At 36.0% G+C, this 288358-nt stretch overlaps 9 protein-coding genes and 2 long non-coding RNA genes across 31 annotated transcripts; 6 read left to right on the top strand and 5 right to left on the bottom strand.

Annotated features, from left to right (window-relative positions):
* Nucleotides 1–31182: 31182 nt before the first annotated feature.
* LOC150036968 (uncharacterized) lies at nt 31183–39217 on the bottom strand. The gene is made up of 2 exons (XR_016528549.1): nt 39077–39217; nt 31183–31564 (listed from the first exon to the last, which is right to left on the bottom strand). It is a non-coding gene; the product is annotated as an uncharacterized LOC150036968 (long non-coding RNA).
* Nucleotides 35681–38193, bottom strand: LOC150036969 (uncharacterized). Its single transcript, XR_016528550.1, has 2 exons — nt 36138–38193; nt 35681–36011 (listed from the first exon to the last, which is right to left on the bottom strand). It is a non-coding gene; the product is annotated as an uncharacterized LOC150036969 (long non-coding RNA).
* On the top strand, nt 38915–57365 carry LOC120072828 (phosphatidylinositol-glycan biosynthesis class X-like protein). Of its 6 annotated transcripts, XM_039025346.2 has the most exons (6): nt 39009–39549; nt 52076–52193; nt 54457–54722; nt 54833–56094; nt 56214–56380; nt 56892–57365. In XM_039025346.2, the coding sequence occupies exons 4-6, from the start codon at nt 55785–55787 to the stop codon at nt 57162–57164; spliced, it is 750 nt and encodes a 249-aa protein (XP_038881274.1). In that variant the 5' UTR covers nt 39009–39549; nt 52076–52193; nt 54457–54722; nt 54833–55784; the 3' UTR covers nt 57165–57365. The 6 variants fall into 6 exon arrangements, with proteins under 6 accessions (XP_038881268.1, XP_038881271.1, XP_038881274.1 ...); XM_039025340.2 differs by lacking the exon at nt 54457–54722 and having other exon boundaries at nt 38915–39549; nt 55770–56094; XM_039025343.2 differs by having other exon boundaries at nt 38944–39549; nt 54457–56094.
* Nucleotides 57366–119362: 61997 nt separating this feature from the next.
* Nucleotides 119363–154009, top strand: LOC120073401 (ABC transporter C family member 12-like). 5 transcript variants are annotated; one of them, XM_090311505.1, is made up of 30 exons: nt 119385–119524; nt 119618–119686; nt 120072–120526; nt 120809–120987; nt 129267–129522; nt 130339–130378; nt 131407–131563; nt 132684–132798; nt 132887–132967; nt 133105–133129; nt 135939–135995; nt 136435–136500; nt 136833–136907; nt 137080–137187; nt 137568–137702; nt 138516–138622; nt 138703–138796; nt 142769–142936; nt 144343–144483; nt 145692–145892; nt 146098–146196; nt 146283–146435; nt 146765–147153; nt 149071–149251; nt 150281–150604; nt 151158–151914; nt 152066–152187; nt 152365–152610; nt 152878–153313; nt 153671–154009. In XM_090311505.1, exons 5-30 carry the CDS (start codon nt 129341–129343, stop codon nt 153754–153756), a joined length of 4545 nt encoding a protein of 1514 aa, XP_090167631.1. In that variant the 5' UTR covers nt 119385–119524; nt 119618–119686; nt 120072–120526; nt 120809–120987; nt 129267–129340; the 3' UTR covers nt 153757–154009. The 5 variants fall into 5 exon arrangements, 4 of the variants coding, with proteins under 4 accessions (XP_090167632.1, XP_038882166.2, XP_090167631.1 ...); XM_039026238.2 differs by lacking the exon at nt 129267–129522 and having other exon boundaries at nt 119367–119524; XM_090311506.1 differs by lacking the exons at nt 129267–129522; nt 132684–132798 and having other exon boundaries at nt 119363–119524.
* Nucleotides 154010–157782: 3773 nt separating this feature from the next.
* SPT16 (global transcription factor C) lies at nt 157783–162959 on the top strand. Its single transcript, XM_039025682.2, has 2 exons — nt 157783–158195; nt 159571–162959. Exon 2 carries the CDS (start codon nt 159592–159594, stop codon nt 162811–162813), a length of 3222 nt encoding a protein of 1073 aa, XP_038881610.1. The 5' UTR covers nt 157783–158195; nt 159571–159591; the 3' UTR covers nt 162814–162959.
* A 9990-nt stretch (nt 162960–172949) lies between these two features.
* On the top strand, nt 172950–178819 carry LOC120073179 (Phototropic-responsive NPH3 family protein). 3 transcript variants are annotated; one of them, XM_090311498.1, is made up of 6 exons: nt 172950–173028; nt 173259–174166; nt 174285–174350; nt 174878–174947; nt 175838–177067; nt 178028–178819. In XM_090311498.1, exons 3-6 carry the CDS (start codon nt 174292–174294, stop codon nt 178577–178579), a joined length of 1911 nt encoding a protein of 636 aa, XP_090167624.1. In that variant the 5' UTR covers nt 172950–173028; nt 173259–174166; nt 174285–174291; the 3' UTR covers nt 178580–178819. The 3 variants fall into 3 exon arrangements, with proteins under 3 accessions (XP_090167624.1, XP_038881774.1, XP_038881775.1); XM_039025846.2 differs by lacking the exon at nt 172950–173028 and having other exon boundaries at nt 173119–174166; XM_039025847.2 differs by lacking the exon at nt 172950–173028 and having other exon boundaries at nt 173331–173661.
* A 2350-nt stretch (nt 178820–181169) lies between these two features.
* Nucleotides 181170–215723, bottom strand: AIR9 (Outer arm dynein light chain 1 protein). 4 transcript variants are annotated; one of them, XM_090311497.1, is made up of 38 exons: nt 215509–215723; nt 214127–215351; nt 212205–212276; nt 211191–211256; nt 210930–211001; nt 210753–210818; nt 210561–210623; nt 210392–210457; nt 210024–210123; nt 209019–209120; nt 207648–207874; nt 207439–207553; nt 205835–205955; nt 204573–204748; nt 203430–203565; nt 202606–202706; nt 202463–202510; nt 201259–201443; nt 201052–201169; nt 199521–199648; nt 197802–197970; nt 196364–196482; nt 195944–196112; nt 195707–195791; nt 195558–195631; nt 195361–195480; nt 194570–194765; nt 194364–194485; nt 193804–194011; nt 186451–186524; nt 186209–186347; nt 185652–185833; nt 184805–184960; nt 184147–184278; nt 182850–182908; nt 182384–182416; nt 182157–182288; nt 181170–181634 (listed from the first exon to the last, which is right to left on the bottom strand). In XM_090311497.1, the coding sequence occupies exons 2-38, from the start codon at nt 215045–215047 to the stop codon at nt 181458–181460; spliced, it is 5229 nt and encodes a 1742-aa protein (XP_090167623.1). In that variant the 5' UTR covers nt 215048–215351; nt 215509–215723; the 3' UTR covers nt 181170–181457. The 4 variants fall into 4 exon arrangements, with proteins under 4 accessions (XP_090167623.1, XP_038881009.2, XP_038881008.2 ...); XM_039025081.2 differs by having other exon boundaries at nt 195361–195483; nt 215509–215719; XM_039025080.2 differs by having other exon boundaries at nt 195361–195483; nt 214127–215375; nt 215509–215718.
* LOC150036967 (uncharacterized) lies at nt 188255–192270 on the top strand. Its single transcript, XM_090312273.1, has 2 exons — nt 188255–191182; nt 192238–192270. Exons 1-2 carry the CDS (start codon nt 188333–188335, stop codon nt 192268–192270), a joined length of 2883 nt encoding a protein of 960 aa, XP_090168399.1. The 5' UTR covers nt 188255–188332.
* Nucleotides 215724–219109: 3386 nt separating the features above from the next.
* On the bottom strand, nt 219110–226331 carry LOC150036966 (uncharacterized). Of its 6 annotated transcripts, XM_090311501.1 has the most exons (6): nt 221854–224088; nt 221689–221764; nt 220853–220953; nt 219862–219985; nt 219383–219738; nt 219110–219308 (listed from the first exon to the last, which is right to left on the bottom strand). In XM_090311501.1, the coding sequence occupies exons 4-6, from the start codon at nt 219965–219967 to the stop codon at nt 219249–219251; spliced, it is 522 nt and encodes a 173-aa protein (XP_090167627.1). In that variant the 5' UTR covers nt 219968–219985; nt 220853–220953; nt 221689–221764; nt 221854–224088; the 3' UTR covers nt 219110–219248. The 6 variants fall into 6 exon arrangements, with proteins under 6 accessions (XP_090167627.1, XP_090167625.1, XP_090167626.1 ...); XM_090311499.1 differs by lacking the exon at nt 220853–220953 and having other exon boundaries at nt 221696–221764; XM_090311500.1 differs by lacking the exons at nt 220853–220953; nt 221689–221764; nt 221854–224088 and adding an exon at nt 226207–226331.
* Nucleotides 226332–249355: 23024 nt separating this feature from the next.
* LOC150036965 (uncharacterized) lies at nt 249356–249820 on the top strand. The gene is made up of 2 exons (XM_090311710.1): nt 249356–249451; nt 249539–249820. Exons 1-2 carry the CDS (start codon nt 249356–249358, stop codon nt 249818–249820), a joined length of 378 nt encoding a protein of 125 aa, XP_090167836.1.
* Nucleotides 249821–256109: 6289 nt separating this feature from the next.
* Nucleotides 256110–285354, bottom strand: LOC150036964 (uncharacterized). 2 transcript variants are annotated; one of them, XR_016528413.1, is made up of 19 exons: nt 284960–285324; nt 273528–273631; nt 273019–273105; nt 272854–272929; nt 272696–272770; nt 272500–272553; nt 271593–271652; nt 271083–271199; nt 269822–269916; nt 269536–269738; nt 268959–269056; nt 268031–268131; nt 267783–267948; nt 267479–267601; nt 267324–267406; nt 260993–261134; nt 260541–260570; nt 257719–257839; nt 256110–256987 (listed from the first exon to the last, which is right to left on the bottom strand). XR_016528413.1 is itself a non-coding variant. In XM_090311768.1 (19 exons), exons 1-19 carry the CDS (start codon nt 284996–284998, stop codon nt 256384–256386), a joined length of 2328 nt encoding a protein of 775 aa, XP_090167894.1. In that variant the 5' UTR covers nt 284999–285354; the 3' UTR covers nt 256110–256383. The 2 variants fall into 2 exon arrangements, 1 of the variants encoding a protein (XP_090167894.1); XM_090311768.1 differs by having other exon boundaries at nt 257719–257789; nt 284960–285354.
* Nucleotides 285355–288358: the final 3004 nt, after the last annotated feature.

Genomic DNA, 288358 nt, shown 5'->3' with positions numbered 1-288358 from the left:
TTTCCTTCTCCCAGGTACACGTACTTCAAATGGCTAGGGAGAGCCTTTAGCTCAATCCCTTGTACCTGCAAATCAAGAATGTCGAAGTCAGCAGAAGTTTCTACTACTTTGTTATTATCAACATCAGGAAGAGATAAGTCATGTGAATCAGGCAAATCCAAATATATACAAGGGGTAACCAACATGCTAGAATTATTATCATCATCCAACACAATCTCATCAATCACATCATGTGTCTCAATCAAACACAAGGACAGATATTCCTTAGGAAATCTCATGGCATCATAAATATTAAAAGATACAACCTCCCCATCAAATTCTACAGATAGACATCCTTTATCTACATCAAATTTTTAGAAGTTTTCATGAAGGGTCGACCTAATAGAATCATAGAAGATGAAGGTGTTGAGATTTTATCCATTTTTAATATATAGAAATCAACAATGAATGGTCAGGATCAACCATCTGTAGTAGTTTACAACACTTGTAAACTTCTACAAAGCGGGCCGTATCCGTAGTGTCATCAGAATCAGGTATTCCATCTTAATCTTTATACTACAGACCTATTTAGGTTATCACTTAAGACATGATCTACTTGTATATCACATATACATGCTTAAGCTCACTTAAGATAACCAAGGAGCTTTGTTTATTGGATATGAGTAAATGCCAGAATTAAATAACACTTATTTTATTTATTGAACAATGTGTATCTTTACAAAACAACGAGACTTCGGGAGAATTAGGACACCAATCCCAACACTTACTTACCACTACCTTTTCTCTATCCTTACCTATCCTCTTTTTGGTGCACAACTTCTTTAGGAATTTAGCATACCTGGGGATTTGCTGGATTGCATTCAAGAGAGGAATGTTTATCTGAACCTTTTTTAATATTTCGATCAACTCCTCGTCCCTTTGTTCTTGTTTCGGTCGTGCTAGTCTGCTAGGAAACGGAGCTTTAGGAATATTGTTGGGTTGTATGTCATAAAACTCGCAGTTTGTAAAATGATAAACATTTTCTATAATCAATATACTTATTATTGATTTCTTAAATTGTATGAAAGTCTAAATCCAATAAACTAAGACCCATGACTATTGTATGAGTACTTGAACTTTATGTGGAGACATAAGAGTGGATCAGGTTCGAGTAAGTAGTCAAAATGATCTATGGTACATGAATAAGGTTGGGCACCTTATTCTGGTAATACCATTGGATGCGGCCTACTCTGTAGTTGTTACAAAGAGTTGTAAAGTGTTAGATACGATGTGATCCTAATTCGTACATGTTATGACATGAGGAGTGGGGGCGTCCTATACAATGAGTTTGCATAAGATCAGGACCAAGAAATAAGTCACTCTTATTTTATAGCGCTGTTTACTGTTTAAGACTGACTATTTCGCCTATATGACCTAGGTAACTCGATCTTAATCCTGAGCTAACTATGAATTTCTGCTTATTTGGGATTGCCCTTAGATTTGCATAAGTGAGGGTTGGCTCAACAGCGCCGGCTCAATAAGACTCCCATTTCAGGGGTAAGACTAGATAGATAGTTGGGGACATAGGGTGCAAGACGGAGTTCACACCTACCCGATTTAGGGATAGAAGAAAGGTTGTTCTCTCAAGTATTGATTTCAGGTCTTGAACAAGGGGCCCCACCTTCTCACTGGGTTGTGAGAGTTTGATTTAGTGATTGGATCACAAACTAGTTGTTCATTAGAGGATTAGTAGGGACTTGAGGAATAAGACGTAATCTTGAGGGTAAAACAGATATTTGACTCAGCCATTATTACGAACAACCTGTGAAAGGTTGACTTGCCGATTATGGTTAAATCATGTGGACATAATATATCTACAGTTAGGGGAGTGCAACTACGGGCTTTAATAGAGTGACCCATTAGTTAATGAATGAGGATCAGTCTGGTCTAATGAGTTTAGCCAATTAATCTTGGATCGTTGGAGCCCATGATTTGTAGGTCTACGAGGTCCCCTTACTAGCTCGTAACGGACTAGCTCTAGAATAACGTGATAAGTTAATTTGAAACGTTCAAATTAGAATTAAGGGAATTAGTAATTATATGAGATATAATGATGTGTTTAATTTGAGAATTAAACGAAATAGGAGAATTTATATATTTAAATATGATTTAAATATATAAAGATGGATTTGTGTAAAAGTTAATTTAATATTTGATATTGAATTAATTAAGTTCTATTTAAAATTAATTTATGAATTTAATTTTATTTTTCAATTTTAAAATCAAAATGAATTTTAAAATCAAATTTTGATTTTTGAAGATAAAATTGAAAAAGTGAAAAAAAAAAACAAAACAAAACAAAACACAAATTGAAAAATTGGGTTTTCTATTATCCATCACTTAAGTTGCTCACACAAAAGCTTTCTTGTTTGCCTTGTCTTCTCCAAGCATCAGCTGCAACTCATGCAACTCTCTCCTTTGCATATTGATCTGCAATATAATGAAGAGATTGAAGTGAAAATCGGGTATGCAATCTATAGAGAATTTTAGAGAAAATTCGGATTGAAGAAAGGGTTCTTCAACAAGATTACTGTAGTGAGCATTTCTCCTTCATCTCTTGATTCAAGCTTGTTTTGAGTCCCACAACTCAATCTAGAGCACCAAGAGAATAGTGGAGAAGGTCTTGAGGTGGTCTGCACTAAGATTTGGAGAAGATAGCAGCTGAAGAAGAAGCTTTGAAGAAGTTCTATAAGAGGTATGTCTTGAAACTTACTTGTTTTCTGCAAGAACATACATTATATTTTGTCAAAATTAGTGAATTTGAGTGCTTAGATGATCCTTGTACTTTCGTTGTTGTTGATACAATCCTACAATTGGTATCAGAGCATCATACAAGCATTCAATTTGGTTTAATTTTGGTTTGGTGGGTGTTTTATATGAGAAATATGAAATTGATGCACTGATATGGTTTTCTGAGTTTTGGCTTTTTAATTCTCTCTAATTTATCATTTAAATTTGTAATTGGCTCTTGTTTGATGAGCTTTTATGTGTTAGCAAGAGTATGTAATTTATTTAGAGTCATTAGAGTTGAAATTAAGATGTAATTGATGAAACAAGTGAAGGAGGTCGAGCTGTTGTTCCAGTTTTTCAACTTCTGCTCAAAATCGTTGTTGAGGTTCAGTTGCTAAGCGATCATCTAGATCCAGACGCTACATGATGTAAAGAAAAGCTAGACGATCGTATAGCAATAGGCGTTGGTCGTTGTGATGTTGAACGCTAAACGATCGTGTACTGATAACGGGTAGAAATGCACGTTATTACAGTGCTAATAAGTAAAACAATGAAGGAATGCGACAGTAAAAATATACAAAATCATGTCCCAAAGTGCTAAACTGAAGAAATTGTGATCGCATGTGCCCATCGCATAAAAGCAGCTAATTTACTTATTTTGTGCAGGAAAAATGCGTTAGTGCAAGTTAAATTGCAATCCAAGGAATTAGGCGTCCGCGCGCATTGAAAGATTGCGATCGCAAAGTCATGCGATCGTATGTGTTCGTGAGAAGTTCCTCAAGAAGGTAGCCACATAAAGACTACGCATCAAGATGATAGCATGATAAATCATGATGGGATAGAAAGCTGATGACGATCGAATCCAAATTTAGTTAACAAGCCATTAACGACACACTGTAGCAAGTACACTTAACTTTCGATGACCATTAATCGGTGCATCAGAGCAGGAGATTTAATGAACACCCATCATTGCAATCATTAGAGAGAAAAGCTTCTTCACCTTGAGCTCTATAAATACCGAAGGCCACCATCATTACAGGAGTTGGCCATAAAATAGAAGTTAGCTCATATACAAAGTAGATAGCCGCTAGTCTGTTCATAGTTATTCTTATACTGAGAAGATGGAGACAAGTGAAGGGAAGAAGACGCCGAGAGATCATTCTTGAATAGCTCGAAAAACTGTCGGGAAGCGCTATAAAGGAGAGAGGGCTAACACTTGCGAAAGCAAGGATATTCATCTGGGCAGAGTTGGAGTGAAAAGACAGTGTAAAAGGCCACAGGAAGCAAGAAATTGCTTCCGGGCTTCTTATCTCTACATTCTATTGCCATTCTGTATTCTGAACTTAATTTATAGACAATGGAAATATCATTTCAACTTATGTTCAATCTTTTCTTACTTCGCATGAGTAGCTAAATCTCCGAATGGGTTGAGAAGTACTTAGCTAGCATGACCTAAGATTAACACTTTATGCGATCATCTTGCCTTATGTATGCGTCATTCACCCCTACTTGAGAGAGTAGTCTAAAGAAAGAATCTAGGCTTGAAAGAGCCAGATTAGAATCTAAGCTTGAGAGAGTCAGATTAGAACCGCATAAGCAAGAGATAGAAACTTAGACATAAATTCTGTTTGCTATTGTGCATCACATGCACCTTAGAAATAGAATATGACAGTATGCGGTCACCTTGTGTATGTGTACATCATTCATCATCGTATAGACAAGAATAGTGGCTTAGACATAAGTCCTATTGACATTATCATATACATCGCATGCATCCTAGAAATAGGAACCATGGTATTTGCATTGAGAGATGACATGCTGTTGTGTGTGTGTAGCATGATCGCATAACTTGAACGCAATCTTAGGAGTCTTAGCTAAACCTCTTCTCAACCAGTTCGTCGCATACTCATTGTAATTCTCCATTTTATCAACTTTTTACTCCAATCTGTCGCATAGGAAATATACTTAAACAAAACACCATCCAACTTATTTGTTTTTGCCACCACAAAGGAATCAAATTTACTGTCACATAGTAACTCAGTAGTCCCTGTGTTTGACCCTGGACTTACCAGGAAACCTAGTGAAGCTTATACTTGGGTTTTACTAGGAAAACTTGCATGTGCAATGCATAACTCATCACCGCAAATATACACTGTAATCGCACCACATTCACAACACATCATGTACCTGCGGGAGCTAAACGATGCGTTCAATTTGCTATACGTTAGCACTAAGTGATCGTTTAGATTTGGTGTGTGTGCATGTCATCTTAGGCCTTTTACTTAGAATTATGAAGGTTGTTAGGCAGAATATGCGTCGATCATGATAGGAATTCATAAGAATATGAGCTTGCGTCGATCAGCATGTTGAATCTCAGCTAACCCGTTATTTTGCGTTAATTATGCGTTCAATGTTCTATCTTTATAGCTAATGCAGGAAATGAATGCAAACACGGAAATCAGACCACCGCATAGTTGACTGCATGCGGAGAAACTCTCCAACGTAAGGCAAACACATTAGATCAATGCATGGGTGTTGCGGTGATCAGCCACATGTGTCCATCACATAGGAATTGCGCTCGTCAGCGATTGCGGTCATCATGTAGATTTGCGGTATTAAGCGAATGCGGCCATTGAATGATTGTGGCTATGCGACAACACAAATTAATGGATCAACGCAATGTAGGTGAAATGAACGCATAAACGCATCTACCTCGAGAAAATCCAAAGCTGATGTTGACACTTCACCTACCACGCCGTTAGTGGCAGAGGTTTAGAAAGGACAAACGCGCCGAACGTCAGACCCAGAGCAGTCCAATTAATGTTGTCGATGATCCAAGCTCTATAAATTGAAGTCGATGAGCTGAAATTCATTGGATCCAAGGTCTTCGCCTGAGGTTTGCCTATGGCGGATCTTTGCGATCCAGACAAACATGTGAGAAGATGGCTGAGAGTTCTTCACCTCCTTCATCCATTCTAAGTGACAACCGGAGCCTTCGACTGGAGCTAGATCTTGAGAGAGTCAGTTCTTCTGCCCATCCATGGCACCACTGGCAGCCTTGATGCACATCCGTTAGAAGCAAATCTTTACTTCCAGCCAGTCATTTTTTTTCCCTTCTTGCTTCTATTATATTGTATGACATTTTAGAATTAAGGAATTAATATAATCTGTTTTCAATGCATTTCTCTGTTCCTTCGACTCCATCTCCATCTTCTTTTCTAGCATCTTTACTTTCATTGCAATACTTAGTGGGATTGCTTAAGTATTGCATACTTAGTCATGTGGATTAGGGATATGAAGCATGTAGCAACCCATCAAGAGGTGTGCATTGCGTGAGTGTGCGAGTAACCCTATTTGTTTAATGTGAAGCTGCTGCAACGCCTATCTATAGGTTAACGCATTGCTTGTCTATGAGTGAAGTCAGCAACAATCAACTGCCCGAGAGGGTAAGTGGTTGGATGCATTAAGCAATGTATGCATTGTTCACTAGGGATAGTAACAATCTTGTGTCAACCAAGTCCATGCGATTGTCTTGTAGTATGTATGCTTCATTCATCCATTAGGGATACTTGAGAGGGTACTCTAAGGACAGGATCTAGGCTTGGGAAGGTCAGGTCAGAATCTAGGCTCGGGAGAGTCAGATTAGAACACATAATACAAGAGATAGAAGCTTAGAAATAAGCACTGTTTGCTATTAACCCATCGTATGCATCCTAGAGATAGGATACGATTGAGTGCGGTCACCGCAGCGTTGTATACAGTTGCATCATCGCATAGGAAACGAGTAGAGACTTAAGAATAAGCTCTATGGACACTTTTGCATTCAACATATGCGTCCTAGACTTAGGAGCACCGCATTTCCATTGGAACATGATGTGCTGTGCATGAGTGTAACATGATCGCATTGACTTGCATTGACTAGGGTTGCCCTTGCAGTCACTCTTAAGGGTTGCAGTGATATCATCTCCGCATTTTATCTATTTTCCCACACATTTATTTCATGTCAAGGTTTGTCGTGTCTCTACCTTTCATGCACATTATCATTGCGTTGTCTGTTAGATAGAAGTAGGAGTAGGATTAACTTAGCAATATCCCCTCCATTCTTTTATTTAAACCATTGCATGCAGATTACCACAAACATATAGTTACAAGTCCCTATGTTCGACCTCGAATTACCCGAAAAACTTGAGTCCATGTTATACTTGGCGTGAACGCAAGAAAACTTGTGGCAGAACGCATGGTCATCGCATTCATCCGTTAACGCATTATCATTCCAACGCATGACCATCGATGGATGACTATCAACGCATACCTTAGGAACATGCATTGCATACAGCGTCCACTGGATTTTAGTTGTTAAATAATTTTGACTTCTAAATTTTCGTCATCAGTGTGGGAACTAAACAATACGTTGAATTTACTATACGATGGAATTACACGATCGTTAGCTACGATGCATGCTAAGCGATGCGATGAAAAACTATGCGATAGCGCTGAGATTTTTTAGATGCGGAGTTAAACGATCGTGTAAACGAAATGGTAGACGACGCGATGATGTTCTATACGATGGAGCTAAGCGATCGTTTAGCTACGACGGATACTAAACAATGACATGAAGTGCTAGACGACGGTGTTAAGCAATCGTTTAGTCCTATACGATAGAGCTAAACGATAGTTAAGCGATAGAGTTGAGCGATTGTGTAGTTCTATACGATAGAGCTAAGCGATAGTTTAGCTTCGACAGTCACTAAGCGATCGTGTAGTTCTATGCGATAAAGCTAAACGATTTTTTAGTTGAGGCAACCACTAAGCGATCGTGTAGTTCTTCACAACACAAGGTGGTGAAGCTAGAAGATTGCTTTCAGTGCTACACGGTCGATCCTTCAAGACTTTGAGGTTGGACCGAGAGTAGCCAATTCGATCGGTTTTCTCAAGATCCAATCCGGTTCAGCCTAAAAGTGTTTATGGTTGGTCCGATTTAGACTCATCCAATCTGGTTCAAGGTCCTCGGGTTCGGTTTGGAGCAGTTCGAGCGGTTTAAAGACGGTTTTGAAGCTGATTATAATAATTAGGCTTCTGTTTGCTTGTTTTTGCCAAAACAAAAACCATATCAGTCTGTGTTTAATTATTTATGCATTTGATGTATGTTATAATTAAATAAATCTTGTATGTGCATATAGTATGCCATTTAGTTTTAAAATCCCACCATGGGAAGCATGTTACATGTATTGAAAGTATGTTATAATTGTTATAATATATAGTATGCATGTTAGAATTTCTTGATGTGCAATATAATGAAGAGATTGGAGTGAAAATCAGGCATGCAATCTATAGAGAATTTTAGAGAAAAATTGGGTTGAAGAAAAGGTTCTTCAACAGGATTACTGCAGTGAGCATTTCTCCTTCATCCCTTGATTCAAGCTTGTTTTGAGTTCCACAACTCAATCTAGAGCACTGATAACTGATAGAAATACAAGTTATTACAGCTCAAATAAGTAAAACAATGAGAGAATGTGATGGTAGAATAAGCAATATCATGTCCAAAAGCGCTAAACTGAAAGGAATTGCGATCGCAAGCGCCCATCGCATAAAAGCAGTTAATTTACTTATTTTGTGCAGGAAAAATGCGATGGCGCAAGTAAAATTACGATCCAAAGGAACAAGGTGTCAGCAGCTTGAAGATTGCGATCACAAGACATGCGATCGTACGCGATCGTGAGATGTTCTTAAAAAGGTGGCCATAAAGACTGCGCATCAAGGTGACAGCATAATAAATCACGATGGGACGAAAAGTTGATAACGTTTAAATCTGAATTTAGTTGACAAGCCGTTAAAAGCCACACTGTAGCAAGTACACTCAACTTGACCATTAATCGACACATCAGAGCAGGGGGATTAGAAAGAAAGGTTGTTTCACCTTAAGCTCTATAAATACCAAAGGCCACCAGTGTAAAGGGTTAACAAGTTAGAGAGGGAAGCAGTTAGTTTGTTCACGTACATACTCATATATCTACTTAGAGGACGGAGATGAACAAGGAGACGAGGAAGTCTAGAGATCATTCCCAGACAGATCGAGAGACTGCTGGAAAGCGTTACAAAGAAGAGAGGACCAACACCTGCGAGAGCAAGAATACACATCTAGAACAGAGTTGGAATGAAAAAGAATAGTGTAAAAGGCCACAGGAAGCAAGACATTGCTTACCGGGCTTCTTATCTCTCAATTCCATTTGTTATTTTATATTCAGTACTTTATTTACAGAAAATGAAAATCTCATTTCAATCTAGGTTCAATCTCTCCATACTTCGCATGAGTAGCTAAATTTCTGAATGGGTTGAGAAGTATTTAGCTAGCATGACTTAAGATTTACATTTTATGCGATCATCTTGTCTTATGTATGCATCATTCACCCTTTAGATATACTTGAGAGAGTAGTCTAAAGATAGAATCTAGACTTAAGAGAGTCAGATTAGAATCTAGGCTTGAGAGAGTTAGATTAGAATCGTATAAGCAAGAAATAGAAAATTAGACATAAGTTCTATTGCTATTTACACATCGCATGCGCCCTAGAAATAGGAATGATTGTATGCAGTCACCATTTGTTTTATGTATGCATCATTCATCATCGCATAGACAAGAATAGAGGCTTAGACATAAGTCCTATCGACTTTTTCATATACACATCGCATGTGTCCTAGAAATAGGAATTATGGCACTCCGCATTGAGAAATGACGTGATGTTATTTGTGTGTAGCATGATCGCATAACTTGTGCATAATCTTAGGAAGTGTTAGCTAAACCCCTTCTCAACCCCTTCATTGCATACTCATTGTAACTCTACGATTTCATTAACTTTGCGTTCAACTCCGTCGCATAGGAAAAACCTTAATCAAAACACCATCCACTTCATTTGTTTTTACTACCGCAAGAGAATCAAAGTGGTTGTCGCATATTTATTTAGTAGTCCCTGTGTTCGACCCTAGATTTACCAGAAAACCTAATAAGGCTTATACTTGGGTCTTGTTAGGAAAAGTTGCATGATCACCGCATAACACACATCACCATAAACTCACACCATAACACATCATAATCACACGCATCAAGCACCAAGAGAATAGTGGGGAAGGTCTTGAGGTGGTATGTAACAATATTTAGAGAAGATAACAGCTGGAAAATGAGCTTTGAAGAAGTTCTACAAGAGGTATGTCTTGAAACTCACTTGTTTTCTACAATAGCATGCTTTATATTTTGCGAAAATTAGTGAATTTGAGTGCTTAGATGATCCTTGTACTTTCGCTATTGCTGATAAAATCTAAAATATAAGGTTTAATAACAGGTGAAGGAGGATTACTAACCTTGGGAGTGGATAATGGTGTTCCAGATTTACCCTTATTGTTTTTAATTTCTTCATCGGTCTTACCGGGTGGTGATAGGTTGTTGACGGAAGTTCCTTGCCACTCCTCAATGTGATGGCACTAACGTTGGCATCGTTCGGTTATGCAAGCAACTTCCCTGAACCTTTGTTTCTATTTGACTTATCGCAACGACTAACTGTGTGACTTGAGTTCCTAGATTGGCCATGCTCGCGCTGGTCTCTTGCTGATAGGCCTTTGTATACTTTGATAGTTGGAGGGAGTCTTTTTGCAGCTGTTGAATTTTCTGTTGAAATTTAAAGGAATTATCAGCCAAAGTTTTAACAATGTTCTCTAGAGACATACATGAGGAAGAAGACGATGGTTAATTAGAGTTGTCATGCCCTTGTCCTTGGCCTCGACCTCCCTATTTCAAATTAGGGTGGTCACGCCATCATGGGTTGTATACCAGGCTATGCAGGTCATACTTCCTCTAGTAACCCCTAACTGCATTCACTTATGCTTGAGGACATGCTTTAGATGCGTTCCTTGGTACTCCACAGGCTCCACAGGCCTTGACTTGAGCCACTACTCCTTGGGCCAACTGCGTAAAAAGAGAAGTCAAGTTAGAAAGCTTTTAACTTCAAAATTCCCAGTCGAATCAGATTCATTGGCCCTGGTGCCAAAGTTCTGGTTATTCTCCGCCATGCGTGATATCAACTCATGGGCCTTCCTAGGTGTTTTGTCAGCAAGAGCACCTCCGACTACCGAGTCGATTGAGTTCCTGTCATTTGTCAGCAAGCTAATATAGAAATATTGAATTAGTAATTTGTCAAAAATTTGGTGATGAGGGAAACTAGCACATAATCGTTCATAACGCTGCCAATACTCAGATAAAGATTCGCCCAAAAACTATTTAATGCCATAATGTCTTTTCTTATGGAATGGGCTCTAGAGGTCGGAAATTTTTTTTCAAGAAATTTCTTTTCAAATCATTTCAATTAGTGATTGACCCTGGAGCCAAGTAGTATAACCAATACTTGGCGTCATCCTGTAGTGAAAAAGGAAATGCCCTAAGGTTTAGTTACACTTCAGTGACTCCATGGGGTCCCATACTTACGCAAACCATATGGAAGTTCTTGATGTGTTTTTTAGGGTTCTCCCCTGCATGCCCTCTAAAGGTTGCCAGTAAATTGCTTAGCCCTGATTTGAGTTTCAATGGCACCGTGGTCGGTGGAAATACGATGCACAGGGGCTGCTGGTCCATGTCGGGCTCTGCCAGCACCCTCAAGGTTTTTTCACGGACTGCCTCTCCCATGGTTGTGTTGTCAGCTATTCCTGGATGCTCTTCTTTTGGGATCTCTTCTCTACGTCTCCTTTGGATTCTCCTCTCCTCTTGGTCAATATCTGCAAAGAAAACAAAATCTGCACTCCCAAAGGAGCAGGTCACAAACTAAAGGGAACTTAAACACATATTTTTTTTTTAAAGGAACTCAAAAAATTTTCTAGGCTAATTTCAAGTATCCCCAGAAACGACGCCAATTTTTTTCGGTCTTCGAGACTAGCGTGCATGAATGATCCCAACCCGAGCAAAGATAATTTATTTTCACCGATCTAAGACTTAAACCACAAATGTAATAAAGTGATAAGACCAAGGTTGAATCCACAGGGAGACTGTCGAATTAACTTAGATTAATGAATTCCATGTAAAGAAAAAGGGTCTGGGTGATTCTTGATTTTGTTTACAAAATAAATTAAAAACTAAACAAAAAAGAATAAATAAAGGATAGTGCAGAAAAAAGGATTGAATCAAATTAATGGAAAATCTTGGGATTAGTTTGCATACTTTTTTATTTTCTATCATTAGTTACTAGTTAATTCCTTCAATTATGTGAACTCCTCAACCTATTAGAAATTCTAATAGCCCAATTAACCAATTTTGATAACAATCTAAACCAACCCTAAATCAGTTTTAAACTTTTATTTCTCAACGACATATGAGTTAAAACTAAAAAGCATTAAGTAAAGGGTTCAATTATCGAGACACATTACAAGTTGGACAACCGCATCTTATTAGCGCGATTTATTTTGGAAGACTATAATAGGGCACACATGAATTTGGTCAGAAAAAATCTAGACCCTAAACATGCGATCCTAATATATGCAACATAATCACTCAATTATGCACAGGTTAGAATGATTTTGCATGCAAGAAATTCAATAAATTAGTGTGTCAGAAAAATTCATCAAATTTCTATTATTAATAAATCAAATCCACCCAAAGGGTTCACAATAATCGAACAAATTAAATAGTAACTTTAAGAATTAAGGCATACAAACTATCCAAAGAAAATTACCTAGCCTCTAAAAAGCATATTACAACAAACAAATGAATGAGTCGAGGCTGACTTTGATGAAGATCGATCGGGAAATTGGCTTCAATGGCTCTTAAAACTGAACTAAACTCTCAGAATTTGCTTTATTTGGAAGACGAAAACGTTTGGCGACTGTAACTTTTCTTATTCTCTGCGTGTCTCCAATTGATGAACATCAACACTTTATTTATTGGTTGCTCGCGACGTTGCAACACTGTAAAATAGCGTTGCAACATTTGCTTGCGCCGCATGGTCATCAATTTTCGTCAATTGTCGTAGCGTTGCAACACTGAGCGCACTGCCTTACAGTGTCGAGGGTCGAGCGTTGAGGTGCATTGCAACGCTGGCGATGATTTAACTCCGGAGAGTCACGACGCTTGGGGAAGTGTTGCAACGCTGTCCTGCATTTGATACTACTGCCTTCCAGCATCGAGTAAGCGTTGGACCAAGGTTTGATAAGAGCGTTGCGACGTTGAATGTTCTGCCAGATACTCGATACTCGCTATTTGCTACTCGATACTCGCTGCTTGCTTCCTCAGTGCTCAATACTTGTTTTCTTGTTGGAATTTGACTCGATAGAACTCGATAGTTGTCTATACTCGATGATAAATTTGGCTGTCTCAATTTCTTTGAAGCTCAGATGCTTAAATCATCTTTAATTGCTTCAAATTAACATCGCTTGGCTCCAAATCACCGATTCCACCTCATGATTGCTCAGTACCTACAAAATAGGGAAATAAACATGTAAAATTTGATAACGAGCCAGAATTAAGCTAGGAATAATAACTCTTTTTGAGAGCTAATAGTACACAAAACAATAAACTAGGGCATGAAGGGATTTGAGTTCCCCGAAGCGGAAGCATACAAATGCATTTTTTCTCAATTTTCATTTTACAGAATATTCAAATTATAGAGAGACGAAAACATGAAAAACATAATTAACTAAGCATGCTTTTCTACTCTAAATATAGAGAGGAGAAGGGATCGAGAGATTAACTCTTGAAGAACTCTTGTTCGTGTTTCCTCTCCACAACACGAACACGATGTTGGGTTTTATGTCCTAAAACTCGTGGTTTGTAAACAATGGAACTTATTCGGGAATTTCAATAAAGTGTTATCGAGTAGATTTTTGCTTGATAGAAATCCAATAAACCTGAAAGTCCTTTGACTAGTAGATGAGTACTTGAAATTTATGTGGAGACATAAAGGTGGATCAGGTTCGAGTAAATAATCAAAATGATCTATAATATATGAATAAGGTTGGGTACTTTATTCTGGTAACACTATTAGATGCGGCCTGCTCTGTAGTTGTTACAAGATGTTGTAAAGTGCTACAAACGAAGTGGTCCTAATTCGTTCATGTTGGGACATGAGGAGTGGGGGTGTCCTTATATAAAAGGGTTTGTACAAGATCGGACCACGAAATCAGTCACTCTTACTTTATAACGTTGTTTACTGTTTAAGACTGACTATTTCAAAGCGAAGAGTGCAACTATAAGTCTATAGTGGTTTGCCACATAGTTAATGAATGTTGATTAATTTAATTAAAAAGTTTAATTAATTAATCTCGGATCATTGAAGCTTATAATCTATAGATCCATTAGGTCCCCTTGCTAGCTCACGATGGATTAATAAGGATCAATGTTTTGAAAGAATAATTTAAAATTTTCAAAATAATTTAGGGAATAATATGTTAATTGTATATGATACAGTTAACATAATGTATATAGATATATACATTATAATGTATGGTTAATTCTAAATTTAACTATGTAATATAGGAGATGTAATTTTTTTTAATGTGATTCAAATAATAAATTGATATGTATAGGATTCATATTAAAATTGTAGGTTAACAAATTAATATCGATAAGATTCATATTAAAACTATAGGTTAAAAGTTAATGTGAATAAGATTCATATTAAAACTATAGGTTAAAAGTTAATGTGAATAAGATTCATATTAAAGCTTTAGGTTAGGAAAGAAATAAATATTTGAATATGATCAAATATTATTCATTTGATTAAATATAAGATATTAAATTAAATTAATTAATTGAACTATTTAGTGAATTAATTTTATTAAATTAAATTAAATTGATTTAATTTAATTAGAATAAATCCCTCGAGGGAGTGGTAAAGAGAGAGGAAGTGAGAAATTATTCCACTTCATGTAAAAGACAAAGGGGTTAATTCTTCTTTACAAGTTTTGAATTTTACTCTATTCTCTAAAAAAAAAAATCTCATAACACAGAGAATAGAATTATTTGGAAAAAAAAAATCTTCCCCTCAAAATTCCCTGATCTCTCAAAAGAGACTCCCACAAGCCAGTCTTAGTCAGAGTCATAGCGAGGAAGACTCTGTGGAGGTGTCCCTAATGTTGAAAGAGATCAATACAACAACCATGGAGAAGAAGATTTGGAGAACATTTGAAGATAGTCTTTAAAAGTATGTTTCTCAAAACCTTTAATCTTATGCTCAACCTGTATTATACAACATGTGAGACGTTCTATATGATTTTGTTTTAATACTATAAACTTTTCATCTTCCAAATAAAAACAAAAATGACAAATCGCTTCCGCTGTGAGATTCAATCCCTTCAATTATTATATGGGAAGTTAGATTATCTGTGACGTTAAATTATTTGTATTTAGAGTACAAAGTTGAATTGAGTTGAAATGTCTGTATTTGAGATGCTGAGTTGAGTCAGAAAGTTTGTGTGTTAAGGTGTAGAGTTGAGTTTAATTGGGGGTATTGGTGCAGCTTTTCTAAACAAAATTGATTTTGTCTTAATTTTTTTTTTAAATTTCCAACTGCACACATATTTTTCTAAAATTCTTAACAATAAAAAATACTTAATTTTTTTCCATTCTTAAAACATAATAAATTCTTACAAAGTAAACATATCTTAAACACAAATTTTGAATTCGATTTTTGAACACTCAATTATATAACATTGTTTTCCAATCTTACACACCAAACATATTCCAAACAAATGAAAACTTTTCAAAACTACCTAGCCCTTAATCATGAACACTGAAAAAGCTTAAAAATTGGACAACTTTTTGTTTGTCCTTCTTGAAAAATGTATCATATTTTTACCACACAATTTGAACACTCAATTGCTTAACAATTTCATCTACATCCCTAAAGACATGTCATATTCCAATGCAATAAACATTTTCTCTAAACCCTAACCCTCAATTTTTAACCCCCAATTAATTTTAATTCAACCATAAATGTTAACTAAAAAAAATAAAACTAATTCTTATCTTTTTTTTGCCCACTTGTGAAATATAAATTTCAAATTTTACGGTTAATGATTTTTTTTTCTCCAACACTAATACAACGAAATGGTATTTTTTTTTGTGCAAACTCGTTTTTTGCAATTTTTTTTTTTTTTGTTTAAACATATTTTATGGTTAGTTTTATAGTTAAACCTAATTTTCTACCACAAAAATGTCTATGCACATGTAAAAAAATGTGTAGCGATGAATAAGCCCTCAATACATCATAAATTGTTCTCCAACAATTAAACAAGATTTGGACTATAAAAAATAAACTCCGAACTTAAAATCAATTAACCTTAAATTAATTATTGAAGAAAAGACAGATGGGCATAGTGCGATGTTCAGAACACGAGAAAAAAAAAAGAGATATCTAAAGCAGTTCCTCTTTATGCAATTAGTTTGGACCCTACAAGTAAGATAACAAATTATAGTTAGATGGAAATGAAGCTAAATACAAATAAAATTAAAATCGAACATACTACAACATACCTTCAAAGGTTTAGAATGAATTAGATCAAAACACCAAACTAAATGGAGGCAAAACAGAGATGTGATCTAAAAAAGATGTATGAAACCACATAAATGCAACAACTAATTTATTATAAAAGAAAGGAAAGAAAAATGCATTTTCTAGTATAATCTTTCTTTTAGTAACCACCCTATAAAAGTAAAAAAATGAAAGTCAGTAGTGGAAAACAAGAAAGTTACAAAAAGATAGCACAATCTTTCTTTTAGTAACCACCCTTCTACATATAAATATTACATTTAACATAGACAAAATACTATTCTTTATATAATCAACAACCCTAAAATATACTTTAACGATCGTAGAACATATGAGTTGAACATGCACAAAAAATAGGGTTGTCTTTATGGGTATATTTACATGTTTGCAAAAACTAAGGTTGTCATTAAGGATATCTCATTAGAGGTGGTATTCATCAGAATTAGTCATCTGAGGTGAATGTTAGTATGATTTTAGAGGTGGTCATCATCGGAGTTGGTCGTCGAAGGTGGCCTTCCTCGGAGTTGTTGTCGAAGGTGATTGTTGTTAGATGTTATATTAAATTTACCTTCATCCACTAGCTTAAGTTTTTTGGTCAATTGGTTATTTAAGTTTTAATATAATATCTAATACTTCCCTTCACTTGTGGGCTTGAAATATGAAGAAGACCTAACAAGTGCAAATGAATATTAATTAGAAAAGAAATAACAATGTAGGAGCTTGAATATAAGACCTCCTTGAACCACTTACTCTATTACCATCTTAAATCACCAATTGACCTAAAAGCTTAAACTGATAGGTGAAGGTAAATTTAATTATAATATATAACAATTGTCAAATCCTAAAGTTGATCATCGTAAGTTGGCCGCATGAAAATGATCATCGGAGTTTGTTGTCGAAGTTGCTTGACGAAGGTGGTCATTGGAGTTATTGTCATTAGATTTGGTTATCAGAGTTAGCAACGAGAAGGTGGTTGTCAAAGTTGCTTGTGCGAAAGTTGTTGCCAGAGTTGGTCGCCAGAGTTGTCGTCAGAGCCTGAAGTTGGTCGTCGGAGTTGACCACGAGAAGGTGGTTATCAGAGTGTGTTGTAAGAGTGTGATAGTGGTGGTTATCACTGATAGTGGTCGATAGGTGGAGCCTTGAAAATATTGGAGAGAGGGAGAGTTGGGGTGAGTTGGTAGAAAAACTAACTCAACTCTACCAACATTTAAAGTTGGTGAGCCAAACACTGAGTTGGTAATGTTTACCAACTCAACTTAACTCATGTTGGTGAACCTAACACCCCTTAAGTTTTTTCAAAACTTCATTTAAAAAAAAAAAGTTTTTTTCAACTTTATTGACCTCACTTTTCATGTGATATTACCTAAACACACATGGCTTAGAAAAACTTTTAGGAAGTTCAACCATTTGAAATTCCTACACTAGGTTTCGTTTGATAACGTTTCATATTTTTTTTTATCAAATTTAAATAAAATAGGTTTGTTTGATAATTCATATCTTTTCAAATTTGAGTGACCAACATTTGGGGTTAAGATTTATTGGTTGCATGAAAATTGAAAAATCTTGGTCTTGTACTTGGTCAAGGCAACCAATAAATCTTAAGAACCAGAATTATTGATTAACTCGACCAAGAAATCTTGGTATTTTTTTCAATGCGACCCAAAAATATTGGTGACCAAAATTTATAGGGGGTGTTAATTTGGTCGATGCGATCAATAAATCTTGATCGTCTTGGTCGCATTAACTTTATGAAATCTCAATGACCATTCACATTAGTCGCGTTGACTTGTTTTGGTCATATCTATATCGATGTAATTTTGTTTAGCTAAATGACCGTTTAGAAGGAATGAAATTCCTCGTGAAAGCGTGTGAACGCTATGCCAATGAATAATCAATATTTGAAAACACATAAACTAGATTTAAAACATACAGTATAGGATAAACAGTCCTAACTAAACATGATGTTAAGAGGATAAAGGAGAAGGGAGAAACTTACCCTTAAAGAATCTCTTCCAATTGTTTCATCTTCAAGTCACAAACAGCCTCAAACTTCTCTGCACAAACTTTTTCGCTCTCGAACTCAACAAATAGCAAGAACACAAGACACCACCACTTGGATTTCCTTGCTATTCTCTAGCAAGGAATTAAATTGTGAGATCTATAGCAAGCAATTAAATTGTGAGATCTAATGTGTGCTTTGGAAGAGGAAGGGAATGGCAAAAAGAATTTGATAGAGATTGATTTTTTTGTAAAAAAAAAAAGGAAGTGTCATTCCTCTGTGACCATTACATAGATGTCTAGTGAGAGCATAACGTGATGGAGAGATTGATAATGGAAGACTTCCCTCCAGTTAACGTAGAATAACTCCTTTAATTTAATATATATTGAAACTTATTAAATATAATTAAATTAATAATTTAAATATCATATATTTAAATTTTCATTTGAATCATATTCAAATGACATTCTCTCACATGATCTATAATTTTAATACGAATCTCATTCACAGTAATTTTAACTTATAGTATTAATACAAATCACATTCATATGATTAATATTTGAATCTTATTCAAATATATTACTCTCATATATTATATAGTATTGATTATTAATTAAATTTATGATTAAATATATATTATGATGTATCAATATACATTATATAAATTTGAATCTCATTTAAATATTTTTCTCTTTTATTAATTAGAAATCATATTTATAATTAACTATAATGTATCAACATGTGTTATATTAAGTTGAATCTTATTCAAATATTTATCTCCCTTATACACAATACTAACTATAAATCATATTCATAATTAGCTATGTATTATAATGTATCAATATACATTATACTTTATATTAATCAAATTAATATAAAATCTTCCTTAAATAATTTGAACAATTCAAATTATTCCAAGACCATTTATTTCTTATTTTATCCTTAGTGAGCTTAGCAAGGGAATATAATAAACCTACAGATTAGAAGCTTCAATGATACTTTTATATATTATATAGTATTAATTATAAATTAAATTTATAGTTAATTATATATTATAATTTGTCAATATACATTACATAAATTTGAATCTCATTTAAATATTTTTCTCTTTTGTTAATTATAAATCATACTTATAATTAACTATAGTGTATCAATATACATTATATTAATTTGAATCTTATTCAAATATTTATCTCTCTTATACATCGTATTAATTATAAATCACATTCATAATTAGTTATGTATTATAATGTATCAATATACATTATACTTTATATTAATCACATTAATATAAAATTTCCCTTAAATAATTTGAATTCAAATTATTCCAAAATCATTTATTACTTGTTTTATTCTTAGTGAGCTAGCAAGAGACTTGTTGGACCTACATATTAGAAGCTCCAATGATATGAAATTAATTAATTAAACTCTTTAACTAATTAATCAACATTTATTAATTGCATGTTACTCCATAAAGACTCACAACTGCACTCTTCGCATTGTAGATATATTTCTATGTCGATGGATATAACTAATCAAAGTAAGTCGACCTTTTCATGAATCGCTCATAACTGCAGTTGGGTTAAATTACTGTTTTACCCTCATAGTTACATCAGTACTACTAATTCCTTAAATGAACAATTAGTTATAGTCCAACTATAAACTAGACCCCTCTCTGGCCAGTGAGAGTGTGAGGGTGAGTTGCCTCATTGTTCAAGACTCAAAATCAGCCCTTAAGAGAGTAATTCATTTACTTACCCTAAAATCGAAAAGGGGTGAGTTCCATCTTGTGTAGCTATGTTCCCCAACACATTCATCTTTATACGCTTATTCATGTTCATTCTAACTATGTTTACAAAATTGAGCAATATATATAAATCATTCTCACTTTTAAGTGGTCTCACAAAGTTTGAACTTAGATAATTTTCTGTATTTGATGTTTTAGTAATATAACAAGAAACAGAAACAGGAGAAACGGGGAAGTGATTCATTTAACAATGAGGACAAACTCGATATTTCATTTCACATATTAAAAAGGTTAGAAAAGTTTTGTAAAAAGATGCCAGTTAGTTAGGACAAAAAAAAGGTTTTTATACCGATGACTCAAATTTGGGGGAGAGGGAGAAACGAGAATTGCTCTGCTTTTTGAAAATGAGGTTTTCTTACTATTTGCTGACATCAAATTCAGGTGAAATTACCAAAATGAAACCCTTGTGCATGTTGATTCACCTCTCGTTGGTTTGCTATCCTCTCTTCTTTATTGCTCTCCTATCTCCTTTCTTGCTCTCCCCTCTCCTTTCTCGCTTTATTTCCTTTCACTCATCGCTCTCCTATCTCCTTTTCTCTCACGATCTCGTTCTTCAGCCCTTGGTTTTGCTCTTCTTTGTTCTTTCTCTCCCACAATTGATTTCGTTCTGCAACACAAACTAAAAAAAGGAGAGAGAATTAGAAGTCGACCAGAGCTGCTCGTGTGGGTTTGTCGGAGTTGATTAAGTGGTCTCGTCGAAGTTGGTTACACATTGGAAAAGTGGAGGTTGGTTGCACTGGGGAAGAAACAAGCACCAGATGAAGAAAAAAAAAAGATGAGGAATAATCAAAAGGAGGAAGAAAAAGGATGATGATGGAACGACAAAGAAAAAAGGGAAAAAAAATAGAGAAATCGAAGGAATGCAAGTAGAAAATTAGAAAGGGTGATTACGTAAAATTGCTTAACGATGATGTAAGTAAGAGGTCAAAATTATTAAATTTTAAAAAATAAGCAAAAATCTTTTTTTTTTTTTTTTTTGGATAAAATGGGGTAAAAATCATTTTGAGCATTCTGATTGAGTCTTTTAATCAAGGGCTCACAAGAAAAATGTCAAATTAAAAGGTCTCGTTTTGAAACATGGCAAAAAGTTTTAGAAATCACAAAAATGACAAATCAATTTTTATGACTTTTTTATAAAGGAAAATGACCAAAATACCCCATCAAACAAAAATGGCAAATATTTTTTTTTAAAAAAAAAAACAGCTCAAATCATAACAACCAATTTTTTTTTTTTTTTTATAACTAACTATTGGATATATTTTATTCCCTTCCTAAATACTGTAAGATCTTCTTGCATTTTGAAAACAAAATTGAAATAAACTTAACTAGAAATTCCTCTACTTAGAAGACTTCTAAAGCACCACATTGCAAATGGAAAATAATAATAATAATAATGAAAAATGCTTAACACCATTACGAAACACAACTACGAAAAAGATGGCCATCACACTGCTCCCACGCAAGAATTCAAGGGAGATTAAAATGAAGGAGAAAACATCTTGATTTCAAAAAATCAATCATGTACTTTCTCATAGACCTTCTCCTTCCGTCAATTCATCTCCATAACTAAATATTCATAACTCCTCAAATATGAATATATAATGCCTTAGTACTCCTACTTATCTAAGGCATGGAGTCCATAAAAGCATTATAATGTATTTGTCATCTACAAATTAAGCCATTACAACCTCTTAAATATAATAAGTAGGACAATACAAATACTCTGTATTTGTTATGTGTGGATTAGCACTTTATAACTATGTTTGTACAACTAGAAAGTACACATAATTCTTTGAGTGTTACAAAAACAAAATGAAGATGGAAGTTCAACTAGACATGCATGGTTTCAACACCAATGTTACTTGAATTCCCATCATAGATGCAAAAAATACCAAAAGATTACTACTAATTGAGGATTGACTTTTAGTTGAAGTGCAAAATTTGAGGAAAAATAATATCTTTATTGAACAATTGTAAACACTCTATTCATTATTTTTAGAAGTACAAATACCTGGTATTTGGAAGAAAAAATAATAATATTCATAGGGCAGTCCTTGAACTTTCATCTCATATTCAATTAAATATAAACTCATCCAAATGGTTCTTCCTAACTCTCATCCCTTATATTTTGATTGGTTTTCATTGTTATTGCATTTAATTTGGTATGAGTTACTAGATGTCGAGCCACTACTAAAAGATGTATGTGTGTCTGCAAAAACAAGTTCAAAATTGAGTCTTTTATCATTCAAAGAACAAGGGCAATAATAACTCAAGACACTTAATAACTCCAACCCAACAATCAAAGAACCAAAGGAGTAGTAGGTAGAGGTAAACAATATTGCTATGTTGCTCGTGATACCTTTGGACAATATCATTTGACATCTCAAGAACAATATTACTATGTTGCTCGTTATACATTGCAGTGTTGTAAAGTGCTGAACCCAATGCTTGCCCATTTTGGGACAATCTTTTTGTTGTTTTGATTTAATGTTTCAACTGAGTCTTGATTTTCCATTTTTTGCTTTTTTTTTTTAGATTTTTCAAATTACAAGAAATTTGACCTTTCATATCGGTTGGAAAAACTAAAAATGGATGTATAATATCAGTTTTAAAAAAATGGACCTATAATATCGGGTTTAAACCGACATTGTAGATACCCATTTATTTTTTTTAGTAAAATATCCTCTCTTTCATTTCTCTAATAATTTTTCTCTTTCCTTTCTCACTTCTCTCCTCCAAACCCTCTTGTTGGGACAATTGATATTCTTCGCCCTTTTGAAATTTTACTTTGGAAAAAAAAAGACCCTTTTAAAAAAACTAATGTATTTTTGGACCCTTCAAATTTCATCAGATATATGAAAAGACTACTGTACCCTTTATTTTCATTCCCATCAAAGATTCAAATTTTTTTCTTTCATCTTCTTCCCTCAACAAATTATAGAGAAATTCCTCACTTTCTTTTAGAGTAGATTTGTTCATTATTCTGGATTTCATGCATTTTTATGTCTGAGATTGTTTTATTAACAAAATTTGAAGCTTATCTTTACTTTAGGGCATACGAATGTAAAACATTTGAGTTGATTACATAAGACTATGTCTTTTTAGCTATAAATTTCGTGAGTTTAACTTCTGGAATTAATTCTCCTAAAAAATAAAAGACTTTTGGAATTGATGAAGCCCGACTAGGAATCATGTCGCTTGACCGGGTGTGCATCAGGAAAATGCCTGGGGTGGCTACCCAACTGGGTATGAATGACAGTGGACCGAGTAGAAATTTGTCAAATTTTGTTGTTCTAAAATGACGAAGCTCAGTCGGGAATGAATGATAGTGAATCGAGTGCACACCGAGAAAGAAGAAGGACTAGGTAGGAAAAAAACCCAGAATCAACTGGGCAAGGGGATGATTTTTGCCCTAGTCCAGGTATGAACCGGGTAGGTTGAAGCTCGACCGAGTAGGTTAAAGGCGGTTCGGGTATGGACTAGGTAGGTTGAAGCTCTTGCTAAGAAGAAAATTAATTATATGAAAGCAAATGAGAAGTAAAGAGTCACAAGTATTAGGAAAAATGAGAAAGAAGATATAGAAGAAGAGGAGAAGATGAACAAAAAGAAAAAAAAATGAAAATTTACCTTATGGAGAAGAAAATACTTTAGTATGGACAACTCTGATCGGGTAAAAATTTGCTAATTTTTGTGAAAATGAAACGATAAAGCCCAGGCGAGTATGAATGATAGTGGACTGAGTGTGCACCAGAAAAGGATGAAAGCCTAGGATAGAAAACAGAGTTGGAACGGGAGCACACTAATCTAGATTTTGCCCATGTCTCGTACATGATCGAGTTAGGGCATGCGTGGGAAAAGTTAGAAAAATAAAATGGATGGGAAACGGTACCTCTTCGTTGTGCACGATAGAGTTGGGTAGTTAAACGACGTGAAGATAAACCTTATCATTTACCTCTTCGTACTACATGATGGAGTCTCAGAACTTATACGATAGGAAAACGAGTTATCGTTTACCTTTTCGTTGTATACGACAAGATTCAGGAGCTACACGATAAAAGCTATCGTTTACCTTTACGTTCTACACGATGGATGCTCAGCGTTAAACGATGAACGGTGTATTCAGTCGTTTAGCTAATCGTTGTACACGATGGAACCAAATTACTAAATGATAGACAGAGAGCTTTTCAACTTTGCCTCTTCATATTCTTTTCTTACATTAGAAAAGGGCAGCATGCCTAATTTATACACTGTTTCTTATTTTAAGGATTCAAAGAATTAAAAAATTATATACCAAATGACAAATAAAATGAGGACACATGGTCAAATACATGAAGAAAGAATACTTGTTTGTTATCACCCAATCTTAACAGAAATCTGAAGCACTCAAGGAATAATCCTTCATGACTCACCTTGGTGACATGACATTCTTTAGCTGATGTGTTTTCTTGACTCCTCCTTAGTTGCTGATGTGGCATATTCTCTAACATCCCCCCTCAAACTTGTGGGGAGTTCCACTATCCCAAGCTTGGACCGTAAGTTGAAGAATTGAGAGTGTGTCAATGGTTTTGTGAGGCAGTCAATTAACTGATTTGATGAAAGAACATACAGATTTCAAGTTTCCCTTTAAGGACTAGGTCTCTGACAAAGTGAACATCGATTTCAATATGTTTAGTTCGAGCATGGAAGACAGGGTTGTTGGCTAAGGCCCCTGCACTTACATTGTCACACCAAATTATTGGTTTGGCTGAATAGGGCTACTGGATTTCACTTAGTAGTTGTTGAAGTTGTGTGTGCAAGGGCTCGATACTCTGACTCGATACTTGATCGAGCTACTACTGTTTGTTTCTATGAGAACCATGAGACAAGATTTCCACCAACAAATACACAGTACACGACTACTGACTTTCTATCATCAATGTTTGCTGCCCAGCATCTGAATAAGCTGATACTTGAAGTGAGGGGCTTGGTTGAAACAGTAGGCCATAGTTCTTAGTGCCACTGACGTATCGAAGAACTCTCTTTGTTGCTTGCCAATGAGCATCCATGGGAGCTTTGAGAAATTGGTTGAGATGATTCACCATATATGTGATGTCCGGACGAATGTTGGTTAGGTACTAGAGTGCTCCAATTGTACTTCTGTATAAGAATGGATCAGCGAGAGGAACTCCATCAGTAATAGACAAATGTTTGCCTAAGTAGCTAGGTGAGGCTACAGGTTTCAGATCTGAAAACCAATCCCTTGTAATAGATCATCAACATACTTCGACTGATTCAATATAAACCCATACTCCAGATATTGAACTTGGATACCTAAGAAGTAATTCAGCTTGCCTAGGTTTTTTAGAGCAAACATGTTATCCAAAGTGGCCACTAACCGAGAGATCAAGTGGTTGTTGTTACCTGTGATTATTACATCATCAACATAGACAATGGGTAGTATAGTTAAACCCTTTGAGTTAGTATTAACAGTGATGTATCTGCCTTTAAGTTGGTGAATCCCCAGCTAATTAGAATAGTGGTAAGTAGATCATTCCAGGCCCGAGGGGCTTGTTTCAGTCCATATATAGCCTTGTTCAGTTTACATACATGATTAGGGAACTTAGAGTTGACATACCCGAGTGGTTGATGCATATAGACATCTTCTATTAATTTTCCATTTAGGAAAGCATTGTTGAAATCAAGCTGACGGAGGGCTCATCCCTTGGAGACAGCAATGCTTAGAACAACCCTGATCATTGATTCTTTGAGCACCGGGCTAAACGTTTCAAAGAAATCAATTCCAAGATGTTGATGAAACCCTTTGGCTACTAGGCGTGCTTTGTATTGACCCATCCGGATTTTTCTTGAGTCTGAAGATCCATTTGTTGCCCAACGTATTAAAGGATGGCAAGGGAGGAACCCACTGCTAAGTCTGGTTGTTGATTAGTGCTTAAAATTCAGTATCCATAGCTTGCCTCCACTGAGGTGTAGCAAGTGCATCAGACACCCACATGTTGGGATTATTGTCCTAATTCTCATGGAGTCTCGTTGTTTTGTAAAGATACACATTGTTTAATGAATAAAATAAATGTTATTTAATTCTGGCATTTACTCATATCCAATAAACAAAGCTCCTTGGTTATCTTATGTGAACTTAAGCATGTATATGTGATATAAAAGTGGATCATGCCTTAAGTGATAACTTAAATAGGTCTGTAGTATAAGAATTAAGGTGGGATACCTGATCCTTGTGACACTACGGATACGGCCTGCTTTGTAGAGGTTTGCAAGTGTTGTAAACTACTATAGATGATAGATCCTAATCATTCATGTGGAGACGTGCGAGTGGGGGTGTCCTATACAAAGAGTTTGTATAAGACCTGGATCACGAGATGACTAGACTTTGTATATAACGTCGTTGATACTAGAGACTTGCATCTCACCTAAACGACCATAGGTGACACGACCTCAATCCTGAGTGTTTTGGGAACTCTTGCCTTTGAAGGCGGTCCTTTGATTAGTATGGGTGAGAGTGGTCAGATTTCCAACTCAACATGCCTACCTTTTTAGGGACTTGTCTGATCTGGGAGTTGGTAACTCAATCCACAAGATGAAATTCACTCATTTCCCGAGGTAGGGATAAGTAGAGAGATTGCTCCCTTAAGGTTGATTCTGGGGCTTGAACATAGTGGTCACAGCTTCTCTTTGGAAGAAAAGACTCAGTCATAGTAGGACTATGACTTATGTTCATTAGAGAGATCAGTGGTACTTAAGGAGAGAGATGTAACTACATGGGCATAACGGTTATTGGCACAACCATACTTACGAGTGATATGTGAAGGGTTGTCACATTGCTGATTGGTTAAGATGGACACATAATATATTTGTGGTAAGGAGAGTTCAGTTGTCGGTCTTTAGTGGAATACCTGGTAGTTAACGGATGGTGGATCCCTTGACTAAAGAGTTTAGTCAGTTATTCACGTACCGTTGGAGCTTTGAGCTACAGGTCCATAAGGTCCCCTTGGTAGCTCAATGGATTCAGTTAAGGATCGGTTTTTGGTGTTGATTTGAAATGTTCAAATTGACAAGAGGTATTTCGATTATATATGATATAATCGGTATAATGTATGAGATACATCTAGTGAAGGATTGATGTAAATGAGATTTACATTAAGTACCATATAATAGAAAAAGAACTATGGTTTATATGTTTCATGAGATGAAATATTAAAACTATAGGTTATAAATATAGTATGATAAGTTGGTTATCATTTATATTTATAATAATATTAATTATTGGATAATTAATTTTTTTTCTTTAATAACCAATTGAGTGAGTGGTTATTGAATTTTCATGGTAATCGTGAGATAAAAGGAAAATAGTTTTCCTAATTTTAGTAAATTTTACAAACTGTTGAAAAGTTTTCATAAAAGGTTTTTTGGGATTTCTCTCAGTAAAAAGGGATCTCATGGAGTTGCCAAGTAAATACAGATTTACTAAACGGCAGCTTGGGCGAGTTAAATGATCGTGCAATGGCAAGCTAAACGATCATATAGTATTTACCAAATGATCGCATAGCTTTTGCTAGACGATCGCTTGCCCAAAGTAAACGATCGTGTAGTGCCTGTAGGCGACAGACCGAGTTAAACGATGAGCTAAACGATTGCATAGCTTTTGCTAGACGATCGCATAGCTTTAGCTAAACAATTGGGCATCGACCTATATGATAAGATTTGGAATTATCTTATTTCCGCTGCTCATGGAAATCTCGAATCCGATTTCCTTCACCATGTTGGTTTAGTTAAAGACCAGTCATGTTGAGCAGTGCTTAGCCAAGCTTTTGGTTTGAAAATTCTAGCTTTGCCTCTCGTAATCATTGGATGAGTAGGCTGCAAGGGATGAGAGGTGTTAAGAACAGGGGTTGTATGTGAGGCATTTGGAGTGGTGCTGCTAGGTGACCGAGTGGAAGGGCTAGCTAAGGGAGTTTTGGTGTATGTATGATCTGAACAAGGGCTAGGCAATACATCTGATATTTGGGGAAAGGAAATAGGTTCAGCAGGCATATGAGGGAGGGAAGAGGCTGGATTGATATCTGGTATAGGGGTATTTGATGGTGAGGGACTGTTATATGGATTTGAGGCAGATTGTGATGGTTGAATGGGGGCATTGTGCAATAGTGGAGTTATGTTGAGAAAGAGAACTTGAGGGCCACTATTCATTATAGTTTTGTGTGTTGATGGACCGAGCACCTGAAAGCCATAGGAGAAAGGAAAATCAGATTCATTAAAGATAACATTTCTGGAGATGAACACTTTACCATCTTTGTTCAAACATCGATGTCCCTTGTGAATCATGCTTGGACCCAAGTAAACACATTTATCAGAGTGGAACTGAAACTTGTTTGGCTAGTATGCTCGAAGACATGGAAAACAGACGCAACCAAACACTCTTAGGTGTGTAACATCTAGTAGTTTACCATACATCAATTGTATAGGTGATTGGTTCTTTAGTACCGGCGAAGGAAGACCATTTATCAGATGACAAGCATTAAGAAAGGCATCCCACCAGAACTGAAGAGGCATTGATGCTTATGCTAGTAAGGTTAGTCTCATCTCTACTATCTATGTTTTCTTTCAGTTCTTCCACTTTGTTGAGATATATAGGGACAAGAAAATCGAGAGGCAATGCCTTGTGAACTGCATAACTAATGCAATTTGACATATTCACCACCATTATCTGATTCCAGTGTTTTAATGTTTGTTTGAAACTGTGTTTGAACAACTTGTAGGAAATGTTTAAAGGCATATAATGTATTTGACTTTTGTTTAAGAGGGTAGACCCAGAGATATCTACTATAATAATCAATAAATGATATATAATATCTATATCCTTCAGTGGAGTTTTTAAAGGTTGGACCCCATACATCTGAGTGTATTAAATCAAATTTGTATTGTGCACGAGACAAAGAATTAGGGAAGGGTAAGGAATGGGCTTTACCAAGACAGCAAGGTTCACAAAACTAATCTCTCCGTTCAACTTAGTAGGAAGATTACTAGTTTTCAATATAGTTTCCAAAACTCGAAGAGAATGATGACCTAGTCTCCTATGCCACAACCCTTTTGATTCTACTAAGTTTGCTCCACTTTTGGATAGAACAAATGTTATAAAATTGTTATTTTTGTTCATTGGGTTGAGAAAACAGCTTGCCTCTTTGATATTTACATCAACTGGGGTCACCTCTGCTTCATTCAACTGATATAGTTCGTCTTTAAGAGTTTCTTTCACCCGTACTTGTCCCGAACATTTGTCCTTAACAACACGACAATCATTATAGAACTCAACAGAAACATCATTATCTTGAACCAGTTTTGATATACTAACCAGATTCTTTGCAATATTTGGTACACACAAGATGTTTTTCATATTCAGATTGCAACTAGAGAAACTTAAATATGCATTGCCTATTGAGGACATGTCTAACTGTTGTCCATTCCCTACTATAATATGTTCATTACCTGTGTACTCAAAGGGATTTGCTAAATTGTTGGGATCTGCTGTGACATGGTTGGTTGCTCCACTATTTGCATACCAATTAAAGTCCCCTGCTGATTCAATTTGAAGAAATGGATTCAAATCCTGTGAAGTGATGAAGGTTGGGGGATTTGCCCTAGGGTTCCCTTGATTCTGAGTGTTTTCTTTACCATTGTTTTGATTTGGGACAAATTCTCGATTGTACCTTTGATAGCACACATCTGCAGCATGTCCATACTTGGAGCAGACCTAACAGGTAGGCCTATTTCCTCTGCCTTGATCTCTTCCTCTGTTTCGTCCACTGTTGTTATTTCCTTTGGATCCATTAAATTGTTTCCTGTTACCTCATTGTATGTTGCTTTGTTTAAGGGGCTTGTATGTAGAGTTGTTCCAATTGAAAGCAACATTGGCCGAGGCATTATGAGCAAATGTTGTAGTGGCTTTTGAAGTATTTTGGTATTCTAACCTCTTCTCGAATGACAATAGTTCAGACTGCATATCTAACCAAGAGATCTCAGGCTTGCTCTGAATAACTACCACCATTGGATTATACTCCTCATCCAGCCCAATGAGTACCTGAGACACTAGGTTACGTGTAGACACTAGGCTACCAGCTTGAGCCAGATTATCAGAGTGAAGCTTCATAAGTTCCAAATATTCAGACATTAACATGTTACCCTTACGAGTCTGTTGAAAAACTTGGCGAAGATATTCTTCTTCTGCCTCAACTGAACTCCAAACAACGAGTGAATGGACTCTTAGTACTTTCGTACCTCATCAGCTGTACAACAACTTCAGGAGTCATAGAGTTGTATAACCACCCTAACAAAAGTTGGTCTGTTGCAACCCAAGCTTCATACAGTGGGTTTAGGGACTTTACGCAGGTGGAGCTCGAAGCTCCTTCTGAGGCTTGAGAGTTTGCTTCACCAGGTTCAGCAACTGATGAAGTAGACACAATGAACATAGGAGGACATACCTTAGTTCCAAACAGATGACCTTTAAGTCTGTATCCTTCCAGGATTGGAAGAGCTAGCGTCTTCCACAACATAAAAATACCTCTTCTCAACTTGGTGCTAGTTATTTGATTTAACAGTTGATTAAGGGGAGGTGTGCTGAACTTTGACGATTCAGTAGTCGCGTTGAATCCTGTGACAGTGGTGTTTTCCATAGCAGCTCTGATACCAAGTTAGAAAAATAAAACGAATGGAAAATGGTATCGTTTACCTCTTTGTTGTGCACGATAGAGTCGGGTATTTAAACGATGTGAAGATAAACATTATCATTTACCTCGTCGTACTACACGATGGAGCCTTGAAACTTATACAATAGTAAAACGAGTTATCGTTTACCTTTTCATTGTATACGACTACCTCGTCGTACTACACGATGGAGCCTCGGAACTTATACGATAGTAAAACGAGTTATTGTTTACCTTTTCGTTGTATACGACAGGATTCGGGAGCTACACGATAAAGGCTATCATTTACCTTTTCGTTGTACATGATGGACACTCAGCGCTAAACGATGAACAGTGTATTTAATCGTTTAGCTAATCGTTGTACACGATGGAACCAAATTACCAAACGATAGATAGAGAACTTTTCAACTTTGCCTCTTCGTATTCTTTTCTTACATTGGAAAGGGGCAACATGCCCAATTTATACACTGTTCCCTATTTTAGGGATTCAAAAAATTTAAAAAGTATATACCAAATGACTAATAAAATGAGGACACATGGTCCAATACATGAAGAATGAATATTTGTTTGTTATCATCCAATCTTAATAGAAATCTGGAGCACTAAAGGAATAATCCTCCATGACTTACCTCAGTGACATGACATTCTTTAGCTGATGTGTTTTTTTGACTCCTCCTTAGTCGTTGATGTGGCATATTCTTTAACAGGAAAATAGCTCGAGTAGGGCCGACCGGTCCCATAATTGGCCGGACAGGATTGTCTATGGAGAAAAAGAACCTTATCGGAAATGAAAGGAAAAATAGAAAAAAGAAGTTGCAGATTTTGAAGAAGAGGAAGAAGAAAAGAATAGAAGAAAAAGAATAGAAGAAAGAGATACACGTTTTTTTAAAAAAAAAATAAATAAATAAAGAGATACAAGTTTTATGCAATATTTAATGCTAACTAAAATTCTTAAATATCTTCTCTCATGTTAAACGTGGTGAATTTTCAACTTTTTCTCTCTCTGGCATGCATTTATTCCATGTGTAGTTCATGTATTTAATTTTTTCATTTTTCTTTTATTTTTCAAATATTTTTTTTCATTCATGTTTTATGCGATATTTAAGGAGTAAGTTCAAGAATAATGTATTTTTTAAAAGTAATGACAAATACCGTAGGCTTTTAAAAATTTAAATTTTACCGTAAAAGTTTCTTCGAAAATACAAAAAAATAAATAAATAAAAGAAAAAAAAGTTGGGAGAAAATGTGGGAAAAAAATAGATTTAGAATTAATTCGTGGCTAGAAATTTGATTCAATTTTTATTTTACTGGCCTTTAAAAATTTGAATTTCACAGTAAAAAATTCTTCGAAAATGCAAAAAACACTAAAAAAAAATAAAAGAAGAAGATAATGTTGAATGAGAAATTTTGGACCAATCACAAGTTGCCACGTCATTTACTAAATTAATGACAAAATTTTAAATCATTAAATTTGGGTCCAATTAGAAATTGACATATGTCCCAAATTGAAGTTGAAGACAAATTTCAATGACGCCACGTGGTTTTATCATGACCGATGAATCACATAAGATTAATTTGGCCTAGTTTGATATTATTATTTGGGTCAAAGTCCAAGCCCAAAAATAGGTTGAATTTGACCAAAATGTCAAATCAGACCTAAATTCAATTAATTGGGCCGAAAGGCTATGCCCATGGACCAACCAAGCCCAAACCCATGGGCTAACCAGGCCTAAGCCCATGAAGCCCATCAGAGAGCCTTATAAATAGAGGCACTTTTCTCATTTCAGGGGAGGATTTTCTACATTCAGAGAGCCAAGAGAATTCATCAACAAGCTGCAAAGCTGCACTCCTAGAAGACAGAAGGCCCTTGAAGACACAAAGACTCTTCCAAAACTTCTAAAGACTTCTACTTCAAGAACATTTGGTGCTTTTCTTCTTCAAGTCAAGCAAATTCACCCAACTGAGAGAGAATCAGAGGATCAAGTATTAGAGATCGAACCACATCGCATCAAATCAACTTCAACATCAACACCAACTCAAGTTCAACTCCACGAAACAAGTTTCTCTTGAAAACTCGTGTGAACAAATTGGCATGCCGGGTGGGACCTCTCTACCTCTCATCCCTCTCATCATTCAAGTCCATAAACCTACAAATGGCACCAAAGAAAGTTTTATCCAAAGCTACCGTCGTAAACGATACTTACATAAGCTATGTCATCACATAAAAGCTAATGGAATCTACTAAAGGCGGGATCGTTATTAAAGAAAATCCCTTGTTCGACGGCTATGTTTCTGCTACTAATCCATCAGATAAAGAATCGTACTTTGATGTATTATCTATCATGGTGAGTGACGTAACGACGGAGTCAGCCATGGCAAAGATGGAAAGGAAGATAAATTTCCTAACGAAAGCTGTTGAAGAGCGAGATCATGAAATCGCTGATTTAAGAGATCAAATGTAGGCTCGAGAAACCGCTGAGTCGAGTCAATCTCCAACTACAAAAGCCAACAATAAAGGAAAGATTGTCTTGTAGGAAGACCGGCCGCAACAATTTACCTCTGTTGCCACCCTGTCAATTCAACAGCTGCAGGATATGATTACAAACTCTATACGGGTTCAGTACGGAAGACCATCACAATCCTCTTTTATGTACTCCAAGTTGTACACCAAGAGAATCGACAACCTAAGAATGCCAATTGGGTATCAACCTCCAAAGTTCCAGCAATTCGATGGAAAGGGCAATCCAAAACAACATGTTGCATACTTCATTGAAACCTGCGAAAATGCAAGAACCAAAGGAGACCAACTAGTCAAGCAGTTCGTCCGTACCTTGAAAGAAAATGCTTTCGATTGGTATACTGATTTGGAACAGAAGTGATTGATAGTTGGGAACAGCTAGAAATGGAGTTCCTGAACCGCTTCTACAGTACAAGGCGCACTGTTAGCATGATGGAGCTGACGAACACCAAACAGTGGAAGGGAGAGATAGTCATCGATTACATCAATCGATAGAGAGCATTGAGTCTAGATTGCAAAGATAGACTCACTGAATTATCTGCAGTGGAGATGTGCACTCAAGGCATGCATTGAGAGCTTCTGTACATCCTACAAGGGATAAAACCTCATACATTTGAGGAGTTGGCAACACGCGCTCATGATATGGAGCTGAGCATCGCCAACAGTGGAACTAAAAATTTCCTAGTCCTAGAAGGGAGAAAATACAATGAATCCAAGGGCACTGAAAATATTGTGGATAGTGCCACAAAAGAATCTATGGTCGTTCATGTGACCCTGCAGAAATTTTCCTCCAAAGGAAAACAAACAAAATTTGAAAGAAGGCACAATGAGGGTGAGAAGCGTCGTCCAACTCTTAAAGAAAGACAAGATAAGGTTTATCTATTCCCTGACTCTGATGTGGTAGATATGTTTGAGCAACTGCTAGAGAAGCAACTTATTTAGCTGCCGAAATGCAAGTGCTCAGAATAAGCAGGAAAAGTAGATGATCCTAACTACTACAAGTATCATCGGGTCGTTAGTCACCCAGTTGAAAGGTGCTTCGTGTTGAAGGAACGAATTCTGAAGTTGGCTCGTGAAAAGAAGATTTAGTTATATTTGGATGAAATAGCCCAGATAAATCACGCTACAGTAGCAGCAACTTCAAGTGTTCTAACACTGTCTGTGTCCCATGCTCAAAGACAAAGCCTGATCCAGTTCGGAGCCTTCAAGCCTATAGTTGTTTGGTTCCAACAAGAGATTCAAACAGCAAATTCCAAAAAGAAAGATGAGCTTGTTGGAGATGACAACGAAGGGTGGATAGTTGTGACTCGTCGAAAAAGAAGACAACCAAACTCCACCCAAAAAGAGGCACGTTCCTATCAAAGCTATAGAAGAATGAACAAGACTCATAAAAAGAAAGGCAAAAAGATGACACGGAAGCCTAAGCCTGCTAAGAAAGAAGACAAGAACTTTCCTCAATTCCGACGGCCAGCAACTTTGGCAGAATTTCTCCCAATAAGCTTTCTCAATAATCATCCAGAGAAAGTATCATAAGTTATTGCATGTCACATTGTCGACATAGTGGAAGTTGACAACAATCATATAACTGTCGAAGAAGTCAACGACTCAGAAGAAATGAAGCAAAGAACTTCTGTCTTCGATTGTATTAAGCCTTCAAGTGCTCGATTTTCAGTCTTTCAAAGATTAAGTATGACCATGGTAGGAGAAGAAGACCAATGTTCAACAACTACTTCTACTCGAACTTCAGCCTTCAAAAGGCTAAGTATAACCACATCAAAGAAAGATCGATCTTTAGCACTTGCTTTTGATCGTCTCAAAACAACAAACGATCAACATAAAGGAATGATGAAAATCTAGAAGGCGACGTCATTCCATGAAGAAAACAACAACAAAAAGATTTACAGTCGTGTCTCTTCACGCATGAAGAGGAAATTTTCTGTTGACATAAGTACAAAAGGTTCCTTAATAGTCAAGCCAAAACTCATCATATTGACGAATCCTACAAATGAAGAGGGTGATAAAAACCATGATGAAATAAGAGCTTCTGATGTTTAAATGAAGAAGCTCCTCATCGCAAGAGCCTAAACTGCATGTGCTCCTGGCCCACATGAACTTAAAATGTGAACGACCCAAAAAAAAAATTCTTTTTACGAACTATGTTACGATTTGATCCCTGTCATTATAAAGGGTACATAGGTAATTTAGAGAAATTTAAATTCAGTCGCGCATAAAAAAAAAAAAAAAAAAATCCTTTTTGAACTACATTATGACTTGATCCCTATTATTATGAAGGATACGTAGGCAGCTTGAAAGAAATTTCAAGTTTAGTCCAGTTAAAAAAAAAAAAAAAAAAAAAAAAACTTGAACTTCGTCATGATTTGATCCCTTTCTTTAAAGGTACGAAGGAAACTTAAAGAAATTTGAGTTTAGTCCATCAGAAAAGGTATCGCAACCACCTAAGTACGATACTACAAGATTGATGTTGATCATCCACGTTAAAGAATGACACTCCAGATTGAAGATGTCCATCCCTATTGGAGGCAACACAATGGATTGAAGACGTTCATCCCTCGTAAAGAGCTAGCATAGTAAATAAAAGGCACAAATTTGGAATGCGCTTCGCTTCCTCTTTAAAATCAAACTTGGATGCTCCTCCATCTTCAAGTTCAAAGGCTTCGTCGATACCCTTCTGATAGAACACGAGATATACGCAGTGGAATTAGGATCTAATTACACTCTAATTGCTTTTAATTTAAAAGAAAATAGCATGCATTTGAAGGAAAAAAACAGTGAATTAAAAGGGATGGGATACAACCTTTGTACCTCCCGAACAACGCTTTTCCTCGCTGAATCTCGACCTGAACTCTTCCGGACCACCACTAGAGTTGACCTACTATCCTCTGGACTCAGAACCGAGGTGTGGGACCCGGTGGATGAAGAAAACCGAGAGAGAGAAAAGAGATGGAAAATAAGATGGATCTTTGGTTTTGGGTTTTCCCTTTGTTTTTTAGCCCAATTTTGAAAAACTAAATTTGACAAAATTGCAAGAGTTTTAAATCCAAATTCAAAAGCCCAATTTATAGAAAAAACCATGCAACAATTCCATGAACCAAATCCATAAAATCCCAACACTTATAATTCACTATCTTAGTGAGCTTAATGTCTCTACTACAAGCCAACACCTAGCCCACTATTTTGTTAGTGGAATTATCCAACAAAAGTTTGGATTTTTCCACTAACTTTAGTCAAAGGGCAAAATAGTCATTTGGTCAAAGTCAAACTTTGACCAAAAAGTCAACATTTTGACTTTTTATGATTTTTTCCGTGTTGACTAATTTTGACCTCCTGAGCATGGATCCGCATTCATTTTCTCAAAATTCAAATCACATTTGAATATAAGGTCGGTCAAAGTTTGACTTTTCAAAATCAAAAGTCAACTCTTTGACTTTTTACATCTTTGACCATTTCTATCATTTCCGAGCTTCCGAATATGAACGTATTCATATTCTTAATATTTAAATCAAATTTAAATATTAAAGTTGTATCTCTAAATTGAAAAATTCGAACACTATATCACATATACTTGTCGGTTTCTTTCTCTTCACCTAATTCAAACAATTCGAATTATTCTATCATACTGTTCTAAGTTTATTCCATATGCGTTAGTACGGGAACCTAATGGACCTATAGATCATAGGCTCCAACGATACGAGATTAGGTGGCTAAACTCTTTAGACGGAGCTAATCAACATTCGTTAACTAACGGGTCATTCCACTAGAGTCCCGTAGTTGCACTTCCCTCACTATAGATATATTCGTGTCCATTTGATATAACCATGATTAGTAAGCTAATCCTTCGCAGGTTGTTCGTAATCTCGGCTGGGTCATAAAAACCGTTTTACCCCCGAGACTACATCTTATTCCTTAAGTTCCACTGATCCTCTAATGAACAATTGGTTTAAGGTCCAACCTATAAACGGAATCCCTCTCGGACCAAGGAGAGGGTGGAGCCCCTTGTTCAAGACCTGGATTCAGTACTAGAGGGAACAACCTATCTACTATCCCTATAACGGGTATGATTGAATTCCGTCTTGCAGCCTATGTTCCCAGCTATCCACCCGATCTTACCCTTGAAATGGGAGGCTTATTGGGCCAGGGATATTGAGTTGCCCTCACCTATGCAGATTTAAGGATAATTCTGAGTGAACAAGAGTTCATAGTTAACTCAGGATCAAGATTAAGTTATCTAGGTCATCAATTAACGAAATAGTCTGTTTTATACATAAAACAGCATTTAGAACGTAAAAAGTGACTATTTCATAGTTCAGTTTTATGCAAACTCATTGCATAGGATGCCACCACTCACATATCTCTATATGAACAATTCAGGATCACATCGTTTGTACTAACTACAAAGTGGGCCGCATCTATAGTGTCCTCAGAATAAGGCGTCCAACCTTATTCATATACTATAGACCATTTTGGCTATATATTTGAACTTGATCCACATTTATGTCACTACATAAAGTTCAAACTACATTAAATAGCCCCAGAACCTTAGTTTATTGGATTCAAGATTACAATTTCAATAACAACTTTATCAAAAAACAAAACAGAATATGTTTATTAATTTACAAACTACGAGTTTTAGGACATAAAATCCAACAAACTCCCACTTGGACTAAAACTCCTAGTGGAGTATCACAATGTTGAATTTAATCGAGAAACATATGAGTACAATAAACATATGAATACAATAAACTAGGGCATATATCCAAAAGTTCTCCCACTTGTCCTAGTTTACAAACTTCGTAGACCTAGACTCTATAGGTGACCTTCAAACACTTTAGCCGTGAGGGCCTTTGAAAACGCTAAAAAATAAAAGAAGAAGATAGAAGTCAAGGGAAAATGGAAAAAAAAAAATAGATTTAGCCTTAAATCGAAAAAAAATAGATTTAGCCTTAAATCGTGGACGGGGTACACGATTTATGTGTTGACTCAAAACTGTAGACCCCGTCCACGATTTCACAACTTTGTCAATAAATATTAAAATAACATTATTTTAAAAAAAATCAATATTTAATGCTAATTAAAATTCCTAGATATCTTCTCTTGCGTATAAACTTGGTGACTTTTCAACTTCTTTTCCTCTCTTATGCATGCAAGTATTCCATGTGTAATTCATGGATTTAATCTTTTCATTTTTGTTTGAATCTTAAAATGATAATATTTTAAAATTAACTAATTTGTTTGATTTAAGAAGTAAAATTTATCAATCAATAATTTTTTCCTTTTTAATTTAATGAGATTTTTTTTTCATTTACATTTAAAAACCTTCCAAAAAATCCAATTTATAGACAATATTATGATGGATGCAAAAATCATGAATTACAAAAATTAATTAAAAAAATGTAGGCCTAATTGAATACTTGATCGGACTAGAATTTGAAAATGGCGGGAAAGAACAACTATAGAATATCTAATTTTAAATTTTTAATTAAATATGAAAAATATGACATTATGAAAAATTAAAAATCTAAAATTTGGAAAATGGATATTGAAATTAAAACATTAAATTGGTGGTTTGAGGGTAGATAAGAGATAAAAGGTAGAAAAGTAATTAATCATTTTAAGTTTTCATTGCTTCCATCACTTTTATCGTCAAAGGGCAAAAAACAAGTTTTGTGTCCAAAATTTTAAAAAAGAAAAGAAAAGAAAACGAAAACTTCAAAGGAGGTTAAAAATGTCAATTACCCCTCTTGTTGGCCTTTGACTTCACCTTCCAAACCCTTGCCGTCGTCCGTCGATCGTGGGTGAAGCTTCGGCCTCCGTTCGTCGTCGATCGTGCAGGTCAGCTGTGGATCCGGCTTCCGTTCGTCGATTCGGCCTCCATTCGCCGTTCGCGTGTAGGTCGATCCGGCGTATAGGTTTCTCGTTCGCGGTGGCCGTTCGCGTTTCGACCTCCGTTCGCCGCTCCGTTCTTCGCTCGTGTAGACCTGATCGTGGGTTTTTGGATCCGGTCGTCCACTAGTCTGATCTGCTCTTGGGTCATCCGATCCGGTCGTCAGCGTGGTGATTCAGCTCCGCTCGCCGGTGTTGTGCATTCGTCAGATCTGCCGGTCTCAGCCCAAATCTGTTCCAATATTTGAACTCTGGATCAGATCCGTTCAAGCTTGTGGGTTGAGTGAAGCTCATCACAATTTTGGTGTGGGTTGTTTGCTCTAAAGGTAAAATTTGATATTTATTTTCAATTTAGTAATTTAAAGTTATTTATTTATTTATTTTTATTTCAATGTTTAAGCTTCCTAAGATTTTGAAACGTTGGAATGAAAATAAGTTCAAGAACATGTGCTTTGTTCTTTTTGCTTGATGTGGTTCAATTTTATATAGATTTTTTTTTTTATAATTATATTTTAGTCTTTAATATTTTGTGTATATTATTTTTTTTAAGTTTTTCTCACAATTTAATTTTAACAAATTTAGGTATTTTTGTTGATTATGGTTCATAAGATTTTGAAGCATTGAAATGAAATTAGTTAAAAAAATATGAACTTGTTTGATGGCCTTGCTATTATCTTTTTGTTTGGTGGTTAATGTGCTTATAGAACATTTTCTTGGGTTATATTTTAGTCTTGAAAATATTTTATCTGTATTAGTTTGTGTTCGTCTCATAATTTGATATAAACAAGTTTAGGTCTTATTGTTGGTTATGGTTTAACTTCACGAGCTTAAAGTTATGTAATTCTTCCTCGTTATTGTTTCTCTCTTTTGTAGATTAAGTCACATATTGTACAATTTTGGATAAGTCATGGGTGAAAAAGAATAGCATGTCAATTGAGTATGGTTTAGGGGTTGAGATGTTTAATAAAAATGGTCTAACACTCAAATATGCTGAATGTCATGAGTTGTCCTTGTTTGAAGTGCGTGAATGTAAAGACTCTAAATGTGAATACAATAAGAGATCACTTATTTTTTTAATGGTATCGATCAAAGTTATCAGATATGAATTTTTCACGATGAATCATTACCGATTAAGAGAATAATGAAAATGTGTCTACTAATGCAAGAGAAGAAGTTGATGAGGATGATGTTGATGTTGATGACACAATTGGAATGTTTGAAGTTGCACACAACTATTTTAATGACAAATCCTATAATTTTGAAAAACTACTGGATGATGCCAATAAACCATTTTACCAAAATTGTAAAATTTTTACCAAAATGTCTACATTGATAAAGTTATATAATTTGAAAGCTAAATTTGGATGGAGCGATAAGTATGGGTATTAGAAGGGGCAAATTAATAAATAGTTAGTAAGTTGGTTAAGGTTTTTTATTATAAATAGAAGGGGTAGGGTTGAGAGGAGGTGTAAAGAATTTGGTAGTGGTTTCCTAATTGGGAAATACTGGGAAAGAGTAGCCCTCTCGAAAGGCTATGCTATATTGTAATTTTCTTCATTGATATTGCAATATAATTTTATCTTTTAGTGTTCTTGTTGATTCTTGTGTTCTCGAGTGTTATTGTTAGGTCGTATCCTAACAATACCCTCTATTTATTATTAAAATCATATTGTTGCCTTTAATTCAAATGGCTCAAAAGACCACAAGAAATATTTCTCAAGCACTCTAGTTTTACCTAAAGATAATAGTATAAGAGCATTTTAAGAAACCAACCACAAAAAATTTTCGGACAACATAAAATCAAACATAGTAACAGGGAAATTCCAATTGTCTCTAGCCAATTCGTAGTGGATGAACAAAAACAGAGGTCAAATTGTCTACCATAAGTGAATTTGGCCTCCTAACCCAACATGAAAACCAAAATTTGCTCCACAAATTTTTAGGCATCAATCATTACTTTAGTACCATTCGACATTCACACAACAGATGTGGAGAATCCAACCTGTAGTGAGTTTGCTCGACATTCTGTCTTCTCAAAGAAACTTTCATAACCATCTTGACAGGAAGGCTTCATTTATTTTCTAGTGTTATGGGTTAAACCTCTCTACCCAAGGGAAAGAAGGTTAATTTCTAGTTAAGCAAATGACTTCCCACATCCAATTGGGCTCCTCCCAAAATGGAGGGACTAGAAAAACTGTTTTGGTCAGGTCAATTGTTGGTAGGAAAGATTATTATTATTATTATGGATGGATGGGGTTGTACATGCAATCATGCGTTAGACATGGTTTATGTGTTTGCACCCATGCGTCTGAGGTCATGCGTCGGAATGAAGATGCGTTAATCTAGTATGCAATGACCACGCGTTCCTATCACAAGTTTTCTTACGCTCGCGCCAATTATAACGCGAACGCAAGTTTCTCGGGTAATCCGAGGTCGAACACAGGGACTTGTCACTCAATAATGCTTGTGAAGCAATGCGTTTGAGGCGATGAATAAAAAAATTAAAAAGAAGTTTAATGGATTTACACACTACTCCTACTCCTAACTAAACAGATTGAGCAATAGAAGACTTGCGATGAGAATAGGTAGAGACACAACAACCATCAACGTATAGTAATGTTTATTATCTTAAATCGTCTGAGTAATCCCAGCTCATTGCACTAACGCATCGCATACCTCTCGGTGGTCAGTCGCATGACTATATCTCTATAATGCATGGTTGTGTCGAGCATAAGATTGTGCTTATCTCTAGGAACAATGCGAACTTTGCTTTAGTGCGTTCCATCTCTTACCTTCTCAGGCAGTTAGACGCGGCTATTTAACTTATAGACAAACAATGCAACATCCCATAGACAAGCGTTGCTACAACCTTTCACCAAGCAAGGAGGATTAACTCACTATACTCGCACAATGCACACCTCTCGGTGGGTTGCTACATGCGTCCTATCTCTAGGCTACACGATTAAGCATGCGATCGCCTTTGATAAATAAACGCTAGATAAACTATGATAGAGATGAATATGATGAAGAAGACTACAATGAAGGAATCAAGATTTGCATTGATCACAAAATGTCTTAATATCTTAAGCTAAAATGTAATACAATACAGAGATTAAAAGAGAAATGAAGGACTCTGCGTCAAGGCTGCCGGTGGTGCCATGGATGAATGGTGGAGATGTCTCTCTCGAGCTCCATCTCTGGCGAAAACTCTAGTCGTCACTCGGTCTGATTTGTGGAGGTGAAGAATTCTCACTGAAAATCTGGTTCAAGCTCTCATCTGTGATCACAAACCTCTGCCTTGAGGCAGAAGTTCGGATGTGTTGAAATGAAGGTCCAAAGGCTATTTATAGAGTTTAAACGCCGACAGCTATCATGATTGTGTTATGGCTCACTGATGCTTTTGTCGCGGTATGGGCAATGTCACATCGTCTTATCTTGTTGATACTCACAAGGTATGCGTCTGAGCTTGCTTCAGCTGAAGCATCAACGCGTTCTACCCATCTTGCAATCTTCCTTCTATTATGGTTGTGACTCCGTGGCCGCAATTTCCATTTAATCACCGCATTCGCTTGATCACCACAACTTCCATGCAACGGACGCATACGATCACCGCAACTTCCATGCAACGGACGCATACGATCACCGCAACTTCCATGCATGATGCATACGATCACCATAACTTCCATGCAATGGACGCATACGATCACCGCAACTTCCATGTGATGGACGCATGCGTTTGTCTTTGCGATCGCCTGGCTTCAGCGCATGCGTTTGTCTTCGATTGCTTATTTCCAATGCATGTGTTTGATTCCTGCGATAGCTACAAAAGTAGACACTTTGGCATGGAGTAATGCATAATATTGGGGTCAGTGAGGATCTAGGTGCTAATTGACGCAAAACTCATTTTTTCGCAAATTCTAAGTATTATCACTGCATTTTCTACTTATTAGCCCTCATGATTCTAAATAAAAGGCTTATAATAACTGGCATTTCTGCCAGTTATCATCAATCTTTCACAAAGAATTTTCTCATCATCCAAATCTGAAAGTGAAGGTGTAGGCTATTAACCCCATTTCAAATTGAACATTAAACCTCAAGAATCTCACCGATCCGAGGAGGACAAAGCAAAGAATCAAGGAAGGACAAAGGATGTTAGCCTGCAAGCTGAAGTACCCAAGATTATTCAGACAGAGGGAGACTGGATGGGAATTTGTAAGAGACCTTACTGCCCTTTCAAAAAGTTTCTCCCGAATCATCAAAGCTGAAACCCAAACTGGTCTAGGCCAATTTCGCTTTAACTCCAAAAAAAAAAAAAAAAAAAAAAAAGAAAAGAAGAAGCTTAGAAAACATTACCCAAATTGATTTCCATTAAAAATTTTCTCAAAACCTATCACACCCCCTCCCGAGCCTTGTCTCCCAGACTCGGAAGAAGACGTGAAGATAGCTGATACCACCCTTTTGATACCAATTGCCCAACTTTATACCCTTCCACAAATAGCTAATAAATAAAACTTAATTCATTTTTATGAGCAATTACAAGGTTTGTACTATTATACAATATTAGTTTTAACAATCCTAATGACTTTCAAAGATACCCTTATAGTCCACAAAATGTGCACATGTCGACATTATCCTGCTAGACGTGCTGTAGGCACGCTAACAATTCCCAGGGTACAATCCCAATTTCCAATGCAAATCACAACAACAATATTTCATGAATTAAATCAAATGAAATTCAGAAAACACACTTTCCGATCATGCCATTTCCAAACTTTACACATATATATAGAATTCAACATAATAAAACAATAAAACCCCACTCACAGTTCTCCTGTTTATCCTTCAAGAATTTGCCTAGCACATCTCCTGGCCTGGGTTTCCTTGAATTTCACTTCTTTTCAAGAAATCCCAAATTAGTCCAAAAATTCCTCCAATAATTCTATTTTAATCCAAAAATAACTTAAAATTAGAATAACCAGCTTACCCCCTTTAAAAAAAACTAAAATAGGTTTAATTTTCCTAAAACAGCTTTTGGAGGTTGTTTTGGCAGGTTATGGGTGTTGGGGCTGCAAGGTGGGCGTGGACGCGCACAGCTGGGCACTGCTGGGCGTCAGACGTCGCACAGGGTGGGCAGGGACGCAGCGTTGGGCTGGGCATGTGCCTGGGCAACCGCGCGCGCAAGGTTGGTGGTGGGACACGTGCAACCGTGCGCTAGGGTGTCCGTACGCCTTGCCTTAGGCGTTCGCACGCGCCTTGTGTTACAATCACACTTTCCGAAGCTTCACTAAGCGATTGTGCGGCACTTATTCCCGCTCATGAACAAGTCAGCCAATTCGAATACGGACAGTCAATGGGTGTCTCTCGCAACCTCCATCCCCGTTTTAGAGAAAGTGGTTTTAGAAAACGGGTTTGGAAAAAAGGTTTTCGCAAACAGTTTGATTGTAAGAATAGAGAAGAGAAAGATTGTAGTAGGCTAGAAAGTAATAAGCAACAACAACAACTTTATAACATACTACTCCGGGTATGGGGAAGTGGTGGTTAGTCTTATCCCCATATAGTGCATTCTGAACAAAAACACATCCACTACCCTTGCATATGGAAATGGGCGAGCGGTCACTCACTAAGAAAAGTACATATAAACCTAACTACCTAACAAAAGGAAATACATAGGATGAAAGCATAGTAAAAAGAGGTGAAGGCGGTCATGCGACCATGGGCAACACACCCTGGACAAGCATGATCGTGACATTCTCCCCCACTCAATTGGTTGACGTCCCCGTCAACCGACTCTGCTCGAACTCAGCATACTGTTGAGCAGCCTTTGAGGCCTTCCATGCGCTCCCAACGAACTTCTCTGTCTTGGAGGCTTCTCTACTTCTCCAGGAACTCTTCCCAACTTGGTCCTAGTCCTTCCTCTTTGTCACCCCTTCCCGCAAGTCTCTCGTAGGCTTCTTCTCCTGCCATTCTCTTTATTGTGGCGTGCAGACGGGTCACCACCCTACATCTCTCCTCGGCATGGTTGGGATGATAGGGTTTCAGTCTACTTACGTAGATGACAGGATGAATCTCCATCCACGATGGTAACTGCACCCGATAAGAGGCTTTCCCAACCCTTTCGATGACTTCCACCGGTCCTTTAAAGTTGCTCACGAGGCAATGTTCTCTTTGCCCCCGACTTTGAAACTGTCCCAGGCACAAATTTACTTGAACCCAGTCTCCTGGTAGGAACTCTCGGTTTCTAGGCTTCCTTCTTCTTCTTCTCCTCCTCGTTGGAGTCGGGGACTTGTGTAAACTGTCCGGCTCCACAACACGACACTGATCCAAGACGTACAGGATGTCTTGGGGGGCCTTCTCTTCGTGGTTTCGACTGACTCGTGGGTAAAGTCCTCCAACTGGAGGGCCGAGATCATCCTTATCCCCTTCTGCCGTCTGATCTCAGCATGCACAACGGTGGGCGTAGAGCTGGTGATCACTAAACACTTGGTGAGGGGTATCGGTATTACCTTGTGCTCAAGCGAGAACTCCATTCCCAACACCACATCAAAGTCATCCATCTTAACGATCACGAAATCGGCAGGGCCACTCCAGTCCCCCAACTTTACGACTGTCCTCTTTGCCATTCCTGTAATCGGCAAGGCCTCAGAATTCACTACTTTTATTTTACCTGCGCCTCCTTTAAAACGGAGATTAAGCCGTCTGGCTTCTGTTTCGGACATAAAATTATGGGTGGCCCCCGAATCGACCATGTTACTTTTGGCCGATTTATGGTTGACCCAAGCATCAACATACATCAGTCTACCTCCGTGGGATCCCTTTTCTTCTCCTACATCCTTTTGGAGGGCAGCTAAATATCTCAGGGCCCCAACCCGTGGGGTTCTATCTTCCTTTGCTTGCATATTTTCGTCTTCTACCTGAATAGCTTTGCGTTTCCAGTCCGAAGTTAATGAGGCTTGGAAAGCATTAAAGACGGCTCGTTTGGGACATTCGCTCGCCTTGTGCGGACCCTTGCATATATAACAGGATAAGGGCCTATAAAAATTCTTCTGATTCTACCCCCGCCACGTATTTCCAGTCGTCTGCTGAGGAGGTCTATTATCCCCATTGTTGTCTTTATCTCCCCCACTGTTTCTCGATGGGCTCGAACCGTTGCTTTTTCTCCTCCTATTAGGGGATCTCGAGTGTTGCCTCATCTCTTGAGATTCATCAATTAAGTCAAATAACCGTTTGGCCGTTGCATATGCGGCTGGGAGATCCTGTATTCTTTGCTCATACAATTTTGTTTTTGCCCACGGTTTCAGGTCTTCGATAAAACAGAAAACTTTGTCTTTTTCGGACATGTCTCTTATGTCCAACATCAATCCGGCAAATTGTTTCATGTAATCCTTAATAGTATCAGTATGTTTCAATTCCTGTAGCTTGCGTCTTGCCAAAATCTCAACATTTTCAGGGAAGAACTGAAAACGCAACTCTTATTTCAGTCTCTCCCACGTGTCGATGGTACAACGACCCTTTTGGACATCCATGAAACGGGACTTCCACTATAACTTTGCATCCTTTGCTAGGTGCATCGTCGCTAGGGTGATCTTTGACTCTTCAGTCGCTGTGTTTGTAGCCCTGAAGTACTGTTCCATGTCAAAGATAAAATTTTCTAGCGCCTTTGCGTCACAAGCCCCACAGAAGGGCTTAAGCTTGGGTACTTTTACCCTGTTGAATTGGGCTACACCCCCGACTGGGGCTTGATTTCCCACCGCTTTAATGGTGAGGTTAATTTTTGTACTAATGTCCGCAATCTCTGCCTGGATGACATCGATGGTGGCTCGAAAGTTCTTGGACATTTTGATCACCATCTGAATGATCACTCTCTGCAAGTTGTCTAGTTCTTTGACACGCTCTTCTATCGGGGCAACAGATCCCGACGAACCATCCCCATGCTCAAGAGGCCTATCCATCGTAGTTTTTGCTTCTATGGTCTCAACCCTTGTCAACAATTCCCTGACGGGCATCCCGTCTAAGCGGCCAGCCACCGCATCAATTTCATCGGCCTTGTCGGCGACTTCTTGTAACCAAGTCTCTAGGAACCGAACCTGATCAGGAACTTCTATTAAATAGAGTATTTGCTCTTCAATCTCAACCAATCGGTCAACATGGGACATGCCCAACTGCTTCGTAGCAGATATGATCACAGCTTCTCAACTCTACGAGCCAACTTGGCTCTGATACCAACTGTCACAATTGCACTTTCCGAAGCTTCACTAAGCAATTGTGCGGCACTTGTTCCCGCTCACGAACAAGTCAGCCAATTCGAATACGGACAGCCGATGGCACACCGGGTGCCTTTCGCAACCTCCACCCCCGTTTTAGAGAAAATGGTTTTAGAAAACAGGTTTGGAGAAAAGGTTTTCGCAAACAGTTTGATTGTAAGAATAGAGAAGAGAAAGATTGTAGTAGGCTAGAAAGCAATAAGCAACAACAACATATTTATAACATACTACTCCGGGTATGGGGAAGTGATAGTTAGTCTTATCCCTATATAGTGCATTCTGAACAAAAACACACTGCTACCCTTACATATGAAAATGGGCGAGCGGTTACTCACTAAGAAAAGTACATATAAACCTAACTACCTAGCAAAAGGAAATACATAGGATGAAAGCATAGTAAAAAGAGGTGGAGGTGGTCATGCGGCCATGGGCAACACGCCCTGGACAAGCATGACCGTGACACCTTGCATGGAGCGTCTGCGCGTTGGCGATGACGCACAGGCAGGGCTGGGCGATGGGCTGTTGGGTGCGCGCGCAAGCACGGGCGTCAGGCGATGGGCGCTGCGCTGTGCTGTGCGTCCAACTGAGCCTCCTGCCTTCCAATGTCGATTTCTCTTTTTTCACCACTCCAACTCAAACGGCAGCCTAGAACCCCTCACTTAACTCTCTTTTGAACACTCTCACACTAAAATCACTCAAAAGGCACGAGTGAATTGTGAGAAAACTCCCTAACCTGCCCTAATTATAGGCGTCCAAAACTCCCCTCTACATGACACCTCCAGCTCCATTGCATGTCCAAGTGCCCCTTCCTCAAGCTACCAATGCCTCCCTTTGCCACCTTTGCCTTGAAGTGGCTTCATCTCCTTTAGCCAAATCAAAGTCCCAACTTTGCATGCCCTCTCATGCCTCTAGGCTCCACCTAGTCTTGGCTCAAACCTAACTCTCCCTTGTTCAGCCACATGTCCGGATGAGTTGCCAACCTAGCCTTGCTCTCCAAGACACAACTTGTCAATGCATACTCAACCAAATGACTGCGTGCTCCCTTGATCGCATAGTCTTTGTCCAATGCTTGACTCTTCCTTGGCCCTTACTAGCCTCAAGTCCATCGCATGACCTCCCTTGGCCGCACTCTCTTTCCCCACGCATGGCTTGCCCTTGGCGCATGCCGTCCTTGGCCAACGCATACCTTCATGCACTCAACAACCATACTTAGGCCATCGGATGGTTCTCCAATGCATGCATGTACACTTCCTCGCATAGGCCAACATTGTCACATGCGTCCATGAGCCTTCCCTAACCTCTCAATGACCTAGCCATCTCATGGCTTCAACGCATAGGCATTACCTTGCCCTCCTCATGCGATCAACTTTTAATTACCTTGGCCAATGCCTTGTCCCTTCCCTCGGCCACCCACACCATGTGTCCATCATGGTCTTGCCAAGCACAACACCCCGTGCTTGGTGTCTTGGCCGCAAGCTTCACACCAACGCCTACATCAATGCATAGCCATCTCATTGCCTAGCCTAACAACCTAAGCATCATACGGTCTTATCAACGCACATCTCACAGCTGCACGCCTCACGCTCGCCCAGTGCCATGTGTTCAACCTTGCGCAACCCTACGCGTGCAACCGTGCGTTCACCCCCGCGCTACGCTTGGCCTGTTCTTGCACATCCGCCAGCGCCTTGCCTGGCCGCATGCCCTTCAACTAGCGCTTGCCTAGTTCATCGTATGAGCAGCCCACTCATGCCAACGCTTGGCCAGTGTCTTTATGTCATTGCACGACCACCCAACGCTCACACCTTGCCTTGCCAAGCGCAACATCCCAACGCTTGGTGCCTAGATTTGGCCGCACGACTCTTACCAACGCATGGTGCCTTCATGCGTTCAACCCTTAGTCAAAATTTTTGTCACCTAAAACTTCACTTAACCACAACTTAAGTTTTAGCCTTTAAGGTCCAATTTTCAACACAAGGCATTTTCCTTCTCTTTTGTTCCTCTACAAGCTTCCTTATTAATCAAATTCTAACCTAATTCACTTAGGTGAAATTCAGGGTTTCACAAAACCTCCATCAAACAGCAGCATAACAAAAATTCAAGGGGTTAAAGCTCAATAACAACATCTAAATTGACTTGGAAAAGTAATTCGACGTAACAATTACTCTTAAAAACTCGCACAACAACGTGGCACCTTGCTGGACAGCATTCAAAATCCTTTGAACTCTCAAATTGAACGTAGAAACAGAGTGGGTATCTAGATTCGATGTCGAACAGGCTCTGGGGAATGCTTCAAATGTTAAATATGCTCACTAAGGGTTGTGGATGATGCAAAACCCTCGTTGAACTCGTCGGAGGAGATGAGTTTTGATTAAAAACGTGTCTAGCGACACGACGTTAGAGTCGGACGATAGTTGAAGTTGGATGGTTGGCAACGACTATGCAGCAAGGAGGATGGAGGGAGAATGGTTGGGCAGTTGGCAATGGCTATCAGTTTGGGTAATGTTTTCTAAGCATTTTTTTGGGGAGTTAAAGTGAAATTGGCCTAGACTAGTTTCGGTTTCAGCTTTGTGATGATTTGAAGGAAACTTTTTGAAAGGGCAGTAAGGTCTCTTACAAATTCCCATCCAGTCTCCCTCGGTTGGAATAATCTTGGGTATTTCAGTTTGCAGGCTAACATCCTTTGTCCTTCCTTGATTCTTTGCTTTGTCCTCCTCGGATCAGTAAGATTCTTGAAGTTTAATATTCAATTTGAAATGGGGTCAGCAGCCTCTCTAATATTTATCACCCATTACGAAGTTCATAGAAGTGTTGATACCTTCACTTTCAAATTTGGACGGTGAGAAAATTCTCTTGAGAGATTGATCTGACCAAAATAGTTTTTCTAGTCCATCCATTTTGGGAGGAGCCCAATTGGATGTGGGAAGTCATTTGCTTAATTCGAAATTAATCTTCTTTCCCTTGGGTAGAGAGGTTTAACCCATAACACTAGAAAATAAATGAAGCTTTCTTGTCAAGATGGTTATGAAAGTTTCTTTGAGAAGACAGAATGTCAAGCAAACTTAGTACGGGTTGGATTCAAATGGCTAGTTCCACATCTGTTGTGTGAATGCCAAATGGTACTACAGTAGTGTTTGATGCCTAAAAATTTGTGGAGCAGATTTTGGTTTTCATGGTGGGATATGGAGCCCACATTCACTAATGGTAGGATGGTGGCTTGATTGAAGACAATTTGTCTAGAGTTTCTTAAAAGTTAAAGTTACCTTTTGTACATACCCAACTTGAGAAGATTCCTAGCTGCACATCTTGAGATTAATGTGAATTACACTATAAATATGGAAGATATTGTTTTTGTTTATCCATTACAAATTGGCTAGAGACAATTGGAATTTCTCAGTTACTATGTCTGATTTTATGTTGTCCGAAAATTTTTTGTGGTTGGTTTCTTAAAATGCTGTTATACCGTCTTTGGGTAAAACTAGAGTGCTTGAGAAATATTTCTTGTGCTCTTTTGGGCCATTTGAATTGGAGGCAACAACGTGATTTTAATAATAAACATGGGGTATTCTTAGAATACCACCTCACAAAAATCAACCAGAACACTAAAAGATAGAATTATATTGCAATATCAATGAAGAAAATTACAATATAACATACCCTTTCGAGAGGACTACTCTCTCTCAGTATTTCCCAATTAGGAAACCACTACCAAATTCTTCACACCTTCTCTCAACCCTACTCCTATTTATAATAAATAGCCTTAACCGACTTACTAACTATTTACTAATTTGCCCCGTCTAATACCTATACTAATATTCCACTAATTATCCCAACATATTCTTTACTAGGTGTCTTACAAATATCTTGTAGTTTTACTAATCTTATCAGTACACGGCGTCTAGTTGGAGTGCTTTCCAGAAGGTGTTTTTGTGAATACTATTTCTGCCATCAACTTAGACGAGTGGTTTTTCCTCTAAAACTGCTTCATAAGATATGTTCCATTTCCCTAATCTCTAAAGTTATATGTTTTTTTTTCCCTTAAAAAGGTCTTTGTTCATTATTATTAAAAAAAAATGGTAGAAAAGCATTGGCTAGAACTTCTGGACCTATTGTCTTTGTAGCTTTCTCTGAGCTCTAGTTATTCTCATAACTAACCCTTATTATTATCAATATTTAAAAAAAAAAAAAAACTGTTGCTAATTGGGGTGGTTTTTGGTTATTCCTAGGCTTTTGTTGGTTTGGTCTTCTCATTTATAACTTATCTGTTCAAATAATTGGCTAGTTTCTTTCTGAGAAAGAAATGGAAAAATGTAAAGTTTACAATCTTTTACAATTCAACTTGCAGATACATTCGAATAAAAAAAAAAAAGATTGATTATGCATCAAAATTGCATCAGTACATCAAAGGCTTTTTGTAAATATATTGAGTTGATAGACGTGACTCTCTTGTTTTTCTATCTTCCCTTTTTTATTTGGATTTACTACTTTCATTTCCTTGAAGAATCTTTTAGTGTTGAAAATTTCAGTACATTGGTACAGATGGTCTTATACATAATCATTCAAACCATAACACTGTATTCTTATTTTCTTTCAGTTATGTGATGAAGGCCGAGCCGCATACTCCTGTTCGTATTTATTTATTGTTGGGAATTTCATTGGTTTTCTACCCTACATTTGGCTCTTGCCTTGATGGCATTTCACACTCTAGTAAGGTCAGTCCTAGCAATTTATGTTCCTTGACATTTTTTTTCCATTTAAATTTATTAGATTTTACATGTGTGAACTATGATACTGCATTTATGCCTATTCATGTGCTATATTAGTTCCGGTAGATTTCACTGTCTTTTGTCGTTAACAAAGAGCTATCACTTATTGGGTTTAGACTAAAACTATGCCATTAGTTTTTATGTTTCCCTGTTACCAAACTCTTGCTGCATCTAGTTGATATATAAAGTTGTAATCTTTCTTTTTAGCATCTTTTAAGTAAAATATATTTTTTCTTCCAAATGAATTTTCCTTGTTTTTTTTCTCCTATTCCCAAATTGCATGAAAAGTAGGAAAGATGTATGTTGAACCAGATCCATAGGTGTTCCCTTTTTTTTTTTTAAAAAAACCAGATCCATAGGTGTTTAAGAAATGGGTTTGGGGTCCTATCATGTGTGCATTAAGAGTTGAAAAAGGTTTTACTCATCTCATCTTGCAAGCTTCTTGAGTACAACCAGCTATTTAGTATAAAGCACGACATTTAACTTGGGTTCACTGTGGGCAACTACCCAAGGTCAGTGAGGTTCTTATATTTTAAAGTCGTTGTAAACGTTTTGCTTAGTTCCTTCTCAGCTGGCCTATATGAGTTTGCAGCTGGATGGATGGGTTCAAGAGTTGGCGTCTTTTATATTATGCATAACTCAGTCATGTTTAGGAATTTGAAGGTTGCACGTGCACTCTTAGCAATTTGAATGAGCAATTACCAGCTTCTCCCTTTTGTATCAATGGGGGGAGCACTTTGGAAGTCCAACAGACACGATCAGTTTCCCCCCAACTTTTATTCTCTCATTTAGGCGTTGTAGATGAAAACTGTAAGAAGGATGCCATTGTTGATTTCAATCTGATTTTTTAGTCCAAAAGGCAAAAAGTCATCCACGCAGCCCCTAATTTTCGTTATTCTTGGAAAAGTAGAACGGTTGAATCATTGGTTAACCATGACTTAGGCCCAGATTTTTTGGAGGAGAATTGTGTTTGGCATATGATTCCTTTAGAAGACCAGTCTTTAAGAAAGGAGTCCCATGCAAACATCCATCAATCTTCCTTCTCCACCCCAAGATCAAAGGTCATTTTTACTAAAGGAAACTTCAAACAGGTAATTGAAAAGTCCTCTCCTTGATTTGATATTTATGATGATGACTTTGATGTCAGTATGAGCAGCGAGGAGTCTGATATTCATGCTCTAGATACAGTGGTAGAGGAAAGATGCCTGAAGATTATTTTGAAGAAGCCTACAACACTTTATTTCAACAATAGGAGGACAAGATTTTGTTAGAAGAAAGATCCATCTCTTTCTCAAAACCCCTCAAAATTCTCTTCATTAGTAAATGCTTATGGTCTTCAGTTTCAGGAGATTCCATCCTTTCTGTCCAGCAGACTTTTTGAGGTTCTTGTTTTGTTGAAAATATGAAAATCATCTAATGGATTACATGGTCTTGGGGTCAAGTCTAATCAGGTGGCTTTAAAGCATTCTCTTAAGACTCATTTTTCGGATTTGGTGCCGACACAGCACCTTGAATCTTCAGCCTGAGGCCCATGACAAAGGAGTCCACACTCCTTTCTTCGACGTTTGTGACATTGGAGGAAAAACAAGAGTCTGGTAAAGGCCCTCTTATAAGGTGATACTGATTTCTCACCTTGCTCTAGGCTCAGGAACTCTCATAAGCATTTGTGTTTTTTTCTTTCTGGTTATCAACTTTAAAATAGTCAAAATTGTATGTTTTCTAAACCTTGCATGCATAATAATGCCCAAGGTCTATTTTAGAAAAGTTGGGTTGTTACAATTGTCAAGATCTCTCTTTTTCTTCCTTCTTTCCTTCCACCGGAGAGGAGGCCATATTGAATACATTCCCCATTAAACTACTATTTCAGAAAATTTTCATTATCCATATTGTCATACTATTAAATATTCTGGCCTTTGATATTTGGAAGGATCTTCTTCACTTTACCACTGTTATAACTATTAGTTGGCCGATAATACTTGGAAAGTAATCAAATTGGGTTGATCTGAGTGCCATTAGTCATTAGTAGTTTGAAGAGAAAGAGAGATCATTTGATTGGACCATTATTGTAGTGTTGTGTGCTCTCCAGCAAACAATGACACCTCAATATCTATATTTTAATTTAAATAATATTTGTTGCTGTGAAAAACATAGTTTTAACAAGTTCATAGACTATGCAGAAAATTATATGTGTAATTACATGCTGTTGCAGAATTGCATTGACAACATAAAAGTGCATCTCTGTCGTTACTATCCACAAAATACTACTTCAGAGACTCAAACTGTATCAATCTTCTTGTCATTGTTGTTGAAAGCATTCATGGGTCAGTTCTTTAACTTTGCTCAATCAGTGGTGGGTGATGGTAAAGCGATCAGATTCTGGCTGGATAAGTGGTGTGATCCTCAACCTCTCGCTCACAAATTTCCAGACATTTTCTCCATCTCTTTAAAAAAGGATGCAGTGATCGTAGATTGCAGGTGTGTCTCTAGTCAAGCGTGGGATTTGGGCCTTAGAAGACGTATTTTTGATAGAGAGGTTGGTGATATGATTGCCATTTTACAAATCCTTTAACTCTTGGGTTCTTCAGGAAGTCATGATTGCATCGGTTGGAAGATTGATGCCTCCGGGAAGTTTACCACCAAAATCACCTTCCTTAACATTGTTAGGAAGCCCCCCTATTTTACCTTTCCTTTGTTGAAGCTGATCTGGAAACTTAAAATCCCTAAAAAGGTTAAATTCTTCCTTTGGTCCCTCGCTTATAGAAGCCTTAATACTCATGACAAAATGCAGAGGAAGCTTAAAAATAACTACTTAATACTCATGACTATGTCCTTGTGTTCTAAAAGACGAGGAGAGCTTGGACCAATCTTTTCCTGCATCGTAAAACGTCTCTAAGGGTTGGTCCCATTTGATAAGTACCTTTGGTTTGGTGAGCTGCTGTCCCAAAAAAATTGATGATTGCTTGCTTGAAGGGTTGGATAGCCACACCTTTGGTGGAAGAGGGAAAGTGCTTTGGAGATGTGCTACGCGGTCTCTTTTGTGGTGCTTATGGAATGAAAGAAATAGTCGTATTTTTGAAGATAAGTATGCTTCTTTTGGTTCTTTTTGGGCTTTTGTTCAACATACGGCCTCTTGATGGTGCAGTAACTATACCAATTTATTTTGTAATGATAGTCTTTTGATGATCTCTAACAATTGGAAAGCTCTTCTGTATTAGCTTCTTGGAGAGGGGTCTTCTCAACCCTTTGCCATTAGGCTGTTCCAATGTTTTTTTGATGGAATATACATGTGTGTTTCTTGTCAAAAAAAAAAAAAAAACATTCATGGGTTAGATAACTTTACTCCCTAAAAGTGTGATTTGTTTGATCTTATCCTCTTCAGTCATTCATCGAGTACACAAGTGTTTGCTATTATTGATGTGTCTTTGTTGGTGCAAAAGAGCATTATAAATGTTCTAAAGATTGTTCCATCTCGTCAACCTTATCTTCATTTTTATATTCTTGCTCTTGTACTTAATTTTTCAGGTTGGAAGATATATTATGGGATCCTATTATGAAAAATACGAAAGTTTTATTGATGCACATTTTGATGGTTTCCTGTCTCAAGATCTTCCTGTCAACATATGTGAAGTTTTACCATGCGATCTAAATACTGCGCTAAGTCTCTCAATTCGGTCGAGGATCAACGGTGAAGGTTCCCACCGTCAACTTTCATCAACCATCAAGTTCAACATTAAAAAATCCATGTCACAGGTTCCCATACAACACTGTAAGTTTATCATCATTGAACGACTACCATCAGGAGTTTTTGCTGACCCGTTTGAATTGGAACATCTTCTTCATCGAGCTGGTAAGACATATTTACATTTCTTTTGTTTCTTTTCATGATTTTCCGTTTTTTAGCCTTAGCAAATGGCATTGTCTTTAAGATAGGTTCAACCCTCTTCTTAAATTGTTTTCTTTTGGCAGTATTTAGTGATGTAGCTGTTTTCGGAGATACAAATTTGGAATTGCCTTCAGTCCTCTCCAACATCTCTGTTGTCGAGGTTCACAAGGACATTGGTCCCAACATCTTGTCACACAACAAGAATTTGCTTGATTTCACCGTTGATCTGCCTTTACATTCACGATATCCGGTAAGCCTGAAATATCTTTTAGAATACTGCTCTAGGTAATTTGGGTGTCAACGCTTTGAATATTTTGCGAGCGAATGTTTATAGAATGAAAAAGACATATAATGCATAACGTTATGGACTTTAACTTACAAAAAACGAGCTCAACTAGTATAAATTTGGGTTAGACTATAATTACAAATGAATTTACAAGTGGAGAACCAAGTAGAAGGAAAGACAGTAGTCGAACTCCAAAACAAGTCACTATTAGTTTCTTGATCACGAAAGATTCTAAAGTTTCTTTCAAACGCCACCCTCCAAACTCTAGAAGGTGAAGATCCCAATGGACTTTTGCATGAGCATTTACCTGAGGACCTTCAACTAAGCTTTCTTGGGCCAATACCATTGCATTTTGAATCAAGCTAAATATACATTTTAAAAATCACATAAATATAGCGGTTTATATCCCCTATGTCAAAATGTTCAAGGAAAGCTTAAGATTCGATAGTAATTAAATTTTCTTGCTGTATTGCAGCGATTGGATGAAAGTGGTTACGTGCAAGTTAGATTGAAGGCTCCAGACTTGTTTTTGCAGTGTAGCATACAGGAAAAACCACATAATAGGAGCTGTTTATTTAAGTTGGAAAGTGATGATGCAGAGGCAGATCTTACATGGTCGATACCAGCAGGTAAACGATCGGATGCTGGAATTGTTAGAGCTGTGACCTTTGTTTCTGCTCTGTTATCAGTACTATGCATTGTATTTTTTACACAAATCAGACAGCTCAAAGTTATGAAGCAATGTTAATTGGTTCAACATTTCTTCTTCTTCTCAAGATTAAGTTTTGGCTCGAGTTGTAAAAGAAACATTTTGGTTGAGATACAAATAGAGTTAGAATTTAGTTCCTATGATTTAAAAATTAACATCCATCCTTGTAGTTTGACAAAAGCTGCTATATTTACGTGGCCTTTATTAAATCATATGAACTATTTGTGAGGTTTTATCAAATTATAAGGATGAAATTCTAGTGGGTTTTAACAAACTATAGAGATAACCATCATGAGTTGGTTATGTTAAGTAGGGAGGAATCCTTGAGAAAGGGCCAAGATGAGTCATGAGTTCAATTTATGGTGATTATCTACTTAACATTTAATATCCTACGGATTTTTTTGACACCAAATGTTGGAGAGTCGGTGGATTATCTTGTGAAATTAGTCAAGATGTGCGTAAGTTGACTTAGACACTCCGGATATAAAAAAACAAAAAACAAATGGTAGGAATAATGAGGTAAGGATGAGTTTTAATCAAGGTGAGTTGTGGAGATTAGCTAAAAGGAAAAACAATTTGCTTCTTTTATAGGTAGGGGAATTCATGAAATTTTGCTCCAATTTTACCCTTTATTTACTCATGCATTTTCTATTCGGCCATCCTTATATACAGTTAGGGGATGTTTGACATGCAAGTTTGGAATTTTAAACCTATAAATGTTAAGCATAGGGATTAGGTTGGGAGGTTATGGAGTGCAGACTTAAGTAATCTAAGAATGAAGTGTAGATTTATAAATATTTAGTTTGTAAAATATTTTCTTGAATTTAATCACCGGTTAGATTTTAGATTAGTTTAAATTTGTCATCTTAATTATTTTAATATAGTTATTTTAAAATAAACTAAAAAATTTAGAAATATATATATATATTTAATTTGAAATAGAGATTTTGACTAAAATTATAAATTTATTTAATCTATTGTTTTAATAATTTGATATTTTAATCTTACTAGATTTTGAAATAAAATTCCATAGACTTTTGTCACTTTAACTAATTTGAAAATAATCAATATTTTTTTACCATAATACGTTGACTTAAAATTGAAATAAATTAATATTTTAATATTAAATTCAATGATCGAAAAACGATACTTTTTTCTTAACAAATTACATTTGAGGAATAAAATATCATAAATTTTGAGTTTTAGTTTTTATTTGGTCGCTAAGTTGTTTTAAACATTTTAAATCTTTATGTCTAGATAATGATTCTAAGTCTTCAAGTTAGTTCAATTGACCAACAAAAAAATTAAAATGTTATTAAATTAATTAGAACTTTCAAACATATATAGTTCACATATAACTAGCAGTCTACTGACGTGTTTAGAATGACAGAAAAAAAATGTCTTTTAAATATTCATTTTTAATTACACTTTTAAAACTCATTAAAATAATAATAAAAAAAACATACATGTATTGTAATTATTTCTTAAAAGTGTTTTTATATACAAATTTGTCTAGTTTGTTATATACTAAGAGTATTTTTATTAATGTTTTTCAAAGTTGGTTGTTGGCGGTCGTCGGAGGTGGTAGTCGGAGGGTGGCTAACGGAGTTGATGGCTGGAACTTTGCCAGTGTGAGGGGAATGGGGTTGCCAGAGGTTGGTCAATGGTGGCTAGTGGCGACTCGAGGTTGGTCGACGATGGTCATCAAGGTGGTGGCTAGAGTTGGTCGGTGGTGGTCACTGAGGTGGTGACTGGAGTTGGCCGGTGGCAGTCGTCCGAGGTGGCGGCCAGAATTAGTCGGAGGTGGTGCCGAAGTCGGCCGGCGGCATTAGCCTGAAGTGGTTGTCGGAATTGGCCGTGATGGTCACCGAAAATGGTGTCCGGTGTATTTAGATTAAATTAGAAAAAAAAAAAAGAAACCATAGGTTTGAATAGTAAATGGAAAAAGATGTAACATGCCAAGATTTCTTAAATACATGTTTCAAATAAGAGTTGAATTTAGAATGCCTAACGCATCCAATCTCAACCCTTGAAACAAATAGGGTCACAAAATTATTCATCATCACGGAGCACGAGCAAGATGGTCAACACTCGTGACTGGGAATTTCGCTCCGCTCCGACGAATAATTGGAATAAGACAGGGCATGCTGCCAATACATAAAAAATTATGTGTGTTTTCCCTTTCTTTCGTGCAAAAGTTTTGATAGCCTCATACACCCCTTCCTTTTATAATAATATATATATATAATTAATCATTTGGGTGGCACCACAAGTTGTTTTGATTAAAAAAAAGAACTGAATGGTTAACTTTTTTGTTTTGTTTTTTTTTTTTTCTCTTTTTTAGAGAACAATTGCATAAAAGGAACTGAATAGAGACCATAATACAAACCTCCTCGACAAGAGCGGAGGAGAATCAATCTGGAACACAAAAAGAATCTCACCCAACACCTTCAGAGAAAGAAGAAGAGAGATCTACAAAAACAAACCCTAAAGCAACCCCCATCAACCGCCGCGCGGGAGGAGACGATGAGTAACCCTAATTGCCGAATGATGGCACCAACAGAAAGACTCAACCTTAACAACCGAAGACAATGGAGCTATCTCCTTCACCAAAAAAAAAAAAAAAAAGGAAAAAAAAAAGTTCAAACAGGTCAATATCCATATGAGAAATGGCATAAATGAGATCCGCACAATCAGACTCCACAATCAGAGGGAGAGGAGGGGAAACACCACCAAACTTGAAAAGGAGATCAGACAGGCCCCTAATCATCACAAAGGCTTTCAGATTTTTAGTGGCTCAATTCACCCTCACCTGCCCATACGAGAATTGAATTGTTAACTTATGACACCTAATATATTGCCCTTTTGATATTCAGTAGTTCTGGCTCCAAATATGGTTAGCATATAATTGCTAAAGATAAAAAAGTTCATCTAAAGTTTTTGTAAAGAAATTAGAGTTCTTGTGGCTCTAAAAGAACCTAGAACTTTGCTTTCGTATTTAGGGGGTGTTTGGTTTCTTTTACACTTTCACCCTTTACCAAGAAACACAATCTTCACCTTTATCTCTATTTTCACTGTAACATCCTAAATTTTCAGGTAATTTTATTTAATTAACTCAAATTATTTGAGATTGTATAATGAATTTTAGAGATTAAATTGGTTTATTTTGAGGAGATAATACATTTTAAATTTATGGGCAATTAAAGATTTGGGAGTCGGATTTTTATTTATTTATTTAATTAAAATTTAAGGAGAAAGAAAAGGTATTAACATATTGATATATTGGGAATTGGGGTTTAAGGAGGAGGAAAATTGTTTATATTATTTTGGGCTCTCCGTAAAGCGTGCAAGAAAAAAACAAAAAGAAAAGAAAGCAACAGAGGGTTGTCCTTCTTCCTTCGTGAATCACCCAAGCGCCAACCCCCTCTTTGTAAAGCACGCTTGTCGTCGACTGCCCTGTCGCGCTAGCCTCCTTTCATCGCCGGTTTGCATGGTTGCCGTCAATTTTTTTTTTTTTGTACGAATGATCAATTGGGAGGCTCAAATGAAAAATTACCACATGGAAAGTGGTCTTCTTATGTTATAAACATGTGATTTTACCAATGTCCCTGAGATGCACTCCACGCGCCTGCCAATACGAATTTACCCAATCCTCGATAGCTCGTCACTCAATACCCGATGGCTCATCACATGTTCCTCGATGCACAACCACTCAATACCCAGTTTCATGGTCACTCGATACGGCTGCAATCGACACGTGTATACTTGATCATATCCACATTAAACTTGATGCTCGATTACTTTATACTCGATTCTTTTGAATTCTCTGTGTCATTGGAACATGCTCTATAGTTAATGCTCATGTATGAATATATACAAATTGAGAAAGTTTCTGACAATATACATGATTCTTTCAAATCAATTTCTTGAAATGTGAAGTAATTTTTTTTTATTAACTAAGAACAAACAGAATTGAAACACAAAAGAGAAAATCGAGATCACTTTCCCTTAAAAAACCCACTTTACAAAACCTATTTTTCTTGACGGATATCAAATTATAAAAGCATTGAGATCATTTCACTATATTGTCTCACACCACAAGTAAGTAAATGTGCTTTTTCCTGTTCAGTTTTTTACTTTTTCGACAATATGCGAGACATACGAACGTAGCAAAGAGAACGAGTGGGTGTGAGTTTGTGAGTGTACAATGATATATGTAAATCGCTCCCAGTGGAGTGAGGATGAGGGGAGAGAGCTATGAAACAGTAAGCATTGAGTTGAGAATGTCAAGCATCGAGCATCGAGTAGCGAGTGTAACGAGTATAGCGAGTATTTAACAGTTACCTATTTTCCTAACTGCTCACTTTTTGTATTGTTTTTTTTTTTTTTTTTAAGAATGGAGAAGCATATATTCTTATGTTATGGTTGATAGATTAAACATGCAAAATGCGAAAGCTAACAGAATCAATAAGCACTCTAATTACACTTAATTTGAGTTTAAAATCATGCATAAAACAATTTTACAAAAAAGAGGGTTTCATACTTTGTAGAAACTCTTCAAATCCTTGTGAATTCCACGAATTTGACCTCAAAGCAGTAGTGGACTACAAAGAGAGTCTTCTCTAATATTCTCAATCTTAGATTAAGTGGTGGAAACTCTTAATTAAGTTGGAATTTAAAGAGTTTGAGATTGAGAGTAATTTTTTTTTCACAAATTTCACAAATTTCCAATTTTGCATGAACTTCATAAAATCTGAATTATGAAGTATTTAACAAGCTTAAACATGCAAGCACTCACACATTCAGTCAATTGACACCTCAATTAGCACTAAGTGAGTGGGCAAGGTGTCAAAAAGTGGAAAACTCCACTACCAACATCAAATGTTGGATTTTCCCACTTTCAAAATCATTTTTCAAATTAAATTAAATTAAAATTAAATTTTCTAAAAACAAAATTTCTAAATTTGAATTTTTATTTATTTAATTAATTAATTATATAAATGTAATTAATTAATTAATTAATTAATAATTTAATATTAAATATTAAAATAATGAAACACCTACTTCAACCATGAATCCTATTCATGTGTTCAATATTTAAATACTATAAACTCTCTAATTTACGTTTAATTTCAATAAATTAAAACGTTTAATTATATCGAATATAATTATCCAAATCCTAAAATTGATTTTGAACATTTCAATTTTAAAACTTTAATTTCGAATTTTGAACACTTCAAATTTACTCAATTTTCTAATCCAAGGTGTAATGTTTTACGAGCTAGTAGAGGGACCTTATGGACCTACAGATCATGAGCTCCAACGATTTGAGATTAATCGGTTAAACTCTTTAACCCAAGTTAATCAAAATTCGTTAACCATCAAGACATACCACTATAGCTCGATGGTTGCACTCTCCTCACTGTAGATATATTTATGTCCACTTGATTTAACCTTAAACTGTAATGTCCCTGTTGGCCATGAGAGGGCGGAACCCCTTTGTTTAAGACCAGGAATCAATACTTAAGGAAACAACCTATCTGCTAACCCTATAACGAGTAGGAGTGAATTCCATTTTGCAAGACTATGTCCCCAGCTATCTATTCGGTCTTATCCTCAAAATGGGAGGCTGGTTGAGCAGTGTTGTTGAACTACTCTCACCTATGCAGATCAAAGGATAATCTCAAATAAACAGGATTTCATAGTTAGCTCAGGATTAAGATCGAGTTATCCTAGGTCATCGAATTGAAATAGTCAATTTTAACAATAAACGATTGTTATAAAGAAAAAGTGACTATTTTGAGTCCGATCTTATGCAAAAATCTTTTGCATATGATGGCCCTACTGCATGTCTCCACATGAACGATTTTGAGAGCACATCGTTTGTATCAGTATACAAAGTAGGCCTAATCCATAGTATCCCCCAGATGAGGTACCTAATTTCATCCATATACTTATAGACCTTTTTGGCTATATATTATAACTTGATTCGCTTTTATGCATAAAGTTATAGTATTCATATTATAACCATGGATTCGTTTATTGGATTTTATAACATAATACAATTTCAATAACACTTTTGTTGAATAAATCTTCAATAATAATTTTATTGATAAATAGAAAATGTTTACATGATTACGAACTACAAGTTTTAGGAAATTCCCAACAATCTCCCACTTGGACTAAACTCCAGTGGGTTACTAATATATACAAATATATAATGTTGAGAAAAGAGAAAATACAATAAACTAGGGCATCAATATACCCTTGACATTCTTCCACTTGCCCTAAATTTATGAAGCTCGTAGCCCCAGTCCAATTAGGTGACCTTCAAACACTTTAGCCGTGAGGGTCTTTGTAAATGGATCAACAAGATTATCCTCAGAGTCTATTTTCGTGACTATCATGTCTTCTTTGTGTAATATCTCATGAATGAGATGGTACTTTCTCTCGATATGTTTCTCGCGTTTATGGCTCATCGGTTCCTTTGAGTTAGCAACTGCTCCATTGTTATCACAATATAGGGTGATCGACAGATGCATATTTGGAACCACTTTTAAATCTATCATGAACTTTCTGAGCCATATTGCTTCTTTAGCTACTTTACATGCAATTACATATTCAGCCTCCATCGTGGAATCAGCAATACAACTCTGTTTGATGCTTCTCCACACTATAGCTTCTCCGTTAAAAGTAAATATTGATCCTGAAGTAGTTTCCTAGAATCTACATCAATATGAAAATCATGATCAGTGTATCCTGTAAGGATCCAATCTTTAGGACCATACACAAGCATATAGTTCCTCATTCTCCAAAAATATTTGAGGATGTTCTTAACAGCAGTCCAATGGTTATGTCCAGGGTTGGATTGAAACCTGTTGACGATTCCAACAACAAAGCATATGTCGGGACGTGTATACAGTATAGCATACATCAAGCTTCTGACTACTGATGCATAGGGAATTCTTTTCATTTTCTCAACTTGTTGAGGTGTCTTAAGAAACTATTCCGTCGACAAATGAATTTCGTATCTAAAAGGTAGTATACCCTTTTTGGAATTTTGTATGTTATATCTTGAAAACATCTTGTCAATATAAGATGCTTGAGATAACGCTAACATTCTATTCTTGAGATTCTGAACAATTTGGATTCTAAGAACATATTGTGCATCTCCCAAATCTTTCATTTGAAATTGCGATGCTAGTCATCTCTTTACGTCAGCAAGGAATCCTGTCTCATTCCCAATGCGCAGGATATCATCATCATAAAGGACCAAGAAAATTGCAGTCTTGTTGACTATCTTCTTGCAAACACAAGGTTCGTCAACATTCTATTCAAAGCCATAAGATTTGATCGCAGTATCAAACTTTATATTCTAGGATCAAGATGCCTGTTTCAATCCATAAATGGATCTATTAAGCTTGAAAACTTTTTACTCTTGATTCTGTTCTATAAACCCTTTTGGTTAAGACATGTAAATACTTTAGTCAAGATGACCATTAAAAAAATTATCTTGACATCCATTTGCCAGATTTCATAATCATAGAACGCAAAAATGGATAAAAGTATTCTAATCAATTTAATCATGACAACAGGAGAGACGGTTTCTTCATAGTTTATCCTCTCTCTTTGGGTAAAACCTTTTGTCACGAGTCTGGCTTTATAGGTTTGCACCTTACTATTTCGGTCTGATTATTCTTGTAGATCCACTTACAACCAATAGGTTTGACCCCATCTGATTGATCTACAAGTTCTCAGACAAAATTGAAGTACATCGACTCAATTTCTAGGTCCATGGCTTCAATTCTTCGATCTCTATCTACATCTTCCATTGTCTGTTTAAAGGTTAATGGATCATCTAAGCCATCATCAGATATGATGACACGAGTTTCTGCTAAACCCATAAAGCGATCAGGCTGTTGAACAACCTTCCCACTACGTCGAGGCATTCTCATCTCATGAGAAGGATGTGATGGAGCAAAAACTCTTGTTGAAGGACCAACTTGATCAACAACTCTTGTTGATTTATCTGTAGATTCTCTGGTCATCTCATCTAATACTAGTTTACTGCGATGTTGATGATTTCTTATGTGATTCTCTTCTAAGAATATAGCATATGTCGACATAAATACCTTATCTTCTTGAGGATCATAAAATAACCCACATTTTATTTCTTTAGGGTATCCTACAAATAAACATAATTTTTAACATCGTTCCAACTTCTTTGGAGTTTGTACCAACATGTATGCCGAACATCCTCAAATTCTAAAGTGACGTAAACTACCTTTACGTCCTCTCCACAACTCATACGGTGTTTCTGAAACACTTTTTGAGGGAACCATGTGTTGGGGTTGATGTCCCAAATCTCGTAGGGTCCCATAGTTTGTAATTGTAATATACAAACATTTTATTTATGTAATAAAATATGTGATGTTTTATTTCAAAATTAGTTGCATTAACCATAAACCAATAAATTACATCTAAGTGAAGGAAATCTAAATAGAGATCCTTTGAGCAGCAGAAGTGGATTTCAAATCCATTTAGAATGAACACAACAATTACAGTCTAAACGGAAACAAACAAATTATGCATAATTATAAATTACAACATGCTACAAGAAGATAGATACAAGAGGATAGAGTACGAGAACCTTTGAAGAACTCTTCTTCAAGTATCCCTCAATCATTCAACAACTAGTACACAACACGAACTTGAACGCAAGGAACAGAATATGATCTCAACGAACGTCTGAAAGAACCTTGATACCAATCGAGTCAAATTCAATCCTTGAACTAAATAGGAATACCACCACAAGTGTTACCTTGGTATTCTCGGTGTGAGAATCCAGGAGTTGTGGGCTCTATATGATTTTGGATCAAGGAAAGCAGGAGGTAGACAATCGAGTAAATGAGAGATGAATACTGTCTATCGTATAGACGATGTACTCAATCGTTTCTAAGATGAAGCCTATCATATAGAATTTTTCTACTCGATCGTGTAGCAACACTTAAGCGAGTAACTAGCGTAGAGTAAACTCGTAGCTCGATCATGCATGCTTTCGATGCCATCGCTTAGTAAAACCTTTTTACTTGAAGCCTTTTTGTGAGATTATTCCGAATGAATCATCATAATTTTAGAAAACCATTTTCCTTTTTATCTCACGGTTACCATAAAACTTCCAATAACTTTCCACTCAATTCGGTTATTAGAGAAAAAGAATAATTAATTATCATATAATTAATATATTATAAATAAATATAATAACCAACTTATCATATTATATTTATAACCTATAGTTTTAATATTTCACCATATGAAACATATAAACCATAGTTCTTTTTCTATTTTATGGTATTTAATATAAATCATATTTATATTAATTCCTCCAATTAATGTATCTAATACATCATATCAATTATATCACATACAATTGAATTTCCTCTTGTTAATTTGAACACTTCAAATTAACCCAAAAACTGATTCTCAACTTGAACCCATTGAGCTACCAAGGGGACCTCATGGACCTGTAGTTTGAAGCTCCAATGGTACGTGAATAACTTATTAAACTCTTTAATCACGAGATCCACCATCCGTTAACTATTGTTCACTCCACTAAATACCGACAGCTGCACTCTTCGTACTACAAATATATTTCTGTGTCCATATGACCAATCAACAGTACGATAACTCTTCACAAATCGCTCGTAAGTACAACTGGGCTAATTCACCGTTTTGCCCTGTGTAGTTACATCTAACTCCTTAAGTACCAATGATTCCTCTAATGAACAATAAGTCATAGTCCTACTATGACTAAGTCCTCTTGGGCCAGAAGAGGGTATGGCCACTATGTTTAAGACCTGGAATCAGCCCTTAAGGGAGTAATTTATCTACTTACTCCTGCATTGGGGAAGGAATGAATTCTGTCTTGTATAGCTGAGTTTCCAACTCCCCAATCAGATGAATCCCCAAAATGGTAGGCTTGTTGAGTTGGCAATCTGGCCTTTCTCATCCATACAAATCAAAGGACCGCCTTCATAGGCAGGAGTTCCCAATTCACTCAGGATTAAGGTCATATCACCTATGGTCATTTTAGTGAAATGTAAGTCTCAATTATCAACGATGTTATATAAAGAGACTAATCATCTCGTGGTCCGGTCTTATACAAACTCTTTGTATAGGATACTCCTACTCACATGTCTCTACGTAAATGGTTAGGGTCAGACCATTTGTATCACTTTACAACACTTGTAACATTTACAAAGCAGGTCATATCCATAGTGTCAATAGGATAAGGTATCCTTCATTTATCCATCTACTACAGACCATTTAGGTTATTACTTAAGGCATGATCTACTTGTATGTCTCACATACATGCTTAAGTTACATGAAATAACCACAGATCTTAGTTTATTAGATTTGAGTAAATTCTTATAAAATAACATTTATTTTATTAATAACAATATGTTTACAAACTACGAGACCACCGGGAGAATTAGGACACCAATCCCAACAATCTCCCACTTATCCTAATGCCTCGGGAGACTAATGTACAATACATAAAAAATAATACAATATACAATAAACTAGGGCATACTTTATACACCAATATCATCTCCCACTTTCTCTAGACAAGGTGCCACATGTCCCATAGACCTAAACTTTCCAGATGACCCTCGAACACTTTAGCCGTGAGAGCCTTTGTAAACGGATTAGCAACATTATGCTCCGATGCGATCTTCGTGACTATCACATCACCGCAATGCACTATCTCTTTGATAAAATGATACTTTCATTCAATGTACTTGCCTCTTTGGTGACTATGAGGTTCCTTAGAATTTGCCACAGTCCCACTGTTATCACAATAGAGCGTGATCGGTAAAGATATATTTGGAACAACTTCCAAATCTGTAAGAAACTTCCTAAGCCAAGTAGCCTCTTTAGCAGCTTCACAAGTGGCTACGTATTTGGCTTCCATAGTGGAGTCCACGGTGCATCCCTGCTTGATGCTTCGCCAAACTATAACCCCTCCATTCAAAGTGAACACTGACCCTAATCTCTATCAGTCTGAAAGTCAGAGTCTATGTATTCTATAAGAATCAAATCCTTATCTCCATACACGAGCATATAGTCTCTCGTTCTCCGAAGATACTTGAGAATCGTTTTGACCTCTGTCCAGTGATCAATCCTGAACTGGACTGATATCAACTGACAATCCCTACCACATAGCAAATGTCAGGTCTAGTAATGTACATTACATACATGAGGCTACCAACAGCTGATGCATAGGGAATCTGTTTCATTTCCTTAACCTCTTGAGATGTCTTAGGACATTGCTCCTTAGACAAAATAATTCTATGCCTGAAGGGTAATAAACCCCTCTTGGAATTCTGCATCAAGTACATGATCAATATCTTGTCAATGTACGATGTCTGAGACAAGGCCAACCTTTTGTTCTTACAATCCTTTATGATCTGGATCCCTAGAACAAATTGTGCCTCTCCCAAATCTTTCATTTGGAATTGGGCGGCTAGCCACTTCTTAATGTCAGTCCGAAAACCTACATCATTCCCAATGAGTAGGATATCATCCACATACAGCACTAGGAAAGCTACTGAGTTATTGATGATTTTTTTGTAAACACAAGGCTCATCAACATTCTGATCAAAGCCAAATGATTTGATCGCACTATCAAATCTAATGTTCCAAGATCTAGATGCTTGTTTCAGCCCATAAATGGACCTATTAAGCTTACAAACCCTTTGCTTTTGATCTGGAACAGTGAACTCTTCTGGTTGAGCCATGTAGATGGTCTCCTCAATATTACCATTTAGAAAGACAGTCTTAACGTCCATTTTCCATATCTCATAATCATAAAATATGGCTATGGATAGGAGAAACCTGATAGACTTCAACATGACAACAAGTGAGAAAGTTTCTTCATAGTCCACTCCCTCGACCTGGGTATAACCCTTTGCCACGAGTCTAGCCTTAAAGGTCTGCACCTTTCCATCTACACCTCTTTTCTTCTTGTAGATCCGCTTACAACCTATAGGTTTTACCCCATCAGGCTGATCCATAAGTTCCCAGACGAAATTGAAGTATATAGACTCAATTTCCTAATTCATGGCTTTAATTCACTCATCTTTGTCAGCATCCTCCATTTCTTGCTTATAAGACAATGGATCCTCAACTCCATCATCAAACATGATGTTTTGGGCTTCAGTCAAACCCATGTAGCATTCTGATGGGTTCGCAACCCTTCCACTACGTCGAGACAGTCTCAACTTTTAAGATGGTTGTCTAGCATACCTGATGCATTGGCCAAAAGGGTTGAGAACATAGTCATTACACGTCAGATCATGGACTCGTTGCAAGAATTGTTTGAACGTAAGTTCTTACTTTTTTAGCAAAAAAGGATGGATGACAAAGAAACCAGTAGTGTCAGTTCTAAAGATAACCTCCAGTCTTTCTTGAAAGTCAAGGGACTAAAAGAAAAACCAATTGTTGCTGACTCTGAAGAAGTTCATCGACGAGAATTGTTCTCTGAAATGGAACTTGGAGCTTATATAGGTTTTGATACTGATCCCATTACTCTCTAAAAGAGGAAGGAGTCTAAAGACAGTAAATGTGATTTATTTTTCTTGGAGATGTGTTTGGTAGAGAATGATGATTCTACCTGGATCTTGATTCAGGTGCTACTAACCACGTAAGTTCTTCCTACCAAGGATTTAGTTCATGGAAAAAGTTGGAAGCTAGAGAGTTGACTCTTCGAGTCGATACTGGTAAGATTGTTTCAGTTGTTGCTGTAGGCAGACTGAATTTATTTTTGGACAAGAAATGTTATCTGTTACTGGATAATGTTGATGTAGTTCCTCATATCAAGAGGAATTTAATCTCAGATTCTTGTCTGATTGAACAAGGTTATACTATCTCATTTTCTGAGAATAAAGTGTTTATTTTCAAGAATGGAGATTGATTTTGGTTCAATGAAAAATAACTTGTATGTACTAAGGCCGTTAGTCATAAAAGCCTTGCTAAATACTGAAATGTTCAGAGCAACAACAACTGCAAAAAGATCAAAGGTTTCTCCTAAGGAAAACGGCCATCTTTGGCAACTAAAGTTAGGTCACATCAACCTCAATAGGATTGAGAAGTTCTAAATGGTTTAGAAGAAAAGTCCTTGTCGGTATGTGAATCATGCCTTAAAGGCAAGATGACCAAACGACTTTTTACTGGAAAAGGTTATAGAGCCAAGGAAACCTTGGAGCTTATACATTCAGACCTCTATGATCCGATGAGTGTTAGAGCTCGAGGTGGATATGAATATTTCATCTCTTTCATAGATGATTATTCAAGATATGGGTATCTATACCTAATGCAACATAAATCTGATGCTCTTGAAAAGTTCAAGGAGTATAAGGCTGAAATTGAAAACTTGTTAGGTAAGAAGATAAAAACACTATGATCGAATCGTGGTGGAAAGTATATGGACATAGAGTTCCACAACTCTCGGCCCCAGGTACACCTCAGCAGAATGGTGCATCAGAAAGGAGAAATAAAACCCTATTAGACATGGTTCGATCTATGATGAGTTATGCTCATCTTCCACACTCGTTTTGGGGATTTGTAGTGGAGACTGTAGTCTATATTTTGAACAATGTTCCTTCAAAAAGTGTTTCTAAATCACCTTTTGAGCCATGGAGAGGCTATAAAGGTAATTTACGCCACTTCAGAATTTGGGGATGTCCATCCCACGTGCTTATGGCTAACCCTAAAAAGTTGGAATCGCGTTCAAAAGTTTGCCTTTTTGCAGGCTACCTCAAAGAAACAAAGGGTGCATACTTCTATGATCTAAGTAAGAATAAAGTGTTTGTGTCGACAAATGTTATCTTCTTGGAAGAAGACCACATAGGAGATCATAAACCACGAAGTAAGCTTGTTTTAAATGAAATTTCTAATGAGACTACTGAGAGTTCAACAAGAGTTGTTGAATAGACTGATAGATCAAAAAGAGTTATTGATGTCGGTTCATCTAGTCTTCATCCACACCTCAAATGCATTACGAACATTTCGTGGTGCATCAAGGGTCGGGTCTTGAGGACACTCCTCAACCATGAAAAACTTGAGGTCGTGTACCATGAAATATGTTTTAAGAGACTCTTTCCAATGTATGTAATCGGTCAAATTATAAGAGGCAACTAACGGAAAATCATAGAATGACATGTTGCTGAAAAAACAGACACATTGATCTACATTAGAACTTATCATATTATATTTATAACCTATAGTTTTAATATTGCATCATATACAATATATAAACCATAGTTCTTTTTCTTTATTTTATGGCATATTTATATTAAATTTAATAACTATGAATCTAATTCATAGAAAATATATTTTAATCATATTCAAATATTAGTTCATCCAATCAAATAATAATGTATCAAATACATTATATCAATTATATCATATATAATTGAATTAATTGAATTATATCATATATAATCAAATTCCTTCTTATTAATTTGAACATTTCAAATTAACCCAAAAATTGATTCTCAACTTGAATCCATTGTGCTACCAAGGGGACCTTATGGACCTGTAGCTTGAAGCTCCAACGGTACATGAATAACTAACTAAACTTTTTAATCACATTATCCACCATCCGTTAATTGTTGGACACTCAATTAAAGACTGACAACTGCACTATTCGCAGTACAAATATATTTCTGCATCCATTGGATATAACCAATCAATAATACGATGACCCTTCACAAATCGCTCGTAAGTACAATTGGGCCAAATTACCGTTTGCCTCATGTAGTTACATCTAACTTCTTAAGTACCATTGGTTCCTCTAATGAACAATATATCACAGTCCTACTATCCCTCTTAGGCCAAGAGAGGGTGTGGCACCACATTGTTCAAGACCCGGAATCAACCCTTAAGGGAGTAATTTATCTACTTATTTCTGCTTCAGGGAAGGAGTGAATTCCATCTTGTGTAGCTAAGTTCCCAGCTCCCCAATTAGAGAAATCCTCAAAATGGTAGACTTGTTGAGTTAATGATCTAGCCACTCTCACCCATGCAAATTAAAGGATCGCCTTCATAGTCAGAAGTTCACAACTCACTAAGGATTAAGGTCATGTTACCTATGGTCATCCTAGTGAAATGAAAATCTCAATTATGAACAACGTTATATAACAAGACTAAACATTTCGTGGTCTGGTCTTATACAAACTCCTTTGTATAGAATATCCCTGCTCGCATGTCTAATACACGAATGATCAGGATCAGATCATTTGTAGCACTTTACAACATTTGTAACACCTACAAAGCGGGTCATACTCATAGTGTAACTAGGAAAAGGTATCCAACCTTATCCATATACTACAAACCATTTAGGTTATCATTTAAAACACGATCCACTTGTATGTCTCCACATACATGTTTAAGTTACAACGATGACCATAGATTTTAGTTTATTGGTTTGTGGTTAATGCAACTAAAATATCAAATATTTCATAGACAATGTGAATAAAATATCATATTATAAATCACAATATGTTTGTTCATACAAGTGTTTACAAACTACAGAACCCTAAGAGATTTAGGGCATCAATCCCAACAGATAGGTAGTGTGTGATGAGGTTTACGATGGTCTTAGGCATGCGACCATAGGTGGGGCACGATAGCCTCAAGGTGAGCTATGTGTTGGCCAAGGTTGGGTGTTGCACTGTCTGAAGGAGGCTTGCGGCCAAGTAATTGCAAGCGTTAGCTTAGAAGTTGAGCCTTGCCTTGATTGCATAATTGTTTGCTACACGATCAGCTGCAAAGTGGTTCATTGAAGGGCGGTTCGATTCGAGCAGTTCAAGGCCCAGTTCACCTGTTTCAAACCGGTTGACTCAAATTTATGTAATATTAGCCTTTTATTTTCTCCTTTTAGAGGTTCTATCCTAGTCCATCAACTGTTAGTGTAAATATACATGCGATATATTTTAATATTATATGTCATAGTGTATGTCATATAGTTTTAAAACCCACCGTAGGTTATGCATTTAATTTCATGCATCATTTATATTATAAGTGTTATAACATATGAATATGCATGATTTAATTTTATAGCATGCTCATGCATCATATAATACAAGTGTTATACTATATGTTTGCATGCATAAATAACATAGCCATGCATCATTTATATTATAATTGTTATAATATACAGTTTGAATGTATGCATGTGATGTATGTTATTTGATTTCATTACTTTGATATATATATATAAGTGTTACATATATGTAGTAATGAAATGAACATTGCATGATGCATGACAGTACTTTAGGTAATCTTATAAACGTTATAATTTTATAAAGTATGTCAATCATTGCAATGTAGGTTTTAATTTGTTTCATTTTCTTTATAAGAGTTATAAATAAATGAAATTAGATATTAAAATCAATAACTAAGAGTTGCATGCAAACTTAGGTGAAATCATTTTTTAAAAATAGTTTTAAAATATGATTGAGATAGACCTAAGTTCACAAATTTCTGATGAGATTAGAAATTAGATTAATCTTTTAAATTGGGTTAATAAGATTAAATTTATTTCAATAAAAGATTAAATTTGTAGCAAATATATCTATATGGGACCTTTTGTCTAAGGCGGGTTTTGGCTAAGCTGGGGTACTTAAGATGACGGAAACAAAACACCCCTTGAGAACCTACATAGAAAGGTGAATTAGATAGATTTGCTACAAGCATACAATTTTTTATTAAAATTTGTTAAAGTGTTTAACGAATATTAATCAAAATTGTTTAACTTTCCAAAGTAAGTGTTACTTTTGGGCAAACTTAAACAATCACTTAGTAAAAATTATTAGTCGTATTTTTCCAAAGTAAATTAAATTCTAGGTTGTTAAAATACTTAGTGGGAGGAAAAGATGTATAAGATATGTCATTTTTCCACTCACGTTTCTCCCTTAATATTCATACCTTGAGACTCATTCTTGGCCTTGAGGCACCCTGGGAGCATCCCCCTTCGGATGGTGTTTGCATAGGTCAATATCATGATGAATGGAGAGAGTATTTATAGTAAGTGGGGAAGGGATGTGTGTCAACATGTCCTACGGTCTCTTTCATTGGTTTGCACCGTGAGACCTTCTTGCACGACCTCGAGGCGCCTTGGGAGCATTCCCCTTCAGATGGTTTGTGCAGTTGGTCAATATCAAGGCAAACTTCAGAAATGGATAGGATCACTTTAATTTTTCCCCAATCGATTTTTCTTTTCGGTTGGCTCATTGGGGCGGAACTTTAAGATCTAAAATGGAGGGTCACACTTATGGAAAATTATTAAGCAAGTTAATGATTTCTTGACCAAATAAATGATGATTGATTGTTATAGGAATAAGAGTTATTCTGGTGTAATGATTGGTTGAGAGTGTCTCAATTCAGTGAAGAGACAATTGACTACCCTTCGGTGGCTTTTGTCCTAAATCACGAAAGCATCATTGAAAAATTAGATGTTAAATGGGGTTCATTTAGATTTTGCTAAAACTGATTGGAGTTTTTAAGAGTTATACTAAAATCTAATGTAGATCAATGTGTTCATTTTTCAACAAATATGTCAAATAACGTTTTTCCGTTAGTTGCCTTTTCTAGTTTGACCGATTTCAATTACACGACGTGGAAAGAATATACTAAAAAACTTTTCGTGGTAAACGGACTCGAAATTGTCAAGACTGAGGATTTTCCTCAAGTCCCAACCTCTGATGCACCACGAAATGTTCGTAATGCATATGATGTGTGGATGAAGGCTAATTTGAGGGCCAAAAGGTATGAGAACATGGTCATTGCACATGAGATCATGGAATCAATACGAAATTTTTTTGAATGAAAGTTCTCAAGATTCAAGCGAAACAGGGTTAATGACAATGAAATCAGTAGTATAGTTCCCAAGAAAATCTTCAGTCCATATTGAATGTCAAGGGACTAACAGAGAAAGCAATCGTTGTCAACTCTGATGAAGTTTATCGACGAGGATTGTCCTCTGAGATGAAACTTAGAGTTTATGACTTGGGTTCTGGAGCTGACACCACTACTCTACAAAAAAGGAAGAATTCCGAAGAAAATAAGTCTGATTTATTTGTCTTGGAGACATGCTTAATAGAGAATGATGATTCTACCTGGATAGTTGATTCAAGAGCTATTAACCACGTATGTTCTTCCCATCAAGAATTTAGTTCCTGAAAACAATTGGAAGCTAGAGTGATGACTCTTAGAGTCGGTACTGGTGAGGCCGTTTCAGCTGTTGTTGTAGGCAAGCTTAAGTTATTTTTGGACAAGAAATTATATATGTTATTAGATGATGTATATATAGTTCCTCATATCAAGAGGAACCTAATTTCTGTTTCTTGTCTGATTGAACAAAAATATTCCATATCCTTCTCTGAGAATAAAGTGTTTATTTTTAAGAATGGAATGGAGTTAGGTTTTGGTGCAATGGAAAATAACTTATATGTACTAAAGTCATTAGTCATAAAAGTTGTGCTCAATACTGAAATGTTCTAAACAACAACAATTGTAAAAAGACTGAGAATATCTCCAAAAGAAAATGTCCATCTTTGGCATCTAAGGTTAGGTCACATCAATCTCAATAAGATTGAGAAATTGGTGAAAAGTGGACTTCTAAATGGTTTAGAAGAAAATTCTTTACCAGTATGTGAGCCATGCCTTGAAGACACAATGACCAAACGATCTTTTACTGGAAAATGTTATAGATCCAAAGAAACCTTGGAGCTTATACATTCAGACCTCTATAGTCCGATGAATGTAAGAACACGAGATGGGTATGAATATTTCATCTCTTTCATAGATGATTATTCTAGATTTGGGTATCTATACCTAATCCAACATAAGTCTGAAGCTCTTGAAAAGTTCAAGGAGTACAAGACTGATGTTGAAAACTTGTTAGGTAAAAAGATAAAAACACTACGAACTAATCATAGTAGAAAGTATATGGACTTAAGATTCCAAAACTATATGATGGAATATGGAATCACATCCCAACTCTCAACCCCAGGTACACTTCAGCAAAATAGTGTATCAGAAAGGAGAAATAGAACCCTGTTGGACATGGTTCGGTTCATGATGAGTTATGCTCATCTTTCTAACTCATGGGGATATGCAGTAGAGACTGCAGTTTATATTTTAAACAACATTCCCTCAAAGAGTGTTTCTGAAACACCTTTTAAGTTGTGGAGAGGTCGTAAAGGTAGTTTACGCTACTTCAGGATTTGGGGATGTCCAGCCCATGTGCTAATGAAAAATCCCAAAAAGTTGGAACCTCGTTCAAAAGTGTGCCTATTTATAGGTTACCCCAAGGAAATAAGAGGTAGATACTTCTATGATCCAAGTGAGAATAAAGTGTTTGTATCAATAAACACTACCTTCTGGGAGAAGACCACAGAGCGATCACAAACCATGAAGTAAACTTATTTTAAGTGAGATTTCTATTGAGATTGCTAAGACTTCAACAAGAGTTGTTGAACAGGCTGATAGATCAACGAGGGTTGTTGATGTCAGTTCATCTAGTCATCCATCTCAAGAGTTGAGATTGCCTCAACGTAGTGGGAGGGTTGTGAACCCATCTGTACTCTACATGGGTTTAACAGAAGCCCAAAACATCATAATTGATGATGGAGTTGAGGATCCATTGTCTTATAAACAAGCAATGAAAAATGTTGACAAGGATGAATGGATTAAAGCCATGAATTAAGAAATGGAGTCCATGTACTTCAATTCTATCTGGGAGCTTGTAGATCAACCTGATGGAGTAAAACCTATAGGTTGTAAATAGATCTACAAGAGGAAAAGAGATGTAGATGCAAAAGTACAGACCTTTAAAGCTAGACTTGTGGCAAAGGGTTATGCCTAGGTTGAGGGAGTGGACTATGAAGAAACTTTCTCACCTGTTGTTATTAAAATCTATCAGGATTCTCTTGTCCATAGCCACATACTATGACTATGAAATATGAAAAATGGACGTCAAGACTATCTTTTTGAATAGTAATCTTGAAGAGACCATTTACATGAATCAACCAAAAGGATTCATTGAACAAGATCAAGAGCAAAAAGTTTGCAAGCTTAATCAGTCCATTTATGGACTGAAACAAGCATCACGATCTTGGAATATAAGATTTGATATTGCGATCAAATCTTATGGCTTTGATCAGAATATTGATGAGCCTTGTGTTTACAAGGAAATCATCAACAGCTTAGTAGCTTTCTCGTGTTGTATGTGAATGATATCCGACTCATTGGGAATGATGTAGGTTTTTTGACTGATGCAAAGAAATGGCTAGCTGCCCAATTCTAAATGAAAGATTTTGGAGTGGTGCAAGTTGTTCTAAGGATCCAAATTATAAGGGGTTGTAAGAATAAAAGTTTGGCCTTGGCTCATGCATCGTATATTAACAAGATGCTTGTTAGATATTCGATGCATAATTTCAATAAGGGTTTATTACCTTTCAGGCATGAAATTGTATTGTCTAAGGAATAGTGTCTTAAGACTCCTTAAGAGGTTAAGGAAAGGAGATAGATTCCTATGCATAGGTATTGGTAGCCTTATATATGCAATGTTATGTACTAGACCTGATATTTGCTATGCAATAGGGATTATCAGTCGATATCAGTCCAATCAAGTATCTTTGGAGAACGAGGAACTATATGCTCGTGTATGGAGATAAGGATTTGGTCCTTACAGGATACACAACTCTGACTTTCAGACTAATCAGGATTCTCGAAAATCTACATCAGGGTTAGTGTTTATTCTGAATGGAGGAGCTATAGTATGACGAAGCATCAAACAAGGATGTATTGCAGACTCCACTATGGAAGCCAAATACATAGCTGCTTGTGAAGCTGCTAAAGAGGTTGTTTGACTTAAGAAGCTCTTTACTGATTTGGAAGTTGTTCCAAATATGTCTTTGTCCATAACACTTTATTGTGATAACAATGGTGCTGTGGCAAATTCTAAGGAACCTATGTGTGACGACCCGACCCCCTAGGACTTAAGTTAGGTCGTTATTAAATACATGCATGAATGAAACTCAAAATGACACTCGATTGTGGCGAAATAAATGCTAATTAAATAAGGTAAGTTCAAAAGACTTTCATTAAATTCAAATACTAAATCAATAGCAGGGTACCCATAAATCATAAAGAAAAATAAATAAGTCTGAAAAAAGATTCTTAAAAGTAAGTTTTAAACATCAAAACTAAAAATTAAGAGAAACATGAGAAGAACTCTAAATCTCATGATGCAAAAGCATAAAAACTAGTCCCAGTGGCTTGATCACGAATTCCACTTATCTATCGCTGGTGCGTCTCTACCCTTACCTGAAACAACAACATGAGAAATAATGAGTATAAAATACTCAGTAAGTAACCCCACTACTGGGGTCAGGTTGGGTATCTATATCCTCTAGATACCCACCTCTGGTGAATCATACAAACCGCTCTAGTCCTCATGGGGCACATATACACATGAAACAAGAAGGAGACCGAGTCTTATCCTACTATAGTTAAGTATGCTCACTACCTCTGGTGAATCCCAAAGGAGACAAAAACTGGTGAATCCCGAAGGAAACGCAAACTGGTGAATCTTGAAGGAAATACAAACTGGTGAATCCCAAAGGAAACACAAAATCTAATGGGCATCTAGCTAATCAATAAGGACATTTGCACAGTCTCAACATCATAATCATCACTGTACGAATCTATGACATACATATAAACCTCAACATTATGACTCTACAACATACACATATACCTCAACATCAAGGTTCTACAACATACGTATATACCTCAACATCATCAGATCAAATACAACCATGGAAGCACATACCATCTCATACTAGCATTCAAGTGTCTATGTGCATAAATAAATAATTCGGATCTCGTAACAGAACATACTTTGATCATGTTATACTATCAATCTATCATGCTATCATGTTGTCATTCTGCCATACATTCATTTATCATGCTAGCATACATATAATGTCTGGCCTATGGGCAGTTCCAGTAGTAAGATTACTTACCTCGAAACCAAATCTAACAAAAAGTAATCCACACCCTCCTTTAACTTAGTAAAATTCTTGAATCACACCCTGAATCAAAATTAGAATTAAGTTCAACGTTTAGGATTAAGTTCCAAATACAAAAGTACCTCATATGCCACAAAACAACTTACCCAAACTATGTGATGATCCAAAAATATGTTCCAAACTTAGCACGGAGATACCAATCTATTCATAACCCAAAATTCGGAATTTAAAACCAATTTCCAGCATATTAACCCATTCCGAAGAGCTTCAAGTTCACATTACTTATCAAACACGCTCCAAAATTCCCTGGAGCCGAACTATAATCTTATTGGATAGCGGGTCCTGACACCTTAAAACTTCAATCCAAGCTTCACAACATAAACATTATACAAAATTAAATCCAAACCCAAAAAGTGACCAAACCCATCCAAGAAAATACTAACTTTAGATCTTACTCCAGATTCCAAGTTCTGGCAAAAACCTATGGAATGACGGTGAAGGTCGAACCGACAGCTGGTCGAAAACGACAACGAGCAGCGACAAAGACTGGCTTGGGCTCGGGAGGTGGCAGATCGGATCAGCGATGGAGCGGGACGGATCTGATGCTCGACTGACGAACGAAATGATGCTCTCGGTTGGGCGACGCAGTCGTGAACGGAGGATGGCAACTCTGACTAGGGAGGCGGTGCTAGGCCGACGATCGACGAACGGTGGTCGGCTAGGCAGCAACGGCGATGGCCACGCGATGAAGAGGTGGGGGTCGGGTAGGGCATGTGTGGTGAGGTTAAAGAAGGAGAGAAATTTCGAGGGAGGGGGACGCCGGATTGCATGAGGAAGAAATGGGGGTTGATTTTTATAAAATAATAATAGTAAAACAAAAAAAAGAAATAAGTATAATTACATTTAATTCCTTTCCTTATTCCACACTATACTATTAAATTTCTTTCCGTTTCAAAAGAAAATTAATTCCTGCCATTAATTTTCAATTTGAATAATTTCACGCCAACAATTAAATTTCCGCACTTACCCTTGAAGTCCAAAATTCCAAAAATGCCCTCCAACTAATAACAATTACTGAAATTCCAATTTATAAAGTTACTGAAATTACATTATTACTAAAAAAATGTGCGAGGTGTTACACTATGAGTTATTGAAGAGGCAAAAACATAGAATAGAAATATCACTTGATTCGAAAAATTGTGCATCGAGGTGACGTGACTGTCATGAAGATTATTTCAAAGCACAATGTTGCTGATCCGTTTACAAAGGCTCTCACGGCTAAAGTGTTCGAAGGTCATCTAGAAAGTCTGAGTCTACGGGATATGCGGCATATTGTCTAGGGCAAATGAGAGATGTTACTGGGGTATAATGTATGCCCTAGTTTATTGTGATTTTGTACTTTATTTGTATTGTACATTAGTCTCCCTAAGCTTTAGGACAAGTGGGAGATTGTTGGGATTGGTGTCCTAAATCTCCTTGTAATCTCGTAGTTTGTAAACTTTATATACAAGTGGATCTTGTTTAAATAATAACCTAACAGTTTGTAGTAGATGGATAAGGTTGAGTACCTTATCTTGGTGACACTACGGATATGGCCTGCTTTGTAGGTGTTACAAGTGTTGTAAAGTGCTACAAATGATCTGATCTTGATCATCCATGTGGAAACATGTGAGGAGGGGTATCTTATACAAAGAGTTTATATAAGACCGAACCATGAAATGATTAGTCTCTTTATATAACACTATTGATAATAGATACTTATGTTTCACTGGGATGACCATAGGTAACATGACCTGAATCCTGAGTGAGTTGTGAACTTCTGCTCATAAAGGCAGCCCTTTAATTTGTATGGGTGAGAGTGGCTAGATTGCCAACTCAGCAAGCCTACCATTTTGGGGATTCGTTTGACTAGGGAGCTGGGAACACAACTACACAAGATGGAATTCACTCATTCCCCGATGCAGGGACAAGTAGATAAATTACTCCCTTAAGGGCTGATTCTGGGTCATGAACATATTGGTCACACCCTCTCCTAGCCCGAGAGTGACTTAGTCATAGTTGAACTATGACTTATTGTTCATTAGAGAAATCAGTGGTACTTAAGAAGTTAGATGTAACTACAGGGAAAAAACGGTGAACAATTTATGAAGGGTCATCGCATTCTTGATTGGTTATATCCAATGGACACAAAAATTTGTTTGTAGTGTGAAAAGTGCAGCTGTCAGTCTTTAGTGGAGTGACTGGCAGTTAACGGATGTTAGGTAATTTAATTGAAGAGTTTAATTAATTATCCGAGTACCATTGGAACTTCAATCTACAGGTCCATAAGGTCCCCTCTATAGCTCAACTGAATTTAATTGATGATACATTTTAGCTTAATGAGAGAACATAAATATTTGAATCAGATTCAAATATAGTTTCTATGAATTGGATTCATAGTTGTTAAATTTAATATAAATATGATTTATATTAAATGTCATATAAGAGAGAAAAGAAACTATAGTTTATATTATATGTGATACAATATTAAAACTATATGTTATATGTTATATTTGATATAACATATAATTTAACATATATAATATGATAAGTTAGTTATCATATTTATATATATTAATTATTATTTTAATAATAAGGGAGGGAGTTACAATTCCCTTCCCCTTCTTTTCTTTCCACCCACGTAAATGGGTGGTTGTTAATTTTGGCATGTTGAAAAAGAAAATGTTTCCTCTTCTTGCCAAGATAGTCGAATTTGATAGTGAGAAAAGACAAAAGAGTTCTGTGTATGTGAATTGGATTTTGTTGGCGAACAATTTCAATTCCTTCTTTCTCTCCACAAAATTCCCTCAAATCCAAAATAGTCAGAGCCCACCACTTATGGGTTCTCACTCTGAGAATACCGAGGAAACTGTTGTGGTCGTGTTCGAACTTGTTTGAGGTTTTTCTTGGAGAAAGTCTTCAAGTAGTTCGTGAGTTGTTCGAGGGAGTTCTTGAAGAAAGATCTTCAAAGGTGAGGTTTCTAAAACCCTTTTATTAGCATACTGTAATTTATAAATAAATGCATATCTTGTTTCTTGTTTACTGTAAAATTTATATTCAATGAAAAATGGATTTGGGTCGATCTTGCTTTCGCTCAAGGTTCTCTTTTCAAAGAGTTCCTTCAAAATCGACACAAAGCCGAGAATAGATTTCACAGTGTGAACTCTTAGGAATACGAGAGCTAAAAATAATATATCGTATATATTATTAATCTCCTACTGAAGTGTTTTAATTATTTGGGTATCTCTTGTACTTAGGTATATCTTAACTAATAAACACCCTAAGTCTATGTAGTTTATCCAAGTATAACCTTTATATTTGGATTTTACCTACGATGTCTATGTGATAAACCAGTTTTAAAACCTCATACCGCTCACGCATGCTCATAAAACCGATTCACAATGCTCAGTCGGCTAAAATCCCCAAGTAGGAGATGTTATGTAAACTGTCAACTTAAGTACCCCCAGCTTTAGACAAGATTATAACCGATTGAGTTTGTAACCGTGTTTTATAAGATAACGACCTATTTTAACTATTAAAATAATGCTATTAAACTTAAGTGAGCATGCATCTTATCTTTATTATAGATTTTAAATGTCTAATCCATTTTATAATTCTTATAAAAATATAAACATGCTATAACATTCAATGAGTAATTAATACATTAATATAACAATTATATTAATCTTAATGAAACCCTACTCATGCATACTATATACATTATAACTAATTTATAACATATATCAGTACATGAAACATGTTTTCCTATGGTGGGATTTTAAATCTACATGGCATACAATATGGACATACATGTTTAATTTAAATATAACATACATCACATGCATAAAATATTGAAACAACTTGATATGGGTCAACTTTGGCATCCTAAACAAGCAAAAACTAAACTTATTAGAAAAATAAATTAAAAACAGTTTGTGGAAGCCTCTAGATTGCTCGAACTACCTCGAACTGGATCTGAACTACCCGAACCGGCCCTCAAAATCTCCATTTGAAACTGGCCCAGTCTAAAGTAGGCTGAATCGAACCCCATGCCCCCGAACTGATTGAACTGGACCACTCCCACGAACCATTTCACGGATGCGCACGTTTCTGGGCTGGGATGAGCAACGTCGTAATGCTCCATAGTGTTGCAACACCTTGGGTTCAATCAAGAATAGCGTTGCAATGTTATTTGGGCAGCGTCACAATGCTGCCTTGCAGTAGCTTCTTCTGTAGATTTTCCAGTTGAGCTTGCTTGTTTTAAACTTCAACTACAACCTAGTTTCAACTCTATTGACTCTAATAAAATCACAGACCCCTAATCACACATCAAAGCTCATCAATCAAGAGTCGGTTACAATTTTAACAACTGAAACAAAGAGAAATCTAATGCCAAAATTGAATTAAAAATCATATCATTCACCAAACATGCAATGCTAGAAATTCATCCACCAAACTCAAATTAACGTTAATTGAGTGCTTAAATCATTCTCTGATACCAATTGATAGATAAAATACGAAAGCTAAGAGAGTCAATAAGTACTCTAATTATACTTAATTTGAGTTTAAAAGCATGCATAAAACAGTTTTACAAAAAAAAAGGGGTTTCATAGATATATATCTTTGTAGAAATTCTTCAAATCCTTGTTGAATTCCATGAATTTGACCTTCAAATTAGTAGACTACCAAAAGAGTTTTCTCTACTATTCTCAGCCTTGAATTGAGTGGTAGAAACTCTCAATTGAGTTGGAAATCAAAGGATTTGAGAGTGAATGAGAATAAAAAGAAAATTTCAGAATTTTTACAAATTTCCAAGCTTAAACATGCAAGCACTCACACATTTAGTCAATTGACACCTCAATTAGCACTAAGTGAGTGGTCAAGGCGCCAAAAAGTGGAAAACTCCACTACCAACATCAAATGTTGGTATTTCCCACTTTCAAAATTAAATTAAATTAAATTAAAATTAATTTTTCTAAAAAAATGGATTTTCTAAATTTTAATTTGGATTTAATTTAAATAATTAATTAAATAAATTAAATAATAATTTAATATCAAATATTAAAATAATGAAACACTTAAATCAATATTTAAATATTATAAACTCTCCAATTTACGTTTAATTTCAATAAATTAAAACGTTTAATTATATCGAATATAATTATCCAAACTCTCCAACTCAGGCCGAATCGGTGGTTGCGAGGAGGATCGGGAGAAGGTGATTATTTCTTGATTTGGATTTAAGAAAAGAATATTTTTCTTTTTCTTTTTCTTTTTTCTCTTAGAGACTTGAGCATTTAGATTTCATGCTACCCTAATAATTTTCATTGGTTGAACTGGTAATTCTTTTTATCTTGAGATGTCTTTTGTTGGGAGCATGCATTCTTTTATAGTGATTATTTCCCAGTTACATGTTGTCCTTTCATTTTATAATGTTATATATATGTTCATGCAATAATGAAGTTGTTTCCATGGATTTCCCCAATAAGAGATTTAATTATTGATCTCATAAGTTGTACGAGGAAGGTTGAGCACAAGATCTTCTTAATCCACACAGTTAGGCAGATCATATTCATGAATTAACTTTGTTGATAGAGGAAATGAGTAATGAAACCTTTCCTGTAGATTATGTTTTTTTTTTTTGGAACGGAATAATTGGGTGTTTAGAGTGTTGGAGATGAATATTGTGATGTATGGTCCCTGTTAGTTGTTAGGTGTCATACTTTCTTTTGGGCTTTGATTTCAAAGAATTTTTGTAATTATTGTATATGTGTCATTTTGTATAGTTAAAGTCCTTTCTTTAACGGAGTCCCTTCTTTTATGGGCAGAATTTTTTTATGCCTTGTATTCTTCCATTTTTTTCTCAATGAAAGTTGTTTTCATCAAAATGATGATGATAATAATAATAAATAACACTTAAAATAGAAGGAACCAAAGACACACTCTAGAAACCTTAATTGTTCCCAAACGGTCTTCAATATTTGTTTTTGATCTAAAAAGTCATTTACGAGGTTATATACTTTTTTTTTCTTGATGATCATTTCTGTATAAAATAGGTGGTCGCAATGAGGATTGGGGGAAGGTGATTATTTCTTGATTTGGATTTAAGAAAAGAATATTTTTCGTTTTCTTTTTTTTTTTTTTTTTGTTTTAAAGACTTGGGCTTTTAGATTTCATGTTGCCTTAATAATTTTCATTGGCTTGACTGGTAATTCTTTTTTATCATGAGGAGTCTTTTGCTAGGGCATGCATTCATTTATAGTGCTTATTTCCCAGTTACATGTTGTCCTTTCATTTTGTAATGTTCTATATATATTCACGCGACAATGGAGTGGCTTCGATGGATTTTTCCCAGAAAGAGATTTAATTATTGATGTCATAAGTTGTACAAAGAAGGTTGAGGACAAGATCTTCTTAGTCCACACGGTTAGGCGGATCACATTCGTGAATTGACTATTATTGATAGAAGAAATGAATAACGAAATATTTCCGATAGATGATGTTTTTTGGGGAATAGAATAATTGGGTGTTTAGAGGGTTGGAAAGGAATCTTGTGATGTTTGGTCCCTTGTTAGATGTTAGATATCATACTTTCTTTTGGGCTTTGATTTTGGAAGAATTTTTGTAATTATTCTATAGCTGCATTTTGTATAATTAGAGTCCTTTCTTTAACGAGCTCTCTTCTTTTGTGGGCAAGATTTTTTTATGCCTTATATTCTTCCATTTTTTTTCTCAATGAAATTTGTTTGCATCCAAATAATGATGATAGTAATAATAACAATATATAACAACTGAAACCTTTATGGTATAAGGAACCAAAGACACTCTGTAAACCTCAATTATCCCCAAAGATCTTCAATATTTGTTCTTATTCTAAAAGTCATTTATGTGGTTATTTACTTTCTTTTTAGGCTTTTAGGTGATTGTTTCTTTAGAAAATCGGTGGTCGCGTGGAGGATCGGGAGAAGGTGATTATTTCTTGATTTGGATTTAAGAAAAGAATTTTTATTTTTATTTTTATTATTATTATTATTATTTTGCTTTTAGAGACTTGGCTTTTAGATTTCAGGCTGTCCTAATAATTTTCAATGGCTGGACTGGTTATTCTTTTTATCTTGAGATGTCTGTTGCTATGTTGTCATTTCATTTTGTAATATACATATATGTTCACACAATAATGAAGCGGTTTCCATAGATTTTCCCCTACAAGAGATTTAATTATTGATATCATAAGTTGTACAAAGAAGACTTAGGACAAGATTTTCTTAGTCCACACGGTTAGGTAGATCACATTCGTGAATTGACTATTGTGGGCTTTGATTTCAAAGAATTTTTGTAATTAGTCTATAGGTGCTATTTTGTATAGTTACAGTCCTTTCTTTAACGGGGTCCCTTCTTTTATGGGTGGGATTTTTTTTATGCCTTGTATTTTTCTCAAATCTTCTTTTCTTCAAAAGGAGCCTCGAAGGACGTAGAGATGGTGGTGTTGAAAGGTCTCCAATCTAATCTTTCAAAAGTGAAGGGATGGGGAATTTTAGCACCATAAAGGTTTGTATAAAAGTCTAAGATCGTCCACGATGTCATCCTCATTAAAGTTCAGCAATCCTTCAGCTTTAATACCAACCCACCACACCTCTAAATTCTTCAAAAACAGGTGGTGATCAAGCCAAACATTTTCAAATCTAAGCGGCATGAGACCCCAAGACTACACTCCTGACATAAGAAAAATGGGAAAATGATCAAATGTTACTCTCGGGGGCCTATCTGCCCTAACCTCTCTGAAAAAATCCACCCAGGACTTAGAGAGAAGAAAACAATCAATCTTAGAGGCAGCTGGTCTAATTCTTGACCTAGACCAGGAGAAATAACCGTCCCAAAGAGGGACGTCAACCAAGTCCAAGTCCTCGATCAAGTTATTAAACACGTTCATGCTTCTAGTGGGACGACCCCTAAAGCTCTTCTCATTAGCCCATCTAATAGCATTAAAATTCCCTCCAACATACCAGAGGCGTTACACAACCCACATAAGTCCGAGAGTTCTTGCTAGAAAATGTCTCTATTTTTGTACGAGAAGGGGTCGTAGAAACTTATGATCTAGCCATTAAATCAACATTAGTGTTACAAAGAATCGAGATAGAAAATTGACATTGAATCTTATCAGCCATAGTGACAATATCCTCCTTCCATAAGATCAAAATACCTCCTGAAGAGCCCATAAGGTCAAGAGCCACCCAATCGATCTGGCGACTACTCCAAATGGACTTATTCTTATCAACATCACTAATTTTAGTCTCCTAAAGAATAATGACATCTGGGTTGAATTTCACCAACAAGATCCTTCACCAAAGCTTTTTTGGGGCGAGCATTAAGGCCCATTTGCGTTCCAGGAGAAAACTAACATAGAGAACCTTCAGAGCCCTGAGAGCTACCATTTCTGACTGAGATAGCTTCCTTTTCCCAACTATTTAATAACACTTTAACTTATCTAGAGAACTTCTTATTTGAGGCCCCACCCTTCCTCTAAGTTTTACCTTTAAGAGAGATAGCACGGATGCACATATTATGTTCTAAGAGCGCTTTAACAACTTCTTTTGTCAACGAAAATGACTTTTTTCTTTTGGATGTCTGAAGGGGTTTCTATCAAATTCTCTTTTAGAGTGGCAAAAGGATTCTCAAAGATTACGCTCTCTAAACTCAAGAGAGAGATTTTAGAGGAGTGCTCTAGGTCAACTTTGGTTCTATTCTCTTTTGTCATCTTAGGATTCGAGGTATCGCCTTCATTTATGCAATAGATTTTTCCTTTTTAAAAAAGGGTATGGACTTGATTTTTCTCAGAAAATTTAATCCCTTTGAGCTTTCGGGATTGGTCTGCTAAAATTCTCATGCTCCATGGGAAGAGGCTTCTCTCTAATAATGATACCTTTTTGGACTGACCCATTACGAAGCCCAATATTAGAATCAGTGAATCAGTCATGGGCCCGAGCCACAGTCTTCCATTTTTTTTCAGCGTGATTGGCCGAAAGATGACCTAATCTTTATTCATTGAGAGAAGTCTAGCCATGTCTGAGTTGGGGCATTTATTTTTTTTTCTTTTCTTTTTCTTTTTCTTTCTTTCTCTTTTTTTTTTTTTTGCAAAGATATTGTAATTAAAGTTTGGGGTGGGGGAACGAACCTCATATCTCGAGGTCGATAGTATGAGCACTGTGCCAGTTGAGCTACACTCTTGTTGACGAGTTGAAACATTTCAAAAGGGCTTTATTTAGGTGGAAGGGGTTAATGATGAAAGTTCATTGAGTATATAATGGAATCATTTCCAGAATGGTGTTCTAGTCATTGTGGAAGTCTCGTTTTATGACTATTAGAGTATCGTCCCAGCATATCTCCCTCACCTTCTTTCTGGGCTTACTTCTGTTGCTGTTTTCAGGACTAGGATATTTGAAAGAGGGCAATCTAAGCTCGAGATCAAACTAGTTAGGAGTAAGCATTAGGGGTGTACATTGGCCGAGTTGGGCCGGGTTGGAAGAATTTTGTGGACCAACTTGAAAATTCGGGTTGGCTTTAAATGAACCCTATTGATTCATTTTTTAAAGGTCAACCCAACCCAACCCAACTCAAAATTTCCAGGTTGGGTTGGTTTAGGTCACCAGTTTTGATTTTTTTCTTTACTTCCTTTTCTATTGAACAATTTGATTTTTGCGGGTCAATAAATCTTCATATTTATAAACTAATTCTAAATATATTACATCAATTATTAAAAATTTAATAATCAAACAACATGTAGTATATGTAAAAGTTTTAGCATTTACCTTAAAATACAACGATCATAAATTTAATATAAACTTCAAAAGAAACTAACTCAAATCATTCAAATGTTCAAGTTCAAAGTCCATACTCAAAATATTCAAAGTCTACATTCAAAATCATTCAAAATGGAAACAAAAAGTCTAAGTTTAATAATAACTATTAGCCTATTACATAAAATTCCAAGTTTAATAATAATCATTCAAAAGCACCATGAGGCATAACGAATGACTTGAGTGAATTTTCTTCTTCATATTTGGTCTTTTCACTTCTCATTGTTTGGAAAAATTACAAATACATTAAACCAAGAGGATCATTTATAAGTAATAATAATAATTGATCTTATGGTAGTAAACTTACAATTAAAATCATCATTATGCTCCAAATTCAATTCCTTATTTTAAAACAATAGAGGATGATGGACTCTCTACAAAACAAACCATGAAAAATTAAATATATTAATTATCTGAGCATAATACATGTTAGGTATGTACAATAAACAGGTTAGATATGTACAATAAAAAAATTCATTTAATTACTTGATTCAATATTTCCAAGTCTCTAACTCTTCAAGTTGTAGATGGAGATATAGTAACACTGAGCGGCCACGAATCCAATTTTGTGTACATATCAAAACCTCCATTACTTTTGGAGTCAAAGAACTTCGAAAGGAATCAAGAATCCTCCCTTACTAAATGCAGATTCAAAAGCCACTATAGATATCAAAACTGCCAAAACATCTCAAACAATTTTTGATAAAATGGGATATTTATAGCCATTCATTTTCCACTAGTACAAAATCTCAAAATCATCTTTATCTTCTATATCATTGTCAGACAAATAAGAAGTCAAATCATTCTCCACTTCTAATGAACTTTCTTCTTCTCTCAATCTCTTAAAAGTTATCCACGGATCATCTATTTCATCGTCCACACCATGATCATCTTCATTGATAGTGACAGTCTTTGATTGTTGAGAATCGTTGGTACTATGACTAGCTCGAGGTGAAATGTTATGTGATTTGTAAAAGTCATATAGACGATACAAATATAACTTCACACTTTCAACCATATCCTTAACAACATCACTCTCATAAACATTGGAAAGACAATAATTCAAGTACTTTAACTTGTATCGAGGATCAATCACCATTGCCACAAACATCAATTTATTCGTTTTTTCAAGCGAACCCCAATACTTAACAAGCTTTGTCTTCATATTCATAGCCATCATACTTAGAATAGAGTTGGTATTGTTGCTCCATTTATTTAAAGCAAACTGAATTTTATTAATTTTCTTATAACTAAACATTAGAAGTCACATATGAAGATTCACTTATCTTTGTGGTGGTTTCATAAAACCTTTTTAAAAACTTAATAAACACACCTACAGTCAACCAGATATACTTGGGAGGCCCAATCATTTATTTTCACAGTCATCTTCCTCAAATTAACCAACAAAATCTGAGTCATCTTTCTCTTCCTCTAAAGCTCTAAAAGCTTTCTCAAATTTAATTGCGTGTTCAAGCATTAAATAAGTAGAATTCCACCTAGTTGCCACATCTAAACAAACAAGAGCCTTATACTGAATTTTTTCTTCTTTCACACAAGCTTTAAATTTTTCTATTCTCCTAGGTGATGATCGAACATATCTCACAGCATTACGAACAATAGCAATAGAATCATGCATATCTTCCAGTCCATCATTGACAATAAGATTAATAATGTGGGCACAATTCCTCATATGTAATAGTTCTCAATCTAAAACAACAGATTTCCAATTTTCGAGTCTTCTCTCAACATAAGAAATAGCCACATCGTTAGAACTTGCATTATCAACCGTGATGGGAAAAAAATTTCAATCTTCCATTCCAACAAACAAGTCTTAATCACATTCCCAATAGTCTCCCCCTTATGATTAGCAACTTGATAAAAACTCAAAATCTTCTTATGCAAAACCCACTCAGAATCAATAAAATGTACAGTGATGACCATGTAGTTCACATTTTGTAGCGAATTCCATATGTCGGTGGTAAAATAAACTCTTTGAGAGCTTTTAACTAGAAATGATTTCAACTTTTTTTCTCTCCTTAAGATAAAGTTGATATACATTTCTAGCGATTGTTACTCTTGATGGAACATCAAACTTAGGACACCGAACACTACAAAAGTGTCTAAAATCCTTCGTCTCAACTGAACGAAAACTCATTCATAACTATCATCTTAGTGCATGCTAGTCTACAAGCCTTTTGGCTAAACAATTTCGTCACAAAATTACTAGCATTGACTCCTTTTCCATCATTTGAAGGTACAAAAGTTTGGATGATTTGTCCTTTTTCTTTTTCTTTATATGGGTACTTTTTACATTGATTTCTCAAGTGTTTCCATAAAGTATTAGTTCCAAAAGTATTACTATCACATGTGTAATCTTTACCACAATAGTTACACTTGCATCTAGCTCCATCATTAGCACTCGCTTCCATTTTTTTTAAATGATCCCACACAAATGAAGTTGGTTTATTAAGTCTCTTTCGATTGGACTTGGGAGGTAGGGATGGTATATTTTTAGGAGTTTGGCTAACATTATGAGGAGCGGGGGGGGAGGCGACATTTCATTATTACTGGTTCCACTTGCATACCACCACTGTTGTCCATCTATAAAATAAATGAAACTAGTAAACAACTAATTACACCTACCTATACAATTAAAAAAAAAACAAATACTAACTTCTAAATTAACTCAGAACAACTTATGTATAAAGATAATCACACATAAATAATATATGTACACAATAAAAATTAAATTATTTTACTCACAGTGAAGTTAGAAAATGGTGATTCGGTTGTGTCTGATTCCGTGTGCATTGTGATGGCTTTGAAGAGTCTAGCTATTCTTGAGACACTGCGAAATTGAACAAAAATTGATTTAATTCATTGCATAACGGTAAGGCAAAAATTAAGTAATGAATAACTTAAGGATTAACTACTCATAATTCATCCTAATATTGACTTAACAGTAATGAATAATTTAGAATTCATCCTAGTATTGACTTAACAGTACAAATTAACAGTGATTAACCGTGATTTAGGGATTAAGTAATGAATAATTTAGGGATTAACCACTCACAATTCATCATAATTCATCTTAATATTGACTTAACAGTGATTTGATTAACACACACAAACTATTCATCCTAATATTGACTTAACTGTGTAATTTTTTTTATTCAAAATCATCAATAAAAAAGAAAAGCAAAAACTCCATACCAAAAGAAATGGATCGAAGGCAGAGGAGTGAAAGATGGCAGATCTGAGGCAGAGGCATGAAGGACGGAAGATTGACGTGATGCGATTGCGATTTGCAAGTCTGTGATCAACGACCGAAGGAGTGAGGCCGAAAGCGTGAGGCTAGAGTTAGAGGCGTGAGGCCGAATGATAACTTGTAGAAATACAAGTCATTTTTGCTCTTAAGTTGGAACAACTAAGGATTTTAATAATAAATTCTCCTCATTTTTAGAAGAAACGCATGGATTTATTCAAACATTAGCAAACTCATGCAAAAGAAGTTTTATTACTAAATATCGCGGCACTAATGCATTGTATTGCAACAACACGAGGATTAACGCTAACGCATTAGAGAAGTGCCGCAGGGAAAGCTCTAACGCATGGGTCATGCGTCGGAGGGAATTCAACACAGAGAAGATTCATTGATCCAGGCTGATTGTGTCACATCACCACTTGCAAGTATGGGCACGAGCAGCAGGCGGCGTCTGAAAAGTTTCCGAGAGTCAGGCAGCTGATCAGGGCATGAACTTTAATGCTGACCAGGGCGTGGACTTTAATGCTACCCATTCACCAAGTGAACATGACCAACGCCTATAAATAGATGAAGTCCCTCTAGAGTTCAAACATATATTCGGAGTTTTTAGAAATTATCAAGATCCTTACTCTCTGTAATTAGCGCCGTCGTAATTTAAGCTGTGTTGTGGTGCCAAGATGATCAGAAAGGTTGAGAACCACCACCACCGCTGGTCAAGGCGGAGGAAGCCAAGCTTGAGAAAGACACTTTGTCCAACTCCTATACAAGTGATTGTACACAACAGAATTGAGCCAAAGAGATACAAGAGATTGTACTCTGCGACTTGACTCAGTTTCTTTCATCTCATCTATCACTTTCATTGCATTTAATTGAATATTGCTTTTGTAAAGACAATTTTCTTCTTTATAAAATTCATATATTTGATTCATCATAATTTTGCCATTGTTTATTTCTTGTTTATGTTGAATGCATTTATACTTTATGCAAAACTTCATTTCAAATGCTTAAGCCGACTTGATCACTTGGTAAAAGCATCTTTAACTTAGATTATTCGAGAGAATAACTAAGCTGTATCAAGTAGGATGCCTAGTACAACTAGAGATAGAATTACTGGTGTTTATTGCATTCTGTGTTAGACGCATGCATCCTAGAGATAGGTTTTGTATGTTATTTGCATTGAGAAATGTTGAATAAAGTCTAATGCATAAACAAAAGATAAGCAAATCATCCCATCTCATCCACATCACATTCTGGTTTGTGTACACTCATCTTAGACCGACGCATACCACTTACATTAAACTCCATTCTCGCATGATCCATCACTCACTACTCAACTCTTTTGTATCTTCTTGCACAGGCACAACACTTTAGTGTAAATAACACATTTCTTTTCATATATTTAGGAAAACCCCTACAATAGATACAACGCAAGGTCTGCGTTTGTTTAACTGAATCCCTGAGTTCGACCCTGGACTTTCCAGGAACCTAAATTAGATTTATACTTGGGTCTGGTTTAGGAAAACTTGAACGTCATTAGAAGGAGTGTTGTGCATTCTGTTGCATCTCTCTAATGCACTAAAGCGTTACAAATACTTAAACGCATCAAAGCATCAACGCATCACTTATACTTAGAACTTATTCTTCCAATTTATTTTATACAATACACTCCTAGAGCGAATCACGATAGCAACGAACACTGGAGTCAGAGGCGATTTATGAGTTTGTGATCGACGGTCAGAGGTGTGAAGCCAGAAGCGTGAGGCCGGAGACGTGAGGCCGAAAGCGGAGGCATGAGGTCGGACAGGTGAGATGAGAGGGACTGACGATCGTGGAGTGGATTGGGGAAATGGGGCACTGGGGAGGGGATTGGAATTTGGGGAAGTCAAGAGGTGTTTAGGAGGTGAGGGGTGGGACGACACAGACACGAGACGAGGGTTTCAGGTTTGTTTGTTTTCTTTAAATATATCGGGTCGAGTCGGGTCAACCCGACCCTAAAAGAGAGTAACCCGAGACTCGACCCGAAATTTAATTTTTTAATACTTTTTAACCCAACCCAACCCTAGGGTTGTGTAGTCCGGATTAGTCGGGTTTTTTGAATACCCCTATTAAGCATTGGGAGTTGTCAACTCCGCATACGAGTGCTTAGTTCTCTTTTCATCAATGATGTTACCCGGTACTCTTTTCCATTCAAGAAATCAAGTAGCATATTTCTTAAACTCCCATCCTTTGTAATCTTCCCTAGATGGGATAACAAGATTACCTTTTTTCCCGAGTTTAATACTCTTGTGATTTCCAGAAAGGTCCCTCTCTCGTTCGTTGTTTTTTAGATCCAAATAAAGCCTCCAATACAGAAGATTTTTTGAAGAATTTTAGGGGTTTGGGAGCTTGGAGGACCTCTCCCAGAGCATCTTTCAAGCACATTATTACAGCTTCCTCTCCAGTGATAAAAGAAGAGTCAAGATGAGATTCTATCAAACAGACGACTCTCTCTTTGCTTTATTTATAAAATTCGCAGGTGAACGTCTTGTTTTCTATTCTTCTTAAGAATTTTCAGTTCAAACCTTCACTTGGATACTTCAACACATCAATAATTTAATGATGAGCCTTCATTTTCAGTTAAACACTTACATCAGGCATTAGTCTAAAGCAATAGCAAGAGTTTATTGGGTGAGAAGACCTGTTTCAGTGCAACTGCTAAACCAACAATTGTGTGATTGTGTCGACCACCTTGAAGTCCAGGGAACACAGCTTGATTAATCTTGTCTTCACAGCAAATAACTTAAACCTTGAGAAAATCAATTGCTTACAAAATCAAGTGGAAACCTTTAGAATCAAGAACTTCTATTTTGCCTCACTGGTATCGGCTGTCAAGGGCCGACAAGATATTTAATTATTGATATCATAAGCTGTACAAAAAAAAGGCTAAGGACAAGATCTTAATCCACACGGTTAGGTGGATCACATTCATGAATTAACTATTGTTGATAGAGGAAATGAATAACAAGCCTTACCAATAGATTATGTTTTTTTGGAGGAACGGAATAATTGGGTGTTTAGAGGGTTGGAAAGGAATCTCGTGATGTTTGGTCCCTTGTTAGTTGTTAGATATTACACTTTTTTTTCAGGTTTTGATTTCGAAGAATTTTTGTAATTATTCTATAGGTGCCATTTTGTATAGTTAGTGTCCTTTTTTTAAGGAGTTTCTTCTTTTATGGGCTGGATTTTTTTTATGTTTTGTATTCTTCCAATTTTTTCTGAATGAAAGTTGTTTTCATCAAAATAATAATAATAATAGTAATAATGATAAACAATTGAAACCTTTCTTGTAGAAGGAACCAAAGACACACTTGGAAACCTTAATTGTCCCCCAAGGTCTTCAATGTCCGTTTTTGTTCTAAAAAGTCATTTACGTGGTTATTTACTTTGTTTCTATTTATTCATTTACGTGGTTATTTACCATGGATCGAGTTGATGATTATCTTCTTTCTGTTTACAGGTTAAAAAGCTTCAACAAAAGTGGTTCTCTGAGGAGCTCAAAGTCACATTTGTTTTTACCAGTGATACTACCCTTGTTACATATGTGAAGTAGTATTTGTAAATATGGGCTGCACCATTAAGATTGAATTCTCTAATTATATATTTGTGAAATTTTACTTTACTGGATCTTTCATTTCCTGAATATTATGTTATATACTATAATAACATATTTGTGAAATTTTACTTAACTGGATCTATATACTGTAATTATATATTTGTGAAATTTTACTTAAAATGACCTTTATCATCACATGCCATAAAAGAATAGAATGCTTTCAAATATAGTTTAATGTTTTAACTTTTGACTTTTGTTGTAGGGTCATGAATGTAAGCCAACCAGTTTAAGCAAAAACACAAATTGGAGGAAACCCTACAAATCCATAGTAATTATAATCAAACTTACCCAAACTTACATCACATCACGCATTGACTTCACATCTAGATTCTGCTCTTCAAATTCCTTGCGGAAGTTATCCCTTGAGATTGCAAAATACAATCAAGTACTTCTGGACGCTAAAATCTTAAACGATTCTCAGGCCCATTAAATGTAGTATTAAAACATGCAATGTAAGTCCAAAAGCTTCCCTTGTTATCCTAACTGTTATACAGCACATGCTGAAAAGCAATATGGCAATGCGACACACAATTGAATAAATATAACTACATTATTACATGAATCATAGAGTAAAACATGGATGATTTAATGAAAATTAAAAGCCTTATGAATCTATGGTATCCACAAGACAACTCTTATCAGCTCTGAAGAGTTAAATTTTAGGTCATTACATCACCAGAGACTTACAGCAGTGATGGGCACTTAAAGGAACCATAAAGAAACTGGATTGATTGATTAACAATGTTATATGGATGATGCTAAATACAAATGGAATATGAGGCCAGTAGGTACTCCAACCCAAAATAACCAGACCAGTATCATAACTACAATGTGGTCTATTAACCAATCCCGAAACAGAAGCATTAAATCTCACCAACACCCAAACCTCCTCTCTAGATTTCTCAAAAACCCTAAAGATTCTACAATTAGGCTAGCCCCAAATACCCCACAAAATAGAACAGAAGCTGGCTTGCCTCAACAACTGTTCCCTTGTCCCTAAAAGGAGAGTGCAAAACCACCTCGGACAACAAAGAACAACCATACCTATTTCCGATGATTGATTTAACCAAATATATTAAAGAAACTAAATTGATTGATTAAGAATGTTATATGGATGATGCTAAACACAAATAGAATATGATGAAATAATAGTAGTAGTCATAGAACTCGGCTGGTAGTAGTGAACTTCCATTTAGAGTTAGAGCAGAATGCATTTAATGGAAATTGTTGTAAATAGAATTGATATAACTGTCCTTCATCACATAATGTTTGTTGTGTCAAGTTGAGGTGTGCAAGTGAAATAATAAGATTAGAAGAAAGGAGTTAAGGGGGGATGGGGGAACTTCGGGTGAAGATGATTATTTCTTGATTTGGATTTAAGAAGAGAATATTTTTCATTTTTTTTTCTTTCTTTTAGAGACTTGGACTTTTAGATTTTGTGCTGCTCTAATAAGGTGATTAGTTCACCTACTTGCTTTTAGAGACTTAGGCTCTAATATCAATTATAACGATCCGACTTTCTAGGACTGGTATTGGACCGTTACTACATGCATGTATAAATCTCAAAATGACTCTCTTTCACAAAATTTGATTTAACCAACAAAATTTCATAAAAACAAGTTATTTTTATTAAAATTTAAATATTTGAAAATCTTTGATCAGTTCCCCTGAAGTGTAAATTCAAATATGAAACATAGTTTAAAACTTCAAACATTTGATTGTTAACAACTGTATCATGAAAACATGAAAAACATGTGCGGAAGCATCTAGCTAGTTTCATATGCTCGGTCACGAATTCTTCTTGTCATTCTTCGGTCCATCGTTAACTATTGCAAAATTTTTTTTACCCTAAGGACTTTTTAGTCTTTTTACTTGGTGTCTACAGTCTAGGGTTTCTGACCTATGGCTATTTATATCTGTACTTGTACTATGTAGTGTATATCAAAAAATTAATAAAAAAAAACTCTTATCGTGGTTTTTTCCTCCCCAACCTAGGGTTTTCCACGTAACCTTGGTGTTTTCTCTTCTACCCTTTAGTTTTTCAATATGGTATCAAAGTACGATGATGAGACTATAGCTGAGATAGAAGAAATTCAGTCATCAACTCTAGTAGGGATGGGACTCCGGTGGAAAATTTCCAAAGTGTTGAAAGCAGAATTATCGTTGACCAATATTTGTGATTTTTACTTAGGCCATTATAGATTCAGCCGTAACTTATTAGAGAAGGAGCAGTCGCGCCCTAGCCATTCATACAACATTAGACAACCGTCGATAGGGCAGATCCAGCTGGCCCTTTTCCCTCCGTCATACAATCGTACCGTGGACTCCCGCCGATCGGACAGCCTTTCCCTTCCTCGGCTGAGCGCTTCAACCACTATTGTAAGTCTCGGCAATCAACCTTTACAACAGACCTGACAACTTTCAATCGCAGCCCATTCGACCTGCCCAGACGCTCTTCTGCTCGGTTCTTCAAACCAATTACCAGTCAAGCTGGTCTAGTCGAACCAACCGATCCAGTCGAACCCGGTCCAGCCAAACCAACCGGGCCAGCCGGTTCATCAAGCTCATTTCTTTGTTCAGCTAGCCACTTCCTCCATGCCAGCAGAGCCTACTTTTTTAGGGTTTATAGGCAGAAAAAACCCATGGCCACTACTTTTCCAGTCGAGACAATGGGTTATGGCGGGACCATTGGGTTTCAATAGCAACTAGTTAATATGTAGCAGCAGATTTCTGCGCTCGAGGTAGCCTTTAGATCCACGACAAATCCTTCGACCAATTTTCATCCAGATGCATATTCTGGTCTTCCATTATGTTAAAAAACACCGGTAACTGTTTACCCTATTTTACTATTGCAAACATTATGTTTGGTTCTGTGGGCAATTCTGCATGAATAACTATCAGAGAAAAACTTAACGACCAAAACTATTTTTCCTGGTCTCAATCTGTGAAAATGGTCCTTGAGGGATGACACAAGTTCGAGTATCTAATCGGGGAGATACTAAGACCGAACCCTAGGGATTCTCAGGAACGTATATGGAAGGGGGAGGATTCCCTCCTTCGCTCGATTTTGATAAACAGTATGGAACCTTAGATCAGAAAGCCCCTACTTTATTCAACGTCAGCTTGAGATATTTGGAAAGCTGTCCAGAAACTATATTCGAAGAGATAGAAAGCTTCATGACTTTATACGTTGAGGAAACAAGTACATGAGTGTAAGCAGAGGACTCTTGATGTAACGTCCTATTTCAATAAATTGTCACAATTGTGGCAAGAAATGGATCTCTGTCGTGAAATGGTTTGGAATTGCCTAGTCGATGGGGTTCAGTATTTGAAGATTGAGGAGGCTGACTGTGTATATGATTTTTTGGCTGGCTTGAACTCGAAATTTGATACCGTTCGAAGCCATATTTTAGGACAAATCGATGTCATCCCTGGAAGTATGCTCAGAAGTCAGATTAGAAGAGGATAGAACCAGTGCTATGAATGGTACAATAACCACTACCTTAGACTTTACTATGTTTGGAGTCAAGTCGTCTGAGAGTGACAAACAGAATGGAAAGTCCCCGCCAATTTGTGAACACTGTAAGAAACCATGGCACACAAAAGATCAATGCTGGAAACTACACGGTCGTCCACCAAATGGCAAGCGGCGTCCTCCAAATGATAAATCTAAATCCAGTCGAGCCTTCGTTGGTGAAGCAGTTGATGGTGCTCCTAGATGACCAGCCCTATTGATCCAGGTACAATTGGAGTCGGTAATATTGTCCAATCAGATACTCCTCAGTTCTTTAGTTTCTTTGTTGAGAGGGTGAATCCTGGATTCTTGACTCAGGAGCAACTGACCACCTAACTGGATCATCTGATCAATTCCTCTCCTACTATCCAAGTGCTGGAAATGAGACAATACGAATTGCAGATGGGTCTTTTGCCCCCATTGCTGGGAAGGGTCACTTATCTCCGATTCAGGGATTAATTTTATAGATAGTTTTACGTGTGCCAAATATATCTTACAATTTTCTATCGGTCAGTAAAATAACCAGAGATTTAAACTACAAAGTTGTTTTCTTACCAGATGATGTTTTGTTTTAGGACCTGAGCTCGAGGAAGACGATTGGCACTGCTCGACACAATAGGGGGTTCTATTTCCTTTCCGATGATGCTTCTTCTAGGAGTTTGTCTAGGACTAGTTTATTATCTTCTCTTACTGTTTCTGAAACTGATTTTTTTACTATGGCACTTTCGTCTTAGACATCTAAGCTTTCATTATATGAATACCTATTTTCCTACTTATTTCATAATGTGAATGTGTCGTCTTTATCTTATGATGTTTGTATTCGTGCAAAGCAGCCCAGGGCCTCTTTTACTTCACAACCCTATAAACCTTCCCGACCTTTCCATTTGATACATAGTGACATTTGGGGTCCATCTAATGTCACAACTATGTCAAGTAAACGGTGGTTTGTCACCTTTATTGATGATCACACCCGTTTTAGATGGGTGTTTCTTCTTAGGGACAAATCTAAAGTGACGGCGATATTCCAACAGTTTTACAATACCGTTGAAACTCAGTTCAATACCAAAATCCCCATTCTTCAAAGTGACAATGGATGTGAGTTTATTAACCAGTCCCTTTGTAAGTTTTAAACCTCTAAGGCATCGTCCACTAGAATTCCTGTGCTTATACCCCTCAGTAGAATGGGGTGGCTGAGCGGAAAAACTGTCATCTTATTGAAGTAGCTCGATCTCTCATGATACCTGCATCCTTACTCTTGTATCTGTGGGGAGATGTTGTACTTACTGCAGCTCATCTCATCAATCGGATGCCCTCCTGTGTGCTTAAATTCCAAACCCTTAGAGTGTTTTAAGAGTATTTCTCGTCCACTCACCTTTTCCTAGATGTTCCCCTTAGGGTGTTTGGTTATACTGTTTTTGTTCATAATCATGGTCCTCACTAGAGTAGGTTTGCTCATCAGGCCCAAAAGTGAGTGTTTGTTGGGTATCCACTCCATCAATGGGGCTACAAGTATTTTTAGCCTTCTTCTTGAAAGTATTTTCTCACCATGGATGCCACTTTTCAAGGGGACAAACCCTTCTTTCCCATTAGTCCTCTTTAGTGGGGAGACCACTAGTGAAGAGGCTAACACATCCACCTACCCTGTTCCTTTAGATCTGTTTCCTGAGCCTATCCTTGAAACAAATGACCCTATCCTTCCTACAAAACAAGTTCCCTGGATAACCTACTATAAGAAGAATCTTCGAAAAGAAATAGTTCCCAAAATAGTTCCCTATGTTGCTCCACCGGAAGGTGTCCAAGAGTCAGAACCAGAACCAGCTCAAGATACCTCTATTCTTGATGATAATGAATGTGTTGAAGGTGATGTAGTGAACTCTAACGATGTTGAAGGTGATGGAGTGAACTCTGATGAAGTTAGGATCAATGGTGGTGGTGAATTACTAGGTGATACATAGGGAACTAAAAATGTGCAATAGTTGGGTACAGATAAACAGGTAGACAAAACCGGTAAGGTTGATACTACCTTGGATTTACCGATTGCCCTACGGAAGGGTACGAGATCTTACACCAAGCACTACATGAAAGCTTCTTGTCCTACAGTAACTTATCTTCGGGATTTAAGGCTTTCACTACCACTCTGGATAACGTGATGATTCCAAGCAATGTGTACAAGGCTCTGAAAGTTTCTGAACGACGAGTCACAATTATGGAGGAAATGCGGGCACTTGAGACAAACAAAATATGGGATCTGGTCGTTCTTTCGAAAGGTCACAAAACAGTCGGGTGCAAGTGGGTGTTCACTGTCAAATACAAATCTGATGGGACTCTCGACAGATATAAGGCCAGGTTGGTTGCTAAAGGGTTCACTTAGATGTGTGGGATGGATTACTCAGAAACCTTCTCACCTGTGGCAAAACTTAACACGATTCGTGTTCTTCTCTCAATTTCCATTAATCAAGACTGACCCTTACATCTTATGTGTAAGCTCTATAGACTTATCATATATATCGCATGTGTTCTAAAAACTAGAAACCGTAGCATTTGCGTTGAGAGATGATTTGCTATTGTATGTGTGTAGCATGATCGCATAACATGAACGCAATCTTAGGTAGTGTTAGCTGAACCTCTTCTCAACCCGTTCCCCGCATATTCATCGCATCTTTCGTAGTGTTAATACTTTTCTTAACTCCGCTGCATACACTTTTTTACCGCAAACAAAAACTCAACAATTCTGTGATTTATTGGCTACCGAAAAGTTATCTTAAAAATTATTACTGCATATTGTTTTTCTTAGTCCCTGAGTTCGACCCTGGACTTACCAGGAAACTCAGTAGGATTTATACTTGGGTTCTGCTCAGAAAACTTGTTGCACAACGTATTTCCCATCACCGCAATTTCCTTTCATTATATCACCGCATAAAATAATGCATCAAGTGTTTGGCACCATTGCCGGGGACTTCGGCAAATCAGTGTGCTAACGATAATTTTTCTGATTTCTTTGCAGCTTTCAATCTCTAGCGAATTACGTCCTAGGGATTGAAAGAACATTCTGACGAAGACTAAGAGATAGTCGCCAACCAAAAGAGAAAGATAATATGGCAGAACAACCTGGAAACGGAGCACCAAATGAAAACAATGTCATGGCGAATCCAATCCTACTGGTAAACGACCGAAATAGGCCCATTCGGGACTATGCGTCGCCCAACCTCTATGATTTCTCCCCAGGAATCATGAGGCCTGCTTTTGATGGATCTCGATTCGAAATGAAAGATGATCCAAACTGCTGGACAGTTTGAAGGAAGACGTGGCGAAGGCCCGCACGCCCACCTCCGGAGCTTCATAGAGATCTGCAACACTTTTGTGTTCCCGAATATCTCCACCGAGGAAGTTCGACTAACTCTATTTCCACTTTCGTTGTGTGATCAGGCATGAAAATGGGCGTACTCTCTCGAACTTGGGAAGATTACTTCTTGGGAACAAGTAGTAGAGAAGTTTATGAAGAAATATTTCTCACCTACTGAGAATGCCAGGAGAAGGAAAATAATAACCAATTTTGAACAAGACATGGACGAATCGCTCAGTGATGCTTGGGCGAGGTTTAAGAGGCTGGTAAGAGACTGCCCGCATAACGGATTACTAGACTGCTTACAAATGGAGATTTTTTATCACGGATTAAACCCTGCTTCGCAGACCACTGCCAATGTGGCAACCGCTGGAGGTCTGCTAGATAAAACGTATGATGAGGCCAAGGACATCCTTGATCGCATCTTGATAACTTGTAGAAATACAAGTTATTTTTGCTCTTAAGTTGGAACAACTAAGGTTTTTAATGATAAATTCTCCTTATTTTTAGAAGAAATGCATGGATTTATTCAAACATTAGCATACACATACAAAAGAAGTTTTATTACTAAATATCGCGGCACTAAAGCATTGTATTGCAGGATTTCAACGCGAGAATTAACGCTGACACATTAGACAAGTGCCGCGGGAAAAGCCCTAACGCATGAGCCATGCGTCGGAGGGAGTTCAACGTGGAGAAGATACATTGATCCAGGCTGATTGTGTCACATCACCATTTGCAAGTATGGGCACCTGCAGCAGGCAGCGTCTGAAAAGCTTCTAAGCAGCAGGTGGCATCTGAAAAGCTTCCGAGAGTCAAGCGGCTAACCAAGCCATGGACTTTGATGTTAACCAGGACATGGACTTTAGTGCTACCCATTCATCAAGTGGACGTGACCAACACTTATAAATAAATGAAGTCCCTCAAAAGTTAAGAAGTTCGGAAATTATCAAGATCCTTACTCTCTGTATATTGTAACCATAGTTTTAGTTCTTAAAAGCTGTGTTGTGGTGCCAAACAATCAGAAGGGTTGAGAACCACCACCACCGCCAGTCAAAGAGCGGAGGAAGCCACTCTTGAGAAAGACACTTCATCCAATTCCTATACAAGTGATTGTACATAACGAGATTGAGCCAAAGAAATACAAGAGATTGTATTCTTTGGCTTGACTCAGTTTCCTTCATCTCATTTATCGCTTTCACTTCATTTGATTAAATATTGCTTTTGTAAAGACTCTCTGTTTCTTTATAAAATTTATATATTTGATCCATCATACTTGCCATTGTTTATTTCTTGTTTATGTTGAACGCATTAATACTTTATGCCAAACTTCATTCCAACGCTCAAGCCAACTTGAAAAATTGGTAAAAAGCGTCTTTAACTTAGATTGTTCGAAAGAATAACTAAGCTACATCAAGTAGGATGCCTAGTACAACTAGAGATAGACTTACTGGTGTCTATTGCATTCTGTGTTAGACGCATGCATCCTAGAGATAGGTTTTGTATGTTATTTGCATTGAGAAATGTTGAATGAAGTCTAATGCATGAACAATTAAGCAAATCACTTCATCTGATCCATATCACATCCTAGTTTGTGTACATTCATCTTAGATCGACGCATCCATTTACATTAAACTCCATTCTCACATGATTTATCACTAACTACTCAACTTTTTTGCATCTCTTGCATAGGCACAGCAAATTAGTGTAAATAACACATTTCTCACATTTATTTAGGAAAACCCCTATAGTTGATACAACGCGAGGTCTGCGTTTGGTTAACTGAATCCTTGAGTTCAACCCTGGACTTACCAGGAACCTAAATTAGATTTATACTTGGGTTTGGTTTAGGAAAACTTGAACGTCATTAGAAGAAGTTGTGTGCTATGCATATATCTAACGCCCAACGCATTACAATTATTTAAACGCATCACTTATATTTAGAACTTAATTCTCCAATTTATTTTACATAATACACTCCTAGAGAAAATCACGATAGCAACGAACACATCTCTAAAAATCACGAGAACTGGAGAGAGAGCAATCAAAGATTGAGAATAAAGGATAGTGACGCAAACAATGGTGCTATCGCATCACTTAAGAGTCAGATGACTGCAATGATGAACTGGATACAGGGAATCGCAATCAACAGCCCCACAACGCATAGTGGACAAGTGAACACAATCAACCAGACTACTGCAAGGTGTGCTACTTGCGGTGAAGGACACACAATGGAAGAATGCCCGCAAAGTCCACAGTTAATCTACTTTGTGAAGAATAACCTGTTTTCTAACACGTACAACCCTGGGTGGAGAAATCACCCTAACTTTGCATGGAAAAATCAACAGCAAAATTTCCAATCAATGGCGCAAAAAGAAGGGCCATCCACATTTTTCCCGCTAAGCAACGGTCAGACGAGTAATCAAGCCAACCGTTCGCAAGCGCCGCAATCTTCCTCTTTAGAAAGTTTGTTAAAGCAATATCTTGAGAAGAACGAAACTGTGCTTCAAAACCAAGTGACGTCTATTCACAACTTGAAAATACAGATAGGCCAGATTGCGAGTGAACTCAAGAACAAACCGCAAGAGGCCCTGCCGAGTTCAACGGAACTCCCACCAACCCAGGGGGTATGGGTAAAGAGCAATGTCAAGTCGTGACATTGTGGAATGGAAAGACTGTGGCAGGGGAGAAGAAGAAGTCTAGCCGGACTGCTCCAATTGTGCTGGAACCAGAGATTGCGGTGATTTGAGAAGAAACAGGAGAAAAAGAGGCGATAGAGCCCAAGATTGCATCCACCTCAGAGCCAAAAGAACAGGGGACCGTGAGAGTACAGTTGCCACATTTCCCGCAGAGACTTAGAAAGAAAAAAAATGTGAAGGTACAGTACCAACGCTTCATGAATATATTAAAACAATTGTATGTTAAAACAATTGCATATTAATATTCCGTTCACTGAAGCAATTGATAAGATGCCCGCATAGGCGAAGTTTCTAAAGGATATGGTAACAAAGAAGAGAGGCACTGGTAAGTTCACCACATCTGCTTTGACGCAGAGCTCAAAATCCATAATCCCACCAAAAATGCACGACCGTGGAAGTTTCACTATCCCTTGCTCCATTGGGGATTATACATCGGGCAAATGCTATGCGATCTTGAAGCCAACATTAACTTGATGCCTCTGTCAATCTTCAAGCAGCTGAATGTGGGGCAACTTGCGTCCACGATAGTGACTCTCCAATTAATGGACAGATCTCTGGTGCATCCAGAGAGGAAGGTGAAGGACGTGCTGGTTACAATCGACAAATTTATATTGCCAGCAGACTTCATCATCTTGGACTACGAAGCAAGCAAAGATGTGCCCATCATCCTGGGGCGACCATTTTTATCAACTGGTCGTGCCTAGATTGATATGCACAAAGGAGAGATCATCTTGAGCGTGAACAGACAGAAGCTCACGTTTGACATTATTCGAGCCATGAAATATCCTTAAGAAAAAGACCTTAATGAATTCGAGGATGAACAGAGTTTGAATGAAGAAGAAAAGCTTGAAGATGAAAACAAAGATGAGGATGTGATCGCATCTATTGTTGCATGTAATGCGATCACAGAAAAAACAAACAAGGAAGATGAGATGATCGCAAACCAAGAAGTTGAACCGACAGTGAATGAAGAAAGAAAAACAATGCAACCGTCCTTAAAACAACCACCAATAATAGAGCTGAAGACCCTTCCTAACCACCTGATGTATGCGTTTCTGGGGCCGAATGAAAAGCTACCGGTAATCATTTCCTCTGTACTTAATGAAAATCAAGAAAATGAGCTGCTGAGCATTTTGAAAAAATATGTAAAAGCAATTGGTTGGACGATTGCAGACATTCGAGGAATTAGCCCTGCATACTGTATGCATAGAAGTCGTCTCGAAGAAAACCACAAATGATCGATCAAACATCAGTGCAGACTCAACCCTGCGATGAAAAAGGTCGTAAAGAAGGAGATAATCAAGTGGTTAGACGCGGACATCATCTATCCGATAGCAGACAACACGTGGGTCAGCCCCGTGCAATGCATGCTGAAAAAAGGAGGGATTACGGTAGTCCCTAACGCAAATAACGAAGTGATACCGCAAAGAACCGTCACCAAATGGCGTATTTGCATCGACTACCGCAAACTAAATGCGGCAACAAAGAAAGATCATTTTCCTCTACCCTTTATTGACCATATGTTGGATCGTCTAGCTGGAAATGGCTTCTACTGCTTTTTGGATGGGTATGTCGGATATAATCAGATCATGATTGCTCCCGAAGATCAAGAAAAGACCACATTCACCTGCCCGTATGGAACATTTGTTTTTCGTCGCATGCCGTTTGGCCTCTGCAATGTGTCGAGAACTTTACAAAGGTGCATGATGGTCATCTTTTCAGAATATCTCGAAGACTCTGTAGAAATATTCACGGACGACTTCTCTGTATATGGGCACACATACGAAGTCTGTCTTAACAACTTGGAGAAGATATTAAAAAGATGTGAGGAGACGAACCTCGTGCTTAATTGGGAGAAATGCCATTTTATGATGAAGAAGGGCATTGTGCTGGGGCATGAGGTATCTAGAGACGGGTTGGAGGTAGACAAGGTAAAAATTATAGCAATTGAAAAGCTCCCACCTCTAACAAGTATAAAGGCTGTCAGGAACTTCTTGGGACATGCCAAATTTTATAGATGTTTTGTTAAGGACTTTTCAAAAATAGTACGACCACTGAGTGCGTTGATGGAGGCCGATAGAAAATTTGACTTTGATGATAATTGCCGCAACGCATTCATGATTTTGAAGAACGCATTGACGACCGCGCCCGTGTTGATCGCACCAGATTGGACACTTCTCTTTGAATTAATGTGCGACACGAGCGGGTATGCGATAGGAGCAGTGCTAGCACAAAAGAGAAAAATAATATTGCATCCCATCGCATATGCGAGTAAGACTTTAAACCCTACTCAAACTAACTACACCACCACAGAAAAAGAGTTGCTTGCGGTAATATTCGCGTCGGAGAAATTTAGAGCATATTTGTTAGGAACAAAAATACTCATCCACTCTGACCATTTGGCGATAAAATATTTGATGACAAAGAAGGATACGAAGCCGAGGTTGATTAGATGGGTTCTCCTCCTTCAGGAATTCGATATGAAAATAATTGAACGCAAGGGGATGGAGAACCAAGTTGCGGATCACTTATCCATATTGGAAAATCCAAAGGTTGATTGCAATCAGTCAGAGGTGAGTGCAATGTTCCCAGATGAGCAGCTATTTTAGATTAAAGAGTTGCCATGATACGCAGATGTGGTAAATTATCTGGTTTGCAAGCAATTTTCCGAAGATTATACCGACCAATAAAAGAGGCGACTCATGCATGAATGCAGATATTATTTTTGGGATGAGCCAAATTTGTATAAAAGGGGGTCAGACCAGATTATGTGACTATATGTACTGGATGCTGCTCACCAACGCATGTTATCGCAATGTCATGATTCACCATATGGCGGGTACTTTGGAGGCTAGTGCACCGCAGCGAAAGTATTACAAAGTGGGTACTATTGGCCAACACTATTTAAGGATACAAGAGACTACGCGATGAAATGTGACCGATGCCAACGCACGGGTAACATTTCATGGAAACATGCGATGCCCATGAACATCATTTTAGAACTGGAGTTGTTTGACGTCTGGGGCATTGATTTCATGGGACCATTCCCACCGTTGACTATGTGTCCAAGTGGGTAAAAGCAGTAGCATGCGTTGCAAGCGATGCGGCGTTCGTCTCCAAATTCCTAAAGAAGAATATTTTCACTCGTTTTGGCACCCCACGTGCCATAATAAGTGATGAAGGCACCCACTTTGTCAATCATACTGTGAAAGAATTGTTGCGCAAATATAATATCCTCCATAAAGTGGCTACTGCATACCATCCACAGACGAATGGTCAGGTCGAAGTGTCCAACCGGGAAATTAAGCTGATATTGGAGAAGATGGTAAATCCTTCGCGAAGAGACTGGGCAACAAAGCTGGATGATGCACTGTGGGCATACAGGACTGCCTATAACACCGATAGGCATGTCTCCGTATGCGTTGGTATTTGGTAAAGCATGTCATTTACCACTGAAGCTGGAGCACAAAGCGCTGTGGGCGGTGAAAAAGCTAAACTTTGACTTAAAGACTGTAGGGAAGTGAGAAAACTTCAATTGGTCGAGCTAGAGGAATGGAGAATTAACGAATATGAGAACGCAAAGATCTACAAAGAGCGTGCAAAGCGCTGGCACGACAAACAATTATGCGGAAAGAATCTCCAAGTCGAGTAAAAGGTCTTACTATTTAATTCACAGCTACGACTCTTCCCTGGGAAACTAAAATCATGTTGGTCCGGACCCTTCATAGTTAGAGAGGTATTCCCGCATGGCGCGGTCGAGTTATCCAATGACGATGGAACCAACATATTCAAGGTTAATGTGCAACGAGTGAAAGTATATCGCGGAGAAGACTGGCATTGCAAGGTCGCCTCCGTGGAACTGAGAAACTCTGAATGAGAAAGAAGTGGGTGGTCCCTATGTTATCATGCGATTCAAATTCATCAGGGACGCAGGGTGCAAGTTTTGTGAAGTATCCGTTGAAATCCTGAATTCATCAACTTATCTCTATTCCCTTTAGTATTATCATTTCGCTATCTGATTTTTGCTTAAAAAGAGAGAGAGAGATTTTGTTAACTTTGTTTTTTGTTATCATTTGACCCTCTCAATGTTTTACTTTGCAAACGATTGTGGAGGCACTACATGAAGACACAACTACTTTATTTCATCACCGCAATCCAAAGAAAGTAGATCACTGCAAAGCAAGATGGGTCAACAAATAATATGGGCGACAATGCAAATTTGGGGGTTGTATCTTTACTTGACTTTATTCCAAATTTTGCACTATCATATCGAATTTTAATTTTGAAAATTTTATCACCGCATCCTCTATTGTTACCGCAATCATTTAACATTGATCAATTTAGTAAGTCACCACATGATTTCTCTTTGCCAATTATGATTTCAATTATGAAACACATGCTTCTATTTTTTCGTATACACTAGAGTCAACTTAATTTTAGAACAGTCACCTCATGAAATATTTCTAGAAGTTAGTGGTCTGCTAGCTTTCTTTCAAACTGACCATTTACGAACTTTCTAAGAATATCGCATGACTTCTTTCAATCTTTTGGCAATGAAGACATTGCCGCATTTTAAATTTGGGGGTGCGGTATTCATTTTCGACCTTGCTATTTTTAGCTTTGCTTATTTATATATATATATATATATATATATATAAAAATCATAACGTTGCGATCGGATCCTACTCGTAGTTGGATGTTCACATGACACACGTGAGGGCAAACCAAAACGAAGGTAGGAATCGTGATCAACGCATAAATAAATGACCGCAACTCCGCTGCCAAATGGGCATGAGTCTAGTCTGAGAAAGAGCGTCTTGCTCGTAGTTGGATGTCTGCATGACACACGTGGGGGCAAGTCAAAACAAAGGTGAGGCACTTGGATTAGTGCAAGGTTAGAGAGAGAAAAAAATAATGTCTAAAATATGTAAGGATAAAAAAAAATCATTTAACACCCTAGTGAAAAAAGTTTTTTTTTTAAATAAATCATGCGATGTCTTGGAATTTAGTAAAAGTCTTTTTGAAGGTTAAGCTTGTGGAGGCGAGGCACTTGGATTAGTGCAAGGTTAGAGAGAGAAAAAAATAATGTCTAAAATATGTAAGGATAAAAAAAAATCATTTAACACCCTAGTGAAAAAAGTTTTTTTTTAAAATAAATCATGCGATGTCCTGGAATTTAGTAAAAGTCATTTTGAAGGTTAAGCTTGTGGAGGCGAGGCACTTGGATTAGTGCAAGGTTAGAGAGAGAAAAAATAATGTCTAAAATATGTAAGGATAAAAAAAATCATTTAACACCCTAGTAAAAAAAGTTTTTTTTTTTAAATAAATCATGCGATGTCCTGGAATTTAGTAAAAGTCTTTTTGAAGGTTAAGCTTGTGGTCCCTAAATTTTAGAAATATTTTATGAAGAGACTTGGATAAGAATTAAGGAAATTTTTGTATATAGGATTTGAATAAGGCATCATTGAGAAATCTAGGAAAAGAGAAGGCAGTCAACTTTCTAAAGGAAATCTTTAGCTTATGCTTGAGGATAAGCATTGTTTTAAATTTGGGGGTGTGATAACGGGCAGAAATGCACGTTATTACAGTGCTAAGTTATAAAATAATGCAAGTTTGCGTTGATAAAAATATACTATATTGCGTCCAAAATCATTAAGTTCACAATATTGCGGTCGCATGCATCCATCACATGAAAACAGTTAACTTATGTATTTTTGTGCAAAATATGTGTTGACACAAGGCGGAGAACGCGATACAAAGAAATCAACAGCCGAGCACATCAAGAGATTGCGTTAACGCAAGGCTATATCTGCTCATTAAGAGATTGTGTTAACGCAAGGCTATATATGTGCATTAAGAGATTGCGTTAACGCAAGGCTATACGGTTATTTACGCTCGTAAGTATCTGCTCAAGAAGGTTGCCGCATAGAGTCAGCGCAACTTGGTGGTCGCATCTGGGTGAAAAGCATAATAAATCACGATAGGACAGAAAGCTGATGACGGTTGATTCCGAATTAAGTTGACAAGCCGTTAACAATCTACTGTAGCAAGTACACTCAACTTTTCGGTGACAAATATTCGGTGCACCAGACAGAATTAATGTCATCCCATCAGTGCAATCATAAGAGAAAAGAAGCCTTTCACCCCGAAGCTCTATAAATACCAGAGGCCACCTTCAATGAAGGAGTTAGACAGTTAGATAATTTTCTTAGCCTTGTTCATAGTTTTCTTTTACTTATAACGCGGAGTGAGAGAAGAGAAAAGACGCCGGAAAATCGCCCGGGTTAGCTCGAGAGAGAACCCAGGAGGCGTGGAAAGACAGATAGAGGGCCGATTCTTGCGAGAGTAAGATTATCTTTTGAGTAGCGTAGAGAATAACAGTGTAAAAAGCCTTGGGAAGCAAGAGATTGCTACCAGGCTCTTTATTCTTATTCCGCATTGTTATTCTGTATTTCAATTCTATATCTATAAAATGGAACTTGTATTTCAATTCTATATCTATAAAATGGAACTTACTTATTTACATCTGTTCATTCTTTTAAAGGCACGCATGAGTAGCTAAATTTATCGAATAGGTTGAGAAGAACTTGGTTGACCTAGGATTTTCATTGCATGCAATCATCTTGTCTTATGTTGTGCCCAACATCCCTTTAGAGCTACTCAAGAGAAGGCCTAAAGAAAGAAACTAAGACTTGAGAGAGCTAGGTTAGAATCTAGGCTCGAGAGAGCAAGATTAGATCTGTATAAGCAAGAGATAGGGACTTAGAGATAAGCTCTGTTTGCCAACATGCATCGCATGCACCCTAGAGATAGGTTATGGTATTATGCGGCCGCCTTATATGTGTGTGTGTCATTCGTCATCGCATAGGCAAGAATAGAGGCTTATATGTAGGCCCTATAGACTTATCGCATATATTGCATGCGTTTTAAAAATTAGAAGCCGTAACATTTGCGTTGAGAGATGATTTGCTATTATATGTGTGTAGCATGATCGCATAACATGAAAGCAATCCTAAGAAGTTTAGCTGAACCCCTTCTCAACCCGTTCCCCGCATATTCATCGCATCTTCCATAGTGTTAACTCTTTTCTTAACTCCGCCGCATACACATTTTTACTGCAAACAACAACCCGATAACTCTTTGATTTATTGGTTACCACAAAGTTATCTTAAAAATTATTACCGCATATTGTTTCCTTAGTCCCTGAGTTCGACCATGGACTTACCAGGAAACTCAGTAGGATTTATACTTGGGTCATGCTGAGAAAACTTGTTGCACAATGCATTTTCCATCACTGCAATTTCCTTTCATTATATCACCGCATAAAACAACGCATCAAATTTTTGGCATCGTTGCCGGGGACTTCGACAAATCAGTATGCTAACAGTAGTTTTTCTAATTTCTTTGCAGCTTTCAATCTCTGGCGAATTACGACCTAGAGATTGAAAGAAATTTCCGACGAAGACTGAGAGATAGCCGCCAACCACAAGAGAAAGATAATATAGCGAAACAAACTAGAAACGGAGCACCAAATGAAAACAATGTCATGGCGAATCCAATCTTACTGGCAAACGACCGCAATAGGCCCATTCGGGACTATACGTCGCCCAACCTCTATGATTTCTCCCCAGGAATCATGAGGCCTGCTCTTGATGGATCTCGATTCGAAATGAAACCAGTGATGCTGTAGATGATCCAAATTGCTGGACAGTTTGAAGGAAAGCGTGGCGAAGACCTGCACGCCCAACTCCGGAGCTTCATAGAGATCTGCAACACTTTTGTGTTCCCGAATATCTCCACCGAGGAAGTTCAACTAACTCTATTTCCATTTTCGCTATTTGATCAGGCACGAAAATGGGCGTACTCTCTTGAATCAGGGGAGATTACTTTTTGGGAACAAGTAGTAGAAAAGTTTATGAAAAAATATTTCCCACTTACTGAGAATGCTAGGAGAGATGATTTGCTATTGTATGTGTGTAGCGTGATCGCATAACATGAACGCAATCCTAGGAAGTGTTAGCTGAACCCCTTCTCAACCCACTCTCCACATATTCATCGCATCTTCCGTAGTGTTAACTCTTTTCTTAACTCTGCCGCATACACTTTTTTACTGCAAACAACAACCCAACAACTCTTTAATTTATTGGTTATCGCAAAGTTATCTTAAAAATTATTACCGCATATTGTTTTCCTTAGTCCCTGAGTTCGACCCTAGACTTACCAGGAAACTCAGTAGGATTTATACTTGGGTTCCACTGAGAAAACTTGTTGCACAACACATTTCCCATCATCGAAATTTCCTTTCATTATATCATCGCATAAAATAATGCATCACTAGCTCAGATTCACCTGCGAATCTGTCCTTTCTACAAATTTTTAAGTTTTCAGCTCGATTCCTTTGAAGTTTCCTTTCGGCAGTCCTAGCTCATAAACTATACTCACTCAGCCTTTAGAATCATCTCAATAGCACGAGTAGATTTTCTGGAATGACCATTTAAAGTCAGCCTACCTATACCTGAGGCTTGCACAAGCCCATTGCCAATCCTTAGGCCATCACCTAGGCAGCCTTTACTCAACTTTGTCTAGCCATGCCACAACCTCAAGCCATGTCTTGCCTTGCACATCACGAATGCCTAGCCTCATCACACGGACCACAACTTAGCCATCTGCAAGCTCACCTAACCTCCAATGACAAGGTCATTGCCCACTAAGCTTCCTACCAACGCTCATGGCATCCTATGCCTAACTCTACCCTTAGCCAAATTTCTTACTTACTAGGCTACTTCTTTTGAGTCCTACATTTTGCAATACTTTGGACCTTCATCAACACTCTTTTTATTCTTCAATTTTTCCCTACAAATTAGAATTAACTCATATTTTAACCAGTTTATCAATCTAATCACATTATTAAACATACTTAAGTAGGGAAAATGAAGCTCGAGGTTTATACTTACCATGAACAACTTCCTTTAATTCACCTTGTTATTGATCCATGCAAACACTTTCCGAATGAAGCAGTCACGGTAAATGACACGAAGCCAAGCATGGATCTTACGGTGTGAACTCTTAGGGACATGAGAGCTAAAAACAATATATCATATATTAATCTCCACTGAAGTGTTCTAATAGATTGGGTATAGTTATGCATTTAGGTATATGTCAGCTAAAACATCCTAAGTCTATGTGAGTTTATCCAAGTATAACGATTATATTTGGATTTTAACCTACGATGTCTAAGTGATAAAAAAATTTTATTACCTCACATTGCTCATGCATGCTCATAAAACCAAGTTAACAACGCTTAATAGTTCGGCTATAATCCCCAAATAGCAGGTGTTTTATAAACCGTCAACTTAAGTACCTCCAACCTTAAATAGGATTATAGACCGATTGAGTTTGTAACCAGAGTTTTACAAGATAACGACCTATTTTAACTATTAAAAGAAGTTGTTATTCGTTAACCTTAGGTGAGCATGCTTCTTATCTTTGTTATAGATTTTAAATGTCTAACCCATTTTATAACACTTTATAAAATTATAAACATGCTATAACATACATCAAGAATTCCACATTTTAATATAACAATTATATTAAATATATGAAACTCTAAATCATGCACACTATATATTATAACATACTTTCAACGCATGATACATGCTTCCTATAGTAGGATTTTAAATCTACATGGCATATTTTATGCACACACAAGATTTAATTTAATTAAACATACATTCATAATGCATAAATAATTAAACACAAACTAGAATGGATTGATTTTGGCATTCTAAGTAAGCAAACAAATTAATTATTACATTAATAATTGAAAAAGAATATCCAAAAGCCTTTGGATCGCTTGAACTAATCCGAACCAGACCCGAACCGCCCAAACTGAACTTCCAGGACTTCAAAATGGGCTTAACCGATCAAAACCTTGCTGAACCAGACCTCTAAGACCTGAACTAGTCAAATCGGTTCAGTTGAACTGCTAGTCATTTGGCGCACACGCGAACTAGGCTAGGATGAGCAGCATTGCAATGCTCCATCCTAGCATTGCAACACCAAGGGATAACATCTTTATTTCTGGGTTGGTTGAAGAACAGTGTTGCAATGTTGTGAGGGTAGCGTTGCAACGCTGTCTGACAAAAGCTTCAATTTTGAAATTCTACAGTTGAGCATGCTTCTGATTTTCTTCAATCACAACCTAATTGCAACTCTATTGACTCTAATAAAATTACAGACTTTTAATCACACATCAAGGCTCATAAACAAAGAGCCAATTACAACAATTACTTGCAAATTGAAGGAAAATTTAGATGCCAAAACCAAAATTCATCCATTTCAGCAACCATTTCATGCAACTCATGAAAAAACACTCACCATATTAAAATTAACGCAATTGAGTACTTAAAGCATGCTATGATACCAATTGATGGAGTTGACATGCAACAAACGGATGCAATTAAGGATCTAAGCACTCTAACTACATCAATTTTAGTTAATAGACATGCATGTTCATAGTTTTAGTATATTAGGATTTCAAGTGAATACCTTTGACGATTCTCCTAAATTGACTAGATTCACCTCGAGTTTCTTCTTCAATTTCTATAATAGACCACCACAAATATATTTTCCACTAATCTCGGACCTTAGATTGAGTGGAAGAACTCAAATTGAGAGAGAATTAGGTATAAATTTGGGAGTTGGAGTGAATAAAGAAAACCATAAATTTTTCTTTTTCAATTCTGATTGCATGGTCATTTTTAATCAAATAAATCTCTATTTATTTAACATTAACATACAAATAAGTGAACAGTGGAGATTGACACTCAATCTTCCACTCAATTGAGTGGATTAGGTGTAACAAAAATTGGAAAAGTTGGATTTTCCACTTTCCAATTTTAAAATCATTTTTCCTTTTACATTAATTTCAATTTTCATAAATAAAAAATTTAAATAAAACTTTAAAAATGAATTTGAATCTTCAATTTCTAATTTAATAATGAATTTGAATCTTATATTTTAAATAAAATTAATAATAATTATTTAAATAAATAATTTAATATCAAATATTAAATTAATAAAACACCTAACCCTTACGTGAATCACTATTGATGTACTTGATATTTAAATCAAATTTATACATTTCCATCTCTCCAATTATGTTTGAGTTGATTATTAAATGTTTGATTATATCGAATATAATAATCCAAACCCTAAACCGAATTTGAACATTTCAAATCCTCTCAACACGCTATTCTAAGGTTTAATTCTTTTACGAGCTAGTAGAGGGATCTAATGGACCTACAGATCATGAGCTCCAACGATTTGAGATTAATTGGCTAAACTATTTAAACTGAATTAATCAATATTCGTTAACTATCGATATATATCACTATAGCTCAGTATTGCACTCTCCTCATTGTAGATATATTTCTATCCACTTGATTTAACCATAATCAGTAAGTCGATCCTTCACAGGTCGCTCGTATTCACAGCAAGGTCAAAATTACCATTTTACCCATGTAATACATCTTGCTCATAGTCTCCATTGACCTTATAATGAACAATTGGTTTATAGTGCTACCAATAAACCGAATCCCTCTCAGCCACGAGAGGATGGGGCCGCTTTGTTCAAGACTAGGAGTCAGTACTTAAGGAAACAACCTATCTGCTAACCCTAAAATGGGTAAGAGTAAATTCCACCTTGCATAATTATGTCTCCAGCTATCTATCTGGTCTTACCCCGAAAATAAGAGGCTTATTGAGCGATGATATTGAACCACTCTCACCTATGTAGATTAAAGGATAATCCTGAATAAACAAGAGTTCATAGTTGACTCAGGATTAAGATCAAGTTATCTTAGGTCATCAAATTGAAATAGTCAAGTTTTAACAATAAACGATCGTTATAAAGAAAAGTAACTATTTTGTGGGCTAGTCTTATGCAAACATCTTTTGCATAAGATGTCCCCACTCCCATTTCTCCATATGAACAACTTTGAGATCACATTGTTTGTATCAATATACAAAGCGGGCTGCATCCATAGTGTTTCAAAGATAAGGTACCCAACCTTATCCATATACTTATATACTTGATCCCCTTTTATGTATTTACATAAAGTTTAAGTATTCGTGCTATAGCCATGGGTTAGTTTATTGGAACTAAGAATGAATGAAATTCAATAACATCTTTATCGAAAGAAATCTCAATAATATTTTTATTGTGAATAGAATGTGTTTAATGTTTACAAACTGCGAGTTTTAGGACATTCTCAATAGCCTATACCATCTTCGATCCCGCTTGACCGATTTCTTGATCTATTGTCGGGAACAGGGACCTAGCGTCATTCTCAAGCCATCTGTGGAAGTAGTGTTCTGGCTAGGGTTTGGGAGTTTGCAACCATTAAAATTCTTCAGTCCAGTCTTGTCTCGCATGTCAGCAAGTATTCTAGAAAGAACGAGTTGGTTATTAGAGGAGAGAAAGCCCTCGCCCCTCAAGGTCTTAAGTGCTCGATTTCGGAACCCACTTCATAAAATAGTGAGATGAAAACGTGTAAATTACATTAAAGTATCCTACTTTCATGCAATTTAGAGGGTTCAACAAGCAAATACGATACCATAAGAAGGAATTCCTCGTTCTTTAAAAAGAAAAGAAGAAAAAGCCCATTTTGGAACCTTTATTATCAAGTGAAAGCTAATGAAAGAAATTCCAATAAGAAATTTAGGTGGAGCATTGTTGGTCGAAGCTGCATGGTCGAGAAGAAGAAGAAATCATGCCAGAGTTTTTCCAAAAGTTGGGCATGTGGAGGAAGAAGAAGGAAGAGTAAGGAAATCATGTGCTGAAAAGGAGTGAAAAAGAAAGGGCAAATGTGTAATTTTATGTGTCTATGACATCGGCAAAATGTTATTCGACATCTTTTCAAAAGTTGGACTATTTGCCATTTTGAGCATTTAAAATAGGTTTTTTGTGCAATTTTTCCAAAATTTAACGTCAACATCCAAGGGATTTGTTTTCTGTCGATCAATCACGAAGGTGAAAAAGAATGACGAAACTTTAATAATTATCTTGCATACCTAGAGTGAGTAATTCCAATGCCTTCCATCATCAACAGAACCAACTGCCCATTTAATTGATGCTCACGTGGCTAGAGAGGTGGATGTACCCTTAGGATATCATTCTCCTTGATTTTGATTTATTTTAAATATTTGTACGTGTGAGTGTGCAACCTCCCATATAATGTAAATTTATGGTTTTCTTGATGTATTATTGAAAGCAATTGCCTTCTAAATGATTTATTTTTAAAATTAAATACTTAAAAAACACACATGTATTCTTTTATACACTAGTAAAATTTTGTTTTGTCCAATCAATATCCACAATGTATTTTAAATCGATTAGAAGTATATAAAGAAAATTATGATAATCATCCCATACATATATATTTTTGGTAGGGACAGAAATTACGAGTATATATTTTTGAAATTGTGAAATTGAAATTAAATAAAATTATATTTTTTTTTTCAATTTCTTTCATTTTGAGTTTTTTTTTTTAATTTCAAAATCTTAGGATTTTACTATTTTTTTCTTTGGAGTACCATAATTTCGACGGTAGAAAATTGAACAATCTTTTAGATGAGATTGTATGTCAATATTATTGAATTAAGCTATTTTTTACTACAACTTAACTTTTGAATTTGTTTCAGTTTAACTTTTTTAAGTTTCAATTAAAAATAAAAACATATATATTTTTTCATTTTTTGGCAACGTGCCTGTCTTTTATCAATTATTCGTCGGAGCTAGTGGAATTCCCACTCACGAGTGTTGTTGACCATCTTGCTCGAGCTCTGTGATGAGGCGTAATTTTAATTACTACATTGGATGTTTGCCCCTTCAATTCATTTCTTTTAATCCGTGGTTCGAATCTTCTTCGTAAGCCGTGACGCTTGCAATTCTGTTTGTATCAAGCACAACTGCATTCATATTGTTCTGTTCTTATTTGGTTTTTCCTTTTCCTGTTTCCAGCGTTTTAAACTTCCCTCAACTCTCCAAAGAGAATTTACAAGTCGATATATGGATACACTGTAAATGCAAGTGAGTTCCTCTTGTAATCTTTTACTAAATTATGAATCGAGATTGAAAATATTGCTTCAAGTCAGACGTTCCTTGTAATCTGCTGCTGTCCTTGCTTGGAACTTTTGCAATCAATTCATTTTGCTATATTGAAGCTGATCGTTGACTTTGTTTGTGAAATATGGAAATGGGTATTGGATTGTTTGTACCGTTTAATCCTCAGTTGGAAAGACTCAACTAAAAATTGCATGCTGCGGGCATTACCGTGTGGGATTATCATAATGAATATTGAACAACCATGAATTTCTTCAATGCAGTGGATTCCCGATGTTACGTTTTTTCAAATTGAAATTCATTTCATGGGCTTTCTGGTTTGAAATTTTGAATGTAGTTTTTTCTGTTGTAGGAAACACATTGTGTGGTGAGTTGATGGTAGCACAAAACTCCCAAGCTTGTAACATTTCGAACTAGAAGAAGCAACCAGGTCTGTAACTTCCTGCTGTAGTGAATACTAGAATAGGAGGAAATATGCCTTTTGAGGCCTTAGATTGGTTCTGCCAGCCAATGGCAAACAGTGTATGGGCAAATGCAGTTGATAGTGCCTTCGGGTCATACACGCCTTGTGCAATTGACTCTCTAGTGGTCTCTTCTTGTCATTTGGTTCTTCTTGGACTATGCCTCTACAGAACGTGGCTGATTAAGAAGGATTCTAAAGTGCAGAGGTTTCGTTTGACCTCTAATTGTTATAATTATATGCTTGCTACAATTGCCGGTTGCTGTTTTATTGTTCCTTTACTAAGGTTAGCCACGGGTGTGGCGATTTTCAGCCTAGATGATCATACTGGATATGCTCCTTTTGAGGTACGTTGAACTTTCATATATTTTTCAAGGTTTGTTTTTCTTTTGCTGTTGAAATGACACGTCATTAATCTCCCCCATAAAAACTTTGGTGGTTTTAGCAGCTTTGATTCTTGCCAGCATCTTATGAATTCAAGATTTACAATTTTGAACCTAAAGAGAAACTTAATAATCAATAGTTTTTGCATGAAATACTAAATGCAGTATGTTTTGCTATTGTACATTTAATTTAGCAGTACCATTCTTTGATTTGAATACATGGATTGGCTTTTGTTGCTGCTGCAGGTGATTTGCTCAATTGTGGAGTCTCTTTCTTGGTGCTCTGTGTTAGTAATGGTTGTTATGGAGACTAAAACTTACATCCATGAATTTCGTTGGTACACACGATTTGGACTAATCTATGTTCTGGTTGGGGATGTTGTGCTATTAAATCTTGTACTCCCACTTTCAGATTCCTATAGCAGGTCAGTTTCTTACATTTAGCTTTTCCTTTTGTGTGCCAACATGAAAAGAATTATTTTCTTTGCTGGAACTTCAATTTAATTTTTTTCCGAAATTATACGGTTGATAATGTTTTTTCCCATTTGAAGTTTTAAATCAAAATGAAAAGCAAGTTACTGCAAATTTTTTTAGTTTTCTCATCAGGATGGTTTATGCTTACGACAAAGGAGGTAGTCCAGTAATCAGATACATTTGAGTTTGACTAGAACTGTGAGCTGTAAACAGTTGATGAAAAATCCAGTTAAGATTTAGTGTTAGAAAATTACATTATTCTATCCCATAATGTTGGTAAATTATATTTACCTTACACTTGTTAAAAAAGTGGGAGGAGTGTATCCAGTGGGGAGACAACCAAAAAACCAGAAACTTGTGGTGTTTGTACTGACCTTGGTTGTCACCCATCCTGTCTGATATTGGAAAATAAAACAGAATATGAAAGTGGAGGCCTTTTTAGGCAAAGGGATTTGAAAATTGAAGTGAAGAAGCAAAGTACTACAAATTGGGGGTGCCAGACCAAATTGAATTGGTTTACTTCGTTAAAAAAAGGAGCATCCAAGTCAGTCAGAGCGAACTGATCATCACTTGCCTTTCCACCTGACACTTTTTATTAAACCAAATTCGTAAGAACTTTTTAAATCTCAAATTCATACAAAAAGAAAACATGAGTTGAATACATTTTGAAGAAAGTATTCAATGTGGTTGCTACAATGTAACTGTCACTCTCATAATCAATGAGCGTTAAGCATTAGATATATAGTCTATCCTGCTAGTCATATTAAATAACTTCTTCTCAACTATGTACATAACTTTTCTGTGACGGCTGATTAGTCTTAGTCTTTGTTAGGAGTTCTAGCTGACACATTCTTCCACGATCATAATGCACTACAATTGGCCAATGGCATTTAGTGAGTGATATACATGGAAAAATATCCCCCTTCGAACTCCAGGCATATCATTTTAGAGGTGCATCAAACGATTCTTCATATAGTACAAGTATTATATATGATATGATACACATTATCTGTAGAGAGTGATCATTGGTCGAATGACGGATGGTAAAAAATGTTTAATTATTAGAATGTGATCTTCATGAACTTGGCAGAATGGTTATTACAGTTATTAATATTTTGGATTTAAAAGGGCCTGAGTTTCCGGTGTTTGATATTATGGGGTCATTAAAGCGGACCTCTAGGATTTATCATCTTTCTCGAGATTAGATGCAGATATCCTTGAGAGAATTGTTAAGCAAGGAATCTTTTCGTTACAGTGTGCTATGAAATGGTTTCTGATGAATTTAAATATATATTTTAACACTCCCTATCAAGAGAAAAGGAAGCCCAAGTATGGAAATTGTTTTGAACTTCTTAATGGAAATAATGCTCTCTCCTCTCTCCTCCCTCCTCAAGCCCTCTGGCGACCACCCTCCCTTTCCGATTACTCTCACCTAGTCCCCGTCCTCTCCCCTCCGGCCAACCCCTCCTCCTCTCCTTCCCTCTTCTTTCCCTCGTAACCCCCCCTTTGCCTTTCGAACCCTTCACCTCTGTTTTTGCAGCACTATGGAACTAAAAAGCTGTCGTATTTCAGATCATTACTTTTGTATGTGGCGGGAAAAGAATGGCTTCTGGCTGGAAGATTTGAAGCGCGGTAAAAAAAACCTTCCTCTCTTCAGCCACAACACTATGGCTGAATGATAGCCTCGGTAGACTCTTGAATGGCCCAACTTTCGAATTCTTCCTCCTTAAGGAAAGAGTTGATTAGGGCTTCATCCGGTTAGCAAAGTTTCGAAGCAAGAATCAGTGGTTCATTGAATGTGCAGTTTAGCCTTCTTCAGGAGGCAGAACAAACATTCATATTCCCTATGGTGATGGTGTGACAGGGTGGCAAGAATTCAAGGAAATGGTGAGCTCTTATACTTCAGACCCTTCATCTTTCGGTACTCTCTCTGTTAACTTTCAAGCACCTTCAACAAGAAGTTTTTCAGATGTGGTGAAGGGAAAAAAGTCCTCCAATGATTCATTACCAGATCATCCAATACAAAAATCCTTCATATCACAACCTGAGCCCTCTGCTCCAAGCAAGAAAAAACAGAGTAAGCCCTGTTTTTGGGTTAAAAAGGACTATGATGTCCTCCAAGAAGACTTCCATCACTTATGGCTAGTGTCAAGGCTTTTTGTCCACAATGAATGGAAGGAAATAGCACGAGTCTTGAGAGGTTCTTTCAACTCCAACATTATTCTAAATTCCCTGTACGCAGATATGGCACTAATCATAGTTGAACAAGGGGACCTAGCTGAATTGATTGAGTCTAATGGAAAGTGGCAACAAATTGGCCCCTTCCACCTTTTATTTGAAAAATGGAATTAGAAAAAGCATGGTAGGCCTACAGTCATGAAAGGTTTTGGGGGTTGGTTGAGCATAAAAAATCTCCCCCTTGATTTTTGGTGCCGAAGTACTTTTGAAGCCATCGGAGCATATTTTGGTGGTCTGGAAAGCATAGCTGTTGAGACCCTTAATCTCAATAATTGTCAAGAAGCCAAAATTAGAGTTAAAAGAAATTTATGTGGTTACATCCCGACAACTATCAAAGTTAAGCATGAAAGCCTTGGCAGTATTTTCTTGAATTTTGGTGATATTCAGTGTTCAGACTCCTCTGTTTCTAATCCTAGTGAAATTTCCATTGATGAGTTTTCAAATCCTTTAGATATATTACGTTTAAATCAAGTTTTGAAGGATGAAGGTGTCGATTCCTTGGTTCTACATTCAAATTGGTCCTTTTTAGCTTCTTCTCAGTCGCTTCCAAGCTACTCGAGGAACCCAAAAGCTCCAATAGATAATGAACTTCAGACGTCAGTCCAACTGGAGAGGCTTTTCCAGCCAAACAGAGCAGATGAAGGGGAAAGGTTGTCAAAAGGTAGATGTCAAGGAAGAGGAAACGTCTCAGAAGAAAACAAAGAGTCGTCTTTAATGAGGAAAGAGAAGATTTCAGCCGGTCAACTTTTAAATAATGATGCCTCCAACAATTTAATTAATAAAGAAGAAGGGCAAAGGTCACGACTCTTTACCAGCCCTTTAGCCGACCTTTCTACTCCCCAAAAAGTTTTTAACACGCAAGACGTGTCTGAGGAAGTGCAGGGTAGAGATGTGAAAGGATCAGAATATTTATCTTCCTATAAATCAGGAGCAACTGAAAAGTCTCAAAAAGAAGGACAGGTCAGCAACAATCTTATTCCAGATTCTGAAACTCCTAGCTGCCACTCTGGAAAACCTCCAGGCTGCTCTTCTCCATGCCAAAACCAATCAAACGCTCGGGATCACTTCTCCAATTTCTTCATTCAGAGAAAAACCTCTTTAAAAAATAAATGGATAGGACTTTATGACATGGCCTTAAAGGCAACAAGTGTGGCTTCGGACCCTTCCATTTCAGTTCAGAGTGAAAGCAATCCGAACTTGTTAGAGGTAAGTTGCACAAAAATCCAACTCCCCTCTCCAAATTTAAATAAAGTTTCCCCCATTTCACAATCTCTGCAATTCAATCACACCAGATTCACCATTTCGGAATCAAGCAACACCTTCATTAGGGAATTACCCTGTTCCCCTCCTAAGTTTAGATATTTTGGAGTTGGACTCACCTTTTAGTGCAAGCAGTGCAGAACTGGAATTTTGCCCTGTTTCGGCTCAAGATGAAAGGTTTCAAGACTCTACCCTCCGCATAGATCTCTAGGCTTTATTTTCCATTGAAGAAAAGGATTTCCCTTTAGAGCATTGCACTCCTTGTCCCCCTTCAGCTCAGCCACCAGAAATTCCAGATCACTTAACATCCATAATTAAGGACTGTGGCTTCATATTGGCCTGAAGTCCCCCTCCTCTGCTAGCTTCCTTCCACCCTGCTCTTAATGAAGATACTTTCCTGGAATACAAGGGATCTTAAAGATTTAAATAAAAGAATTGCACTTAGGAGTCTGCTCAAAAGTCTACACCCAGATTTAGTACTTATTCAGGAATCAAAGAAGGAGAATTTCGATGCTGCCTTCATCAAATCTATTTGGAGTTCTAAAGAAATTGGCTGGGAATCAGTGGATTCTTTTGGCAAGTCTGGTGGCCTATTAACAATGTGGGATAGTAGCAAAATTGAAGTTTTAGAATCTCTTAAAGGGGGCTATTCCCTGTCGATCAAATGCCGTACCCTATGCAAGAAAGTCTGTTGGCAATGTTTATGGACCAGTTGATTATAAGGAGGGAAGATATTTATGGCTTGAACTCTCTGCCATTGCAAGTTACTGCCCTGAAGCTTGGTGCTTAGGAGGGGATTTTAACTTAACCCATTGGAGTCATGAACGATCACCTTCTAGAAGATATACCAAAGGCATGAAACTTTTCAATGAATTCATTGATTCAGACAACCTACTAGAGATTCTTTTATCAAATGGAAAATTTACGTGGTCCAGGGAAGAAAATTCCAACTCTAAATCTCTGCTAGACAGATTCTTTATCAATAAGGAATGGGATGAATTATTTACCAACTCAAGGGTGAATCGCCAGGTTCGCCTTCTTTCTAATCATTTTCCATTGCTCCTAAGCATAGGCACTATTAGTTGGGGCCCCTCTCCATTCAGATTTTGTAACAGCTGGCTATACAACAAAGAGTGTGTCATTTCCATTGAAAACTCCTGGAAGAGTAACGATATAAAGGGATGGCCAGGCTATGTCATCAATGCAAACTTAAGGCTGGTCAAAGAAGCTCTAAAAACCTAGTTAGCTGAATACCAAAAAGCTCAAAGCAGAGAGGAAACGGCCCTGTCAAAGGAAATAGATGAAAAAGAAGCTTAGATTGATTCTTTGGGTGGGATTCTGTGGTGGCAACTAGCATCTCCAAGTTAAAAACATAATTGCTAAGAATTTACAGGCTGAAAGAAAGGAATCTAATACAGAAATGTAAGCTGAATTGGATGAAATTGGGAGATGAAAACTCTAGTTTCTTTCACCGGTTTTTGGCAGCAAGGAAAAGGAAGAACCAGATTATTGAGCTCCTCAACGACCAAGGGTGCCTACAAACTCATTCAAAGAAGTTGAAGGAATTATTCTAAGCTTTTATGACTCCCTCTACTCAAAATTCCTAGGTGAGTACTTACCAGCCCCTTTAAATTGGTCCCAAGTCACACAAGTGCATAATGCTCTTCTCACTACAAAGTTCTCGGAAGCAGAAATTGTTTTGGCCATCAAATCTTGGGGGAAAAATAAAACTCCCAGACCAGATGGCTTTACTTCAGAGTTTCTCTTGAGATTTTGGCCTTTGGTCAAGGATAAGTTTACTAAGCTCTTCGAAGACTTTCACTCTAGTGGCAAATTGAGCTCTTTTCTGCCTCATCCAAAAAAAGAAGATGCAGTCAACATTAAGGATTTCAGACCAATCAGCCTTACTACCCTAACTTACAAAGTAGTGGCAAAGGTTCTTGCTGAAAGACAGAAAAAAATGATGAATTCCATTACCAGCCCATCTCAGAACGCTTTCATTGAAGGAAGACAAATTCTTGATGCTGTCTTGATTGCTAATGAAGTGGTGGAAGAATACAGAGCAAAAAAGATAAAGGGTTGGATCCTAAAACTCGATATGGAGAAAGCTTTTGACCGGGTGGATTGGTCCTTTCTAGAGAAGATTTTAATTGCTAAAAATTTTGAATCCCGGTGGATTTCATGGATTTTGGGCTGCATTCACGACCCTGAATACTCAATCATCATCAATGGAAGACCCCGAGGTTGTATTCTAGCTTCAAGAGGTATTAGACAAGGAGATCCATTGTCGCCTTTCCTCTTTATCTTATTAAGTGAAGTGCTCGGTTCTATTATTGAAAAGCTGTATGCTAATGGAGTATATGAGGGCTTTGTCATTGGAAAGGAGAGAATCCATGTTCCATTGCTCCAATTTGCTGATGATACCCACATATTCTGCAAACATGACAACAAAATGCTTCTAAAACTAAAGGAAGCAATCAGCCTCTTTGAGTGGTGTTCTGGTCAGAAGGTTAACTGGGAAAAGTCAGCCCTCAGTGGAGTTAATATAGCTGAAAATGATTTATCTTTCATGGCTGGTTTTCTTAATTACAGGGCCGAAGCTCTCCCCCCCTCTTACCTTGGTTTACCCCTTGGAGGCTATAAGCAATACTCCTTTTGGCAGCCTGTGATAGAAAAGGTCCACCGGAAACTAGATAAATGGAAGCGATTCAATCTCTCAAGAGGTGGAAGGGCAACACTTTGTTCTTCAGTTCTATCCAACCTCCCAACGTACTACACGTCTATCTTCTTAATGCCGGTCTTAGTGGCTTGTTCCCTAGAAAGATCAATTCGAAACTTCTTTTGGGAAGGCCATAAAGGAAGCAAAATCAATCACCTGGCTAAATGGAGTTTAGTCTCTCAATCTATTTTAAACGGAGGTCTTGGTTTGGGCGGACTTAAAGTCAAAAACACGGCTTTGCTTACCAAATGGGGTTGGCGGTACATGTTGGAGGGGAATTCCTACTGGAGGAGGATTATTGCCAGCATCCACGGCAAAGGGCCTTATGATTGGCACTCATCTAGAAAGTATGGGAATAGTTTGAGAAGCCCGTGGATAAATATTTCAAAAAGCTGGTCCAAGGTGGAAGATTTAGCTCACTTTATTGTTGGAAAAGGAAATAGAGTCAGCTTTTGGTCAGACCCTTGGCTTTTTCCGTCTGCACCGTCCTCTCATTTTCCATCTTTGTTTAGGATCTCCTTACTGTCAAGGGGCTCCATAGTTGATCACTGGGATCATTCCCTAAATTCTTGGTCCATCACCTTTCGACGATTGTTAAAAGATGAGGAGATTGCTCATTTTCAAGCATTGCTGCTTGCATTATCAGAAAAGTCAGTTTCATCTAGCCCGGACAGCCGCCACTGGTCCTTGGAAGCCTCAGGCTCTTTCACAGTCAAGTCCCTCACAGCCCACCTCTCCTCCAAGCGCCCAATGGAGATCTCCTTTTTCAAAGCTCTTTGGAAATCTAAAAGCCCAAGGAGAGTTAACATTCAAATATGGATTATGCTTTTTGGTCTGCTGAATTGCTCCATGGTCCTGCAAAGAAAACTTCATTCAGTCACCTTACTGCCCTCTGTTTGTCCCTTATGTAATTTAGCAAGTGAAGATTTACAGCACCTTTTCTTCTCACGTACTTTTGCAGAAAAGTGCTGGTGGTCCTTCTTTCAAATGTTCAACTTCGTAGGGGTATTTGGTGATAGTCTCAGAGGCAACCTAACTTATCTCCTCTCAAGTCCCTCTCTCCCAAAAAAGCCACGGCTGCTTTGGATCAACATGGTCAAGGCTATCCTTTCTGATATTTGGTTTGAAAAGAATCAGAGAATTTTCCATGATGCTGGGAAAAATTGGGAGTTTCGTTTTGATTCAGCTAAAAGGAACGCTTCGGCATGGTGCTCTTTGAACAAAGAATTCAATGGCTTCTCAATACAAGACATTTTTCTTAATTGGTAGGGATTTTATATTCCCAGCACCTTAACTTCACTTTTTGATCCGGGTTTCTTTTCTTTCACTGAAGCTGTATTTCTATTTCTTTTCAAGTAGGCTCGGGTTTTTCCTTTTTGGTTGATCTTTATGCTCTTTGTATAAATCTCTTGTACTTTGGAGCATTAGTCTCTTTTTATAATTCAATAATAAAGAGACTCGTATCCTTTTCAAAAAAAAAAAAAAGAAATGGTTTTTGATGATTGGGCGGCAGCCACTACTGATGGTGGCTGCTGTGTTGGTTCTGGTGTCGGAATTGAATGAGGTTGATGTTAGTAATGACAATGTAGCCATGGAGGTTCATGCCAAGGTTTCAACATGTAAGATGAGGTACAGGGAACTTCTGAGGAACTTGTGGAAGTTGGCAAAAAGGTGCCTTGGGGAAAAGATATCACAACAAAGAATATTGTGAAGAATGCTCCTTTTGTGATTCAATATATGGAAATGAAATCAATGTCAAATGCCAGTGGTAAGGGGAAGGAATTGGAGAATATGGGGATTGATTTGTAGGCTGTAGTGAGTGAGTGTTTAAGTAAAAAGCCTAGTGTATGAGAGTGAGTTCAATAATTTAGAAGATGATTTTGAGTATTTTGAGTTACAAGGCAGTAGTTGGCATGATGAATCGAATTGTGATAATGGGAACAAGCTCAATATTTCACATGAATGTTTATCCTTGATTTACCATAGGTTTTTAGATGAAATGGCTCATCTCAGGTCATCAGTGGGATTAACGAGGTCTATGGAAGAAAGAAGGGAAGAAAAGCTCGTTTTTACTCAAGCACGGAGTGATGGTGGTGGTGGGACTAAGCAAAAAGCTTCTCTTGCAGCAATTATTGGAGACCGATGTAGGGTCGCAGGGTATCCAACCATCATTTATTTCTAGTTGCAATGCATTCAAAAGGAGGAAGGAGAAAGTAAATGCTGCTAAGAAGCAAATTCAGAGGATCATGCCCTTCAGGTGCTCCAACTGGTAATGTAAACGTTGAAAATAAAAGAAAGCTTAAAGGAGCTAATGGTATAAAATAGGAGGATAATTGAAACCCTTCTTCTCCATGGCGTGAAGGAGGAGGAAATTGAGAAAGGTCATTACAATGTTTTGTTGGACTTGCATGTCCTCAATTCGTGAAATTCTTAGATGTTTTTTCTGCATGGAGACAATGTTATAAATGTAAAGGAATGTAAGGCAAAGGCGTGGATAACTAAGAAATGAAGTTTACAAATTTCAGCGCAGGTCTTATCATAATATTGTATATAAATAATCTTTTTAATTTGTATTTACTCATTGGAATTCTTTTTTTTTTTAAGTGATTTCTGATTCTATGAACTTTATCAAATTAATAGTACTCTAATTTGTACCAAGCTTTGTTGTCTTCCTAGTTATAATTAATTGTGGCTGATGATGAAGATACATGTGGCTTTAGCAGTTTGCTTTTAAAGTGCATTTCTTTTCATTCTCTCGGTAGTACTACAATTATTATTATTTTATTTTGAAAAGGATACTAAACTTTTCATTAAGAGAATGAAAAGAGACTAATGCGCCAAAATATAAAGAAACCAAGCAAAAGAAAATTCTGAAAATAGAATAATAATAAAAAAATACAAACAAAAGAGATGGCAACTAAAAAGAAACAATGAGACTCCCCCAGTTTCTATTCAGGTCTTGGATGGAGTATCCCTTAAAGCATTCAGATAATGAACACCATGAAGAAGACGTGTGACTTTAAGTTCTTCAATTATTTATTATTTATTTTTTTCCCTAATTTTTAAAAAATCTTTCTCCATGCAGTGCGGATCTCTATATGATTATCATCACAGTTTCTTTCCAGGTTAGTTGGTTTCTTGTGAGAACATATATATTTTTATTTACTAAGCTTTCTCTTGAAAACTGCATCTGTAAATACCTTGTTTACTGCTTTGGTTATGTTTTTCTTCCCCCATCATAAGCTTATAGAACTGTCCATGAAACTATAACAAATCTTATGGTGTTATCTATGCGAATAATTTAAGTAGTAGGCATTTGTATGTAGAAATGCTAATCTCTGAAGGGGGGGGGTTAAGGGGAGCATTGTAGTTGCAGAAACCCCCCTCCGTTTAGAGAGACTCCTTTCATTTATTATTATTTTTTGTCACTTTGTGATAGATAAAAAGTCTCACAGCTAAAAGTTAATGAAAGACAAAAAAAAAAAAAAAAGGACACCCTCTGTCCACAAGCCACCTTGACTAAAAGAAATTATTTGACATCCCCTTCATCGAGGCTTGCAATTAGCACTTTGCTTATACCTTATAAAGATTGGTGACAGACTGATAGGTCTAACTCCACAGGCGTCTTTCCAATATATATTTGTGTATGTGCGGTTCCCCTGTAGTAAGCACGTTTGTATTGTTAGTGCATTCACTTGAAGAAAAGTGATGAGACATTTATGACATGTTGGTCATCAAAAGAAAAAAAATGTTCATGAATGTTGATATTTGTGTTTTCTTTTATTCTTTCATAAGCCAATGCAAGTAGATGCAGCTAAGAGTTTTTTGCTGGCTATTAATACCTTTTGCATTTTTTTTTAAAACAAGAATCGATGCCTCTGTTCTATCAAACAATGGAAGTAGATTTGATTGCAGAAAGAAAATCATGGTCATAATTGTTGAATTAGAATGCATCCTTTAGGTTTTGCATAAAAACGTCATATTGTTTTTGGTTTTGGTGTGATATTTCTATTCGGAACATTTTGTTAGACTGAGAAGGAAAGGTTCTTCATATATTTAACACAATGATAAAGAAGGTAATCCCTTCCTTGTGAATGAGGACTCACACTTCTGTTCTATTCAAGTCAAGTAAATAGATGTTCTTGTAATGCAGGTGTTATTTGCAGTACTTCTTCTTGCGTATGTCCCTAATTTGGAACCTTATCCTGGTTATATTGCTTTGCCATCTGAGTATGTTGACAACATGGACTATGAAATGCTTCTTGGAGCAGAGCATGTTTTTCCTGAAAGGCATGTTAATATCTTTTCCAGTAAGTAATTTCTAAACTAAACTTCTAAATTTTCAATGAAAAGTTGTCTCCTGTTCAAAAAACTCTAAAACTTCTAAAGTTGAATAGTTTCCCTTGGAAATTTTGTTCCTTGTTAAAAAATTATTCAAAATTTTGTATTGCTTGCATCAATTTGGTTCTTTATGAGGTGTCAAAATTAAAACACAGTGTCTTGTTTTCTTTTCTTTCTTCCTTTTTTTTTAAGAATAAACAAAAAGAAGAAGAAGAAGAAGAAGAAGAAGAAGAAGAAGAAGTATTATATGCATATCTTCTAAAAAAATAGGCATGTTTTTCATGCTATAGCGTCTGTTAGGGTTAACTTTCTTTTAACAAGAAACCAAACATTTTATTGAAAAAAATGAAAAGAGACTAATGTTTAAAGGAAACAAACTCCAAAAAGGAAGTGAGACAGATGGCAAAATAAAGAAAAGTATGAAGAAATATTCTCGAGAAAAAACAATAAAAGCTTAGACAAAAGCAGAGGCAATGTAACCGTGATCATTTGAAACAAAAAAAAATAACCAAAGAGATGAAAATCTTCAATAAATTTCAGAAATTCTGCATTGCAATCCATCCAGAACCAAGATCTCTATGGAAAATAAAGCTTTGACTTTCCATTCCACAAACGGCCAAAACAACTTCCCATTCAACTAGAATATGATTTGCTACAATCAGGATTTTTCGACAATTGGCCTTTGAAGCGGCTACAAGAATCTTAACTTTATATTTATCAATAATTTTGAGAAAAACTTCAGCTAACTCCTAACTATATTCAACTTGAATTTCTAAAATTCTTGAAATAAAAAAATCTCTACAGAGGGCCAAATCCTTACTAAGCAACTCCAACTTCAAATGAAGTTGATCGATGCATTCTTTAGAATTTCAAATACTAAATAGTTGCGAAAATAAACCATCCTAAAGCAAAGAAGGGACATGAAGGAACCAATGTGAAACCCTTATGGCCTATTCGACTAAAAACTTTGCTTCGTTACTTGAAATTGAACGAGTAGAAAAATGATTTGTGAAAATATAAATGGAACTGGGTTGTCAAAATTTGTGATAGTAATGTACTCGGATAACTAGCTTTGGTACAACGTGGTAGGAATATATTTTGGGTGGGTGACTCCACTTATGAAGCTGGGCTATAGTAAGCCTGTAGCTGAAAAGGATATTTGGAGGTTGGATGACTGGGATCAAACTAAGACACTAATCAGAAGGTTATCTTTATGATTATTGTTTTTTATTGTTTGTTTTCTATCTCCATATCTAATAATTCAATTGCTTAGAATGTTCTTACTTCTGAAGGTTCCAGAGATGTTGGGCTGCAGAAGTTCAAAGGCCTAAGCCTTGGCTTATGAGAGCATTGAATCGAAGCCTTGGACGAAGGTGCAGTGCAAGACCTGTTTTCTTTTTTTTTTTTTGTGCTTTGATTTACAACCTTGGTTAGCAGTTAATAAGCTTTATATTACTCTGTCACTGTTTCTAAACTCATTTGGTTTACTACTCTTCAAAATTTTTACTAGGTTCTGGTGGGGAGGTCTTTTCAAGGTAACTTGTAAAATTTTCCTTCTCTTGTCTTCTGTTTTCTTCTCTTCATTTCCCCCTTGCAAACATTCATATATTATCTTCTAATGACTTGGTCAGTAGGAGGGGGTGTTTGGGAGGTTGTAATGGGTTGAAATTGGTTTGGATTCCAAACCCATGTTTGGTTTGTTGGATTTTGGGTTGGTTTGGAATACTCAACTCAACCCATTACAGCCCAATCACCCCACTACCCACAATCATTTCAACTCATATTTCTCTCTCCTCCCCTTTCAAACTCTTCCATTCTCTTCTCATCCATCTTTCTCTCTCTCTCTCTTCCAAAGTATTTTTCTTTTGAAATTAATTTTTCTTTTAATATTCAATTATCCTTTTTATATTTTTATTTTTTTATTTTTCATTCAATTATCTTCTCTCTTCTTTCATTCTTTTTTTTCATCATTTTTATTAAATTTTTTTTTCATTAACGAGTTTTTAGAAATTTTTAAATTTTTAAATCTTGATTATTTTTCATCAATTTTGGTAATTAATAAAATGTTCATGTTAACAATTCATTTTCAAATAAATTTTTTTCCTCGGTCTCTTTTCTTTTATTTGGACTTTATGTGTGTCTATGATTGGCTAATGTGAAAAAAGTTTACTATTGAATTAAATAAATGTTTATGTGTGTCATTTTCAAATGTTGATTTTCTTTCCTAAATTCGATACACAAATGTGTCATGTTGTGTAATTAATTATTGGTCATTAAAATATATTGTAACTTTAATGCCTTAAAATTGTATTAAACACTATAAACTATTTTTAATAGTCTTGTATTTGTTTTAATCATATCATATATTTGTTCACTGAAAAATACAAGAAACAAAAATAGCTATCAGCATTTATTTTTCTATTTTTTTTATTATATGGAAGTTATAATGTTATTTTTATCATGATTTTCAATATTTTAAAATTAGATGATTAATGATTTTAATTAAAATCAAGTTTAAACAAGCATTTGCCAACAAATTTCAATTTTGGATAAGAGTTTTACTTGAACTTCTAAATGATGACTTTCTATAACTAATGAGTTTGAGGATTTAAAATTCAATTCAAAACAGCCACCTTATTATTTAATTTAGTTTTGGGTTTAGGATACTTGGGATAAAAGTTAGAATTGAAAATTAAAATCAAGACTTTGCTAATTTATAAAAAATAGTTAGTATGATAATGTTACTAAACCAATGCAAAATAACCGTTTATGTTACATATTGCATATTGCAATTAAGTCAACGAGTAGTTAGAATCGAAAACTAAAATAAAAACTTTCTAATTTATATAAAAAAAATCGTGAGTATGATGAACTTTTTAAGCCCTTCGTATTACATATTGCAAGTTAGTAGGCTCAACGTTAGAATTGAAAGCTAAATTCGTGACTTTCTAAACCATAAAAGAAAAATAGTTAGTATGATAAACTTTTTTAAGCAATGCAAAATAGCCTCTAGATCACGACATATTGCAAGGTGGTAGAATAAAATTTGGGTTTTAGGAATATTGAAATCAATACTTTTCTAATTTCAAAAGTAAGTTATGAGTTGATGTCTTTTTAAAATTTGGGCGAATTGTAAAAGCCATCCCTAAAGTGGGGCGGTACTTACAATTATATCTTCAAACTTTCAATTGTAAAAATTGAGCTTTGAAACTTAAAAAACCATTAAAATTGGACCCTCAAACTTACATAGTTGTAGAAATTGTAATGATTGTATGAGTTTGAGGGTTAAATTTTATCATTTGAATGTTTCAAGGTGTAATTGTAACTAATACCATACTTTAGGAGTGGTTTTTGCAATTTACTCAAAAGGGTTCAAATCATAGAGTTTTGGAATGCAGTTTTTCTGTTTGCAAAATTAAAAAAATTATCATTTGAAGTTATATAATATCACAAGCTTAGTGACATGAAGAAGGAAAAAAATGTACAAAAGTACTTAACAATAATAATAATAATAATAAAGCAACAAAACCCAACCTTGGAATTCAAACACAGGCTCCCCGACCAACTCAACCATGTACCCAAAAATGTATATATGTACATATGTACATATATAAGTATTATATGAAACAGATAGAGATATATTCATATCGGGAAAAAGTATGGCTTAGGGGCAAGGCAAGACTATAAAAACTCCGAAAATATGCTTTCAGGATGTAGTGATTTATCTTCTTCCTCACGATGTGACTTTAAGTTCTTTTACTCTTTTCTTTCCTTCATAGGGATATTTAGTTCTACTTTCTTGTATGCTAGTTATATTTCTCGTCAACTTATTTCATTTCTCCAGAGAAATTTCTACAAAGCATTACAGCCACATTTTGAATTCTCAACTCTATGGTTTTCTCAAGTTATACTTTAAAAGGGTGATAATTTATCTCAATTAGCTCAGTCAAGTAAATTGCTTTGGAGTGAGTCAGTAATTTCATCAAGACTAAATAAATTACTGTCTTCCTGTATTTCCATGCATTTTCTTTTATCTGGTTGGAGGTATAGACCTTCCTGGAAATGTAACTTTTATATTTGAGTTTTGATTGATATTGAATTTTTCTTTTAATGCCAATTTGGCATATCCGTCCATGAGCATTACTCTTCTAACCTTATTGGTTCAAAATATGAAGTCTTTATTTTCTCTCCTAAGATAGTTTTCTTTCTTTTTCATTTCTCATTTGGACCTTATGAAGGATCATTAAAATAATGAAAAGAAAAGCCTTACAAAAAAGAAAAAAGTGCTACTTGTGGGGGAAGAATACATTTCACTTTTCAGGTCTAACCATGAATATCTGGCAGGTTGGCAATGACCTCTCTCAGTTTGTTGGGCCAATAATATTGAACCATTTATTACAGGTTAGTCTTTTTTTTCCCCTCATAGCCATGGTTTGCATAGTAAATTGCACATTGACTACTTGCCTCCTACAAGAGTGCCTTTTTCGTGTATTTGTAAAGAAAAATGAATAGACACTTCTGTGATTAGTGGCAATGGGAAGGAAAAAAATCTTTTTCAGAGTACCTGCTCTAATATCATGGTTGAGAGAATACTCTGTTTTGATTTTCATATTTAAGGATAAGAAAAGAAGGAAAAGAAGGATATGGTAAAGAAGAAATTACACATTGTTTACATATAAAATAAAAATAAAATGTGCACATGGATTCTAAGATTTTCTTTTTGAAAAAAAGAACTTCAATTATAGGGGACATTATTGATCTTTTTATCTTTTCAAACAAATGTTGGTGGCCTCTGTTTTGATCATGGAACTTTCAAGTTTATCTATATCTTGTTTTGCAGTCGATGCAGCAGGGAGATCCAACCTGGATTGGTTTAATATATGCATTCTCAATCTTTGTTGGTGTGGTATGACTTCTGATATCCATTTTTATTTATTATTTATTTTTTGAAAATTTGTATTAATGAAAAGAGACAGTGAATTTTGATATTCACTTTTTAAAACTATAATATGTTTGTTTCCTTCATTTTTTGAATACCTCAATCTATAAATCACTTCTGACTACATGATGGCTTACTGTTAGTTATCATTGGTGACATGACATCTTGTTGTAGGCCTTCCAAGGCACACCATACCATACAAGATGATATAAATATTTTAGGTTTTGCCTCCCAACATTTGGTTTAGAATTTGTTTAGACTTTGAATTGCAAATGACTACTTTAATATTACGTATTCAGTCATTTGGAGTGCTATGCGAAGCTCAGTACTATCAAAATGTTATGCGAGTTGGTTTTCGACTGAGGTCTACTTTGGTAAACAGTCTCTCTATACTGGCTACTTATCTTCATATAAACGCATTTATTCAATCATTAAGTTACATTTGGATTTTCATGTGGGTGAGATGAATTGGAGGCTTTGGGTCTCTTAAATGCAGATGTTCTTTTTTTCTTTATTGTTAAATGTTGTCTGTTTTCTTAATTGCAGGTAGCTGCTATTTTTCGCAAATCACTCAGATTGACCCATGAAGGACGCAAGAAATTTCCATATGGGAAAATTACAAACATGATATCAACAGATGCTAACGGCCTTCAAGTAGACACATTTTTTTTTTCTATTTTTTATTTTCTGTATGTTACATAGAGTTTTTTTTTTTTTTTCTTTTTCTTTTTTTAACAAGAAATAACTTCTTGTTGATATAATGAAAAGGAAATTGTTCAAGGGTTACAAACTCCCAAAGGGAGTGAAAAGAAAATACAAATCAGGAATTTAAAAACGATTACAATCAAAAGAAGATGACCTAGAAACAATAAAGACCAAATAAACCAAAGCTCAACTCCAATGTCACCTTGAGATCTTCTACTATTAGTTTGTCCACAATTTCTATTATATCACTGTACGTCTTTAAAAATATTAGGTGATTCCTGTAACTGCTCAAAAGTAACTATTACTAATTTCCTAAAACTTCTGTTCAGCAAATATGTCAACAGCTTCATGGGATATGGTCTTCTCCATTTCGTATTATCATGTCAATGATTCTTCTATACCAACAATTGGGCGTTGCTTCACTTTTTGGGGCTTTAATTCTAGCCTTGATGGTACCTGTGCAGGTAATGAAGTTTGTTTGTGCACTTTCATATTGTACCTTTAGAATGTTTTCCTAAAATTGAACTTGAATGAAATGCATCTAATGAAAGCATAAACATTCTCTCATTCAAATGATCATAGCATTCCCCAACTCTAACACCATCCCAACATCTATCTTATGACCTTTGATTTTTGTGCATTAAGAATTAAAATAACTTTCAGATTTTTGTAATCTTTAGAAAAAAGATATGAAACTTTTCATTAAGGGAATGAAAAGAGACTAGTGCTCTAAGATACAAACAGATACTGCAAAACATAGTATAAACAAAAAACCATAAAGGACTTGAGACATAAACGGAAGGACGTAGTGATGAAATTAAAGTAAAACAAACTAAGAGATTAAGCAAGAGACTTAAAACAAGAAAGAAAAACTTGGAGAGGTTTGATAAACACCGGCCAATTGCAGTTGATATCCTGAATGGAATGCCCATCAAATTTCTTGGAAAGATAGCAATAAGAATAAAATTTTTGTAATTCAAAGAACAAAAATTGTATTAATAATTAATACATACATGCTATACGAAAGGCAAGATATTGATGTTAAACCCACTTATTTATGTTGGTAAACTATCCATTGCAATTAGGGAGGTTGGGATGTGATATTGCAAGAGTTAGACTTTAGGATCTCCTGGTATATTCTGATCATGTTAAACTAACACAAAAAAAGGAATGTGTCAGGTCCATACAGAAAGTAATTGTTAGTAAAATTCTTAATCTTGTTATTGAACTTACGTTTGTAACTTTTCTTATCTATTTGGAATGTATTGTGCATTCAGACTGTAATAATTAGTAAAATGCGAAAGCAAACTCAAAAGGGACTTCAGGGGACAGATAGAAGGGTTGGCCTTACAAATGAAATTTTATCAGCCATGGACACCGTGAAGTATGGTTAAATTCGTATGATAAATTTACAAGTTCTGTACATCTCTGCTTTTCTTGACACCAAGCTAAAAAATGTTTCAGATGCTATGCATGGGAAGCAAGCTTTTCATCTAGAGTCCAAGAAATAAGGAATGATGAGCTCTCATGGTTTCGTAAGGCACAATTACTTTATGCGGTATTGCCATCAGACATGCTTTCTTATTGTTTTCTAGAAGGCATGGACAGCATGACCTATTGCATTGCAAAAGATTTTACGTTAAAGTAAACAAAACGACCACATATAGTATATTTGAATCTTATATGGGAGATTGTCCAAGTAACATCAGCCTTATATACATGCCTCACTGGGGTCATATCTGTTGAAAAAATCAAAGTAGCTCCGATATCACTATTGAAAAAATCAAAGTAGTTCTGATACCAATGTTGAGAAAATAGACTTGATGAAAGCTAAATAAATGTTGCGGAAGCAAATCAATATCTCAATGTTTGTTAAACAAAGAGAAGAAAAAACGAAAATGAGAGTGTAAATTCAAACTTCTTTTTGAAGTAGGAAAAAAATAGGTGATACACAAAATGTTGTATAAGAAATGTGATACAATGTGATACTAAAATTATGATACATAAAATATGATACTCAAAATGTGATACACAAATTGTGATACTCTCAATACAATTATACGAACCTAATTAATACTACTAACATACAATTTAAAACAATATTAAAAAGAGTTACAAAACATTAAAAGCTTAAAAATAACAAACATCTTAAATCTTAGATCTAACATAGATTGAAAATTAAATATAACAATAAATTTAACAAACTTAAAAATTGAAATTTAATGATGAAAAACCTCAAATCTCAACACTTCTCCTCGAGGTTTTTCTTTGTCACATCCAGCTTTTGTTGTGGAAATACAGAAAAGCGCCCTATTTTTGTCATCCGTGCAGCTTTCAGCTTTTGTGAGAATGCTGAAAAATTGTTCCATGATTTCACTTTCTCTCTCTTCTTTCTTGGCTTCTTTCAATAAATAAAATCTTGACTTTGATGTGCGTTATTCTTCCATCTTGTACCAAATTGAAGACATTAGCAACCAAATCAAGTTTTTCTTTTAGATAAGGTAGACCGTGCATCTTCCCTTCTTGAAAACTATTGAAAATCTAATCAATAGAGATAAATTTGAAAATATTATCATCCATGTTAGAAGAAGACAAAATTTTCAAAGCTTCGTTGTCTTCGTGTCCAAAGCATTGATACCACCTTTTGCTTCCTTCTACTTTGGCATTAAAAGCATGATGACATAGTGAGTTACCACTTAAAACAAATGCATTTTCGACCATTTTGGCCCTTGCAATCTCTACTCCTTGAGGGTCATAAATGACACAAACTTGGTCTTTGAAAATCACAGAAAATTGATTATGCAACAACTGAGCAATACTAAGTAAGTTTTGTGATAACATTAAAACATATAAAACATTGGATATTTTATGTTCACCTTGCTTAGTATGTATGTCAATAGTACCTTTGCCTTTAGCTAGTACTGTCTCGCCATGTCCAAGAACCACCATGGCTAAAAAGATTTACATCTTTAGCCATATGCGAAGTGCATCTGCTGTCAATAAGCCACGTGACACTTTGTCATCAAAATGAGATACCATAAACAAAAAATTTGTTTCTTCATTGTCATCTGTGCAATTTGTTAGATGTTGGGAATTTTGGATTTGGTTTTGTTTACTGTAACAAAACGGATTTGGTTTTGTTTACTATAACAAAACTTCTCCGTATGACCGTCCTTGTTGCAATAATCGCAATGGTAGACTTGCTTGTTTTTTAACCAACAATTCTTTTCAGCATGGTTAGTCTTTTTAACAAAAACAACGAGGAAATTTATCCTTTCCTGATGCTCCTCTTTTTTCCATACTCACCTGATTTTTAGTTGCATGTCTATCATCTTTTCCAACAAGTCTCTTGTCTTTAAACTGTGCATGGAATGCACCCTCAACTTACTCCTCATTATGCATTGTACCTCTTTGTTTATGGGCTTGTAATTTTCTAACCAATTCGACTATGGAGAGAGTTGTAAGATCATAACACTCCTCTATGGCTGAGATCTTTGACTCAAATTTATCAGGAACATGACCATTATTTTTTCTACGACTCTTTGATCTGGAAAATTTTCACCAGCTAATTTTATCTAGTTTACAATGGTCATCACTTTTGTTGTGTAATCCCTCACAAAATCTGAATCTTTCATTGTTAGCATCTCAAACTCTCTCTTGAGAGTCAACAGTTTGACAACTTTCACCTTTCCACTTCCTTCAAATTCTTCATGCAATTTATCCCAAGCTTCTTTTGTCGTTTTACAATCAATAATCCTAGAAAATATTGGATCTGATAAAGCAGCATGAATCACGGATAAAGCTTTGGGCTTCTTCAATTTGTCCTCTTAATGTAGTCTGATCTGATTCAACGTTGGATTTTCTCCCAGTTGTTGAGGATCAACATTAGTTGAAACTGATTCCCAAAGCTTAAGTGCCTTGGGATAGGATTGCATTTTAACAACCCAAAACTGGTAGTTTTCACCAATGAAATGTGGAGGAGAGGAAACACCGGAATTGGAAGACGTTTTTCAAATACAAAAAATGGAAAAAAAAAAATCACTCTCAAATAAAATCATAGGCCTTTAAATCTAAGGCTCTAATCCCACTGTTGAAAAAATCAAAGTAGATACCACTATTGAGAAAATGGAATCGATGTAAAATAAATAAATGTTGCAGAAGCAAATCAACATCTCAATGTTTGTTAAACAAAGAGAAGAAAAAATGAAAATGAGACTGAAAATTCAAACTTCTTATTGAAGTAGGAAAAATATAAAATTGGTGATACACAAAATGTTGTATAAGAAATGTGATACTCAAAATATGGTACACAAAATTGTGATACTCTCAAATACATGATAGCTCACCCTTATATGGGACAATGATATGAACCTAATTAATACTACTAACTTATAATTTAAAACAATATTAAAAGGAGAAACTCACAATACATTAAAAGCTTAAAAATAACAAACAACTTAAATCTTAGATCTAACATAGATATCAAACTGAAAATTAAATATAACAATAAATTTTAAAAAACTTAAAAGTTGAAATTTAATGAAGAAAAACTTCATCTCAACAATATCATCATATAAAAATAGTAGAGACAATTTATGCACTATTCATGATATCATGTGTTTGGACCTTCGGGTTAGCTCAATATGGAAGACCCTCGATGTCTCTGGACCTTAGGGTAGGGGATGGCTTCCCTCGGATTAGTGGGGTGGGTCTCCGATTCCAAGTTCTCAAAATAATAATAATAATATGCACTACTCATCTGTTTTTTTTTTCCCTGAACAAGATATTCTTCTGTTATTTTGTGCTATAGTATAGTGCATTTTTATAATCGGCAATCACAATTATGTACATTATCAGTTCCATTGCTTTTAGAAGCCATTTTACACACATTTACAGCTCAGTATATATCAATGCAGCTCTATAGTTGCAAACACTTATCTCAGGTTGATATACGATTACCTCATATCTGGGTTATATTATATTGATTAAATCCACGATTATTATAGTTCTTCTTGGAGATGATGGTGGTGCTAAGGGGGTGTCAACCTAGTTAAGATATTCGGATGCACTTGCTGATCATTAATCTCATTTCATTACCTTAATAAAGAGGCTTGTTTCTTGCTCAAAAGAAAAAATATACACAATTATCTCATAAAAACATTTTTCATGTGTACTATTTGTTACCAGGTTTGTGGCAATATTTATCACGTGAACTTTACTTATTGCTAGAAAAAAGTTTACTATCATCTCTTTCAACATTAAACATAATGCCGTGGTTTTATAGAGAATTGCAATCCATTCTACCATACTCTTGGAAATGGCTTGTAAAATATTTTCTATGATATTAATGCAAAAATAATGTAGTTATTTTCAGTCTCGGAAGTTCGATTTTGTGTAGCAAGTATTTAACCACTTTTTAAGTTGAGATACGAGCATTTAGCTGTATTGTTTGGAAACTATTATGAGTAACAAATAATTCCACATTCTTATTCTTTTCTTCTTATTTCTTACCAAACCCCATCTGTTGCAGTTAAACGGTTTTATTCTGAATAGTGTCCCAGTGTTTGTAACTGTTATCTCCTTTGGGGTATTCACTTTGCTTGGTGGAGATCTGACTCCTGCAAGGGCCTTTACATCACTTTCCCTGTTTGCGGTGCTTCGTTCTCCTATTACTATGCTTCCTAATTTGTTAAGTCAGGTACTCAATCATTTCCATTGCACTTTACTTTTCCATTTTCTTTTGACAACATATGTCTTGTTGGACCTTACCTGAAAGAGGATTTGAGCGGATATGTGTTGTTAGAACTTGTGGGGAAATGGTTTGAAGAAGAGATTTTCTTCAAAGCATGAAATGAAAATTTTCTTTGAAGAAAAGAAAGGAAACTAAATGCTCAGAAGATACAGATGCTAAAAGGGAGAGAGAGAACAAATCAAAATAAAACTACGAAAGAAATATAAAGGCATCCTAATTCAAACATGTCTTGTAAAGAGAAGCCAATAAAAAAGATTAGATAAAAAGAATACTAAAAAGGAGTCTTGAGTCTAGCGGATTCACTTCACTCGAGCTAAGAAAGTACTTGCTATCGAAGATCCTCTAATTTCCCTCCAACCATAATTCTGAAGTTGAAGTTTTAACCAAATTGACACGTAATAAATTTGATCTCGGAGACGAAGACAATCCAGGAAGGAGCCGAAGAACATTATTCTTGGCCTTATTCGAGAACACTCAATGCAAATTAAACAGATTGAAGAGTTTATACCGTCAGGCCAAAGAACAAGAACACCCTAAAAAACATATAATTAATCATCGTGTCTGCATGGCAAAGAGAAGAAACGGAAGGCATAAGCAATGTAATGGGAAGTTTCCTTTGAAGCACATCTGCAGTGTTTAGGGGACTGTTTAGGATATAATCTATAATAGAACATTGATTCTTTTAGGACTTCTTGATTTCCAGATTGCTGGAAGGAAAAAAAAAAAAAAAAAAAAAAAAAAAAAAAAACAAACAAACTCTTGTGCATTGAAGATTGAACACAAAACTCCCAACTATCTGGATAACAATTTAACTGAAAAGATTCCCGAGGATTCTAATATCCACTTTCTTCAATCTTCCATGCTTCCAGTCATTGCTGTAGACTAGTCCTCCAATAAGGACCTAGGTCTTCAGTCTCCTCATCCTTTAATATCCTCCTAAAGGTAGTGCTCCAAGACAGTTATTGAGCAACCCTACTGAAACAAGATATGTGCCCAAGAATGTCAAAGATTGACTTCTCAGGCCCTTTGGCATCTTGACTTAATTTAAGTGACCACACTAAAGGTTTGTGGGTTCATATCTTTGGTGCAGTCCTTTGGGAGTTAAGGGTGGGGAGAGATATAAGATACCTACAGAAATTTTGATCAACTTGGGAAGTTATGTCAATCTCTTCTCCTTAGTGTCTTATATTCATTTTATTCTTTTAGTCATTCTTGAGAGAGTTTTTGTGTGTGTGTGTGTGAGCTTTGTTGAATATATTTCATCTATCAATAAATTATTTCTTAGTCTAGAAAATATTAAAATAAAAAGAAAGGAAGTCTATTCACTTTCTAATTCTACTCTAGTAGTACAGGTTGTAAATGCACATGTATCATTACAGCGTATGGAGGAACTATTCTTGATTGAAGAGAGAATTCTTGCCCCAAATCCACCATTGGAACCGGGGCTTCCAGCAATATCCATAAGAAATGGATGCTTTTCATGGGATTCCAAGGTTTTTTGTTGGTGTTATATACCTCTGTTTACCTGATTTTTTGTGGGCTTGGTTTTTTTTATGCCCGTGCTTGTATTCTTTAATTTTTTTTCTCAATTAAAGTGGTTGTGTCTATTAAAAAAATGATTTTTTCTATGGTGTTTGTTTATTCTTCAATGTGCGGGTCTATAACTGCATATCTATATGCAATTTGAATTAGACATGCTGGTAAACAAATGAACGTGACATCTTTGTGAGGCCTGCTTTTTTCTTGGAAGATCGTGTTTAAGCTCTTTGTGCAGTTACTGGCAGATTGTTGGTTCTTGTACTTAGGATAAAGATGACATTGAGCTTGACTTATATTTTCAGTGAAATGGCAACATGGTTAGGATTAGGAAGACCTTTTTAGTTGAAATAATTTTTATTTTTAGAAAGGAAACCTAACTTTTCTCTGATAATATGAAAAATTATGAGTAAAGCTCCAAGAATGTGCATTTGCAGACAAAAAAAACAGATTTCATGTAGAAATTTTTTTGGATAAGACAGATTTCATGTAGAAATGATGGAAAACTTCACTGTATTTTGGATTCAGAGTGTAACATACAGCATCTTTATGGGTATCATTGACTAAAGAGCTTCAAGATTTCTGTGTAAGCCTCAACCGGAGTGCCTTTCTTCGGCCAGATGTTTAAGTTTACTCAATATTTCTGTATACTTTTGCTATTTTAGTTTCCTTTTCCGATTGTATTGCTGTAGTAGCTTTTGGTTGTTTTGTCCTCTGTTGGTAATTCTTGTATCCTTATTTTCTTGTTTGGAGATGATGTGGGTGCTAAGGGGATCAACCTAGTTGAGATGCTCTGGTGCACCTCCTAATCCATTACTTTTATATTATTATTGGCATTTTCATTTAATCACTGAAAAGGCTCATTTTTTTTTTTCCTTTTTCTTTTATTAAAAATTTTTTAAAAAAATAATAATAATAATTGAAAAATTGCCATCAAGTTGTGCTTTGTATACTCTGCCCAGCAGATTAATTAGTTCTATGCAAAATGTTTCTATATGTCCATTTTTTGTGATAAACAAAACTCTCCTAATCTTCTTCATTTCCTATTCACAAAAAAAATATTAATCTTCTTCTATGCTTTGAGGTTGTCATCTGAAAATGATGAATGCAAGTGAATATTTTTCCAGATGTGATGTAGTGGCTGTAAAATGTAACATTTTTGCAGGTAGAGAAGCTGACATTATCAAATGTCAATTTGCATATAGAAGTTGGCAGCTTAGTTGCAGTCATTGGAGGTACGGGAGAAGGAAAAACGTCACTTTTAATGGCAATGCTAGGGGAGCTGCCTCCGTTGGCAGACACAAATGTTGAAATCAGAGGGACAGTTGCTTATGTTCCTCAGGTGTCATGGATTTTCAATGCCACTGTGAGCCACAATTCCTTTCTTCCTAACTATAATCCTCATTTTTCCAAGAAAAGTGAATATGCTAGGGCATTTTAGATATCAATCATTAGATGGTAGCATTCTCCCTGCTGCTAACCTTTAAAAGAGGAAGAAAAAGATATTTACTCAATCCAACTCTTTACTCTTTTTCACCATGCCCTCCTGATCTGCCAATGTTTTCTGCTAGGTGCGTGACAATATAATATTCGGATCAGAGTTTGAATCAAACCGTTATTGGAAGGCCATTGATGTCACTTCATTGCAGCATGATCTTGAATTGCTTCCTGTTAAGTGGATTTCGAAGTTATTTATGTAGAGATATTTATTTAAATTGAATGGTTCAACAATTTGCCTCACAAGCTTACTTTTCAGGGCCGTGATCTCACTGAGATTGGTGAAAGAGGTGTAAACATAAGTGGCGGTCAAAGACAGCGAGTTTCTATGGCCAGGGCTGTATATTCCGATTCTGAAGTTTATATTTTTGATGATCCTTTAAGTGCCCTAGATGCTCATGTTGGTCAGCAGGTATGCTGCTTGGCTAAATTGCCTTGATTTTACATTTTATGTTAGCATTACAAGCACTTTGTAAAATTGTGCTACATATCGAATATGTAACTGTAGGATATCTTTTTCGTGGTACTTACCAGTAAATCAATTCTATTTTTGTCATTATTATTTGTTTTATTTCTTCATTTGGGTTGAAGTCTCACCACATTGGGTTCTAAAACTATCGACTCTATTTTAGTTACTCATTTGAGTTTAGTTCTTACTATATCCAATGCTGAAAATAAACACGTTGGGTTACTGCTGGTGCTCATATGTAGGAGGTCTAATGTGAACTTAATGTATTTCAGGTTTTTAACAATTGTATCAAGGAAGAATTGCGAGGGAAAACCCGGGTGCTTGTGACAAATCAATTACATTTTCTTCCCCATGTCGACAAAATTATTCTGATTTCCAAAGGTATTGTTGTAGAGGAAGGAACCTTTGAGGAGCTCTCAAGAAACAGCAAACATTTCAAGAAGCTAATGGAAAATGCTGGGAAACTGGAAGAACAAATGGTAGAAAATCAATACGACAAGAATCATTACCAAGGAAGCCCTATGCCTACTGAAAGTAAACTTGAGAATAAATTTCCAAAAGACACGAGTTATGCAAGAAAAGGGAAAGGGAGGAACTCTGTACTAATAATCAAGCAGGAGGAAAGGGAGACAGGAATTGTAAGTTGGAAGGTTTTAATGAGGTAAGACAGCGACTTACACAAAATTGAAGCTTCAAAAATATTTTGTTTGGTTAAAACTTAAAAACAAAAACATCAAAATCAATCAATAGTTAACAGATACAACGAAACACCCTATTGGTAATTGAAATATAAGTTAAAAAATTTTATTCTGGTCAAGAAAATAATGAGAGACATTATGCATATTGGGATTAAGCTGCACGGAAGATGTTGATTGAAACTATTTTTGGTCATCTGTTCTCAATCTGAACATCTCTATTGTTAATAGTTACACTCAGTTGATACAGATGGTGGGGATGATAGGTAATTTCAGTTTAATATAATTAGCATCTAAAATATCTCTTACGTCCAACTATAGCCAACTACAATTCTCTCTCATAATTTAGCTATTACAATTTACTTTTTGAAAACTTTTAGTTAAGTAGTTGGATTCTCCATGGATGTCCACTGCTATGTTGAAAATAATTTGTCAATATTGCAACTCTATAGAATTCAACGGGTGGAGGGAGGATTGTATGTCAACCAGTGTTTTAAAAGTAATTTCCTTGAATACTGGGAGACAAGAGTTTCTAAACAATTAGTTTCTCAAAGATTTTTTGGAAATTTATGAACAATGAGTATTATTGTATTTGTTAACAACCTGATCGAAGACAACCAGTAAGGTATTCAATTAGCTGCTTGATAGGCCCTAAGAAGCACAAATACTTTAATTTGGCTAGTGTGTCCGTGTCCAACACATGTCGGACACCTTAGACACACCGGTACATGTTGGACATATCAGACACTTGTTGGTACAACAAATGTGTTAGACATGCATAGAACACTTATTAAGTAGAGTTTTTTTTTTTTACCAGAAAGAATTTTCACTTAGTAAGTAGACTAAAAAGACAAATATGAGAAGAATAATAAATTTTGAGTATCAAATACATAAAATTAAGTCTTTTAAACATGTAGATGCATCGATCCATTTACTTTTGAATTTTCTTTTGGGATAAAAAAAGTATATATATATATCTTTTAAAAACGTGACCTTGTCGTGTTGTATCCTAGATTTTTAAAAAATGACATATTGTTGTATGGTATCATGTCATATCCGTATCTCATATCCATATCTGTGTTTCTTGGGATAGGCCTCCCATTCTATACACTTATAGTACAAAAAACGTGGCTGATGGCTGTGCATGTTCTGTGTTTTTGTGTCTGCAGTTGGTTATATGTAATTTTTGGTTTATTTTATATTTGTCTCGGCAGTTATATATGTGTGGCAGTATGTGTGTAAATTATGTTTTGTGTAGTTATTTCTGTCTATACAGTTAGTTCTTGGTCAGGGTAGGGGGCATCATTTTGGGTAGTTATTTCTGTTATAAAGTTAGTTTTATGGTCTAATGAAGTGAAGGCTTTGTTATTTGAGTTGTGGTTTGAATGAAATTAAAGGGTTTTTTCATAACGAACATATTTCATGGGATGATCGTTTTGGTTCTTCTCGTCTGAAGGCCTCTTCATGGCGTTCTCTTTATAAAAACTTTATAGGATATACTATTTGTCTCAATAGGAACACTTTTATGTTGCTCTCATAATTCTATTATGTTTTGTTATTTATTTCATTTTCTATTATGTTTTTGTATTCCTTTTTGGGTTTCTTGTATTGTATTTTTTAGCATAGTCTCTTTTCATCATATCAATGAAAAATGATTGTTTTCTAGGAGGATGATGGGAGAGTGTTGGCCTCTAGGGCGTAATCTAAAATTCTATACATTACGGTGAATTGTCTTAAGTTTTGTCACTGCCATATTTCAGCAACAAAGGTCAGAAACTGCAGTGTGTTAATATAACTTTTTCTGCCATGGACAAGAACATGAACAACCATAGTTTGCAACTGTTTATTGGAACTTAATAGTAGGAATTTTGTTGTACGTGTAGGTATAAGGATGCACTAGGAGGTCCATGGGTAGTTAGCATACTCCTTTCATTTTATCTGCTGACAGAAGCTCTTCGAGTTTCAACCAGCACCTGGTTAAGCTTTTGGACAAAGAAAAGCACTTCAGAAAATTATAATGCTGGATACTACAATCTCATCTATGCAGTGTTGTCCTTTGGCCAGGTGAGTTAGTGTATGTCTTAACAACCCGTTTGGATCACGGGATTTATTTAGTGGGTATAGGTAATGTTATTTTTGGGCATTAAATATTCAGGATTTAAATGATTGAAAATATATATTTGGATATGTAAAAGAATTAATGTTTGAAAATTGTAATGCTTGCTTTTATTTTGTAGGTTTTGTTATTGGGAGTTAATCTTAATGAAATGACATTTTTAATAATAAGTTTAATTAATCACCTCATCATTCTTTCATATTGTTTAAATGGACATAAAAAGAGAGAAAAAAATTTCAAAACTCACCAGCAAACATGTCCCAGAAAAAAACAAAACATACGATGTGGGTGAGATAATAAAAGTCTATACTTGTAAAAAAAAAAAGGAAAAGAAAGAACCCTCTGCTTCATGAAGTTTATTACTTGAATTTGTTGCTATGTTAACTAGTTAGAGAGCCTTCTTATAATCTCCTTGGTTGTATCATGTACTTTTCAATTTCTCAAGGAAAAGTCATTTGTTGCTTTAGGAAAAAAATTACTTGGACTTTAAAAAGCTGAAAACTCATAGAAAACAAAAACACTCATCACAAGAACAGTACCAATAAAACAAACATGTAGTCTTTCAACTCTAGAAAATAAATTATCATTTTTGGCCAAAAAAAAGTTATTTACTACATTTATTTCAGTGAGATTATTATGGTAATTGAAAAGTTAAAATATGAAGCATTTGATTGAAAAGTGATAATATGAAGCATTGTTTTTACTCTCGAAGAGTTATCCATAAATGAGCAGTCTTAATTTATTTATTTATTATTTTTTTTAAAGAATTACTAATTAAGTATTAAGATTTGAGATCTAAAAGAAATTAAGATGTAAGCCAAAGCACGGATGTTGACTCCACTTACCTCTACAATCTTTATGAATTTTGGAAAATACCAAGTTTTTGGCATCCATGTATTATTTTCATCAAAATAATGGGACATGACAACTTGCACTTTCTCCTTGTCTAAGAGTTGTTCTGTTTGTGCTCTTTTTAGGTGACCTTTACACTAGCAAACTCTTATTGGTTGATAATTTCAAGCCTTCGTGCGTCTAGAAAATTGCATGATTCCATGCTAAATTCAATTCTAAGAGCTCCAATCGTGTTCTTCCACACCAATCCAATTGGTAGAATTATCAATAGGTTTGCAAAAGATCTTGGAGACATTGATCGTACTGTTGCCAATATAATGAGTGCATTTCTGGGGCAACTGTGGCAACTATTGTCAACTTTTGTTCTAATAGGTATTGTGAGCCCAATCTCCCTATGGGCCATTATGCCGCTATTGATTGTGTTTTATGCGGCCTATTTGTATTATCAGGTATGATATTAACTCACTACTTTTCCCTTTTCTTCAACTAATTTGTTGGATATTTCCTTTTTAGCCTTTTAAATGCTTCTATTGAATATTCAGAAGCAACTTTCGAAATAAAATCAAGTCACTCTAACTTGAGTTGGAGAATCAAGTATGCATAATCTAAGATTAACCTTTTCTCTTTTGGAAAGTTATTTCTATGGGAAATTTATATATATGCACCAGAATTTTTTTTTATCATGGAAGCTAGTGAGTACGAGAACTCACTTAACTTCGGTGATGTTTTATTGATAAAGTAGCATGGGCCGAATTCCCATATAGGCTTAGTGGTAATGTATAGAATAATGGAATAGACCTTGTTCGAGAAAATTTCTTCAAATAATGAAAAATGTTTTCTTTTGGGGGCAGTTTCTTGTTTCTTATCCTAAAAAAATGGGTTGTTTGAAAACAAATTGTCAAATTCAAAAATCTTGTCTGTTTTATTATATCCCTTTTTGTCAATAAAATATGGAGGCTGTATTTGAAGGAGAAAATGAATTGCATCACATGCCTCTTTCAGAGTACCTCACGCGAAGTCAAACGCTTGGATTCGATTTCTAGATCTCCTGTGTATGCTCAATTTGGGGAAGTGTTAAATGGTCTGTCAACTATTCGAGCATACAAGGCATATGATCGAATGGCAAACATCAATGGGAGGTTCATGGATAATAGTATCAGGTTTACGCTTGTGAATATCAGTTCAAGTCGCTGGCTCACAATAAGGTTGGAAACATTAGGAGGCCTTATGATTTGGTTGACAGCAACTTTTGCTGTCTTACAGAATGCAAGAGAAGATAACCAGGTGGCATTTGCATCTAAAATGGGGTTGCTTTTAAGTTATACTCTAAATATCACAAACTTGTTAAGCGGTGTTCTAAGACAAGCAAGTAGGTTTGAAAATAGTTTAAATGCTGTTGAACGTGTTGGCACATACATTGATTTGCCTTCAGAGGCTCCAGCTATAATTGAGTATAACCGCCCCCCATGTGGTTGGCCTTCATCTGGGTCAATTTGTTTTGAGGATGTTGTCTTACGTTATAGGTCTGGACTTCCTCCAGTCTTGCATGGACTATCCTTCAATATTTTACCGACTGACAAGCTAGGAATAGTTGGAAGAACTGGTGCAGGAAAATCAAGTATGTTGAATGCATTATTTCGAATTGTAGAAATTGAAAGAGGAAGAATAACAATTGATGGTTGTGACATTGCTAAGGTTGGGCTAACAGATTTGCGGAAATCTCTAACCATCATACCTCAATCACCAATTCTTTTTTCAGGTATGCTTTGAGTGAACTTCTTCTAAATCAGCTAGCGTCTGCTTTGAATTCAATTGAATTTTAGGTTTTAAAACTTAAGTTCTCTTTTCTTCTTTTTTTTCCCTCTTCCTCTCTTTCTTTCAATCTATTCATCCATCTACTGCTTATTTAGGAACTATACGTTTTAATCTTGATCCATTCTGTGATCATAATGATGCTGACCTGTGGGAGGTTCTTGAGAGAGCACATCTTAAGGAAGTAATTATGAGGAGCTCTTTTGGCTTGGATACTGAGGTAAGAAATTTTGCCAAATTTAGTTTATGTTGAATAAAGTTGGTGTGATGAATTGTACAACAGAGTACAAGTTTACCATTCAACAAAAGATCCTGCTGAGTACAAGTTTTACTGAAGTGCAAATTGAAGTGATTTTGAACTTAATTATTGCTTAATGCTAGTGTATAATTGTTCAAGGTTTTAGAGGGAGGGGAAAATTTCAGTGTTGGACAGAGGCAACTGTTAAGTCTTGCTAGAGCATTGTTGAGAAGATCAAAGATCATTGTTCTTGATGAAGCAACGGCAGCTGTCGATGTTAATACAGACTCCTTGATACAGAAAACTATTCGTGAGGAGTTCAAATCATGCACCATGTTGATTATTGCCCATAGGTTAAACACAATTATTGATTGTGATCGGATTCTTGTACTGGATGCGGGTCAGGTGTGCCTCAATTTTATTTCTGCTTAATTTTAAACACCTTTATTTATCCATATTACTGGTTGTAACTTGTAGTTTTCCTCGTTTTGGTTTGGTTTTCTTTCCTGTCTATGTTACTGCCCATGAACAAAATTCTAGATTCTTCTCCCGCAAAACGAATATTGGGATAGTGGTTCAAATTTTCGATTAAGCTAATTGTTGTAGCTTCCTTCATTTTGCTATTTATGTAATTGTTGTTCACTTATGTTAGAACTGCCAATTTCCATTCAGGTCATAGAATATGATAGCTCTGAAAAATTGCTTTCAAATGAAGGAAGCGCATTTTATAGAATGGTTCAAAGTACAGGACCTGCAAATGCTCAGTACTTATGCAGCTTAGTTCTGGGGAAAAAAGAGAACAATCCACATAGTGAAAACGTATTACTGCAGGATGGCCATCAGAGAAGATGGCTTGCAAAATCCCACTGGATGACCGCTGCACAATTCGCTCTGTCCAGAAGTCTTGCTGCCTCTCAGAATGACCTCAAAAGGCCAGATATTGATACTGTTCATGGTAATAATGATATCCTTGTGAAAACAAAAGATGCATTTCTAACACTGCATGGAGTTTTGGAGGGGAAACACGACGAATTAATCGACGAAGTACTAACTCGAGATGCGATTCCCAAATACAGTTGGTGGTCATCTTTCTACCGAACAATTGAAGGTATGCTTGGATTGATGTAGAAGAGGCAAACATGAAATATGCCTCCAAGAAATTTCCATTTCTTTTTCTAGTTTGTAGCTCGTTTACTACCAATATTTGAAGTGTTCTTGCCTGGATTTGCTTGAATCTTATTTTGTAGAGTTTTGATGGGATGCATCAATCTTTCCACATATCTCTACGATGTGAACTAGTTTTACCATATCGTATAATTTGCACATTGACATGTGGTTACTTTTGAAGAACAAAACAACGTCTTTTGAAATCAATGGATTTTGGAAGTTTCCCATAGAGATTATTACAACTTTGTGGAAGGAATTCATGTGATTTGATTTATCCATTTTGCGTTTCTTGTCTCAGGCCTGGCTGTGATGGGCAGATTGCAGAGTTACAACAAGCTTGGAGATAGTGAATATGATGAGGCTGAAGAGAGGCCGTTTGACTGAAACCATGTTCATTAATTACTATCATTATTGTTATTATTATGGAATAGAAACCATGTTTTATTGTCTTTCTTAATTGAGAGAGAGTTATTACGATATTACGATGTAACAATGTAGGAAGAATAGTGTTAATTGGGTAATATTCTAGATTTGTTCCCCATTTTACCCCACTTTTAATAAACTCTATATCTATGAGTTTTTCTCTCTCGTATGAAATACATTATTATTCTAATAAAAGATTCACAAATTCGATTCTTGGAGGAGACTACATCATATTATTATTAATATTCTTCATATCAAATTTCAAAAATAGCAATTAGTTAAACGTTCGAAAATTCTTCAAAAATAGCTGCTTAGTTTTGTAATCCACAATAGGATATTCATATTTTTCATTCTTTTTGAAATAACATTTTGAAATAGAAAAAGAAGACAAAAAATTCATACATAAATGATAAATCCAAAAACCTCAATTTAAAAATATTTTTTAAAAGAAAAAAATTGATTTTTATCCCCAAATTTTCAATAATTTTTATTTTTATCCTAAAATTTCAATTTCATCCATTATACCCTAGACTTTGACTTTAGTTTAAATTTCTACCATAACTTAGGCCCTATTTGCTAACCATTTTATTTTTTGTTTTTATTTTTGAAAATTAAGCCTATGGACAATACTCTCACCTCTAAATTTCTTCTTTTGTTAACTACTTTTTCACCAATGGTTTAAAATACCAAGCCAAATTTTGAGAACTAAAAAAAGTAGTTTTTAAAAAATTATTTTTGTTTTTTTTTTAATTTAGCTAATAATTCAACTATTGTAGTTAAGAACAATACAAATCATTGTAAGAAATGTTTATAAAATAAGCTTAATTTTTAAAAACAAAAATAAAAAATAAAAAATCAAATGATTACTAAACGATGTATTTGTTTTTCTAATTCATTCACTAATTTTAGCAATAAACAAAAGAATCCAATAAGGTCTTTATATATTTACTAATTTCAATAATATCAAATATTTGTACATATTTTAGTTTGGTTAATGTAGAAATTAGTAATTGAATAACTTAAGGTTTAATATTATAATACTTGATTAAATTTGAGGTGCAATTTGAGGTGCAATTTGATGAAGTTAAAAGTTCATTAATTCAATATAAATTGAAGTTTATGGTAAAAATATTATAAGTTGACAAGTGTTAGAGGAAAAAAACCCCTCAAAATAAGATGAAGAGAAACAATTAGTTATACTGTACCATCTTAATAATTGGGTCATCTTAATATTTTTAGTTTGTTGATAAGTTTAACTTTAATTCTTATTAACTCAACTGACATATACATGTGTCAGAGACTAAGAAGCGTCTCGTTTGAATTTCCTATATTTATTGTACTAAAAAGAATTCTTCTTTAGTTTTTATGTTATATCATGTAAACATTTAACTTTTTAAATAGATACATTTTGTTGATAAATTGAATTTATATTTAAGTGATTACGTCTAAAGTTCTAATATCTACATATTATTTTGTTTCTATAACTACGAATCCATAAATCAAAATAGGATAAAGTCATTTGAAATAAATTTGCCATATATCTCTAAATTTTTAATTATGTAATTATGTCTATATCATTAGACTTATCCGATTAAAGTTTATACTATTGAACACCTACATCCATTTATTACATAATCAATATCCACGTACTAAATAGGTGCAACCGTAGAAATTGGAGACTAAACTTTGTAACTTAGGCTCAACTACTCCATTTTTAGCCTTTTTTTTTTCTTTCTTTGGAGGGGAAAAAAAAGAAAAAGAAAGTCAGGTAACAAAAAAAAATTACATGTGACTATGTGAGTACTTATAAGCTCAATTTTAAAAAGCATAAACGAAAAGAAAAATATTTAGGCCTAATTATTTTATTTTACAACTTCTATTTTTAAAATTTATGTTTTTTTTTTTTAGAAATTTTTATAAATAAAAAAATTCAAAAAACAAATTCTTTAATCATAGATTTTACATTTGTTAAAAGAAACACTCAAATCTTAATAAAATTATAAAATCGAGAAAAAAATAAAAAATATACATACAAATATAAATATATATATATATATATATATATATATATTAGCTTTCAAATATATATCATTAGTTTTTAAAACTTGAATTAGTTTTTAAAAACATGGCAGGAAATGGATTAGAAAACATGAAACTTATACGTGGAAATAGTTTTTATAAGTTTAATTAAAAAAAAAAAAAAGAAAGAAAGATAATAACAAGATCTCATTTTGTAACCATTTGATTTTAATTTTTTATTTTTGAAATTTAAGCATGTAACAGTACACCCCTCACATCTCTGAGTTATTTATTTTGTTATCTACTTTTTACCAATATTTTCAAAAGATGAAGCCACGTTTTGAAAAAAAAAATATATATTTTCAATCTAGCTAAGAATCCAACTACTTTACTTAGAAAACATGAAAATTGTGGTAAAAAACTCAAGAGTAAACAAGCATGGTTTTAAAAAATAAAAACGAAATGATTAAAAATCAAGAGTAAACAAGCATAGTTTTTAAAAATAAAAATAAAATGGTTACCAAATGAGATTTAAATGACTACCAGTCGAGGCCTTAAAAGCTTAATCTTTAAAAATAAATAAATAAATACTTCTAAAAAGATACTGAATAATGAAAACAAAATATTTTGGACTTTTTTTTTAATAGACAACCTTTTCTCAATGTCTACACGAAATTTGGCTCACTTTTTAAAGCACACATCTATAACTTTTTACTTTTGTTATTATAGGGTGAAATTACGTGATGGGACCCATTTGTGTGTGTGAGATACTTGTTAGATAATATGGTATTAAATTTATTTTTACCCGTCAACTTAAGGTTTTAGGTCAATGGATGATTTAAGATGATATCAGAATAAATTTATTCAAGTGCATGGGTGGAGCCACGTAAGGGCTAAGGGGGCACGTGCCCCTGTGCCCTCCCCCAATTTATCACTCTTTTGCATTTTTAATATAAATTACAAAGTAATATATATATAAAGAGGTATCATCTTATTTGTTGGTTTTACATTCATATTTACTTGTATAGGTTTTCAAAATTAATTTCAAAGTTCAAACAAAGAGATTATTTGTTGTCACCCGTTTGGATATACGAACTCAAGAAGTAAGTTTTAAAACCTTCTTAGACTTTAAGTTTTTATGCCTTTAAATCTATACAATAGAATGTGATATTCTTATTATCGGTACTTTTGTATGTTAATTCAAACTCAATATGGAGAGATGTTATAAAAGAAAAACAACAATGGAGACTATAGATGTATCATCTTTAAAGAAAAAAAAAAAGTTTTGAATCCTAATCAATCTTACACATAAATCAATATAGAAAAACTACATGCAAATCCTGATCTAAAAATCAAAATTTATAACTATAATTATAATATTTGAGATCAAGTTCGTATAGCACATTTATCGAAAATTTATTGTTGGCCTCGAAATCATACTTTTCCATTTCAGAATTTTGGTACAAAGTCAAGATAATTTAATATAGTTTGGTTAATTGAACATTCTAATTAGTTAGAATTAAACATTTGAAAGGTCACTGCATTTTGTTTATATTACTATCTATTCAAATCAAAAGTAAGTGAAGAGTCCAGAATCAAGATAGATTTTAAGACATGAAAACTCATAGAGGATAATTGTAATGTAATAAATTAGTTAATGTATGAAATTATGAACATTTTTTTTTTATATTTTTTTATAATTTTTTTTTATTAGACTTATATATATAGTACTTCTTATATAAAATCTCTTACTCCACCACTATTGAAAAAGTCTTATGTTCAAATGTTCGAAATCTTATGTTCAAAGGTTCAGCTCGACTTGGATTAATATTGATTTTCACTTCTGCATGAATATATTCTCGCTCTCATTAATGTTGCTCCTCAAACTCATGCAACTAAACTTTTGGAGGGAGAGTCAAATTATACTTGGGCTCGTTATAAAATTTACAAAATATGGAGAGTATTTACGGAAGGAAAGTAAATTTTCATAGATCGGAATAAATATTTAATATCAATATCATCAATTATTTGTTGTGAAAAAAAAAGTGGGAAAGAGGGAAAATATATACATAAATCGCTGCCCGCCCGCCCTCGTCTTCCCTCCCTTTTCTGCCTCGATACATAGCTGCAGCCCTCTTCCCTTTCCTGCCAATCCCACTTCCCTTCTGTCGGTCGCCATTTCCCTCTCTCGTTCTCTGTAAGCTCTGAATCTCCTCCTCTTCATCTCCATCTCTTTCTCTCGTGCTCGTGAATCATCTCTACATACCCATCTCTCGCTCGTACCGTAGCTTGGATTTCTCGAGGGTTTCTGCCTGCATTTGCCTCTGTTTCAGCTTCCACAACTTGTATGATCTTGCACCCTCCCAGTTCTCCGACACCAGGTACGATTTTCTACTTTAAATAAACCCTCTCGATGTTTCAAGAAAAGGCATGTGGGGTTGTGTGATTTTATTCAGATTGAACTCTCCGCATCGGCTGTGTTCTTTTTGCGACTTTAATTAGATTGCAATATGTCTTATTGTTTTCCTTTTTCAACTAAGAAACCCTACTTTTCGTTGATTTCTGGAAAGTTACGGAGCTATAGCTTCATCAAGATACGAAATTAGACGCAATTTCGAGATGTTCGCTCTAGAACCAAACCCTAGAACTGGGAAATTGCATTTCAACTGAAATTAATGCTGGTGGAAGAATAATAACACAATTATTTTGATGAAGTATACCAAGAAGCCGCATTGACGATAATATCAAATCTATCCAACCTAGGAGCTTGTTTGTCTTCAATAGGCATGGATTCCTTTTCAACCAATATCGCACAACTTTGGGTCAACCACATTTATCCGTAGATTTTTCACCTTTTGAATCACCTAGTTGCCAGTTTCGTCCGGTTGGTTTGGTAGTTTGAGGGGTTGGGCTTTTGTGGGAAGTTCAGGCAGTTTGAGGTTATGTTGGTAGGCCTGTGCTACACATTATTACTATAAAATTATCATCTAAATGCAATTTTCTTACCAAATATGTGGGGTGGACATTGAGAACGTTCAGTTGAGTTTTAGATTTACACCTAACTTAAGTGTGAATTGAGATTTTATCATTGAAGCCTTGCTAATTTTCTTTAGTCCTTTCCCCCCTTATCATAGGGCATCTATTAGTTTTTTCATTAATTCATACGATCATTGTGTTAGAAGTTAGAAGTTAGACTGTTGATTTTGAAAATGTACAACGTGCAGATTGTGAGTACTCTAGGATCAATTTTTAAACTTATTTGTTCAGTTATGGAGTAATTGTTTGATCCTTCTCAAGGAAGTCAGGTCATAAAGACTGGAAACTTTCAACTTGCATTTAAAAATTTGTTTGTGTATTTGAGATCTTGAGATGGATATTATAGGTGAGGCTTTGAAGTTTAAACCAAGGAAAATTATTGTCTATGGAACATCATGAGGAAGCATTTTTATGCCAATCTCTTTTTTGTCATTAGCTCTTCTGAATTTTGTTGTGTTTCCTGATACCGAAGATATAGCTCAGCCCGAAATGTAAACTTTCATTGTAAACGTTTTATGCTTGGTTCATGGGTCAAAGTGAAATCACAACTCTATTTTTGTAAATGAAGGTGTAGCCCTAACTATTAATCCAATATTATTTTGAGTTTTATTTTATTCTCGACTGTTCTATGATTTTTTTCCTTGTTTTGTTGAACTCCCCGACGATTATTATTATTATTTTTGGCTTATTCATCTTGTTCGGGGTTTTATTGGTCAACAGTGTTGTGGCTCTGTAATCTCTATGGCTGATCGTAGGAATGGTAATAGCCAACCTCCCAATGGGAAGGCCAGTGCAGCAGGGAATATGTATGTTATTGATCTAGTGAACTTCAGCACAAGACTGAAAGCCATATATGCTCATTGGGGTGAACACAAATCTGATATGTGGAGCTCTGCAGATGTACTAGCTATTGGGACACCTCCAGCATCAGAGGATCTGCGGTACCTTAAGTCTTCAGCGCTGCATATCTGGTTGTTTGGTTATGAGTTCCCAGAGACTATAATTGTGTTCACCAAGAAACAAATCCATTTCCTGTGTAGCCAAAAGAAGGCCTCTCTACTTGATGTTATAAGAAAATCTGCCTTTGGTGCTGTTGGTGCAGATGTTTTTATTCATGTGAAGGTAAAGAATGATGACGGTTCTTCTTTAATGGATTCTATATTTCGTGCTATTCGAGCTCAGTCAAAGGCAGATGGCCTGGAAAACCCAGTAGTTGGATACATAGCTAGAGAAGCTCCTGAAGGGAACCTCTTAGAGACATGGTCTAGGAAGCTAAGAAATGCTAACTTTGAATTGGTTGACATAACAAATGGGTTATCTGACTTATTTGCTCCCAAAGATGATAATGAAATTATGAACATCAAGAAAGCTGCATTTTTGACTGTTAACGTGATGAATAAAGTTGTGGTCCCAAAGCTGGAAAATGTGATCGATGAAGAGAAGAAAATCATGCATTCATCATTGATGGATGAGACAGAGAAAGCCATCCTGGAACCCACCAAAGCTGGCGTGAAGTTAAAGACTGACAATGTTGACATATGTTACCCTCCAATATTTCAGAGTGGAGGAGAGTTTGATCTCAGGCCTAGTGCTGCCAGCAACGATGAGTTACTGCACTATGATCCTGCAAGTGTGATAATATGTGCAGTGGGGTCCCGATACAAGAGCTACTGCTCTAATGTTGCCAGAACTTTTTTGATTGATGCTAATCCACTGCAAAGCAAGGCTTATGAGGTCCTTCTAAAAGCCCAAGAAGTGGCCATCAGTATGTTAAGGCCCGGAAATAAGGTGAATGCTGCATATGTAGCAGCTCTTTCTGTTGTTAAGAAAGAATCTCCTGAGCTGGTTCCCAATCTTACTAAATCAGCTGGGACAGGTATTGGTCTTGAGTTTCGTGAGTCTGGGTTGAATCTTAATGCCAGAAATGACCGCGTTGTAAAGGCAGGCATGGTGTTTAACGTTTCACTTGGTTTCCAGAACTTGAAGCCAACTGATAAATTGCAGAGTTCTGCAGGTAAAACGAAGAACCAAAACTTCTCGTTATTGATTGCTGATACAGTTATTGTAGGCAAAGAGAAAACTGAAGTTCTGACCGCTCCAAGCTCGAAGAGTTTCAAGGACATAGCATATTCATTTAATGAAGAGGAGGAGGAAGAAGAAAAGACCAAGGTAAAAACTGAAGCTATTGGAAAGGAGGCAGTAGTCTCAAAGACGACTTTAAGGTCAGATAATCATGAGATCTCAAAGGAGGAGCTCCGTAGGCAGCACCAGGCTGAACTGGCCCGTCAGAAGAATGAAGAAACAGCTAGGAGACTAGCTGGTGTTGGAAATGGAGCTGGAGATAATCGCTCTTCTATGAGAACTGCAGCGGACTTGATTGCTTATAAGAGTGTAAATGATTTGCCTCCTCAAAGAGATCTAATGATTCATATTGACCAGAAGAATGAAACTGTACTATTGCCTATTTATGGTAGCATGGTTCCATTCCATGTTGCTACTATAAGGACTGTTTCCAGCCAGCAGGACACCAACCGCACTTGTTATATTAGAATAATTTTCAATGTTCCCGGGACTCCTTTCAGTCCTCACGATGCAAATTCATTGAAATTCCAGGGATCTATATACTTGAAGGAGGTTTCATTCCGCTCCAAAGACCCAAGGCACATCAGTGAAGTAGTACAGCTAATTAAAACATTGCGGAGACAGGTTGTTGCTAGGGAGTCTGAGAGAGCAGAGAGGGCGACATTGGTTACACAGGAGAAGCTTCAGTTAGCTGGTAATCGTTTCAAGCCAATTAGGTTGCCGGAGCTTTGGATTCGCCCCCCTTTTGGTGGTCGTGGGAGGAAGTTACCAGGAACTCTGGAAGCACATTTGAATGGATTTCGTTATGCTACCACTAGATCAGAGGAACGGGTGGACATTATGTTTGGCAATGTCAAGCATGCATTTTTCCAGCCAGCGGAGAATGAAATGATCACTCTACTTCATTTTCATCTGCACAACCATATAATGGTGGGGAATAAGAAAACCAAAGATGTACAGTTCTATGTTGAGGTGATGGATGTTGTCCAGACCATAGGAGGTGGAAAGAGATCAGCCTACGACCCAGATGAGATCGAGGAAGAGCAAAGGGAGAGGGACAGGAAGAATAAAATAAACATGGACTTTCAGAGTTTTGTAAACCGTGTCAATGATCTTTGGGGCCAGCCCCAATTCAGTGGTCTTGACCTTGAGTTTGATCAGCCTCTGAGAGAGCTTGGATTTCATGGAGTTCCTTATAAATCTTCTGCCTTTATCGTCCCAACCTCAACCTGCCTGGTTGAACTTATAGAAACACCTTTCCTTGTTGTCACTCTTGGTGAAATTGAAATAGTAAATCTAGAGAGAGTTGGCTTTGGACAGAAGAATTTTGACATGACAATTGTGTTTAAAGATTTCAAGCGAGATGTTCTTCGGATTGATTCTATCCCTTCCACGTCACTGGATGGTATCAAGGAATGGCTTGACACAACAGACATCAAATATTATGAAAGTAAGCTGAATTTGAACTGGCGACAAATTCTTAAGACAATTACCGATGATCCACAGAGCTTCATTGATGATGGTGGATGGGAATTCTTGAATTTGGAAGCTACCGACTCTGAATCTGACAACTCGGAGGAGTCAGACAAGGGTTATGAGCCATCAGATGTTGAGCCTGAATCCGACTCGGAAGAGGATGATTCTGATAGTGCATCATTAGTGGAGTCAGAAGACGAGGAAGAAGAAGATTCTGATGGTGATTCGGAGGAGGAACAAGGGAAGACATGGGAAGAGTTGGAGAGAGAAGCAAGCAATGCAGACAGGGAAAAGGGCGATGAATCAGACAGTGAGGAAGAGAGGAAGAGAAGGAAGATGAAAACTTTTGGGAAGTTTCGAGCTGGTCCTAGTGGTAATGCCCCCAAGCGACCGAAGATCAGATGAATTCCATAGGGCACCATTATTTTTTATTTTAATATAATGTGATTTTTGTGGATTAGATTTAGATCTAGTTCTTTAGCAAGATCTGCCTTATGTAATTCAGTTGTCCTGACTTTGGTTGCAATATAATCCTTTAGCTGTTGGGTAAAGAGTTTTCTATAATCATTTGGTAGTAGTATGTTTAATTAGTAACATTCTTTGCTTGTAAAATTGCGTTTATTTTTGGTTAGTATAATTCTCCGAGGAGCCTTTGCCTCTTTTCGTCTGTTTTTACTCTTTCTAGGCTTTCCCTTCGTTACTGAATGGTCTGTTATTTATAGCGTTATTCAACCTTCGTTACAAGTTTTGAAATCTGAAGCATTCCAGCATTACATTCTGATTTCTTATTTCTGATTTCTAAATTCTAACTTCTGTTTAATAATATTCATCAATATTTTGGTTGGGAACCAATTGTTTGAGTTTCTTCTTTTATTTTTGAATTTGGAGTTATGTTTCCACTAAATCTTATATTTCAAGTTTCTACACTTTATTCTAAGCTTTGACTCATGCTCAAGCATCAATGTTAACTTTCTATAAATAAATTTGAAGGAATTAAATTAGTTTTCATTTTTTTAGTTACCATTAAAGTTAACTAACTTAAAAAATCAACCTTGTAACGATTTAAAATTAACATGAAGGACGAAGAACAAGCATTATACTAGATTCAAAGGATAGAGACTATAAAATTATAACATTTTGATATCTAATGACCAAATGAAAATTAAACTCAAAATTTAGAGGAAAAAATGAACTATTTTGAAACATAAACACCAAATGAAAACTATATTCAAAATTTAGGGACAAAATTATGTATCTTTTTTCTTTAACCTATCGTGATATATTGATATTAGTATTGCACTGTAAACTTATGAACATGAGGCCTTTGGTGGCTTTGAGTTAAGATGATATTTGGAGTTTATATGTCTGTGGAGTTGATATATCTATGAGTTCATATATCTGTGTTGGGATACAGAGTAATTTGGTCTAAATTCATATATCTATGTTTTGAGTGCAGTGTTGAGTTTATATCTTTGGGGTATCAGATACGGTTTTTTGAACTCTAAATAATCTGCTTTTATGGTTACTATTTTTGTTTTGAAAATTTTTTATTCAATAATTTTATCCATCTTTGTTTGAATAAAATATGGATTACAATTTTTTTTTCCTTATATATATATATATAATCTGCTACATTTCTTCCATAAATATGGTTAAATAAAATGAGAAACTAAAAAGAAATTGAAAATAATGATTCATAGTTTTTCTCCATGAATTTCATCATTGTTTTCTTATTTTTATTTTTCTATTTGTTGTTACTCTGTATTTTTACTCCGTCATGATTTTTTAATTGAATATTTCCCATCATCTTGATAGCCAACGGAATACCACCACATTTCTTTAACAATTTTATTTCCAGTTTCTCGCAATATGGAGGATGATTAAGAGAACAAAATCTCCATTTTTCACTAATTCTTGTTAGAAAATTGTGTCAAGAAAAAACCTCCATTTTTTTTTTTAATGTGTTACATACTTTTCAACTACATACATACTTTTCTAAATATTCTTGGCATGAATTCAATTAAATAAAAATATATTTTACAAATTTGTACATATAAATACAATACTTAATATAGGCAAAATACTATTATTTACATAATCAACAACCCTACAACATAATTTAACAATCATTTGTTCTATAATAGTCGAAAGTGGTTGTCGAAGTTGATTATCGAAGATAATTTTCACTGGAGTTTGTAGTCGGAGACGACTATTGAAGCCTGAAATTGGTCGCATGAAGGCTGTATTGGAGTTGGTTGCTAAAGTCTGAAGCTGGTCGTCATAATTGTTTACTCAAAGGTGATCATCACATTTGATCATCGAAGGTGATTTTCATCAGAGTTTGTAGTCGAAGGTGGTTGTTGAAATTGGTCATTGGAGTTTGCTATCAGAGGTGGTTGCCGGAGCCTGAAGTTGGTTGTCGGAGTTGTCAACGAAAGTGGTTGTCAGAGCCCCAAGTTGGTCGCCTGAGTTGTCTTCGGAGTTAATTGTCAAAGCCTAGAATTGGTTCCCGGAGTGTGACAATAATAGTCCCCGTAAGTGATCGTAGGTGGAGCCGTTGAAAACATTAGAAGGGGGGAAGTTAGTAAAATATACCAACTAACTCCACCAACATTTAAAGTTGGTGGGCCAAACATTGAGTTAGTATATTATACCAATTCAACTCAACTCATATTGGTGGGACAACGATTAGTGCATCCTAAACCATACATAAGGAGTAATAATAATAATTTTTAATTTTTTTTACCACAGGGTTGTTTGAGGCGTTGAGTTAAGATAGGATGTCTGGAGTTCATATGTTTGTGTTTAGGGTGCGTATGAGTTCATATGTTTGTGTTTAGACTACAGAGTTGAGTTCATATATTGGGACTCTAGGATATTCAAAGAAGTTTTTTGAACTCTAAATAATATGCTTTTATGATTACTATTTTTGTTTTGAAACTTTTTTATTTAATAATTCCACACCTCTTTGTTTGAATAATATGTATTACAATTTTTTTTCTTTTAATTTTTAAAGATTTTCTTTCTTTCTTTCCTTTTTTTTTTTTTTTTTTTGGTATTGAACAACAATTAACCCATTACATTTCTTACAGAAATATAGTTAAATAAAATGAGAAACCAAAGAGAAATCAAGACTTTTGAATCTTAATTTTTTTTGATAGATTTCATTATCATCTTCTTCCTATTATTGCTATGTATTTTTACTCTGTCATAATTTTTTAACTGAATCTCCTCTATCATCTTAGCAACTAATAGAATGTCACCACATTTATTCAATAATTTCACTTTTAATTTCTCCAAATTTGAAAGATCATCATAAAAAAAATCTCCATTTTCACTAATTCTTACTAGAAAATGTTCAAGAAAAAAAATCTTCATTTTATGTTTTTTTTTTGTTATATGTTACATACTTTTCAACTACATACATACTCTTTGTCTAAATATTCTTAACACTCGTTTGATATGTAAATTCAATTAAATAAAAATATATTTTATAAATTTTTATGTATAAGTATTGCACTTAATATAGACAAAATACTATTGTTTATGTAATCAACAACCCTCCAATATACGTTAACAGTTAGTCTGAAGTTGGTCGGATGAAGGTGGTATTGGAGCTGGTTGTCGAAGTTTTATCGTCGAAAGTGGCTTTTAGAGCCTCGAGTTAGTCGCACGAAGATGGTCGTTGAAGTGGATCATGGAAGATGATTTTCGCCGAAGTTTATAGTCAGAGGTGATTGTTGGAGCTCGAAGTTGGTCGTATGAAGGTGGTATTGGAGTTGGTTGTCGGAGTTTGTCATCGAAGGTGGTTGTCGGTCGTTAAAGTTGCTCGCTCGAAGATGGTCATCAAAGTTGATCGTCGAAGGTGATTTTCATCAGAGCTTGTAGTCGGAGATAGTTTTTGGAGGCTACAAAGATGGTTGTCAGAGTTTGTCATTATAATGTTGTTGTTGGAGGTAGTTGCAGGAGCCTGAAATTAGTTGTTAGAGTTGGTCGTGTGAAGGTGGTCATCGGAGTTAAGTCACCGGAATTGTCATCGGAGGTGGTTGTTGGAGCTCAGAATTAGTTGTCGAAGTTGGTCTTGCGAGAAGTTGGTCCTCGGAGTTTGTTATTGAAGATGGTTTTCGGAGCTCGGAGTTGCCATTGGAGGTGGTTGTTGGAGTCTGGAGTTGGTTGCCGGAGTTGTCATCGAAGATGGTTGTTGGAGTCCAGAGTTAGTTCCCAGAGGGTGACAATGATAGTCGTCGATAGTGGTCGATGGGTAGAGTCATTGAAAATATTGATTGGTCGTCGAAGTTGTCATCGAAGGTGGTTGTCAAAGCTCGAAGTTAGTTCCCGAAGTGTTCAACAGTGACCAATGAGTGGAGCCATTGAAAACATTGGAAGAATGGAAAGCTTTGATGAGTTGGTAAAATATATAACTCAACTCTACCAACATTTAAAGTTGGGTCAAATATTGAGTTAGTATATTATACCAACTCAATTCATATTGGTGAATCAAATATCATGTATGTCTATTTATTGTTATATTAAATAATTTTAACTTTTCAATCAATGTTTAGAATATTTTTTATTGAAATATAAATATGATCAAAATAAATAGATAGATTTAGCGTAATGATGCACCAAAAATTTCAAATTTACTTGAACTTACAAGCTATGATGGACAAGAAGACAACTTCGAACGGCTTCTTCCATTTCCAATCCAATTTCCAAGATTCACTCCAATGTTCTTGAGCCACTAAAACCGTTCCCACAAAGGCAAGCAAGAGCCTTAAAGTGTTTTAGTTCTTTGGATAAAAATACGAAAACAAACAAAACAATAAAATATAATATTCAATATATCACACTCACCATTCATGAAGAATGGTGTATCCATCTCTTCACAATTTAATTACTCACTAATTTTTAAAATATCGAGGTTGACAAAAATATCAAATCGAAAGTGTCAATAAAATTTAGATTTCGATAGGTAATTCTGAAAAATTTATAAAAACGAAAATTAAAAAGAAATTAGTTAATAAATAAATATTTTATGATTATTAAATAAGTTAACATGTCTATTATTTATATTATATTTACATTTGTTATGTTTTATTGCTTAATTATTATGTTTTATAGATTATTCTACGATATAATGGAAATATTGATTCACCCTATATTGATATCGTACCCATGAAAATATGGAAATATTGATAGAAATACGGACATGTTGATGGAAATCTAATACTATGGTTATTCTCGATCAATTGGCTAAAAGTCTTACATATATCTTTCCTTCCAACTTTAGATTAAAGTATTGGTTAAAATACTTATAGATAACTTTGATTTTTATCGAATAACAACAATCATTTCCATTTAAAAAAATGTGACAATGTGAGGAGACTAAGTTTAAAATTTATAAAAAAATACTAAAATTGGATTTAGACATTTAAAAAGGAAAAAAAATTCATTGGTGGAAAAATGTCAAACTATTTATAGAAATAACGAAAAAAACACTAATAGACTTTTATCCGTATCTATCCGTGATAGACATTGTCAGTGATAAACTTCTATTAGTTTCTATCACTGATAGACTTTTACCAGCCTCTATAAAGAAAGATTAAAACTATGTTATTTTATGTAAATAGTTTTTTTATTTTTTTATTTTTAAAATTCCTTTAAAAAAAATACATAAATTATTTAAAATGAAACAAATAATTCACCTATTATCATGAATTCAATTGTCTATGGTAACGAGTTGTTAAATTTTAATCCAAAATAAAATAAATGAAAATATATATATATATAAAAAAAAAAAGATTGACGGAGAGTGTATAATGTGATGTGAAATAGAAATTTGGGTTTGTGAGAGAGTAAGGAAAAAAGAACAAAAGAAAAAAAGAAAGAAACAAAAAAAAAAGGTAAGAAACTCCATTTTGTCTCCCCAAACGCAACGCTATTCAGACAAACAAGGCACGGTCTGTTTCAGCTTTCAACACTTTTTCTTATGCTTCTTCATTCCACATGCAAACCCTTTACCTTTCTCCAAATCCAAAGTTTTTTTTTTTTTTTTTTTTTTTTTTTTTAAATTAAAAAAATAAAGATTTATTTAGTAAAGAATCCAGATTCTAATTTATATTTTCAGATTTACGGATTTCAACATATATATATTTGGCTGAGACAGATAACCCAAATTCTGTTTCTGAAAGTCGTTTTTAGATTTTATGATCAAACAATGAAAATTTTGAAACAACATTTTTATAATTTTATTGTTATCCATGTTTTGAATTCTAAATTTTAAAATATAAAATTATATTAAATAAAGATAATGACATTTAGAATACAATATATCATATTATAAACTAAATTCATTTTTTTAAAAAAGATATAATATGTGTTCTTCTATGATATTAATTATATAATTTTTTAACATAAATATATAATTAATTAATTATAGTTTATGGTTAACTAAATATTCGTAGAAAAATACAACTAGTATTATAATTTACAAATGTATAATATCAAATACATTTTAAATAATTATTTAAATTATAATCCAATTTCTAAATCTATTACTAAAATCATATCTAAAAACATAAAATATAATTTTCATGAAATCTCTTATTTTCAAATTTTTGTTTTCAACTTTGATACTAAACAAAGCCTTAAATAATTTTGGATCCTTCAAATATTATTATTGATTATTTTGTGACATTGAAATTTCTCCTATCATGCACACTCATAATTATTATCTTTTCCCCACAACATTTTTCTACCTTTACCTTTATTTTTATTGTGTGCCCACAATAATGTTCCCAATATTTGTAAAATAAAAACAATGACCATTCCTGAACCCTTTTTTTTTTTTTTTGAAAAGTGCCAAATTTTTGGTTCTTTGATAACAAAGTACAGGTTGGATGATAAATTTGAATGGTAGATACAAACTTCCTATCTTAGTGTAGGTTTGTATACAATAACACATTAAGAGAAACATTGTAAGAGAATGTTTGGTAAAAGTAGGGACCACTATGTTCATCTATAAGTGGAAAAAATATGTAATTATAATGGTTAAAAGTGTAAATGACTAGCTAGGACTGTTAGCATGTCACTTAACAAGTAGATTCATGTGTATTAGAAGCTAAGCTATATGGGTGCTTGTTGATAGGTCAGATTATATATTAATTTGGTAAATATTGATGTCGATATCGATTTCAAGATTTTAATTTTAAGGATATATCGACAGATATGTCGATAAAATATTGATATCGACGGATATTTCAGTAAGTCGCGAAATTTATAAAATTGATTTAGATTGATAATTAAGTTGTTTTTACTCCAAAATTAAGTTATGGATATTGTTATTAGTAGTAATATTCATATTGGACAAAATAGAAGACATTTTTATGTTTTACTATGTGTAAAAGATGTTGGAGATATCTATGGATATTTAATATCGACATCAAATCCTTCCATTTACAAATATATCGACATATCCACGCATATTTTTATCTTTGATTGTGAGTTTGATATCATTTTCTACAAGATATCATGTGAAATTAATACAAAGCAACTCAGATTGGTCGGATTTAGTGTGATGGGATTGGACTACTCGATCTGATCAAATTAAATCATTATTGGGGTATTTAATACAGTAGATAAACAATGTGGAGTAGTGATAAGTCATGGTAGACTAGTTGAATCAATGATGATAGGATAAGATGTATTATCGAAGTATTACTGAGTTATCATAAACTAGATACAAGTGAATGTGACATAATAATAATGCAAAGTTAAAAGACAATATACATTTTGATGGAAGTTGATTACAAAGGTTGAATTAACAACCTAAAGGAAAAACAAATGAGCTACACAAATTTATTAAAAAAATGGTAAAAAGCTATAGAAACAAAATGAGTGTTAAAACAGATATCTAAGTAAAACTACATTAGTGGAATGTGAGAGCTCATAATTGAAATTAATTAAAAGATGTAAGGCAAAATTACATTACACATCACCTTTTTTTCCCCTTTTTAAGTAGTCTCCATCTAAATATCAACCAAAATTTTATACCTTGGGGAGAGGCAACTACCCTTTAACGGACCACAATGCCCTTCAATATTTGACAAGCTGTAAACTAGTTTCAATCAACTTCTTACTCTTGTTGCACTAATAATAGAGTGGTGATTTGATATTTAAAAATATTATTTGAGTTTTTTAAAAATAAAAAAATAACGAAAATTATTTACACAAAATAATCAAATTTTAATCTTTTTTTATAGAGGTTGGTAGAAGTTTATCAGTGTCTATTAATGATAGAAACGGATAGAAGTCTATCACTAATAGATGCCAATAGAAATTTATCAGTGTCTATCAATATTTTTTTCTATTATTATAAATAGTTGACATATTTTTTATCCGTAAAAATTTTCCTTTTTAATATTAGATATCTATCCATTTTGTTCAATTAAAATGATACAACTAATCCTACATCAAATCAATTTACTTTAAACTTATGTATTATGATTTTGATTTTAAACTTTAAATTGTGTTGCAATTCTAACCATCTAATAAGTTATCACTTTAAGTATCGTTAACAAAGTTCTCTTATGTGTTTAATGGAATTACAAATTTTAAATTTACATGAGTTTTTTTTCTTTTTTTTTGAAATTTATGAATTTCTAAAATTATTATTGAATGGTTAATTTGTGCATTGGTCAAACTTATTGTCAACTATTGTAGGGTGAGAGACTGAGCTTCTCCAATCTCTTAGATCGAAGTACATGTCAATACCATTAAGTTAAATTCACTTTGACAAAACTAACATCAAACTTATTTTTGTGCAAAACTTTATTTCATTGAAACTAATGAGTTTATGAATATATATATATATATATATTTTGGTTAAAAATTAGTAGGTAAATCAACGAAAATTGAATTAAGGATTAAAATTGCGACATTTATATAAGTTTATAATCAAAATCGATGAAATTGAAAGTTTATATTTCAAATTGATAGACACCTAATAAATCTAAAGGTTAAAATTGATTTTTTTTTCAATAATTTACTAAAATTTTGACTTTACATTGTTAAGTTAGTTACGTATCCATTATATAATAATTATAGTAACTGAACCCCACGAAATTAAGGACAAAAATGATAATTTTTTTATGAAAATTTGGTTTATAAAAAAAGTATTCCTTCACCAACCGGGTTGCCTCACATGGGAGACGTTGGAAGTTTCCTTGGCCAACAACTTTGATTAGAATTTGGAGCCTAAAAGTTGTGGCTTAGAAATAGCAGCTTTTGTCATTCAAATAAATTGACTTTTTGTTTAATGGTTGCAATCTGCAAAACACAATAATTTTTCGTGAAAATATTAATAATTAGTGTACCAAAATATGAAGTGGAAGGATGCTTTTGATATTGAATGAATAATTAAAGCAATTAAGGAAGAAAAGCAGCCTAACAATGAAATAATTGGCAACTATTGGTGGAACTGTCCATCACTTCAAAAAATGTGATTTATTTTGAAAAAATAAAAACACATTTTCCTTCTAAATTTCGAGTCTAATTTGCATATGATCCTCACTTCAAAAACATTACATTTAGGCTCTATTTGATAACCATTTTGTTTTTGTTTTTAAAAATTAGGTCTATTTTCTCCTTATAAATGATTTGCATATTTTTTAAGCACAATGGTTGAATTTCTAAATTCTAAAAACAAAAATAAATTTTAAAAGTTTTTTTTCTCAAAATTTTGCTTGGTTCTTTAAATTATTGGTAAAAGGTAGATGATAAATAAAAAAATTTGAGAGTGAAAGTAGTGTTTATAGGCTTAATTTTTTTAAATAAAAAAACTAAAAATTAAAATGGTCACCGGATGAGGTTTTAGTATTTAAGTTTTGAGTTTGATTTCAATTTAGTCTTTAAGTTTCAAAATATTGCAATTTTATCCTTGAAATTTGAGTTTTGTTTCAATTTGATATTTAGGTTTCAAAATTTATATTATTAACTTCAATTGTTCACTAAATATTCACTTTTAGCCATTGAGATTAATGTTTATTAATTAATCTAAAATTATTATAAAGTGAAATTTTAAATTTAACTTTAATAATGATAAAAAAAATAATGAAACTTGATTAATTATAATTCTTTTAAATTAATTAATAGACCTCAATACTAATAATGAAAAGTGATTATTTAGCGAAAACGAAGTTAAACATGTAAATCTTGAAACTTAATATCAAATTAAAATAAAATTCAAATATCAAATGTAAAATCGTAACCTTTTGAAATCTATGAATTAAATTAAGATCAAACTCAAAACTTAGAACTAAAAGTATAACATTTGAGAACTAAATTCAAAATCTAACCATAAAAAATGGGATATGAAAAGTTGAACATTCAACCTTATTATTATTTAAGGAGTGAAATTCCAATAGCATAGCAACTAAGAAAAAAAGACAGTTTTTTTCCCTAAGGATTAAGAAAGAAAATGATGACATTTATTGTGTTATGGTAATAAAAATGGGGCTTTTAATGTCTTAAAAGCTCATATATTATGTACCATTTCCATCAATATAGGCAGAAAAACGTCTCGGTCAATCCATGAAGAGATCATGGACCCATGTCAATGAGGTAATGAAAACCCTTTTAATCAATTTATTATTTTGCATTGTAAGTTTCGCTGAATTCTTTACCTGAAATTTTGTATTCCCATTAATATATAATACATATATAATATAATCCTCCAAAAGAGGCCAAAATTATGTATCCACATGGCCTAGCTGGATAGAAAACGGATAGGTGTTACTTCAAAGCTTCTAAATTTGTCAGTAAACTGAGGAATTGTTCTTCATTTAATCCAGATTATGATATGGGTCAACTGCGTTACTGTTGGAGACCATGTTTAAAGATGCTCAAGGAACAAAATACTAGAAAGTAATGAGTGTGTTTCAAGGCAAACGACCCCACATGTGCCTCTGAAAATTGCTCTATCTCTCTCTCTCTCTCTCAGAACTGACATTAATTGTAATTGTAATTGTAAAACCAGCGTTGGGTTTTTCAATTGATTTCAATTCCTCTCAAGCCCCGCAGGCTCAGGCTGGCTTTATGGCAGATGGGTCTCGCGTGGACATTGCTTTCAGCACTACTCTTAGTCTTAACGCAACGACTGACTCCTTCATGCCCTTTTCTTTAATCGCTATTATGAGTTGTTTTTGGTTTTGGTCCTTTCTTCCTCATTGGCGTTTGGATTTTGGAATCTTCTAGGTGAGTTTGAGAGGCTGGGAAAACAAGTAAGAGACCATAAATTTCTTCTTCTTCGAACAGCTGGTTGGTGTTAGGTCAAAACTTGAAGGGGTTGAACTAATTTTCTGTCTTGATTTGCTTTCATCTGTTTTTTTGAGTTCTGGGTGTTTGTGTTTTCTGGGTGGTGTTGTATTTTGGTGAAGTGGGTAGCTGGAGGCTTCTGTTCAAAGGAATTCAGAGCAAGCTCAATTTGTAAAGGGATTTGTCTATTTCTTCTCTATATTGATAGTTTGTAACCGTTTCTTCCTGTAGTTTGACAGTGTTCGACTAGTTTAAAACAATACCCATTTGTGTAGTGAGTTGTTTTTGTAAGAGAAACCAGTCAACGAGCTACATTGCCGCTGGTTTAGGAAATTTGAGCTTTGGGTTTCTAGGGTTCTCTGCTGATTTCGGTCTTGAACGAGTAATTTGGCTTGGGTTTTGCTTCAGTTTCTGCTTATACAAGCTTCTTACAGAAACTACCAAGGTAGTGTGGGGAATTTGGTTCTGTGTGACTGTGACATGTGCTTGATGGGTGTTTTTGCACTTTAGCTGGGTAGTATTTTGAAGCTCTAGCATTGAATTTTTTTTTCCGACATTTTCAGTGGAAAGATGGCTTGCGTGAAGCTAGGATCCAAAAACGATGCATTCCAGAGGCAAGGACAGGCCTGGTATGGACCCTGAACTTCAAACTCTAGACAATTTCTTCCCTGCAGTAGATATTGGTTCTGTAACTTGCAGACAGTTCTCTTCATTTTTCTCAAAATTAAATAAGTAGAGAATTGAGGTTTAGCCCAATAGTTCTATAAATTTCGTAATGGTAACTGGTAAGTTCATTGATGTTATTGCTTGCAACTGCCTGTCAATGTGCTTCAAGTTGCCATGGTTTCTAAATGGCTTTCTTAGTAGTCAAGTGTTTTCAACTCGCTCCAACTTCTTCTAGAACATTTTGACAAAGTCACTGATAGTTTTTTCGTAGTATTCACTAGCTATGTCTGTACATGTCGATTGTGCTGGGATTTGTTCCTTCATTGTTCACAGCTAAGATGGAAACTTTAATTTAAGGAATATAGGCATGTTTTAAGGTTATATCTGAATTTGGCACCCATCTACATTGCTAATACGGAACTCCTCGGAAGCAGAATAAATAAGGGGAAAGCTTTCTACTTGATTTATTTCATTTTGTTAATGGCTGCAGGTTCTGCACTAGTGGACTGCCTAGTGATATTATTGTTGAAGTTGGAGAGATGTCATTCCATCTACACAAGGTACTTTATATCATCTCTTCCATCAAATATGCGTGTGCAAAAACTTCTAATTGTGCTTCACTTTTTTCCCCCTAAAAAAAGAAAACAAAATTTTGGTTCAAATTTGAATCACCATTCAAAAATTTATATTTTTTTGAACAAATAATTCTAGAGAAGAATCTTGGGTGATCCTCTCTCCTCTTGTACTTGTAGCTGTTTAGTACAACTTATGTAAGTATTAAATGTTCTCATTGAAGTGGAACAATTTCCCTAACCTAAAATGTTGTAAGTGTTAGATGATGTAATTAAATTTACCTTTACCTACAAGGTTAAGCTTTTGAGTTAATTGGTGATCTAAGATGGTATCAAAGCAGGTTGGTTCAAGAGGTCTTGTGTTCAAGTCCCAGCAATGTTATTTCCTCTCTATTTAATATTGATTTCTACTTATTGGGTGTTCTTCATATTTCAAGCTCACAAGTGAGGGGGAGTGTTAGATGATATAAATAAATTTACCTTTACTTATAAGTTTAAGCTTTTGGGTCAATTGATGATTTAAGAGTAGGTCAGAAAATTTTTAAGATATTAATGTCCTGACCTCTGGGACTTAGGTAAGGATTGTGTATTAGACTTATTTCCTCGATTACTGCATTAGTACAAGTATATTTCTAGAACTAAGGATCTATGCATGATTGGGGAATTCCTGAAGGAGTGGCTTACTGGCTGACATCTTTGAATTTACTTAGTTGTAATTTTAACTCTGTTATCTTCAAGTTTGCTGCCTCAGTTTATGAAAATTTCATGACTTTTCTGATTTAATGGAATGTAATGTTAGAAGGTAGCCTTGCTTATTACAAAAGTATATATTATGCATATGCTTTATTAATAAAATTCTTTACTTTTCATGATTGCAGTTCCCTCTGCTATCAAGAAGTGGAGTTATGGAAAAAATGGTTGCTGAAGCACCTGAAGAACAAGAGGAACGAGGTGTAATAAAGATTCCTGACATTCCTGGGGGTGCCAAAACATTTGAACTGGTTGCCAAGTTCTGCTACGGGGTGAAACTTGAACTTACAGCCTCAAATGTTGTCTACCTACGCTGCGCAGCTGAGCGCCTAGAAATGACTGAGGAGTATGGGGAGGGTAATCTCATTTCTCAGACTGAGGCCTTCCTGAATCAAGTTGTCCTCAAAAGCTGGAAGGACTCTCTGATGGCACTACAGACCTGTGATGATATTCTCCCTCATGCAGATGAACTCCAGATTACTAAAAGATGTATCGAGTCACTAGCTATTAAAGCATCCACTGACCCAAGTTTATTTGGGTGGCCAATTGTAGAGCATGGAGGACCCATGCAAAGTCCAGGTGGCAGTGTTTTGTGGAATGGCATAAGTACAGGAGCTAGGCCAAAAAATTCAAGTCTAGATTGGTGGTATGAGGATGCAGCGGCCTTGAGCTTGCCTCTTTACAAGAGGCTAATTTCTGTCATGGAATCACGTGGCATCAAGCAGGAAATTATTGCAGGGTCTGTCACTTCCTATGCTAAAAGGTACATTCCTGGTCTAAATCGGCGTCAAGGTTCTAGTGAATCGAGTAGTCGATTGGCGCCAGTGGCTTTGGGGACCCCACCCTCAGAAGATGAACAAAAACTTTTACTGGAAGAGATTGATAGGATGCTTCCAATGCAGAAGAGCCTAGTTCCGACTAAGTTGCTTTTTGGTTTGTTACGTACATCCATGATCCTTCGAGTCAATCCCTCTTGCATCTCAAACTTAGAGAAAAGGGTGGGCATGCAGCTTGATCAAGCCACTTTAGAAGATCTTTTGATGCCCAATTTCTCTTACTCCATGGAGACACTTTACAATGTTGATTGTGTACAAAGGATTCTTGAGCACTTCCTTGCAGTGGATCAGATCACGCATGGGGGTGCCTCTCCATGTTCTATTGATGATGAACAACTGATAGGGTCGCCCTCTTTGCCACCAATTACCATGGTCGCAAAGCTGATAGATGGGTACCTTGCAGAAGTTGCTCCCGATGTTAATTTAAAGCTTCCTAAGTTTCAAGCTCTTGCTGCTGCAGTTCCTGATTACGCTAGACCTTTGGATGATGGTCTTTATCGTGCCATAGACATATATCTGAAGGTATGGATTATATTATAATAGCAATTGAATTACATGTTTCTGTATAGTTGCAACGTGCAAGTCATATTGATATCTAATTTGGCTGGCTGCATCATTCGGAAGAAAGGTTTGGTCTATTATTTGATATCCTCTAACATTTATCTTCACGCAGAGCCTCAACCCCATTCTTTGGACAGGATCCTTTGTGCATGTAGTTGTAGAATAACTTATTGTTGCCTCATGTGATAGGCTTCTTGATGTTCTTGGATTTTATTCTTAGCCGAATCAGCTTGAAGTATTTATTGTTGTCATTCATCTTGAAATGTTTGTTTTTATCGTTGAAGTTTCTCTCATTTATTATTGTTAATAATAAATATTATTATTTTGGATAAGAAATATTTCACTAGGAGGGTGGGGAGGGAAGAGCCAGCCCAAGTCCAAAACAATGAACAAAATCCACATCAACTGACAAAGAGTAGTTATAAAAGTCTCACCAAGCATTTCAAAGGATAAAAGCAATCATATCTCGGATCTCAACAAAATCTTCCCTTGAAAATTCCTTCTCTAATCTCTAAGTCAAATATCCAAAGAAATTTTTTTGAGTACTTTAAGCATGAGGTTTGGTTATGTTTCTATTTTCTGATCCCACATCTATTTGTTCATTGTGCATGAGCATGTCACTGGTTGATCAAATTGCCCTTATTTAATTTCTGACTAGAAAGAACTGGACCGTTGTGATAACTCGTGTGGTTATAACATTAGTATCGATTTGGATGCGAAGACCTCCAGGAGAAGAGAAACAAAATCAGATTGGGGCACTACCCAAAACAAATTCATTTTTTTTCACTGAACCAGGAATAAGCTTAAAATTTGACACACCACCATTCTGTTTAGATGCAAAGATGTGTTGTGCATGTCTTACCGAGTGACAGGCCTATGGCTTAGTAATGTTTGCTAATTTTTCCCAATGTTAATATGCAGTCACACCCATGGTTGGGAGAATCTGACAGAGAACAACTATGTCGACTGATGGACTGCCAGAAGCTTTCTTTAGAAGCTTGTACCCATGCTGCACAGAATGAAAGGCTACCCCTTAGAATTATCGTTCAAGTACTCTTTTTTGAGCAGCTTCAGCTCAGGACCTCAATTGCTGGCTGTTTTCTGGTTTCAGACAATCTTGATGGATCCAGACAGTTGAGAAGTGGGATTGTTGGATCTAATGAAGGAGGTTGGGGAACAGCTGTTAGAGAGAATCAGGTTTTGAAGGTGGGGATGGATAACATGAGGATGCGAGTGTCCGAGCTCGAGAAGGAATGCTCAAACATGAAGCAGGAAATCGAGAAATTGGGGCGAACAAAGGGTTCGAGTGCATGGGGAAGCGTGTCGAAGAAATTTGGATTCAAATTGAAGTCTCAAATGTGCAGTGCTCAAGAGGGTTCAGTCAGTAACCAATATAATGGGAATAGGAAAACAGAGAAGTTGAAGAACAGCCAAGGAAAACAGAAGAGGACTGCTGCAATTTCAAACGAGTAGAAAGACATTTTACCACTTTGCTTCTTTATTTGTTTCACAATGTCCTTATTGCTAGTGATGTTGCTGTTTGTTCTTTCTAAAGAAAAATAGAAAAGACAAAAGAGGTCAATTGCTTGCCCCTTTCTTGCATCTGTCTATATTATTCATTTTGTTGATACCATCCTATTCAACCCATTTATAAGGGGAAAGACAAATCTCAATGTTGTATGTTGGTATTTAGTTCCAAAACACCTTGAAAAATGCATCTCTTCTGAATTTAATAATAGGGAGGTGACAAGTGACAACAAAGCTTGAGTTGGTTTTAATTAAAAATTGGAAGCCAGCGATAGTTACTGGCTTTGAAAAAAATATTATTATTTCCTCTCACATAAAAACAGGTCATAGTGATTAATTGAGATACCTTACAAATAACTTAAGCTTGGTTAGTTGGTTCTGCAATCGATGATCAATTTTAGTACAAAAACGAAATAAGACATCTTGAGTTCAAACAAACGGACAAGAAATTTGAAGATATTTGATTTGAACTACTGGTTGACTTGATTTTTGAAAATGGTTATGGTTATTGTTTATGAAAGAATTATAGATTTACCTTACAGATACTTATTAGGAGTGTTAAAAAATTCGATACCCCGAACAGTCCGAATTATCCAACCTAAACTATAAGAGTTGGATTGAGTTGGGTCAAACTTTTTTATTTTTATTTTTGTTGGATTGGGTTGGGTGTCGGGTTGGCTAAATAAAGATTCGAGTTGATGCTACCCTAAATTATATATATATATATATATATTAACAAAAAACATATATATAGTTCTATTTGTTTAAAGGTTTGCTACTTTGAGTTCATGGATTTAAGGACTTAATATTTTTGTATTAAAATTGTTATGAAGTTGGTATTTGTTTGAAGTTTGTAATAAATATCTTAGATATTTGGTTTTAAAAATTTTATGAGATTTTAGTTTTGAGCTATGTGTTGTTGATAAATTTACATATTTAAAATTAATAAGAAAAAAATAAGTTATAACCTGATAACTCAACCCAACCCGAATTGGATTGAGTTGGGTTGGGTTGGAGACTTTATGTGGGTCTTTTGGGTTATCAATCCAACGAATTCGAATTTTTGGGTTGGTATAAAAAGATACCCTTAACTCAATCCAACCCATATACACTTCTATAACTTATGGTGAATGAAAAAAATATAATAATTTGTTACCATAATTATCATAATTCAAGGCTTCAATTGATTTAAACATTAGAGATTGTTTAGCAAACACTTCCTTAGACACTACAAGCTTATATATCATTGTCATCTACATATATGCACGCGAAGAATCTAATCAACTCTTTGAACAAATCACATTACCAACATTCTTCACCAACTAATATCTAAATTCCATTAATGTCGAAATTTCCACTTTCACAAATGTTCAATTAATTCCTTTTCATCCCAAAATTGTGATAATAAAAAGGGAAACATCAATTTACACCTCTAAACTTTCAGGATTGTATCAATTTAAATCTTAAACTTTTATAACTACATCAATTTAAACCCTTCATTATGTATTATTGAATCACTTATAAAAATTTAGGAAATAAATTAATATATATATATATATATAAATTCAAAGTTTAAATTGATACTACCTCTTAAGTTTAGGATTTAAATAAATACAATCTCCAAAATTCAGAGATATAAATTAGTATTTACTCTAATATATATAAATGAAATAACAAACCCACAAATGACAATTTTGAACTTGTCCAAGCCTTACCTATCCAAAGACGCATTGTGCGTCCCAATTTTTCATTTAAAGGGAAAAAAAATGGATATTTACCTCTCTACAAAGAAACGTTTATTCCAAGTCACAATCAAAATGGATTCAACCTCAGTCAAATTCGGACTCGGCACGGGGTTCAAATTGAATTAATAAAGGGGTTCAAATTGAATTAATAAAAGAGTGAGAACGTGTCTAGTGCAAAACATTTTGCCACTTAGAATTTGATATACACAAGAAAACATATAGAAGTTACATTGTCCTGATGTTTCTGATCTTAATAAAAGCTTGATTTCCCCCCTGAAAATAATTCTCGTCTTCAAATTAAATAAAACAGAGTTCATTATATACTAATGGTGGAAGATTAGCTCTGTTTTTCTTGGTAATTATTAGAGCTGTGTATTGTATATAGTCAGGTGGATGTATCTGTTGTATATTATGTTATGCTTATTGCTTAATAAGGATCACTTTGGTGCTATCCAAATGATGAAGAAAGTACGGTAGACATTTTTCAACCACATCATGTTGGAGAGGTTGGATCGCCGAAGAAGATGACGAAGGATCATTCCGATCATGATAAGAAGAATAAGTTCCTAACTAAAGAAGGCATCAAAGCCCTCGAAGTCGTAGCAATTCAACTGATACCATATTGAGAGTAAGAGTAGATGAAACTCGCTTAATTTATTCATCTGACAAAAGGCATATATATGAAGTATAGCTGTCGAACTACAAAGCATAACAGAAAATAAAACATAAAAGATAGATCCACTTGACAATACAATACAGTGGACAAGGTAATACAAGACTTTAAGCTCCAATAATAATAAACAAGCACATTATATTGAAAGAAGATAAAAGATACAAGAATACGATACAACTTGAGATATGCAAGAGAAGGAAACACAAATGATATACAATTGAATCTGGAACACCAATCCAGTGACCACTGCTTTAAACAACAATGAGCATGAAGAAGCTTTATATATGATGAACTAACTAATTATGGGGAAAAAATAATGATGGTAGGTGGTGGGATGAGTGACTCAGTTTGATAAGAATTGGCTGTACTTTCATCTCTGTTTTTGTTCTTTTTACTATAGAAACAATCATGCATCTATTTTGAGGAGAGTGTTAAGGGATGTACTGTTGAATCTTTGAGCAAAGCCTCTAATCACTAGGACGATAACATCTCGGAGGTGTCGGGAATGCACTATCAAGTCGACCTCATTTTCGGAGTCCACTACAATTCGAAGCCGATGTTGATCACTTCTAAAAAGCTCAACCTGTTGCATCATTTAGACACATCAACAAGGATTATTGATAGCAATCTAATGAGGTGATCAATGAAAGAGCGCCAAGGCAAATACTAAAGATATATGCAAACCAATTGAAGTGTAGATCCTAAGAGCATGATACACTTACAGAACACATTGAAGGAAAATCATATGTTAACCTATATTTCATTAGTTATGCATTATTCCTAGAGCCCTATAAATATGTTATTCTTGTTCTCGATCTTTCAGTGAATCCATATGATCATGCAATTGCCAAATTCTGAATCGCTCATAAGTAGAACAAATAATTGAAGAGTGGAATTGACTTTTATTTTCAATGTCTACGATGCAACCATTATCATATTAAATATCCCAGAAATAATAAACGAAATTACATAAATAGCTAAAACTATTGGCATCAGAATACTAGATAAAAAATGGGGAAGAAAATGACAACTCATATAGATGCCAGTCCAGAGAGGAGGGATGGATGGTTTAAGCTCAAGCACGTTTAAAGCCGAAGAAACTTACATGAAATGGTGGTGCATAACTTCCACGAATTTCAGTAGTCGGAAAAGATGTCTTTGAACCTGGCTTTACAACCTTCACTCTTTTCTTATTAATTTCCAGAATTCTTCTCTCGAGGCTTCCTACTAGGGAAATCTGGGAGGATATCAACCGAATAATGGTTAATTTGAATTGCATCTCTAACCCTTAAAACGAACTACAATGTAGATTGTAACAAGAAGAGGTCGCACCTTCTTCTGAGCATGGTCCTTGTCATACAGCACCTGTTTCAAGAGCGTTGAGCAATAAAACCAGGGGAAAACAAGTTGAAACAAGAATATCTTAGGTAAGGAGCAACTGGCCAAATGCCAAATCAAGTCCAGAAAAAAAAAGGAACAATAGTGCTTTTCTCCAATTTTCACAACTTCATAATAACTATTGGAAACTATTGAAAACTGGGGATCGTACTTGGTCGCTGTTGTTGAACTAGAGTAAACCAACGACCTGACTCAAATTAGAGTAGTCCCAATACAAACTGTAGCTAAGAAAGATTCAGCTCCTCCCTTTTGCTACACTTACTCTTTAAGATGCATATACCCATCGACAGAATTATGTCACTTGATGACATGTTTCAACCAATGAGCACCAAAAGAATGCCCTAGGTTGTTACGATAATAAAATGAGAATCAAATGCATATAAGGATTTTCTTTTCATACCTCAAACTTTACAGAACCGAGATCAAGCTTTTGCTTCACTTCCCTAACAACATCAGGCTCTGAGAAAATAGACTTCAATCAGGTTATTTCGTAGAAATAAAAACTGGAAATATTATTGAATGATACAGCAGATATAATATAATAGGTCCATGTTATAATGACATAACATGAAATAGATTTACACAAAACTACGTGCAATAGTTCAGTGAGATCAATCAAAATCATCAAATACGGATGTCTTCAACAAGTTAATATTTATGCAGCATTGAAAGCATTACCACTCTACCTATTTGGGAATACACGACTCAGCAGTTCTTGAAGAGAACTTTCATATCCCAACAAACTTTTAGTACCAAGGTCTTAATTGGGAATACTCGCCTTTAAACAGTTGGTAAGGTCTTAATTATTAAACAATGTTCATGTTAGTGAGAGTCCTTTACTTTGTCCACTAGCTTACTTCTTTCCTAATGTAACATTGCAAATCCTATAACTTCGGTCTCTTTCTTTTGGTATTAAAAAAAGAAAAAGAAAAAGAAAAAAAGAGTAGAAATAAAACGTTGATGAAGCAGTTCCCTTGGTTTGGTTCTATAAATATTTTTCATACTCATGATAATTTAATATAGCTAAATTATTACATTTGCTACAGCAGAGATATGGGAAGAAAACTAGTATCCAATTTGGAAAGTATTTAAAGATGGCATGTAGCCAATTTCTAAGAATCTTCAAGCATTTGTATCCAATTGTCATGATTTCTCTAGAATTTGATGTAGTTGGCATTGGCAACTTGAAAAAAAAAATAATATTGCCCTTGTTGGGTTTTTTTTTTTTTTTTCCCCTCCGAACCATTCCCTTGAGATTATTAATTGCCCTTGTTGGTAAATGGTTGTGTGGAGGTTCCAAAGGAAAACAAGATCATCATGGTTTTCTTTCAGAGGCAGCATATATGACTTTGTAATGGGCAAAGACTACAGAGTGGTTGAAAGAGGAAATGGTCAAAGTCCTAGGGTTATCATCTAATGACTACATCACATCTTGACTTTTGAGGTCCCTAATCATGGGTAGTAATGAAAGAAATTTGGTTTTGGGAAGATATTTGGAGGAGAAGCTGACTGTTGCCAATATGGAATCTTCGAAAAGAGGAAAGAAAAAAGGATTGACTTAGGTTATATGTCTTTTTTAATCTTCCCTTCCTCTCTTGAGCAATCTTTTGTGACCATATTAATATACTGTTTAAAAAAATCAAGTACAAGAGCTTAGGAAAAATACAGCGACACAAGATAATAACATTTTGAATTACCAACAGCAATGGACTCTGTAGAAGCTGAGACAGGTTGACCTTCAATACCATCCTCTCTCACAGGGGTATAAATGGCAACCAACCTATAGCCCACGTCATCAACATTAGCTTCATACATCCTGCCTGTTTCTCCTGGAGTTTCATCAAATAAAACAACTCAAAATCACGATAGTTTAGCTTACCTAATTTCTAAACTTAGAAACAAATAAATAAATTTGCATGCCATTTAGGGGAAGGAAACCTAATGGTCATTATGTGACCACTGAATGCAAAATTGCCAAACCTTAAACAGAATAATGCTAGAAGGTTGAGAAACAGGTCACATAAACAAGAGTCTCAAGCTCAAAAGCCTCATTTTAATTTTCAAATAAAACATTTTTATATCGACTTAATTTTAAGTTCAATTTTCATTTGGTCTCTATGTTTCAAAATGTTATATTTTTAATATTGAGTTTTAAGTTCAGTTTTCATTTGGTCTTTCAGTTTCAATATTTTACATTTTTGTCTTCGCGTTTTCACTAATGATCACTTAGTTTTCGGTGTTAACTTTCAGTTAATATTCAAAATAATTATGATTGAAATTTAATCTTAATAGTGACAGAAAATTGGTGATTTAATCTAATTAATATTAGAAGGAAAGAAAAAGTATCTAAAATACCTGGGATAGAGATAAGATCAGGGCTCCCAACCATGGACCTAAGCCACTGTATTCTGCTTTTTCCTTCTTTTCCTCCACTGTAAGTGCCACGAACTGCATATAAATTGGTATGAAAACCTCTGCCTTCTATCTCCAGCTTATCAATCTTAGGAACTCCTATAAGGAAAAGAAGGGTTTGAAAAAAAAGAAAGCTGAAAAAGTAACAGTAAGGAGACTTAAATGGTAGCAATGCAGGAGATAGGAAACTAACCACCCAAGAAAGATTAAAGTAATTAAAAGTGTTCATCAGCAAAAAGGAAGTAAAGAAGCCTAAAAACATACTAATAATGCCGAAAATACCTATGTTCTTGGGAAGATAATCTACAGACTTTTTCTACTCCAAGCATATGGAAAATTGGAGATTGACAAAACAATTTAAACAGTTCACATCGAGGAATTAAAGGTAATGATTATACATAGGAGTTATAAAACTATTGAATTGATGTTAAACTTTTTGTCTCCATGAGATTCATATCTTATGACGTAATGTGAATAGGAAAAGTTCAAATTTTAACTGTCAGTAAATTGTCTAAAATATAATGTTAAAAATAAAGAGAGATTATTTTCGTTCATTTGAAATAATAAAGGGCTAGGAAATTTAATCTAATTGACCACTGTTTTCAGAAAAGAAAAGAAACTATTATGCATATTTTACCATCATTTATGTTATTGTACACTCATTTATCTCAAAATATTACGTGTTCATCTATTAGAATTGTACCAAACTAACACAATTTACACATAACCTTAGAGGACAACTACTTAGTGAGCAACAGGATACTTTGAGAGCATTTGAAAAGCATATGACCTGGCAACACTGACGAAGTCTCAGCATAGGTTGGTTCAGTTGATCTTCCAAAGGAATCTATCACAATGCACTCACATCTCAAACAATGACCAATGTCCTCAAGACGGACTTTGTAAGAGCACGAACGCTGCGTAGGTAAAAGCTCAAAAGACTTGGTATCTCCTACTTCAGCTGAACTGGACCTGTTTTTTGTATTTGTTGCGTTAAGAAGTCTGAAAATAATGAAACATTGCATGTACATGTACTTTATACATTTTCGATTCCAAACATCAATCAAGTAAACAAAGTGAACTGCAATTGAACACCAAAAATCTGTATACAATTGATATACCATGCCTATGAAACATTATGCATTAATTTAAAAAGAGACATAATCCGAATAATCAGATATTATACACATGCTCTGATGGATGGAATGACAGTGAACAGGCATTCAGTTTTGATAAACCAGAAAACAAAAACACAAAATATTTTTTTGAACCTGTAGTTAGCAGCCAAAGAAGTCACTTAACAAGGATTGAAGAACAAAAGCACAGAATGAATGTATGATACCATACCATTGGTACGTTATTTCTTTTATGTACTTATTCCAGACACATTGCTGATGGTCACTCTTTGGGATCACTTCTACTGCAGTTAGGACTTCACCTTCGATTGCCTTTCCAGTGAGAGCAAGCATTTCCACTTTAGGAAGCTCTATAGATCAACAGGTCAAAATTTAAAAATAAAATCCAAAAAGCTTAGCATGAGAAAATTAATTAGAAGTAAAAGTTCCAAGCAGATTGGAAAAATTCATTACCTGGGAGAATAATGTCTGTTGGATCAGACAACACGAGTTCTCCAACAATAGAATCAGAACGAACTGGTGTGTACCTGTTGGATATTGGTTACAAAAGTGATCCCGTTAGAGCATCCTATCTGATGGCTTGGCTGCTAAAAGAACTACATAACAAGTCAAAGTGAAAAAGGATTTCACGTGATTTGACTTACACAAACAACTGTGCATAAAATTCTATCTTTCTTAATACGTTATGATATTTAAATTTTAGAATGATTTAACTGAAAAAACACATGAAGCAAGAAAACAGATAATGTGGACAGATGTCAAAAGATATTAACAAGAAGTCTCCTTTTGAAATTCTTGTTGTGGGCTTCTTAGCTTCGGATTTTCTTTTTAGTGGCTCCTTAAAAAAGACAATGACCATGTGCAGAAATAAAAGTGTAGGAAAACAATTATTGTCTGTCTTTTGAATGTTTCTATTATACAAACAAGAATGACATACTTCATCCTTCATCACAAGGAATGACCTAATAATCTTTTTTATTTTGTTCCTCTTGATATCCGTTAAATCATCATTCAACTTAAGAGCTTAAGCTAATAAATTATTGACAAATTTAACATTATATAAACGCTTTAAAGCTCCCCCTCACTTGCAGGTTGAAAATGAGTTAAAGGGCCAACGGGTAAAATTCAATATTAATTGAGGAGCACATGACTTTACGGGGGTTCAAACTTAAAATCTCCAACTCCGATGTCATGCTAAATCACCAACAACCTAAAAGCTTAATGCTCTGTGTTCACCATTCTTGGAACGAATCCCCAATTTTTGTTTTTGAACCACATGCCTATTTGAGTTCCATGAGCTCTAATACCATATTAATTAATATGGGGTTCTATCTCAAAACCAAATGGCAATGAGGAGTAGACCGTGTATCTTACAAAAATTGTGACTTTGATTTTTTTTTCAACGTGAAATCATCAACAATATCCTTCAAGACCAACATTTTCAGTCACTTCCAAATTAGCTTAGTCATTCAACATCTTTCTACTTTTATACATCCTAAAAAATTCCAAGCCCAAAAATTAATTTAAAAGAATCATAGAATAGACATCATGTCACTTCCTGTGTTCTCTTTCTTTTGGTAAAACCTCCTTGTGTTCTCTTTCGATACTTTCACATGGTAACATTAGTGTGATTAGTGTTTTGTTAAGCATGAAACGCATTAAAGGTTATTAGCTTCGACGACTTGAATATAAAATAATATTTTTTTTTATAAGAACACATAATAAAATTATTGTATTAACTTTAGGCTTTCAGGCCTGTTTAGAACTTTTATTTCCCTTAAGGAGCCTAGTGTAACGGTCATGCTTGTCCAGGGCCTGTTGCCCATGGCCGCATGCCCAATCCAACCCCTTTCTAGCTTACTTTCACATCCTATATTGTATTAGTGTAGTTAGCTTGCTTTCTTTACATTTTCATTGTAAGTGACCACTCGCCCTTTTGCATATGCAAGGGCGCCAGTTGGCTTTTTGTTCAGAATGCACTATATGGGGATAAGACTAACCATCATTTCCTCATACCCGGAGTAGTACTCTATAAAGCCGTTGTTGTTGCTTATTGCTTTCTAGTCTACTACAATCTTTCTTTCTTTATTCACACTCACAAATCTTCTTACGAAAACCTTTTCTCCAAACCCGTTTTCTAAAACCGTTTTCCCTAAAACGGGGGTGGAGGTTGCAAGAGGCACTCGGTGTGCCATCGGCAGTCCGTAATCGAGTTGGCTGGCTTGTTCGTGAGCGGGAACAAGTGCCGCACAATCGCTAAGAGAAGCTTCTGAAAGAGCGATTGTGACAGTTGGTATCAGAGCCAAGGTTGGCTTATAGAGAGAGATCAGTGATCATGTCGGCGACGAAGAACCTGAACAAGTCCCATGTGGACAGATTGGTAGAGATGGAAGAACAAATGCTCTACCTGAGAGAGGTCCCAGATAATGTTCGTTTCCTTGAGACTCGGCTACAAGAAGTTGCCGAGAAAGCCGATGGAATTGATGCGGTGGTAGGCCGCCTAGACGGATTACCCGTCAGAGAATTGATGATGAGGGTAGAGACCCTCGAGACCAAGACAGTACGGTCCGGCAGCTTTGAACGAGGCGATAGCTCCTCGGGCTCTGTTGCCCACATAGAGGAGCGTGTCGAAGAGCTGGACAGCTCCCAAAAAGCAATACTTCAGATGGTAACTGACTTATCTGAAGACTTTCGATCGGCCCTGGATGTCGTCAGAGCCGAGATAGCGGATGTGAGTGCTAGAGTGAATCTCACCATCCGAGCGGTAGGGAACCAAGCCCCACCTGGGGGAGCAATGGCAGTGAGCCGAATAAAAATCCCAGAACCGAAACCCTTCTGTGGGGTGCGAGAAGCGAAAGCCCTGGAAAATTTTATCTTCGACCTTGAGCAATACTTCAAGGCGACGAACACAGTGACTGAAGAGTCGAAAGTCACAATAGCAACGATGCATCTAGTTGAAGATGCGAAATTGTGGTGGAGATCACGATTTACAGACATACAGGAAGGACGCTGCACTATTGATACTTGGGATAGATTGAAACAAGAACTTCGTTCGCAGTTCTTCCCTGAAAATGTCGAGATCTTGGCTCGACGAAAACTTCGAGAGCTAAAGCAAACAGGTAACATCAGGGACTATGTAAAACAGTTTGCAGGACTTATGTTAGACATACGAGATATGTCTGAAAAAGACAAGGTCTTTTGCTTTGTGGAAGGGCTGAAACCGTGGGCAAAAGCAAAACTATATGAACAGAGAGTACAGGATCTCCCCTCTGCCTACGCGGCAGCTGAACGGCTGTACGACCTTAGCACTGACTCGCAAGATGTGAGGAAACAATCAACTTCCTCCAATGGGGGAAACAGAAACAGCCGTTCCAGTCCTCCCCGACCTGGGGGAGGAGACAAGAACACAGGGGGGGACCGTAAATCATCCCAACCGAGATCAGGAAACAACTGGCGGGGGCCGCCACAACAGCATAACAATTACAATCGCCCCCTATCTTGTTTCATATGTAGAGGGCCACACAGGGCGGGCGAATGTCCAAATCGAACTGCGTTCAATGCTTTTCAAGCCACATTGGCCTCTACCTCCGAAGACAAGGCTGAACTGGAGGAGACGGTAAACGAACCAGTGGCAGAAATTGAGAATCCCAGGATGGGGGCATTGAAATTCCTATCTGCACTTCAGAAGAATATGGGAAAGGTGACGGAGCCACTAGAGAAAGGTCTCATGTATGTGGACGCTTGGGTCAACCAAAGATCGGCCAAGACCACGATGGTTGACTCTGGGGCTACCCATAACTTCATGGCTGAAAGGGAAGCTCGCCGCCTGAACTTGAATTGGGAAAGAGATGCAGGGAAGATGAAAGCTGTGAATTCCGCAGCCCTACCAATTACGGGGATAGCGAAGAGAACTCCAGTGAAGTTAGGAGATTGGAAGGGCTTCGTTGACTTCGTAATTGTCAAGATGGATGATTTCGACGTGGTACTGGGAATGGAATTTCTGCTTAAACATAAAGTCATACCAATGCCCCTTGCCAAATGCTTAGTCATTACCGAATCTACACCGACCGTAGTCCAAGCCAGTATCAAGCAGCCAAATGGGGTGAGAATGATCTCAGCCCTCCAATTGAAGAGGGGCCTGGCCCACGACGAACCCACGTTCATGGCCATCCCGATAGAATCAGTTGAGTCCACTGAAGAGGAGATCCCCCAAGACGTTCTATTTGTCTTGGAAGAGTATCGGGACGTCATGCCGAAAAGCCTGCCCAAGTCCTTACCCCCACGAAGGGGGATTGACCATGAGATTGAGTTGTTGCCAGGGGCAAAGCCGCCTGCCAAGAATGCATATCGGATGGCCCCGCCAGAATTGGCTGAGCTTCGGAAACAGTTAGACGAGTTGTTAGAGGCAGGATTTATTAGACCGGCAAAGGCTCCTTATGGAGCCCCAGTACTGTTCCAGAAGAAGAAGGATGGGAGCCTCCGGTTGTGCATCGACTATCGGGCCTTGAATAAGCTCACAGTCCGCAACAAATATCCCCTTCCTATCATCACTGACTTATTTGATCAGCTTCACGGTGCTAAGTATTTCTCGAAGCTGGACCTACGGTCTGGATATTATCAGGTTCGAATTGCTGAAGGAGACGAACCCAAGACGACCTGTGTCACGAGATATGGAGCCTTCGAATTCCTCGTGATGCCCTTTGGCCTCACCAATGCTCCAGCAACGTTCTGTACCCTAATGAACCAAGTGTTTCACGAATACCTCGACAAATTCGTCGTAGTATATCTTGATGACATTGTGGTCTATAGTGCCTCGTTGGAGGACCATCGGCGTCACCTCCAACTAGTCTTTGAAAAGCTGAGGAGAAATCAGTTGTATGTAAAGAGAGAGAAGTGCTCCTTTGCCCAAGAGCGCATAAATTTCCTCGGCCACGTGATTGAGTGTGGTCGGATTGGTATGGAAGAGGGCAAGGTGGCCGCAATTAGAGACTGGAGGGTACCATCATCCGTGACCGATCTACGATCCTTCCTCGGACTAGCCAACTATTATAGGCGGTTCGTAGAAGGATTCTCGAGAAGAACAGGGCCGTTAACCGAACTGTTGAAGAAGGATAGCCAATGGAGCTGGACTCCTGAATGTCAAGCCGCCTTTGAGGGCTTGAAGAAAGTGATGATTGAGGGGCCGGTCCTCGGAATTGCCGACGTGACCAAGCCATTTGAAGTAGAGACTGATGCTTCTGACTTCGCGTTGGGCGGTGTTCTCCTCCAAGACGGACACCCCATCGCGTATGAGAGTAGAAAACTAAATGATGCAGAACGGAGGTATGCCGCCTCCGAGAAAGAGATGTTAGCAGTAGTTCACTGCTTGAGGGCCTGGAGACAGTATCTCTTGGGGGCCAAGTTCGTGGTCAAGACCGACAATAACTCCATTTGTCACTTCTTCAACCAACCGAAGTTGTCGTCCAAACAGGCACGGTGGCAGGAATGTCTAGCGGAGTTCGACTTCCAATTCGAACATAGACCGGGGAAGAGCAACCAAGCGGCTGACGCTCTTAGCCGAAAGAGCGAACATGCGGCCCTGTGCATGTTCGCCCGCCTACAAGCAAGTACGTTGAGTGCAACAGTACGAGAAACTGTCAAAACTCACTTGACAAATGATACAGCAGCGCAGGCCATCTTACAGTTGGCCAGGGAGGGGAAGACACGCCAGTTCTGGGTGGAAGATGATCTACTATACACCAAAGGCAATCGCCTCTACATCCCCAGATCCGGGGAGTTACGAAGGTCACTGATGAAGGAGTGTCACGATACACCGTGGGCAGGACATAATGGTTGGCAGAGGACTTATGCCCTTCTGAAGCAAGGCTACTATTGGCCAAGTCTTCGAGACGATGTCATGCAATTTACCAAGACTTGCCTTGTCTGCCAACAAGATAAGGTTGAAAGGGCGAAATTAGCGGGTCTGCTGGAACCCCTACCTGTGCCCTCTAGACCGTGGGAGAGTGTGTCTCTCGACTTCATCACCCATTTGCCCAAGGTGGGAGAGTTTGAATCGGTCCTTGTTATCATCGACCGGTTCTCGAAATATGCCACGTTCGTCCCAACGCCGAAAATGTGCACAGCCGTGATGACTGCTCAGTTGTTCTTCAAACACATCGTGAAATTATGGGGTGTCCCCATGAGCATTGTTAGCGATCGGGACGGAAGATTCACTGGGACATTCTGGACAGAATTGTTCAGAATATTGGGATCATCACTGAATATCTCCTCTAGCTATCATCCCCAAACCGATGGACAGACGGAACGCTTCAACAGTATGCTCGAGGAATATCTGCGTCACTTTATCGACGCTAGGCAGAAGAACTGGGTCCAGTTGTTAGATGTGGCTCAGTTCAGCTTCAATAGCCAGCAGAGTTCCGCGACCGGAAAAACACCCTTCGAAGTCGTGTGCGGCAGACAGCCACTCATGCCACACTTGGTGGACCACCCTTATGCAGGCAAAAGTCCTCAGGCACATAACTTCACTAAAGAGTGGAGCGAAACCTCTGAGATCGCTCGCGCCTACCTAGAAAGAGCATCGAAGAGGATGAAGAAGTGGGCTGATAAGAAGCGGAGGGCCCTTGAGTTTCAAGCTGGGGACAAGGTCCTGATCAAGCTACGACCGGAACAGTTTCGTTTCCGAGGCCAGAGAGACCAACGGCTAGTAAGGAAATATGAAGGTCCAGTGGAGATAATTGAGAAGGTCGGGAGAACCTCATACAGGGTTCAGTTACCCTCATGGATGAAGATTCATCCTGTCATCCATGTGAGTATCCTGAAGCAATATCATTCCGATCCCGAGGACGAACAGCGAAACATGCTAAGACGCCCACCGGTCACGATGAAGAGTTCTGCTGAGAAAGAAGTTGCACAAATCCTGGATAAACGTACGCGCCGTATTGGAAGACCCAGACGTGAACTAACAGAGTTCTTAGTGAAATGGAAGGATCTCCCCGACGAAGAGATCAGTTGGGAGCGGGCCGAAGACTTGAAGAATGCAGCTCCAGCCATTGCAGGTTTTGAACAAGGTCGGTTGACGGGGACGTCAACCAATTAAGTGGGGGAGAATGTAACGGTCATGCTTGTCCAGGGCCTGTTGCCCATGGCCGCATGCCCAATCCAACCCCTTTCTAGCTTACTTTCACATCCTGTATTGTATTAGTGTAGTTAGCTTGCTTTCTTTACATTTTCATTGTAAGTGACCACTCGCCCTTTTGCATATGCAAGGGCGCCAGTTGGCTTTTTGTTCAGAATGCACTATATGGGGATAAGACTAACCATCATTTCCTCATACCCGGAGTAGTACTCTATAAAGCCGTTGTTGTTGCTTATTGCTTTCTAGTCTACTACAATCTTTCTTTCTTTATTCACACTCACAAATCTTCTTACGAAAACCTTTTCTCCAAACCCGTTTTCTAAAACCGTTTTCCCTAAAACGGGGGTGGAGGTTGCAAGAGGCACTCGGTGTGCCGTCGGCAGTCCGTAATCGAGTTGGCTGGCTTGTTCGTGAGCGGGAACAAGTGCCGCACAATCGCTAAGAGAAGCTTCTGAAAGAGCGATTGTGACACCTAGCACCTACCTAACGCAATTTGGCATTTGCCTCTTAGAATGTGAGATATAAAAGCAACTAATATTTTCCATTCACTTCATCTACGACTAGCTACCATAACCCCAGTCCAATAATAAATAATAACTGCATGGAAATGTTGAGTTGATGTAAGGTAAGAGCATTGGACATTTATTAGAGAGAACAAAAAGTATTATTACCCAAATATCAGACGGCAGTTATAATCAGCTTCAGTGACTTTATAGGTCATAGATGTCGCTCCCTTAATGAGAACGATTGTTCCATCATTTGTCTCTTGATACCAACTAAAGAGGCTTGATCCCTCATAACCACCAAAATATTTTCCTTCTCCAGAATAAATACCAAATGACAATTCTTTGACACAAACACCAGAAACCACTGGTAAGGCTGTCACAATATTTATCGATAAGTCAACAAATCAAAAACTGAAAGAAATTAGCCCACATGTTGTGAAGGACGTAAGAAACAAGAAAATTAGCACAATTGCAGTTTTTTTTTTTTTTTTAAATAAGAAACAACAAAAAAATATCATTCAAGAAGAACTGAAAACGACAGCCTGAGGGCTGAGAGATGAGAGACCCCCCATCCAAGGAACTACTTACGAAGAGCTTGCCAATCCAGAAGAATTAGTATCAATTGCAGACATAATATCAGTAGAAGAATTCAAACCCTATTCTTTTCTTTAAACCAAGTATCCTAATTTGGACGAAGAACTGAAGAATTATAGCCACAACTGTACCTGGGATTACAGGTGAACTTGAAATTGCAACTAAGGGCTTTCCACATTTGCCATCAACACGTGTGGGAAGCCAATACAAGGATAAATATGTCCCCACATCATCAAGAGATGGAGTATATGTTCTGGCACAGTATGATAACCACTCAAATCATTTATTTATCAAGTGAACTCAGTTAAATGAATTGAAAATCGAAAGTGTCACTTACAACGTCCTATCACATATGACAGCATCTTCACAAGAATTCAACGAGTCCCCTAGTTCAGATTCTTCCAGCTTACGCCTCGTCCTGTACCAGATATACTGTCCAGCACCTTCATGCCCACCAAAATACAATTTGATTGGAACTACCTCTTTGCCCTCACAGCAATCTTGTATCACAAGTTTTTGTCCCACAGGTTCCCCTACACCGAAGAAAGGGGATTCAGTTGCTAAATAAATGCATTTAACTATGTATGCTAGACTTTCATATAGTTCATGTAGTAAATACATGCCAATTCATTCAAGGGAACAACAGATTCAGAAGAATGTTTTCCATTTGGGGGTGCCTGGCCTTTCCCTTCTCCATGTGGGATAAAGTACAGAGAAAACTAAGAACCATGAATTCTCTTTTAGCAGTGCAGCGGAGAGAACAGATAGCAATATTTGAATTAACTGGGCAGGATGAATCTTTTTGGAAGATCCAAAACCAGTGACCTCCACATGGATGTTGAAAACCATTACCATTTCATTGATTCATTACCCATCTAGTGGGTCCCACCACCTATTCCATCTATCTTATTTTCTCTCTGCTTCTCGTGAGCCAGCTTTAATCTATTTCTCATTCCAAGCATAGTAACATTCTCAATGTTAATTTTCTTCAGTCCAATTCCAGTTCTATGAAAGTTCACGTGTGAGATATTATCTTGGCTTGAACACCGTGAAGTTAAAACAGTAATATGGAATGCAGAATCTCCCAGAAGAACAATGTAACAATCCTAATAGATAGACATAAATTACCTGGAGCAATTGCATCAGATATTATGCTTATTGGGTTTCCTTTCATTCCATCATCTCGTACTGGAGTGTATACAAGTTCAATATGGCTTCCCACATCATCCAAAGTTAAATCCAGAAATTCTGCTATATAAGGAAATTTAATGAGAATTTGACATCAGAAGAAACTAAACCAATCAAATAATTCAACATGATCTCACCATCTTTCCTGCGTTCCTCCTTTATTCCATTATTATTAACCCTAAACCACTCATGATGGCAATCTCCTCTCTCCCTGCATTTAAAGAACAAGTAAACAAAAGAAAAAGCCTTGGAATCAAGAACAGAAGTATATTTCTCAGAATCACACCCCCCACTATAAGCTGCATTGAAGCTCAAACGTTGGCCCTCGACCAGCAATCCAGCAATCTCCAAAGACTGACAAGTGGGAGGACCTACATTATATATATCACACATGAATATAAGAAGCTTAACAAAATCTAGAATTGTTTCTTGTTTAAAAAAAATATATTATTTATAGCACAAAAAGGGAAACAGAGCTCCTCACAAAAATTTTCTATGTGAAGATGAAAAGAAATATATTTACCAGGCACTATAGGTCCAATTTGTTCAGAAATAACAATAGGACCACGAGCCCAGTCATTTCTTACAGGCTCACAAGAAACAGAAATAAGGAAGCCAATGTCGTCAACTGATAACATGTACGAAGAAGAGGTTGCACCCCTAACTTCATTCTGGTTCCCATCACTGGTAGTCTGTACCAATAATAAACTTTGAGACATAGAGTGGTTGTGCACATAGCAACCAGCAAATAAATGAATAAAAATGAATTTCATGGTATAACAGACTTTTAAATTACCAAATTTTAATTTCCTACGGGCTAGTACCATCCTTTTTTATTTAATCTTGTTCAGAATGACCCAATATTATTTGGTACTTGTCAAAGTGACTATGAAAAACTTTCTGATACAAAGTTACAACAATAGATAGAGGTTGAAGAAAGTACTCGAAACCACCGAAAAACCGATTCACCCTCATCACCACCCCAGTAGCTTTTGTCAACACTAAGAATTGTTCCTTCAACGACACTTCCAACAATCTGCAGAGAGAGCAATCTCGGGCTACCTGGTCATCAAAAACCAACCAACTTAAATTGAAACTAACTTCAAGAAAATAGGTATAGCCAAAGAATAGAACAGAGCCAATTATTTATTTGAACTACAAAGGTTTCTCGCAGCATAGGAAAAACTAAATGTTTGAAACAAATAAAAGTCGTTGACTGGACTAATGGAGGCATTATTGCAACCTTTTGTCTCCTTGTTAGATTTTTCCTGTTAGTTACTGTTGGTTGTTTAGCTTCTAATTTGATAGTTTAGTTTATAACTGCCTCACAGGAGCTTTCTTAAACTAAACTGCTAAACAAAAATCGGCAGCAGTAACGATATTTGAATAAAAATTCAGAAAGCTATGTGAAAAAAAAATTATTATTTTAGTGTTGTGAGTTAATTGAAGGGGAGTTTTCTAAACCCCTAGAGGTCTCCCCCCCTTTCTACTTTTATTACTTTAATGAAATTATGCTCATCTCTGAACATACTTTTAAAATTTCACTCATCACTGCAAAGTTTGTTTCTTGCTATATGTGTGTGACACACACACACAAATATAGGGCCATAAAAATTCCCTTCAGTTTACACACAGCACTACCTCCCTTTCTAATTTTATTACTTTTAATGAATTTGTGCTCATCTCTGAACATACTACTAAAATTTTACTCATCACTGCAAAGTTTGTTTCTTGCTATATGTGTGTTACACACACACACAAATATAGGGCCATAAAAATCCACTTTAATTTAACACACCACTGTTTGTATATTATTATTATTATTATTATTATTATTATTATATAAACCTATAATCCTATAATCAGAAATTCTCAGTTTTAACCCTGTAGTTTTACAGTTTAGAGTTTTTTTTTTTTTTTTTTTAAACATTCTCCTTTCGCCGTTCCTTTTTTTTTAATATTCTCATTTTTTAGCACTAGTTTCTTTTTTTTTTAAAAAAAAAAATAGTTTATATTGCCAACAAAAGAATAGAAGGCATATTCACATTTTAAACTACATGGGGTGTCAATCTAGTTGAGATGTCCAGATGCACCTCCTGATCTTCGTGTCAAGTCTTCAACATTGTTAATCTTGTACTATGAGCTTTGTCTCATTTCATTATCTTAATGAATAGACTGTTTTCTTTTTAAAAAAACTATATAGTGTATGTCATACAGAATTATGATGGAAGTAAACATTTTCAGTAAATGGGCAATGAATTAGGATAACAGAGGATAACTGCACCAGAGGCTTTAGAACTTAAGACGTGATTGTACAACTTAACATATCATGTTTAAGTAAGGTTATAACTGCAACTAGAAGACAGTAGAAAGGAAATTACCAGGACGGATTCGCTCTTGTGCCATGCAAATTCTTGGCTCGCCCATTATCCCATCATCACGAACCGGTGTACATTGAAATGAAATAAATTTGCCAATTACATCCTTGGTAATACGATACTGAAGAAGTCCTAAAACCTCAGGTATTAAAGTACCAGAGTCATTTTCAATCTGCAGATTCATAGAACGGTTATGTCAACATCATAATAAAACTCACCTTATCCAGCAAAATAAACCTAACACCTTATCAAGCAAAATTAATCATCAGGCTAACTATCAGTACGGTCTGTTAGACCATCAATCAAGTAAATAGAAGAGAGCAAGGGATGGCCTGGGGAAAATACGCGATTTTTTGTTTAGTCTTGGGCTTTGCACTTGATCCTAAATAAGTATTAAAATTTTACCCTGAGCACTAGCTGTAGTAAAAAGAAAATTCCTAAATCCTAAGTGAGGTTCTACAAAATAACAGTTAACAAGGTGATCTGTGAACATTGGTCCCAAAAACCAAAAAAGCTCATATGGATACTGAGAAATACTACTTGAGAGAATTTAAATATAGAATATTGTTAAGAAAACCATAATACTAGAATTTTTTATACACGAAATATACAACCTAAAAAACAAGCTAAAACTAATTCCAATGAAAATTGTAAAATTCCTAATATGGTCTTTTTCTTTTTTTCAAAATAATTGTGTGTGTTAAGACAAGCAGCTTACATAAACCTCTGCTAATCCTGTTGACATTTGAGATTAAAAGTAAAAATAAGTAAATAAATTTATATAAAAGAAGAGGAAGAGAGAAAAATCAATTTATATCCCTAAACTTTGGGATCTATATCAATTAAAACCTCAAACTAAAATTGTATCAATTTCAACCCCAAAATGTTAAAATTGAATCAATTTAGACCCTTGATAGTGATCTATAAATTATTTTTTCTTGATTCTATTAAAAATCATCTCAAAGTCAACTAAATAAAATTATGGGTAAATTACACGTTTGGTCACTGAGATTTGACGTTTAAGGTTTGTAGTCCTTGAAGTTTGAGGTTTGAGGTTCGTGTCAAATTAATCCCTAGTGATGTATTCAATTCTTGGAGAATTCTTGGAGAATTAGTGTTTTATTTATGAGTTAATGAAAGGAAAGGGCAGCCATATATAGAGGCTGCCTCAACCGAATACAAGGCTGGAAAATGACAACCAGCAACTAACAAATAACATCCAGCAGCTAACTAACTAAAACAGAAGCTACAGAAGACTGAAAGTAAAGTAAATTAAAACAAATTTAACTCCAGCTGAAAGAATTGTCATTGAAGTCAATAATTGACATCCACATATAGCCAAGAAGGTTTCAACCTATGATCCAAAAATATGAAAGAAAGGATAATTAAGATGATCCAAACAATTGTCATTGAAGTCAATCAAAGGGTTGATCACTCTTCCCTACAAGAATTTTTTCCCAAATAACCTCATGCTCTCGTTCCTCCCCAACATAAATAATTAAATACACAGGCTGATACACCGAACTAACTGCTAATGATTGTACTCCCTTCTTTACCCTGCCTATGATAGACAATAAATATTGGTGGTTGTGGCCCAACAGTAGGCTTAGTACATGTTGATTAACAACTGTGAAAACTCATGGTGATTATCCATACAATAAATTATTATTATTGCACATGATGACGATACACCACTTAAAGGAACAGGACCAAGGTGCATACCTCATGAAGATACCATCTGTAAATGCTTTTTCCTTCATGACCACCAACATAACCATATGATGCTGTTAATATCCCGCCTTCAGTGTAATCTCCAGTAATTGATAAGAAGTTCAAGCTAGGAGGAAGCACTACAGGAAAAAACTCTTAAATTACTGACTAACCTAAATGCTTAAACTAGGGGTGAAGGTAAATTTAATTTTATATGACTAACACTCTCCTTCACTTGTGGGTTTGAAATATGAAAAAAGTCCAACAGGTGGAAATCAATATTAAATGGGGAGGAAATAATATTGCAGGGGGTTGAACACAGGACCTTTCTAGACCATCTGCTCTAATACCATCTTAAATCACCGATTGACCCAAAAACTTAAACTAGCGGGTAAAGATAAATTTAATTTGATATAACTAACAGAAACTGAATAAGGAGACATCTAAAATGTCACTGCTCTTGACGGATACAAGTATACTCTGAATGAACTGCACGCTGATTGGGCAATAAAAATCTTAGGCCCAATAATACACATGTTGAACATGTAAGCTGTAAGATTTACTTTTACAAACTAATCATGATTCAACTCAAACTGTTATTTATTCCTAAGAGCAGGTTTCATGCAAGCACATTATTTTTTGCCACATTACTATCAAAGGGCAAATGGTTTGTGCTGCCACATGTATTTTTGGGTTAAATTTTTAGTTTAAAATGGTTTAGTTACCTAATCATTTCCAACAACTTGATAAAAGAAATTTTTTATTCTGCAGAATTTTTTGTAATTGAGATAAGAGCTGAAGAAATAAAATGCAAGTTTGTATGCATACTTAAAATTAAAAAATGTTTACAATTTTAAGGGCATTGAGTAATTTTGAAATAGTTATAATCACTTTTGTCAGATTCAAAATTACTCTAAAACTTGTCTCTACTTGTTTAAATTAAATTTAATATTTGATTTTATACTTACTTTAAAAAAAGGAAACAAGATTTTCATTAAATAAATGACGAGGCTAATGCTCAAAATACAAGGACACAAAACGAAACAAGAAGTTGCCAAATACACTTAAACTAATACATAGATCAATACAAGATAATTAAACTGAAAACAAAAATACAATCCCAGTTAAGCATAAGGCATAGAAAATTCTGCAAATAGATTGGAGAGAGAATACCAAGAAGAAGAATTTTTAACTCTGGCAAATTCAAATCGAACAAGCTAAGGCCGATTTGATTTTACACTTTCAAAGGTGATTTCCATATGATCAAGATTGATTTTGAACCATTAAAACCATGTTTTGAAGTATTTTTGAAAATGACAAAAGTGATTTTAACCATTTTAAAATCACTCCCAAATATAGTGTCTTTTCATTTCTTTAATGAAAAGTTCTGTACCTTTTCTAGAAAAAATTACTCACAAATATGTTATTATGCACATTAAGGTCATAAAATTATATTAATTGACTATATGAATTATCCCACTCTTCGATTAGTTGAAATTTCAATAAATTTAAAGACATAAATAAACATAGTAAGAAGGCTTACTATCAACTGGACTGTCTGATATTGCATAAGCTGGTTCCCCAGATTCACCATCTGGAGTCATTGGAGTGAATTTTGCAACAATATAGAAGCCAACAGCGCCTAAAGGTATGCGGAATGCCTAGACAAACATCAAACTTAAAGGTAGTGTTCCAACATTTGAAAATTGCCTAAGATGTAACTGACAACGTGATCAAGTTTGCTGCTTACCTTTGCAATTTTGGATGTGCTTAATGCCTCAAAACCATCCAAACTTTCCAATATTGAAGATCTTGTTTTAAACCATTGTACTCGACTAGAGCCTTCACTTCCTCCAGTAACAATACCGGTTACAGTAATCTTACTGTTCTCTCTTATATCTCCAATTATCTTCAGGTTTGTGACTTTTGGAGGAGCTGCAAGTGGGAAAAAGAAATGGAAAGAGAGGGAATATACCCAAGTAAAGTAATGTTCGACTATATATGTTTTAAGAACATCACTTTTAAAAATTTACATTTCCAGTATATAATATATAAAAGCAAAGCTAAAAAAGAAAGGATGGATAATTTGCGTATATAAAATATAAATAACCTTATGCAGGTTTTGCACGAGCGATAGATAGAAACTTAAATGCATGGATACAATTTTCAAACAGAAGTAGGAAAAAATAGAATAGAGCATAATGACAAAAACACAACACCTAAGAGATATGAGAACAACACAAACATGACAAGGTGTTATTTGGTTCTTTTTCTCTCTTTTTTTTTATTTTATTTTATGAGAAACCAAGTTTCATCAAGCAAAATGGAAGACTAGACAAGGGCATACAAAAAAAACCTGCACCACAAAAGTAATCCAGACCTTGACTAAGTAGAAACAGACATCAATTCAAAACAATGACGCATAGTTGATAATTACAAAAAGCGTGAAATACTCTTGAGACCATCCTAGCAGAACGGAGCTGGCCGAGACCAACCTAAACAGACTTTGGTTCTTGTCTCCTTAGAACTCAGTAATACAGTTGTACAACCTAAAGGCTAAAAAGCACGAAATATTTACACTCACAAAGAGGTGTTAAATCTAACAACCTTCCAAACATCCTCCCAATCCCTCAATCTCTCAACCCCTAGATACTGACACCTACAAGTTGTCAATTGTTTACAAAAATCAAGACGGTATTAAAAGAAAACCAATGAAATGGAAGGGGCAACTTTAAGATCTTAGGGATGAGGAATCCATCATCCTTGGAGAGATCAAACTTGAAATTGCACATGAAATCTAATTTATTGAAACTAGAACAAAGCGTGTGCATGAAACTGCAATATCTGAAAAAGCTCATCAAATACTAATCCATGCGCATTTAACTTTTTTTTTTTTTTGCCAAAGGACGTTGCTAGAAACTTATAGATCTCAAAATTGAAACTACTCAAATTACCTGGCTTAACTACATTAGATGTTACTGACACGGATTCGCCTTCTTGCCCTAAGACACATTAAATAAGATTATTGATTATTTTCACGGCAACCAAATTTAAATATTAGACCAATTATTATAAAACAAAAGGGCAAAAGGCAAACCCTCCAGATTGACAGGCACGTATATAAAAGTTAATTGTCGCCCGACATCTTCTTTATTCAAGGTATATTCACATGTACCAGAAGACACCAACTCAAAATCTCTGCAAAAGAAGTCAAGAAAATTTTAATAACAGGATATAAAAAATATCTACAAATAACAAATTCAAGAACTAAAAATGTTGCTGTTTCAAATCTGTTTTTTTAAAAACAGGAAAGATGGTGTTAGGAACGCCTCAGTGGGGTTTATTAAGTGGTAACTGAGCAATTTGGTGCAATTTTCCAGCTTTTGAGAGGCTTCCCACCCTTCCTAAACTATTCCATACCCTCTGCTATACACTTCTCACTCTCCCTAGTAACTACATCTTACTACCAGATAATGTTCTAGCCCATTGCTAACCAATTAACTGAGGCTTGGCCCTTCTGATATAATTTATAAAGAACTGGAATTCTAGCAATCCAATCAGATGGGTAGCATAATCAGTCTGCATTACAAATGAACTAACGACAAATAGATATGTGACAGGAGCAGAAGGGGCATGGAAATGGCAGATAGAAGCAACATAACAAAAACTATGCATTAGATCAGGTTTATCAAGTTCACATCTGTAAACCTTTAGCCCATCAAAAGCATAGGTCAGTACAGAAGCAGAAGAAAATTATCCAAACAAACATTGATGTTCTCTAAAAGATGAAACTAAAACACGTTGCTTGTTATCTTTGCTCCCTTTGGGAGTTGTATCCTAGAATTGTTTTTTTTTTCCTTTATCGATTAATGAAAAGTTTGTTTCTTATTGTAAAAAAAGAAATGTGAACTTAATACTCACCCAGTATCCTGGTTCTCAATCAACCATTCAAACTTGCTTGGACCTTCTCTTCCGCCAAAGTAATCACCAACTCCCTTGATAGTAGTTCCTTCAACAACATCTCCTATTATTCGAACATTAAGAACTGATGGGGGAGCTGCCATCAGAGGTCATGATTAGCTTCGTTTCTAATGCTGTTTTTAAATAAATAAAAATGAGAATATTTACACTTAGTAAGAGCTAAGAACTAATCTCATTTTATAATATCCTTTTGAGGGCTAACACTATGAAACTTTATGACTTGTACTTATCTAAACACTAGAATGGCTCGTAATTTCTATTACTCTTGTCCTCCACCCATAATTTTTGTTTCTTTTTCTTTCGTGACAGAAACTCGAGAGCTAAAATATAATGAAAAATAAAAGATATGAAAATTACAATATAGCCAAGTATTCAAGGCACTTAGAAGAATCTCCTCTCTTGAGATGCACTCAAGTCTAAATCTAAATCAACTAAACAATTGCTCAAAATCCTCAGAGCTCAACCTGTTTATTTATAAGGAACTCCTAACACACTATCTTGCTAATTACTATTTTATCCCTGGCTATCAAGTCCTAACATTTTCTTTCTTTCTTTCTATTTATATGAAAACTATACTTTTTTTATTTCTTTCGTTGGATCTACTATAGTATGGAAAACTGTACTTCAGTAGACCTAATGAAAGAATATGCAGGAGGCAACATAAGAAATAAAAAAGTAATAAAAAGATAAAGTAAAACATGCAAAAATGCAAAACAAAACAAAAACAAAAACAAAGACAAAACGAGCCCATACAAAAACACATAAAAAAGCAAAACATATTACAAAAAGGGCTTCAATCATTGAGGATACAAACAAAGGATAAGTACTAAACTTTTTTTATCTCCCGGCCAACTTTTTTCCATTCTGTAAGTGCATTACCTTTCGATAGTAATCAGTACAGCTCAGTCAATCAATAAAATGCATATTCTAAAAGAATACTAAAAACATACTTTTTTAAAAAAAAAAAGGAAACAAACATTTTATTAATTCAAACGTACTAAAAACGTACTTATTTGTTTATTTCAGTAGAAAAAAGTATAGCTAGGATTGAGAAAACATCTATGCAGTTCTTCATCCACATACCGGCTTTGATGAAATCGGTGTATTTATATTGAGGTTCGCCTTTGGCACCTTCTTCTGTAACAGGTGTGTACATGAAAACCAAGCTTGAATCAATATCATCTACTGTCAAGCAATACTCCTCGTCTTCTGCTCCAACAATAACAACAGGAGGGCTGTTCCACTTTCTCCTTAACCAACTGAGGATGTAAAGATAGTTTTTCAGAAAAAGACCATGCTTATATGCATATGTGCATGTATTAGCTACTATAGGACTGTTTCCGGATGATTACTACTGAACTTTTTTAAGAATTCTTGGAATACTATTAAACACAATCTAATGGTGAATCATCAATGTGGCTTTGAATGAGACCATATATGCCTTGTATCAAAGAAAGTGGATGCCAAATCGGTTAGTGACTACTATTGTATTTTGACCGTTAGCCTCTCTTCCTTACATCAATAAAAAGTTATATTTCCTTGTTTAAAAAAACTATACATATACATCTACATATATATATATATAGAGAGAGAGAGAGAGACTATAGACCTATCAATCTTATCCCATGTGACTATAGGTTGAAGCATGCTCTTTCGTATCTTCTATTGCTGAAAATCAAATGGCTTCTGTTGCTAATAAACAAATTTTGGATGCCTCTTTGATTGTTAATGGGTTGATTGAAGATTGGCATATTTCTCCAAGAAAACGGAGTGTTATAAAGTTGGACTTGGAGAAGGCTTTAGAAACGGTTGAGGGGTTTCTTGGATGCGATCCTCATAGCTAAATAGTTTGGAGTTTTGGGGAGAAAATGATCCTTGGATGTATTCTAGCTAACTACTTGGTTATCATAAATGGGTTCAACATGGAGCATTAGACAAAGTGATCCGCTTTATAACCTTTAATTGTCTTGATTCAAACCTTATCCAAACACAACATGGCAAGCGGCAAAGAGATGGTCAATGTACAGAAAATATGTCATGTATTTTATATGGTAACGAATTGGAGTGAAAAGGACAATATGTGAGATTTGACCAAAACATATGGACCAAATTAACAAATTATACCCATTAGAATCATGAAGATCAAACTATAACCATCAAATTAATATGGATCAAATCGAAACTAAACCAATGGACCAAAATTAGTAATTAAACCTATAATATTTATATAGGTACAAGTCCTAATATTTACTTACGAACTGTCAATTGGAAATTTTGAAGGCTTCCATTTTTATCATGATGCCAACAGCCAAATAGAATACATAATCATTTTAATCAAATCTTACCTGGCAACACTTTTCCCAGGAGATCCTCCACACCATGCCACGACAGCTGAGCCTTTGATAATATTACCCTCCATAAGCTCCCCGTGCACTTCAAGGTTTACAACCTTCGGAATTTTGCTTCCTTAAAAAAATAAAATTAAAAAATATGACTGGATAATGCCATTATCTAAGCTGCTCATAAGTAATTATGAAGATAGCTTGGTATGAATCCCAACAAAAGAACAGCAATAAGAGAAAAGTAATCTTTTCTTTTTTTAAAGGAAACAATACTTTTCATTGATGAAGTGAAAAGAGACTAATGCTCAAATTACAAAGATACAACAAAAAAACAAGAACTAGAACTAGAGATCAGCAAATGCACCTGGCTATCTCAACTAGGTTGACACACCCATAGCATCCTCATCGCATCTCAAAAAAAATATGATAATGCCGATAGAATACTTTATGTCATAAAGATATAATTACATAGAATGAACAAAAGTATTCCAATTAAGACAAATATCTTGAACTGAACAATCAAAGAATTTCTTAGAGAGGGATCACCAAGAAGAAGCTTTGACTCTAGCAATCTCAAAACTTCTTTTTCTTTTGTATAACAACATATTCATCGAGTATTAAAATGAAAAAGGACTTCCACAGATTACAAAAAGATTTTTGAGGTAACTGTAGTTGGAGAGTAATTACATAAGAACTTGGGAGAAGAGCTCATAGTTACCACCCCTGAGCTAGCAAACATTTCTGTTTATTCTAAATCAGAAGCCATGCATTCTAACTTTAAAAAACTAGAGTTACCAAATAAATTTAATAGAAGCAAGTGAGACAGAAATTTCATAGCTCTCTAGAATTTGTACTTCATTGATAAAAAACCAAATACATTCTTTCAGGTGGCCTCTTTTTTTACTTTCATTCTTCTAGCTGAAAGCAGATCTCAGTGCCATATTTTCATCACTTGTCCATATCCTTACAGAATTAGGAGGCTTATTCTCACTGCCTTTGGGCGGACTGTGGCTACTCCTAAACAGAATTAGGAGGCTTATTCTCACTGCCTTTGGGTGGACTGTGGCTACTCCTAAACAGAATTAGGAGGCTTATTCTCACTGCCTTTGGGTGGACTGTGGCTACTCCTAACACCATTGTTATCCTTGATCCTCCTCTTTCCAACAAGCAAAGAAGATATTTGGCTTATCACCGTATCTTCCAAGATAAGGAGAAGATTCCTTTCTATAAAAAGATAGGAGAAGATATTTGAAACCCCTTTTTAATCTGTCTTTTTTTACATTATCTTGGAGTAAAAATGTCTCACCCTATGGCAATGACAGCATTAGCACTCTTTTATACAAATGGAGGAATTTTTGGTAACCACTTTTCGAGGGTGGGTATTTCAATTCTTTTGTACAATTTAATCTTCTCAATGAAATTATTTTTAATAAAAAATAAATAAATAAATAGGAAAGAAAGAAAGAAGAAGAGGCAGGGAAGAAAAATATATTATATACTTGACGGAGAACAGTACGAAACACATATATTGAACACCAAAAACATATTTTAGCAAGGGTACATCCCATCTTACCCATTTGTATTCCTAACAAAACAAGCGTAGGTACCTGGGGCAACTGGAGACGATATCGCGAAAATGGAAGTATACTTTGTATCTCCAAGGATGGGAGTGCACTCTACTTTTAACACTTTTCCAATATCTTCATGCTTTGGCCAATATACCTTCCCAAACATCACCAGCATGACATAAGAATGATGTCCTTCCATTTTATCACAAGGCTAAAACAGAAAAATAAATCACTCTAGGGTCTTGTACCTCAGCAGTAGCATCAGGTATAGCAGCAAAATTTGTAGCTATTCTCTCCCCAATAAACCATTGATATGTTAGCACTAATTGTGTGTCACTTGCATCTTCTGGGTTAAATGAAAAATGGCAGAGACAAGTATCTTCTTCGAATGGACGATCAACAGATGCTTCCTTGAGTAAGTACCCAGGGGGAGAATGATCTTTCCATTTCTCAAGAAGAAAGCGAAAAGTTGAGTCTGGTCATTTAAGGAACACATGGAAAAGAATTAGCACTAAAATCAACAAAGATCAAAGGACCTGATAAACATAATTGTATGCCAAGTTCATCCATGGAAAAAGTATTCGAACAATATTTTGACATGAACATGATCCTGTTTGTAAGCCAACTTATTTCACTTTTGATTTACACAATTTAATTGAAAGGATGAGGATTATACAATTGACCAATGTATTTATAAACAAATTAAGTATAACTTGATGAATAGAAATTCCCTTTCAGAGTTGGATTTGTATTTTAATTTTAATTTTTTTATTTGGGCCCCTTTTTGTAGTTATGCTCCTTTTTTCTGGGCTTTATTTTTGTATGACCTTGTAGTTTGTTATACATATAAAAATTAAAAAAGAAGAAGATAGGATATTGTTAAATCACCGATTGGTCCAAAAACTTAAGTTGATGGGTGAAGGTAAATTTAATATGTTATGGAATCGATAAACAAAGAACACAGATAACGTAAAATAAAAGAAAATCAACACAGAGATTTACGTGGTTCATTAACAACGTGTTAACTACATTCACGAGCAGAGAGAACAATTTATTATTGGAGAGAAATATTCAAAATACAAAGCAAAGTACTTGGTCATTCGGAGCACCACATAACAAATTCAAGGTATTCCAACATAATATTATATCAGACTTGAAATAAGTAGAAGACCCAACAAATAGAAATCAATATTAACTAGGGTTAGAAATAATATTGCAAGAGTTTGAACACATGACCTCTAGCTCTGGTATCATTTTAAATCACCGTGACTCAAAAGCTTAAGTTGATGGGTGAAAGTAAATTTGGCATTATATCAACACTCTAACAGATGTTGTTTCCCTTCGACAGTTGGAAGCGTACGTGACATTCCTATGCTTTGCTACCTGTCCATAAATCATTTAGCAATTTTCCTATCAACTAAATCGTTTTCATGCTCCTTGGTAATATCTTTTTCTACCATACCAAAAAGTCCTTGCCTGAAACCTAGTTTCAACAATATCAAGTAACCTGATTCTTGCAAAATCATATGCCAACTCCGAGGATAAAGAATCGAGTGAAATAGCTTTGTGAAGTAACTAAAAGGCGATAAACGTGGTTTTAAAAGCAGAATAGTAACGACCTGCTGCATGCTCTGGACGGCAAAACTCCCAACCATCTCTAATGCATAGACCAGTATGCGCAGGATAACGCTTAGCCAATGCAACCTCCTCTCGAGAGAGATCTGTCCAAAATTTTCAAACATAAAAAACAAAAGCTAATAGCTAATAGTCGATTCAATATATCATACATATTTCGAATTTGCTATTTTAGTCAAATAGTTTCTCTTCATGTAACGTAGTTTCTTTTTCTCCTTTTTTTTCTTTTCAAAGAAGAGATGTCCCTGCTCAAAAAGAAACTACACAATGAAAGTCCAAATATTCGTAATCATCAAGAGGCTATTAATTACAATATTATTGCTTGTGGTTTGAGCACCACCCAGAAGTAGTATGCTGTATATTGTTCCAAAACAATCCATTGTGGCATCCTATGTTCAAAGGTCTTCTGGTTACACACTTTCCATTCTATCCACACAATGGCCCTTGCTGCACACTTCCAAAGAATTCTAGCTTTCCTCTAGACTCTCCACCAACAAGTACTCCATTCACGATGATGAAACATAAGAAGGCTTCCAAGGTTTCAAAAAGGTTTTTCAATTGAAGACAATCAGAGAGAGAGGAATTGAAACAAAAGCTTTAAAAGAACTCCAGAGAAAAGTGGACCAAAAGATCTCTTCTCGAATCTCTAGCTGTTGAAGCCAGAAGTTACTTTTATCAATAAATGTATACATACAAACAGACCCATATACATCCCAAATTGAAGTTATAAAAAAGGGAGTGTCATCCAATGGTCTTTATCTGAAATGTAAACTACCGATTTGAAAAGGAGAGGGCCAATTCCAGCTTTGGGTTATTTGGGGTTGTATTAGCTTTATCTTATTATCTTGCTTATTTTGTCTCATTGTACTTTGAGCATTAGCCTCTTTTCATTTCTTCAATAAAAAGATTTGTTTCCATTTAAAAAAAAAAGGGAGAGAGGCCAGCATTTCCAATATAGATAGTTGCAAAATAAATTTTAATTAGGTCACCTCTATCGTTAAATTTTTTCAAAGTAGGACCAACCAACAAGATGGAAGCTGCTTCTAAATGTGCCATTTTGAGTATGGGATTCTCCTCTACACGTAAATGCTGCATTGTAAAAAATCATCAGAAGTTAATGGAATAGTGAACTTTAACTTTGTCTCTATAGACATTGCTTCTATTCAAGAGGTTGAAATGAGATGAACAATAACGAACTTTAACATAAGTTAACTTCAAGTGAACAAATTTTACAAATAAATATGCCATTTTAACTGTCGAGCAAACTTTTTCAGCCTAGACGTACATAACAGTTTTAAGTGGTTGAATTTAGGCCATTTATACGTTTTATGTAAACCTATATAAACAGATAACTAACCTCCAGTGCAGGTAAATGAGGAAAACCCTTGAGGGTTGAAATTCTGTTTTTGCTGGCAGCTAGTACCTGCAAAAAAATTTGAAGCATGTCTTAAATAAGAAGAGAGAGAGAGAGGTCGAAAGAAATTGAATGACCTGCTGACAAAAGAAAACGTTAGATAGATAAAAACCTGAAGTCGAGGCTGACTTGCCATTGAAAGTGACTTCAACTTATTTTGGGCAACAGAGAGAAACTATAGGACAATGAAATGAAAAACAAGAATAAATATCAGAGAAAAGGAGCAAGAATGTCAGAAGGCTTGCGAACAATAATTTTGGGCTGGGCAGGGTCGGATGGGTGAGGGCTTTTTTCCAACTTTTACCTCCAAATTCGGTAGTTGTGGAAGACTCGCTAAGGAAGTAATTTGATTACCAGCCAGATACAGTTGCTAAAACCATAAAAAACATTTAGGAATAATAGTTAATCTTCCACGCAACAAATGCTTTTCAAAAGAAAAAGAAAAAGGAAAAAAAAAAAAAAAAAGAGCGAGAGATAATACCTGAAGAGCTTTGCAATTATCAAGAGGTTCAAATCCAGGTCCTTTAAAATCATTGAAACTCAAGTCTAGAACCTGAAAATAAAGGGGGAAAATTAGAAAATTAAAGGCATAAAAAACAAAATCACAAAAGTTGTTAAAAAGTTATTAGCAACGTTACCAAGTTTCAGAACTGCGTTATTGATTAACTGTGTTTAGTTCGTTGCACATAAGCAATACACATCAAAAGAACTAAATGTGGATGGATATAAAGAAATGACAAACCTTGACTCTCTTCAGTATCTCTACTCCTTCCAATGTTGACAAGAGATTGTCCCTCAAATAAACAAACTACCAAAAACAATATCAGGAAATCAAATCATGCACTTCAAATTACCAGCGAAGCAAAAGTGAAGAAGTTGGTTGAATTGTGATGGAAGATAAGAAAATATATGACCGAGAGTCTAGAGAGAAAGGAAGAGCGATGCTTATATCTTCCCTTATAAATGCATTTATGTTTGTTCAAATATGAGCCTATTGGGTTTCTAATAATAGCTCTTCTGCTCCTTTTCTGTGAAGTCACTTTTAAGGTGTATGATAGCATGGAAGGTGCTTTCACCCTTGAAAACATGTCAGGCGCCTTGATGCTTCCATGGAGTAAAACATATGAATGCCAACTACTCCAATGACTAAAAAGTGAGCTTGAGGAAAGGTAAACGACTGAGGAAATATACCTCAGTCAATTCAAAGGAAAACAAGGAAAAGACCATGAGAGATCTTCTCTCTCACGAGACAAGAGCTATCTGCTACCATCCTTGACAAGCAATCCCCTTTACATTCATTCAATTGATTGCCAAACAAACCCCTGCCTCATCGAATTAACTTCTTCTCTCTCATGGGCCACATGCAGGAAACACTCTTATTGTCCTGCCCTTAACTGTCTCTTAACAGTCCTATAAGTCCAATGCATCTGGGGCTTATCTACATGTTCCCCGTCAGTGTTACAATGTAACCTCACTACATAAATCATGGATTGTTCACCCACAAAAACCAATTTCCATATCAATTTATCATATCTAACCAATAACTAAGAACCTATAAGCATGCTTGTAATGGTCTTTGAAATTATTTTACACCAAAGTAAAAATCTAATATTTCATTAGAATTCAGTATTCAACAAAAAAAATGTAGCAGAAACAATGATATAAAGAAACAGGTAAATTATTCTTTAAAAAATTACTATACAACAAATAACAGTTTTAGATACAAAAAGAGTATGTCAAGAATACACAAGCCTACCTCTAAATTAGGCGACAAGTTCAACCCACTAGCATTAAGACTGCGGACTCTGTGGCCCCTGAGATCCAACCTCTGATGCATCACATCAAAACAAACTTAATAATGATATTTTTCACAACCATGGATTTCTAGAAAGAATATAGTTAGATGAAACAACAATAATATTTTTCAGAAAATGGATGAGACATCATACAGACAGTTCTACAGACAGAGTTCAAGCCACTGGTCACTAATCAATCAACCTTGGCATGCCAAGAAAAAAGATGTCATTGTTTTTTTAAAACCAGAAATTAGAAGGAATGGGAGTTGGAAGAAATTTATAGTTCTTCACTAGTTACGTTTTTTTGTTTATTAATTGTACTTTTTTTTTTTTGGAAAAGGAAACAGTCTCTTCGTTAAGATAATGAAATGAGACAAAGCTCATAGTATAAGAGTATCAACATTCAAACTTTACACGAAGACCAAGAGGTGCATCTGGACATCTCAACTAGGTTGACATACTCATAGCACCCTCATCATTTCCAAAATAAACAGAACAAAAATAATTGTATTTTTTGCATCATTATCCTTGAGAATTGTCTTGTTTTTGTGACTTCTTTGTATTTTGGAGCATTAGTCTCTTTTCATTTTCTGAATGACAATTATGGTATCCTTTTCAGAAAAAAAAAATTAGAATTGACAATAAAGAGAGGGCAGTGATAGAAATAAGAAAGCATTTTTTTGTTCTCCCCCATAAATTAGATGTTGTGCTGCGGAGACCGTCTTCTAGTGCCTTAGACAACAAAATTTTTCAGACTCTACAAATTTTTCGAACATCGTCTTCTCATGTATCTCTCAAAGCTAGCACCAAATAATGGAGAGTGGACCATGAAGATAAGGCAAGGAATGGCTCCCAAAACTCAATTTATACCAACAAAAGAAGAAGAAGAAGAAGAGAGAGAGTATAGAAAGAAGAAGGAACATGTTCAGTAGAGTGATTTTGCAATATGAAGATTAATGAAATTGAACTATCCTAGAGAATTTGGATCTTTTTTTTTTTTTTTTTTTTTGATGAGAAACAATAAATTTGGATCCAATTTTAAAGCACAAGTCCGGTCAAACCCGAACTATTTGTACTGTTAGCAACTTATGCTAATGGACAGTACTAGCTGGTTGATCTACCAGTTATGAATTTTGTTTATCACAAACTCTAACTTGCTTCAAATTTAAATTCAAGATCAACTCAACTTAGGCATCAATAGGGAGTAAGAATTTCTCTATTTGTAGCTATTATGGATTAAAATTGATAATGGACTTTCAGTTGCTAGTTACAAGTGAGACTCTAGCAAGGCAATGGGTAGTATAGTACACGAATTAGAACCTTCCAGATTTGTCCTATGACATCAGAATTCAATTTCAACTTTAAAGACCAAAAGGCAAGAACAACCGAGTTCACAAAAATATGAGCTCGGTGCCCCATTCCATGACCAATTACAGTTGAAAATAAACAGTGGATCATCTCTTTAGTAAATATGGCCTTTGATCCTAGTGGGAGGATAAATCAGAGAAAAGCCTGCTCTTTCTAGCAGTTAGACACGATCTAGTTTGAAAATTAAATTTTAAAGTTTTATAACAAGCAGTACCTAGGCCATTTAATTATGTTCTATCAAGATGAGGTGGAGATGCATTTAACATTCTACCAAAAAGTGTATATAGGGTTATAGGCCATTCCTTAACTCATGAATGTAAAAGGAGAGTACATATAATTAATGTGTTGTGTATAATAGAAGCATATAAAGAATAAACAAAAATTAGGTAAATGTACACCAGTGTCCAACACCCTAAGACTACTTATTACATTATGAATAAGCAGTGAAAGGATGGCCAAGCTGAAGTTCATGAAGATGAGCGTGTATAAAATTATTATTGACAAAGTTCCTTACCAAATCGTCACCCGCTTTTATTTCCACCTGAGGAAGAACAACAAACCGAGAATCCCTGCTTTCAGGGGTTCTGCTGGCCTTTCTCTGTCCCAATGATCTCGAATTCTTTTCAAGAGGTGAGGATAAAGATGCAGCCCTTGATCCACTAGAAAATGCAGGGGACCGAGCTGATGGAGAGGAAACCTTTGAGATTGTCTTTCTAGCTACACTGCCACTACTGGCGCTGCTATCCAGGGAAGTGGATGTGAGCCTTCTTGAGGTAAGAGAAGATGAGATTGATGGTGTTGACTTAATTGAAGACCTCTTAGCAGCTTCTTTACTTGTTGCTTTCTCAGGTGTATCAGATGATATCGAAGATTTCAAACTCCTGTCTGCTGATGAAATTGGAACAGACTTTCTAGCCTCGGGTACGCTTGTTCGAGGTGAATGCTTGGAGACAACTGAAGACAATGAGCTCCTTTTAAGTTCTGGGAGAGAATGCCTTGTTGGTTCAGGTGCTGGAGTCCTCATGGCTGCAGCATTGTTGACATTGTTTACTTTTTTTGAGGAAGATGCAGGTGACTTCTCGGGCAATCCTCCTGTACTTTTTCTTCTCGTCGCTGGAACTGAGCCTGAAACTCGAGTAGACCCACTTGCAGTTGATTTGGTGAGATTAGAACTGGAATCTAAAGCTGTTTTAGACTCCATACTCCTTCTAACTGAGCTAACCTTCGGTGCATCTGCAGCAGAAGGTTTCACAGTTTTTATACTTCTTTTTGCATTTGTTGACGAATTGACGGCAGGAGCTTTTTGCGATTTGGGATGCTTCACAACTATATCTTCACTCCGTACAAGAACTGGAACGTCCAATTGCGTTTCACCTGACTGAGCAATGGAATCTTCCAGTTTTGCTTCCACTGGTTGGTTCGGGGAATCCTCCATTCGGGTAAAATCTGGCCGAGCAGAATTCAATAAAAGTGACAGGTTGGTCAAAAGAGGCAAATGGCCAGCATTTTCTTATTCTGTTCACCAGGTGAATTCAATCAGGACAGGGCAACCGTCAATTCTCTCGTTAAAGCCGTCCAAAATTTTTCTCTACGCTCCCTATCAAACAACTCATAACGACATTCTTCATCCAAAAAATAAAAGGCAACAACAAAAACCACACTACAAAATTGAAAACCCACTGAAGCTTGCAGTACACAGAGCAAACACCACACTTCAAAACAAACACCACACTTCGATCCTGCACAAAATGAAATCCCCCGAGCTGAAAACAAGTCACCCAGAATCAAAACCAAAAAGAAAATCACTCCAATCCAAAAAAAAGCAAACCGACAAAGAAACAATTCAAGCTCAAAATGCAGCACACAGAACAGAGCATACACTGAGACCAAACTTACCAAAACAAACAATGCCTTGGATCTGAGGTGACAAGAAAGCGAAACAGAAGGGTAAAAATTGAAATGGAAAAACAGGTCTAGGGTTTTTGATTTAGCAAAGAGAAAGCTGAGAAAGCTTGGGAATTTTCGCAGAGTGGCACCAAAAATTAAAAAGCAAAAGCAAGAGAGAGATGGAAGAAGAGAGTGGGAGAACCAATAAGCTAAAAGAGGGGAGCAGCTGGCTGGGGCCACTGTCGGATTATTTGAATAAACGTTTTTTTTTTTTAATAAAGAAATAAATATTATTTCGGAATTTGGAAACTTGGACGTCAATTCATTTTGGCGGAAACCATTTTAATTTTCAAAGGTGACAAATTTAAAAACATAAATAAATAAAATGGTTTTGAGTTAAACTCGGACGAGTTAACTCGGTTGTTGGCTAAGAATTGTATGGGAGTGGAAAAAGGTCAACAATATATCATACTTGGCCTTTTCATCAATCAAGTTCTGCTTTTTCTTTTCCTTTTTTATTTTAAAAACTTGGGTTTGAAAAGATGCCAAAAGTTTGAGATTTCTACAGGTTGGATAAGGAGTAATAATCAATTTTTGATTAACACCTTTTCTTTTCTTTTTGATATTATCATTAAATTCGATTAAAAGTTCTTGACAAGATTGGAAAAATATTTCATTTGTGTGTACTTTTATTTTACGAAATTAATGAGTTCTCCATTCTTTTTTACGTGAACTATTCGATAAACTGGTTTGTGTTTGACATGTACTTTTAAGAATTGGTAGATTAATTGTGTATTCTTAAATTTTTAAACTTTGCTTTTAATAGATAAAAAGCATATAGTAAAATTTATATGATAAAATTAATTTCAGGATTCCAAAATAAATGGTTAAAAAATATTTTTTGTACCAAACTTTCAACAAAAGAACAATTAAGTCTTTAAACTTTAGTTGGTAATAATTTAGTGTTTGTATCAATTTAGTCTAAAAACTTTAATAAGTAACGATCTAGTTCTTATATTTTACAATTTGTAACGATTTAGTCCATGTCGTGATAAATTCCATCAAATTAAGTGTTGGCTTTTTACTACATAGTGATTTAATTTTTATAGTAAACAAATAAAATTGATTTCGGATCAGTTTTATGAACTAAATTGTTACAAATTTGAAAATATAAAAATTAAATAATTACCAATTAAAGTTTAAGGATTAAATAGTTACGTTCATGAAAGTTTAGGGACCAAACATGTTTTTTTTAATTATTTAATTGATTTTTTTTTCAAAAGTATTGATAAAATAGATGTTTTACTCTTTTTTTTTTTTTTTTTGAAAAAATAGTATTTCACTTAAAAATGCATTTTTTTAAAGAACAAAGGCATCAAGCACACCTTAAAGTTTAAGTGAGAGGACTGAAGTGTAAGTGAAAGTATACTAAAGAGGAGAATAAAGCGAGTAGAGTTGAACATGGGCACAATTATTTTGAATATATAACATCATTGTGTTTTTTACCTTTATTTTTTAAACAAGTTCATTAAACACTTGAAAATACATTTCAAACATACTTTAAAATTTCAATCTTTTCCAAATCAAAGGTAGGTTGAACATTCAATGTAGCATTAAAAATTAAATAATTAAATCTTGAGATATTACTAAGTTTGACACGATAAAATATAATGTAATTATTTATAATTTAATTAGTTGAAAATTATCCAGCAAGACAACCCAACTAATAATAGATAGTTGGTTATGTGTTCATTATAAACTTGAATCTTTCACCATCAATTGAATATATTTATATATAGGTAACTTAAAACATTACCCTTAAAATAAGACTTCAATTATTCTAGCTACACTGCCTTGCTAGCTACAAAATGAATTATATCCATGTAATGAAGAGAACTCTATTCAAGCTCTTGAGATAGTTACTCGAAGCAAAGGAAAAGAATGATGTAGTCATATTATTAGGATGTGATAGATATCAATAAATTATTTGATACGATTAGTATAACGTCACTAACAACTTTGTACATTTAATATATGAGTGAATCAAGTTTGTGTTTATTTTCTATCAATTTCTTACTCATAGTTTTCATATTTTTCACATAAACATTTGGTTTTAATTTTGAAAACACTTCAAAATGTAATGGTGTTTATAGGTTCGATTATCAAAAACAAAAAAATTAAAACCTCAAAAAGTTACCAAATGAAAGATTTTTTTATAAGAAAAATTAGTCATGATCTCATTGATTGAATGAAACTACAAAAGGATAAGAATTATCGTGAATGATTATATAAAACCAATATCAAATGGAATCTAAATTATTATTGTTTGGTAGACTAGCTACATCACATCACAATGTTGTGGCTTCTACCAACAAAAATCTTGTCTTGCTATGGGTTACCAGCACCGATTTTGATCTTTTAGGGAGTGTACATCTTATGGGCGACCACCATATTCACATCTTAGAATTGTGCTTCATAGAGCTGGCTTTCAAATTTTATTGCCAATTTTTTATATTATATGATCAGGTAACAAAAAGAATAACCAATTTGTTGGGTGCAAGAGCTTACAAATTAAAGAAATTGAGACTGGGGATGAGGATACTTTTGTACAGAAAATTAGCTCTCAGATTGAAATTTATGAAATTTTTGCCTTCGATTTACATCAGTGTCATATAAAATTACGACATTGACTCTTTAATATATACCTTTTCCTTATTCTTCCATCTACGCTTTCTTTCTTTTAATTTAATCTACAATTTTTTTAAACTAATCGATTCTTCCTCTTCAATTTGCAGCTTCTACAATCGGTTCTTCTTCTTTTTCGAGTAATTTTTCTTCTTCTTATTCTTTAATCAATTCCTTTGATTCTTCTTTGACTCAATCTATAATTTTTCTTTTTAGAAATAAGGAGGGCAAGAAAGAAGTGAGAGCATGATGCAAGAAGATTTTTGACCATAGAAAAACAATATGAGAAGGAAGATGGAAGGAACGAGAAACAAGAAGGGAGAGCAAACATCCCGACGCATGCATTCTTTGGTATAATAATTACACATGGAGCTAATGCAAGCACCAAAATTCAATGATTTTTAAAATTTGGACTTTTTTATTTGGGCCTGAAGAGGGGCCATCCTAAAAAAAAAAAAATCCCGAGGATGAGGCTGCAAAACGGTACAAGCCATGGCCAACTTTTTTTTTCAATGACACTTTTTAAAAAACTTTTTTTTTTTTTTACTCCATGATGATGAAAGTAATGTAAGCAAGGAAAAACTTGATAAGGTTAATTACTTTTTTATCCTACCAAACTTATTTCAAGCAACCAACCATAATTACTAATAAATTACCTACCTCAACCACCAATTAATTACAATCCCATTGGATTATCCACAATAATAAGATAAAAAAGGAAAAAATAAATGGAGAATAGTGAAAGAAAGAAATTAGTTCAAAAAAAAAAAAAAGTTAAAAAAATGAAGTGAAGAAACCCTGTCGAGCTTCATAATGCATACACTGGGTACTTATCAAGTCGATGAGGCGGGGTTGACATGGGGACCGGGTATCCTGTCGGGTTATAAAAAGAAAAAAGTTAGAGTGAAGAAACTTGGTTGGGCTTCATAACGCATACATCGGGGCCTTGCCGGGTCAGTGGGGTGGGGTATCCCGCCGGGTTTTCCTCTTTCTCTTTTGGTCAAGCATCAAGTCTGGTAGAAATGACCTAGTTCAGACTCAGATCGGATATCCTTTGTGCTCACTCACACCTTCATAAGCATCATCCTTCTTATGGAAGCAATTTCCTTATCCACAAATTTATCCTACATAAACATGAGTTATTCACTTAAAAGGAAATCACAATGGAAATACTCGAGATAATTCTTTTTTATCATACCTTAGACATTCGGCGCATATATTTTTTCATCGCTTTAAAGTTCTTCTCGAGTCTCTCAACATGCTGATCAAGGGCATCAAAGCGCTTTCCAACTTCTTTCATAAATTTTTTAAACATTTTCTTCATGCTCTTCTTATTCTTCCTCCTCCTATTCCTTCTTTCTTCATCCTCATTTGCATTAACGTTATCTGGAGCTTGAGTTGTCGAAGTCTCGACTCCAATGGGTGGGACAGGTGGCATTGGTGGTAATGAGGGTTCCGTGGCGGTGGTAAAATCGATGCTTCCGGTGGCAACGTAATGTGATTCATGGACTCCATCTCCTCGTTGGTTACCACAAGCTTCGACGTGATAATTGCCTACAACGAAAATGGAACAGTACCCATAAATAAGAATATAATAGTATCCATAAATAACAACAAAGCGCAATCATTATAAAAATGTTAGAAATGAACATACCCATTCAACACCGAAAACCTCACCCTTAATCACAGCATGGGAGGGAAAGTGTGAGCAAGACCATTGATAAATATGTGGTGAGGCATTTTCGCTCAACCAATTGGCGACACGTCCAACTAAAGACGACATAGTATCATGCGCCCATATCTATGTAGAATTTAATAAATATATCATGTTATACAACAAATAAAGCAACGAAAGGTAACAATAACTAGTTATAACAACTAACTTGGAAAGCGTGCAAGAAAGGTTGTACAGACTATACGTTTGTTGTTCCCCTCCGTACACGCATTCCTTTTGTCTACTTTGTCTTGCAATCCTTTTTTCATCTGTTTAATTGTGATATCAAATATATATTTCCCCACTTTACATTACAGAACTTCTCCCAAACATCAATGTAACCTAGGAAGTCATTAGTTCATACTTGATTTTCTCTTCCTTCCCATTAGTCGATACTCGATGAAATACCCTTCAACATCGTTGAGGTCTTTGCCCCTAAGTCTAACATGGGTAGTATCCCTATCTACCCGCCTAGTATGGTGTTTCAATCCTATCACCAAATCAAACTCCCTACGGTCAAATGACACTTTCGTGTTTGGTAAATTAAAACTAAGAGTATCTCTCCTAGTCTCCTTATCCTCCCTTATCAATATGTAAAAAATAAGGGGCCCATTGAACATTATGTTGCCATCTAATAAATATCCAAAACAAGTATGCCTGTAATGACCCTAGTTTCCTACAATGTTCTAGGATGGTACTTCATGCATGTATAGACTCAATCGTACAATGTCTTTTAAATCATTAAGTTAAAGAGCCAAAAAAATTTATTTAATAATGCTCAAACGAGCAAGGATGGGAAAACATAATTAAATAATATTAAATAAACTAAAGCAAAATAAAATGAGACAATTTACCAGTCAGGGTACCCCTAATTTATACTAAAACAAATGTTTGAAATTAAATAGTCAAATAATAAAATTTATATATTTTAAATAATAGTGAAAGAAACCTAACTCCTAAACCATAATTCAGAACAAAATACTATATATGGAAGCAGTGAAACGTCCTAATAGCCAGGTCACGGATCTCTCTTATCATGCGTCAGTTTGTCATTACTCTTACTTGAAAAATAGGGAGAGAAAATAGTGAGTATAAAAATATACTCAGTAAGTGACCCACTACTGGACCCACTCAGTGACCTATTAGTTTATCCATTGGACCAAAAAATGCATAAAGGCATCATAAACAGAGGCATAGGCATAGGCATAAGGGGCGAACCCAAAGACACGCTTTCATAAGTAGTGACTCAAAGGTCACAACATAATTACAAGTGGTAATCTCAAAAAGGACACCATACATAAACATAGGGTGTGGCCCGAAGGCTCACACATGTGATGTGCATGGCCCAATAGTACACTAACAGTCACTAAAATCTCATATGGACATAAGCTTACAAACATCCAGTACATAATTAAACATAAACATGCAATCAAGGCCATGACTCAACATTAAACTTTAATAACGCCCCATGTTTCCATCAACTATTTCAGTCTACTCATGACTCATACATCAATACTAACTCATACATCAGTACTCAGATCAAGCCTTAACACATTATATAACTCATACATCAGTACTCAACACCAGACCTTAACACATTATATCCATGCTTCAACCTTATCACAGTATCCTTTAATTCTTACATCTAAATTCATCACAACAAGAATACTTCAAATTCAACACATCGAATTCGGCATAAAACCCACAGCAGATCTCATCACAGTTTCACATATGAAATAAAAATATTTCACAGTAGGCCTAACAACATCCTAGGGCAACCAGCAGTAAACCACTTACCTCAAGATAACTCAGTGTCCAAAACAAGACCCTACTCCGCTCGAAGACTTCCTTTATTGACATACGTTCCTGAAACCAATTACAAAATCCATAGGTAAATGTTAGCTTAGGCCCAAGAATCCCCAAAATGGCAATGGGCTGCCAAGAAAACAACTTACCCCCAATAGACATCTCGGCTGGACTGTTGCGAACCGACCGTTATCAGCGCTGACGGCAAACGGCGGATGAACAACAACGCGAAAAAAGAAGCTCGGTGCAGAATGGAAGCCTGCGACGCGGAAAAGAAATAGCAGACGGCGTGGCTAGGCCTCGCGTGGAATGGAAGCAGACAACGCGGCTGAGACAGACGACCTGCGACGGGTCGAACGGCGGGTGTATCGGAAAAGGAGGCGAGCGACAAAAGGCTGGCATTGAGAGACGACCGACGAAGGCGACTGTAGCAAGGAGGGTTGGAGGAAGAAGAAGAAGAAAGAAAACCCTTTTTTTGTCCTTTTTGCACGCATCCCAATGCCAATTTAAAAACCATACTTCTCTTCCTAAAAATAACCAATATTTTCATTACAATGACTAAACATTGCTAATTGGATTGGGGTCAGTTTCTTTTTTATCTTTTTTATGCTCGTCCGAGCTTTCCGTAAGTGTGCACAACAAGTAAGAGTAGCAGGGAAACGGTCACCAGGGTGGATGTTTGTAGTCAAATCCATCATAACTATATTATTTGATGCAAATAGTATATATTAATTAAATAAAGACGAATAATTATTAAGCAACACAAATTTAAAAGAAAAAAAAAAACAACATAAAAAAGGTTTGGTCCATACTCAGCCGAAAATGTGATCAGGCCAGAAACCAGAAAAAAAGAAAGCAATGGGAAACCTGGTGCTCCCTAGCCTCAGGTCACATACAGCCCGATCCGCACTCGGGCAACGCGAGACTGGGCCAACATCTAATAGCTTTGATCCAAGTGATATACCTGGTCCCTACCCGACCAGGGTATGACCAGGTCACCCCTACCTCACTTGGCTTTGGACCACAATCACTGACACTCGGTCTCCACCTAGCCAGGGCGAGACCGGGCCTAAATCCAGGAGCATCACTAGTATGATACCCGATCCCTACCCGACCAAGGAGCAACCAGATCACCCCTACCTCGCTCAGCTCCAGGCCTTGACGCCCAGTCCCCATCCGACTAGGGTGAGACTGGACCAAAATCCTAGTGTTATACTCGATCCTTACTCGACCAAAGAGCAACTGGGTCACACATATGTCGCCTGGCTTCAGGCCACAATCCTTGAAGCCCGATCTCCACACGACCAAGGCGAGACCGAGGCACAATCCAGCAACATCACAAAATGATGTCCCCAGTCACTACCCATCTAGGGAGCGGTTGAGTAACCTCTACCTTGCCTGACTTCAGGCCATAGGCCACAATCTTTGACGTCTGGTCACCACCTGACCAAAGGGAGGCCGAGCCAAAATCCCAGTGTTGTAACCGATTCCTACCCAGCCAGGGCGTGACCAGGTCACCCCTACCTCGATCGGCTCCAGGAAACCTGCTTTTCAGCTCAAGTACACTCTCGGCCGAGAAAAGACCGAGTAATCCTCACTTCCCCGTCGCTAGAGCCCAACCTAACCCTAGTGCTCAGTCTAGACCCAGTCAAGGCTTGCACCGGGTGCGTAAGTTCCTCGGTCCATACCCAGCCAAGGGTAGATCGAGGAATGTCATCGTCTCTTCATTTTCCCGCCCCTGACAAGACCCAGTTAGGCTCGCATGAAGCCCGATTGGGTATTCCTCGTTTTCCAGAAAGCAAAGGTTGGACTTTTGTGGGAATAAAAATCAAATTTTGGGTCAATATCTTTTGAGAGAATGTCGAAAATGATATTTAAATGCAAAGAGATTCTAAAATTGAAGAACAATCCCTCGAAACCCTAAAAATACATTGGTTTAGAAAAAAATCCCAAAATACTAAAAAAATTCCTAAAAAATATCTAGCATCTTACTAAATCTAATCACAAAGATAACTCTTAAAAAAAAAAAACATCCAGCATCTTGGAACATCTCAAGACATCTCAAACACAAATAAAAATGCGAAAAAAAGGGTTTAAACTGAACTTGTGAAGAAGATGAAAACTCAGTCGATCCAATCGAAATATGGAGGAAAAAAATGTCAATGTCCTGAAATCAATTTGAAATCGTAAATGAAAGAAGATGAGAACTCAATCAGATAGTGAAGAGAAGGGAAATGAAGCGAGAGAGGAAGGGAGAGTGAAGAAAGAGGGATTTTTTGTTTTGTTTTTTTTTTTTCTAAAAAAAATTGAAATCTGAAGGGTATAATTATAATTTCCATTTTTTTAAAAATTGAAGGGGTAAAAAAAACAATGTTTTTTAAAATGGTCTAATTTTACAAATTAAAATGTCAATTAACCCTCACTTAGCCAAATTACCTTGCATTTAGTAGTAAATAACAAATCTCGACAATAACCATTAGAACAAAATCATATAAAAATAAAAGGGAGGCAAAACTCTTCATTACTAGCTAAGTAGAGTCTTCTGCCTAACCTTAGCGTCCGGTCTAGACCCAGTCAAGGCTTTCACATGTACGTAAGTTCCCTGGTCCACACCCAACCAAGGGTAGACCGAGGAGTGTATTGTCTCTTCGTTTGTCCACCCTGGTCAAGACCCGTTAGGCTCGCATGAAGCCTGATCTGATATTCCTCGTTTTTGAGAAAGTAAAGGTTGGATTTTTGTGGGGAAAAAAAAATCAAATTTTTAGGTCAATATCCTTTCAAAGAACGCTGAAAATGATATGTAAATGCAAAAAGATTCTAAAATCGAAGAAATTTCACTCGAAACCCTAAAAATACATTGGTTCAAAAAAAATCCCAAAATACTAAAAAAAAATCCTAAAAAACATCCCGCATCTTAAAACATCTAAAAAACAAACAAAAATGTGAAAAGGGGTTTGAACCGAACCTATGAAAAAGATGAAAACTCAATCGATCCAGTCGAAATATGGAGGAAGAAAATGGAGGAAAAAATGTGTCCTAAAATCGATTTGAAATTGTAAATGAAAGATAGAACTCAATTGAATAGTGAAGAGAAGGGAAACAAAGCAGGAGAGTGAAGAAAGCGGGATTTTTTGGGAATTTTTTTAAAAAACAATGTTATTTTAATATTTATTGATAAAAATAGGGTTGGTTTGAAACTTTTGACGAAAATAGGATTTTGAAATCGTGGACGGGGTCCATGAGTTTTGAGTCCGAACATAAATCGTGTATCCCGATTTAAGGCCAACAACGAATTAAGGCTAAATCTTTTTTTTTTTTTTTTTTCACATTTTCTCCCAACTTCCGTCTTCTTATATTTTTTTTAGCCTTTTTGCATCTTCGGAGAATTTTTACGGTGAAATTCAAATTTTGAAAGGCCTACACTAAAATAAAAATTGAATCAAATTTCTAGCCACGAATTAAGGTTAAATTTATTTTTTTCAAATTCTTAAAGGCTTACAGTAAAATAAATCAAAATTTTGGCTACGAATTAAGGCCAAATCTATTTTTAAATTGAATCAAATTTCTAGCGAATGAAGGCTAAATCTAATCTATTTTTTTCACATAGATTTGTTTTACTAGTAGATTTGTTTTACTGTGAAATTCAAATAGATTTGTTCCACTCTCTATCCACCTAAATCAAAAAGCAATAAAAAAAATAAAAATATGGAACTCGTGGACGGGTCCACGAGTTTGTTAGCTGACATAAAAAATCGTGTACTAGGTACACGATTATGCTTCTGTATTTTTGTCATTACTTTTTCCCTCCACCTTACTTTTGTAATTTCTTTCCTATATACTCTATTTTTGTCATTATTTTTAAAAAATATATTATTTTTGAACTTACCCCATTTTTTAGTTTTGTTTTGAATTTTGAAATATGAAGGATATAATTGTAATTTCCATTTCTTTTAAAAAACTGAAGGGTAAAAGAACAGCAATGTTTTTAAAAATTGTCTAATTTTCGAAATTCAAATGTCAAAAGGGCTAAAATATCAATTAACCCTCACTTAGCCAGTTTACCTTGCATTTAGTAGTAAATAGCAAATCTCGGCAATAACCATCTGAACAAAATCATATAAAAATAAAAGGGAGGCGAATGTGCACAAAATTAAATCACATCAATAAAGGAGACTTGGGTGAATAATACGTCCTACCAAAAATGAAGTACAAATTACATAAGTTGCTTTGAAAAAGAAGTTGATAGCCTTTTCCCTTCACATGATGCAGCCGACTTAATAATACTCAAGATAAGACAACACGAGTTTATGTACTATTTTAAAGATTCTATGCATAATAAGCCTCAAGATTTTATGTTGGTCAAATAAAGGCAACATTTATATGATGCCAGTTTGGACATATCTCAAGTTAAGGTACGTGTCTTCAGTTAAAAGGTAAAAATATTAACCTCCGACCCACTAATAGGACTCAAAATAAAAAGGCAAAAAGAAAAAAAGAAATACCATATATGGGGAGATAACTTTTGTATTGGATGATATGATGTCATCTCATCATAGACAAAAGATGATCAATACCGAGTTTCAACCGCACATGCTGGGCTCTTGTGCTATAATGTACTTTGTTCAACACGTACTCGTAATTTGATCTCACAATCATCAATATTCTGCACAATGGTTCCATAAACAGAGGTAAAGTTTCCAGACACGAGAATAAAGATAAACCTTATCGACGTCCATTAATAACTAAATACTATTCAATTACCCGCAATATATATATGACATCAGAACCTTCTCTTTCATAGAGATACCACGAGAGTGAAAGACAAACATAAGACCTCAACTTTTCTATAAAGGGTGAGAGAATAACCAACCTATTATACCTGCCCCATTGATTGATGTACACAAGGATCTAAGAATACAATTCCCTAGCCACCAAAACAAAGTCTAAGGGTTCTTTACTACTAGTCAATGCATCTACGGATGAAGAGGGTTCTGTGGTATCTGGTTCAGTGACCTTTGAAACTACTGCAGCTTCCCCATTTGGAAGTATTAAAGAGGAACCTGCATCATTTGAGGTCTTCCTCCATTCGACCCACTCAGGCGCCTTATCAGTGTCGTTGGCTACTATTTCTTTTGAATTGCTTTTTACATTGCGTGAGTTTTCTGTCCCTTATGATTCTGGAGAGGATGTTACAGTGTCATACAAATCATCATCTTCACCAATAATAACATCATCACCACCATCATTGACGACTCCAGTCTCGCTTTAATACCAAGAGAAGGAGAAGCAAGCAAGCCAATTGTACGATCACTTGCAATTAAACACTCTCAAAAGCAAACCAACTTGAATTTGTAAACAGAGAACCACCGTATGAAACAGAAAAGCATCTTAATTAATTATTGTCTGATGAGAAAAAGGGAGAAATTTTCAGGGCATGGACATATGCCACTGCTGGAAAAGAATAAGCTCTACTAAACTTGATTATATTGACCAACTTCAACTAATAATATACCAAATGCCTAGAATACCAATGCTAAGAGAAACAAAAAGAGAGACTCTTTGGTTTCATTTTATCTCCTGGCTTTGCCTTTTCACTTTTTGTTGTTTATTAACCCTAGTACAAATATCAATCCTTGCTCATTTTTAATAAATGCATCTGTAAAAGAAATTGGTTACTATCACATTACATATCTTACAATGGACAAATCACCTCATTTCCACAGATGTAACACACTAGTTCTAGATTATTGGTAACCATTTGTTATAAAAGAAAAAACAACTTCTGCAGATTCATCATCGAAATAAACCTCCTGCAAAAGCTCTACATTACATTTAAAAGACAATTTCCAACAAGATCATCCCAAAAGCAAAATATGAACATTAGCCTATCCAAAGGAAATGTCTCGAAATATCTAATCCCTTGCTTCGCGTGAAGTATAAACCACCTCAAAGTCTATGAGGACATTCAAATATGATATCCACTTCCTACGTTGACACACATACACAATAACCAATTGATATTTTACTTACAAATTCCGAAACTTAAGATAGTCATAGTATGACACCCAAAACGATGCCTATCACCTAGTACGTGCGGCTTATTCTATCAAAGCCTTCCACCAGCTTATCATGATATCACAAGAACATAATAGTCAGGCCCATTTCACAGCCATCTTAAACAAACAACACAGTAGTCATTCATGATGTTGAATTTAAAAAATCCATGAGCTATATAGCAAGCAGAAGAAGGGGGCGAAATAAATTCTGATTGGGAGGAAAGAAAAATAGACACAAAATCTTTATAAAGGATAAATAACCGCACTGATGCAAGTTCATTCAGAAGATTTAGCTTCCCCATTCAAAAAGTAAAGGTGAATTACTGTCGTCATACCTCATCATCACACTTTCAAGTGAGCCATGAGCCTGAAAAGTAAGAAAATAATTGGGGAACAAGAGATATAATCAAGAATATATAATGCCCATTTAATCAAGAATTTTGTAGGGTTCAAGTATAAGTATAAATCTTTTTCATTAGAGGACAGAGAACCTCCTCATGAAAGCAAACAATTAACTTCTCCCAAGGAATCAGATACTAATATTTCTCTCAAACTTCTACAGGAAAAATGTAAAATATCTGAAACAGAGCATTTGTTCATCATCCTCATAACTGTTCTTACGATATTTTATTATTATAACTTTCAGTGTTCTTTACATTTCTACTAATCAGTTTTGCTCCGGATGAAAAATCAGAATACCCTTTCATATAGATCCTCTCCATATCAGTTCATTGCACAATGAACTATCATTTTAGAGGGACAAACAAGGGTAATACAAACTTCTTCACCATCGTGTTGAAAATAGGGTTTAAGCCCTAGGGGCATTTTTGTCTTTTCACCATAATCTAGGGTTTCCCTTTTTCTATTTAAATTAGCCTCTATGTATCTGGTGTATCAAATCTTAATAAGAAAAACTCTATATTGCGATTTTTTTCTCCCTATAATAGGGTTTTCCACGTATCCCTGTGTGTGCCCTATTTTTCCTTCTCTTTCTACTTTTCATCATGATATCAGAGCAAGGAGATGAAATCCTTGCCACCATTGAGGAAAATCAAATAGGAGAATCACAAGTGCCATCTGGCACCACAACCACGGATATTGCTGTTGTCGTACAAATCGCTATAAAACGGTACTTCCAGACGGTCTTACCTCATCTTCATCTGCCGATTGGAGCAGCCCAACCTGAAGGACAGGTAGCCGATTGGATCAGAAACCAACAAATCTAGCCGACCGATTGGATCAGCCACCAGACGGCGGCTACAAAAGCTACAGTGCGCCAGACGATCGAAAGCCAAGGGATGAGTGGATTGTAGCTTCGCATTGATCCTTCCATAAGCAGACGCCAGCCGGTCGAAGAGAGCCAACCGATCGAAGATAGATACAACCCGTCCGACGCCCACCCAGTTGGAGCCTTCTAGACCGGTTCTAGCCGAGCACAGACATCCGATCATCCTCAACTGCCATTCGGCTCTAGCTGAGCACAGACATCCGATCATCCCCAACTGCCATTCGGCTCCAACGTAGACGTTCGCACGTAGACTCAGCTGTTCAGTTCCGCCGCGAACCTTCAAACCCGAGCCGTGGCTCTTGCCCAGCCGCACCTAGGGTTTTCCCTATTCCAGTCGTGATGCCTCCATTCCAGCCGAGTGTGGGTAGCGATTTCAGCCAAGGAATTCCTATGGGTGGCCGATTGAAGATGGGTGAATCGTCTTCGTCATATCCGGAATAAAAACTTGACTATATCCAGGAATAGTTCACTCAACTTCAACTCCAGATTAAACAGCAGAATGAGTCAGTTCAGCAACATATGGCTACTCTCGAAGAAGTTCTTGGAGCTACATTTAATGCCCGATCAGAACTCCCCTTTATTCTACAACTTACTCAGGAAGTCCGGTAACCTCTTTCCCTGCCTTATCTACAACAAATTTATTTTCTTAGGAATTTCTGCTAGCTTTATTGTAGTGGAGAAAATAAATGGTCATAATTACTTTTCTTAGTCTCAATCCATAAAAATAGCCCTCGACGGTCGTCATAAATTTAGATATCTAACAGGCGATATATCGAAACCAAGACCGGGTGACCCTCAAGAACATATATGGAAGGGTGAAGACTTCTTACTTCGGTCTATTCTAGTAGGGAGTATAGAGCCTCAAATTGGCAAACCCCTATTATATGCTGTCACTACATGAGATTTTTAGGAGGCTGTCTAGAAGTTGTACTCCAAATGACAGAATGCTTCCTGACTCTATACTTTACGCAAACATGCCCATGAATGCAAGCAGGGAATAGTGGACATTACAATGTACTTCAACAAGCTATCTCTTATTTGGCAAGAAATGGACCTATGCCGAGAGATGGTATGGAATTGTCCGTGTGGGGGAGTCTTACATTACCAGTCTGAGGAGACCGATCGAGTTTATGACTTTCTGGCAAGATTGAATTCTAAGTTTGACGTGGTATGGAGTCGGATACTGGGAACCCGTCCGATACCATCCCCAATGGAAGTTTGCTCTGAAGTTCGCCTTGAAAAAAACAAGTCCAATGCTATGAATAATACACAGGTTTCACCAATTGATTCTGCTACATTTAAAATGCCAGGTTCTGTCAATGATAAGTAAAACGGCAAGCCAACTCCAGTATGTGAACACTGCAAAAAACCCTGGCACACTAAAGACCAATGCTGGAAGCTGCATGGCCATCCACCTAATGGTAAACGACGCCAGTCAGGTTTTGGACGAGCACTGGGAGGTGAATCAGCAACTGGGGGTCCTCAACCTCAGAATCAGGAAACCAATAAAAGTAACTCTAGTACAATGGGTGTAAGTGTGATCGTCCAATCAGGTACTCTTCAATCTTTTGGTCTTGTTAATATAATTGGTGGATTTTAGATTCAGGGGCTACAGACCACTTAACTGGCTCTTCCGACCAATTTCTTTTATATCATCCAAGTGCTAGGAATGAAAAGATCTGAATCACTGATGGGTCTTTTGCTCATGTGCCTGGGAAAGGCCGTTTGTCACCCTTTGAGGATTTGGTTCTTCAAGATGTGCTGCATGTTCCTAAAATTTCTTATAATCTAATATCTGTTAGCAAGATTACAAGAGATTTAAAATGTTGAGTTACTTTCTCACTTGATGTTGTTGTTTTTCAGGACTTGAACTCGGGGACAACGATTGGCACTGCCCGACATGATGGGGGGCTTTATTTCTTTACTGAAGATGCTTCATCTAGGATATGTGATAGGACTATTTTACTTTCATCTTGTTTTTCTACTTCTGAAACTGATTATATGTTATGGCACTATCATCTTGGATATCCTAGTTTTCATTATATGAAATATTTGTTTCCTCATCTGTTTCGCAATGTTAATCTTTCTAACTTGAATTGTGATGTGTGTATCCAAGCTAAACAACCTCGTGTCTCACTAAAACCTTAGCCTTATAAGCCTTCCAAACCACTCACCCTCTTCCATAGCGATATTTGGGGTCCATCACCTGTTACTACCGCCACTGGCAAACGGTGGTTTGTAACTTTCATTGATGACCACACTAGATTAACTTAGGTTTTTCTTCTCATTGATAAGTTTGGAGTCACGTCGGTTTTCAAATAGTTCTACAGTTCTGTAGAAACCCAGTTTAGCGCAAAAATTGTTATCCTTCGAAGTGACAATGGTTGGGAGTTTTTTTAATAATTTCTTTAGGGAATTCTTAGTCTTTAAAGGAATTGTCCATCAGAGTTCGTGTGTGTATACTCCTCAATAAAATGGAGTAGCCAAACAGAAAAACCGTCATCTTATCGAAGTTGTTCGGTCCTTTATGTTGTCAACTTCTCTTTCGTCTTATTTGTGGGGAGATGATGTTCTAACAACAGCTCATTTAATAAATCGAATGCCTTTCTAGGTCTTAAAATTCCAAACCCCCTTAGATGATATGCACTAAAAATCCCTGCTAACCCCATATCATGTGTTATCTTGTGTCAAAGTGTCTATTTTGTAGTTATCACAAGAGTTGATCGCATGAAGAAAAGGCGATCGCATGCATTGATCTCAACGAAGAAAAGTTGGTCACATGCGCTGTCGCAACTACAGAGTGATAGCCATGATAGAAGTATGATCGCAAAAAGTGGGTGGAATGCGTTGATCCTTCAGAAGATACGATAATGAACGCATACCTCGGGAGTACCAAAGAGATAAGATCATGATGACATTCTCACCTACCGCGTTAGTAATGGCAGTGATTCAGGGCGGGATTATGAAAGCTGTTGGCGTCTGGGCTCTATAAATAGAGCCTTGAAGCCCAAGTTCAACCATTCGAGACTTATGCCTTGGGCAGATTCCTGTGATCACAGACGAAAGCATGAGCAAAAAATTCTTTGAGAGTTCTTCATTTCTACAACTTCTTCGATTGACGACCGAAGCTTCGTTAGAGATAGAGCTCGAGGGGGACTACTCCACCGCCCATCCATTACACCACCAGCAGCCTTGACATACATCTGATAGTAGCAAGAGATTGCGTACATCTAGCCGTCCATCTCTCTTCTCACCTCTTTATTGTATTACATTTGAACTTAAGACATTAATACATTTTGTAATCAATGCATCTCTTTAGTTCCTTCAATATCATTTACATCATCTTCTTCTACTCCATCTTTTACTTTCATCGCCATGAGTTAGATACAAATTTCAAGAGTTATCGAATACTCAATCATGCGGCATGGAGATATGACGTATTTAGCGAACCATTGAGAGGTGTGCGTCGCGTGATTATAGTAAGTCAATCCTGTTTACTTAGTGCAAGGCTTTCACAATGCTTTCTATGAGTGAGTAGCTATAACCAACTGCCCGAGAGGATAAGTAGTGGAACTCACTAAGCAAAGTAAGCAGTGTTCCTAGAGATAGGAATAACCTTATGCTCAACGCAACCATGCATTATAGAACTATAAAACATATGGCTAACAACCGAGAAGTGTGCAATGGCGAGCTGGAATTACCCTTGCGACCAAACTTAAGGACTTGATGATATCTCCTCCCCAACCCTACTTCTCCATGCATCCTATTATGCGTTAACAGTTGCTGCATCTCTACCGATTCTCATAGTCAAACTTCATTAGTTCAGTCTGTTTAGCTAGAAGTAGGAGTAGCGTATAGTTAATCAACTTCTTTCTTTTTATTTTTATTCTCTGTCTCAAACACATTACTTTACATTCATCTTTTAGTTGCAAGTTCTCGTGTTCGACCTCGAATCATCCCGAGAAACTTGTGATCTCGTTATACTTGGCGAGAGAGCAAGAAAACTTGTGACAGGAACGCATGATCATCGCATACACGCATAACACATATTCTTCAGACCATCACATGATCATCGCATGACCATTAACACATATCAACAACGCAAACAAATTTATCTCCAATAACAACTAATACCAGTCTCGGCACCTGGACAACCCTATTTTTATACTTAATCTAATAATTTTCCTAGGGTGATGCTTGGGTGCTTCATCACTCACACCAAAAAAATATAAAATATTTCAAAATAAGGAAGAAGAAGAAGAAGAAGAATTTTCCATATAGTGACCATTCAATGGGATGCCCAAAGATAAGTGTTATCCGAGATACACCCGAGTATTTTTCATCTTTCAAATACTTAAGAAGTACCATATTCCCCTTGTTAATACTATAAATTTTTCTTCTTAAATGTGGACCTCGTGCTCTTACTGTAAAAATAAAATTAAAATAATTAAATTTTTTTATATAAAAACTACCACATAGCACAATGCTATTAGCTGCAATTGAAACAACCGTTTGTTGTCACCTGAAAATGACCGATCAAATAAAATTTATGATTACCAAACTGTACTATCTATATTACTCAGTAGTACAAGTGGCAAGTCTAGGTCGATCCGCAGGGAAGCGCGAGATGTGTTTCATTAAGTCAATTATTTGATTATAGTGGTAAATGGGGAGTTTTGTGTGAAATAGAATGGCGTAGAAATAAAGACATGAAAACAAAAGTAAGCGGTAAATGTAACTTTGAATTAGAAAATCTAGTTCTAGGACCAAGAGAGGGTTCTAATGTAATTTCGATCATTGACTTCTCTTAATTAAACATGCATTCAATTTACATACTCACAACAACTTACCCAAACGAACTCATTAACTCAATGGCAACCAACTCATTGGGTGAACCAATCAAGCGTCCTAATTAACTACGTGCTTTAGCTCTATTAGGTTGAAAATCACCTCTCTAGAACTAATTAGATAGCCTAACTAATCAATTAATTTGTCTTTGAATCTAGATTGAACATGCATTTTAAGGCCTACTGGTAGATTATATTCCTTAACATACACAACACAATCTTTTGCTACTTGAAAGATTAAAGCTAGACGAATAAAGAAAGAACGTGCAAGTCGACCCATCAGCTAAGACATACATCCATGGAGGGAGACCCAATCAAAACATAAACATACATCTAAATAAATTGAGATTCAAAGAAATAAATCAAAAGCATTCAATTAGTTAAAAGAAATCTCACAAAAATTACATTGGTCTTTTGCTCCCTAAATCTAAAAAATACTAACCTCTACACCCCAAAATAATATCTTAAACTGAGAGAATGATAGAAGAATGGAAGAAGAGGAAGAAAAATTGGTTGCCTCTATCAAAATCTCGACCTTCCAACCCTTTGAAAAATTTATAGCATCGACATAGTATCGCGATGCTAAAGGGCAGCATCATGGCGTTCTCGCACGCGTGCGCCCTCGTGGTTCCGTCAAACTTTGAAACATATGGTGCTTACCCTTTATGTTGCCTACTGGAATTTGCACCCCATAAGGCACCAACCAGCTTCGTGGCACTAAGACTTCCGGAGTATTTTCATCCTTTTGACTTTCCTCGAAGTCTCGAGTGAAGGAAATCAAACATGGGGATTTTCATGAGCAGCGGAACGATCGTTCCAAATTTCATTCGATATTGAACATACACAATTATAGTACAAGAAACGGAAACTGACTGGTCATGCACAATACGAAATTACAGCATGTTATAGACAATCAAGGGATAACAAATACATGCCTTTGAACACTCATGCTTCAAACTCCCTCGATCACGAACGCTCGATCAATCTTCAAGACAGCAACACACGAACGCTCGTACACAATGATCGTAACACAGCACGATTAACAACCACCACCACACGAACACCGCGAACACACAATGAACGACCTTCAAAACCTCGAACTCAGTCGAGTTGAGTGAGGACACCACCACAATGGCCACCTTGGTATTCTCGGTGTGAGAATCCAGAAGTGTGGGCTCTGTGTGGACTTAGTTAGAGGAAGAGACCGGAGGAATAACAATCATGTAAAAAATTGAGCAAGTGGGAGATAAGAAGTGTCTATCGTATAGACAAATGCTCAGTCGTTTAGAATAAGGCAACTTATTGTATAGATAATGCCCTACGATCGTTTAGCTACGACTAGCTGAGTGAACTATCATATAGTAACACTCCACAATCGTTTAGTCTCTTTTTCAGCCATCGTTTAGTGAAACCAATTCACTTGACAACAATCCGTGAGTTCCTTTTCGAGAATAGCAACTCTGCTAAATTTAGGAAAACATTTTTCCTTTTATTTCACAGTTACCATAAAACCACCAATAACCTTCAACTCAATTGGTTATTAGAGAAAAAGATATAATTATCCAATAATTAATATTATTATAAATATATATGATAACCAAGTTACCATATTATATTTATAACCTATAGTTTTAGTATTTCATCTCATGAAACATATAAACTATAGTTCTTTTTCTATTTTATGGTACTTAATGTAAATCTCATTTACATTAATCCTCCATTTGATGTATCTCATACATCACACCGATCATATCATATATAATCGAATTTCCTCTTATCAATTTGAACATTTCAAATCAACCCTAAGAACTGATTCTCAACTTGAATCCATTGAGCTACCTAGGGGACCTTATGAACCTGTAGCTTGAAGCTTCAATGATACGTGTATGACTGATTCAACTCTTTAGTCACGAGATTCACCATCCGTTAATTGTCGGACACTCCACTAAATATCGACAGCTGCACTCTCCTTACTACAGATATATTTTTTGTTCATATCAACCAATCAACAATGCGATAACCCTTCACAGATCGCTCGTAAGTACAGTTGAACCAATTACTGTTATGTCCCTGTAGTTACATCTAATTTCTTAAGTACCATTGATCCCTCTGATGAACATAAGTCATAGTCCTACAATGACTGAGTCCTCTCTTCCAAAGAGAAGTTGTGGCCACTATGTTCAAGACCCAGAATCAACCATTAAAGGAGCTATCTATCTACTTACCTCTGCTTCGGAGAAGTGAACTCCATCTTGTGTAACTGAGTTTCCAACTCCCAAATCAGATAAATCACCAAAAAGGTAGGCATGTTGAATTGGCAATGGCCACTCTCACCCATAGTAATCAAAGGATCACCCTCAAAGGCAAGAGTTCCCAAAACACTTAAGATTAAGGTCATGCCACCTATGGTTGTTTAGGTGAGATGTAAGTCTCAAGTATTAATGATGTTATATAAAGAGGCTATTCATCTCGTGGTCTGATCTTATACAAACTCTTTGTATAGGACACCTCTACTCGCATGTCTCCACATTAATGGTCAGGATCAACCATCAAGTATCAACGACTAGTGGACCGTATCCGTAGTGTCACAGGATCAAGTATCCCTCATTAATTCTTATACTACAGACCTTTTTAGGTTATCACTTAAGGCATGATCCACTTGTATATCTTATATACATGCTTAAGTTTTCATACAATAACCATGGAGCTTTGTTTATTGGATATGAGTAAATGCCAAATAAAATAACTCTTATTTTATTCATAATAATGTGTACAGTGTATAAACTATAAGACTCCAGGAGAATTAGGACACCAATCCCAACATCGGGTGCTTGATCTGATTCGAATAGCTCCAAATTAAGCCTGAATAGCCGCAACACTCCAGAATACATGAATTGCTCGAGAATCTATGATTATAAACATTAAACATAACAAGCAAGTAAGATTAGATGCATAAAAGTAGCTCTTTTCGAGAGCTAACTACAACCCTCCAAGTTAACTTAAGTTTTTTAACTTGCTTACATCATCCAATTTTACAAAATTACCAAATTTCTTTTTCTCTTCATCCCTCTTTTTATTTTTCTTCTTCATTTTTTTTTTGTTCTTCTTGACCAACTTTTTTTCTTTGATCGAATTCTTATCTTCTCCCTCTTTTCCATTTGGAAGATCAAAGGTGCTTGTAAGAGTCATTAGTGAGACATTGTCTAAAAGTTATATCGCGAGCCATTGTATAAACTCTAATTTGAATCCAAAATTGTTGACATTTATTGGCACATTCACAACTCCGGGTTGATTCTTCATGAGGGTTGGTTGAAAATGCTCCCTAATTTCCTTTGGTGGTGCTTCTTCTGTCATCTCACCAGTTTGATTTGTTTGAGCTCTTACATTCCTCTTGAAAGTTCTATCAATCTCGGGGGCAAACAAAAGAAGATTAGAATTATCTCGGGGTATATACTAAAGTACAACCGACCAATCTTTTTTATTTTTTTGAAAAAAGGAAAATAAAGTAAAATACACCTTAGATTAAGTTCAATAAATTCTTTATATATCCATCAAATTGAATATCTAATCTAACATTCATTGAGAGAAAATCAACAAAACTAAGCGTAATAACAATGAAAAACATATTATTTACAACAATCCATGAAAAGTTTATAACATTAGTATAACTTTATAAACAATTTCTCAATACCCTAAAACTAAAGAGTTTAACCACTCATTGCTTTATAAAACATATTTGCGTACAAATTCTTAATGTAAAGAGATTAAAAGAATGAAATATTAAAGAAAACTTTATTGTCGAAGAACCCTCCGTTGGATGGAAACTGGTAAAACTCCTTTGATGGCACCTCGAGAACACTCGAACGACCTCTAAACATTGAAAAGCACTTGAAACGTGCTTTAATTGCTCTTTATCTAGAGTTATTTTTTTTATTGGATTTAATGTGTTTGCAAGTGTTTTTCATAGAAATATCAAAAAAACAAGAATCGAAAGTCAAAAGAACGAAAACCGGGCCAAATATCAAGAAAAAAGGCCAAAACATGAAGTTTCAAGAGGACAGGGTAGCGCCGTAGCATTGTTAGGCGCTGTCCTCGGCGTAAAAATCTGAGAGCACCTAAGGCATGCCACAATGCTCTATCATGTAGAGGCCCTTCATGCATATAGCATCGCGACGCTATGATAGAGCGTCGCGGTTCTGGCTTTCCTATTTTGAAAAAAAAGATGTATTTTAGGAAAATTTTCTCCATTTAACCTAGGCGCGCCATAACGTCCATTCTTCTTAGACCAACCATGCCATCGTTAGATCTTGCCAGCAGCACTTCGCAACGATCTCGTTGGATCTCGTGGTTGGTTTGTTGATTCGCTGCCCACGTCTTCCATCATCTATCACCACTTACAATCGTGAGTAGTCTGAAAGCTGTCATCTGATGCCAATCACTGTCATCGCGCCACCTGTTCTTCGAATCTTTGGTTTTGAGGTAACGTCGAGTGATTTAGTAGTATCTTTGAAGCATTTTCAGTACCCATTAACTTTCAGTTCCAATTTTTTGATATTCACTATGTTTTAAATATTGGGACGTAGTTTCGAGATGTCAAGGATTGTTGTCCATTGATATTAAAGGTCAATTTTGGTGATTTTAGTACTGTTATTGCAAGTATTTTAAAGTTTCAAGGCTCTTTAGGCTATTAAAGGATTATGTAAATTGGTTTACAACCCTTTGTTGTGATTTTGGGCATCGGTTAAAGGTGTTGTTTGAAGTTTTAAAGTGAATTTGGAGCGAATCACGTGAGTAAATGTTTAGAGTTATTTTGAATGAATTTAGATTGGGAATTAGACCTTAAAGGTTCAATTTAAATTTTGATTTATTATTTTAGGTATCGTTTCAAGGCCTTGCTTGGCAAGGAGAAGTTATGCTTGCTTGAGTTTACTTGGATTTAATTTTGAGATAAGTAATCTTACTACAAGACCCGCCTTTGTGTCGGACGATAAAATTAAGGATAACTTCCATGGTTCTAAGACTTTATGAATTGTGATGCCTGATTAGAGAGAATATACGATCATGTGATAAATGTGTTTGAAGCATGTTATGTGTATGAGCATGATCTAGAATTTGATGAGATATTTTAAGAGGATGAATGAGCATGAATTAATTTTACTTGATATGTTATGAGGATGTATAAGTATAATGTTATATTTCCATGATTGTGGGACCGATTTATTGCATGATATTATGTTAGTGATAGTTGCCCCTACCCGTAGTCGTGTACCCACCAGACGTTAGTGTCTCCTTCAAGATTCACCAGAGGTTAGTATTTTCTTTGGGATTCACCAAAGGTTTAAGTTTCCTTCGGGATTCACTAAAGGTTAGTGATTTCCTTTAAAATTTTACTAGAGGTTTCTATCTCCTTCGGGATTCACCAAAGGTTTATGACTCCTTCAGGATTCACCAGAGGTTGTGATTTTCTTTGGGACTTCACCAAAGGGTAGTGATCTTCTTTGAGATTTCACCAGAGATTTGTGGAAACATCTCACCTATGGTAGGACCATGACCACCACACGCCACTACACAACCATCGTCAGCTCGTTCGTTTCTATAGTTCCATGCTTCCTCATCCCCATTACTAATACACACGTTTTGTAAGCTGCCATAACCCTCATTTTTCCCTTTTACTTTTCTTCAAATCGTCATTGCTCCGCTCCCACCGCCACTCACCTTTGCCACATTTGGATATTTTTTCCTCTATAAACCATTTGTTCCATTTCTTTCTCATTTGGTTCTTTTTTGACAATATATATGGTAATTTTATTATTCATGGTACTTTTTTCTTAATATGTGGTCATTTAGGGTGGTTAAGGTATATGAGGCTGTATATTCAGCGAAGTGTATAAAAGGTATTTGATATTATGACCCTCCTCTATACCTTTGTTTGAATAATTTAATCATTTCAAGTTTGTTTGTCTAATTGTTATAGTTTTATACATAATGCTAAGTTTTAGTAAATCTTCTACATAAATTGAAGGGTGATATATGAGAGCGTTGTTGGGGTATATGCCCTAAAGCCTCATGGTTTTATGTTAGTTGAATCAATAGTTGATTAATTTCATATTACTTGTGCAATAATCTATTAACCTAAGACCCAAGTGATGGAACACGAGACATACGCAGTGGAATTAGGATCTAATTAGACTTTAATTGCTTCTAATTTAAAGGAAATAAGCATGCAAATGGAGGAAAAAAAACAGTAAATAAAAGTGGATAGCAAACAACCTTTGTAGCTTCCGAACATCACTTTTTCTCGCTAAATCTCGACCCGAAATCTTTCGAACCACCACTAGAGTTGACCTACTATCCTCTGGACTCAGAACCGAGTTGTGGGACCTTGTGGATGAAGAAAACCGAGAGAGAGAAAGAGATGGAAAAAAGAAATGGAATTTTGGATTAGGTTTGGGTTTTAACTTTGTTTTTAGCCCAATTTTGAAAAACTAAATTTAACAAAATTTCAAGAGTTTTAAATCCAAATTCAAAAACCCAATTTATAGAAAAAACCATGCAATAATTGCATGAACTTAAATCTATAAAAACTCAACACCTATAATCCACTATCTTAGTGGGCTTAATGTCTTCACTATAAGCCAACACCTAGCCCACTATTTTGTTAGTGGAATTATCCAACAAAAGTTTGGATTTTCCCACTAATTTTAGTCAAAGGGCAAAATAGTTTAGTCAAAGTTTGACCAAAAAGTCAACATTATGACTTTTTATGATTTTTTCCGTGTTGACTTATTTTGACCTCCCAAGCATGAATCCGCATTCATTTTCCCAAAATTCAAATCACATTTGAATATAAGTTTAGTCAAAGTTTGACTTTTCAAAGTCAAAAGTCAACTCTTTGACTTTTTACATCTTTGACCATTTTCATTATTTCCGAGCTTCCGAATATGAACGTATTCATATTTTTGATATTTAAATCACATTTGAATATTAAAGCTGTATCTCTAAACTGAAAAACCCGACCACTATATCACATATACTTGTCGGTTTCTCTTTCTTCACCTAATTCGAATTATTCTATCATACTGTTCTAAGTTTATTCCATATGAGCTAGTAGGGGAACCTAATAGACCTAGAGATCATGGGCTCCAACGATTCGAGATTAACTAGCTAAACTCTCTAGACGGAGCTAATCAACATTAGTTAATTAATGGGTCATTCCTCTATAGTCCCGTAGTTGCACTCCCCTCACTATAGATATATTTGTGTCCATTTGATATAACAATGATTAGTAAGCTAATCTCGGCTGGGTCATAAAAATCATTTTACCGCAAGACTAAATCTTGTTCCTAAAGTTCCACTAATCCTCTAATGAACAATTGGTTTAAGGTCTAACCTATATACCGAATCCCTCTCGAGCCAAGGAGAGGGTGGGGCCCCTTGTTCAAGACCTGGATTCAGTACTAAAGGGAACAAACTATCTACTATCCCTATAACGGGTAAAAGTGAATTTCGTCTTGCACTCTATGTTCTCAGCTATCCACCCGATCTTACCTCTGAAATGAGAGGCTTATTGGGCCAGCGATATTGAGCTGCCCTCACCTATGCAGATCTAAGGATAATTCCGAGTGAATAGGAGTTCATAGTTAGCTCAGGATTAAGATTAAGTTACCTAGGTCATCAATTAACGAGATAGTCAGTTTTATACATAAAACGACATTTAGAACATAAAAAGTGACTATTTCATGGTTCAGTCTTATGCAAACTCATTATATAGGATGTCCACACTCACATATCTCTATATGAACGATTCAGGATCACATTGTTTGTACTAACTACAAAGTGGGTCGTATTCATAGTGTCCCCAGAATAAGGCGCTCAACCTTATTCATATACTATAGACCATTTTGGCTATATATTTGAACTTGATCCACATTTATGTCACTACATAAAGTTCAAACTACATTAAATAGCCTCAGGACCTTAGTTTATTGGATTCAAGATTACAATTTCAATAACAACTTTATCGAAAAACAAAACAGAATATGTTTATTAATTTACAAACTACGAGTTTTAGGACATAAAATCCAACACCAAGGTTATCTAATGTAACTTAAATATGTATGTGGAGACATACAGGTGGAAACCTAAATGGTCTGTAGCATATGGATAAGGTTGGGTGCCTTATCCTGGTAATATTACTGATACGACCCGTTGTTACAATTATTGTAAAGTACTACAAATGATCTGATCCTGATTAGTCTTGTGGTGACATGTGAGTGAGAGTATCTTAACAAAATAGTTTGTATAAAGATTAGACAACGAAATGTTAAATCTATCTTTATAATGCTGTTGCTAGAAGAGACTTACATTTCACCAAGATGACCATAGGGGACTTGATATTAATCCTGAGTGAGTTGTAAACTTCTCTATGAAGGCGATCCTTTGATTTGTATGGGTGAGAGTGGCCAGATTCGCTAACTCAATAACCTACCATTTTGGGGATTCGTCTGATTGAGGAGTTGGGAACATAGTTACATAAGAAGGAATTCACTCATTCCCTATATTTAGGGTAAGAAGATGGGCTGATTTTGGGGCTTGAACAATGAGGCGCCTCACTCTCTCCTGGCCCAAGAGGGGTTTGGTCATAGTTGGACTATGACTAGTTGTTCATTAGAAGGATTGGTGGTACTTAAGGAGTTAATGCAACTGCATGGGTAAAATGGTAATCTGACCCAATTGAACTTATGAGCGCTTTGTGAATGTCAAACACTATTGATTAGTTATATCCAATGGACACAGAAATATATCTATAGTGTGAAGAGTTCAGCTGTCGGTCTTTAGTGGAGTGACCGACAGTTAAGAATGTTGATTAATTTGATTAAAAGATTTTAATCAATTAATCTCGTATCATTAGAGCTTCAATCTATAGGTGCATAACGTCCCCTCGTTAGCTAAATGAGAACTGATGGGAATCAAATTAATTCGATTATATATGATATAATTGGACTGGTTAATTATATATGATATAATTGACTAAATGTATAAGATATATTAATTATAGAGAAAATTAGATATAAATATGATTTATATCAAGTAGAGGAGAAATTACTATAGTAGGTATGTGATATCAAACTATAGGGTAAGAATATAATATGATTATATTCATTAATTATTAAATTGGTTAATTATGAGATAATTGGCCGTTTTAATCTCTTCAATCATGCGTTATTGGGAGCAGCCGCATTCGGTTATGGTAACCGATGAATAAAATGAAAATTATTTTCATTTGGAAAAAGGTTTGGAAAATCCGCAATCAGTGTGAAAACGTAAACGATCGCCTAGTTTGAGAGCCTATACGAAAGTTGCTCATCGTCTAAACGATCGCACGACGTTTCCTAAACAATCGCTTAGCTTTCCTAAACGATCGAATGATCGTCTACCTTTTATTAAAGGATCGTTTAGTAAAACTTACATGATCGTGTAGCTTTATCTAAACGATAAGCACCTTTGCTATACGATAGCTCTTTCTCTCCCATTTGCTTATCGTCTACACGATCTGTCTTTTCTCCTACCTCTACTAAATTCACCAAAGGCCACACTTTGGATTCTCACTCTGAGAATACCAAGGGCGATAGAATTCGCATAGAGGTTTTTTCGCTGCTTCTGATTTCGATGTTTGAAAAGAGTCTTTAACTGGTATGAGAACTCTTTCCCTTGTGTTTTATTTTTCGAAGCATGTCGTTAATTAGTGTTAATTTGCATAACTAGCTGTTAGAATGTATGTGTATATTTCGGTCACGATGAAATCGAAAATATCCGAACATGCTCATGGATGCTCTTCGTTAAGAGTTCATTCAGTTTGTAGGAAGTAAAAAAAACATCTCCCTAGTAGTTTGATATCAGCAGTGAAAGCTAGAAAACTGTTGAGCAAAGGGTGTGTTGCCTATTTGGCACATGTGATTGGATAACAGGTTGAAGCCTGAAGACATACCAGTAGTGTAGGAGTTCCTTGATGTATTCCCTGAAGAGTTGTTAGGATCGCCACCTAACAGGGAAGTCGAGTTTACTATCAACCTAATTCCAGGTACAGCACCTATTTCATAGGCATCCTACAAGAAGGCACCAGCTGAGTTGAAAGAGCTGAAGGTGCAGTTACAGGAATTAGTTGATAAGGGGTATGTTAGACCCAGTGTTTCACCCTAGGGAGCGTTGGTCTTATTTGTAAAGAAGAAAGATGGTACCCTCAGGTTGTGTATAGATTATAGATAGTTAAATAAAGTGACGATCAGGAATAAATATCCTTTACCTCGTATAAATGATCTCTTTGATCAGTTAAAGGGAGCTACGGTGTTCTCTAAGATAGACTTGAGGTCGGGATACAATCAGTTGAAGGTAAAAGAAGCAGATGTTCCAAAGACTACTTTCAGGACCAGGTATGTGTTGGGTTGTATATCCTAAAACTCACAGTTTGTAAGTTAAACATATTCTATTATCAATAAAGATGTTATTGACGTTTATTCAATAAAACTATTATTGAATATGTGAATTGCACTTATAAAGACTAAATCCAATAAACTAAAGATTCATGACTATTATTTGAATGCATGAACTTTATGTGGAGACATAAGAGTGGATCAAGTTCAGTAATAGCCAAAATAGTATATAGTATACGAATAAGGTTGGGCACCTTATTCTTGTAACACTATCGGATGCAGCCCACTCTGTAGTTGTTACAATTTGTTCTAAAGTGCTACAAACGAAGTGTTCCTAACTCGTTCATGTATTGACATGAGGAATGAAGGTGTCCTATGCAATGAGTTTGCATAAGATCGGACCAAGAATTAAGTCATTCTTACTTTATAACGTTGTTTACTATTTAAGACTGACTATTTCAAAGCGATGACCAAGGTTACTTGACCTTAATCGTGAACTAACTATGAACTTCTATTTATTCAGAATTATCCTTAGATTTTCATAAGTGAGGGTTGGCTCAACAGCACCGGCTCAATAAGCCTCCTATTTCAAGGTAAGATTGGGTAGATAACTAGGGAATTAGGGTGCAAGACAGAATTCACTCATACCCACTTTTAAGGATCGTAGAGAGGTTGTTCCTTAGGTGCTGACTCCGGGTCTTGAACAAGCGGCTCCACCCTCTCATAGGCCCGAGAAGGACTCGGTCTAGTGATTGGATCACAAACCAATTATTCATTAGACGATCAGTGGGGTTTAAGAAGCAAGATGTAATCTCGGGGGTAAAACAGCTTTTGACTCAGTCGTTATTACGAACAACTTGTGAAGGGTTAACTTATTAATCATGGTTATATCGAGTGGATATAATATATCTACAATGAGGGGGGTGCCACTACTGGGCTTTAGTGAAGTGACCCGATAGTTAACGAATGGTGGTTAATTAGGTTAAAGAGTTTAGCCAGTTAATCACGGATCGTTTGAGTCCATGATCTGTAGGTCCATGAGGTCCCCTACTAGCTCATATCGGACTAAACCTTAGAACGGTGTGACGAACGAATTTTAAGTGTTCAAATTTTGTTTTTGGAGCAAAGCGTTAAATCTATACGATATATTTAACCTAATGTTTAATTGTGAATTAAACATAAAGAAAGAGAAAATAAGTGATATTTAAATAAGATTTAAATATCAAGATTATGAATAGGGATTCATATAAATTGGGATTAGTATTGAATTTAATATTAAATTTAATTAATTATTTAATATTAATTTAATTTTAAAATTGATTATTAGAATTAATTTTGAAATTAAATGGAATTAGTCAAAATTGCATTAAAAGTCAATTTGTTGACTAAGCCAGAATTGCAATAAAAGTCAAATTTGTTTACTTTGGACTTTGAGAGTCAAACTTTGACCAAGTTAGTGGAAAGATCCAACATTTATGAGTGGAAAATACCAACTTTTGCATGGCTAAGTGTTGTTTTCATTTGAAGACACTAGACCCACTAAATCCCACTTTGAGTTAGTGGATTTTTTAGTTTCAAATTCTCATCAAACTCAAAGTTGCATGTTTTGCATGTAATGATCTTTAAAAAAGAGTGTTTAATGAATTTTAACTCTTCTTGGCCAAGTGGAAATTGATGAGGTTATGTGATAATCTCATGAGTTGTTTTCCCTCAAAGACTTAACCTTATCCTCTCTAAATTAGTCACTTACCGGATCTTATCATCTCGTTCTTGTTGGAATTGGTGTCCTAATTCTCCCGCAGTCTCGTAGTTTGTAAACATTGTACACATTGTTATGAATAAAATAAGAGTTATTTTATTTTGCATTTACTCATATCCAATAAACAAAGCTCCATGGTTATTGTCTGTAAACTTAAGCATGTATATGAGTAAGTGAATCATGCCTTAAGTGATAACCTAAAAAGGTCTGTAGTATAAGGATTAAGGAGGGATACATGATCCTTGTGACACTATATAAGTGAATCATACCTTAAGTGATAACCTAAAAAGGTCTGTAGTATAAGGATTAAGGAGGGATACATGATCCTTGTGACACTACGGATACGGCCCGCTTTGTAGAGGTTTACAAGTGTTTTGAACTACTACAGATGGTTGATCCTGACCATTCATGTGGAGACATGCGAGCGGGGGTGTCCCATACAAAGAGTTTGTATAAGACCAGACCATGAGATAATAGTCTCTTTATATAATGTCGTTGATACTTGAGACTTATATCTCACCCAAACGACCATAGGTGACATGACCTTAATCCTGAGTGTTTTGAGAACTCCTGCAATTGACGGCGGTCCTTTGATTAGTATGGGTGAGAGTGGCCAGATTGTCAACTCAACAAGCCCACCTTTTTGGGGATTTGTCTAATTTGGGAGCTGGGAACTCGGTTACACAAGATGGAATTCACTCTTTTCCCAAAGTAAAGGTAAGTAGATAGATTGCCCCCTTAAGGGCTGATTCCGGGTCTTTAACATAGTGGCCATAGCCTCTCTTTGGAAGAGAGAACTCAGTCATAGTAGGACTATGACTTATGTTCATTAGAGGGATCAGTGGTACTTAAGGAGTTAGATATAATTACAGGGGCATAACGTAAATTGGCCCAGTTGTACTTACCTGTGAAGGGTTATCGCATTTTTTATTGGTTGATATGGACACAAAATATATCTGTAGTAAGGAGAGTGCAGTTGTCGATCTTTAGTGGAGTGTCCAGCATTTAACGGATGCTGGATCCCGTTACTAAAGAGTTTAGTCAGTTATTCACGTATCATTGGAGCTTCAAGCTACAGGTCCATAAGGACCCCTTGATAGCTCAATGGATTCAAGTTGAGAATCAGTTCTTGGGGTTGATTTGAAATGTTCAAATTGACCAGAAGAAATTCAATTATATATGATATAATTGGTGTGATGTATGAGATACATCAAGTGGAGGATTAATGTAAATATGATTTACATTAAGTACCTTAAAATAGAAAAAGAAGTATGGTTTATATGTTTCATGAGATGAAATATTAAAACTATAGGTTATAAATATAATATGGTAAGTTGGTTATCATATTTATTTATAATAATATTAATTATTTGATAATTATCTCTTTTTCTCTAATAACCAATTGAGTGGGAGGTTATTAGTGGTTTTATGGTAACCGTGAGATAAAAGGAAAAATGTTTTCCTAAAATTAGTAGTTACTCAATTCGAAAAGAAACTTATGGCATTGCTATCAAGTGAAAGTGTTTCACTAAATGATAGCTATTAGAGAGACTAAACGAATGTCGAGTGTTACTATACGATAGTTCACTCAGCTGGTCGTAGCTAAATGATCGGAAGGCATTGTCTATATGATAGGCTGCCATCTTCTACACGATTGAGCACACGTCTATACGATAGACTGTGTCATCTCCCACTTGCTCAATCGTCTACACGATTATTGTTCCTCCAATCTCTTCCTCTAACCAAGTCCATACAAAGCCCATAACTCCTGGATTCTCACACCGAGAATACCAAGGTAACCATTGTGGTGGTGTCCTCACTCAACTCGATTGAGTACGAGGTTTTAGAGGTCGTTCGTTGGGTTCGCGACTTTTGGTTGTTCGTGTTGTTCGTGTGGTGTTTGCTGTTGATCGTGTTGTTGCACCGATCGTTGTGTTCGAGCATTCGTGTATTGTTGTCTTGGACGCTTAGAGAGTGATCAAGGGAGATTAAAGAATGGTTCTTCAAAGGTATGTATACTCTTCCCCTTGATCTTATCTTGTTAGCATGTTGTAATTTCTAGTTGTTGCATGACCAGTTAGTTTCCGTTTTGTGACTGTAATTGTGTATGTTCAGTTTCGAATGAAATGTGGAACGATTCTTCCGCTGCTCATGGAAATCCTCGTGTCTGATTTCCTTCAGTTCTAATGTCGAAGAATAGTCGGGAAGACTCTAGTGGTGGTCTACGAACCATTCTTGAGAAGATTGGAGCTAATTTGGAGAAGATTCAAAGTCTACAAAGGTTGTATTCTTTTCCCCCTTTTATTTGTTTCAATTGCATGCTTATCTTTGTAACTAACCTAATTAAAGTAATTTAGATCTTTTTTTTTTTTTTTTTTCGTTATGCATGTGTTCGTTCCATCAGTATGGACATTATGAGTTTTTAATAATGCCATTTAGTTTGAAAAATGCCTTTGCGATATTCATGGACCTTATGAACAGGATATTCCATCCCTATCTAGATCAGTTTGTGATAGTCTTTATTGATGATATTCTGGTTTATTCCAGTAGTAGAGAAGAGCATGTGGAACATCTGAGGACAGTGTTGCAAATGTTACGAGAAAAGACGTTATATACTAAGTTTAGCAAGTGTTATTTCTAGTTAGCTCAAGTTGTATTTCTGGTCCATGTAGTTTAAGCAGTAGGAGTCAGCCTGGATCCCCAGAAAACAGAAGTGATAGTTAACTGGGAGTGACCCACTACTATATCTGAGGTACGTAGTTTCCTGGGTTTGGCGGGTTATTACAGAAGATTCGTGGAGGGCTTCTCCAAGATAGCTTTTCCCTTAACTAACCTGACTAGGAAAGACGTGAAGCTTGTGTGGTCGTTGGAATGTGAGCAAAGTTTTCAGGAGTTGAAGTAGACATTAATATCAACACCAGTGCTTACTTTACCTACTCCAGGTAAAGAGTTTGAGATTTACTGTGATGCATCCCAACAGGGATTAGGTTGTGTGCTGATGCAAGAAGGAAAGATAGTAGCCTATGCTTCCCGTTAGTTAAAGAAGCATGAGTGTAATTACCCTACGCATGATTTGAAGTTAGCAGCAGTAGTTCTAGCTCTTAAGCTATGGAGACATTACTTGTTTGGTGAGTGTTGCCACATTTTCACTAATCATAAGAGTTTAAAGTATATCTTTGATTAGAAAAAGTTGAACATGAGACAAAGAAAATTGTTAAGGTTAATCAAGAATTACGATTGTACTCTTGAGTACCATCCACGGAAAGCAAATATGGTGACTGATGCTCTAAGCAGGAAATCGGAAACAGTTAAAGTTATTATATGTTCAATGCAAGGGTTGCTATTACATGAGTTAAGAAATGCCAAGGTTATTCTAGCAGTTGGCCAAACATGAGGTTTGTTAGCTTCGTTTTAGATACGAACTACCTTAGTTGATGACATTTTACGTGAACAGTTAGGAGATTCTGATCTCCAAAGGATAACTGAAGAGGTAGGTAAAGGCCTGAGGATTGATTATCAGCTAAGAGTAGATGAAGTTTTACTCAAGGAAGGCAGGGTATATGTACCTAATGCCTTAGCACTTAAACAGGCTATTTTGGAAGAGGCACACAACTCAACTTATGCTATGCATCTAGGTAGTATGAAGATGTATAAAACATTAAGAAAGACGTACTGGTGGCCTGGTATGAAAATAGAGATAACAGAGTTTGTTGATAAGTGTCTGATTTTTCAGTAGGTTAAACCTAAGCGGCAAAGGCCGACAAGATTACGTAATCCACTCCTAGTGCCAGAGTAGAAGTGGGAGCATATCACAATGGATTTCTTATTTTATTTGCCTAGAACACCATCAGGTTATGATGGAATATGGGTAATTATTGATAGGTTGACCAAGACGGCTAAGTTTGTTCCAATGAAGATCACTTTTACTCTAGACAGACTGGCTAAGTTGTATGTAGACAAGATTGTGAGCTAGTTTGGAGCTCCAGTGACGATAGTGTCAGATCGAGATCTGAGGTTTACTTTGCAGTTCTGGCTTAGTTTACAGAAAGCTTTGGGTATTAAGTTGCATTTCAGTATAGCTTTTCATCCACAAACAGATGGTCAAACAGAGCGGACGATCCAGACACATGAGGACATGCTGAGGGTATGTGTATTGCAGTTCGAGGGAAGTTGGGATACGCACTTTTCGTTGATCGAATTTGTCGATAACTTGTAGAAATACAAGTTATTGTATCTCTTTCATTTAAAAGAATAAGGAAAATGTATGAAATTATGACACTTGTACCAAAGAATTCATACAAAAATCAAAGTATGCGATCATACAATTTCAACATCTGATATAACTGAATTAAGGGCTGATATTGCTATCTTTATGCAAAAAACTTGCTAACGCAACCAGGCGAACACATGATCACATGAACCAAGCACCCACTAATGCGATCAAGCAAGAGCTATCAGATACAAACATATGATCACATAACCAGCTATGGTGATAAAGCATGACATGGGCGGTAAGAGTCAAATCACATATTGAGTTAGTGGCTGACAAGAGGACTTCGTTGAAGATTCAATGAACTTCTGATGCGTTGTAGGCAACGTGTCAGAGTATGGAATTTAATGCATCCCAGCAGCACAATCATGACTAAGAGAAAAGAAAAGAATCCTCAGACGCCTATAAATACCTATGCAATCACCATGCAGGAGATATATACATGGAAACGAGAGAAATTCTGAGAAGAAAACTCTGCTAAAAAACGTTCCCATTCAGCCATAGAAATACCTTAGTGAGAACTTAGGCTTCTTGTGGAAGAAGAAGAGGGATACCATTATTTGATAATCTGAGTGAAGCAGTCGCCAGTAGGGCCGAAGGGAGCAAGACATTGCATCCACGACTTGATTATCTATCCCTTTCTTTCTTTTAAAGTGTGCTTGCATTGTAATTTTGACTTTGCCAAATTCAAACGTTACAATATGAATACATATTCATTCTATCCTTTAGTTATTTTATCCATCACTATCATGTGTAGCTAAATTGTCTAATGGTTTGAGAAGTATGTAGTTAACACTGCTAAGCAACAAGAGAAACATGCGATCAACTTATTTTATGTATGCTCATATCTGCTACTTGGATAAATTGAAGGATTGTTCTAAGTAAATTTAATCTGAGTTTGAAAGAATTTAGATTTGGAACTCATAAAACAAGAGGAGATGTTCCTTAGAAATAAGTATACCTCTTGCACATTGCACTCATCGTATGCATCTTAGAGATAAGATAATGTGGCCAGATACACTGAAAAGTGATGATCGTAACATTGAGTGTATCGCTTGAACGCATAGTCCATTTAGTTGTTTAAGAAATAGTGAAAATTCTTCTCAACCCTATTATCGCATATCTATCACCAACAACCATAATCTATGTTGTTTCACTTGAGCCTAATTTTCATTGCATAGAATTTAGAATTAGAATAGCACTTCCAATCAACCCCTTGTTTGAACATTTCGATTTATAGTAAGATCGTATTTTTAGTTTTATTGCACATTTACAAGCAATCTCTGAGTTCGACCCTGGACTTATCAGGACTCTGGTTGAATTTGCACTTGGGTTCTACCAGATAAAACAAAGCGTTATAACCTCATAGATCTTACTCATTTCATCGCATGTTACGAATGCATCATTTATGTATAACAACAGTTATCATTCCAGTATTGGAATGGCTCCATATGAGGCTTTATATGGAAGACCTTGTAGAACACCTGTGTGTTGGAATGAGGTCGGAGAAAGGAAACTAATAGGCCTGGAACTTGTTCAGCAGAAGTCAAATAGTGTTAAGCTTATCAGAGAAAATCTTAAGATAGCCTGAGACAGACAAAAGAGTTATGTTGACAAGCGAAAAAGAGAATTAGAATTCGAGGTCGGTGATTAGGTATTTCTTAAGATATCTCCGGGGAAAGGAATTCTTAGATTTGGCAAGAAAGGAAAATTAAGTCCAAGGTATATTGGACCTTATCAGATATGGAGAGAGTTGGGCCAGCAGCTTACAAGTTAAATTTACCTCCAAAACTATCTCGCATACAAGATGTTTTCCATGTATTGATGTTGAGAAAATACGTTCTAGATCCTACTCATGTGTTGTTAGAGCAACCAGTGTAGTTAAAGGAAAATCTGACTTATGAAGAAGAACCAGTAGAAATTTTTGACAAGAAAGAGCAAGTGTTAAGAAACAAGACAACACCCTTGCAAAGAGAAGGCGAAAAAGCGCCGCCGAAGCAGCATGAGCAGGCTTCTATTGCTACGCAACAATAGAGTAGGATAGGTGAAGGCACTATGGAGAAATCATGGAATTGAAGAAGCCACCTGGGAAACTGAGGAGAAAATGAGGAGTAAATACTCTCAGTTATTTAGTTGATGGACTTGCAGCAAATTTGAGGACAAAATTTCATAAGGGGGAGGTAAATGTAAACCCCGAGCCTATTTTCCCTATATAAGTATATTCATTAACATGTTAAGTATGTTAAGCATGAGTTAATGTTATGTTGTAGGGAAGGGCATGAAAATGATTAAGGAAGAAAGGAAAAAAAAGTTCCAAGTGTTGAAATATCTAGCTCTTAGGCGGTAATTCAAAGGGCAACGGCTGAAAAAAAAATTGGCTAAGTATGGAAGTCAAGAATGGCCATGCGTTGGAAATTTTGAGGCATTGGCCCATGAAGCTTAGGGTGTGCGCCAGCCAAGGCTTGTAGAGGTTATTTAGAGTTGTAGCAGGTGTGAGATCATGCCATGAAGATGAGTGTGGCTATGAGATTAGGCATTGGCTAAGCATGAGTTGCGAGCAAGGAAGGCTTTAGGCTAGGCATTGGGCGCAAGGCATGCCAAGGCATATGATGGTCGAAAGGGGCATGCAGCCAGAAAAGGCATGCGATGGCCGAGAGGGGCATGCAGCCAAAAGAGGTATGCGATTGTACTTAGGCTACGCGATGACGCTAGCAAGGGAGCTATGCGATGAGGTTGAGCCTTGTGTTAGTTAAGTCTATGCATTGTTCAAATAAAGACCACAACAAAGGAAAGAAGGCGTTGGCATTTGACCAAGTAAGGGGCCAGTTGAGTTGAAGCCATGCGTAGGCCAAGGGTCATGCGTTGATTGTGCCAAGCAAGGGTAAAGCTATGCGTTGATCAAACGGTGGTTAGCAGCTCAGTCACCGATTATAATGGACTAGCTATCGAGCTTAAGGGAATTAATCCCACTTAAGGATGATTTGGCAGCTTAAAAATGCTTGAAAACATGCAAAGATTGGTATAAAATGAGAGCTTCAGTTAAAAGGCTCAGTTTAAGCTCTTTACTTATGCTAATGAGGTGATTCCATAGTCATTTGAAAGCTTGGTGAGCCTAGTTGATGTCTTAAGGCTGCCAAAAGAAATCTCTATAGGAACCGAGCTGAAAACTGAAGATTTTGCAAGAAGGCCAAGCTTTTGAGTGAATATGGGCCAGAGGTGGAAATTGAAATATTCCGGTCAAACCACGAAAAATTTTGAGCTCAAATCTTAAGGTAAGCTAGTAAACAAGTTTGTAGAAGAAAATTTTCTGAGATAAGGCCTGGATAGTAAGTTATTCGAGCTTAAAATTGAATCTGGAAATTTTGAATAAACAGACAGTTGCTTGGGCTGAACAAACAGGTAGCTCACTAGGCTGACGTGCGTGCATGGGCAAGGTTGAGCGCCATCATGCGTTAAGCTATGTGTTGGGTTGTGTGGGTGTGTGCTGAAGGCTTGGATGCATGAGGGGTAGTGTGTGCATTGATGTGTGACTGAAAGAGCGCCTAGGAACTGCGGTTACCGCATGGGTGTGTGTGATGATGATGTGTGTTGGCCGCATAGAAAAGGCTTAAACTTCAAGGAAATTTCTAAGTGTTAAATGCATAGCAAGGTATGCGTTATTATGAAAGCATCTTATGGTAGGCTGAATGTGAGTTCATTTATGGAAGTTAACCTCATATAGAGGCTAGTGCTAGGAACTAAGCATGTTGCTCATGTTCACAGAGTTAACACCAATAGGAAAGGTTTATCAACCCTAGGAGGAAGGCTCAAAGGCTGTGAGTGACAAAATTGATGTTTTTCAAATGTTTGAGTAACACATGCTTAAGAAATGTTTAGACTTATGCTTGTTTCATGAAAGCCATTAACGCATGCTAGGTCTTAAAGAAGTTTATGAGAATGACTTAAGTATTTCATTACTTATTAGTTCAAAGAGCATGCATTAGAAATGATACTTATTAGCAAAAATGTTGAAGCACATGACTTACGATGCTATGCTTTCAAAGTATGATTTACTTCAAAGTATGAATTTTATGATAAATGTTAGAACCCAATATTAAAGGACGATGTGAAGGTATCTGGGCAGTAGTACCTAAGATATGATGGTACTTAGTAATAACCACATGCATGTAAGTACATTCGGCATTGGTTGTGTTGAAATCCACACCAACTAAGGTTTAATGTTGAGGGATTGAGCAAAAGGGTTCTCTCTCAAGTTATGTTTTAAGCTATGCTATGATGAAAGTTTGAAGTATGAGTTTGCTTAGCAAACTTTAGTTTTAAAGCATATTGTTTATGTTTTATTAGTCACGCACTGGGTTAGTAGCTCACTTATTTAAATGTTTTCCTTCTCCCAGGTAGTAGTCATCTCCCCAGAGGATTTGCATTGCTGCTCTACCACTTAAAGACATGGTTGAAGAAAAGTCTAGGTGTTTACCTTGCAATTAACTATACACATGTATTGCATATTAGGGACTAGTTTTGAGGGTGGGATCCACTAAACCTTGTTTCTATATATATGTTATGAATGTGCTATGTATGGAACCCTGAAATTGTTTCAAATGTTTTAAGTTCCGCTAACTCTTGAATTTTAAAATGTTATTCCAGGGTTTCCTAAGTAAGTTAAACAGGTTAGGCAATATGTGCCACAAAAGGGTTGGTAACTGCCGCCGTCACTTTCTCTTTTGGGTTAAGAGATTAATCTGGGAAAGAGTGACACAAAAGGCCAAAATTCATTAATTTTCAAATCTTGGACTAATCTTCATTTGGACCCCTACAAAAGGATTGTTACTCAAAAAACCCCGATGAGGAAGCCACAAATCAGTATTAAGCCATATGTATCCAATCGTGGCCCTCCAACTGAGTAATTTTCATTCATGCTTAGCATTACCCTTCGCCAATGAGTGTCATCCATATTATTCAGATATCATCCAATTCAATTAGCCTATTTACCTTACATTTAATAGTAAATAACAAATCTCGGCGATAACTTCCAGCCAATAGAACCAAACTATATATATATATATAATAAAATAAAAGGGAGGAGGAGCTCTTCTTTACTGGCCAAGTAGAGTCTTCCTTTCTTTTTTTCCAATCATAATGTGCACAAAATTAAATCACGCCAGTAAAGGAGACTTTGGTGAATAATACGTCCTACCAAATATGAAGTACAACTTACGTAAGTTGTTTTGGAAAAGAAGTTGATAGTATTTCGCTTTCACATAATGCAGCTGACCTAATACTCAACAACACAAATTTACGTAATATTTTAAAGATTGCATTCATAATAAACCTTGAGATTTGTATTGATAAAATAAAGGCAACAATTATCCAAGATATAAAAATAAATTAATAAATATTATGCCAACTAACATTACTCAACTAATTAATATATGCACCTTCAACTAAAAGGTAAAAAATTTAAATTTTCCTCACAAATTAAACTCGGAATAAAAAAATAAAAGAAAATACCATATATGGGAGAGAAAATCATGATAAACTTTTGTATTGGATGATATGTTAGTCATCTCATCATAGACAAAAGATGATCAATACCCAGTCTCAACCGCACCTGCTGGGCCTTGTGCTGTACTATCTTTGTTCAGCACGTACTCGGAATTTGATCTCACAATCATCAATACTCTACACAATAGTTCCATAAACAGAGGTAAAGTTTCCAAACACGAGAATAAAGATAAACCTTGTCGGCACCCAGTAATAACTAAATACTATTCAATTACCCGCGAAAAAAATATCTGACATCAGAGCCTTCTCTTTCATAGAGATACCATGAGGGTGACAGACAAACATAAGACCTCAACTTTTCTACAAAGGGTGAGAAAGAATAATCAAACTATTATACCTTCACCTTGCCCCATTGATTGATGTACACAAGGATCTAAGAATACAATTCCCTAGCCACCAAAACAAGCCTAAGGGTTCATCTACCCACGGGATCAATGTTGAACATATCAGTCACTGTATCTTTTGAACTAGTTACCAGCTTCCTTTGGGCTCTTGTTGTCCATTGTTACCTCATTGGCTTCTGCATCATTGAGTGTCTCCTCACTAGTGGTAGATTTTGATTTTATATTGATATTTTCCTCAGATTTCGACAGATCTGAAGAATCCAGTTTATCATGATCATTGGTTGGTGCGGGAACTTGTCCAACAGCAGCTTCTTTACTAATCAATGCATCTGCGGATGAAGAGGGTTCTGTGGCATCTGGTTCAGTAGCCTCTGAAACGACTGTAGCTTCCCCATTTGGAAGTATTAAAGACGAACCTTCTTCATCATTTGAGGTCTCCCTCCATTCGACCCACTCAGGCGGCTTATCAGTCTCGTTGGCTACTATTTCTTTTGAATTGCTTGATACATTGCGCGAGTTTTCTGATGTCCTTTGTGATTCTGGAGAGGATGTTGCAGTGTCCTCCAAATCATCATCTTCACCAACAATAACATCATCACCACCATCATCCACGACTCCAGTCTCTTTAACACCAGGAGAAGGAGAAGCAAGCAAGCCAGTTGTACGATCATTTGAAATTAAATCATTCTCAAAAGCAAACCAATTCGAATTTGTAAAGAGAGAGCCACTGTATGAAACAGAAAAACATTTTAATTAATTGTCTGATTAGAAAAAGGGAGAAATTTTTAGGGCATGGACATATGCCACTGCTGGAAAAAGAATAAGCTCTGCTAAATTTTATTATATTGACCAACTTCAACTAAAAAAAATACCAAATGCCTAGAATATCAGTGCTAAGAGAAACAAAAAGAGAGACAAGATGTACTAATTTAGAAACAAAATATATAAATAAAATGGGTCGAGACATTATTTTGGAGACAATATTAAAACGAGGATAAAATCATAATAAACAGACATTCTTGCGCTAACCTCAATCACCCACCAGATATCAACCCCTATGTGTTCTCACATACTAGTCGTTTTTCCCATTTCCACAAATAAAGTCCCTTCGTTCTCCAACCCTTCCCTTCTCTTCATCACTAAACCAACCATCTACCGTCTCACTCTTCTTTGGTTTCATTTCATCTCCTGGTTTCACCTTTTATTTTTTATTGTTTATTTTTCCCTAGTACAAATATCAACCCCTTGCTCGTTTTTAATAAATGCATCCGTAAAAGAATTTGCCTTTTCTTTTTTCTTTTTTTTTTTTGGGGGGGGGGGGGGGGGGGGGAGAAAAAACCAAATTACATATCTAACAATGGAAATCACCTCATTTTCACAGATGTAACACAATAGTTCTAGATTCTCGGCAACCATTTGTTATAAAAGAAATATCATAAGGAAACCGAATTTACCTACCTTTCCTGGTCATCACCTAGACGCAGAGAGGATATAACAACTTCTGCAGATTCATCATCAAAATAAACATCCTGCAAAAGCTCTACATCAGGAGACACTTCTACATTCAAAAGACAATTTCCTACAAGATCATCCCAAAAGCAAAATATGAACATTAGCCAATCCAAAGGAAATGTCTCGTAATATCTAATCCCTTGCTTCGTGAAGTATAAACCACCTCAAAGTCTAAGAGGACATTGAAATATGACATCCACTTCGTACGTCGACACACATACACAATAAGCAATTGATATTTTACTTACAGATTCTGGACCTTAAGATGGTCATAGATTGAGTGACACCCAAAACCATGCCTATCACCTAGTACATACAGCTTATATCAAAGTGATGTAGTAGGATTAGGATAAGTTAGGGTATTATGGTCAAATCCTTAATTGATTAGGAATGGGATTAGTTTCCATGATTGATTAGAATTAATATTAGTTTCCTTGGTTTATTAGGATTAGGATTAGTTTCTTTGACTAATTAAGATTAGGATTAGTTTCTTTAATTAATTAGAATTAGGATTAATTTGCTTTTCAATTCTGTCCTCTTGTATTGGCAACTTTCGATTCATAATAAAGACTTTGATTTTATTATTTGAGATTTCTCTTCTTTTATCTCCTAGGCTACATCAATTTGGTATCAGCGCAGCCGTCCGAGCCAATGTTGACTGCCACCGGTAGAAAACCAGGAAACTCTTGACGACGCCAATCACAAAAGGGAGCTTCATGAGTTGTGCTTATTGTTGAACAGTCCACATCTATATAGGGGGAACCCTTTAAATTTTAGAAAAGAAAAAAGATACTGAGACTTTTGTTTTCCAAGATTTTGCAAGAATGGACTATTTCAGATCAAGGAAGACGACAAATAAAAAATATAGCAATTGGTATAGGCAAGAAAGTCAAATTTCCTCCCAAAAGCAATGTTGGAATTTTGATTCAAGTGATTCAGAAGAAGAATTCCAACAGAATAATTTCGCCCATGCTCAACTTTCTTAAAAAAACTATCATTATCCACATTTGAAATTTAATTAGAGTGATTCTAGCAATTCTGATGAAGATTTTAATGCAATCTGGAACTGAATAACAAGACAACATTATCAACAAAGAGCCCGACGATCCAATCAAACTGGTTTCTCAATAAATCAACGTAAGAATTGGGAGTTAGATGATTCAAAAAATGATTCAGAGTGTGAAAGAAATTATTATCACCAACATTAAAGAACACCCATGAATTATTCCAACACAAATTTGGAGGTCGAAACATTTTCAAGAAAATATAAATATTCAAATAAATACATCTATCAAGAGGACTTTCGAAAGAGAATGGATGAAATTCAGGTTCTTTTGGAAAAATTCAAGGCATAATTATAATCTTCAAGATTTTTCAAGAAACCATCAAGAATCATATTTAGTCACTCAAGAAGATCAAGAACTCATCCAAATGGGTTGTGAAATTACGTAAAAAATGAACGAAGTAGAAGAAAAGAAAAAATCAATTGAAGATGGGTTGAATAAGAAAGGTAGAAAGATCGAAGAGGAGCTTGTGTTGGAAGAAGAAAAAACGATGGGACTAAACGAAGGTTGCTCAATTCGGACCAGATATGAGAAACTATTAATCGAGAAAATCAACGAAGAAGGTGTTGAAGAAGATGAAGCCACTGCAAAGAATGTGTCCATTTGGTCAGATCAATTAATTGAGCCACACAACCAACCACAATTACCTCCACCGCAAAAGAATAAAGCAGAAATTAGTCTTGACCACCAAGAAAGACAACAAGAGAATCAACACCACCTATGGTATGCAAAAGATGTCCAAGATTTATCAAGAATCATTCCAGAAAAACCAAGATCAAATACTAGGAGGATGTGAATTCTTTAAGTGTAGAAGAAAAAAATACTCATGGGCAACCTAATTCGAAGAAAATTGAAAATCCTTTTTCTCCATTCCTTGAAGAGTTTGCATATATTTTAACAACAAAGGATTTTTTTGAACAACTTAATTCTTGGGTTCATTGATGATAGTATTGATGGAAATCATTTTCCCTTTCACAAATCAAATATTCGATATATTAGCGTGGCTCGTGAAAATTGGTTGTTATAGGTGCCCGGTGTTCAGAGATGTGTCCGTTTGAGTGGCTTACTTTTTTATTTTTATCTTCATTTTTGTTTTAAAACTCAATGACGAGTTTTTTTTTTTTTTGGGGTAGATAGAATGATGTAGTAGGATTAGGATAAGTCAGGGTATTATGGTCAAATCCTTAATTGATTAGGATTGGGATTAGTTTTCATGATTGATTAGAATTAAGATAAGTTTCCTTGGTTTATGAGGATTAGGATTAGTTTCTTTAATTAATTAGAATTAGGATTAATTTGTTTTCCAATTCTCCATAAATAGAGTGATTGTCTTCTTGTATTGGCAACTTTCAATTCATAATAAAGACTTTGATTTTATTATTGGAGATTTCTCTTCTTTTATCTCCTAGGCTACATCACAAAGCCTTCCACCAGCTTATCATGACATGACAAGAGCATAATAGTCAGGCCCATTTCATGGTCATCTTAAACAAACAACCCAGTAGTCATTCATGATGTTGATTTAAAAAATCCATGAGCTATATACCAAGCAGAAGAAGGGAGTGAAATAAGTTCTGATTGGGAGGAAAGAAAAATAAACACATTTTTTAAGGATAAATACGGTTTAAAACTCACTGATGCAAGTTCATTCAGAAGATTTAGCTTCCCCATTCAAAAAGTAAAGGTGAATTACTGTCATCATACCTCATCATCACGTTCAAGTGAGCCATGAGCCTGAAAAGTAAGAAAATAATTGATGAACAAGAGATATAATCAAGAATATATAATGCCCATGTAATCAAGAATTTTGTAGGGTTCAAGTACAAGTATAAATCTTTTTCATTAGAAGATGGAGAACATCCTCATGAGAGCAAACAACTAACTTCTCCCAAGGAATCACATATTAATATTTCTCCCATACTTTACAGGAAAAATATAAAATATCTGAAACAGAGCATTTATTCATCATCCTCAAATTTTTCTTACGATATTTTATTATTATAACTTTCAATGTTCATTGCATTTTAACTAATCAGTTTTGCTCCGGATGAAAAATCAGAATACACTTTCATATAGATCCTCTCCATATCAGTTCCTTGTACAATGAACTATCATTTTAGAGGGACAGACAAGGGTAATACAAAATCCTTCAGTACCTCGTCCATATCATCATTGCTGTAAATGCCATATCGAAAAGCCTGGCTCAGATTATTAGCTAGAGCTGCAACATCATAGTCTCTGTCTTGGTAATCATCATCATCACTATCCCTAGTTCGATCCTGCAGTGCTGTTGGGCGTCTATAGGAAATAATCATTTCACATTCAGAAGATATGTTAGAAAGTTCAATTTTAAGTGCTAAAAAATAACCCAACGTCATGATGACAGTAGCTCAGTTAGTAGAAGAATTCAAGTGCACAAATGTAAATTGGACGATGGCCAGATGAAAAAAAAACTCAGGCAGCATAAGATTTGGTGAAAATATATAAAAGATAATAATAACGATGAACCATGTCATACTGCCACTTCTTGTGTTGATTGATTAAAACAAAATATTTTTATAAATAATTTAGAACAATAACAAAGGAATATTTTAATGAAAGTTTCTTGTGTTTTATTTTTTCTTGTTAAGAGTAAACGGCAATGAAAAGAGAATGCTCAAAGAAACAAACTCCGAGAGGAATGGAAAAAAGGAAAAGAATGAAGTACCAAAATAAAACAGAAAACAAGCCAAACAAACAAATAACTGCTTTTCAAATCAAAATAATGTAAACAAGCTTAGACCAAGTACAAAATAAAACAGAAAACAAGCCAAACAAACAAATAACTGCTTTTCAAATCAAAATAATGAAATCAAGCTTAGACCATGAAAACCCAAAGAAGTTGAGAAAGCATAGGCAATAGAAACCTGATAAGAATGGATCTCTCTCCTTATTTTATTAACAGTAGGGAAAAATTAGAGAGCTTCCCTACTCTCCCATCAGTCTCAAAATATGAGATTTGAGTACAAAATCCTCAATACCCCTCATGGTCTCACTCCCTCTTACAAATAATCTCCTCTCCCCATGGTCCCCCCCTTTTCTCTCTCTTTTTTGTTTTGACCCCTTTCTAACTAACAATATTCCCTATCCTTTATTTACTTTGATATTTACTCATTTTCCTTCTTTTTCTTTCTTCTTTGGTAAACTTTGGTTATCAAGGGCTTATCAATGCTTGCCCCCCAAAGAGCCACCTTGTCCTCAAGGTAGAAATCAGGAAATTGATCCTTGATTACATCTGGAAGCTCCCATATTGCCTCGGTATGGTCTCCATTCTCCCAACGAATCAGTACTTCTGTTTGTTGATCTCCGGAAGGTGATGTTATGATGCCTAACAATTCAGCACGTTGTGTTATAAAGCTCAACTCTTCAGTCATATTAGGGGGAATCGATATCTGTGGTAAATTACAACCAACTGCTTTTCGAAAGACTGAGACATGGAATACAAGATGTATACCGGTTCCAGCTGGTAGTGCAAGCTTGTATGCTATCTTCCCGATGTGGTCGATCACCTGAAATGGTCCTACAAACTATGGTGCCAGCTTTGGATGTTTATGCTTAGCTATAGATGACTGCCTATAGGGTTTGAGTTTGAGGTAGACCCAGTCACCTATGCCAAACTCCACATTCCTCCTCTTGGCATTAGCCGATTTCGTCATCCATTGTTGAGCTTTGTGTAGGGAGTTCTTCAATTTGGCCATCATCATATCCCTATCCCGCAGCTGGATGTCAACTTCACTGACTAAACTTGAATCATTTATGTACCCGAGTACTAGTGGTGGGGGGCAGCCACACAAAACCTCGAAGGGAGTGGCTTAGGCAGATGTGTGAAATGAAGTTTTATAACAAAACTCAGGCCAAGGTATCCACTTAGCCCATTGTTTAGGATTACTCATAGTAAAACATCTCAAATACGTTTCAATACCTCGGTTAACCACCTCTGTTTGCCCATCCGTCTGGGGATGGTAAGCTGTACTTCTACACAATTGAGTTCCCATCACACGGAAGAGTTCTTCCCAAAACAACCTAGTAAAGATCTTGTCACAGTCGGATATGATGCTTCGAGGATAAAATTTCTTTAACAAATACCTCAGCCACAGATCGAGCAGAAAATGGATGCTTTAAGGTGATGAAATGGGCATATTTGGACAAACGGTCTACTACCACCATGATGGTATTGAATCCTTCAAACTTGGGCAGTCCTTCAATGAAGTCCATGGAGATATCCACCCATACTCTGTCCAGGACCAGTAATGCTTGTAGGAGACCCACTGGTGCCAGGGATAAGTATTTGGCCTACTGACAAATCCCACAATTTGCCACATACTGCTGGACAGCCTTCTTCATCCCCTTCCAATAGACTTCCTTGGACATTCTTTGATAAGTCTTCAAGCTCCCTTGATGTCCTCCTATGGGACTGTTATGGAACTCATGTAACAATAGGGGTATTGTAGGAGAAGTGGTCGGTAGGACAATCCTCCCTTTGTAGTAAAGCACTTTACCTTTCAGACTATATTCGGCAGAGGCTGGCTGAGCAGTTAGTAAAGCCTGTCGTATCCCATTCAGTTCCTCATCCGCACCCACCTGCTCAACAAACACCGCTGTATTCAGCCCCTTTATTACACTTAGCATCTCGTTCCAGTGAAGTAGGTAGTCGGGAGAGGGCATCTGCTGCAGAATTTTCAGTTCCCTTCTTATATTCAATGCTGAAATCATATCCCATGAGTTTGGCAATCCATCTTTGATACTCTCCGGCAATTACCCTTTGTTCTAGAAGGAACTTCAAGCTTTTTTGGTCCGTCCTGACTATGAAGTGTCTCCCTAGAAGGTAAGGTCTCCACTTTTGAATGGCAAACACCATAGCCATTAGTTCTCTTTCATACACTGCCTTAAAGCGATGAGTGGGAGGCAGCGCTTGGCTGAAATATGCTAGTGGCCTTCTGTTTTGCATTAATACAGCCCCCACTCCTACACCTGATGCATCCGTCTCTACCACAAACGACTTGTTAAAGTTGGGTAATCCCAACACTGGTACAGAAACCATGGCTGATTTGAGACGTTGGAATGCGTCCTCCGCTTCCTCACTCCATTGGAAGTTTCCCTTCCTCAGTAACTGAGTCAATGGCAAAGTATGGTGCCATAGTTGGCCACAAACTTTCTGTAGTATCCGGTGAGGCCGAGGAAACCCCTCAACTCCTTCACATTACGTGGCGTAGGCCAGCTACTCATAGCTTCTAACTTAGATGGATCGGCCGATACTCCCTTGGCAGAAATAATATGTCCCAAATACTCAATACCCGTTGCCCCAAACTGACACTTCTTCCAATTGGCTACCAGTTGGTTATCAATCAATACCTCCAATATAGATGACCCATGTGTTCCTCCAATGTCCTACTATAAATCAAAATGTCATCAAAGAAGACCAACGCGAACCGACAGAGATATGGTTTAAGGATTTCATTTATAATTGCTTGGAAAGTAGATGGAGCATTCCTCAACCCGAATGGCATCACCAAGAACTCATAATGGCCCTCATGTGTTCTAAAAGCCGTTTTGTGGATGTCTTTTGGGTGGACTCGAATTTGATGATAACCTGATTTTAAATCAATCTTTGAGAAGATTGTGGCACCATATAACTCATCTAATAACTCATCTACAATAGGAATAGGGTACTTATCTGGGATGGTTGCACTATTCAGGGCACGGTAGTCTACGCAGAAACGCCAACTCCCATCCTTCTTTTTAACCAACAAGACTGGGCTAGAAAAAGCACTTCGACTTGGCTGAATGACTCCTACCATTAGCATCTCTTTCACCATCCTTTCGATGTAGTCAAAAATGATTTGCCCAAGAGTTTCCAGCCACACTACTCCCAGGATAACATCCGCACTACCCAACGATAGAGGAAGGAAATCTTGAATAATGGATAGATCAGAGATGGTAATATACACACCTTTGCACACTCCCGCGGCTTGAACTGATCCCCCCGAGCCCAGCACTACATCGTAACCTTCAAAGGGTGATATGGGCAGCTGTAGTTCTGTGACTAATTCTGAAGTAATGAAGTTGTGAGTTGCTCCCCCGTCGATCAATACAACCACCTCCCTTTCACCAATGATTCCCCTCACCTTGATCGTTTTTGGTGAACTCAGTCTGGCTAATGAATTTAGAGACAGATTCGCGATCTCCTTCACATCCTCCGGTGGTGTTCTATCTGGTTTGTATTCAACTATATCCGGTTCTTCCCTTTCCTTTGCTAAATCTTCCCCCTCTTGAACAAACATGAATTGCAGTTCTTTTTTCTTACAACGGTGGCCAAAACTGAACTTCTCGTTGCACCTAAAACACAAACCCTTATCCCGTTTCTCCTTCATCTCCCCATCAGAAAGTCTCCGAAACGAGCCACCGGCGATCCCTTTTGTTCCTGTTTCTCCTCGCGCGACAATCGTGGTAGACGACCCAGTCGACCTTCCCCAGTTCGGGTTGATTGTGATGGTTCGATTAATCGGGTTACTTGACCCACGGCTGTTCGATCCACCCGTGTTCCCCCCCGTCTTCGCGTTCGGGTTATGGATCCCCTCCGACCCAGCCCCCTTGCCCAGACGCCATTGCAGTATTTGGTCTTCCTCGATCAACTGGCCCATTTGCCTTCAACCCTTCGGGCTCAACTTCCTCATCTCACTTTGGATTTCTTCTTTAAGCCCACAAACGAATTTACTCTCCAAAGCCTTATCGCCCAACTCCTTCAGCCCAGCAAAGTATCTCTCAAACTTCCTCCGGTAGTCCCTTACTAATGTCTCTTACTGCAGCCGCATCACTCGAGCATAACGATCCGCTTCACTCGCCGGCCGGAATCTTGTTAAAAACAATTCTCTGAACTGCAACCAATTGCTCACTCGGCGGTTCTATTGATACCAGTCGAGTGCTTCCCCCTCCAAACATAGAACCGCCGCGTCCAACTTGTCTTTCTCCGATAGCCTGTCACAACGAAATACCTCTCCACCCAGTGTAACCATCCGTCCGGATTCTCGTCCTCTTCCCCTTTGAAGATAGGTACCTCCAATTTCCTCAGCCGCATATCAAACAACGGGATCTCTTTATTCGCAGGTGCGTGTATTCCCTCTTGATTTTCTGTTTTGGATGATGAACCCTCCGTTACTTGCTTTCCTTTATCTATTGGAGTTCTTTCCAATGATGGCGATTGCCTCTCCGGATTGCCCATTGTTTCAATTTTTGACAACACTAAGGCCATCTGAGCCGACATGCTACCCATCCAATCTTTAACCTCTTTCGCTTGTACTGCCATCCTTTCCTCCATCTCCAGTTGTTTTTCTTCCATTGTAATTAATCGAGCTTCCATCTTCCCCACCATGCCCAGGTGAGTGCTCTGATACCAGTTGATAAGAATTGACCTCTCTCCTTATTTTATTAACAGTAGGGAAGAATTAGAGAGCTTCCCTTCTCTCCCATCCATCTCAAAATATGAGATTTGATTACAAAATCCTCAATACCCCCTCATGGTCTCACTTCCTCTTACAAATAACCTCCTCTACCTGTGGCCCCCTCCTTTTCTCTCTCTTTTCTGTTTTGACCCCTCTCTAACTAACAATATTCCCTATCCTTTATTTACTTTGATATTTACTCATTTTCCTTCTTTTTCTTTCTTCTTTGGTAAACTTTGGTTATCAAGGGCTTATCAAAACCCTTCTGTAAATTGGAGAGCTAATACTACATAACATGATGAAAAGTACACGACCTACTGGCCATTTTTAGAAACTTCTCTCTTCAAGGCCTGACCATCATAACCAATAAATGTAAATGAAAAACTTCTTAAAGAGTCGGACAAGGTTATCGTCAACACCAAGTTCCTAAACAAAAGCATGGTCTTTCCAAGTGTCTGAATGTATTAACGTCCCTGATCTAGTTTTCTCAGGCAAATAAAATAACAATACAAAAATCAGTTAAAATAATGTTTGATCACATATTATAGCTGATTTGGTCAGCTCACACCACAACGATTCCATGAATTCCAATAGCTCAATATATCTATTCAAGCACATTTCAATTAATGTCCGACAAGAACATAGTAATTAATTGTTTTGAACAAGAGTTGGAAGAGCTTTATAGTTCTTCACAAGTTATTTTTCTCTCTATGTTCACTAATTGTTCTGTTGTACTTTTTGTGCCATTATCCTTTAGAATTGTCTTGTTGTGTGACTTTTGGAGCATTTGTCTCTTTATCATTTTCAAAAGAAAAAAGGCCCATAATACTTATATAGCGTAACCACAACATCATGGAAAACTAAAAATCTGCTTCTCCTATCTATGTGCAGATTTTTTTTTTTTTTTGGCTGGGTAGCCTTAAGATGGAAACAGTTGTGATCTAGATGTTGTGCTGACTGCTGGTGCTTGTAATGAAAGGAAGTGAAAAATAGTGAAGGAAAGACATACCCACACGCCCACTGGTAGACATTTTCCAAAGCATTACGCTTCAAAAGGACATTTGTTTGCCAGTCATTCCATTCAGTGTTTTCCTGTTTCAGGGAAGCATGGGAAAATTTAAGCATTGAAATGATGTCACCGAGAATTCAAAAAATAGAACTGACCTGCAAATGAGATTGAATCTCACTACTGTTGTTTGCCAGTTGAACAAGTTTGTTAGATATGTGTGTTAAGTGGCCAATGTTCCCTATCCTAGGTGGTGATCTGCCTTCTGCAGAAACTGTTGGCTGAAAGAAGTTGGAAAAATGAGAAAACAGAATGACTTTCAGGAGCAAAAATTAAAGAAAAGTAACTATTAATCTACAGTGGGTCTTTGGCAATCCCTTTGTTTTTCTCGAGATCATAATTTTTCATATAGATCATACATAACTTCTAACTGCCAAACATCACTAGAAACTAGACATTTACCTTGTTCGCATCAACTGACAAAGTGAAATGCTTTTCTGCGTTCAGTATCTTCCCCACAAGATTACACTCATGAAGAAGGTGCTCTACAAGTGAAGAATTCTTGCTCTCTAAACATGACACTACAATATTCTCTACATGGTGATGCAGAAAGTTATTGTACGGGTACCTATTGTGACATTGTCATAGAGAAGCAATTGTCATTGTGGATCTCATCAACATTCAAGTTATAGTAGAATGCAGAAACTTACTCAAAGAACAAATCCCAAATACGTTTGATTGCTCCAAGGTTAATCAACTCCTCTGCAGCCTTGCTACCCACCGTGAGTAACACCGATATAAACTCTACAATCTGAGAAAACATCTCAAGGAACAATCAGGGAAACTTTTCTAAATAAGAAATAAAACATTTTATTGAAGAATAAAATATAGAAGGGACCCAGAGAATCACGGAGCTACAAAAGTCCTGACCAATTGGCCAAATGGTAAAAAGAGAATACTTGCAAATCAAGAAGGAAAAAGAACTCCAAGAAGACAATAAAAACCAAAGTATCCCAATTCTCTCCAACATTTCTAAACAGCCCGTCAATTTGAAAAAAAAAACTTCAAAAGTATTTAGTCATGAACACAACACTTAGCCTTATGTTTAAAGCGTAGAGCCATAACAATTCATATGATCCCAACTACAACTTTGGCTGAAAGGATACTTCCCAGCATCTTCCATTGTGGCTATTCCCCTTAGAACTTCAGGTTCTACAGCCTCAGCTAAGTGCATGAGTATAGTTTTAATTTCAATTTCAGTTCATCTCCTAAAGGTTACTCTACTTAATGAAAGACAATCAATATCGTGAATTATTATTTAGTATTTATTCAATAACCTTCAAAATACGTGGGGAACAAAACAACGCAACTTTACCAAGAGGCAAGAGCCAATTTATTTGTCTTTTCTCCATCATGTACACTTGAATTCTTTCTTTCTTTCATATAGAAACGCTATGGTTTCATTGAGGTGAAAAGGCTTAAAAAAGAGAGGTGAAAAGATGTCAACAACCCACCTTAAAGGGTTCCGTTTCTCTTTTAACCATATTTCTTTTCATCAGGGACATTTTAAAAAATAAATAAATGTTTAAGTATCAAGTTTATAGTAGCCTATATTCACTTAAACCAAATGAAAGATACCTTCAGACGATGTTTCCCAAGAGGTGGCTGTAACTTTCCGTATGTAGTAACCAAAACTTTATCTGATGAAGAAACATCCAGAAGCTTGAGCAACCTACCTGAACGAATAGAGACCAGCATAGTATTCAACATCTTCCGTAAAAGGTCAAATAACACAGGCAAGCAAGATCACATATTCTGTCTTCAACCTATTTTGTACATTTCTTACTTGAATGAAATCTATTTTTCCAGGAAAATAAAATATCTTCAAATATCATAATTAATAAAGTAAGAAATTATTTGACTATGAAAACCAGGCAAGTACAAGTTATCAAATTGGACTTTCCAAATGTGACGTTTTTAATTTGTTAATCAGCATGAATTTGTTCGTGTTGCCAGTCTAACTTGTTAGATCAACTGTCACGGTGGTTGTCATGTTTTTTTCCCTTCCACTTCTAAGTTCTTGTCATAATTGCACTTCCCAAAAAAAGGTTATCAAATTGGATGATTCATATGATGACTATTAATACCTATGATTAATAGGGCTTAAAAAGTAAGAAATCATTGACTTGACAAGATCCAATGGCCAATACGATACCTAAACTCTCCAACATGCCTTCTACAGTTTCCATAGTTGCTGAAACAGTAGATCCATGTGCTATTTGGCGGTTGTATGAATAAGCTGTTCCAGCAGTTAGTCTCCTAGGATCTAACAAGGATATGCACACTGATAACGAATTTATTAAAACAGACGTTGGCCGTGAATCTTCCAAGGCATGGCGAAACAATCTTCCTACAAAACTGATTTGAATAAGAGAACCAATATCAGTTGACCAATGACAAAATGCAGGTATATTAAAGACTTGAGAATTGGAAAACACTACCTTGGGCTGGAAATTTTAGCCAAAAGACCAGGAGGAGCAAATCGAGTAATAGCACAAAGTGTTTCTGCTGCATTAGAATGAACTTCTGAACAATCCTGAAAGAATGACCCCATTAAAGATTCGCCCATGACGATTCGAAAGTGCTCATTGTAGCTTTGCTGGGGGGCACCCATCTACCCTGCCCTTAGGCTGTTCTTTTTCTTTGTTGGAATATATCTTTAGGTCGTTTCTTGTTAAAAAACAAAAAAAAACAAAAACAAAAACAAAAACAAAACAAACAAAAGAGCTCCACAATGAAGAGGTTCCTTCTGTTCTATATTTGTCATGTGCAAAGGCAAAAGGCAAAAACCTTATCTTATTTTGAATAAGCTCCACATATTTGACAACGGAGCAAAACAAAAGAAGTATAGTAGGTGATTTGCAATGTGAAGTTCTTTCTGCATGAGAACATAATTTCTAACCTTCCATTTAGAATCAAGAAATTATTATAAATTATTTAAAATGATTTGATTGGAAATACTAGAATTTCTCATTAAATTTCATACTTATATGACATGAGAGAGATTTGAGATGCATGTGGTTTAAATTCTTTATTTGGATGCTAATGCTCTGTTTAGCTCACTAAGGGATTTTAAATCATAATGAATTATAATTGAATTCCATTATTTGCTACCACAAGAAAGAGAACAATATGAAATCTATTGTGATTTCAAATTATACTTTTACTATTAAAAAAATCTAACTAAAATGGTTGGATTTTGCGGGATTTCATGAAATTGAGAGGTAAATTACTTATTTAACTGTCAATTTTGATTTCCAGTTAACAAATCATAATTAAAAGCCCATATTAGTAAACGTTGACTTTCTTTTTTTTTCTGGTTACCATTCACATACAAATTTTTAAATACATTCATTTCAAATCTTTCTCGTTCCAAATGAAGTAAAAAAATCAAACTTTTTTGGAGAGAAAAAAAGGATTTTACTAATATACCCTTTTAATCATTATTTGAAAATATGAGAAGTTTGCCATTGGGCTCTTATCAGGAGTATTGATACCACCAAAAGCAAGGGTCCAAAGGAAAAAATGTGACAATCTTGGGGATGTTATTCTTTCCTAAAAGCTTCAATAAGGTCCCAGTAAAAATTGGCTAGCGAAAGCTGAAAGGTTAAGTGAATTCACTAAGATAAAGAAGTCCTCACTAAATGAAAAGGCAAGTAAACACTCTTATGGGAGGAATAACTTCGTCAAGAAGCTACTTACTGAAGAACTGAACTTGTCCACTATCATCTCCAGCACATCAGTCTCTTCAATCCACTTCATCGACTCTGCATAGCTTGAATACAGATGTTCTTCAGCACCAAGAAGCCTTATCAAAACCTGTTGAGAGAGAACCATTCCTATGAGCTTGACAATGTACAGTCAGTAAAGATGTCAAAGCCCAACGATTTTCATATAGAGAAGAGGGATGGCCATAGTCTGAAATCATGATCCATAATACTCAAATAACTATGCAGACCATAAGAATTAAAGAGGAAATAAAATGCACATAGAAACTAATGCCCCAAAGATGTTGCTCTATCCATGTAATTTAAAATAATAATAATAATAATAATAATTTAAAAATAAGAATGAAAAAAGTTAAAGAGTAGAAGTAACCACTACAAAGCAAAAACACTAATTCGGATACCCTATTGCAACTAGCATAAACCATTATTGTAATGAAAGAGTTAAAATACCAGATGCAACAAAGAAAGGTGACCAACAACCAACCTCCATGATGGAAGTAATTCCTATCAGATCAACTAGCTTCTTTACAATTGCTTGATGTGCCTGGAAATCCAAGTGAGAAGTAGATCATCAGCATTAAAACGGTTGTATATGTAGCTTAATCTTTTTTGGATAAGAAATGATTCGATAAGAACTAAAATAGAAAAGATTTATTGCTTGAACTGAATAAAATAAAAAATGGAAGCTTTTCACATGAGTTCAAAAGACGGAGACAGACAAACACACTCTAAAAAAATGGAAGAAAAACAATTTGTTCCAGGGATACAAACACACAAAATTTACAGAGAATTCCATTGAAAGGCCAAACATTGGTCAAGTGTGTTCCTCGCTTCTATAACATGTTTGCATTAATTTTTCTCTAATGAAACCACCCTAAGAGTTAATGTCATTACATTGGAAAACAGTAAAATGTTATTGGAAAAGGTATAGAGAACTGAATGATTAAAAATGGGTTCTCTAAAAAAAGGGATAAAAAATGGAATAGCGACAACTTCAGGAAAAAAAATGCAATAAACGATTTGCAGATGTACAAAAAGTAAAAAGTTAATTAGACTAAACGGTATACGACTCGTCGGCTAACTCTTTGATAAGAGACTTTCTAAACATACAAAATCGAACTAGAACCTAGCTCATTATCATCAATACCCTCAGGCTTAACTTAGAAAACAACAGCATTGCCCATTTAAACCCTGCTTCCTTCTATTATCTATAGACTACGTGATATCAAACAGGTCAAACACAGCTTTACCTGGCAAACCATGTTGTTTCACACCGTACTTTGGTCATGTATAAAATGCAGAAGGTAAAGTGAAATTGAGAATGTCTCGATTGACCAAACTCTTTAAAAACAGGTTAAGAAAATTTAAGTGAAAATGACATATAAACTTACTTGAACATATTGCATAAATGGAACTGTCTTCCGCAACAATAAGCATATGACAACCTGGCAAGGAATTTTTACATCACGGATGTTCCAAAAATCTTTCCCGTGTAAGACATCAACAGTGGTTGAAAGTTGAAACAAGTGAAAGAATGACCTAATATGGAAAAGATAATTCAGAACGAAAATATTATGAAAGCGATACCTTGCTGAAGTAGCCAGCCAATAGCGTGCTATGAGAAGGCTTCGGTTCTAGGAAGGAAAACAAGAAGTTCATCAACTGCAAACAACCACATCAGCAAAATCAGTAATTGATCTATTTTCATCGATAATAATTTAATAGGAGAAAGAAAGCAAGTTCACCTCTTCATCCTCCACCAATGCTTTGAGAATTATATCAACTTCACAAGTAAAAATCTCACAAGCAATGAAAGGAAACCTGGGCAAGAATATGTGAGAATAGCCAAAATTAACATTAGAGAGAGAAGCCACGAGAAATGACATCTGGAATGTGCAAACAAAAATTACTTAAAACTTCGTTTCTTCTCAGCCTCTTCAGGAGTTTCTTCAACAATATATCTGATGAGCTGTTCAATCTGTGTTCTGTCTCTCAAGCTGCAAGGCGTGAAAGCAGGCACAACCATCTTTAATTAACAAAATATGATGAAATCTACTTGGCAAAGTTCTCGTATTTATCCATTCCACTTTGTATCTGCCTGACCACTAAGGTTGGTATTTATTATATGGGCTAGCTGCTGTGAGGCAGTTAGCTTAACCAATGTAGTACAAATTTAAAAGACTGACTAACAATATAGCAGCAAATAAGAATAAGTAGGATGGATGGAAATTACATTACTACTGGAAGACTAGTACAGCAAGTAATATCAAAGTCAAATACAATCAGAGTTACATGATCCCATCAATTAATTTCTATGCATGTGTTAGCAACCTATCAACCAAAAGAAAAGATGTGACCTATGGACCAGCAACATAGAAGAAAAAGCAAGATGATAAATCAAAGTCGGAAGAAATATTACAAGTTAATAAGTCGACTGTTAAGTGCTTTGCATTCCTGAATTATTTCATCCTCATCTAGAAGCTCCTCTAAAGTAAAATTTTCCTTATCCAAAATTGTCTCCACCTGCAAAAAATGAAAATGAAATGAGTAAGAAAAACACATTTACATTAAAACTCAAGTAAATCCAGACGATTGTTATATTCCTATTCACTGAACTAGGAGAATGCAATATAAAAGTGTCCTTGCATGACTAGATTCTAAATTCTCTGAAACCTATGATGAGGTATTCAAATGAACAACCCAACGATCCTGAAGAGTCCCAACAACATTCCCAAACGGGTAAAGGACACTTCAGTAACCCAAAATATGATACAAATCTCCTGATGCTTGATAAAGGGCACCATTGCAAGCCCAACACAAAGGAAGAATGCTTCTGAACATGATCCAGAACATTAGCTTTCTCATGAAAAACCTGTCACCCAAAGAATTTGACCTTGTTTGGGAATCGTTACCTTCCAAAAAGAGGAGAAAGCAGAAGCTCCAGAGGGAGGAGGGGGCACATGTAACAAGTGGAAAAATGAACCAGAATAGAAATCTCCCGAGGATTGGGGGGACCAAAAGCCAATATTCCTTCTCCCCAGACTTACCAAAGAGTCACCAGTCAACAAGATCAGGATCACAACATCAAAAGCTTCCCTATCAGTCAAAGGGCGGTTGAATCCCAAATAAATAAAAGAAAATGGCAGGGAATCTAAAGAGGGAAGGAAAAAGGCCACAGAAAACAACCTTTTGTCTGAAAGATGGTACATGTGAAGACAGAGATCTATCACCCACTCACCAATCTTCCCAAAATTCATCAAACATTAAACACCAGAAGCAAACAAACTCCCAAAACACATCTTGCTTGGTTTCTCCATAGAAGAGCTATCAATCATGTTGACTTAAAGAAGTTTTTCCTTGCCACAAGAAGCCACAGCACTTAACAATAGCCCAGGACAACTCATTGGAAAGCACCAATTAAGCTTAAAAATAGAATTCAGCACAAGGATGCGAAGAAGGATGTGTTTTCCTAGATAAGAAACTATTTCATTGATGAATGAAATCTTCAAAGAGTACAAAAAGGGCGGCCCACACAGGATTACAAAAGATTCCTCAAATTATATTCGAGGAAATTAAATTGTAACTATTGAGGGGTTGTATGTCTTTACACCTAAACAGGGCTTGAAGATGGATGAATCAAGAAGATCCACGAGAGATCTTTCATTTCCTTTAAAAGTCCTAGAATTCCTTTCTTCCAGAATCTACTTGTTTTGATAGTTTCATGGATTTGGTTCTATCTAGCGAATTGTACTGGTGCAATCTAAGCACCCTTTTTAAGAGTTTTAATCTTCTTAATTAGTTTCCAATTGGAAATCTTTATTGCAATCACCTATTGGTGTTTGGGGTCTCCCTTATTTCATTTTATCGATAAAATGTTTCTTTAAAATAATTATTGTGAAAGTGTGGGATAATAGGTTGAGAAAAGTTCTATTGTCCAGTCCTAAGGTGCATTCCTCGAGGGCAAACAATTCTTTTTTTTTTTTTTTTTATGAGAAACAAAGGATATCATTCATAACAACCCAAAGCTTCGACAAAACACCTAAAGGACAAGGGGATAAGCCATCCCCTTTCCAAAAGGAAGGGTTACAAAAAGACCTTCCAATCTAAGTTAATGGTGTCTACGGAGTATGGTGTACTTACAAACAACCTGTGTTGAGCACGGCAATTAGAGGCCATAAACTGAACAAGATCAAAAAAATAAGAAAAAGAGAACCACTTATCTGAGAAAACCAACTGGTCCATCCTATTTCTTTCCTTGCAAAGAAGCCATGAAATAGCTCTAACTAGAGATGTCCAAAAAAACCCGTGGGCCAACGCAACGGGGACAAGGTAGGGAATCCCCGAGTACACGATGAATGGGTGAGAAGTGGGGAATTTTTTTCCCATTTACAATTCGGGCCATCCCGGTTGGTGAAAACCAAAACTCTAATTTTGAATCAATATCAATTCTCTCTCAAATGAGGGAGAGAGGTGTTTTATTTATAGGGAAATTGGTTACAAATAAGGCTAAATAACAGCTAACTAACCGGTAACTAACTATTCACTAACTAACTTTTATTCCAACTCCCTTACATTTATTCTCAGTATACCATATTCCACCCCCTAAAATTCATACTCGACCTCGAGGCTTATTAAGAAGCTAACTGGAATTCATCAGGGGCAAAGTAGGGTTTTAAATCTGCTACATTGAATACTGGATTGATGTAAAGGTCAACTGGTAGCTCAATACAATAAGCATTCGAACCATATCTTTGTAGGATTTTAAAAGGCCTCATTTGTCAATCTTTCAGCTTGTTGTAAGTTCCTGTTGGGAACCTTGTCTTATGTAGATGGATCATTACAAGGTCTCCTTCTTTAAAATTGACTTCTCTTCTTGATTTGTCTTTAGTTTTCTTGTAGGACTATGTGGTCTTCTCTAAATGGTCATAAACTTCTTTGTACAATTCTTCTATTCTTTCAATCACACTTTCAGTTTCAAGACTAATATCCACATAAGAAGGTAAATTGGCAAGATCAAATGTGAGTCAGAGGTTGAGTATACACTACTTCAAAGGGGCATCTTCCCGTTGATCTATTCCTCATGTTATTGAAAGAAAACTCCGCTTGAGCAAGGGACAAATCCCATTGTTTTGGTCGTGAACCACTTAAACATCGTATGAGATTTCCCGATGTTCTATTGGTTACTTCAGTCTGGCCATCAGTTTGTGGATGTGAAGTGGTGCTGAATTTCAAACTAGTGTCAAACTTCTTCCCTAAAGTACACCAAAAATGACTCAAGAATTTCATGTCTCTATCTGAGACGATTGATTTAAATACTCCATGAAGTCGAACTACCTCTCTGAAGAAGAGGTTAGCAATATAGACTGCATCACTCGTTTTTTTGCATGTTAGAAAATGGGCCATTTTGCTGAAACGATCCACAACCACCATGACTACATCATGTCCCCTTTGTGTTTTGGGTAGATCAAGAATAAAATCAACAGATAGGTATTCCCAAATGGTTATGGGGATTGGTAATGGAGTATATAATGGCATTTGTAGAAGTTCCTTTGGCTTTTTGACAAATAACGCACCTTCTGACAAAATTATTAACATCTTTTGGAAGCTGAGGCCAATAGAATCAATTTTCAAACGTTTTGACTTGGTCAAAGTGCCCTGCTAAACCTCCGGAGTGAGCTTCTTAGGAAGGCTTCTCGAAGGGATGTATAAGGAATGCACAATTGCTCTCCTTCGAATAAGAAACCATCCATAATATGGAAGTCTTCAGCATTCAAGAGATTAGTACACTTGTACCAAATATCAGCAAAGTCTCGATCATTTTCGTATAATTTTGTTAGGTGTGAAAATGTAGTTACTTTTGTAGCTAATGTAGTTAGAATCAGCCCTTTTCTACTAAGAGCATCAGCAACCTTATTCTTCTTGTCAAATTGATGTTTGATCACGAATTCAAATCTTTGTATAAATGAAATCCACCGCGCATGCATATGGCTAATATTCTTTTGAGATTGTAAGTATTTGAGTGAAAAATGGTCTGTGATTAGGAGAAACTCCTTGGATAAAAGAAAATGCTCCCATTGATTGAGAGCACAAACAAGAGCATATAATTCCTGCTCATATGTACTCCATTTCTGCCTTGAAGGACTGAGTTTTTCACTAAAATACTCAAGTGGGTGGCCTTGTTGAGATAGGACAGCTCCAATACCGGAGGTACAATCATCTACTGCCACTTCAAAAGATAAGGAGAAATCTGGTAGTTTCAAAACAGGGCTGCTACTCAGTTTGTTCATGATGTTTTCGAAGCTGTTTTGTTGTTTTGAGCCCTAAGTGAAGCTTCCTTTCTTTAGACAATCAGTCAAGGGTGCTGTCATAGAGCTGAAGTTCTTGATAAATTTCCTATAAAAGGAAGCCAAGCCAAGGAATGCTTGAATCTTTCACAAAACTGGGGATAGGCCATTGAGTGACAGCTTCAATTTTCTTTGGATCGACTTTGATTTGACCGTGGCCTATTAGGAAGCCAAGGAAAGAAATTTCTTTCACAAGAAAGTCACTTCTTATGATTGATATATAATTTTTCTGTTGTCAAGACTTGAAACAATTTATGAAGATGTTATAAATGCTCCTCAATGTTCTTGCTATAAACCAAGATATCGTCAAAGTATATGACGATGAATTTATTAAGAAAAGGGTGTAATACTTGGTCCATGAGTCTCATGAATATGCTAGAGCATTTGAAAGACCGAATGGCATAACAAGCCATTCAAAAAGTCCTTCATTGGTCTTGAACGCGGTCTTCCACTCATCGCCCGACCTTATTCTTATTTGATGATAGCCACTCTTCAGATCAACTTTTGAAAAAATCATTGCCCCTCCAAGTTGATCAAGTAGATCACTTATTCTTGGAATTAGAAAATGATATTTCACTGTGATTCGGTTGATTGGTCGACTGTCTACACACATTCTCCAACTTTCATCTTTCTTTGGAGTAAGAAGAGCGGGCACTGCACATGGGCTAAAACTTGGTTTGATGTGGCCTCTCTTTAGGAGCTCTTTAATATGTTGATGTAAAATTTCATATTCCTTTGGGCTCATTCGATAATGAGGAATGAGTGGTAATGTTGCTCCTAGAATTAAATCAATGTGGTGTTGGATGTTCCTCAAGGGTGGTAGTCCCTTGGGTTCATCTTTCAATTGAGGAAATTCATCAAAAAGTTTTTGTATTTCTAGAGGGACTTCACCATTTTTTTAGTGTCTTGGACTTTTCAGCAACTACAAATCCTAAGACATCAGCCTCTCTTTCCTTCATCAAGCTTCTACCACTGATTGTGGTAAAAAGGTAATTGTTGTTCTCTTTCTTCTGTTTAACTCCCTCATTCTTCTTCTTACTCAATGGAAGTAGATCTACTTTCTTGCCCATCCAAAGGAATTCATAAGTATTTTCTCTCCCCTTATGTAAGCTCGAGTATCATATTGCCATGGTCTTCCAAAGAGTATGTGACAAACATCCATTTCGAGGACGTCACATACTATTTGGTCTTCATAACTACTGCCAATTAAAAGAGGGGATAGTACAAATTTTACTTACTTATGCTTCACCACTTTTTTTCACCCAACCAATCTTATAGGGGTTTGGATGAGCTTCCACCTTAAGATTCAAGGTTGCCACTAACTTCTTGGAGACAAAATTTTTGCTACTTCCACTGTCAATAATGACATTGCACACTTTGCCATTAATTGTGCATCGTGTTTTGTAGAGGCAATGTCTTTGAGGGTTTGAGACTCCTTTGGGAGTGATTAACATCCTTTGGGGAACACAAGATACCCTATCTCCATCATCCGGTTCAATGAGCTCGGTTTCTTTTTCGTCTTCACTGTGTTCGATCAAGGTTTCTCCATCTCCTTCTTCCATGTAAGCTACCGTCTTTCTTTGTGGGCACTCGTTGGATAAGTGACCAGCTTGGCCACATCGAAAGCACTTACCCAAAAAGGGCCGATTATATGGGTTTTGGATTTTCTTCTTGGTTATTGTTTCTGTAGCTTTTCTGTCACTCCCTCCGAGCCATCCTTTTCTTTTTCTTTGGCCGAGGACATGGAAGATGGTTAATTAGTGATTTTGGATGAGGAAGTTACTTTCTTGCTTGAAGATGCCTCCACGGGTTCTTTCTTGAAATTTTCTTGGATCGCATTTCATTAAGTTCCTCCATAGTCCCAGCAAAAGCAATTACATCAGCCAACCTATTGAATTTCTGGAGTTTCACCTTTTCTTTGATGTCCATACGCAATCCTCCAATGAATCTTGCAATCCAGTGTTGTTCATTTTCAGCCAAATTGGTTCTTGCCCTTCCACGAAATCAGCCACTGACTGAGAGCCTTGTCTACAATTTTGGTATTGATTGTATAAGGTTTGCTCATAATTTGGAGGAAGAAACCTCTCCTTCATCAACTTCTTCATCTTCTCCTACGTTCAAATAGGTCTCTTATCTTGCCGTTGACGATTTCCCTCCAACTGATCCCACCAAGCGGATGCAACCCCCTTCAATTTAAAAGCTACTAATCGTACCTTCTTGTGCTCCGGAGTGTTTATATAATCGAAGAACTCCGTGTTCTTGATCCAATCAAGAAATGTCTCTATATCACGCTTACCACTGTAAAAAGGTAAGTCTATCTTCATCTTAAAGTCATAAAAATCTCCCCGAGCATTACCTCTGCCTCTTCAGCCTCTTCTTGCATCGAAATATTCTTCTTCCAAATCATCCTCGCTCGAAGAACTCCAATCTTGGAATTCTTGATGCCTTTCTCGCACCATTGGACATCTTCTTGGTTCTTCTTGGAGTGGTCTATGGATTCTTTTAGACCCCGTTCTTGAAAGTTTTCTTGATGAAACTGGAAATTTTTTGGTTCTCCAATGCCTCTTCTTCCTCTCCTTCCCCAGATTTGATTGAAAATCAAAGCTTCCTCTCCAACTTGGGTTGATGCCAATGATCATTGCCACAGATTCTTGAAAATTGTTCAACGTTTCTTGCATACCCTCCAAGGTGCTTTCCACAAACAACAAGCGTTGCGTGGTGGATCTTGGAGAGAGGGTGGGTGTCTTCCACCTCTTGAACTAGCGCAGGAGCATCATCTCCTCTCTCGGATGATGCACATGTCTTCATCCAAGATGTTGCTGCTTTGATAAACTTTTGGTGTAAACCAAAACTCTAATTTTGAATCAATATCAGTTCTCTCTCAAATGAGGGAGAGAGGTGTTTTATTTATAGGAAAATTGATTACAAGTAAGGCTGAATAACAGCTTACTAACCAGTAACTAACTATTCACTGACTGACTTTTATTCCAACTCCCTTACATTTATTCTCAGTACACCACCGGTCCCCAACCCCGGGCCCACCATGCCCCAACTTTTGTATATAAATTATAAATTTATAATATATATCTATATATATATACACACACACCTAATTTATAATATATATATATATCTATATATATATACACACACACCTAATTTATAATATATATATATATATATATATATATATATACACACGCACATATATATTTATATTAATATTGGAAACTTTGTTAGGATAATTATGGATGTTTTAATTATTTAAGTTTACGACTTTATTACTTTAATTCCTTAGATGTTGAAATATTTAAGATAGAATGTTCTAATTGTTGAATTTTTATTTTTACAAATTATGAGAATTTAACATTTTACTTATATCTTGTCAAATTGCATGTGTTAATATTGTTTTTATTAGCAAGATTGATGATAATTTATTTAAATGAAAATTGTATTGGAAACATATAAGGAATTGTTTTTTTATAAGAAACATTTATTGATGAATGAAATATCCAAAACATAAGAGGAGGGGGAATCCATACAAAAAGGTCAACAAAGATTTAAAAGATACTCCAAATACAAAAGCAGAAGAAAGGGCAACATAGAGATGAAACGCCCAAAAAAAGAAGATCTGTCTTTGAAGAAACCCCATAGCCGAAAGATGTAGAATCAAGCTGAAGTAGAATCTTCTCTAAGCAGAGCTTTTGCTTTTTTGTCATATGAGAGAGAACTCTCTAGATTTCGAAGCTCTCTCATTCCCTTTTTTCCTCTTTGATGTTAACCAGTTGGATTGTCTTCTAGCAGGAATCGCCTTTACACAGAGGCCTAGTTCATTAAACCAAGGAGCCAAGGCCATCAAGTGGGTTGTTGGGTCGAAGATCCAAAACGATTTTGTGGGTCATAATCAGACCATGCTTCTCCTATGTGGTATGAAGGAGATAAAAGCATTAGGCTAGATAGAAAAGCATTCGAGTCAACATCTGATGGCAGCATTACAATGATCATGGAATGTTTGATGCCAGGGCAAAATGGTGCGCTTGGGAAAGGAAAAGGGGTTGAAATCAATGTTATTTTTTGAGGAGTGGTTCGGTTTGGCATCTGTTGTGGGGGGCTGGTGGGGGATGGAGCAAGGTGGTTAAAGGTTTTCTTGGGCTGGTGGGGAAGGGATGGGTTGGATGTCTACGGAGGTGAGGAAGAAAGAAGGGGAGGTGATGGAGGGAAAATAGGTGAAGATGAGGAAGAAAGATGGGGGAGGGTTGTTGAGTTGTCTAAGGGAGAAGGAATGACTTGGTTTATCAAAAAAGGGTTAGTAGAAGCTGAAAAGACAACCTGCGTACAGGAGGCAACTTGTTCTGATGGGACAGCAACTAATGAGGGTTGAGGAAGGTCTGTGGCAGTAGGTAGGATAGAGGACATATTAGAAGTTTCCACAGTGAGCAGAGAGGATGATAGTTCATTGGTCAAAAAGAGCTTATATGTATTAGAAGGCAAGATTGATGGCTCTGTCTCACGTAAATTTAAGTTGGTAAAAGAGATAGGGGTGGTGGGTAAAAGGACAACTAATAGGGAAGGGTGGTTTCTCGATGGATGTCAATGTCCGCCTTTTCCTCTGTAGAAGAGAGTGGTTTTATCCATTGTGTAACTGGGTCCTCCAAGCTCTGTATCTCATGCACCGATGAAGGTAAGGCTCCATGTTTTTCTTCCCTATATCTAACGTGAAGAAAAGCTTCAAAAAAGAGGGTCTATGTTCACGTTAATCACCTCTGTGGATGAAGAAAGGAGATGAACAGTAGTAGGCAAGAAACCAACAAGGTTTTCCTTCACTTTTATGAAAACCACCATCATAATGTTTAAGGAATTGTTAAAAAATATATTTTATTGAAATTATTTTTAAAAAACGTTAAAAAAATAAAGGCAAGGAATTTTTCCTCACGGGGAAATTCGCGAGGACAGGGGATGGAATAGGGGATGGGGAAGGCTTCCCCGACCCTGGACATCTCTAGCTCTAACCATTTTTTCTAAAAATAAAAAATAATAATAATAATAAATAAATAAAATAAAATAAGGAAACAAGTCTCTTCATTGAAATAATAAAATGAGACTATTGCTCAAAGTACATATGATAGATACAAAGAACAATAGGATTTTTTGGATCAGGAGATGCACCCTGACATCTCAAATATGCTGACACCCCCATAGCACCCTCATCATATCCAGACATATGGAACAAAATAAGACAATGAAATCCCAAGGTAACTCAAAACAATCCAAGCTTCAATGTACAAAATTCCCAAATACAAATGGGAAAAACACAAGGTGCCAAGACAGCGTACTCCTACTAAACAATTACCAATACAAAAGGAAACAAAATAAAATCAAGTAAACACATCTTCCAAAGCACTCTCCCCTTATCCTTCAAAAACCACCCAAGTTCAAGCAAACACTTCTTCGAAGAGCTAAGGCAACACCCTCGCTGACCAAAGGTTTGTCTCAAAAAAACTCCACACATTTTTTTGTTAACTCTCAATGGAGCATCAAATGATTAATTGATTCTTCATCTTTGCAACGCATCATGCACATACTAAGAGAGATCACCATGCTAGGGAACCTTTGTTGAACCTCCTTATCCATGGTATTGATATTGTTTAAAGTCACAAACCATATAAAAAACTTCATTCTTTTCAGTAGGGGTGTTCAAAAGGGTTGAAAACCGATCCGACCAAACCAACATTGGTGACATTCTCCTCTCTCCTTCTCGTTTTCTTTTGTCCTTATCACCTCACTAAAAGCTTCAATTACGTAAGTTCACCCTTTCTTCTTTTTCCCTTTCTCTCCTCTCCTTCTTCTTCAAATTTCTTCTTTATCCTTAACATTTTCCCTCAATTTCACTCTTTAGCATCCCTAAACCACCAATACCGACAAGATCAACTAATTGACCATGTATTCGATGGTTTGATGAAGCATTCTAAAATCATCTACCACCGATCGACTAAAACCGACGTGTCGGTGTCAGACTCAGTTTTCATCTAAAATCGACTCCAGCCAACCAATGAATACCCCTACTTTTCAGTATAATACCATCCCAAATCGTGTTTAAAGCCACAATCAAAATTTCGATCAGGACCTTAATGTTGATGAGACTATTCAAGACTATAGATCTCGTAAGAAAGAAGAGGTTATCTTTAAGATCGACTTTTTGAATTCGTATGACCATGCTGGCTGGAACTTACTAGATAAGGTGCTAGCTAAAAAAGGTTTTGGGTATAAATGGGGATCTTGGATTTGAACTTGTGTGTGCTTTGTTAGGTACTCAACTCTAATCAATGGTCTATCAAGGGGTAGGATTTGAAGGGGGATATCAAACACACTTATGGGGCCCACTCGTGCATTTACATATGTAACTAGAGCATTTGATATGGAGCATTTTTGCTCATGTTGTCTCTCGCATCATGTAGCAAGGTACCGAGGCTAAAAGCTCAATAGGATTAGCATCAACCAAGCTACAAAACCCCAAAGTCAATCACCATATCTGTTAGATCATTGTGCTACCCTACCCTTTGTCTAATTGACTAACGTGAATGCCTGGAATGTTTTCTCCCAGCCATCAAGCTAAACTCCCCTCTTTATTCACAATTTGCCTATAAATTTTTCTCAAAATTAGTATCTTGAAAGAATAATATTTTTTGGTTTGTAATCCTATTCAACAATGACTCGATTGGATTTTCCACTTCTCAAGTGGTTGCTTCTTTCTGGAAGGTTGAATAATCAAGTCTAGAAAACCCAGATGGCCGTCTTTTTCTTAGCTGCTGAATCATGTGAAAAGAAACGAGGAAAAGGTGAATTGATTTTTCCTTTGGCGCCCTCTCCCCGTGGAGTATGGTTCTCTGGAGGAATTTATTGGATAGGTTTCAAGGGTTTCCAATGGAATTACAGATGCATTAAACTTTCTTTTCGTCGTCAATTCATTAAAAGGGAAAAAAATAGAAGGAAGAAAGAAAGAAAGAAGAAGAAGAAGAAGAAGGGAAGATAACAAATTATACTCCTATTAATTATGAAATATGCAAATCATCCTTAATGTTTTGCAAAATGGGTTTACCTCTGACTTCATCCATTATCAATTCCACGAATAAAAAAACGATAATAAGTTACACCACTCCTGCACGTCTCACCAAGGAGCCGGGAGCATGACAAGATATGAGCTGACGGGAGAGGGTACGACCGGATCACGTGGACGATAATCAGATTGTACATGGAGGAAAACAGAGAGGTTGAAGACCACGCATTGCAAATTTGATGGGTGGAGCTATTAAATCAAATCCATGTTCTCAAATTTCATTTTCCTTCTTGTGATCCTCATTGAACCGCGTGTAAAATCTATATTATTGTCGATAAATTCTTCTTCCTCGAAAGAAAATGAAATTGAAACAATTCGCAGTACAGAATCCACAGTACAGCAAATGCTACAGTAAACAAAATAGATGGAGGATGATAAAACAAAAAGACTCACAGGAGACGCTGTGGACAATCCGGCCATGCGCCAAAACATGGTGAATTGAGGGAAAAGATTGCCAAGCAGAACTCAGATCTGCAAACCCAGAAATCGAACCCCCTGGACGAACCTCCCTACCGAGGATCCTCAAAAACCACCGAGACCACACAAAAAAACAATGATCCAGAGTCGCTTCAACGAAACCCTAGAAGTATAATCTGAAACTGCATGGGTTCGAACAAGTTGAGATGGATCGAAAGGAGGGTTTGAGGAGCAAAGCAACGATGGAATCGAACGAGAATTCAGAAAAGCGCAAATAATAACCTGAAATCGTGGAAATGTGATAGGATGTGATGAAAATATGTTCTTTTTTTTTATTTCCTGTTGTTTGTTATTTGTATTTTATTTTTTTGTTGCAAGAAAAATATAATTTAAATTAACTTACGTTTTATTTTTATTTGGAAATAAAGATGAATCATGCTTGTTATAATTCATATATAAGACTGTTTTTCCTATTTTGGAGTATTATTATGAAACTTTTTTTAATATAAATATCCTCTTAACAAAAATTGTGAATCCCTTCAACTCTGATACCAATTGTGAAATTCCTTCAACAAGTTATGTGCAATTTTTTTAACATAATAATTAATTATTGCTGTACTAAAAATAATAATAATAATAATTGATATTTTTGGCCTTGAATGTTTTGCTTTCTTCATGCACATCAAGCACAACAGACTTTATTATATTACTAAAGAAACAAGTGGCGCTGTTCACCATCACCACTCGTTGTTTATAAAGATAATTTCCAATAATTTTGGAGCGGTTTCATAATTATTTTATCATGCTTGACGCAACACTATTTCTTTCTCTCTTTTTGTTTTTCTCTCTCTTTTATTTTTATTTTTATTTTTATTTTTATTTTAAATTTAGACAGAATGTATACAAATAGTTTTAGAAAATATAATTTAGGTTTGTGGGATCCTAAAATTCCATAGTGGAATTCTCCCTCGTGACAAGTCCTATTATAATACCTTAAGAAAACAATTTTTTCACGCGTATATCTCGTCAAGGGCTCCCATCTTCAAGCATAGTTCCTCTTGTCAGAGGACTTCGTCTAAGTGGTCCTGCAAGAGAACGCACCAATGTGACATCGAGCTAGGTACATTTTGATGTCTATGTTTGTATGCGAAGTGTTCAATTCGTCTAATCGCATGTAATACTACTTACTCCTTGAAGTGGTAAAGTTAGACTATTTATAGAGTCAATTATCTAACATTCGCTTGGGACATATGCAATATCAGTGGTGTTAGTGCATGTGTAGCTCCCTAATGTTACAAGTTAGGTCAGTTATTACCCATTTCCGGTGACACAATAATTAGGTTTTGACTTACTATTTTGTGACATGTGAACTCTTAGGGTGCCCTTGGCGTATTGGTGGGCCTCAACCTTGCTTCGGATCAACACAATTAAAGATGTCTATGAAGTGTGGCACGCCCATTTTGTTAACTTAAGGAAAAAATGAGAAAAAAAAGGTCAATTAACTTAAATAACTAACATCGATAAGTTTTTGTTAAATAGTTAAATTTCTCACTAATCGATTTTATATGATTAATTTCACATGAAAATTTTGATTTTTTTTCCTAGAAAAAACCTAAAATTTAATGGTAGAATGAAATAGTTATCCATTGAATTATTTATATATAATATCTAAATTGAAATATTCAATTCAAACGTATTTGTTGAAAGTATATAGTGGCCAATGGCCATTAAACAACAAAACTTAGAAATTTAGATATGATATAATAATAATAATGTAACAATACTTATTATAATAACATATTCGAAATAAAATAAAAAAAATAAGTATAATAACATAATTTAAATAAAATAAAAAAATAAAAAATAAAATAAGGTGGGGACGAAGAATACAATATTCATCCTTGCCCACGAATAATTTTTCCTCCACTCACTCTCTCATTCTTTGCATAAACTGGAATCTTTGTGGGAAAATGAATACTTCTAAACACAATATATCTTTAAGAGAGTGTTTAGTTCACCAACAGTTGTCTAAACTCAATATTTGGCCCATCAACTTTAAATGTTGGTGGAGTTGAGTTGGTGTGTTTTACCGACTCTCCATTCTTCAAATGTTTTCAATGGCTTCACCTATCGGCCACTATCGGTGATTATTGCCATCACACTCCAGTAATCAACTTCATGCTCAACAACCACCTTCGATGACAACTCCAATGACCAACTCTGGGCTCTGACAACCACCTCCGATAAAAACCTCCACCGACCAACTTTGGACTCCGACAACCTTCGCACGACCAATTTCGAGCTCCGAGCAACCACCTCCGATGATAACTCCAATGATCCAACTTCGACGACCACCTTCGTGTGACCAATTCTGATGACCAATTTTAGGCTCCGACAACAAACTTCGATGACCAACTTTGACAGACTTTAACAACCACCTCTGACTACAAAACTCCAACGAAAACCATCTTTGAGCGTGCAACTCCAACGACCAACTTGGGGCTTCGACAACTACCTCTGACGACAAACTCCAACAACCTACTCTAATACCACCTTCATGCGACCAACTTCAGGCTTCGATAGCCACCCCCGACTATAAAACTTTGTGGAAAATTATCTTCGACGATCAACTTCGCGCGACCAACTTCAATACCACCTTCATGTGTGTAACACCCCTGGAGTTTTTTTTTTTTCTTTTCAAGAATTAACTTTCGAGGATGAAAGTTCTTTGAGAATGGAAGAATGTAACACCCCACACATTTTTTAGTAATAATGTAATTTCAGTAACTTTAGTATTTGGAATTTCAGTAATTGCTATTAGTTGGAGGGCATTTTCGGAATTTTGGACCTGTGCGGGAATTTAATTGTTGGCATGAAATTATTCAAATTGGAAATTAATGGCAGAAATTAATTTTATTTTGAAACGGAAAGGAATTTAATAGTATAAAACGAAAAGGAATTAAATGTAATTATATTTATTTCTTTTTTTGTTTTATTATTATTGTTTTTTTTTTTTATAAAAAGTCAAACCCTACCCCCCTTTTCTTCCTCACGTACGTGAGCCCGTCCGACGCCGCCACGTCAGTTTCTTCTTCATAACCTCCGTCCACCACTGCTCAAGCGTTGTTCGCTTTTGCCATCACTGGATCTATCGATTTGGGTAAGATTTATGCCGTTTGGGTTTGTTTTCGGTTGATTCTTGAATACTCTCCACCAGGGTTTCGAGCTTAGGGGGAGGAAGGGAAAGTTTTCAGGTGAAAAAAGGCGATATATAGTCTCATATATATCTCTCCTCAGCTCCTTGGGCTTGGTTCGAGATATGAAGTTTGGTTATGATGAAGATCGATGGGTTTCCAGAGAAGGAATGCTGATCAT

Source organism: Benincasa hispida, chromosome 3 (genome assembly GCF_027475165.1).
Source record: "Benincasa hispida cultivar pf3 chromosome 3, pf3_genome.v1.1, whole genome shotgun sequence".
NCBI classification, from domain to species: domain Eukaryota; kingdom Viridiplantae; phylum Streptophyta; class Magnoliopsida; order Cucurbitales; family Cucurbitaceae; genus Benincasa; species Benincasa hispida.
The sequence above is the reverse complement of the archived record's forward strand: the minus strand, read 5'-3'. Positions and strand labels throughout refer to the sequence as shown.

Excerpts from the sequence above, each read along its gene's own strand:
- LOC150036964 (XM_090311768.1), bottom strand. The coding sequence starts at position 284,998 with ATGTTTTGGCGCATGGCCGGATTGTCCACAGCGTCTCCT. Across the intron at positions 269,739-269,821 it reads GCTAAAATTTCCAGCCCAAG|TTTTGTAGGAAGATTGTTTC; the intron begins GTAGTGTTTTCC and ends TATTCAAATCAG. Across the intron at positions 268,132-268,958 it reads TTGGGAAACATCGTCTGAAG|ATTGTAGAGTTTATATCGGT; the intron begins GTATCTTTCATT and ends ATGTTTTCTCAG.
- LOC120073401 (XM_039026238.2), top strand. The coding sequence starts at position 120,194 with ATGCCTTTTGAGGCCTTAGATTGGTTCTGCCAGCCAATGGCAAACAGT. Across the intron at positions 120,988-130,338 it reads CTTTCAGATTCCTATAGCAG|TGCGGATCTCTATATGATTA; the intron begins GTCAGTTTCTTA and ends TTCTCCATGCAG. Across the intron at positions 151,915-152,065 it reads ATCACCAATTCTTTTTTCAG|GAACTATACGTTTTAATCTT; the intron begins GTATGCTTTGAG and ends CTGCTTATTTAG.
- LOC150036967 (XM_090312273.1), top strand. The coding sequence starts at position 188,333 with ATGTCGGCGACGAAGAACCTGAACAAGTCCCATGTGGACAGATTGGTA. Across the intron at positions 191,183-192,237 it reads AAGTGATGATTGAGGGGCCG|AATATTGGGATCATCACTGA; the intron begins GTCCTCGGAATT and ends AGAATTGTTCAG.
- LOC120073179 (XM_090311498.1), top strand. The coding sequence starts at position 174,292 with ATGGCTTGCGTGAAGCTAGGATCCAAAAACGATGCATTCCAGAGGCAA. Across the intron at positions 174,948-175,837 it reads TGTCATTCCATCTACACAAG|TTCCCTCTGCTATCAAGAAG; the intron begins GTACTTTATATC and ends TCATGATTGCAG. Across the intron at positions 177,068-178,027 it reads CCATAGACATATATCTGAAG|TCACACCCATGGTTGGGAGA; the intron begins GTATGGATTATA and ends GTTAATATGCAG.
- LOC150036965 (XM_090311710.1), top strand. The coding sequence starts at position 249,356 with ATGGTGACTGATGCTCTAAGCAGGAAATCGGAAACAGTTAAAGTTATT. Across the intron at positions 249,452-249,538 it reads ATGAGTTAAGAAATGCCAAG|TTAGGAGATTCTGATCTCCA; the intron begins GTTATTCTAGCA and ends TTACGTGAACAG.
- LOC120072828 (XM_039025340.2), top strand. The coding sequence starts at position 52,083 with ATGAAGGCCGAGCCGCATACTCCTGTTCGTATTTATTTATTGTTGGGA. Across the intron at positions 56,095-56,213 it reads ACATCTTCTTCATCGAGCTG|TATTTAGTGATGTAGCTGTT; the intron begins GTAAGACATATT and ends TTCTTTTGGCAG. Across the intron at positions 56,381-56,891 it reads CTTTACATTCACGATATCCG|CGATTGGATGAAAGTGGTTA; the intron begins GTAAGCCTGAAA and ends GCTGTATTGCAG.
- AIR9 (XM_039025081.2), bottom strand. The coding sequence starts at position 215,047 with ATGGAGGATTCCCCGAACCAACCAGTGGAAGCAAAACTGGAAGATTCC. Across the intron at positions 209,121-210,023 it reads GAAAAAATTTAACGATAGAG|ATCTCTCTCGAGAGGAGGTT; the intron begins GTGACCTAATTA and ends AATTTTGGACAG. Across the intron at positions 196,483-197,801 it reads ACAAGAGCGAATCCGTCCTG|GTAGCCCGAGATTGCTCTCT; the intron begins GTAATTTCCTTT and ends TTTGATGACCAG.
- SPT16 (XM_039025682.2), top strand. The coding sequence starts at position 159,592 with ATGGCTGATCGTAGGAATGGTAATAGCCAACCTCCCAATGGGAAGGCC.
- LOC150036966 (XM_090311499.1), bottom strand. The coding sequence starts at position 221,758 with ATGTCAATAAAGGAAGTCTTCGAGCGGAGTAGGGTCTTGTTTTGGACA. Across the intron at positions 219,739-219,861 it reads CTCCCATGCTGTGATTAAGG|GCAATTATCACGTCGAAGCT; the intron begins GTGAGGTTTTCG and ends TTTTCGTTGTAG. Across the intron at positions 219,309-219,382 it reads ATATGCGCCGAATGTCTAAG|GATAAATTTGTGGATAAGGA; the intron begins GTATGATAAAAA and ends ATGTTTATGTAG.